General features: G+C 39.8%; 3 protein-coding genes and 1 long non-coding RNA gene across 4 annotated transcripts; 1 reads left to right on the top strand and 3 right to left on the bottom strand.

The window, feature by feature from the left end:
• Positions 1-22,292: 22,292 nt before the first annotated feature.
• On the bottom strand, positions 22,293-37,214 carry LOC134537609 (tRNA (adenine(58)-N(1))-methyltransferase non-catalytic subunit TRM6). Its single transcript, XM_063378245.1, has 2 exons — positions 36,815-37,214; positions 22,293-23,844 (listed from the first exon to the last, which is right to left on the bottom strand). The coding sequence occupies exon 2, from the start codon at positions 23,793-23,795 to the stop codon at positions 22,419-22,421; it is 1,377 nt and encodes a 458-aa protein (XP_063234315.1). The 5' UTR covers positions 23,796-23,844; positions 36,815-37,214; the 3' UTR covers positions 22,293-22,418.
• On the top strand, positions 37,119-40,104 carry LOC134537613 (prohibitin-2). Its single transcript, XM_063378258.1, has one exon. The coding sequence runs from the start codon at positions 38,186-38,188 to the stop codon at positions 39,077-39,079; it is 894 nt and encodes a 297-aa protein (XP_063234328.1). The 5' UTR covers positions 37,119-38,185; the 3' UTR covers positions 39,080-40,104.
• Positions 40,105-50,042: 9,938 nt separating this feature from the next.
• Positions 50,043-186,136, bottom strand: LOC134537638 (carbohydrate sulfotransferase 5). Its single transcript, XM_063378306.1, has 8 exons — positions 186,087-186,136; positions 119,184-119,295; positions 93,911-94,067; positions 84,418-84,563; positions 78,799-79,034; positions 74,155-74,353; positions 71,868-72,047; positions 50,043-64,404 (listed from the first exon to the last, which is right to left on the bottom strand). The coding sequence occupies exons 2-8, from the start codon at positions 119,228-119,230 to the stop codon at positions 64,086-64,088; spliced, it is 1,284 nt and encodes a 427-aa protein (XP_063234376.1). The 5' UTR covers positions 119,231-119,295; positions 186,087-186,136; the 3' UTR covers positions 50,043-64,085.
• LOC134537646 (uncharacterized) lies at positions 87,379-91,548 on the bottom strand. The gene is made up of 2 exons (XR_010076018.1): positions 91,387-91,548; positions 87,379-89,148 (listed from the first exon to the last, which is right to left on the bottom strand). It is a non-coding gene; the product is annotated as an uncharacterized LOC134537646 (long non-coding RNA).
• Positions 186,137-243,793: the final 57,657 nt, after the last annotated feature.

The following is a 243,793-nucleotide window of genomic DNA, read 5'->3' as shown; positions in this document are numbered from 1 at the left end:
GGCGGCCGTATGTTGTATAATAAAGGAAGAGAAGTAAAGATTAAGTTTTCTTAAATTATGATCACCTTTAAAGGACAACTTAAACAGGTAATGGGCCCAGTCACCGTAAATCGCACATATTATAATGAAGGGGCACATTAAATGTGGCAAGTTTGACGACCCAAGTGTCTCCCCTGCTCATAAAGTCCATTATTCTGCGCCAACCCCTGATCCTCCCCTGCCCCGTGCAGTGATTGTGTGTTATGAGGAACATACTTTTATATTTAATAATGTGTCATGTGTATTATTTATATGTATTATTTTTTCTGTAAACTTTTGTAATTATTTTTATACGTGTTTCTAAAATACTATGTGATATTTTACGTTAACTGTCACCGGGCGTTGAAGCCGAGGCCAACACCCGGAATCTCTCCGAGCGCTGCACGTGTCGTGGAATGGGGGGGAGGACAGGCGGAGAGGCAGAGACGCGGCAGGAGGGGGCAGTTGGCATCTGACGGCTGGACGAGGCGGTCGCACGGTAAGACGCAGAGTCAAAAGCACCGACAGGTGAGATTGTTTCAAGGGGAATTGCGACTTCACGACCATGTGGGTTATGCAGCTTATCGTTTTTGTAAATAGTTAAATTGTATATAAGGGTTTTTCTTGTTTCCGTGAATTCAGACATTACGCGTATCAGCGGACACGGGCGTACCGCAACGAGACGGACTTCATGTTTTTGGTGCTGGCAAACAGACTGATTTTGTTTTCCGCTATCATTCAGGAGGGGCATAATAAGTTCTTCATACGTACGTGTCGCGAGACCACGGGGGCAGCCCACACTCGGCGCCTGCCCACCGAAACACGTGTAGCCGAGCTTCACTCCGCGGAGAGAACGGTTGTTTAGCCGCGCGCAGCCTATGTAAAGGGAGTGTGTGAAAAACTAAGTAAAACATTTTATCACAAACTGACGAACTTACATCCCCCTGCCACAAGGCCAGAACCCCGACCCGAGAGTGGAACCTAACAAGCTAAATTACGAGGGGTGATATCCGTGGCTACGTCAAGTTTTTATAATATATAGTAAAATCGCCTGCAAAAAGGAAGCAATGGCGCACAAGATGGCTACAGGTACACAGCAAACGGTCCTGCCCATTCTCTCAGATAACAGTGGATTCGGGAATTGGAAATTCCGAGTAAGATTAGTTTTGGATGAGAAGCAACTACCACAAACGACTGAAACGAAGCTCGAAGACATCAATGAAGGAAAAAAAAAAAAAAAAAGGAATACCTCATCAAAGATGCAAAAGCAAAATCGGTCATAGTGCATTGATTACCAGATAAATATTTAGATTTAGTAAAAGATGCAAAACATTCTAAAGATATGCTCAAATCGCTTGAAGATGTGTTCGAAAGGAAAAGTGTTTTCAGCAAACTATACCTAAAGAAAAAATTACTTTCAAATACGAACGCCACGTGAAATTGGAAGAACATTTCCTTCACTTTAATGGACTCGTTCGCGACTATATTGTGATCACAATGCTACAATCATTTTCATGTTCTTTAACAGTGAATGTAGATATTATTGGTCCTATTGGAATATACAAAATGAATGAAGAATCAGATGAAAGTGCTAGCGAACCAAATATTCTTCTTGATAATGGTTCGAATAATAAGTTTTTTCCCAGACATCAGAACTCTCTGGTAAGTGAAAATTGTTATTTTGTGCTATTTTGTAACACAAGTAAAATAGCTGTTTTGGGTTATTTTTTAACATTCATGTAGTTGCAGTTTTAATTTAGTTCGCTACATAACAGTTTATACTGCTAAGAGTTATCATATTATTGTTGCCTGTCACAGCATCACAGTATTTTATAATTTCATTAAAACTAGCTGTGTAGGCCATTTTGAGGTTATGTTATCTCAGTATTCTATTCTAAATTATGTCTGTAGGGGGAGGTTCGTCAAAGATACCCGTGGTTTTAATTTGTTTTATAGATGTTAGGGATATTGTGTGTTTTGTAGGTTTATATTGTGACTATATTTTGCTACAGTTACAATTTGTTTGCTCTTGTAGTTTTCGTGTCATGGCATATGAAAGTCAAAATCTGCATTTTTTAGTATAAGCCTTTATAAAAACCATCACACTAAATGGAATTAAAACATTGACAGTGAAGTACGATGTCATGGGCTTCAATGTAATTTAGGTATATAAAATTGTAAAAAAAAAAGCTATTTTTATCTTTTAAAAATTTTTGAAATATAGAAAAAAATTTGCAAAATTGTTTTAATACAAAAATTATTGCGGTCCATTTTAATAATATAGGTAGTTAACGTTATAGGCCATGACATCGTACTTCACTGGGAATTTCTTCATTCTGCTTGGTGTGGTAATTTCTTATGAAGGCATAAAATAATGGAAAAATGCCTATTTTAACTTTGAAACTCCTTATGGACAAAATATGAGAGATTAATATGTTTCACAAGAAGGAAGTATTGTCACAAGTTATGTATTTTCAAAATGGACTTCACACAGTGTTTTTACTGTTGGAAATAATATTTCTAGACAATTTTTCTTGTTAATAAACTATTTCTTTATTGTTTCAGATGAAGATAGAGTCGAGGAAGAGAACGAAGTAGATAATCCAGCACAAAAGTTTGAAAATGAAGAAAGAAAAGGTATGCCAAAACGAACCCGAAAGAGACAAAAAATGGAAAGCAAGAAACAAGCAAGGAAGAGAAGGCGAAATTTGGGAAAATCCTACAGAACTGCAAAAGGTAAATCATTAAAGGAGAAAACATTTAAGAACGTTAATTGTACATGTAGAAAAAATTGTTTCAAACAATTTTCAGAAGAAGAGCGAAAAAATGCATTTGAATCATTCTGGAAAATAGGTACTTTCTCTGCTCAAAATGCATTTATATGTGGTTCAATAAAACAGGTAACACCACAGCGCCGTCGGCCAACAGTAGGTGTTCGGTCACCAAAGCATTCTACAAACCAATATTACATACCCCAAAATGATGGGACAAGTGTAAATGTGTGCAAACGATATTTTCTAGAAACATATCAAGTTTCCGATGGTAGGATCAGTAGGGCCATAAGAAAGGTACGAAGTGGCCAATCACGAGGTTCGGACAACCGGGGAAAGAGAATCCCAGTAAATAAAACACCTGACGAACAAATGGAAATGGTTCGAAAACACATTTCAGGATTCCCTTCATACCAATCACATTACACAAGATCGCACAACCCGAACAGGAAATATTTGTCAGAAAACCTTAATATTCGCCTTTTATACAAACTATACACTGATGACTGTGCTGATGAAGGTAAAGAACCGGTCAAAGAACACATTTACCGGAGAATGTTTAATACAGAGTTCAATTTACACTTTCACGCACCACACAAAGATACCTGTATTGACGTCGTCCGGCCGGAGGCCGTCTTCAAGCCCGACTTGCGACCGCCCGTACTTAGTCCCGCTAACGAAGCGCGCCCCTAGCCACCCGGTCGGAGTCAAGTGAGCTTCCTGCCACTCCGTACCACAAAGGTAAATTGCGGTAATTACTGAGGGCTCGAGTGCCCCTCGCGTAAAGACGAGTAATTAAGGGAGCCCAGTAATTACCCTAATTTTTACAAACTCTTCACAAGAAAAGTGCGTCGTAGGAGTGTGCCACTTACTTCCGTGGGGAACTTGAAATCACACGTAGCAAGTGCTCCCTTTGCGGCCTTCCGCCTAAACTAATTAAATGACTCTTCCATCATCATTCCCCCCCCCCTTCCCCTTCTCACTTGTCTGTAACTGCTGGAGTAGTTAGTTAACTAACAAACAGTCTCCAACTTGACTCTCCTTCCTTTTAAGTACATTTAAATACAATTAATGTAACTACAATTATTATAGGCCTTCCGCCATTAGAATTAAGCCTTAGTAATTATTGTGTGAACATTGTAGTGGTTATGATCTCTTTAAGTTATCTTTAAATAAATATAACATTAAATGGCGAACTTTGGCGCGCGGGATCAGCCTACCTCTCCCCCGCACCAAGGCTAGTATCGAACTACTCGCGAACCGGGCCGGACGTCCTTGGTGCCACGAGAAGCCATCATCGCTTTGCAACCACCAAGTAACGCTGGTAAATATAGTCACTAACCAAACCTTCCTTTTCAGCTTCCCGTGTGCGTCCGCGTTCATTTACGGTGCAGGGCTTAACCCGGCCGCTCCAACTTAAACTGGGCGACGCGACTCCGGTCCACCGCGCAGTGTCTATTTACGGTACGGGCCGACTCCCGCCCCTCATTTACTACAAGTAATAACATCGCGCACACAAGTGCCGATGCTAACTTCATGGGCATTCGCAAGTAATTTAACACGGACCGCGGCTCACACAAGTGACCCGGCCGCTGCTAAGAACTAAGCTTACGGGATTGGCCGCCCCCAATCACCCCCCTTCCCCCCGTTGCTATGGGTGTAAATGGCGTAAGGGCGGAACTTTCAAGTGTATAATGTAAAGTATAGTTCCTCTCCAATTGTGTGAACTGTAACGTGTAACTCAGTGCTCACAGCGCAAAAGGGATCAGCCCCGAATGAAACCCAGTAACGTTATCAGTTGTGTTCTTCCGTAGTGTTGCTTGCCCCCTCCAGCTAGGGATCAGTGTACTATATTGTGTAAGGAGAGTACTGGATAACTAGCTCTACGAAACCCCCCCTCTTAAATTCAATCACAGCCGAAGGCCTAGTGGTCCACGCCGGGGCAGAAAGTATCCACGCCCAAAACCATTGGTTAGCGACTGTGCTAGCCTGGCGCCCACCGGAACATACCCACACACCACCACTTCCCACTAGGCCCCGCCCAGGTCTCGAAGCTAAGACCGCGGGTGACGGCATTTGGCGCCCTCGGCGTGGGGCAGAAAACGGAACATTTTAGCAAATATTTTTTAAAAGAAAAATCAAATTTTCACGGTCAGGGAAGAAACGAGCACGAGGCAGCCATTTTGTGAAGTGGAAGTCATTAGGAGCCAGACAGACGGGCGCGCGAGGGCTGGGCGAACAAAGGAGTCACCCTCCACCCCCTGCCCCCTCTGGATATCCCAACGTGTCGCGCGACGAAAACACCTGACATCACTTCGCAACCCTCCCCCACAACTTTGCAACTCGCCCCCCTCACTTCGCAGCTCGCCCCTCCAACTCCGCGGCGAGGCGACCTCAAACCACGTGAGCAACCCCCCCCCAGACACTCCAGTGCAGCGCGCGACGCGGGCACCTGACGTCACCGCCTACCCCCTCCACGCCGCGGCCAAACCGAGTTATCGGCCGTTCCTCTTTGTGCGGCTGTCCGGGCACCCGCCCGACACTGCAGCGCGACACCACGCGTACGGGGCTCGACCACGCTTGTCGACACAGGGGAACTGCAGACATTAACGCGGAAAGCCACGCACGACAACACCATGCAGCCACAACCAGCTAGTGACGTGTGCGCACAATGCCATTTTCCTAGGGAAGTGGACCTGTTGACTGGTGCATTACCATGGTACCGGACATGCCAATGCCACGCACACCGCGACGACGGCCAGCTGGCCGACAAGACCCAACACTACACGTGGGGGAAACTGCAACACGAACCAAAACCGGAAGTAGCCTACGGGCATCCCCCATGTCAGTGGCCACACACCGACACCACCTTAACACCCACTAAAGCGTAACCCGCAATCAGCACCACGCTCGTCGATACAAAGACAACCACGTGCCAGACGTGCGTGCAAGCTGCACAAGATCAGACCCAGACCCGAGGACCGACACCACCTACCTACCCAAGTAAAGGGGCGTTCCCCCACCCGCTATGGAACCAGGGTAAATTGGTCCTCCCCGAGTTCAGCGGGACTGTACACGAAGACCCGAGCACGTTTCTGCGGCACTGTGAGGCGCGACTAACCAGGTCCAGGACGCCAACAGACGAGTGGTCAGGGCGCACCAGCGAACAGCTGAGAGGCGCAGCCCACCAATGGTGGGAGTTATGGGAACAGTTCGGCATGCCATGGGAAGAGTTCGCGGCGAGCCTCACGAACCGCTTTGACACCGATCAGGCGCTGGTTCAATGCACGTCCAGGTTCTACGGCGAGCACCAACGCGACAACGAGCCCGTTGAACAGTTTGTGGCGCAAAAAAATGCAATTGTTCAGGCGCGTGTCACCACACATAAGACCAACTGCCGCACTGACGACAGTGACGTCGCTGCTACGGAACGAGTTACAGCCCTTCCTCCGGTGCACTCGACACGACTCCGTGAAAAGTTATGTTCGACAGGCCGTAGACACCGAACACAACCTACAGGGCCTTTGGCGCCACAACCCACCGAGTGGCGACCGAGGACGCAGCAACCCAATGCCTAGTCACGGTCTACCCATCACAAACACGCCGGAGGCGTTCCGAGACCCACCACACGTACGGCGACGCGCCATCGAAGACGCCCCGCCGTCCCACACGCCGGCCGGGCCGGAGCGACGCGACAATGCGACAGGACGAGGGGATGACCAACTGCGACTGTGTCGGCGCGGATGCCCCACCGGGACACGCCACTGGCACGCCAGCTGCCCCCTACAACACCGCCAACAACCGGAGCTGGCGAACGCTTCGGGAAACGGAACCCCGGGGGCGGGACACTAGGATCCGCGCCTCCGACGACCACGAGACGAGACACGCGTGACGGGGGTGACCCACCACCGGCCCTCAACCAATTGTCCCGTCACCGGGATAGCCTAATCCGCATTCCTGTCGAAGTCAACGGACGTTCGGCAGCTGCCTTGGTGGATACGGGCGTGAGCCACGTCTTTGTGGCACCACACCTCGTACCGCCCGGCATGCTGCGACCACACCGGATGGAGCTACGATTGGCAACCAGCACCCAACCAGCGGTGACGGTGGGCCAGGCGGAACTACGGGTAAGCCTTCGGGACCTGTCGACCACCGTAAATGCCCTGGTCGTTGAGGACCTACACGAGGAACTCGTGCTAGGGCAACTGTGGCTAGCAGAACAGAGCGCGGTAATCTAAATGAAGCCCAACCGGGTTTACATCGGTACCCAAGAGCGCATCACTGTGTACGCATTAGGTTATGCCCCCAAGGCCCCCGCGGAGTGTGCAACCGTAGACCAGCTGCGGCACAACGTCTCCCCAGGGTACCACGCAGCTGTGGACCGAGTACTAGCGAAGAGGCAGGACGTGTTCGCTATAGCCGACCCTCTCAGACGCACCATGGAAACGGAACACCACATCCCGACGACTCCAAACGATCCCGTCTACAAATCCCCGAGACCCTATGGCTTCCGCGAAGAGCACGCCATAAGAGAGCAAGTGGCAGAGATGCTAAGGGACGGGGTCATCAAACCCTCGAATAGCCACTACAATGCCTGTGTAGTGTTGGCACCGAAGAAGGACGGCTCCCTGCATTTTTGCGTAGATTTTCGCCCTCTGAATAAGATCACCATCGGCTCCCCCCCACCCCAGATTAGCATCGATGCCGCGGTAGCCGGGCTAGGACGAGCCAGGGTCTTCAGCACGCTCGACTTGAAGGCAGGCTATTGGCAGGTACCGATACGGCTGGAGGATAGGGTGAAGACCGCTTTCACGATCCCAGACGGGCGAACGTTCCAGTTCAGGGCAATGCCGTTCGGACTGAAGTGCGCGCCAGCAACCTTCCAGGGTATGATGACCAGGTTTCTGGAGCGGTACGTCGGCCAATTCGCACTCGCATACCTGGACGACATTATAGTGTTCTCGTAGACGTGGGAGGACCATATCAGACACTTGGCGCTTGTCTTGGAACGCTTAGCCACACACTAGCTGACCTCAGCACATCATAAATGCCACATAGGGACACAAGAGGTCAAATTCCTCGGGCAACTGGTGAATGCGGAGGGTAACCGCCCCCAACCTGGCCACTTAGAAAAGATCGCTGAAGCGGAAGCCCCACGGACCAGAAAACAGCTTCAACGCTTCATCGGCCTCGTTAACTGGCTACGGGGCTACGTTCCTGAGTTCTCCCAGACAATAGCCCCACTGACAGACCTCCTGTTGCCCCAGTTTCGCTACCGATGGAATGACTCAGCCCAACATGCCTTCGAGGAGGTCAAAGCCACGTTCACCAGGTGCCACACACTCACGCGCGTGGACTCTGAACGCCATCTTTACCTGCAAACAGAAGCGAGCACCCTCGGGGTGGGGGCAGTACTATACCACATGAGCCAGGACGGCAACAGAGAAGTCGTGGACTACGCCAGTGCCAAGTTCGGCCCGGCCGAACGCCGGTACCATAGCAACGAGCAAGAGTGCCTGGCCGTAGTCTGGGCTATATAGAAATACTGTCCCCACCTCGAAGGGAAGAAATTCACACTGAGGACCGACAACCAGTGTCTCACGTGGTTGCATACGATGCAGGGGAGGAAAGAAAAGCTGATTCGGTGGGCGCTCTTCCTCCAGTCGTTCGACTTCGATGTGGAACACGTCCCAGGCACCGAAAACCAACTTCCCGACCTGCTATTGCGGGAACCCGACACGCACATCGAGATCACTGACAAAGACGACTGGGAGGGGATGCTACCCCCCGGGCCATACGGGAGACCGGCACACTCGGACTCGACATGCGCCCGCATCACCTCCGGCATCCCAGGGGACGAAGAACCACCCAACACCGTCGCCGACGTCCACCGCCGGGTGTGCCAAGCGCAAGGAACGTCGCAAGACGCCGACCGACGGCGACGAAAGGCCACCGCCGGGGAACACGAGGCGTGGTGCGTACAACATGGGGTGGTGATGACCCGGACACCTGGGGGAAACCGCGACTGGAAAACCTACGTCCCACCCGAGGCACGGGAGGTGACCTTGAGGTTTTTCCATGACCATGACCTCGCCGGGCAACCGGGAACAGACCAGACGCGATGGGCGATAGGCCAACACTACCACTGGCCTGGCATCACCCACGATGTGCGGGAGTACGTCCGGGAATGCGAAGTCTGCCAAGTACGAAAAGCCAGGAGACGGGACAGAGAGGAGCAACAGCGGTCAAGGGACCCCACCACCACCTTCCAGACCATAGCGCTGGACGTGATGGGCCCTTACCCTCGCACCGCGCGCAGAAAATGTTTCCTACTGGTAATAACGGACTTATTCACACGATAGACAGAAGCATACCCTTGTGGTAACGTAAGGGCCCCCATGATCACCAACATCCTACTGAGGGAGTTCCTCCCGCGCTGGGGCTACCCCCAGTCCATCCTGACGGATAATGGCAGTCAGTTCCTGGGCCGTCACTGGAAGACCTGGTGCACCGAACACCAGATTGAACACCACACAACACCCGCCTACCACCCCAGGGCCAACCCGACAGAGCGTCGTAACCAGGAACTGAAGGCCCAACTGCGCATCCGACTGGGGGAGGACCACACTCGATGGGACCTGCATGTAGCCGACGCATTGTTCTGCGTCCGACGGCGCACCAACGCGGCAACCGGCCTCACGCTGGCGGAGATGATACAGGGGCACAACCTGCCCCTACCGGGCCAGTGGGCCACCCATGGTACCCCGCATCCGACAGAAGACACCGAGGAGCGCAACCAGCGCCGCACAGCCACGCAGGAGGAAGCACGACGCCAACAGAGGGCGTACGCCGAGGGTATCATCCCCCTAACCAACCACCCACCACCCGTCGTGCGGGTGGGTGATCAAGTGTTCGCCCGGGTACACCCCCTCTCGGAGGCACCCCACAATTACTGCGCTGGGCTGGCACCACGATGGGGAGGGCCCTACACTGTCCAGAAACCTCTAGGGAGGACCACCTACCTGGTGCATCTAGGCGGACGACGAGTAAAAAAGATACATCGGGATGACCTACGCCTCGCCAATCTACCTGGGGAAACCTTCCTGAGGAAGGCACCCCACCTAACCCCGCCAAAAAACCGATGCAGGAGGAGGCGGAGGACCCCGACTGGACCCCAGCACGAAGCTGCCCCGAGCCGCCTCATGCCGGCACACTCGCCGACACAGCACCGCCCATTGACTTGGAGTACGGGGAGGAGGCGAGGACGCAATCGCACCGCCATCAACGACCACCGCGCCACCTAGAGGACTACGTTCTGGTCAGCCCACAGCGGGAGACCGCCGGCACACCCACGGACGACCTCTAACGCGGCCTGGGGACGGGAGACACGGAGGAATCGCGGTCGACAGGAGGGTTGAACGCAAGCACGTTCACTGACACGGTGCCGCTCGTCGACCTGGAGTACGAGGATGAGCCGGGAGCGGGACCTCACCGCCACCAGAAGCCGCCGCGCTACCCAGAGGACCACAGCCTGGCCAGCCCACAGCGAGGGCCAGCGGGCACGCCCACGGACGACCTCTCACGTGGCCTAAGGGCGGTCACGACACCAGATATCGACATCGCCAGGACGATAGCGGATATCGCAGAACACAACCAGACCCCGACACGGCACCACCTCGGACCGCCCCACTCGACCCCGTTCGCCGACGCAGCGTCGCCCGGACACGCGGAGTCGGAGGACGAGACGAGGACATGGCCACACCGACGGCGACACCCGCCGCGTTACCTGGAGGACTACGTGCTGAACACACCACCAGGGGAGAGTGCGGATACATCCGTGAGCTGCCTACCAAATGACCAGGGCACGGAACAGGATAAGCCACAGTCGATGGTGGAGTTGGTGGACGAGGACCCGAGCCCGGAGGGCGACCCACTCCGATGCCATCCCTGCGGCGACGACCCAGGGACCGTAACCATCACCGAGTTGTCCGACAGTCCTGGCGACACCGAGATGTACAGCGACCCCGAGATGGACAGCGACCCGGGAACGATCCCACTGGTAACGGAGCCAGAGGAGGAGGATGCGGAGAACCACGAAACGCCTCGCAACAGCCCACCCGGCATCCCGGAACGAGAGAGGCAACCATACCATTTGACAACCCAACCAATAGAGAAGAGGGAGACCGTCACACATGGAACCCATACCGTAAATCACGACCCGGGTAACCCCGCCAGCGAGCGACCACACAGGTGGGCCCGCGCGTCGCAAGTTACTGATTACGAGATTAGTCTATGCTAATCGAACGCTCTCCCTCAACTGCGACTGGCATGAGGACTTAATAAGTAAACACACGTAGAGGCACGCAGGTGTCCCTCTCAGATAACATGTGCAGTGTAATCGTGTACGTAAAACCACCACAGAGTGCCGTTTTGTCAAGTGTAATTGTAATAATAGTGTAATCAAAACTTCTACGTGTTCCGACGCCTCATTGGCAGTCATGTACCGCCGAGTAGACCTCGCGCCCAATGTAATGAACCAGTGTAAATCGTGAGCAATAAAACGTCCACCGCGCACCTCCCGTGCGCGATGTGCGACCCGTAGAACAACCAGAACAGTGTATGTAAATTAACCTAAACAACCCAACCTAATCAGGAAACAAATTCCATCACCGCCAACGGTTCTAGCGGACCACGCTGGGGCAACAAAACCCACGACCATCACACGGTTAGACACCGAGCTAGCCTGGCGCCCTCCCAGAACAGAAATCTCTAAGAAAGCCAGCCACCCCGCTAGGACCTGCGCCCGACCTCGAACACGAGACCGTGGCGGACAGCAAGGCAAATATGGGTTTATAATACTGGGATAGACTCTGGGAAATAATCCAAAAGTTTATTCTATGTTTGGGTAGAAGGCACTGCCGGAAGAGGTGCCCAAGAAGTGGGTTCCAACTTGCGAAAGCATATATTATTACTTATGTCGGAAGGAATGTCACAGACATCATTTTGTGGTCTGACTCGTGTGGGGGCCAGGATAGGAATATAAAATTGGTACTAATGATGAACACATTGTTTGGTGATATAAACTCACTGAATTCTGTGACACTTAAGTATTTAGTTTCAGGTCACACTTACCTCCTGAATGATTCTGATTTTGCGATTTTGGCGATGTGGAATCTGCCCTAAAACAACAACAGCGGCTATATACTTTGGAGGACTACATAAAGGTAATGGAAGGATGCCGTAAAAAGAGAAAATTTGTTGTGACACAAATGCAGAATGACGACTTTAAATGGACCAGTGAAATAGAGAAAGAGATCACCAACAGGAAGATTAACACAGAAGGAAATAAAATAAACTGGCTTACACTTCATCAAATTAAATTGGAGAGATTTAAACCACAAGTTCTTCAAGAAACTTTCATTGATGTTAACATTAACAAAAACAAGCGACGAGGGAGACCCTCAGGTGGATTTCAATCATCTAAATTAATTTCCCTGTGGCCTGAAGAAAAGCCTATAAGTAAGGAAAAGATTAAGGATATTAAATCTATTCGTCATCTTATACCTCAAGGAGTATGGCATTTTTATCATAAATTTCATTCGAGTACAGAGGTTCAAGATGACATAGATGGCTTTGGGAATAACGCAGACTTCACAATGGAAGATGAATAATAAATTGCTTATGTGTTTTATGCTGAAATGTGTAAGTAATATTTTCTCATAACCAACTGACTTTTAAAAACATTTTTGTGATTTATTTGTCATCTCATATGGTATAAGTTATTCTTTCAGGGTATCTGGCATTTTTAACACAAAGCTTATATCCGACAGATGAAGAACACTTGCCAGATTGTTATAAGACTAATTATGTAGATTTGCAATGGACAATTACTGAACGATGGGTATTAAGGTATTTAAAATGGCGTATTATTTGTTTTTTTGACAACGTGACCATTGCATTCATGTTTCATTATATTTGGTTCTTTTTAAAGAAACTCTATTTTATTCAAAGAGAACCAACAGCCATTTTTACTGATTAAACTATGATAGGAAGAGAATTCACAATGTTATGCATAATAATAAAGCAGCTTATTATACCTGTTAAAATATTTTACATTGATTTTTTTATGTAGATGTTTCATTATTTTTTTGACATATGGATACTTTGAAGAGTCTTTTCTCAGTTGTGACTGAATGGCGCTTGGTTCCTTTTATATAAAAGCCGTCCAAATGTAATGTAGTTAAGTGGATCGGAGTCTTAATAATGACCAGGAATAAAACATAGAAAAATAAAAACAAAATCGACTTTAAGTATTATGAATTATACTTTAGTATTTTTCACAAAAAATTCCTCTTTCTTTTGTTCTGCCTGCATATATATCACAAAACATAGATAAGACATTATCCAAAATTGTAGTCAAACATAAAAATGGTACCTCGTACATCATTTATTTATTGTAAGAAATTAGTGACTAGATCATCGACTTTGAAAGAGATATTAGATTAGAATTTTTCAGTGCAATAAATACCATAAAATAAATTTAGATGCATCCCTTCAAACCATTAGCTGGGTAGATGTCCTGGAAACAGTGTGACGGAGAGACATCCTCATCCCCGACGATAAGAAGGTGTAGTAAACCATCGGAAGCGAATTGACCAGAAAGGGCGTAGAACCATGGGGAAACTGGGACCCACTGCACAAAATAATGCAGTGCAATTAAGATCAAAATTTTCGATACTAATTGTGACGTCGTACCGACCGAAGGCCATTAGCCCGGCCTCAGCCCGCAGTACTGGCTCCTGCTGGCGGAACGCACCCCTCTCCAAGTAACCTTGGCGCATGGAGGGAGTGTTCCCCCCTCCGCATGCCAACCCCTGAGACAGTTCTGATCAGCTCGCGGCCCGGAGCGGACGTGCGTGTACCGTGGAGAGCCTTCAAGATTTGTCTTTCTGATTCCTCACGACTGGTAACTATAGTCATCACCAAATACCTTTTTCAATGCAACTCCCCACGCAACTTCGGGTCGGTTTTTTTTTCTACAGTGCAGGGATTAACCCGGCCGTCGCTACTTTCCAAGTCAAGCCACCGAGTCTAGGGGACACGCTGGTGCCGATCGACCCACTCACGGTTAGACGACAGAGCTAGCCTGGCGCCTTCCCAGAAAACACCCCAATTTTCACGTACAGCTCCTTAGACTCACCGCGGGAATCGCACCCGAAACCCCGGCTGATGGCAATGAGATGAAAGGTCTTTACTTCAAACAATGGGAGGAGGGCCATATGACATTATGTTACACTTATCAATTATGTGGATACAAACGATGTCCTTAGAAAATCATGAGAAAGAACTGGAATGCTGGAGAATCCATAATCCAGTTACGTGGAACACACTCGAGACTGAAAGAAGGAGGTGAATGTTCACAAAAAATACTGCATAGTGTTAAAAAATATATTTGGGAAACTCTCCCAAATTTAGGCGACTACATGCTAGTGAAGAGGTTAGCACTTAAAACCGACCAAAAAACAAACCTATTGAAAACAAGAAGCTCGCGCATAGACACTATGATGGTCCGATATTTCTCGCACCACATGTCGTCGAAAGCCAAAGATCTAGGGAGCTTAATTGTATCTATCCACCGGAAGGTGAAAGTTGTACTTGAGGATGGATCGTACATTCCAGTGGTATATGGGCCAGCAGGGAGGGGAAACTAATTTTCGTAGGAAGTAATTCGTGGGGGGATACGAGTGGGCTGTCCTGCGGTGCTGCCTTGTAATGTTAAGAGAAGGTGGGGATGTTAGGAATGCTACCCGGCGTGTGAGCGAGGCTGCTGTTGCATTTCTCGGCATTACTATCTGTGCTGCGCCGTGCGCACACCAAGAGGAATCCGAGCATGACACGTGCAAAAGACATATTGCACTGTAGACTAAGGCCCTACTATACAGCCATGCAACTGGGCTCTACGGCTATGTGCAGCAGACAATAACTAATGCGGGCTAGCTGAAGGGAAACCTGAACATTAATGTGATAGGAAATGAAGTGAGCTTAAGCCTCTAGGTGCTGCGCCGGGGGGGGGGGGGGGGGGGGGGGGGGTGACGATGGTTTTTGGAGCCCACAGACGACTAGAGTAGGTAGAAACACCAAAGAATACTAAAACCAAACAAAAATTAAAAATCATGAATGTGGGATTATAATAATAGAACAAAACTAAGCCGTCATCAATTCAAAGATATATGTTGGTGCCACTCCAGCTGCCTGTTTAAGTTTATAATTAAATATTAGCGTTGGAAAAGATCTCAGGGGTTTTAACGGGGGTTCGGCCTCGTGGCTGCAGGCAGGAGCGCGTCGTGGTTCGGAACCTACCTGGGCTGTTCAGGCCACCCAGGACGCCTTGTAAATGATTGATAAACGAGTTACAGGACACTGTACTTTATTCAGTATTGATACACTTCTTGGTCCCGGTACTGGCCGCGTCCGTTGTCGGACCGCTGTGACACGTGTATCTCTGAACGTAAACGATGCGCGCGACCAGGATAGGTTGCAAAGTAATATCGTTAAGCTGAAACGGTGAGTACACGTCCCTATGAAGGATTTGGTGGATAGTCGCGGAACTTATGTTGCTACGACTTAGGCTGCCACGGAAACACGAAGAGAAATCCCTATGTTCAGGATTGTTTGCAGTCTAGCCTGCAACGAAATATTAATGTCTCTAAAATTACGTAGATACGCCAACTGGAGACGTACACGTCAAAGTCTCTTGAAATTGAAAGTTATTCAGTTAAATCACACGTTACAAATTACACATTTAAGATGGTGAAAATTAAAAGGCGAAAGTTAGTCAGCAGCGTACAACACTCGTAACAAAGAGCCTACGGTAATAACAATTAGCTGGCTGTGAAGCCGAAACTGCGAACCACTAAACGTTGCCCTGTCCTTAAACTGGACATGGAATTACGTAAAATATGAGAAAACTCCCTGTCGGGATAAAAATTAATAAGTTAAGAGTCGCACGAAATATCGTGCGACTGGGGTGGGGTCGGCGCCGAGCTAGTTAAAGGATTTTAAAAGACTTACACTATTGCTGATATGGAGATGAAGCGCGAAAGTTGATGGCCCGACGTTCGCGGAATGCCCAACCCCTTCGAGCTCCCGACGGTAACTGAGTTTGAGACCGCCCTGCGGCCTCGCGCCTAAACGCGTGGAGCGCGGGAAAACCGACCCGGCCAGTTTTGGACTTAAAGACAAGTTACACAATATATGCTTATAAGACAATTAGACATAATTTCCCTTACATGAATCCTCTTTTAAATTGTTATTAATTTAGTTGTTTTAATTTGACAGAATAATTATGTATTTAATTCGGCGCATTGCCACACCCGGCCGGGCGCTGTCGTCGCTTTGGTGTTCGTCGCGACGCACTTTTACACACTCGGCGGGAATCACGCTTGGACTTGTTCGATGCACTTAAGAGGTGTTGTTGTGGCATAACGGCCTGTGCGAACCAGAGGGAACACCGGCGGTCGGCGTCAATGTAGTGTCACAAAACTAACCAGTTAGTTGCACACCTTGCATTCGAGATATTTAGCTTTACTATACCTACTCTAATAGCCGACGGGCCTTTTCTCAAGCAGGAAGCAGGAATCTGTTTTTGTTATATTTTGACTTTCGCCCGCAGCGTTACGTCCACGAACTAAATGTGTAGATGCTTATCAAACTGACGCCGTCCCCGCTACCTCTGACTATTTAGACGTGATTTTTGTTCGAGGTCGTGATCTCAGGGAAGGTTCGGCCTTGTGGCTAGAGGTAGGGGTTAACGCAGTAGGGCCCCCCGAGCTGTTATGGCCACTCGGGACGCCTGAAGAATAACACAAAGTTTAGTTGGTGAGTTTAATACAGCACAGCCCAATACATGGTGCTGCCCGTTCTAGCCGTAACGGTTTGCCCAACGCGACTAGTCACACGTGCAGCTTACTTCCTCAGTGGCAGCTCACGATTTTAATGCCCATGAGGGGCGGACTTGTACACGTGATGCGATAGTTACAAAAATACACTCTGACATGGCACACGATATCTTAACGAACAATACACGACACTATTACCTAGCTCTTAATAAACTGGGCTAGCAGCACGTAGGCCCGTGTCTCCGGCGACTCTACGTGATGTCTAGGTGTGTCCCAGGGACTGAATCGTTATTATGTTTGGCGGCGCAATGCCGTACGACGATGATACATAAACCCTGACGTGACAGATAACACTTGGACGAACAACTATTTCACTGATACATTACACTTAATAAACTGGGCTAGCGACACGTAGGCCCGTGTCTCCGGCGACTCTACTTGGTGTCTAGATGTGTCGCAGGGACTGAATCGTTATTATGTTCGATGGCACGCGTCGCCTGCTGGCTGCCCCGTGCGGGCCAAAACTACGTAGCCGGTAGGCTAGGTTGGGGTGTGAAGCACCAACGTAAATTCACATAAACTCCCCACAGTACTTACGTATGACGTAGAACACTCATCTTGGAGCACTGATTCAATTAAGTTAAGTACCTCATGGTAAATTTAGGCCGACCGCGGAACTGTACGTAAAAAGGTTGAAAAGAAATTACACTATTGAAAACTACATGTCGGTGAAAGCAAAGGTTGAAGGTTCCGCGTTGCGCGCAGGCTGCCGGCCTGGTTGAGCTCTCGAAGAACACTGCCGGTGTCGCCGCGCGCGACCCCCCTCCCCCGCCAGCCCTCCTGTGGAAACGTGTGAATTTCGCGGGAAACTGAACCGGCCAGGTTCGGGACAAATCGCACAGTGAAACATTATTTTGCAAAGACTGAATTATTAATTAATGAAAAATAATGTTTAATAAAAACCTGTGGAAAACATAATTAAAATAATTTGTTGTAGTGTGGCGGAGGGATATGCCACACCCAGCCGGATCCTTCCGCCGGCGCAGCACTCGTTGCATGGTGTTCGCCTCGTCGCACGCACTACACTTTGCTGCGCGCACGAGCGCGTTCGGTGCACACGTTTTTACAAGACGTTGATGAGGCATAGCGGTCTATGCGACAGAGGAGCATTGGCGGTCGGCGTCAAAACATAATTTAATTCTTATTTTTTCGTGGGACTTTTGCTGGAAGCTGCATCACCACGTGAGGAACATTGACGTGGAAGCCTTCACCCATACTTAAGCATAGTATAGTATGCAACGTCGTCACGGTGTTAATTCATATGTAAATGAACTGCTCTATTCCCTGCGAGACGTAGCAGACATCTATTGTCCACACACCTTCTTTGGAACTCAGTCCATATGCTGTTCTATTTTTTTTTTAATGTTAAGTACCTAGTGTGTTTTTTGTCATCCTAATGTGCTCTGCTGCGTAAAAGTATTCATGTACTACATCACGAACTTCGCATGTCAATTAATCTGTAACCACGTACTCTCTCTCATGGATCTCCACTCCGCGACATGGGCTGAGTGCTGAAGTAACACAATTTAGCGTATTTTCAGCATTTAAACGTCGTTCAGAATCTTTTGTTCATTTTATAATATTGCTCTTTCTCACCATGTGGCCAGGTACCCTCCTTGAGAAATCACCGGGCATAAATTTTCATAACTTCACCCACAGGACAGTCCAGTAGATGAGAAGCTGTATTTTCAACTTTTCGTTACTTAACACTTTATCAACTGTACACGAAAAAATATGGAAATTTTTACTGTGTAGAAATTCAAAATGTATTGACGTCGTCCGACCGAAAGCCACCCTAAAGCCCGACCTGCAACCGCCAGTATCCGACCCCACTAACGGAACACACCCCTAGCCATGTCCCACCCGAGTCAGGTGAGCACCATAAAAAAAGTTAGTATTAAAGACCATGCCCTAACGTAGCAGCCACCGCGATCCCTGTGCATTATAAATTAAACATTGGTAATTTAATGATAACATCACTTTTAATTAAAAAACCCACGCAAAGGAAGTGCCACAGAGGAGTGTCTGGGTCACTCACGTGTGGATTTTTATTAATACATTTGTGAGTGCTCCCCTTGCGGCCTTCAGCCTTAATTAAATAAAGTAGTGTGTGACTTAATTATAACCTCCCCAATTGTTGTACATCATTCGCCACTGGAGCAGTCAACAAGTGACGAACAGTCTCCAGTGTGACTAACATTATTCAAACTTAATTAATGATAACTTGTTGAATACAATTACTAAAATATATCTATGTATTAGGTTAATTCTAATTATTTAATGTGTGAATTTAGAGCCACTTTCAATCTCTTATTAATTTAATAATTTCCGAATAACGGAACTTTAGAAACTTTGGCGCGAGAGGACGCCGAGCCCTCCCTTCGTGCCAGGGCCAGACACCAGTACCGAGCGACTCGCGGACCGGGAAGGATGTGCGTCCCACGAGGAGCCTTCAACCTTTGTCTTCACCGCATTCACTCCTGGTAATTATAGTCACTCTACAAAACCTTTTCGTTATTAACTCCCCGTGTACACCAGGTCATTTTACTGTGTAGGGCCTATCCCAGCCGCTTAAACGTAAACTCCCCGCACAAAGCATTACACGGGGCAGTGCAGCATACGGCGCGGGCCGACTCCCGCAATCACAGACTTTTGGGTAATCGCCGAAGTGCACAGGCACCGCCCACAGCGACTTAAAGACTTTTAACGAATTTCATAGCGAACCGCGGCCCACACAGGCGGGCCCGGACGTCGCCGTTCGCTATTTAAGGGATTGGCCGACTCCAATATAACTCCCCCTCCCCCCCCCCCCCACAACCAAGACTGGCTTGAGGACTTAATATTAGTGATGGTGCGTCAGAGCGTCCAGTGTCAACCTAGTGTAATTTGTGTAGGGAAAAATAGTGTAACTGTAACTGCAAGTGTAACTGCCGATTTCAATTAAACATCCACTCCGCACACTCCGTGCACGACAGTGCCAAAACCAGACTCGTGTATGTTATTTTGTGAACTTCCCCAATCCAGTTAGAGACCAGCATGCTATGCTGTGTAGGGCCAGTAGTGTATCAATAACCAGGGATCCCTCTCACCAAGACTATCGCCGCCATTCCTAGCAGGTTACGCAGGGGCATTCGCACCCAACGACCCACCTCATGGTTAGCCCCAGAACAAGCCTGGCGCCCTCCCGGACAAATTTTCAGTAAGAAACCAGCCTTCTCGCTAGGAACCACACCGGACCTCCAACACGAGAACCCAGACGACGGCAGTATGGGTTGCGATTATTACTATTACTCAGTTTCACGATGTTTTTGCTAAATATTGCAAAAAGTTTCATGTTTTGATTGAGTCAGAACTAGTGGTAGGCTAATATAGGCTATATAGATTTATTCCAGAATTGAAATGCACTCCAAATAAGGCCCCCCCCCCCCCCCCCCCCAAAAAAAAACCTTTAGCCCAATTGTAATTTATTGTGAAAATAAAGGTTAGCCTCGATGCGAATTTGGAATGTCTCTCCAGGAACAATTAGAGGTAGCAGACAAGGTGGGGGGAGAAGTTAGTGAAGAAGAGGCATTGAATGAGTGAATGAATTGGGAGTGGGGATATACAAAGACAAATGTGTGGGCGAGATCATGGAGCACCATCTCCATCTGCTGCAGCCTGGAGGTGCTGCCAGGTGCTCCACATGAATGATGGCATGGGTGGTGGAGTGGTGGGGGCAGAAGCCGAACTGGTGATGGGGGAGTAGGCAGAGTGAGTTGACTGATGGAGTAGGTTTTTATGAATGACTTTCTCTGCGACTGTGGACAGAATGGGTAGGAGGGAGATGAAGGTAGGGGAGGAAACTTTTTTTTCCTGGTTTGGGAATTGGGGATACAATGGTGGTCTTTCAAGGGGTGGGAAAGTGGCAGAGAAGTAATATGGAGTTGATGACAACAGCGAGGAACACAGTAGACTTGCGCAAAGCACAGATGAGTAAGGAGCGGAGGAGCAGGAGCAAGATGTAGATTTAGGTTTGAGTCGGGAGAGGTGGTGTTTGGCAAGTGAGTAGTGCAGGGTGTCGGGGAGGGGGGACATCCTCGTCCGAGGACTCTGAGGACAGGAAGGAACTTTGGGCTGAGATAAAGGTGGTCGCGAGGTACGTGTCTACTGCCTCGTATCTCTCCATGGCCGTTTCAGCCACTCCTGCAGGGATGGTGTTGGATGGAGGTGGGGATGGAATCGAGGTAGCAGATGTGGAATCATAGGGAACCAGATGTGGCAGTGAGGGATTGGAAGTGTTGATTCTCCCACTGGGCTTTTCACTCCCCAACATGCACCGGTAATGCCCCCACAGCAGGAGGTAGACCCTTGTGTATCATGGGGAGCAGTTCGCCTGCCAGAGGTCGCAGAAACGATTCCACAGGGACACTGCATATTGTAGGTAGGCTGGGAAGGGTGTGATCAAAAAACATGAGCGAGTAAGGGGAATGTAGTTGGATGTGGCCGCAGAGATTGGCTCGGTGAGGATGTTGGCATCGAGATGGGCTGGAGTATCAAAGGGAAGATTAAGGTCAAGGGCATTGGAGAGGGGTAGTTTGAAGACACTCCAATTGGTATTTTGGAAGGCATAATGGGGAAGGTGGATGTAAACTGGCACAATCTCCATGTACCTATTTCGACAGGAAAGGCGCAACTGTGACCCAACATAATTGTGTTTTGCGTGAGATTCCTCTATGAATGTAACATTCCATGATAAAACTACACCCATAGTTAGTGCTTAGAAATTTGCTCTTCAAAGACAGACTATTTACATTCTTCAGCTCCCGCTGACAGTAACGTGAGATAGTTTTTCTACAAGAAACTGACAAGAAATGGTAGCTTGCTGCCTTTTTCTTTCTGTTTTGGAAAATGACTGGTTTAAAAATACAATAGCAGGAAAGGGATACAAAGCTGTCTTTTATTAGAAGGGGTCATAAATCAGTAGGAACGAGGGGGAGAAACATAGTCTGATCATCTACACAGTGATAAATTAGCACAGAAAGCAGACAAAAAGAGGATAAAGGGTTAATTAACACCAGTGCCGTATTTCTTACGCACCAATAAGCTGAGTAACAGAACAAAGACTTCACTTCTACTCCACTGTAAAAATACATGTGGGGCACCTTATACTTGAAGGCAGTCCTTATACAGCCAAAAAGTTGTATTTATAAGACTCAAATTAAAACTGTGACCCGTATGCAGGGGCGGCTCTTCTGCGGGTAAACACTGTACTTAAACGTAGTCCTTTCGTAAATTGAGTGCTCAGTAAAGTTATAATTTTAACATAACTTTATTATTAGGCATAGAACAGTTGGCTCAAACAATACAAATACCAACAATTGATATGCTCACCATGGATCTTTAAAAATTATAGTACAACCTTGTTGATTACAAGTCATGTTGTCCAACTTCATTTAACCAGAAAATTTTTTTAACTATAGTATATATTTATGTACCTCATGAAGTTTCCCAAAACAGTCAGATGAACGGAGTTTTTTAAAACATAATTGATTCATAACGCAATTGCTATAAAACATTTCAACTATTTAATACAAATAAATATTATTTACAATGTAACAGTAATTGTGTAAAAACATTTTACGACTTATACAGTAACAGGCACAATCCACCAAAGTAGAATGCAAGTGTCTTGTCAGCACCGCCTCCCTTCCACAGCAGTCCCGACTAGTAGGTACCCCCCTCCCCCATCCATGAGCATATCAGGATGAGTGCGGTCGGGCAGCACCTGGTGCATCCGCAGCCACGTCTCCGTGAGCCGCAGGCCCACCACGTCTCCACGAGATTTGAGGTGCATGTAGAGGTCCAGCAGGGGCTCCCGCACCGCACTGTACACCACCACTGGTCGAGACGCTGCCACCAGCGGCAGAAGCGATGTCACTATGTTCACAGGATGCTCCCGAGCCACCACCACGAGACCGTCTGCCTTGCGAGTCCGCAGCAGACATGCAGCTCTATCCATCTCAAGCTCCCATCGGGGTCTCTTGGCCAGGTTGGTCCCCCCATCTTCAAGTTTCCGTTTCTTGTTATCTACTTCTTCACCAGTCGACTGGTCATCAGAGCACTTCCGTCCATTTTGGCAGATCTTTGCTCTTTCTTCACTAGTGACACTGCCATGATTCTCATCCACTTTTGGCAAGTTTTCATCTGAAAAATGAGCTAATTTTGATAAATCACCAACAGAATTACTTTCCTGACATTTATTGCTTGTATCACCATGAACATTACACAATAACTTATGAATATTCACAGTCATCATACGACTCAAATGACTTTCAGAAAAATTCATAGCTTGAATAGCTTCCTTCTGAGGGAGAGTCCCAGGGTGTATATTAATAACATGACCATTTTCACCAATGTAGTTCAACATGCTGGCTGCCGGCAGTCCCAAACAGCCACTATCGTACAGTAAGTACGTCCCATGTGAATGAATACCAACCATTGTAGTGATTTGTGATATTGTGTCCATTCTCAGCCACATTATCTTAGCAGGGTCTTGCTTGAACATTATTTGTGTTACTAGCCTCAATGTAGGACGACGGATAGTCACGTACTCAAAATACTTTTTCTCTTTTTTGAGCAAGTACTTTTCCTGAGCATATTCTGTTTTATTGTGAAAGGTTTTACTGTTCCCTATTAAATGCCCCACAATTTCCGGTCCAGACAAGCCACTATCCCTCAACCCGACAATTTCGTCCTTCGAAAGTAGCTGAGAATTGCCATCGTCATAAATATTCCTATTATCCATCCCACTGGAAACATCTCTTATCAACTGTTCAGCCAAACTCTCCGCACAATCACATTCAACTAATTTAAACAACTTCTTAGACTTTATTTCCATCTTGTATGTAGTCCATACAGGCTTTCCTACTACAATGTCCAATTCCACTTGGTCTTTACCTAGACTAACTTTACACTTCTTTGTGATCTTGTGTAGTTTTGAGTACTTCTGTCTCTGGATTACTACATAGTCTCCAACATTAACTATACTGCTTCCATTTTTATCACTCATTTTCAGCAAACAACAGTTACCAGTCGTGCGAAGTTGCAGCTGCTGGTATCTGGATATGTTTAAACAAAAATACACGGATTAGTGAAAATCAAAATCACTATTTCATTTAAAAGCTATTCATTTACTGGAAGCATTACCAACTCAACACTAGTACATCACAATAAAACAAAGCATCACATTGCAATATATTTTCAGGTGTCAAATTTTTAACCTCCTCAAAATTCTGATTGTAATCTCTTTCAGAAGCAAAATTGCAAGTAGTTTTGTGAGTGACAATACAGTGCTATTTTGTTAATAAGGTGCATAGAAATAATTGATTTAATTGAGTGTGTTTGCTATACAACTACGTTCACGTAATTTAAAAATATTAAAAAAAAAGTATATGAATTTACTGAGTGTGTTGAAGTTCAGAGAAAGAAAAATGTAGAAGAAACACAACCTATGATTAAAAACAACTAAAAGATATACTTTAATAAAGGAACTAAATATTTACTGGGAAAACTACATCTAACATAACTTAACAAAATTATATCTACCCAGAATTTCTAATAATTTTTAAAATATTATTATAATATTGCTCTGATTGTTTAGTTTAAGTAAATTCTTAACCCCCATAATAATACATTGTTAACACATTTAATAATCATTGACTCCATTAATAAATCATCGAGTTGTAAAAGAAAAAAAATTGTAGGGATGCATCACCAAACTGAAGTTACAATTTGAAATAACAGTTAATTTTTCTAGATACCTATATGGAATTGAAAAAAGTCAAATCATAGGTTGACAGTGCATAGAATTTATAAAAACTAAATTGGACATGACATAGAACAAAAGAACAAATTGGAACATACGTACAGTATCGGAATACTGACGAAACAGAACCTGGAATATAACCTAGGTGTTGCGATAAAAATAACTCTTCATAAAAGTAGATAATTTAAGTAGAAATTACTTAAAAAAAAAAAAAAATCAATTTAGCAGGAACAGAAATTAAGCCAGAGAATATGTTGACGAAAACATTAAGTAGCAGAGTAGCGACGGCTGAGTCTGAACAGCGGAGCACCGCAATTCTCACTCCTCTATCCATAAATTTTTAAAAAAGGTTACATTGCAAAACAACATACCTTCAATATAAAGAGATACTACTTACTGTAAATTTACATTAAATTTTTAAAACAATTAGCACATAATTTAATGTATGAAAAATACCCCAAATTTTGTAATTCAGTTACCTTGGAACTGCCCTATAATGCACTGACTAGGGTTGTGCGAATACTCGAAATTGCAAATATTAGTGCAAATCAAATATTTGATTTGATACACATTCAAAACCAAATTAAGTATTTGAAAATTTCAAATATTCGAAAGTTTTCGAATGTATTAAAATATCACTTTTGTTTGACAAAATGTGTTATACAATAATATGTCAAACCTCGAGAAAACATTTTCCTAGAGACTTAATGGTAGAAGAAAAAACTGTAAGCGGACCTTTAATTACATAAAATTTTAGGTTAGATAAATGGGCATACTGAGAACAGTTAAAGCCAATGTAGCGTGAAAATTATCATAAATGCTTACAATTTTACTGCAAAATTTACGTGATGTGTAGCATAATTAATTAAGTTGTCCTTAGCACAATTTTTGGGTGAGCCATGTTTGTGCCATATATAAGTGTAAAACTATTTAAAACAATGCCTGCACATCAGCTTTCAATAATAACCTTTAAAAACTAATGCCCACATACTCTTTGGTCACCATTCTATTAATTTTACTAATACAAATCTAGAGAATTTTTTAAACGATAGAAAAGTAAACACAGCTGCCATCATGGCTACAGGAAAAAATAAAACATGTCCGCTTGTGGTTATGGCCAGCAGAGCGGCCCATGGCCAGATAATTGTGTTGCTAGAACTGCTCCAGCGCAATCGCTTTTTAATCTACCAAAAATGTTACGTAAATAATTAGATAAAATTAAAAAGACAAGATAAACAAAATTCATCAAAAATTATTTCGCCTTGACACGTTTGATTTCAAAAGACTCTGAGAACGGAATATTGACCATGCTTATGAGCAGTTGTAATAAACCACTCTTTAATATATCAATTGGTAATCGCTTGACTATTTATTGCGGAGAATAAAACTGATACATTGAAGATCTGTTTACTTTCATAATCTTTTTTTGCAGTTTTTAATTTTCAGAAGAAGAAGTGAAGTTCTGGACGTAATTTTTTGATTCCTGCATTACGATATCCGTGTTTCCGCTGATTTAAATTGAAAATAGGACTGGTACAATGAATAACTACGACGAAGATGTTGATACTAATACCGCACTGACAAGCAAAATAAGTCTTATATGGTCTAATTTCTCACAGTCAGAAGATTAAGACATTTACAAAATGCAAATTATGTACGAAGGACTATAAAACTAAACGAGGTAAGTTTGAAATTAGTTTATAAGAGTGTTAGGATTACATGATATGTGCATTTTCATTTCCCTTGTCTCCTTTAATGAGTACAATTAAAAGTCTTCAAACACACGTGATTTTTAGGATTTGTTGTTGTTTGCATTTGGTAAAGTTTGAGAAGAATGCCTCGATGCTAATCTGTTCTAGTTATTTTAACTGATGATAGTACAATACAAAATGCTTATGGAAACCAAACTTACAACAATAATTAACTTTACTTTTACATATGAATTTTACGTTTACAAATTATATAACTCTGGTTTTCATGTATTTAAAATTTGAATGTGCTGACAATGTAATGTATATAATGTAAGTACAAACAATTATATTTTGTCATTAGGTACTACGGCACCTCTTATAAACCACATCAAGTCCACCCACCCCATTGAATGGAAGACCTACTGTTCTGAAATGGCCAGCCTTCAACAGCAGGCTCCTCCTGTCAAGATCAGCAAAACTTCACAGCTCAGTATTGATGCTGCTTTCAATAAGCAGTAGAAGTGGGCACCCAACCACAGTGCAGCACAGAAAATTACAAAGCGGATTGCAAGAATGCTTGGTACATATCTTTTACCGTACAGTTTTGTAGGAGATGGCTTCAGAAATTTGATGAAGGAAGTAGCTCCTCAGTATCAAATTCCTGCTAGAACAACATTTCCCACCAACTATGTAACAAAATTACAGCAAAAGGTAATGTCTCAACTGAAAGCTGAATTTGTGCATGAAATGACAAGTATGTCCAATTTGTCACTTACAAATGATGCTTGGACATCCAAGGCTGGAGATAGCTATGTAAGCATCACTGCCCATTACCTCACTTCAGATTTTTCATACAAATCATTCCTGATGGACAGCATCAACATGAACACATCACACACAGGTCAGAAAATTGCTGAAGAGTTGAGTTTGTCAGTGAATTCCTGGGGAATAACCGTAAAAGAAACAACTATTCCAATATACTGTGTGACAGATAACGGAGCAAACTTCCAGCTTGCTTCACGACTTCTGTTTGGGGATAAAGCTCGCATTTGCTTTGCACACTCTCTACAGTTGTCTATATATCACACCTACCGCCAATGTCATGGAGCATCAAATCTCTTGGCAAAATCAAGACAGGTGGTTGGTCATTATCGACGCAGCAGCAAAGCCAGGGAAAGTCTTCACAGCCAGATGGAACAAATGAGTCAACCAGTTTTGGAAATGATACAACATGTTGACACTAGGTGGTAGTCAGATTATTCTATGTTAGAGAGGCTTCTTCAAATAAAAGCACCACTGGTTGCAGACCAAATTAACACTGATAGCACAGAAATGTTAACTAGCTCGGAATGGAAGCAGATGGCTGGAATAGTGGCCATTCTTAAGCCTCTTGCTGATGCCACCCGAGAAATAAGTGGCAATTTATATCCAACATCTTCCATGGTTATTCCTATGTTAAAATGTCTGCACAGTCACCTTAATGATTACATTGATAAAAAGGCGGAGTTATTTTTGCGAAATGTCTTTCAAAACATCTTTTGGCACAATTTCCAAATTACATAGAAGACAAAGTATTTCTCGTAGCAATGATTGTTGACCCTAGGTACAAAGATGCATTTGTTAGTAAGATTGTTGCACAAGCCACACTCAAAGCACACATCAAACAGATTGCAAGATATGAACAACATACTATACACAATCAGAAGTTGGGTGACCCCACCACCTCCGCCAGTACATCAGGACTTTGGTCAGCACTTGACAAACTTCACAACAAAAATTTACAAGACAGTAACTGTGCTCAAGAAATACAAACATATTTGACAGAGAAACGTATCCACCGAACAAGTAACCCGTGGAAATGGTGGGAAAACTTTGGTGAAACAAAGTTTCCAAACATAGCTAGTGTTGCTTTGATGTACCTGAGTGTACCTGCAACTCAGGTTGCTTCAGAACGTTGTTTTTCTGCTTCTGGGAACATTGTCACTTCCAAGAGGCAATGCCTGGATCCAGAACATGTAAAGGAATTGGTTTTTTTGCACTGCAATTTAAGTAATGTTGATGGCAAGGTGTAGGCTTGGCTTTTGATGAAGACATGTCTATATCACTGATTGTGTTTTATTACTAAACCATTAGAAGAGACATAAAAATTTACATGTTACTTGAGTAATAAAAATATGTGCAAAGCTAAAGAACATTACTCTTTTAAACAACAATTTATAATATGCCAAATTTTGACTGTAATTATTCAGATTTATACCTAGAACTTAATTAGAACATAGTCGCAAATTATTCCCTATTCGCAAATATTTGCAATTATTTGATTCACATTTGATTTGCATAGTAAAAGTCACATTCGCACAGCCCTAGCCACTGAAATTATAAAATGAATCAGTGAAATAGTAGTTCATAGTTATAAAGTACCAAGCACATAATGCATAACATGATAATTAATTAAGTATGGTGAGTAGCAAAACAAAGGGGGAAAAAAACTGTAGTGCGAGAGTTGTGGTACTAAATTTAAGTGGGTATCGTAAACAAATGTATCCAAGTATAAGAACTAGAGAACATAGTGATGCTATGTTATAAAAATGTATTTTTAATTCAGTGATGGTATAGTTACGCTTATTCGTTAGTAACTTTAAATTTCTTAACTGTGCAACAGTCGTAAATGGTGGTTTAGGGTGGTCAGAGAGCAAAAAAAAATTGTTTCACAGAAAAAATTAGTAAAATAGGATTGGATTCTAGTATATTCTACAATATCTTAAATAAAAAAAACATAAAATTTAAAAATTAAATATAAACATGCTAGATAAATATTAAACATACTAGAATGGTTCAGAAGACTCTTAGTTACAAAAAAATACAGTAAAATATTTTCAATATAATGTTGCCTACTTGAATAGATAGGATTATAGTATACTTTATGATAGTCAAAATTTAATTTCTTTAAGAGACAAATTTAGTGAACAACAATCATATGTATGTTCCTCGCTCAAAAACTAACGTTCTTGCGCTTGTTCCGTAGAGGTGGTAGTAACATAACCAACTAAATTTTAACATCAATATTGTTATGGAATCACTATACATACTAGTTTATTATTTTCTACTGTAGCTGGGGTCAATTCTACATCTCAATATGGGTAAGCAGCACATGTATATTAATGTTCAGATAAAACATATGTAATTGAAGTTGGCCAATGATAACAGACTTGAATGGAAGAATGAAGGGAATTATTGTATGTAATATTGGTAACAGTGCTAGAATGGATATCATTGTGAACATAAAAAATTATGATAGGAGTGAAAATAGTGGTTTTGGTACCAGTAGGAGTGAAGTAATAAAATTAGAATAAAATTGCAACAGAAAGTAAGTAGAATGGAATAACTTGATAATAGGTTGTAACAGTTCAAACTTTCAGCTAGCTTTAAATGGTGTGTCGGTTACAAACATGTAAAAACTTGCAATATTTGCTGGTTTCCAAAACAATATTTAAGTTTGACGTCGACCGGGGCTACGCCCTCCCTAAGCCCGATGTGCCTCACGCTGTCGCCACCCCTCTCCTCCCACCACCACCCTCTATTCAAACCTCCCGCCCCGTGCATGTGTGTGTGTGTGTTGGGCGCCCGGCAAGAGGCGGTGCTAGAGTTAGTGCGACGACCCCTTTCTTTTATTAAAATAAACATAATGTATAAACCTTTTTATGTAATAAAATATCCCTAATTGTCACGCCTCAAGTTTTAGTAAGTAAAGACGGCGCAGCGCCCCATGCGGGCATACGCAGAACTACCCGCCAATAGTTTTTAAACTTTAATAAGAAATAACACCATAACTAAAGGTCGTTAATTATAAATAAGTGTACTTAAATTATGTTTGTTTTTTAAATAATATTTGTTTGATTAAGTATGTTACCGGACGGCTGCCCGGTAACAAAGCGGGAACTTAACCCTTCCCGGCGGCCATGATGCTCTGGTCTCGGCAGTCTGTTTCCGTTCGCCGCCTGGAGTAGGAGCGGCCCGCGCACCTCGTCGACTTCATCTCTTTTGTTCACTGATCCATTAGTTTCCATCACATCTTTAACTAAATCTAAAACCTTCTAACTTCTTCGAGGCCTGCTCCAGGTGGTAGACTCTTTCGCCTAAATATTTGTTTTCCGTTTACGGATATTTCGTACGCGTAATACGTGATTAACTCTCGAGGCCAGGCCACGCGGTGACCTGGTCAGCCTATAAACTGGTTATCACCCGCAACTGTGTTTTTTAGTACTTTACGTAAAACTCTTTTACCATTTTTGTAACGTGCCTTGTAATAATTTGCCTGTGCAAGTTCGCTGGTAATAAAATCACTAGCTCAGAATGTGTGGTTCAGTGGTCACGTGTATAATTCCCTGAGTTCCGAGGCGTGTGGGACGCCTCAAGAGCCCACGAACTCGACGTACGAGGGGGGAGATTAGCCTAGCCCCACACGGGTCACGTCACGGCCCTGAGCCGAGAGTTCGTAGCCGGGTCCACGTGCCCTTCCACGTGGTGGCGCCCAAATTATTCCTTTTCGTCCATCCGAAAACCCCACCTACGACAAGTTTAATGAAAAGTTCCTCTCAATGATTTGTGGTGGTAAATAAAGTCTCTCAACTAGTATAATTGGATTTAATTTTTTTTTGACCAACTACTATACATATTTTATTTTATTTAAATTTGCAACAGGCCTACCGACAGTTTGGGACCAAGACACTGTTCCAAATGATCCACAAAAATTATCACAAAACAAAGATTATTTATTACACAAATTACATCCTAAGGTCTCTTGTGACACATGGTACAACCAAAAGACTCTGGCCTTGGAACAATGACTAAAAGTAAATTAAAAGTCTCATTTCAGGCTTACACAGACAACTACAGTCAACGAATTCTAAACAAAGTGTACAAAAATGTTGAAAAATTGATGCCGCCCAGACCACAGTCATGAAAATTGCATCATCTAAGGTAAATGTACCAGTGGTTGTCATTGTACAAGTTGTAGTCACTTCTAAAAAAAAATACATGTGAAGTGCAAGAATGCAAATTTTCATAAGTCGAACAAACCATTAAAGTTCAGAGCAAGAATAGTTTGGTTGTGTCAACATGAAGTTTTTCGGAACGCACCTGATTACAGAAGGAGGATTCCCGCATTATAAAGTAGTGTACCATACTCTACGATACAAAATATACTTCTGCTTTTTTATGTTAAGAAGGTAAGTAATTAATTTTTTAATTAATGGTTTTGATGTTTCTTTCAGGGCAATATTTGTGTTTGTAAGCTTCTGCAAGGTGTTTAGCATGATATCTAGCAAATTAGGTCTAATGATAACATATGACACAAAAAAGGAATTTGTCGGGGGGGGGGGGGGGGGGTGGTTTGACAAACATTGGATCACTTAAAACCATAAAGCAGAGGCCACACAGAAATTTACGCTATATTTGTGATATTTGCGATGTTCGATGTTGACTGCGCCAGGTGACTAGACGGGATAGTCTAGTTCGTGATGTTGGAGAGATGCATGCTGTGGGATTAGAGTGATGATTCTGAAGGTGAAGATGATAATATTCTGCTGGCTCTCACAGTATGGATCGTAAAAAACAAAGGGGAAAGGGGTTCGTGAATATGAGTGTGTATCTGTATATAAACACACATATAAAAACACACACATATATATATATATATACACAGACAGACATACACAAACACAAACACACAAATTGGATGTTGGTATGTATGTATGTACGACATTGATAAACTCCGACACCATGTGAACGATTGCCATGAAAGTTGGCACATCACAGTGATTTTTTTATCATGAAGAAGGTTTTTATGCTATTCATTTTGCTATAAATCATTATTAGATGGCTCTGCTGCTCATTAACGTCTACACCGTTCAACCGATTGCCATGAAAATTGGTACATAAAGGTATTTGAACACTGAGAATATTATCACAACATCAATTTCGCTATAACTTGCCACTAGGTAATGCTGCAGCACATCAACTTCTATTCCGTTCAAACAATCGCTTTGAAAATTGGTATATTGTGATTTTTTTTGTCTTTAATCCTCAATAACACCAAATAGTAATTGTGACTGATAAGTAATTGGTGAGTGAGTTTAAAATAAAATACAATTTCAAACACTTTATAGATTCCAGATTACATACAAACCATCCATTTTCGATATATAGAGGTAAATAGCCAGGACAACTAGCAGAACCTAGTTTAATATAAAAACAAAAATTTTTGAAGAATTTAATTTGATGAAGCAGTTGCTAGGATCCCCTTGGAATCAAATCCCAGTCATTGTCCTGCATGTCCTGCCATCTATATTCTTCCATAAACATGGATATTTTTGTAATCTTTCAATTAACTTTTCTGTCTTCTTGACTATTTAAAGTACAATACTGAAAGAAATTAAACTTCATAAAAAGCAAATGCAGAAGTAGAGCACAATTCTGTGTGAAAACAGATGTTTATATCTCCGCAATCGCGGAGTCAGCATTGTTTTGGGCGACATCTCCAACATAGCAAATATAGCGAACAGAGCTTTGTGTGACCAGTGACACCTAAGATGCAGATAGGTATATTTTACTCATGTAGCGAATGTCGCAAACATAGCAAGCATAGCGCCGTGTGGCTGTAGCTTTAATCGCTAGTTTTCGTCGTGCCTGACACTGGTACATGTCAGTTATTTTTAAAATGGAAAATCTGCAAATCACTAAAATGTATATTACCTACATTATGATGAGTTAACAGTGTTCGTAAAACTTCCAACCCATCACCAGGACCAGTAATTGTCCACTGGAACATAAAGAACTATGATGAACACTAGGACATTATAATTAACATTTATATTTTTGACGTGACGTCTAATAAATCGATGAATGCCGGCTGCACGCACGAAAAAGTATCCCATAATGCACATTGTCCCACTACGATGTGTCCCATTACACATATTGTACGCTTGCGCCGCATCTATCTCTCTTCCACTCGATTGGAACAAACATCGATTTGACATTGTTTTTGTCTTTTGAATTATTAATATTATGTAATTTAACGATCGTCCACCGATTTTCAGCACAATCGGTATGGTTATTTAAAAGTAATGTTGAATTTTCAAATACGTTTTTGTACGAACAATGGTGTTTTACAGTTACACATAATAATTCAAATTACACCCGGGATATTTTGCACAATGTTTTAAAAAATATTGTAACACATTATAAATAAGTTTGGTGTATTTGGGATGCGTATTTGTTATAAAATCGTATTATAAAAACGAAATTATATTATTCCCCTACGGTGCTGAAATCTACGGTGACGGACGCGAACCGAACAAATTGCGCTATCTACCAGCTTCCGCGGCAACCAGGCACTCGTTAATACATATTTTCCTTTGTTTATCACGAGGGGCGTTATTATTAATGAATTATAAATAAAATTTCATGCCCGGCGCCACAATTGCATATCATTTTGAGCACTGGAAGACAAAAACGAAAAATATTCTCGACAAATTTTAATCTCGGCCCCAGCGCACCACAAGCCTCTGGGTTGGAGATTAAAGCCGAAATTCTTACTTAAACTTACTAATACTTATTTTATTAACTGAAAGGGCATTTTTATTAAATTCTACGTTTAATTTCACGACGAACAAACTTCGTCGTTATATGTGTAATTGCGATAAAGCGTAAAACATTCTTGACGATCTTAAAGTTAAATAGCAAACATGTATAAAAGTTAAAGTTAAAATAATCTCTTCGTTAAAGTAATAAACATATTTGAATTAATGAGTGCAAATAAAAGTAAATTTATCAATTAAATTGTAGATTTCATTTCACTCCTTCTTTGTAGCCATACAAAATAGTGATAATTCAATAAAAATGATTCAATTTTATTCTTAAAAGTATGCAATCATTTCATCAATGTTTTGTTATGATGTTGTCACGTTAAACTATCGTCCGTAAACCGACTTTACACACAAGCAGGTAAATATTTACTTGGGCGGTATTTCCGAAAACAAATGTTAAAAATCCGAAAATACCTTTATTTTATGCTCTTCAACTTCCTCTTTTCATTAAAATCGGCGGAGATTAGAAATTCCAAATACTTTAGGAGATATCGAATTTTTAAATTTCTTCCTATGTAGTTGAGCGGTATTTGCGAAAAAAAATGTTAAAAATCCGAAAATACCTTTATTATATGCTCTTCAAATTCCTCTTTTCATTAAAAGCGGCGGAGATTAGAAATTCCAAATACTTTAGGAGATATCGAATTTTTAAATTTCAGCACAAAACCAGCGCATTCCTGTGGCGTGCGTGCACAATTGTTTCTTGTTTACGTACGAGTATCTATTTTTTTATTGGATAATGATGTCACGTGATTGTTCGTGATAGGCCAGAATTCAAATGAACTAATACGTGATTATTTAGTTCAATTATTGTTTAAAACTGTGTTTAATTACCGCCTCCAACTTAGGTGAGTTTTTAACGTTTCTAATTTTAAAGTCTTATTTGTTATTTTGATATTGTTGCGCAAGTAATAAGTAACAAAAAAATTTACGTGAGTTGTTACTGTACATCCTTTGTTACGGGTTTGTTAGGTAAGGTCAGTTACATTATAAATAATTTAAAACTAAAGAATAATTAAAATTAATTCACATTATTTTTAATATCACCTTTGTTTGAAAGTATTTATAATGTAACTGACCTGACCTAATCGACCATTTTAGTTTACTGTTCACCCTCTGTCCGGGTTTGTTTGGTCAGGTCAGTTACATTATAAATATTTTAAAACTAAACAGCCATTAAAATTAATTCACAATATAATTTTTAATGTCGGCTTAGTTTGAAAGTATTAATAATGTAACTGACCTGACCTAATCAACCATTTTATTAATTACGCATTCACGATTCACGTATTCACGAACTCACGGCAAAATAACAAAAATGGCGCCGCTCGAATGGTTCCACAGGTCTTGTATTGCAAAATTAAAAAATTTGATATCTCCTAAAGTATTTGGAATTTCTTATCTCCGCCGCTTTTAATGTAAAGAGGAAGTTGAAGAGCATATGATAAAGGTATTTTCGGTTTTAACATTTATTTTCGCAAATACCGCTCAACTACATATGATGAAATTTAGAAATTCGATATCTCCTAAAGTATTTGGAATTTCTTACCTCCGCCACTTTTAATGAAAAGAGGAAGTTGAAGAGCATAAAATAAAGGTATTTTCGGATTTTTAACATTTTTTTTCGGAAATACCGCCCAAGTAAATATTTACCCACAAGGAATTTTTTTTTTTTTTTAGTAAATCATTAAATTATTGAAATTAGAACTACTTGAAAACTTAACCTAATGAGGTGATTTTTCCTCCCAGATGTTATATTATATTGGTTCAGTATCAGTGCTGAATTTAATTTTAACTTCTCAAAACAAAGTGCCAAATATTTAATATAACAAATTTTTATATTAACATGTAAAACATGGTGTTGCAGTGCTATGCTAAGAGCCATACTGAAGTATCAGCGCCAACAGAAGGAAGAGGCAATGCATGCTGTGAAGGATGAAATGTCCATGAAACAGGCCTTGGAAAGACATGGTGTTCTAGAGAACACCCTTTCCGATAAAGATAAAGTGAGGACACCTCTAGGAAGAAAAATGGGACCTGAATCTTGACTCGAGGAGGAAGAGAGCTAGTTGGTAGTGGGCCCTTTATCTGTGTGAACAGGATTCTCTATTACCATGGAAGAATTACAGAATAATTCGAAAATAAGATCGCACAACTACTATTGCATTGCTTTATTTGTAATCTTTATTTTTGGAGTAGATCCCGATACTATAATATTGATGACGACACCGACATGTACCGCGTTTATACTAAAATTTCATTCCGGATTCAACTTGGAGTGTACTGAGGAATCTAGATTGAAATTTTACTTAAAACACTTTGTTGTGGACTGAAGTTGGAGTGAAGTGAGATAATCCACTCCACTTGTTGAGGTGGACTGGACTGAAGAACCAGATTGAGATTTTACTTTAAACATGGACTGGAGTGAAATGAAAACACGCACGAGTAAGCCGCCGCAATATTGCATTGTTTGTTATTGGTCTCTTTATTAAATGATATTAAATATGGCTGCGGCTTACTCGTGCGTGTTTTCATTTCACTCCAGTCCATGTTTAAAGTAAAATCTCAATCTGGTTCTTCAGTCCAGTCCACCTCAACAAGTGGAGTGGATTATCTCACTTCACTCCAACTTCTGTCCACAACAAAGTGTTTTAAGTAAAATTTCAATCTAGATTCCTCAGTCCACTCCAAGTTGAATCCTGAATGAAATTTTAGTATAAACGCGGTACATGTCGGTGTCATCAATATTATAGTATCGGGATCTACTCCCCATTCTTGTTTTATTAGTATTTACAAGCGTGACCAAGTTATGTTATGGCCCGGATAGAATAAACATAAGCATTTCACTAATACAATATTACATATATTTGTAAAACCCCATGTAATTCAATCTAATTAACTACAATAGTAAAATTCAATACACTACCTTCGTTTATGTTAGCTTAGGCACAAAATATAAACTTCTATATCTAATGCTGGTGTTTGTTGTGATTCATAAGAAAAATACATATAACAAAAATATTGTAGTCACAGATAAAAGTGTCTTTAACAGAGATCAGGAAAAGACAACGACCTAGAGATATATAGACTGCTTATCACCCTGCTTTCAGCGCCAATTGCTGCTGTCGACGGCATACTGGGGAACTACATCCGAGCGAGAGAGACAGAGAGCTGATTTGACAGAATGGTGGGCAAAACATAGCTGTAAAAGCATTGGTTCTTATGGGAGAAAGATGCAAGTTGCTAGTAAATTCCCTAAAAATGTAGGTTTTTCGCAATTTTACAGTTTTTGAGGGTAATAATTAAATATGGAACGAGTGAAATATAATTTTAAATACAGTTTCATCGTAATGCGACGTGTAGGTACGACATTAAATGCGCTATAAAATAGCTAACCCCTCTTCGACCCAAAGTTTGTGATCAATAAGTAGATCAGTTATTGAACCTATTATATATGTATTTCGTATAGGTAATTTGATACATTACATGGAATTTATCTCATTACTAAGTACCTACTATTAATTTAAAATAATCGACTGCAATGGAATAATGACCACTTTTAAATGATTTGTGTGGGTTTGTTATTATTGTAGTCGTATTCGTTCATTACGAGTTTTAGTTGTGTCTTTACTGTTGATATTTCAGATTCAATGCAATTAAATAATTAACTTAGTACACTGCCACTTTTCTGCTGTCAACGTACGTCGTCTGCTAACAAAGCACTGTTTGCCCACCATTCTGTCAAATTCAATTGGAATCAAAGATGGCCTCCCACTAGCAGTCTATATATCTCTAGGTCGTTGGGAAAAGATCCTTTCCTAATTTTTGGTAAGCGTAAATACACTACGTCTAATAGAAACACCAACTCCCTGATACAGCAAGTAAATTATAAACCAAATGATGGTTGCGTCAACTAGTCAATGCGTAAACAAAACACTAAACAGACCTACAAGCTGGTTGATTTTACAACCATCTGGCAGGCATGGAAATGAACCATATACTTTTGACACAAATACAAAAATTAAAATTTTTTAGATTTTGTCATCTGCTTTATAAAACTTGAAATTTTGAGTAATAATCTGGAAAAAAGAAAAATACATTTGTTTGTGAAACTTATAAGAAAACGGAAAATTTTAGATGCCGTATAGAGAATTTTAATATTACTCTGTTGTTTACATTGCTGTTGCATCAACTTCAAGCGTCAACTGTTTTTGTCTAGCCTTGCCGTAATAAAACGAACGACACTCGTTTAATAAAATATTTCAATCGAAATAATAGGAGGTATTGTACTTTTAAAATGTCGCAGAATAGGTTAAATGATTTAGCTAGTCGCTTCATGAAGAATCCAAAAGGCGTAGGAACAGGAATGAAACTTTTAGCAACAGTAGGCGTTGCTGGATTCGGCGTCGCGCAGTCTATGTTTACAGTGGAGGGCGGTCACAGAGCAATCATATTCAGTAGGATCGGAGGCATACAGAAGCAGATCCTGGCCGAGGGTCTCCACTTCCGCATCCCGTGGTTCCAGTACCCCATCATTTATGACATCAGGTCCCGGCCGCGCAAGATCTCGTCACCGACCGGCAGCAAAGACCTTCAGATGGTGAACATCTCTCTGCGCGTGCTGTCGCGGCCCGACGCGTCCAAGCTGCCCGAGATGTACCGCCAGCTGGGGCAGGACTACGACGAGAAGGTACTTCCGTCTATCTGCAACGAGGTTCTTAAGAGCGTGGTGGCCAAGTTCAACGCGTCGCAACTGATCACTCAGCGGCAGCAGGTGTCGCTGCTGGTGCGGCGCGAGCTGGTGGAGCGCGCGCAGGACTTCAGCATCATTCTGGACGACGTGTCCATCACGGAGCTGAGCTTCGGCAAGGACTACACGGCGGCCGTGGAGGCGAAGCAGGTAGCTCAGCAGGAGGCTCAGCGTGCAGCCTTCGTGGTGGAGCGCGCCAAGCAAGAGCGCCAGCAGAAGATCGTGCAGGCGGAGGGTGAGGCGGAGGCTGCCAAGATGCTGGGGCAGGCCATGGGCAAGAACCCGGGCTACCTGAAGCTGCGCAAGATCCGCGCTGCGCAGAACATCGCGCGCACGATCGCAAACTCGCAGAACAGGGTGTTCCTCAGCGGCAACAGCCTCATGCTCAACATCAGTGACCCGGAGTTCGACAACCTCAGTGAGAAGCTGATCAGGAAGTAGCCCGAGCCGGAAAGTGTAGCAGCCGCCTCTCAGACACATTTGGAATGCTGAACTTATCTGCTCTGTGCTGAGTTGTTTTTCTCTATTAAAGCCAACTTTATAGTATAAAAATTTTTTTGGAGATTGTTTAGTTTTGTAACTTTTAATATGATAGTATTTAGTTTGAAAATATTACATTATTGTTCATTACTCATTAGGTATATTTCTTGCAATTTCATCATCAATAGTACCCCCAATCATGTACCAAGAATTTTAATGTTAATTATTCTTAGGTCTGTAAGTACTTCAAGGAATTTTTGAGAGAATTTGCAACCCAATACCATAACAATATTGACACTAACATGGTGGTACTGATGTCATTATTACCACCCCGGCATTCTTACAGAATGAGCGCAGGAATGTAGTGGTATTGAGCAGAGAACATTCACATGCTTATTTTGCTTAAAATATGTTACTTTCTTTACTGAACTATTGATTATTGTATTGTATGCTAATTATAATATAAAACACAATACTGAAGATGCAGTTCCTACAGTATCATACTATATAGTACTATAATCCCGCCTGGTTTAGTATATTTTGCAATACAGCTTTTTATAATTTAGTCATTTTAAAATATGATTTTGATATTCTAGGTATCATAAAGTATACTATAGTCTTACCAGTTCTAGTATAGAACATGATACCTTTTAATATAACATCCACCGTATCATATTCTATTCTGCAATACCATCCGGTTTAGTATATTTTGCGATACTATATTTGTGTAATTTAATTGTTTATAATTTTGTTAAATAAATTAAATTTCTAAGTTATTGTAAAGTATGCTTCAGCTGTATCTATTCTAGGATAGAATCAATACCAATAATGTATTCCATATTTTAATGTGAGAAACATTTGTACTAAGCAAGCATGTGAATCTTCCCGTCCAAAACATCCTATTGCCACACTTGTACTGTGAAGACATACGGGCAGAGCTGGGCAAAATACTTTGAAAATGTATTTGAAATACAAATTACAAAATACCTGTGTACATTTATTAAAAATACAGTTACAAAATACTCAAAATAAAATGTAGTTTAGATACAAAATACAAAATAGTATTTTAAAATACAGATGAAATTACAAAATACATGCAACATTTTTGTGAGCAATGAAGGACGAATTACCATTAAGACAAACCAGTCTCTTGAACATTGTGTCAACTCAAGCTGTGGTGTTTATGGTTGTGTATTATACCTGCAAATGAAAACAACCTTTCAACAGGACCACTAGAGGTTAAACTTGTATCATATCGTAAGAAATCTTTCGCACCACTGGATAACCATCTAGCATACTCATGTGGGTAGCCTTAACTTGAAAGTATTGTAATAACTCAAGTTCAATTTTGTTTGTTTGTGCAACACTTGATTCATTATTTGTATTGACATTGAATGCAAACCAATCATCTTCTGCTGGTGTGTAACATTTTCTGATTCACAATCGCTTGCCATGTTTATTTCCATTTTCAATCATATTCCATAGATATGTATGAACATACGTGATAAGACAGCAATTTTTAAATCTGTGATACTGTTTCTGTTCAACTAATATGTACCTTTACAATGATATCACTCACTAGTGCCAGATTGCAAATAAATAGCCAATCCTAATTTCTAAAATTAAAATATCCAGCAAATAAATGAGATATTTTATAAATGCAAGTACGCAATGTATTTTGTATTTTAAAAAATACAAAATACAGTAAATATACTTCAAAAGTATTTTCGATACAAAATATAAAATACTGAGACATAACTTTCTACTGATACAAAATACAAAATACCCAAAAGTATTGAAAATACGTATTTCAAATACTTGTATTTTCGATATTGCCCAGATCTGCATACGGGTTGTAATTACTTTAGCACTGCCTTGTTGGAAACTTCATCAAATTCACTATCTTATCTCAATGCAGACTTAAAATATCTTTTAACATACCTTAATTAGCCTCCTCATAGCTTTCGCTTTGTTTCTATTTTTAAAATGAGTTTAGAACCAACCTCTCCTAGGAATAAAAGAGGTTTTTACTCTCATAAATTTTAAATTTCACCTAACATAAAAAAAAAACTAATTGTAACATAACTTTGTGAATAACTCACACATGTTCAAATATAACTCACAATGTTAAAATATTCTCAATACATTTGGGATCATGACTGTGTAAATATGTCAATTTGGGACAAATTTTGATATACCGTATTTACTCGTGTATAGCGCGCCCTCGTGTATAGTGCGCACCACGATTTTTGCAACAAATTCCAAAGAAAAATTTTTTTTCCCCCCCAAAAATAAATTTTACTAACATTTTGTGGTACCTGTTAAGTAATTACTTATGAAATAAATGATTATTTAAATTGATGTCAGGAAAATACTTAAATTAAATACTCTTCCACCTGAAAGCGAAACTTTTGTGGCATACTGTACCATCTGAAACGACACGAGCAAGCATTGATGTCAGGAAAATACTTAAATTAAATACTCTTCCACCTGAAAGCGAAACTTTTGTGGCATACTGTACCATCTGAAACGACACGAGCAAGCTAAACTCCGCTGTGTAGATGGAAGATAATGAAACGCGGTATCATCACAACTGGTACGAGGCCGTGAGAGAGGGAGGCAGGCAGGAACGGGACTATGACCATCAAGTAACATTGACAGTTGACAGGACTAAACACCATCACTCCTGTCACGCTACGTTGCTAAGCTGGCGCCGAGGACTAGATGACTCACAGGTAGCTGTTTGGACGAGTAAGCGGGTGACAACATTCTCTCTCTCTCTCTCTTTTTTTTTACTAGCTGCTGCGCTGGCTTTCCGTAGAGGGAAGAGATCTAAAAATAAACAAGAGACCATGATATGCGAGCTTGCGCGCGCACGCGTGTGTGTGTGTGTGCGTGTGTGCGCGAGAGAGACCAGTTTGTGAGTCTGTGTGTGTGTGTGTGTGTTTGAAAGAGAGGCCGCGTCGCTTGTGCGTGTGTGTGTGGGGGCTGGCCAGAAACGTCACCCATCACCCGGCAGTTAACGACTACCGCTCCTCCTCCCCGCCTCCTCCCCTTTTAACTTTTTTTTCCCCGTGTATAGCGCGCATCCTTGATTTTATCTTTCACTTGACGGGGAAAAAAGGGCGCGCTATACACGAGTATATACGGTAATAGCTATTTAATGCTGGAAATTTTATTTGAAGCTTGGAAAAAACACTAGATATATAAAAAATTTACTTTTAAAGAAAACTTTTAGAAATTTTGTTTGTAATATGTAAGTAAATTGGATTGTACATACTTTTGGCTTATCATTTATAACAACTGTGACCTACTTTATGCATTGTTTTAAACATTGGCTACTAATATGCATTTGAAAAAAAAAGTTTTCTTGTAAATTTCCCAATGAACATGTGCAAGTTTAAGTGTTTGCATACAATATTTATCAAAGGTTTCAAAGTTTCCAACTCAATACACTTGAAAACTTGAAGGTACAGTTCCCTCCCAAGGATGTTTCTCGGGAGATGTGGAAAAAGCGACCTTGAGAGAGGGGTGGTCCCAGCCAGGAAGGATGTGCCAGGAAAGGGCGGAACTGGGACAAGGATGAGGCAAGGTCTTCCGGAGCTGGCAAAGCTATGAAAATAAGAAAATTTAATGGATTGAGATACTTAATGCCGAAGAACTGTTAGTTATTCAGTTTTAAGCACTTTTGTGTTTTCATGATAGTCTTTTATCATATATTTTCCCACTTTTATTAAACCTTGTTTATCAACGAACTGATCCAGCATAATGAGAACCAGTGTTAACTGGAGAATTCGAGAAAATGCACTTTATATGGAACAAAAAAATATATATATATATTCATAGCAATTTAAAACACTAACTTACTAAATGTAATTTTATGTGCTCTATTTTATTTGATTCACAAAATATATTAATAAATTTATTAAGTAAATAATTAATTCATTCATTCATCACCAAATTCAGCCCTTGACTTTTATAAAACTGGTATGTGATAAAATATTGTACATACACCATCAATACATCAAGAATACAAATAAAATATTAGCATAGGCCAGGGTTTGGAATACCGCGGCTTGTGAGCCGCATGTGGCTCTTTTCAAAGGATTTTACGGTTCTACAACTTGCTGCGCTGCCACAGCACAAAAAAAAATTGCTGAACAAAATCAAACGACACAATTACAACGCGTGTCACCATAAGTGGAAGGCTGCAAAACAAATATGTACCTAAAATAGAGCAAATCATATTGGATACATGAAAATAGTCTTCCTGAAACCAATGACAACAAAAAAACTAGCATTCGCTATCGTTACAATCTTGTGCTGTACCTCTTCATGTGAACAAACATTCCCTTCAATGAATCAAATAAAATATAAAATAAATTAAGAAGTAAATTAATTGACCACAACTTACAATCGTGCCTAAAATTGAAAATAAGTAGTTACTTGCCAGACATAGCTAAGCTTCTGAAAGCGATGCAAGGTCACCATTCCAACTAAGTATAATAAATTTTACAAAGCCCATGAGCTTTTTTTATCAGTAGCGATATAGTAATGACTACAATATTTTTTTTTTTTACATTTGTGTGTGTTTTTTAAGTGGCTTTTATTTTTTAAGACTTTATATTTAATTTGTGAATAAAATATTTTGATTTTATGTAGTTTTTTTATCATCTTGAAATTCAACGCAGATACAGAGAAAATACATCTTGCGGGGCTCTAAAAAAATTGGAGAATCTGTTTACTTAATACTAGGCTCATCTCATTTGAAAGTCTGGTGACCTCTGGCCTGGGTTAATTACGCAATTCTGGTTATCAAAAGTTCAAAGTTGAAGTGGCCCAACTAATAAAATCATTGAAGGATACAGCATTAGAAAAGCTCTTGCAAATGTACGTTAGAACCAGTATAATGCAGTCCTAGTTAGGTCCTGCTAGATATCGGCTGTGTGTAGCTGGGATGTTGTGCACCCACTCATTCAAATGCACCTTCAGATAACTCTGTGTGAATGTCTCTGTGTTTGTGTCTGTCAATGTGTGTGTGTGTGTTTTTTGATGTGTTTGTGTGTGTGTTTTTCTCTGTCCTGTGTGTGTTTGTGTGTGTCTGTATCTCTCTCTCTAACCTGACCTGACCTGACCTACCCTACCCTAACCCAACCTGACCCAAACCTGTCTCAAAACTAACCCAAATCTAAACCTTAACCTAAACCTAAACCGAAACCTTAATGTAACCCTTAACCTAACCCTTAACCTAACCCAACCCAACCCAACCCAACCTAATCTAAACCAGAATACAAGTATTATAATTTCATGAGCTAGCCACAGCCCTTTAGCATAGCATCCGGTGGCTGTAACAACTGGGGGTACCTCTGTCATCACCTGCTCTCTGCCAGCCACATGGCGACATGCGCCCTGAGACAGCACCCGTGCTCTACCTGTGGACTAGCTTGCAGGTCCATAAAGTTAGTTGGTACCCTTAGCAGTGCCAGCAGCATCAGTCAGTATGGCAGAAGTAATCAGTGATTTGGATCATGTGATGTTTTTGTTTAGTCAGTTAAAAACTCAAAGAAAATGCCAATTTCTCATGTAGCATACAGTTGCACGAACAGTGCATCGCTTGGCAATGACTTCTGGAATAATTTTTTGTAATTAAGGCTGTATGCACAGAATTATATAGTTTTTCCTGCAAAATATCGGTATAAAGTTCATTTTCTTTCGGGAGTTCTTGTTTTTTTATTTTTCAGATGTTTGTTTAAATTGAGAATTGACAAATGTTATTGCAGATATGTCAGAAACACAGGCATACATGCTGTGGATGGGGGATTACCCTCCCCCCTCAAAAATCTTAAAATAAGTATACAAATCTATTATTTCCACAATCAAAAAGAAAGAAATTGAAAGCAAAAGATTGGATAAAGTTGTTCTATTATTTCTCTTCCTGAGAAATATAATTCTGTGAATGCTTCTGGTCAGAAACTAGTTTGTCATGGTTACAACCAAGTAATTGGTAGAATATAGAAGTACACTAAACTGTCAGCAAAGAAACATTCAATCCCCAAACTTTGACTGTTAATTAGAGCTATTGCCCAATGGGATTACAATTGTGCATGGAAGATAAATTACTCGATTTGAAGTACTTACAACAATTTATTGTGTGGCTAGATGAACTACTTTGATTTAATACTTGTTGCCTTCTTGAAATAAAATTCACATTAACACTTTTGATAAGATCACTAACACTATAAACAAATTTTACAAATATCTACCTAAATACTAGAGTTACATTGAAAAATATAAAAAATGTTATTTAAGAAAAAAAAGGTAAAATCACATAATCAAGTTTATTCCTTGAATCAAATGGCTTTATCCTGTGGTAGGTACATGAAGCCTGCTGTTTTAACTTATTACATCAAAAGTTCCTAGACATAACAAAAACTTGTGATATAACAATGAAAACATTTCCACAAAACCAGACATAATTTGTTTGTATTGTGATTTTCGAGTTTTTATGTCTAGGATCTTTTGACATAGGTACTAAATTAAAACAGCAAGATCAAGAGATAAACTTAGATATGTGATTTGGATCAACTATAGCTTGGTAAAACAATGTAAAAAAATGAGTTAACACTTTGAACACCTACATCCTGAAACCTGTTTCATAGGCTGTTGTAAAAACCATTTCAGTTCTTCAAAAGTACGAGTTTCGATAAGTCACAAGCAAAGATGGTATGTACTGTTAAATTTTTTTGCCTACGTAAATTGCTTGTCTTTGATTAACATTTTTAAATTGTATCTAAGTAGTGGATTTTTCGTGCATAAAGACAGGGTAGGTTTGAAGGAGAACTTGTTTTCCATATAAAATAAAACAAAATGTTTATTTTTTTTGTTTTGCATCCTGACATGCTTTCCAATCATTCTTTAAGAGGGTGTTGTGATACATTAAATAGTTAACAGATAGTTTACAGTACACCTTTTCAACAAGTTGTTAGCTTAGGTATGTAAAAGAATACTGTGAATCATGTCCTTGCTAGATTAGGTTCAGTTTGGAAAATTGGTAAATCCTATGCAACTATTCAAATGATTTCACATTTTTTTTAAAATCTAGCAAACCTAACCAAACCATGTTCCATTTTACTTAATGGTATTTATTTATGACTTTGACCAGAGGCGCAACAACAGGGGGGGGCAAGGGTATTTTGCCCCCCCCCCCCCCCCCCCCCTTCTGAAACCTTGAAGTGGGGGCAAACGTGGGCAAAGAAAGTGCTGTGTAATCAATTTTTAGATAATAAAACTGCTTAAATAGCACCATTTTCCACCTTGAAATACAAATTTTTCCCGGGGGAGGACCCCCGGACCCCCGCGTCAATAGGGGGATCGATGATTATTTATAAAAAGGTATATTGCCCCCCCTTTGGAAATTTAGTTGTTGCGCCCCTGACTTTGACCACACTGAAAAATCATTCCCATTATTTTAAAGTCTTTTAATGTAGTTAACCTACACCAAACAACTTCTTACAATATCGCGGTATTTGTAATACATAATCCTAACCTAAACACTCATTAAAAAAAAGTAAACTACTGGAAAACCTGCTTGAAGTATTTTAGAGAGTAATTTAAAAACATGTAAATAAAAAAAAATTGGAACTAATTTTTTTTTTCTATAGAGAAAAGGCTTACCTTCATAATTACCAAAGGTAGTATAAAAGTTTTTATTTTTCTGTTTGAAGTTCTTTTGTTTATGTGGTTGAAATTCTAATGTTTCTTAACAGAGATAGTGGATACAACAGAAGTACTTAATTAATATGTTACAGTGATATTTTTCATACGTTTGAGAATCAAACAATGTAATTGTGGACTTTTGCAAATGACAACATTCAAAGCAGACAGTATTTAAAACTATAATTATTGAATTTTCTTCTAATAGGTAGTTTAAGTAGTTTAAGCTTCAATTAATTATTTTGTGTTGAAAATTTGGGGTTTGTGTTGACGTCTCCCAGCCGAAGGCCACCCAAAGCCCGACCTGCACTCACCAGTATCCTACCCCGCTAACGGAACGCACCCCTAGCCATGGCCCACCCGAGTCAGGCGAGCCTCCGATTCCAAGGTAGAACCAAGGGCCGTGTCTAATTAATTAAACACCTCGACCCCAGTTCATTAACAATTACACATAATTTAATAGTAACTCAACTATTACTTAAAAACCCCGCCCAAGGAAAGTGCGACACAGGAGTGCCCGAGTCACTCACGTGTGAACTTACCTTAATCAGTTTGTGAGTGCCCCCTTTGCGGCCTTCAGCCTTAATTAATTATAGTGTTGTGTTAACGTAAGTATTACCTCCCCGTTTTTTATGTATAACTAGCCACTGGAGCAGTCAGCAAGCGACGAACAGTCTCTGGTGTGATTCTTAACATTTAAACTTAATTTTGTAAATTAATTAACCATAATTATTAAAGAGCATCTGCCAATCAGATTAATTAGGAATAATTAATGTATGTATTTAGAGCTGCTCTCAGCTTCTTATTATTAAAATAATTTCAGAATAACGGAACTTTAGCAACTTTGGCGCGAGAGAACGCTGAGACCTTCCCTCGCGCCAGGGCCAGACACCAGTACCGAGCGACTCGCGGACCGGGGCGGACGTGCGTTCCACGGGGAGCCATCATCCTTTGTCCACACTGAACAGTACTTCTGGTAATTATAGTCATTCAACCCAAACATATTTTCTTCGTTTACGTTAACTCCCATGCGTTCCCAGTCCTTTTTACGGTGTAGGGCCTAACCCAGCCGCTTAACGTTAAACTCCCCGCACGAGACATTATGCGGGGTAGTTCACCTTAAGGCACGGACAGAATCCTGCTACCAATGAACTTTTATTCAATGTCGAGTGCACAGGCGCCGACGACAACTACATGTAAACTTTGTATCTAATTTAACTGCGGGCCGCAGTTGACACAGGTGAATGCGGGCGCCGCCAAATTAGCAATTTTCGGGATTGGCCGCCTTTAATCAAATTCCCCCTTAACCTCGGCTGGCGTGAGGGCTTAACTAGTGACAGTGCGTCAGAGCACTCATATTTGAATCAAATGTTATTTTGTAGGGTAATTCCTTGTATGCCTTGCAAGTGTAATGTCAGTGTAATTTGCGACTGTAATCGTTCACCTGATAAAACGACTACTCCGCACCCTCCGTGCGCGAAAGTATAAATCTCGAGTTTGTGTTTGTTTTTGTATTGAGCTTCCCTACCTCAGCTAGGAATCAGTGTATTATGCTGCACAGGGCCTGTGATGTGAGACCAGCTAGGGGCCCCTCTAACCACGAACTTCGCCGACGGTCCTAGCGGGCCACACAGGGGCAACACACCCACGAAACCCAAATTTGGTTAAACGCTGAGCTAACCTGGCGCCCTCCTGGAACACTTTTTCAATAAGAGCCAGTTTCCCGCTAGGATACACGCCCGGCCTCGAACACGAGAACCCGGACGACGGCAGTCTAATTAATCTTTTGACAAGTTGGGTGGTTGTGAGGTGGCATGCTGAAGCTAATGTTGAAGAAAAATGATCAAAGACAAATTGTGTTCAGGTGTCGAAAAGTGCATTATATTTTTTATTATAACATGTGTTTCATTATATATACTAATAATTTAAACATTTAAGAGGTTATTTTTTTCAGCAGGTTTTGTTCTGAAAAAATTCATACAAAATTCTTAAAATTGCATTTTGAGTTTCTCTGATTCAATTTGATGGTTATATCAAATGGCATTGTGATATTATTTGAAATGGATTATGGTAGTTGATCATTTGGAACAGTAGGTTTCAAATACTTAACAGTTTTTTATTGGTGCAAGAAGTACTCAAACTTAAAAGTTTTGAGTTTTTTTTATAAATAAGCACATACTCTTATGAAATAAATGCACGTACTATTTGATTAGTTTTTTGCCAAGTAAATTGCATTTATTAAATGTTTAGGTAATTCTGGAGATCAGTGGCATCTAAGAAATGTGTGTATTATAATCTAGGTGAAAAGATGATTAATGTTACACTAGTATAGTTAGTTATATTACATTTGCATGAACAAAACCTAATTAAATTTAAATAGTGCTTTACACTCTTTAGAATTATGCCTAAATATTGAATTAAGCTTGTGAACAAAACTTTACACTAAACAAAATGATTTAAGTATACATAGTTATAAATTAAGTTTTTTAACTGCACAGAATTTTTATTTTTGCAGGTTGGGTCAATATAATTGAAAATTCTGAACATATGGCTGCCTCACATGTTAGCACACTTTCTTAGTTTTTTTTTTTTTGCGAGAACAAAAATATTTCATTTTTAGAAACTACGTTCCAGCATTACTGCAAAAATAAAAAAAATAAAACTGAATCTACAGCATCACCTACAGTTATAATACTTACAACCACTTCCTTCAGTTTCACAAACGTGACTGGTCGTGCATTGAGAAAAGTTCTCATATACTACACACACCATTAAACAGGGAACTGTCTCAAGGTCAAAAATGCTTCATTCGTCGCAACTAATTGGGGTGCTGGTAAATGAAAGTTGAAAACTCAGCTAGACTAGAAGACAAGGCTGCTCAAAACTCTTCTTCAAAAATAAAACCATATTATTTTTTAGTTGGAAAGATTAGTTCATAGCACATACCAATATTATTTTTATCCTTGCATGACAGGATATAAATAATATCTTACCAAGCTTTATTATCTAATAAAAGTCTGATTTTACTAACTGCTGGGAGGAAACTAAACTGCCGAAATAACTATAGGTCTGTGAATATTGACTTCAAAAAGTGATGCCTTGTTAGTCACAAATGTAATATGGTTGCCATACTTCAATATGGAGGGGACATATACAACCGACAACCTTTATTACTGCTCTGTGGGATAGTAAATAAATAAATAAAAATACATTTCACACGGAGCCATACTTTTAAACTTTTATTTCACAGCTGTTTCTGTAACATTGCCACACAAGAATATTTTTATTAGGTACACTTCTAGCACTTTTTTCAAAGTGAAAATTAACAATAATTTATTCTTATTTTGCTATGAATAGTAAGGAACTGCCCTAAAGCCACTTGTACATAATGATAGTTCATTAAGTAACACCTAGTTTGCACAATTCCTCAAAATGTTTGAATTTCTCATACAAAAATAAGAACTTAAGAATTGGTGCCGAGTCCAGTAAAGAATGTTGCATTGCTGCTCGGAAAAGTCATTTCTAGCAAGATTAATTCCTATGAGGAAGACTTTCCAATGTAGTATGCGAGACCTAGCATTATGTTGAATTATAAACTGTAAAGAAAACTAACCATAGGTGAAAGTCTTTGCGTAAGTTCATACCAGGAGAAGATTTTCAGCTCGCTGCAATATCCTTCATGGAAGGCCATTACACGTAATACAAGTAACATACAGGATTTAATTTATAAGTTATAATCACGAGATTATAGTTTTGCTTAAGAGTTTTTGATGATACTTTAGAGTTTGTATTAGATTCATTTGAGCATTAAAATGCAATTACTAAATTATCTGAACAGATGAAGCCAAACATAAGAAGCATGAGCGAGAAGTAAAGTAGCCCGTACTTAACTGCAGTGTTACCCGTAGGAGAATACCGCAGCAGAAGCAGGGTGTGCCCCTCATACCATAGCTGTGGAGCTAATCTGGGGAATCTCTCAACCATACTTCACTGAGAGCAATACATACAGATAAGATCTCTTCTATAATGTCTCTCATGCTAATCGAAACTGAAGCTTTATTCAAAATAACAGTTCTGAAATATGTAACACTTTTTTCATTGGAAATGTATTCACAAATACCCCAAAATACCTACCCCTAACATGTTTAATATTTCATTAATCAAATATCACAGTTTAGACATTTGATATCCCTAGATGTGTATGTAACGACTGCAAAATCAAAATTTGTGATACATTTTAAGAAATTATGTTTTATAAACTAAGTAGTTTTACGAAGTAAAATACAAGTATTTTGTATGTATGTACAGTTTTTTTATAATGTCAAATGTGTTATTTTTAATTACCAAATATCTAATTGTAATTCTGTTGCCCAAAGATTTAGGAATTATGCAAAACATTAGCTAAAAGATCATTAATCACTATTCTGTAATATGACTACACATACTGGTGCTGTGCTGATAATACAACACACCTTAGTTATATTCTGATCCTAGATAGAATATAAAAGTAGGCTACAGTCATTTTGAGCTTGCATAGACAAAATTAGTTTTCCACCCCTTATGACCACCCAGGTTTGAGACACTTAATTTATAATGTTCTGGTTTTCCAAGTGATAAAACACTTAGGTTAAGTAAATAAAAACTGCTTTTAATGTAAATATTATAATTTTTGTCATAGGATTTTTTTTAAATCCCAGGATTAAGAATGAAAATGTGTATTCTGGGACACGGGCTGAATCATTACTGTTCAATTAAGGCAGTTGTGCAACTTACTGAATAAAGAAATATTGAAGCTTGATGGCATAGCAGTCATGAGACAGCCTGGAAACAAGAATACCAATATTTTAACAGGTTATATTTCATTTAGTTCATGAAATGTTAGTGACTGTACTGATTATTTGAGAAAATTCTATATGGTTATATTTATTTTATGGCTTCGTGGAAAAGAAAACGAGATTAATTTACGGCATTTGACATGGGCTAGAGGATTGGGGTGGGACTTCATTATGAAGTACCTCAGTTTAAAGGATTTTTTCACCTTTAAAGTAAACACTTAAAGATTGTTTAGGTAAAAATTGTGCTAGAGGAAATTATTTTACCACAAAGGATGTCAAAATTTAGGAGGGAAGTTACATATTTGTTTGAGACATATAAGAGACAGTTATGTGAAACAAATTACTTTCATCATTTACAAGTACAGTAAACTGGTTTTTATTATTACATAGGTACAGTAGTTGAAACAATTTCAGGGAGGTCGACTCTCTTTGTTCCGTAAGTATGTCCCTGACTACTACCAGTAAGCATCAAGGCTGAGATTTACCTACATTGCATCTGCAGTCAAAAATTGGGAGCAGAATGCAGTGATGTTACTGTTAATATACGACTGTAAAACACTCTAGGAAACAGCTCATGAGTAATTTTCCGACGTGCTACATGTTACTCATATGAACAATACCTACAGCATTAAAGTGAGCTATAGTTGTTACAAAACAACTCTTACAAATATGAGCCTGGCAACTTCTAAAAAATAGCTCATACATATCTTAATGACTTACGACCTGTGAGATTATCATACTTAGCTCAGATTTTAATATCATAATCTAAAAAGCTCATATTGATAGCATTTTTTAAAACTTTTTTCTGTATTTATTTATAGTCTAAAAATTGTTAATTTTATATTTTGAATCTTACAGAAATATAAAAGAAAGTACCTTTTAAGAAGGTGCTGGTGGTAAGTATTCTATTTGTAATAGTAATATTGTGAAACTAGTATTTTTTTTATAGGAAATATCTTTCTAATACTTCAGCAAGCATGATAAAATAACTTTACATGATTGTGCGTAATCTATTTAAAGCAACAAGTGAATTTGTATCACTGTTAAGATACTGGAAGCAAACTATAACAGATATGGAAGTTTCAAGGCACTCTTCACACTATATGGCAGTGTCTTTAATATATAATGTCATATAAATTTATGCAACTCTATAAGGCGAGCAATTTCTAAAGTAGCAAGCAATCAAAACTATTGTCGCAAGTAACTTCCGATGAAAAACAAATATAACTATGTATGTATATATGTATGTATGTAGCTCAAATACTGCCAAACATCATCATTCTATCAGTAGCTTATAAAATATGTAAAATGTCTGTGTACATTAACTGCATATGTTAACTGCACTATTGATTGTATGTACTATGTATTAACAGTGTCTAATTACACCCTCTAAAAATTTTATTTTACAATATATTACCAAACATACACTTAATTTTTTTACTTCTTTAAGCTTATTGCGGTTGCATGTATTGCATCATTTACCATTCTTTGCAGAAAGCTAAAAAGGATTTAGAAAGAATTTCTTCAATAGATTGTAGCTCTTCTGATGTACAGGAAAAGTATTCTCTTACAGACTTTTGTAATTTAAAATCATAAGTAGAATGACAGAATACATTATTACTTCATGCCAAGTATCCACTCATGAAAAAAGGTAGAAAACTCAATTTGGTCTCAAAATGTAGATAATTTAGTTTGTTTTCATAATGGAAAGTACAAAAAGGTTTGTCAGATGCGTATTTTGGCCGATAATGGGCAAAACCAAGCCAAAACACGCAATTTTTTTAGGTTTTTCAAGATGACGGCTTAAGTGGAAAAAAACTTTGTTGGCAAAATTATCCCAGCTATATTAAAAAATTAGTTCTACCGGAAATTTTGCATCCATGTTTGACTATTTGATTGGATTAAACTGGTAGCTATGATGGAGTATAACTGCATATAAGGAGTACGTAAGAGCAGGCCTAAAAGTATTTCCACTAAAAACACATTAACTAGCATTTGAAAGTTTACTAATCACTAGAGACCTGCAAAATTCGCGGTTTCGATGGCCTTCAGGATAGACTGCACATACCTACCCCTGTACACTCGGGCAAATAACGCAAGTTCATTGGCTGCCGACTTGTAAGTCGTCTCAGCTGGTTTGTCTGTGATTCGATCCTTCTTTGGTTGAGGGTTTATAACTGGTTGAGATTCGTCCAGATGAACAGTAAGCCAATAGCAAAATTATCTAAGAGGTATATGTGTTTGAATTCTAACCTATCACCGAATGAATCCGCGAATTTTGCAGGTCTATACTAATCAGGAATCCGTAGTTAAACATGGACTATTCATTATCCCAGAAAACAACCGAATCTTTCCAAACAAGTAGCAGACAAACGCTTAAAATTCTGCAAGTTGATATATCAGCAAAGATGTTATTGAGCTTACTGGTGAGGGCAAATAGTTTTTTCCAGTAATTTTCAATGAAATTGAAAGAAAGAGGTAATTAAGACTTATTTTAGGAAGTTCATAGTTAGTTGAACTAGCTACTTAGCAATTGAAGAAGAAAACTATAGAAGATATAGGAAGCAGAGAAGCAGATTATGGCAGATGCATGATGTGTCAGTTAACTTGCCAACTGTGTAGCTTACAGAATGATGCACTTCTGTATCTCTAGTACATTTCAAGTGCAACATTTGAAAATTAATACACTACTGCAAATTTGTATTAATCCAAATTGTTTAAAAAGTATGGTACAAGCAGATTACTATGATTATTTGAAGGTTTTAAGCTTTATGACGAGTACATTTAAAACTGAAATGTGTAAATATGCATTGAACTGTTTCATTTTTAAGGTTCTTATAACCAACAGAGGACGACTTGTAACAGAAACAAAAAAATTTGCTTGTAGTAAATTTTCAGTCTTGCTACGTTCGTTGCAGTCATTGCTAATATGTTGATTGACCAACGAGAGAAACTGTTCACTCATGCTTAAGCATTTTCACATATGCTTGCATGAATGCTCTAGCAAAATTATTTTAACCAGTGATTACCTACGTATCTAATATGCCTTAGACTGCAAACTTTTCCATTTAAAAACTAAAAGTTATAATCAACGTACATTTTCTGATGGGTGAATATATGCTTCTGCCTACTACATATTTATGTATGCAATTTCAAACTTAGTAACATGGTTACATAGAGATGTGCTTGCAGAAATCTGTTGGTTTATATACTGCTATATAAATTTAAAGTAAAATATTCTATTCTATTGGTGGAATTATCACAATTATCAGAGTGGATACTCAGGTGTTATGCATCGTTATTGCCAAATATCTAACAAATTTCTAAATTAGCTGAAGTTGATAAATGTAAAAATATGAACTTTTAATAAATATATTGAAATTTGCATATTAATTGAACAAGTCAGAATTAAATTAGTAATACCGTACTTTATACTAGTTAAAAATGATTAATATGTTAGAAGCCTAAAATTTGATTAGAACTTATTTTATCATGAACATTATACACTAACAACTAATAACAGCTCAATACTTGTACAGTAAACAACACAAAACATTGTGTAAACACAAGATATTTAAACAGAATTAAAAAAATATATATATAAGAGTATTATTATTATTATTTTTATGTAATCAATGGTCACATGCAAAATACATGTCAAATATTGTGGGAAAATGTTTGGCAAGGTTTACAAATACCCACAGACCAAACATTCACTTTACATTTTCCTTGGACAGTACTGTATAGGTACCAAGGTACCAAGGTAAACAGTAAACAAGACATAACCTCACACTTCCATGTACATTATATTTTCAAATTATCATTCAGATTAATATAATGACTTTACTGAGAAAGAACTGGGAAGTAATTAACATGCACGTGAAAATGATACAGGAGATTTTTTTTTACATCTTAATGCTAATTCATTATGTAATTCTCATCTTAACACTACACACAAACTGCAACACTTTTGTGTTATAGGATCTCAAGGTCAAACTACACTTGTCTATATACAATGCTTTGGTTCTACACAGTGCCTGTATAGGGTTCCAACCGAAAATCTAAAATCTGGACTTTTCATAACTGAAACAGGAAAAATTCTCCTCATTTATACTAAAATGAAAATGTAAAAATATCAAATAAAAAAATAAATAACAAAGTAAAGACAAACACTATCTGAAATTACAGGCCACTCACCAAGCTTGGTGATTTATCAATTTCAAAGATTGTTTCTTCTTACAAAGTCATACAAAAATATCTATTATTTATTTCATCGCTCACATATGCCAAAATAATAATAATAATTTCTAACCACATTTTGTACCAGAGATCAAAAGCTTGATATTGTCTTTATACAAAAAAATTTAGTAAAGTAGCCCACAAAGCTACGTAACACACAAACTTACATAAAACTGCAGTTCCATAAATCCTCTATCAATGAGCTAATGCAAGCTTCAACGCTTGGCCCTACAACAAATGTGTTCTTCACATAGGTTGGTTGCTCATGCAATCACCAAGGTTACCTACTGTTAGAAAGCTTTAGAAACTCATAATAAAAGTAAAAATAATGGTCTCAGTATCTGCATTGTGTCGTACACATTCCCATGTGGCAATACAACTGATTATTGTTCACCTCTCTCTGTGTGTGTCTGTGTGTGTACGAGAGACAGACACACACACACATATATATCTTCATAAACAGCTTGTACATTCAGAATGGTGATGTAGGCCAGTCGGAATGCAGGGTTTTGCTGCATTTTCATCATGCAGTATACTGGAATAAAGTTTATTGACAACACGATGCCTCATGTCTCAGAGACAGGCATTTAAAACATGCTCTCAACTCTCCCTGAAGTTTTATAGCGATGATACTGTTCCGACATCTTTAGATCTTATTCTGCATGATCTATGAGCATATTATGTACTGATAGAGTAAGATTTTAAAGTGCCATTAGGCCAAAAGACCATTAGGTCTAGACACAAGGGTTTATACTGGTATTTAATACTTACCCTCTTTTATCGCATAATCGTCGCACCTATATTTTTGGCCGTCAAAATTGGGATGAAAAAACTTCTCGCTTAAACGTCGAATTATGTTTTTGGTCTCGCTATTAGATGCCGAGCGCTTTGTGTAGGTATCTTTTCCGTACATATTTAAAGTAGAAATCTAATATTTATTCGGAAATTACCACTTACTTATTTAATTAACGGAAATACGAAGTTGTCTGACGTGTAAATTTTCTTTTAAAGACGTTTTTAAGTGTTATTATCTTTATCTGATCGTCTGTGTCGCAGCAGTGTACCGATGTAGATATCTTTTCCGTATAAAACAATGTATTTTAAAGTAGAAATCTAATATTTATTCGGATATTACCACATACTTATTTAATTAACGGAAATACAAAGATTTCTGACGTGTAAATTTTCTTTTAAAGAAGTTTTTAAATGTTATAATGTTTATCTGATTGTCTGCGTCGCTGCGGTGTACCACTTATGAATATGTAGCCAGCGCTAGTTGGCATCATTCATGTTTGGTTATGTTGCTTCCCGTATAGAGCGCGCACACGTAGTTGAATATCGATATCTCTCCGATTGCAAGCAGCGTGCGCTCTCTGTCGAGTGCCGAGTTAACTACATTTGATAGCCCGCATTCTTTCGTGGTAAATGTGTTCAACGGCAATAGTTACGCGTTGGTTCACGTTGCAGATTCAAGTGGCCTGCGTTCGCGTTACAGTTTGGGTTTTCTATTTAAAGTTGAAGAAAGGTTTTTGTTTAATGAATTATTAATATAAATTGTTTGGTGTGCTCTTGTACACCCCACTTTTTTTTTTTTTTTTTTTTTTTTTTTTTTTTTTTTTTTTTTTTTTAAATAAACGTACTTTCCATGAACGTGGTTTTTTATGAATAACTTTACCTAACAATTTTTTTTTCCGCATAATCATCGCACCCCTACTTTTCAAACTTGATTTTAGAATAAAATGTGCGACAATTATGCGAGAAAACACGGTACTTGCACTTGCATGTCTTGCATTTGATTTTTTTTGAAGTACACCTGCATTGTCATTACTAATCAACTTGTCACTTAATCAACTTGTCACTGTATTTTCAACAGAAAGGTTTTGTCTGAACAAGTTGCAAATTTGTTTTTTTCTTCATTTGACTGTTTTATTGGCCGTATCTGCATAGTTGGCAGTAGCCGCACTACGAAAATGTGCTCTAATTAAGTAGAATGCTATTTCAACAGTATAAAGTATAGTTGAAAGGAATTAGTCAGAAAATTATTATAGCACAGACAGACTCAGTGGGCTGACGACGACGAGACAGTTGCAATAAGTACAGTGAATAAAGACAAAGGTAAAAAAAAATTGCACAGTGTCTGCACTGAACTTGCACATCAGGCCATGCCAGCTCAGCCACCCCTGCGGCTGGGGAGAGAAGTTTCCTTTGGTGATACCAGCATGTCTTTGACCTTGACAGAAGGTTAGAGCTGAGTAAGGGGAGCAGTAAGATGGAGGGGGGAGGGAAGGAAGTACATCTCTCTCTCTAATCTCAACCCTCCTTAAAAATATCCGTGAATAATAAGTTTTGTTTAATGCGGTCAGTCACTGTCGTCTGGATCTTTATGTTGTCACACACCATAATTTCATTTAACTTTGCTTGCTATTTGCATCTACCTGTTGAATATTTATGTAACTGCAGTTATGTGACAGTTTTTTGTAGGGAGTGAATGAGTTATTTGATCATAAAATGATTTACAGCAACATGACTGTTTCATATGATAGTATTTTATTTTGTTTTTCAGTTGGTGGAATTTTAAATTGTAAAAAATGAAATAGCGCATTCAATCTGAAAATTTCCATGAAACTAAAAGACACTCTAGACAACTCTACTGTCTCTTAGCAAACAATATGTACTTCTGCTGGTCAAATATTGTGCACATAGGAATACAACATAAACCTTTAAGTAATCAACGGAAAGAATAGGTAGGCAAACAAATTCAAATTTTGGAAGAAAATCAGTGCAATAACGGCAAGGTCTGTTTTTATTTTTTCCCCTTTAATGGAATGTTTGCATTCTTGTCACATGCTTTACATAATTTAAACTCACTAATAATATAAACTAATTTTTTTTTACCAAACAATGCCTACACAAGGAAAAACAAAAATATTTAAAACTTAATTAGGCAATCCCAAATACTTTCACAGTAAAGTACAACAAGCAGTCTTTCATGTAACAACACTCATGGACAGCAAATTTGAAACTCCGTCTCATATACCATTTGATTTTTTCCTTCAATTTTTTCATCAAATTCTTTTTTAAAGGCTATTTCTAAAATTTTAACTTGATACCTCCCTTGTATTTGTTGTTCTGCCACAAAAATTTTCAACAGATATTCACTTGGTTTAATATCATAGGTAGGTGTAAAATAGCATGCTACATAATCTTTTGCACGCCATTTTATACCCATGATATTACACTAAGTGAATATCTGTTGAAAATATTTGTTGCAGAACAAATAAAAGGCTGGTATTGAGTTAAATATTAAAAAAAAATAGTCATTAAAAAAATGTAATAATGAAAAAAAATACATGGCGGGTGAGACAAGAGCTTTAACAATAAAATAAAGTCTACCATTTGCAATTGACAGTTATTACAGTGTTGTTTAATTGATTCACGCAATGGGGAATTTTGATATAATGACATCATTATGCTGTCCATAATACTTTTTTATTTCCATCGTTATTTACGTCTGTCTGACATCAGCTCATTCAGTCTTGTTTTCTGTAAATTTGTAATCTTCATATTTTGTTTTATTTTTGGAATTTTTCCAAGACAAACAGTGCAAAACTGTGCAAAACTGCAATGGTGTATGTCCAAAAAACTGCATTAAATCAAGTTATTACAGTACTGGAACAAAATTTGTGCATCTACAGGAATAATTATATTTTTATGACAAAGTGAAATATGTATATTAATAATTAACATATTGAGAAGATTTACACGAGAGAGTATTTGCAAAAGCCATAGAGCTTTATCGTAATTATGTTAGAATGTTTTTTTGAGTGTTGAACCATTTTTTATAATTAATTTCTTAGATTAAAAAATATAGAGTGTTTTATCGCACAAATGATGCTCTCACTTAGTGGTTGCACTATTATTTTCAAGAGCCAATAACGGTCAAATTAAACCAGCTAATAAATCTGACACAGTGCATACTCTGACAAGAGCCATCTGTTTTTTGAAGAATCGAAACATGGCAAGAAGTTAAAAATGTTTTTGGCTATAAGCTGCGCACGTACCTAGTCATCTCCACCGTTGTGGCGTAAAGTCACGCGGGGAAAAGCACAGTCGTCATGGTGCAGGATTTAAGGTGAAGGCAACTGTGTTTACTGACAGCATTGAAATCAGGTGGCAGGCCATGAGTTTCTGGCAAGTGAAAAGAACTATGAGTTTGGCATAAGCAAAATACTGAGATTGGGAATACAAACGATGGAAGGGAAAGTTTTTTCTTCTCTAAACATGGGAAATTTAATGATATCGATTTTGGCATGCTTGATTGGCACAACAGCCGATTAATAATGTATATGCTGTATCATGGGAACTACTACAACCAGTCATGAAATCGCAAGAGAGAAAAAATACCAACAACTAATGGCAGAATCAGGCTCCAATATGGAAATGAATGACGTCTAGTTCCAAAAATTATTCAAGTAGATGTTTATTTTAATCTGTGTAAACAAAAATTCAATTTAAAGATTATGTTTGATTTTTATTTGATTTTTTGCTTAAAAACTGCATCTACTTTTCAAACAAAATATTATTGGGTGAGATACAGTATTTTAAATAAAAAATTTAATAGTATGGATGTCACAAATACTTTTTATTTGTTCCAAATTATAGCTAGCTACCCTTCGAGTTTAGATTTCTCAGTACATAAAATGGACGAATCAAAGTTTATAAACGTTCCTACAAAATATCTATTTCTGTAACATGAAAACACATTGGTGCATATGTCAGCTTCGAGGCTTGCTGTCCAAGGATCTGCGAGTTGACTCTGCGGTGGTTTGCCCTGCCTCTCTCTGGATGGAGGTGAAACCCTGGAAGTGTACTTTCCTAAAGTAACAGCCTGGCTGGGAATCGAACCAGAGACTGATAACTCATCAGTCAGAACTTAGCCCTCATTTCCTACATGTTGAAGAAGCTCCAACATCCGAGATTGTTTTTATATTGCACAAGAGAATATGTCTTGAACTATAAATGCTTCAACAGAATTCCTGTTATTATGAATTAATGTGTTTTCATTAAGTAACACACAGATTTAAATAGTATAAACTGAAATTCTTTAATTTATCAATATAATCTAACTGAATTTTTTTTTAAAGTATCATCTAAAATATTATCAATATCTGTTAAAATGGAATAGGGTACCAAGTTCTGAAACTGTTGTATTATCCCATCTCTAATAGTGAACTATGGTTACCTAAGCTGTTTTCAGAACCACCTATGGTTGCTTATGGAGCAGATACTGAATGAAACCTACCTACCACTATCAGCAGAAGATTAAATGAATAGGTAGTTTTAGTTAAGTATGTACTTACAGGTAGCCAGTTTTGGCATGTTTTTAATATTTAAGAACCAAAATAATTAGATTGTTTTATTTTAAAATTAGTTAAAGCACAGCACAGCATAGCAGAAAAATGGTGTTAAGTTGACGTATATGCTAGCAAGTTCTGACTTTCAGCTAGTTAAAGTAATGAACGTATAAACATGAAATTTATTTATCCGAGGAACACAGGATGCCCAAATATACACCAAAGCTGTAACAAAAAAAAAAAAAAATCACAACATCCATTTTTATTCACTCAGCAGAAACATGTATTTCCCTGAAGATGGCTCTAATCTGCTGCAGCACAGATCTGATCGCAAAAAACAGTCTCCCACGCTACAGCAGTGACTACTCTTCTACAGTATCTCTGACCTACTTTGTTTAATCCTGTTCAATTGACTACAAGGGAGTGAGTTCTGCCATACTTCCTGTGTATTAAATTACAATATCTAGGCCTACTATTACCACTGACTGTCTATCCCAGAGCTGCCCTATGCAAATTATTTCACCTCAATCTCTAAAAATAACTTACTAGTAACAGTGAGTATTATTGCAAGCAATATTGATTGAGTTATATATGAGATCATATTAAAAATCTACCAAAATGCATTATACATTCATATTAAAATTATAACTACCGTTGCCAAGCTGACTTCTCTATGTAAGATGCTTTAACACAAGGTTTTAAAATGCCGTTGAGTTAAACGAACACCTCAAAATCAAGTAATTTACATAATTAAATTAAGTAGTCATACTGTAAGTTAATATTGGCTGACACTCCCGGATATGTACATTAAAGCACTCAAAGCAGCACTGAAAAGTGCTGATATGTTGATGCCTACAGCTATTTAGTAATCACGTGCTTTCAACTAAATATTTAAACTAGAATGACATATTGATTTTAACAATAATTCATGCAATTAAGACTTGTGACTGTCGTATATATATATATATGTTATAGCATATACTTAAAGCAACTTATAGTAATAATTGTGATACATATGCTATAACATTACATAATTTTTTAGGATTTCAAATGAAAAAATAGTAAAATAACTTATTACCCCAATTAAAATTTTTACAATTCAAAATTTTTTTGTTAAATGTTACATTCTTCCATGTCAGTAACACAGTAAAGTTTTTGATTTTCAAGTATTCTTGACAGGAGTAGGTTAAAACTTTTGAAGCAATACATTATCAGTCAAAATCAAATCACATACATGTAACAAACACAGTCTGCAAACATCCACTTTGAAATTTGATTTAATGCATCATATTATTTTTAATCACAGATATGTACCTAATACCTGTCTTTACAATTATTTCTTGCAAACTTGGCAACAACAAGCACGTCTGGCTTGCAACATCATTGATAAACACAAACTCGTTATTACAGTCAACATGTAGGACAGAGTTCTCGTCACATCACTTCTGCTAAAGGACACTTCATGAACTTTATGTACAGTTTATTTATTGCTTTATTGCTAAGAACTTGGGTTTGTGAATCATTGAACAAAAGTATTCAAACACAATTAAGTAACCGAATCACTAGCCACGGATAAGTACATACATATGCACGAACTGCAACACAACAAATGACACACTCAGCAGTTCACAATGTAAAGATGCATGTGAGGGCTACTTCATTACAGCACTGCAGTATCTTAAAATACAGCACTCATAAAACTGCTCAAGAAACCACTTAAAATGCAAACCAGTTGTGCGACTGTACTGCAGTGCTGGCTGTACAATAAAGCATTTTGCTGCACATTTGCCCTTCAGGGCCATGGTTAGGGAGGGCTGAAACCCGGGATTGGGAGAGTGGAAAGGGATGATGGGGGTAAGTGGGGCCAACGAAGATAGAAAAGTTTGTAAGGTTGGCAAGATGTGCAAGTATAACCTCAGCGATGCAATTGGCTGACAGAAATAAACCATTCCCACTTCACAGCTTATGCAATCACTTGGAGGATACACGGTTGGTTTTAAACAGAGGATGGTTGTGAGGAGGAAAGGATAGCCCGAGACCCAAGTCAATGTTTTGTCGCTCCTTGCAAAACTCACAGCAGTGGCCCTGATGTCACATATTAACATCTATACAATATATGCATGCATAAACATTCAAAACAAACCACAGGAATGTGCATGTACAACATACAAACATTCCACAGCACAATTATTGCAGCTTGATTAATCACAGATTTCTGTTGCACCATAAATTCTTGCTCGTGTAGCAAATATTGTTCAAAATTTCAAGCAATTGCATGAAAACCATATTGCCAAAGTATGTACATCATCTTGGGCATTCATATATATTTTAAATTTTAACACACGTGTTGTGAATAGACTCATTTTTTGATAGCCTGAACTAGTTGCAGTGGTGTGAGAGACATTTTTTAAACAAGGCAGCATTTTTGTTGCCAGCAGCAGTGTTGGCAACAATATTTTATTCTTCAAATCAGGTGTGACAGAAACGTCAGGTGCATTCTTACTGTTTCTTTTACTTGCTTCCATAAAACTTACTGAATTATTTCTTTTAAATAGAAAATAATTTTACCTATTTTGCAATTGTAGATGTGAATAAAGAAAATGAAACCATCTTTGGTTTGTTAAATTGGCTACCATGTGCAATGTAACTATCAGCTCATATTGCTTGCTACCTTATCTTTGTTTTGAACAGTTTTCTGTTTGGTTCTCATGCTTGCTCGTGTGTCCTCTGTACCACCACTGCAATGATGACTGACCAAGAGAAAAATGGCATGTCTGTAAAGGAAACTTTGGCTGGAATCACACGGCCTGCGCACGGTGCGCTGGGCTAAGCCAGCCGGAATTCGCCTAGAGGGTCGAACTCGCGCTGGTGGGAACTGTTGACGGCGCGCCGGTAGCCCCAGTAGCCCATGGCCGGGCGGCAGACGCGCTGGATGGCTCGTACCTCGCGGTGGGTCAGGTCCTGGCGCCAGTGGAATGGCGCAGACTTGGAGTTGCGGTACGTGCTCGACACACCGCCCACGTTCACCTTCGTGTGCGTGTCCAGGAATGCCTGAACACTCGGGTGGAAGTCCAGGCCGAAGAACTGGAACAACTCCTTCACCCCTCTGTACGGCTCCACGGAGAGGTCTTCGTAGCGAACGGCTCTGCTCGAGAGGACATGTGAAAAGGCACATTAGTTTTAATGCTCAACATACACAATCTTAATAATCATAAAGTACAAAAATCAGAATACTTAGTTTATAGTAATATAGAATAGTACAATAAAATTTCAAACTCCTCTTGACGTTAGCCTTACCGGGGAGAGCCTTGTTCTATCATACAAGGTACTTTGAACTACATTTCCCTAAGTTCATATTTGGTAAGCAGTTTTGCTAACCAACGCATTGGCTCCGACCCTAATCCCCTGGTCGGAGCTTGCATGGTGCTCATCCCACCTCCACATTTCTCTGGGACCACTCATTCACCCAGAGAATCAGTGGTCGGGTTGGGGCCTATTCCACCCCCACTAGCTCTGTCAGGCTAGTGCCCAAGCAGTATGCTGCTAACTGTATGGTAAGTCCATTACCTGCTCCAAGCATTGGAGCTAACCATTGCCACCATAAATCTAACTCCAATATAACTAAGAGTGCATGGATTGTCCATGGTACTCCTCCAACTTACAGGGCATGTGTAGGCTGTTTCCCACCTTTAAGAACGTACCAATACATCCAAAGGACCATGGTTTACTTCGAGGGAAGAATGCTGAACTTCAGGTTTAGAGTGCAAGCACAGGATCACCTTGGCAAGGTGGGTCAGCCTGCCTCAGGTTTTCCACTGACTGGAAGGTTTTAGCCATATTATTGGCTCGGCTAGTCCAAAATTCCCTGCAGGCAGCTCTTAACCTTCCACACAGTAATGGGGCTACAGGGACCACCAATGCCCGAGGTTCCCAGGGAATGTCTCCATCCTTAATGACTCCACCAACCTTGTTGGTTTACAGGCCCTCTTATGATTGCCCGATTTGGCCATCGGAGCATGGCACACAGCCCCCTGACTACACCCTAAGACTATGACCTCGGTCAAATAACCGGTCCTGCAAGTGTGCCCCGCACACTAACCTTTTGGCCCGAGTGCAGGTGCAGAAACACAGAAGTAATTTTTTCGTTAAGGCGTACAACCCGTCCCATGCCTGCACCACAGATACTCAGGTTCACATCCCGAGGACCTTACAACTGGTCAGCCCGGTTCAGGGAAAGCACCAAGGGGACACGTCCTGGTATCGCTCCAAGTGTTGCCTCTAGCGAACTAGTGCAGCTGGAGACCCAGCGGCCCCAGGGCTCGTAAGTTCTTGGTTTGTTCGCAAATTCAGCCCATTCATAATTTCTGTACCTTTTTCAGACAACTAAGAATGTCTAGAGGCTGAAGTACATCCTGGCAGAGTCCTCTTTGGTAAACACAGTTGGTGCCACTACGAGGCAGAGGGTTGCCATGGGTGTCGAGAGGCTACAAGAGATGTTTCATACACCCTTTGCGTGGCCCTGTTGGATCCTGTCATGGGATAACTAGAGCTGGCTACAGCTCCGACACCTCAACGGACAACCACCTTCTCCCTCATGCCGAGTCAGGCCTACTCCCAGCTCCATGATCATAATGGACTTTAACCCTTTTGGGTACTGACTCTGTTCTTTTAAATTTAGAGCAAGCCAGAGTGCTAGGATTGAATAAAACGACCCTCGCCACATGAGTGTGACATGTTAGAAATTACAACCATCGTTTATTGGGTTTAATATCATCAGGTCGACAAAGAGGTCGTTAGAAACCGTAACAAACAACAACACAGACCAGGGTAGTTGGCAATGGAATCTGCCTTGTCTTATCATAAATAAACCCCAGCTTATGCCCTTATGCCTTGAGTGATTTAGGAAAACAATGAAAAACTAAAAATTAGAATGGCTAAACAAGGCACAGAACCAGGGTCCTTTGGGATGTGAGTGTCTTACCCTGCTGGTAATTTATTTGTTGAAATATTTTGCATTTATTTTAATTTAAAGAATAACTCAAATATTATCTAATTATTTGAGTGTTTGATTTTGCGGCTACGTTGGAAACTATCATATCATAATACTGTAGTAAATACTTTGATTTTCTGCCTGAAGTAATAACGGCAACCAATTGATTTTTAGATTAGAGTTTGAATATTTCAGGCTGTTTCACTGAACTGTTAATTGACTTGTATTGTAATAGCATAAGTTAATTTTCTGCTGATAGAACATTGTTACTGTCACTGTCTGTCTGTCAACACTGTCAACTGTCACTGGTTGCATTAAAATGAGTATATATTCCCAAGATATCTGATTTTATTAATGGAGCGATAATAACATGGTAAAGTTAATGTTATACCTATCTTATAGAACTAAAATTTCTCACGGATACTTTAAGTTATGTAATTAAATTATAAGGAAGCTTAAAAGTTAATATCCACAGATAAAATTTTAAAAAATTAATATTCTCACAGTTCAAGTAGACCCTGAGCAAGTTAAAGCAGTACAAGCCAATCAAAATACCCACAATTAAGATATAATTGCAAAGAGTCATTGGTTTTGTAAGTTACTTAAGTAAACTTCTACCAAATCTGGCTACCCTCAGTGCATCACTTTGACGTCGAACCAGGTGCCTACCTAGCTCCCTACAGGCCGTTATGACAAGGCAACGTACCTCCTGCCAGTTATGCGTGTGTGGTGCAGTGTAGCTAAGGCGTGGGACAAGGGGGGGGGGGCAGTTAGGCGCAGTGGTACCAACAAGTATGACAGTACTTCCCGGTGACGAGGGAGATGTGTTTTTTTTTTCAGCAGACGATTTATGTATCGCAGAAGAGACTGAATTTGTATATATATTTTTTACTATTATTTGAAGGGTCTTATTGTTCTGGTTCTGTACTGGGTGACTTAGGTCCCGCCCCGCCTGCGACACGTCACGAGCTCCGTGGGAGACGGTGAGGGGAGGGGGAGACGTGACAGGAGGGGTAGCACCGTGCGCGGATAGGAGGCAGTGGCAAGCGAGTCACGGGCACGGTCGGTCACGGGAGTGGAGGGGTCGCGGTTTCCCATTGCTGGTAAGCAGTCACTCAGCGTCGCTGGTCAGGACGAGGGTAGGCCTTTTGCTAGACGCGCTGAACCACGTAGCACCGCCAGTAAAGTCTAGGCCGACGAGACATTCCGTGAGGCCGCCACTCAGGCGGGCGCAGGACGCAACTGAGAGACTTGACGAGTAATTCTGTGTTAGTCATTTTAGCCACGACGACAGCTTGGACTGCAACCAGCCTCGCATGTGTAACGCGGCAACCTATCGAGTGCGAGGTACCAACTTTCAGTGCTCTCAGCCACTAGTCAGGTTTAACTGCACCATCCTGGAGTTGTATCATAGAGTCACTGCCTCTGAGCGTGCGAGTGTGTATAGTGTGTTAAAATCTAGGCTGTCGTAAATAATTGTGTGTGTGTGTGTGTGTATGTGTGTGTGTGTGTGTGTGTATATATATATATATAGTGAGAACCGCAAGTAGACCTCGCGGCGCAGGCGCCCCAACAGACAGAGTCACGAGTCAGACACGAGAGACACGTCTCGCAACCCACAGCAACTTGAGGTATATCCTGAACGTCGTGTGGCCAGTAGACCTCGTGTCAGTGCACGGCCGAGGGACTTTTCAGGCCACAGGACAGGGCACAGTCGGGTCACTGGACCATAAGGACGATCGTCATTATTCATGTCAGAGCCAGTATCGCATTGACTTGCAGTGCGGCACAGATCGGCGTGGCACAGCTCACGGAGTCGGGCTTCCCCCTTAGACGTGCACAGGCGGGGTTGGGGTCAGCCCCATGTATCAGGGTCAGTGTGACAATAAAACCAGCAGTCGCCTGGTGAACTTGGACATTGTCATTACGAGCACCAGGTTAGCTTTCCCTGGAGGCCACAAGGCCTGAACCCTCCTCTACCTCGAGCAGCCGGGCAGCTGCACCCATCCCGGGGAATAGCCTGGATGACGAAAACTTCAAGACTTACTGAAGAAAACCAGTGAGTGGCACACTTACAAGTGTTTTTGCAAGTAAAATATTTGGTATACAACACTCCAGTGCTAGGAATATTTAATCCCACTGAGCCGGCTCCGGGGTCGCCAAGGGAAGACATCTACGGCGCGCCGAAAATGCTTTAGAGATCTGCCTCGACTGAGATGTTTCCCTTCTTTGTTCCCCCTTCCCCTTTTGTGGTGTCTTGGTTGCGTGGCAACGTTTCCCCTCCGAGCCTGCGCTGTTAGTTCGTCGAGCCGAAAACGTGAAGCTTGAGAGGGACGGGCGCATCTTGAGCGAGCGGGGAACAGACCAACATGTGGAGGTAGCAGCAGGGGATCCCTTCTAGACTGTGGTCACGAGGACGGCGTGCCATGTAAGTAGACAATAGATTGCGGACTTATTTCAAATTTTCGTTTGGCACCGTCCTTCTAAATTCCATTTCGATTTAATGTTTGTCTGGGCCATGTTTCTTCAGTTATCGGTTAGTAATGCAGAAACCTCCACCGATTTGGTCTGCTTAGCTCTTTTCGTGTAAGCGCTCGCGCTGTCTAATGGGACCTGTAAATTATCTGTGTGGGTCGCAATGCACGTGCTTAGCGTGAATAATTATTGTTTGTATCATTTTTATTCTATATTTGTGATTTGTATTTCCTGTAATTAATGAAGACTCATGACTTTGTAATCATTACTGTAATTTCTGCAATTCTTAATTTTGATTTTGCTTATTAATCATTTGGGATTGTAATGTCTGCAGTTTTTAATATTGTAATATTGTATATTAATCACGTTCGTAATATCCAGGGCGAAGATTTGAATTGTTCATACGATTTACTTGGTGTCTGCTGTGCAGATGTGCTCTATGTGCTGCAGCATGAGTCATGACCTGTTATCAGAAAATATAAAGCTATTTGCATGGAACGCTCTTTGTTTCCTTACAAGCAACTGTGAACTAGCTTGAGTCCTTTGAGGCTCATTACTATGATTGTATGTGAATCAGGAAGGGCGTTAGACCGTGCTTTCGTTCTTGTTTTGGCTATTAATCTCTTCGCTTGGTTCACCACTAAGAACATAACTCTCCATTGTGATGCATCGAAAGATGGTTTCGGCTGCTGCTTGATGTGTGATGGACAACCCATTAGTTCTGCTTCTCGGAGCTTATTGCCAACAAAGCAAAACCTTGCTCTGTGGAAAAATAAATGCTCAGCATAGTTTTTGGTGCGAAGAAATTTCACCATTATATTTATGGCACAGGGATGTTACTGTGCAAACAGTTCATAAGCCATCCCATTAGCGTCTATTTTCAAGAGCAGTTTAACTGATGTGTTTACTGTACGACTGCAGCGAATGAAGATATGGTTGCTGAGGGTGGAATAACTCCCAGGAAAATTAATACACTTAGCAGATTTGCAGTCAAGATCATTCTTGACTGAGTGTGACCCTACAGATCAGGAACTGTCATCTGAAATGGTGCATCTGGAGAGTGTGGCAGATACTCTGCAAGTTTCTCCAGCCGGGCAGAAAGAATTCAGAAGTGTCATGGTCGAGGGAGGACGTAGTACTTAGTGAAGTGATTACATACTGCAGAGAGGGATGGTTTGAGCACAAAAGAAATGCGAGTAAACATGCTCACATGTTTTTCAATCTGAGGCATGATCTGCATGTAAATAAGGGTTTGTTGTTCCTTAGTGACCATGTAGTTGTGCCTTCCAGATTGCACGAAGTTATGTTGTCGTTACTGCATGAAGGACATCTGGGCATTGCATGAACTTAATCACGGACAAGGCAGGTGTTATATTGGCTGAAGATGGCAAACGACATTGAATGACTGGTACATAGCCATGTTTTGCGTTGTCGACGTTAGGGCCGTTACCGTGGTTCGGAGTCGCTGCCCAGCTGCTCCGGTAGAGAGGGTACGTGCCACGTGGCAAGGGAACTACCCTAACTCGGGTGAAATAATAGAGTTTATGACATTAAGCTGGGTTTAATGCACACGTCACACACTGTACATGGGCTGTCACGGCTCCCCTCTGTGACAGTCCATCAGGGCGAGGCCCGGCTCCACGCACTTTGAGCGCGACACGACACTACCAGTGACCTGACTGGCGGTGACACGACAGTGACGCGACTGACAGTGGCGTGAATGACGGTGACGTGACTGGCAGTGACGCGAATGACGATGACACGAAAGACTGACGTAACTGCCGACGCGAACGACGGTGACGTGACTGACGGTGACGTGATTGACGGTGACGTGAAAGACAGTAACGTGACTGACGGTGACGTGACTGACGGTGACGTGACTGACGGTGACGTGACTGACGGTGACGTGACTGACAACGCGAATGACGGTGACGTGACAACGGTGACACGACTGACAGTGTCCGTTCGACTCTCACTCACAACTTCGCGACCGCACTCTCTCGTGCCACTCAGGCGACTGACTCGACCCACGCTCCGCGATGTCTCAGCGGCCTCCCCCCTTGCCGCGCACACATGAATCCCCCCTCTTCCCTTCGTGTGCGAGTGCGTGGAGCCACATGGTCACAGGCGGGGAGACGCGACTCAGTCGCCCGGGAAACACATTTACAGGTACACAACAAGACAAATAGATATTTACACCCTCACATAATTACATAAACAAAACCTTTGTTACACTTTTGCGCACGGGCGCCGGCGCACACTCAAGCCTGAAGCAGCAACGGGCAATAATGGCCTCGATGAGCCGGAGGAGCACTTGGGACGACGTCAGTGTCAAAAATTGCGCAGCCAGTGTCCTCGGAACTCCTTCATTCCTCATTAGGTTCCGGAACTGCCATTTGAGAAAAATGGAGTATATATTTGTGTCTATGGTGTGAATCATTATCTTGTAGCTGTAGATAATTTTTTTTAAGTGGATTGAAGTACTTCCTCTTTCAAGCACGCAAGAGATATGATTCTTTAAATTAAATATTGGTACTGGAAGTGATGAAATAATAGGTACTTAAAGAAGAGAGGACTTCAAAACAATGTAGATTTAATTGCAAAGCAAATTAAATCAAGTTACACTGTAGTGAAAGACAAATATGTATCTTCATTTGGTTTAGTGAGGAGAGATTGATCACTGAAGTGAAGTGTTCTCATGAGGCAGGCACAGTTGTTTGTAGCATCCCTCACATGTAGAAAGTCAATGCAGCTTAGTAATATACAATAGCGTTACGAAAGTTCCATCCCTATTTAACTGGTGAGTTTTCTTAATTTAGTCATGCACCCATTCTACTGTAGTTGAATGTAGTTTGTGTTGCATCCTTGACTCATGGGGTTTGAATGAGAGGGTTGACAAAGAGGCATGCTCTCGGGGATCAACATGGCTGACAAAAAGCTACAGTATGCCTGGGACCATCTAGTTTTACTGTACCTTTGTTTCCCCACTTGAGTAACGCAACAGTTTGGTACAAGAATAGTGAATTAAAAACCTATAAATCAGTTCATCTATCATGTATATGGGTGCCAAAACATGCAACTTAAAATGTCTTTCACTCTACCATTTAACATAACGTATTAGGTAAAGATAGGGTTACACGTACTTGAACCTGTCTGGGTACTTGCTGCTCAGCCGCAGGGCCGCGCCGTAGTCAGCCACCAGGTCAGCACACAGCCGTGCCGGCTCCATGCAGTCGGGGTTGCCCGGGCACCAGTCACGGTGTTTCCTGGACTGCAGTGTGCCTCGTGGGTCCCTCACCAGAAGCAGCACCCGCACCTTCAACCTGCAACACCGCCGCCAACACGGCACTTCAGCGACACTCCCCTCCACCTTGCGTGGCCAGCCTGCAAGTGCATATATACAGCAAACAGAAACACACACAGTTCATTAAAATTGATCTCAACACTTGAAATCTATCTCTAGAAATATTTACTGCCTGTAAAGTGGGTATTAAAATGTGTTCACACTCTGTTATATGCCCAGTAAGTTTATCAGAATATCATATAAAAATGTTTTATGTTAGAATTTGGCATCTGCTAAAATTGGTTTATTTTCATTGGTGTACATTAAAGGATTTAGTGTGATGGCACAATTTTTATTTTTATTTTAATAAATTAAATTTTTTAATTATTTAACTGAACAGATACAAAATACTGATTCACAAATGCAGCTACCATTTTTTTGTTTAGTTTGGTGTAACTGATTATTTCTAACTATCAAATATCAAACATCAAGTAAAATGAGTGACAGTACCTGAAAATGTGTTTTGTCAAACAAAGCAAACATAATAAAAAAAAAGGCAAATTAACTATTTAAAACAAAACACTAATTATAGTTCAGTGAAAGATCTTTAATCCAGAACCTTCCAGGAACAAGTCATACTGGATTAGCGATTTAACTAGATTACTGTACAAGAATATAGTTTTAATGGAAATACAAAAAAAAAAAGAACATTAATACACTGCACAATATAATAACTAGCATGAAGTTACTTTATGGTCAAGAGGCACAGAAGGGTCAGTCGTAATGCCTGAAAAAAGATAACTAAACTCCCCGAGAGAAGACATCCAGGGGCACGAAAGAGAATACCATGACACCAGTTAGAGGTCACCCAAGGCTCAGAAAAGTAGGCCAAGAAACCCAGGAGGGGACACCCAGAGACCTCAGAAGAGGCTGCCAATATCTCTGGTTGAGGACACTTAGAGACACCACAGAAATGCAAAGCGACCCAGATGGAGGTTGCTGAGAGGCTCATGAGAGAATGCCAAGATACTGGGAGAGGAGAGACCTAAGAGAACCCTTAAAAACCTTGGAGAGGACCTTCAGAGACCTGAGAGAGGATGCCCAGAAGCCCTGGAGGGCACAACCAGAAGCCCTGGAGGGCACAACCAGAGGCCCAAGAGAATCTGACCAAAAGCCTGGAAGAGAGTCTCCACAGGAAGAACAAAGAACGCAACGGCCAGGGAGAGGAGGCCAAGATTCCCAAGAGAAGGAAGCTCAGACACCACAGAGACCTTGGGAGGGGATGCGAAGAAACACCATGAGAATATGCACAGAGAGACCACAGGAGAGAATACACAGAGGCTAAAAGATAAAATGCCCTGAGACTCCAGGAGAGGCTGCCTAAAGGTCCGGGAGAGGTTACTTAGAGACACCGGAGAGGATGTTCAGATGCCCCAGGAGTGAACGCCAAAATTCGCCAGGATAGGATGCTGAGAGGCTCGTATGAAGATGTACATGACCCCAGGAGAGGATGCCCAGAACAGGAGGACACCATGGAATCCCAGGAGAGGATGCAGAGAGGCTCGGGAGAGGATGGACTTCTAGTGGTCCCGGGACAGGATGTCAAGAGACCCAGAGAGGACCCTCTTAGGTCCAGGAGAGGTCACCCAGTGGCCCAGGTGATGATACCCAGAGATCCGTGAGTCTAGGCTTGGAAGAGGTCACCGAGGAGAGGCCCAGAAAAGCATGTTTAGAGGCTCGGGAGAGGACTCCTATGGCCCGGGAGAGGATCACCAGAGGCCCAAGAGAGCATATCCAGAGGTCTGGGGAGTGTGCCCACAAGCCCATGATGACCTCCAGAAGATCAGGAGAGGGCCACCAGAGGCCAGGGAGATGCCATTCAGAGGCCCAGAACAGGACTACCAGAGGCCCAGAAGAGGCCACCCAGAGACTAGAAAGAAGATGCCCAGAGGCCAGGGTGAGCACACCTGGATGTTCGGCATAGAGCAGTCCCGAAAGCCCGAGAGAAGGCACCCCGCCCGAGAGGGAATGCCCAGAAGCCCGGGAGAGGATGCCCAGAGGCCCTGAGACAGAACCCTCAGAGATTCCTGAAGAGGAAACCCAGAGGGCCGGGAGAGTACACTTAGAGGCTCATGAGAGACGCCTACCTGGGGTCAGCCAGCATCTCCTCCACCAGCGCGAGCCTCAGACGCACCACCTTCATGCTCTGGAAGGGGAAGAGCCGGCAGAAGGGTGTGAGGAATGCTGGCAGCCAGCAGATGTGCGGGTGTCTCTGGCACTGCTCCCACAATCGTGTGTTATGAGTGAACAACCACACGTGGTCCTTGCCGTAGTCCAGGTAGTGGTCTGTCGGTCAAACACATACCAAAACTGCTATGTAGTACAGACTAATGTGTATCCTTCACGGCTTCAAACACTGGATACCTATCAGTTTCTATTCGTGATTACATCTTTTTCATACCTTTATGTCCAGTGGAATGTAGTGAGCTCAACGTCTCATCATCATCATAGGCGTGCCTACAGGGGGGGGCCAGGTGGGCCATGGCCCCCCCTAATGTAATCACTCAGATCGGCATTTTCTCTAATGCGTTCGTTAATATTCGTATATTCCTGACACTGTGACATTCAAACTGTGTTTCAGTGTTGCAGCGTGCTAATTAACAATATTTTTAAACATTTGATTGTTCTGGAAATACAGCCGCCTTAGTTTATTTAAAACATGAGGTCCCTTAAAATGGCCTATAGCTTATACTTGAATTCGGTCAGTTTACCCGCGGGAATGTTTATTGCTCTCCTGCATCTGTGACACAAATGGGGGAAGTTATCAACATGTATAAATAGCCTCCAATATCGCTGTCATAAATACGTGCAGACTGCAGCCTATGAAAAGTTAGAATGCGATTGTAGCCAAATCACAAGATAATCTTTCTTCTCTCTTTTTTTCAATCTTTTTTCTTCCTGGATTTGAAAACTATCTGTGGGATTTCTATCCGATATCCGTGAGAAAACTGATCCAACCTGTCACGATTGTTGTTTCATTTAAAACAGTGACGTCTCCGACTTCGCCAGATCAGGTCAAGCACAGTAGAAAAAGCTCGTGTGGTGTGCCTTTAAAATGTTAATATGAATGAGTGCTTTATTTGCAGTGGTCCGTTATTTTAGCGATGGATAGGTATGTATGTTTGAATTTTCTAGTTTAGATCAAACAAATATGTATTCCTTAGTTTTCAACTACTTAACAAAAATATGCACCCAAGAAAATCAATTATAAAAAAGTGCAATTATTTTCATTCTTGTGTAGTGTGAGGATCATTTTAAAAAGTACGAAATAATGCTAGAAAAGTATGTAATTTTATACCTACCAGGCACATATCATAAACATTTTTTGTAAGTGGTAAGAGAATAAGACTTCCACCAAGATGCTCCGAGTTCGATTTCCGGCGGAATCACTCCCAGCTTTTCGCACGTGATAGGAATCGCGCTAGGGTGATGCGACAAGTAGGCCTGTAGATATGGACCAAGTTATTGAAGAATTCAAAAAAATTGTAACCTTTGAGCGTCGATTGTGTCTGTAATTTAGAACTTTGAGTGAACGTGCTTAAATTAGCAGCAAGTGTTGCCAGATAAATAAAAATGCTTACCGGTTTGTTTAACTTACAATTTTCCTGGATATCATTATATTTCTGTTCATTGAAAAACAACTTAAAATTATGATAGATGGTTCCAAGCTGTTGAGAGAAATTTACCTTGACTTTTTTGCGTGTTCGTAACCCAAACTTTGGGTTAACTTGAACGTAATTAAATACAGTAGAATGTTTCTAAAAATTTATTTTTGTAATCAAAACTGTTCTCAATTTGTTGAGTGTATTAAATTTAGTAATTGATTGAAAAAAAAGAGGATGCTTTGCAGGCTTTTAATATTTTGTGTTTGTGATTGTAATCAGAACTTTGAGATAACGTTTGCGTAAACGTGATTTCGTAGAATTTATTACCATGTAAATGAAAATCTTTTGCAGGTTTGTTAAAATGTGTGTTATTAATAAGAACTTTATGTTAGTTTGAACATAATTAAGTGGAATGTATTACTATGTAAATAAGAATATTTTGCAGGTTTGTTAAAATTTTTGTTGGTAATCAGTGCTTTGAGTTAACTTGAAAATACTTGAGTACTACTATCACCAACATAATTCAAAATACTTTTTATTGTTTTTAAAATTTGATGTATTGAACAATAATTCATTGTAATACAAGGTCAGTTGAAAATTCAAGCTATTGTGGTTTAAAAAACATGTACCTTTTGAGTGTCGTGTGTGTCATCTAGACTTTTGATTTAATTTTTTACGATAATGTAGGTATGTATTTCAAAGCAAAAAAAAAGAGGTTTGTTAAAGTTCTGTTGTCTGAATTGCTGTGTTTGCATTCACTAAAAATATGTTCATTTCAAGGTATATCTGGACCAAGCTATTGGAAAATTTGAGGGGTAAAAATGTGTAAGTACCCTTTAAACATTGTCTACGAAAAAAAAAAAAAACATATTTTCAAGATTGTTAAAATTATACGGATATAAATATTAACTAGTAAACATATCTCGTTGATACTGCACAAAAATATAAACAAGTCAATGTGTGAATGTATTTAGGCTATTTAACATTCTAAATTCAGCTTCTGATTTAAAAATTTAGCAGGGGCCCCCCCTAATGGAAATGTCTAGGCACGCCTATGATCATCATTTGGAGATGATAAAAGGTGATGAAATGCTAATGGAATACTAAAGAAATGGATGGGTGAGGGAAATAGAATAACCCAAGAAAACCTCTATACCATGACACATGTTTTCCACTTGCAAAAAATCAGAGTTTGACACCACTGGAAATCAAACTCAGATGGCCTCGGTGGGCTCATGAGTGATCTGCATTTTATTTATAATAATGATTAATAAAATCTTCCTGGTATGTATACTTTCACACAAAAAAACCGTTTATTATATTACAAATGAAAATACAGTTGAAAATATTTATATGCCTTTATGTAGCACTATAGTTGTATGATAATTTGATTAGTAATAGTGATTCTAGTGCCACACACAATCTTGAGATGACATCTGTACTTCCAGCAAGGTATTTTTAGTGGCTATTATAGTAAAAATAATTAGGTTCTTCAATTTATACAAGTTGGGTACTTAGGACAGATATTGTACTATAATTTATGATGAAAGGGTTTGCAAATTTACTATTATTTGTTCATACTTGCATGAATACAATCAAAATTGAATGAATATGTGTTGGTATATTTGTGTATATTAACGTCAGTACATATTATAGACATGTCTGCTCGGGATATGTGTATGAAACCAGATACCAAACAATATCATGTCTGAACTCTGATCTGTAACTGGCCGTCAGTAAAAGGGATATTACACAGGTAAAGTAAACGAGATAGCAACTAGGGCAAGTGAACTCTCCTGAATACTCTACCATCCTATACATGGTAGAGTAGCTGTCAGTACACAGAATTCCAAAATGGGATAGTTCAGTACAGAAGTGGCTTCTAGCATACAATGTGCAATTATATTCGTTATCGTGCTCTAAGAAAATGTTTTAAATATGGTTCAAAAGCATTGTTCCAAAATGTACAGGAATCTTTAGTAGAGTATAGAAGGGAATAAATAATATGCTCATCCCTGTTCCATGTTATTAATGTTCCACACATATTCATTTTCACAGTATAATTATACAACTTTAAATATTTTTGCTTCTGACAGCCTCATCTCCTTAAGTAAACTGAGCACCATGTGTTTACTAACTAGCTCGCCAGCTTTCCTCTACCAGAGCACACCCGTTCACACAGGTAAAGTACGTGGGCTGGAGAGTTTAGTGAAAAATGCTGTGATGAAGAAAGGGTGGGTGAGCTACTGTCCACACATCCTATCCCACTCAACTCTCCCAAGTACTTTTCCAACTGTCCACCCAAGAACAGTAGTGCGTCTGTTCTTACTTGCTCTAGTTGATGTCCCGTTTACTATATCTGTGTAACTATGCCTTAAACATGGGGGCTAAACAGAGATGCCATAGAGTCACATGAGTACTAGTACAGAGTGGACACTCAATGCTATTGAACCTCAGCATTTTTTCTTCATATTGTGCTACAAGATTGCCAACTTGACAAACATGAAAGTGGTTGCCATGATGCTTATAATTTACAAAAAAATTGCAATTCTTTAATGATGTGTGTTATTCATAACTACATGTAACCTGTTGAGGCATACAATAAATGGTTAAAATGTGTATAAAATCTGTGTAAGGAAACTGTTTTCTTTTCAGTAACATGTTTAGTAGTAGCCAGTAAATTTATTTATTGGAATGTATAACAATATAGTAAGCTGATATAATGATGACAGATTGAAGAAAAGCATATCAATGTTGTTTAGTCTTCTGTCCTTATAGCCTAACACACACAGGTACATTTCAAATTCATGCATATTTAACAAAAATTTGCATCACTGAATGAAAATCCTTTCAAGTAGCATGCCGATCACTTTTACCACGCCATGCTGTCTTCTAAGTTTTACCAAGATTCAACACGTGATGAAAATAAATACAATGTATGTTTCTCATATTAAAATTAAAACAATTTGAGGGTTTTATGAAGTTGAAAATAAATAGAATAAAATATTGATGTCTCGAATGCGAGTAATATAAAATAGCTTAAAAAACGTGTTATTAATTTTTTTTTCAAATGTTTGATCTGGCATCGCGCTATTGTAAAAACCGTCTCACTGCACTGCAACGCACCCAGCGCGGAGTAGTTGCAGTTGAGCAGCGCGCGCATCGTGGAGACGGCGCGCGCACCCAGCGGGCCGCCGCGCACCTGCACGATGTCGTAGTCGAGCAGCGGCTCGTAGTGGTAGAAGTTGGCCGGGTGCGAGTTGAGCACGTCGCCCAGGAACGTGGAGCCCGACCGCCACGTCGTGATGACGACGTTCCTCACCGGCTCGCCTCCTTGCTCGGGCACCAGGTCCGCCAGCGACCTGCCGAAACACACGCGACCCCCACTGACACTTCTGTATTCTGTCATTCTGACCTGCAACCAATCAGATGCCTCCATCCGTCCATCCAACCGTACCAATCTTTAACTGTAGACTAGAGGTGTAAAAGTAACGAAAAAAAGCGTACCCTTATGTATTCGTTACTATAACAATCAGTACTCGTTACTATCGTATCGTTACTCGTTACTTCTGATACCGCATAACATGCAACGAATCGATTCGTATTGCGTACGCGTACAGTATGATGTCCCGTAAATAATAATAAATAGAATATATACAATTAACAATATTTGATAATTAACATTTTTTGTTAACCAAGAAACAATTAAATCTCATTAGAGCGGCTTTATTATATTATCTCTTTTAAGATATGTAATAAAAAAAAGTCAAATTCGCGATAATAAAAAAAACATACATATTTCTAATTTTTAAAAAATACTTTCTTACGTTGTTTCTGTTCCAATCTCAAACTTTGTCTACACACACAATACCTTTAATAAACAGTAAAAAAACTTGGACGACGAATTTCCAAATTATACTTTACTTAATAAACAAACATCGTTCTTTGTAACGTAAATTCATCGAATATGCGCGCGCATGCGTGAAACATACGAAAAATGCGAGTAACGAAATGCAGCCGTGTGTAACGTTTCGTTACTCGTATATAGACGGCGCACCCGTTACTCAGTAACGAATACATACTTAGTTTGCGTTTGAAATTTAATATGTTATAGAGTTTCAGACATGAAACAATAAATTGACCGAGACGCAATTTATAACGTACAGTAACTCAAAGATATATTTTAATAAATATTAGTTCAAAACAAATTAGTGTGATGATTTATAAGTGCATAGCGTACATGATCGTCAAACTACTCAACCTTTACAAGAGAAATTTTCTGTAAAATTTAAGCTCTCTTGTCAGCAGGCATCATCCAAGTGGAAAAATAATATAACAACTTGCGGATCATTGAGGTTCCAGCTTTCCTCAGCTGGGCGAAGTCTCGCGTACAAGGTCTTTAATCCGACATTTATGGTTCAGCACATTATGAAATCCAGCCGCTCACGTTCAGAATTTTCCGGGGGAAGGGGGGGGGGATTCCGGCCGTTGACCTTGGCTGCCAGGTCGCATCACTGCATTGCCTGCGTTTTCAGTTTGTTCAGAGTTTATTCTGTCAGTTTCATGTCAATATAGTGTTTCTTGTTTTATAGCGGGTTAGCGGGTTACATTTCGCATTTCCACTTTCACATTTGCAACCCCCATTAATACTACCATAACATTCGAAATCAGGCAAAATCCCTAATCTGACATGGACACCGTTCAGAACGAGCTGGACTAAATATCTCTATTTGCGATAGTGTATTTGTAAACTGAACGAAATACAATGCTGCGACCAATCCCAGTTTTTACGTGGTTATGCTTAGGAAACTATGGCCTTACCTGGTCTGGTTTTATTTTAAAGTTAACTGATAATCCTGCACAAGGTTAGGTGATTTCATCATTCATTAAAAAAACTCACCAAAATAATTAACTGGTGGTTCAAACAATAGTAATATTTACCTACGTGTACAAAAAACATTCTGTCACCACATCTACAGTAATTTTTAAATAATTATATGCAAAAGACCATGTGTTCGAAAACTGCTAAAGATATCCGAGTGGCTTCTGTTTATGAAAAGCATATCAGAATACAATGAGGTCAAGATGGATTTATTTTTAAACATTTTTTAAGCAAAACTATCTAAAAACAGGCGTCAAAATAATTTACATGTAGGCCTATAAGTTCTCAAATCAGATCATTCATTACACTTTTATATTAATTTTAATGCCATAATACATCACAATTCTGTCTCATATTAGCCCTATTGAGGACGAAAAGAACTTCACGCCATTGCAGAATCTAGAATTTAGAGGAAAAACCGCACTAGAAGCAACAGCAAGCGTCGCTACTTTAAATACACCTCTGGCTAAGCTGACCCATTAATTACTAGTTATCCAAGGGAAATAAAAGGTAGGTACTTTTTGATAATACAATAGAAAGTGAATCGTCCACGTGTAGCAACATAAACCCATATAGACACTTTAGTAAACATTATCGTACATACCTAACGTATTGGTATGCCAAATGAAACTTTATAATAGTGAAACTACCTTGGAATACATTAATAATTATTGCATGAATTTTTTTCTCGTGTGTTGTTATCAACGATGCTGTTTTTGTTTATACCATGATTTACAATGTAGGCATAACCTGCATTCATTGATTGATTGTTACACTTGCGATTCGGCTTCCGCCAGGTGGCAAGGAGTCTCCACTCCTATTCGCCCAATTTCTGAAGCCTCTTCCTAAAATCCTTTACTCTTCTCACATCCAGTATCTTTCCCTCAATCCTATTCCACTCCCTCCCCGTCCTCACCAGGAATACTTGCCTTCTTCTTTCCATTTTCTCCAATCTCTCTTAATCTTCCACCCATGATCTCACCTCCCTCTATACAACCCTTTGTTCAACATGTCTCCCAGCATACCTCAGCCCCCCTCACCAATTGTCACCCTAAAAAACTTCACCAATCTCTCTACTTTCCTTCTTCTGTGTAGTGTGTCCCACCCCAGCTCCTTCATCATCACAGATGGCATATGCGTCTCACCCTTCCCCCCTTCCCTTCTCCTTCACATACCCTTTGCCCATCTAGGAGCTTTACATTGCACCCTTTCCAGTTCCTTAACTTCTATCCATAGGTATCCGGGTATGACCTCGCGGGGAATAGAGCCCCGACCATCTATGCAGGCGGGTGCATCTGACTGCCCAACTACCGCTGCCTCGACAACAGGGGCTTATGCAAGGGTAGAAAAGGGGGGGGGGGGAGACAGAGATGGGGTATTACCCCCTACCCCCCTAAATCTTAAGAAATCATAAATATATATCACTCCCACCAACAAAAGGAAAGAATGTGAAAGAACACAACATGCAAATAGGTCCAATTTCCCCCTCCCCACCCAAACGAATTCTGCCTACGCTCCTGCGACAAATGTGTACGAGGGTGACGAGAGAAAAAAAAACTCTGTTTACGCATCCACTACATTAGTTGAAAATAAACACTCCACCAATGGAGAACTTCAACGTGCCATCCAGGAGAAGCGTTGGGGCATGCTGACTTTCGGTATCATGTTGATTCACGATGATGCTCGAACCCCAAAGTGCTAGCTATACGCACCCAAGAACCTTTGCAGCAGTTACGTTGGGATATTATAAATCGTTCTCCCTGTAGCCCAGATTTGGCACCGAGTGATTATCACGTCTTCAAGGATATGAAACAGTGCTTTGGATAGCACCACTTCTAAGATGATGCTATGCTGTTATATAGTGGCTTCATTCTCACCTGGAGTTTTTTTTAAAACGATTTAAAAATTTGTTAAAAGTTATAAGTAAATTACAGTTGTAGTTTTCAATAGTATATAATAAGATTTCCCTAACTACGAATGACTGTGACTGATCACCAAAGGAAGTTTTTTTCTTAACTAATCTTGTACAACAGGCAGGATGGAGGGCTAGCAGAAGGGAGGGCTGGCAGGAGGGAGGGCTGGCAGGAGGGAGGGCTGGCAGGAGGGATAGAAGGCAGGAAAGCATGATGAAGGGCAAGCAGACAGATCATTTTGGAGGTCAGACACAGGAGAGAGGCAGGCAGGAAACCAGGCAGGAGAAAGGGGTGGGAAGAAAAGAATAGTCCAGACAAAATAGACGAAAACATATGCTGAGTTTGCATTGATTCCCAACAAGCTGGATTTTTGCACAGGTCTTGAATACGTCATTACAAATGATGTGTAAAAAGTCCCCTTCAATCCTGCTTATGTTGTTTTTTTTATTCGAGGTCAAAGGTCACCAATTTATGTTTTTTTTTTTTTTTGCGTATATCCCTGAAACGATAAGAGCTACCGTAAAAATGGATCAGACAAAGTTTGTAGATCGCGGAATTCTTTACAAAAAAAGGTACGAATACTTTTTTCCCTACGAATCACCATTCTCGAGTTATCGCGATTTCAAACCTCGAAAATACTAATATGCACTCATATGCGGCCAGTACGCATCAACGGGTCTTCCATTTGAAGGGAAAACAATATTGGAGTATTTGTTTTTGTGACTTACGTACTCAAATACTGGGAAAATACAATTTTAAGTGATTCAACTATCCGTCCCTAATTCCATTGGTCGGTTGGCCTTGAGTAACATCTGCCTGCGACACTCCACTGTTCGGGTAGAAACCGGCGTATACCTGCTTTTTTCAAGGAACATAACTGTAGTAAATCCAGTCAGTTTTGTACGGTTTTTCGTAGTGAATATACGTATTTGTAGATGATATTTTCATTTTAAACTGTGCCGTTACAAAATTTTATAAAAATGTCATAAGTTTGCTTCATTTACAGTGATTCTTTGACTGAAGGTGAAATGGTGGTTATTGATCGTGGAATGAAAACTTTGATCGATTCGAGTAATGAAAGGAGACATGGGTTTGATGAATACTTGAAAGACAAACAATCTGTGACAAACCATAAGCAGTGTCGTAACGTGTACACCCGGAAGAGCAGCATTGATGAGGATATAACTGATATATCTCTCTTCTTGGAGCAGTCTACACAAATCGATCAAGAAGAGGAAGAGACGAGTGATCAAGAATAATTTGATGATGAATAATAGTGTAATGTTCTTTTTGCTAAAATTTTTAGTAATAAAATACTGTCCCATCATTTTTTCTTGATCGAAATAATATCGTTAAAAAAAAGCGCCGAGTACACTACCTCAGAGGTGGTGCGGAAATATGTGCATATAATTGAAAATACGACATTCCTACGGTCTGAAGTCACGATATTTCGAAAGCGGTGCTTCGTAGGGAAAAAAAAGTATACATACCGTTTTTATAAAGAATTCCGCGATCTACAAACTTTTTCTGATCCATTTTTACGGTAGCTCTTATCGTTTCAGAGATATACGCAAAAAACATAAATTGGTGACCTTTGACCTCGAATAAAAAAAACAACATAAGCAGGATTGAAGGGGACTTTTGACACATCATTTGTAATGAAGTATTCAAGACCTGTGCAAAAATCCAGCTTGTTGGGAATCAATGCAAACTCGAATGTCTATTTTGTCTGGACTGAAAGCAGGAAGGAGGGCAGGCACGCAGGTGTGGTCGCTGGCTAGAAAACAGGCAAGCAGGAGAGATCGCAGGCAGGTGGGTAACAGGAGGGAAGGCAGGTACAGAGAAAACAGGATGAAGGACAGTCAGGAGGGAGGGCAGACACAAAGGTGGGCAGGCTGGGGGACAGATAGGCTGGAGGTCAGGCAACGGGCCGGCCGTGTGGGGTGGTACCTGGCCGAGATGTTGTATCTGCCTTCAGGATAGCGGTAGCCGGCCATCTCACGTGCCACCAGCAGTCTCTGCTCCGCTACCACCGCCTGGATGAGGGCGGCTCTCCCACTGCCATCCACACCGTCATCCTCGCTGCTGGACCAGCCCTGCGGCACTCACCGGCGTCAGCTCACAAACAGAGAGACAATGAATGCTCTTATACACAACACACATTCTCTCTTTGTGGAATCGTCAAAACTTGGAGCAGGTTTTTTTTTTTTTTTTTTTTTTTTTTACTAGAAACAAGTAACTGTATTTGTTTTCAAAGATGGAAAAAAAAATTATATATATACGTGTGTATGCGAGAGAAATTTACTGTGATAGACACGAGTCATATGAATTTAAATATCTGTTGATTAAGATAACAACTACAATTCAGTTCAATGTCATTTGTTTTGTATTACCTCTTCACTTATATGCAATTATTATTTTTGGAAGTAATTTACGGCATTGTACCTTCTGAACAAATACTAAGCTATGGCGGTTTGCCTTTTCTCTAATGCTATAAACAAATGCAGAGCTTAAAATACTTATCATTACATAAATCTAAAAAAAAAAAAAAATTGTCTCTGCTTTCTTACTAAGCTTTCTTACTTATTTCTAGTGTCCACGTTTTATGAACTACGCGTGGTAACCCTACAACTAATAATAAAATATGTTTCGTGGTTTGGGGAAGGGTTAGTTATTGGCGAGACTTTAAATTTGACTTCAAAATTAACAAGCATTTTGGTCTTTTCTGACATTAACATACAGGTAGAAGTTAAATTGTATGAACTGCCTATAAAATTAACTAGGAGAGAGTAATCAAGATGCAATCAGTAAAAACAAGTGTTAATTAAAAACTCTTGCCGACCTTTTGACGTGGCGTCTAATAAACCGATGAACGCCGGCTGCACGCACGAAAAAGGATGACTCATTGTCCCGTTACGCTTTGTCCCGTTACGTTCATTGTACGCTTGCGCCGCATCTATCTCTCTTCCACTCGATTGGAACAACCACAGATTTGACTTTTTCGAGGCACATTAAACTTGAAACACTCCCATTCGTTTCCTACTTTTCCTATCATCGTCCTATCTTTAACAGAATAACACAGATTGGAAGAAGTTAAATAGCAAACACGTATAAAAGTTATAGTTAAAATAATCTCTTCGTTAAAGTAATAAACATATTTGAATTAATGAGTGCAAATAAAAGTAAATTTATCAATTAAATTGTAGATTGCATTTCACTCCTTCTTTGTATCCATACAAAATAGTGATAATTTAATAAAAATTATTCAATTTTGTTCATAAAAGTATGCAATCATTTCATCAATGTTTTGTTATGACGTTGTCACGTTAAACTATCGTCCGTAAACCGACTTTACAGACAACCAATTTTTTACTAATGGAAAAAAGCATGTAGGTTGTAATTAACGAAAATATATTTGCAACAAAATATATTGTCACGTGCACCTAGCCGGTGCCACCGCCATTTCTGTCACGTGCACCTTCAGAGGGGGGAGAGAATCGTAGCTCTTTACATAGAAACAACTCGCTTGGCATCAACTAGTCTTAACTTCATAAAATACTTTACTGTACCTAGGATCATAGGTTCGTCATCCCGTACAGGATGTCTGGTGAGAGCTGAACTAAGGAGATTTTGCAAAATAACATAATACTTAATTAAAATTATTTTATTCTTAAAGTCAAATACTCAACATCATTTTAAAGAACATTTAAATAGCGGGATTACAATTTAAAACAATAATCTCTTTACTTCCTTAACGATTGAACGACCTTACAAGAGAGAGAATGAGAGAACTTCACTAAACACTTCCCTAGTCCTTCCGAATACCTCAAATCATAATTAATACTTAAAATTAAAACAAAGATAAGTCCATACTCACATTTTCCGAAAAGCCTTTCTTGATCGATTACTTTAAAAAAATAACGTAGGGGCCTCTCCTGCCCTTGAAATCCCGAACGAACATTACATTTTAAAAACTATGACGCGTGACCCCTGACGAGGGCCATAGCCTCCGCCCGAAAGCTTGACGACTACATTATGACCTAACTTAAATTAAACGACTCGTGGCCTCTGGCGTCGACCATAGCTTCCGCCCGAAAGCTTGAATTCCTACATCACGAACGAACTAACAACTCGTGACCACAGGTGAGACGCATAGCCTCCGCCTGAGTGAGCCCCGAGTCACCAATCACTTGCGCTTAAATTTGCGCGCCCTGCCGCGCCTAGCATAACAAAAGCTCGTTATTGAAGTCAAATTTACTAAACAACTAACTAGAACATCTGGGAAGACTACCCCCCCTCTACCCCGATGTGCAGGCCACACCGCGCGGCTTGTTACGACAGCGCGCCCCAGTAACTGCGGCCCGTGGCTGCGCCAGCGCGCGGCCAAACAAACAAACAAAATTCTGCAAGCCCGCAGCGCGCCGCGCCGGCCCCGTGCCCCAATTACATGGTCACGCCACTTGCGCTGACGAGTGAACAGAGCAGCCAGCCCAGAGTCCCGTCAGTAAAGTCCCTAAATTTGATTTCAACAACCCTGCAAAATTTCAACCCGCGACATAACCCTCCCCTCACAGAGCTCGAGCCCCATCGAGCTACCTCAAAATTACAAATTGTCTTTTTCCATTAAACCATAACTATAAATTCCTCATTTCACAAAAATAATAATTTTCTTAGTTCCTTGCTGTCTGAACATACATCTAGATTCTGCATAAGATTTATTTTAAAACAAGTATTCATAAAATTAAATGTAAAACTTTTATCTGGTTTGTTCTCACAGGAACCTTCAGAGGCTCGAGTTCTCAATTCTAAAAAAATTGTTCTGTTAGTGAAGCTCTCTTTACAAATTAAATTACTGTTCTTAGTTTCTCAGTATTCGTTAAACAATGTGCAAATTCTTGATAATTATTATTATTTTTTTTTTCAGTTTCCGTTTATTACCATACTTCTTTCGTTCTTCAAAAAAAATTAAGTGTCCTTACAGTGTTTCAATTAATTAAACTCTTATCTCGTGAAGGTTGGTGCAACTCCTCGAAGTCAGTGTTGTCGAGAAGAGTAGCTCCCTGGGCTGGCCATCAGCAAACACCACTCAACTCCAACAGCTACTGGACTGGCTTCCAGGGCAGCTCACAACTTCTCCCCACATCTGCTTCGGAGTTGTGCCATCCTCATCACGAACAGATTACAATTCTGAAACATCATCAACAGGCATTACCATCACGCCTGACAAATACAAAACTAACTACTAAACTGCAATCGATGGGCAAGGATGCAAACACACAAAAAAATAAAATTAATTAATTCAACTGCTAACATAAAGTATCCCACCCTTAGCATAATCTAATCAGGCAAATAATTTGATAGGAAAAACTTAAGGAAGGGAAACATGACCTCCAATGATTTTCCCTAACTCTTGAGTCTTGATCTTCTCTATACAGCAAATAGTCCCCACGAAGTAACTGGGTTGAAGGTCAGTTCACATGACCCACCCATAACCTCTTCTACTCTTCTTTTCTTCTGGGGGCAACCACAATGCCCACCAATCTCTCTCCATGGTGCCGAACCAGCTATCCCATGAGAGTAAACAACGTAGTCAATAGAAGCGCAGAGGGGAAACACCAATCTCTGGCTTGTCGAGTCATAAAACTGCTTTATCTTCTTCTTCTTCTGAGTAAAAATATCTGACTAACCTTGCTTCTATTCTTCCAAACAGTAAAAGTTCATCAGGTATCTTCATGAAAGAAACATTCTAACTAATAATTCTTCATTTTTCTTCTTCTTTATTTCTGTTAGTTGTAATAGAAGGCCATGTTAGGGAGGTTATAGGGAAAAAGAGTGGCCAATTCCCACCCCATCACCCACCTAGATCATGACTAATTAACTTTTAAACTTTCTATTTGAAACAAATAAAAAAAAACATTTTTTTTTATTCAAACTTTTAAACTATAATTACTTTTACTTCATAACCTCAAAAGCTAATCAATAATTCTAAATGAAATTGTGATTTACTGCATCCTTGTTCCATCCGATCTGTTTGTTTATAACCTTTCTTGTAAAGTATAAAATTTTCAAACATTACTAATTCAAAAAAAAATTAAATTCTGGTGTCCTTTGAGTTACAATTAACTTTACTATTTCTTAGCTTGAAATAATTTAAGTTTTCAGAACTATTTCATTGTCTAATTCACAACACTTAAAAATCAACTCAAAACAACAAATCATCAAAATCAATAAGATCATCTGACCTACCTATCAGTACTGTGAACTTGAACTGTTCGTACACATTTATAATAAGCTATTGTATTTAAATTCCAACCTAAATAAGGTTTTAAAAAAAAACTACTAATCCCTCTGTAAATTAAGAAAATTAACTTTAAAAATTAAACTTAAGGTATTAGTTCTTTTTGACAGCTACCACAACTCACTAGTTCCATTACATTACTATAACCTAAAAAGTTCTGTAAATAATGTTTATAACAAAAAAAAACTCCAGTTACTGTCTTCCATAAAAAAAAAATAAAACTTTACATGACCTTATTAATCTCCACTTGTAAGTCCATGGCTGCCAGCTTTCTCTTCTCTTGAATCTTCAGTCTTGGCTCTTGTTTCAGTGATCTTGTATCTTGTCTCTCGAACTCTTGTCATCTTGTAAACTGGACTGCTGCTCAGCTAATCTTAAGGAATCTGTAACAGTTTCAAAAATACATGTTAATTTAAATTACATAATTCCTGTTCTTTGGTCCTAAAAAAAAATTGTATTATTAGTACACATTACCCTGAAACAACATTATTATTCATTGTTTATTACTTAAAAAAAATGCTTTACCATAAAATCCTTTTTTGTTCTTTTCATTAGGCCTATTTATTTTCCTTCTTCTTAATTAAATTCTGCTTCAAATGTTAATCCTAACTTAAGACCTACCATCTATTTATTATTCATTACCTACATTATTTATGTTACCCTAAAATTCCCATAAGTTTCTAATACTTCCTATCAAAGACATTCTCTCTAAAAAAAAATTTACTTGTGACTCTTAACTTAACAAACTTAAAAAAAACTTTTACACTAGACTTAACTTATTATTCATTCTTAGTTACTAAATTTCTATATGTAAACTTTAGTACTTACAAACAAAAACTGCCTATTTCTCTCTACCTCTTAATCTCTTTCAATTATTACAATAATAATGTTACCTTGCATCTTTAAACTTTCTTCTTTTCAATTAAATTAGACATCTCATAACAATAAAAATTCTGCCTATACTCTTCTTATGGGTGTCCAACCCAACAACAAAATTTCAAATTCTCAAGTTTCCTTATATTTAAATTATGCAATACAAATAACCTCTGTGGTGCCTGTACCCTTTAGGCCTACCACCTTCTCCTCTCACAGCATGACAACTCTTATTCCTCGGGGTCTGTATTCACTGTTACAAATCAAATATCTCAAAAAAATTAAAAACAAATTTATTATTTTAAGAAAACAAAAATTTACATTGAATTTACTATGGAGCCTGGATATCTTAATGTCTCACAGCAGCTAACATGACTAAATCCCATGGAACCCCAGGTTTACCTAACCTGTGCCCAAAAATTTAAGCATACCAGGCTTTCCCTGCACTGGTTTTACAGCATCACACACTATTTAGGGCCCCTGATCTGCCATCAGTCCCAAGGAGTTTTCCCACAACCCCTCTACACAAGCGCCTACCGCATTCCTCTCAATTGGCTATCGGTTTTACGGCATTCTTTTGAGATCCGACCATCAAGTTAGGGCTAACCGAACACTAAACCTCCATACTTCCAAACTAATGTAAATCAATTAAATTTTCTCTGTAAATTCTAAAAATCAAAAAAAAATTATTCCAACATGCCAAAGAAACTTCCAAAAAAAAATTCATAATCTTATCTTCAAACCATTAAAATAAAAATAAATAGATTACTCTGTTTTCTCCTTAATAACTGTAAACTGTCAACAAATATCATGTCGTAAATTTTAACTATGCTTACTGACTCTTAATCATAAAATCTCATTTGTCCTAATTAATAAACAACCGATTTCCTTAAAATCTCACTGTATCTCTCACACTCAAACTTCACTGGCTGAATATCTCAATAAATTCAAAAACAATTATCTAAACTCTTAAAGAAACTCCTCCCCAATTATTCAAATTACTTCACCTTATTTTATTTCATTACTTAAAACACCTTACTCAAAAAAAATTAATTAATTATCTAGCTATCTTCCATTATTATTTATTTACCGAACAAAACTTTCTCCTAAATTAATTTAGTAAAATTCAATTTCACATTAGGCAAGTACACTAACTCTCTACAGCAATGTTTCTCATTTCCCTCCTTCCTAACTGAATCCAATCTTACTTAACCTCCAGGGAATTTACCTCACAAAATAACCAAAAATTTCACTGTAGTGCCTATCTGCTATAGGCCCACTACACAGGGGGCTCTAACCCCACCAACAAACTTCATTGAAATGGTACCCTATCCCATACAGGATAGCCACTTCGGTACTACCATGGGGAACTCCTGCCCCAAACTACTCACAACTCTCAGGATTCTCCTGACCCTTAATTCCGTAGTCAGCCCATCTCCTATGGTCTGCGCTACAATTCCCTTTCTTCCCAGGGACACAACACCTCACCTTAGGGTCCCTCGCCCTAAAGAAAACATTAATTTTGTCTCTCTGTTCCCTTGGAGTAAATTCCCTCTACACACAAAAACTATCCTTCCCACTTTTCTCAATGCTTATCGATTTTATAGTGTACCTTCTTAATAATGTTTACAAATCCCAAAAAAATATTTTTAAAACCGAGGTAGAATTTAACTAACAAAAACATAAACAACTTACAACGAAACACTTCTAGCCTATACATCATACACTTCTTAAAATAAATTACTTACATACTGAAAGTTCCTCTTCTTCTAAAACACACTTAAATTTAAATTTATTTAACCAATAGTCTATTTTCTTATCGCTAAGTTACCGTACAGCTGATCAAAACAAGGTCACGGCCGTCCACGTCTCTGTACGTGCTCGTGACGTCACCGAATTCCATCAGGTGCGCCAACCCTCGCTTGCGGTTCCTCCGTTCTCCGCTAGGTCTCAGCACCTCCCCGTCACGTGTTCATTCTGCCACGTCCACTGACGTGTCGTTCTGAAACAACTCTCAACATTTTTCTAATTAAAACAAAACATCACTATAAATTCTATAACTCTCTTTTACATAAACTCTCGTTTTCTCTTTAATTCCTTTCTAACGTTTATCCTTCCCTCGACTGATTTAATTCGTACGTCTCGTCTCCTACGCGCACGACAGCAAAACAAACTTCACTTGAAAATAATTCCTATTTACGAAAAAAACTTTATTTTAAATTTTAACTCTCTTAACCTACAATCTTAAAATTAATTTCAATTAAATTAAACCACTTGCATTATCTCTAATAAGCATTTAACTTATAACGTATTCTCCTCACGTAATAATCCCCGATATAAATCTACAATAAATTCAACGACTTAAAACAACTTATCACTATAAACTTTATCCTTACAAGTATCCTCAAATAAACATCTGTTACGTCAAAAAAAAAATCTCAAAGACTTCCTCCACTATAGACTAAAATTCCGTAATCCTCTCCTCAAGTAAACTCTTAATAACCTGCTATCAGAAGCTGAAACTAACTTAATAATAAACATAAAAATCTACCTCTCTCTCTCTCCAGAAATAGAACCTACCCGGCGCCTCCACCATTTCTGTCACGTGCACCTAGCCGGTGCCACCGCCATTTCTGTCACGTGCACCTTCAGAGGGGGGAGAGAATCGTAGCTCTTTACATAGAAACAACTCGCTTGGCATCAACTAGTCTTAACTTCATAAAATACTTTACTGTACCTAGGATCATAGGTTCGTCATCCCGTACAGGATGTCTGGTGAGAGCTGAACTAAGGAGATTTTGCAAAATAACATAATACTTAATTAAAATTATTTTATTCTTAAAGTCAAATACTCAACATCATTTTAAAGAACATTTAAATAGCGGGATTACAATTTAAAACAATAATCTCTTTACTTCCTTAACGATTGAACGACCTTACAAGAGAGAGAATGAGAGAACTTCACTAAACACTTCCCTAGTCCTTCCGAATACCTCAAATCATAATTAATACTTAAAATTAAAACAAAGATAAGTCCATACTCACATTTTCCGAAAAGCCTTTCTTGATCGATTACTTTAAAAAAATAACGTAGGGGCCTCTCCTGCCCTTGAAATCCCGAACGAACATTACATTTTAAAAACTATGACGCGTGACCCCTGACGAGGGCCATAGCCTCCGCCCGAAAGCTTGACGACTACATTATGACCTAACTTAAATTAAACGACTCGTGGCCTCTGGCGTCGACCATAGCTTCCGCCCGAAAGCTTGAATTCCTACATCACGAACGAACTAACAACTCGTGACCACAGGTGAGACGCATAGCCTCCGCCTGAGTGAGCCCCGAGTCACCAATCACTTGCGCTTAAATTTGCGCGCCCTGCCGCGCCTAGCATAACAAAAGCTCGTTATTGAAGTCAAATTTACTAAACAACTAACTAGAACATCTGGGAAGACTACCCCCCCTCTACCCCGATGTGCAGGCCACACCGCGCGGCTTGTTACGACAGCGCGCCCCAGTAACTGCGGCCCGTGGCTGCGCCAGCGCGCGGCCAAACAAACAAACAAAATTCTGCAAGCCCGCAGCGCGCCGCGCCGGCCCCGTGCCCCAATTACATGGTCACGCCACTTGCGCTGACGAGTGAACAGAGCAGCCAGCCCAGAGTCCCGTCAGTAAAGTCCCTAAATTTGATTTCAACAACCCTGCAAAATTTCAACCCGCGACAATATTATGCATTATTTATAAAGTAAAATATTCTTACGAATGACCTTCAAATCGGGCGGTAGTAAAGCGCGATTACTTGTTTGGGGCCAAAGCGGAGTTTTGAATCACACTTTCGGTCCAGGCATGTTTGTTGTGAACATTGCAAATATATTTGTACATGAAATGGCTTCGTCATGTTTTCATTGCAACTGGTGTGCAGTGCGCCCCATGTGCACATCCGCCCGTCGCATATCACTTGCAGTTCAGGCTGCTAAACTGTACTAGTTGTTCGATCGTGTGTCTCAACTCTTGAGTCGCAAGGCTCGGTCTCACACCCAGTTTGTTGTTTCATTTTCCCTGTCACGGCCATTCGTCTATTAATTTTTCCAGTAAATGCAACACTTGCGCTTTGTGTGAGGTCACAACTTTTATCACCAAAAAAAATAATTAATAAACGTTATTTTGGGATATAAGATGAAGTCGCGCAAGTGACTAACGAAGACTTTGTGAAAATTTGCCCGCGATGTGATGATGTTGCAGGCGGGCGAGGTAGAAGGGCTGAGAGTCACCTGGATCGTGCGGCCGAGGTCGAGCAGGGCGGAGCGGTCGAGCGCGGTGCCGGCCCCGCCCAGCTGGTGGCTGAACACCACTATCAGCAGGCACACGGACACCACCAGCGCCGCGCTGTACGCGCTGTAGCGGCGCGACATGGGCTCCCCGCTGCGCCTGCGACACCACCAGCCACCGCCTCGCGTCGTGCCGCCGCGCCGGAGGTCTCCCGGCTTCTCCCGGGATCGTGTGCAGCCGCGTCGAAGACCAAGGTATCACCGACGTTTCGGTTTAGAAGTTGCAGTCGCCATCATCGAGGAGCAGTTAGGCTACCCTGTTGATGGCGACTGCAACGTCGAACCGAAACGTCGGCCCAGAAGCCAAGCAACTTCAACATTCATAAGTTACACTTCATTCAATGCAAATTTTCATAACAGTAAGGGTAATTAGTGTTTATGGTACTATTAGCTCATATAAGTACCTACTAATACAACCAAAATTGAATTAATATTGATTAATATGAAATCTATCTTATATTCTATTTCAAGACTCCCAAACACTTATTCCATTTGCCACTTTAGATAATTACACACACATTAGTGTTATAATTATAACTCCATTCTTTAATACTGTGTGCTGCAATATTCAGAAATACTTACATATCTGGCATTCCCAGTGGATACATTATATATATATATATATATATATATATATATATATATATATATATATACACACACACACACTTACATATATATTCTCAAGATACTTTTAGTAAAATTAATATACATTTATTTTACTCCAAGTCTAATCGAAAATCACAACTAACATTGTAAGAAGAAGCAAAAATATGATAAGGATTTTCAAGAAAGCTGCCGATAACTTCGGCGGATTTCTGGTGGCTGGTTTGGGACATTTTATTATATTAATTAAAATTATTTTAAAGCATTTCAAAAGCAAATCGTGCTTTTTTTTGTATCGTTCAAAGATATAACCAAGACAGGATGCGATCGAATCAATATATCAATATGTAATTTCTTATACTTTTATTTTTCCGAAATTTTCGGTTAATAATTACAAATTTTCAAGAAGGTGGCCAAGATAACCAACAGTATGGTGGTGCTATGACAGTTTATGATCTGGTGATAGATGCTAGTTCACTCTAGCGAATAAAATATAAACCAAAATTGCAGCAGCATATTCAAGCAGACGAAAAGCAAATTGAACTATGACGGATCCAATATGGCTGTCATGACGTCACACTGGTTGGGGTAATATTTATTCCTTGGCATTGGGGTCAGTACGCAGGTACTCACCACGGGGAAAGGATTATTTAAATTGGCACTCGTCGGGTTCGAACCGAGGACACCAAACTCGATGACGCAAGTTTTTTTTGGAAAAATGTTTATCTAATTGTTATTAATTTGTTACATTTCTTAAAAACACTTCCAAATTTTCACAAAATGGCGGAACTTTATAAAATACGAAATTCAGCGGAGATCAAGGTCAAGGTGGCTATAATGTTTTATTTTAAGGAATGCAGACCTTCTTCGAGAAATGCTAAGCCTCTTTGGGGAATACTAAGCCTGAGTGGAGAATTTTTAGTTTTAAAATTTTTTTGTTGGAAAATTTCGAGTAATTTTGGATAATTTTAGGTCAATTTTGGGGGATGTTACGTTCGTTTTGTGAAATTTTAAGTCAATTTTAAAGGCAAAGGTCAAGGTCAAAGCCATCCAATATGGCGGCCGTGACTTCACAATCCGACTCCTGCCGCAGGACCTACTATTATGTACTACTAGATACTATTACAGATTATTGTAGTGATTCAGTTTGTAAAACATCATTATAAAAGTTACATTTACTTACCAAGAAGGGTTTGCAGAATATCGAGCGAGCATACAACTTGAGTTCGAATGTAATTAGGCATGCAAATAACAGGACACGCGTCACTTAATGATTAATGAAATGAAAGCTATATGAAGGATAAGTTTTGATTTACAAACCATAAGGAGAAGATCGCCCACTGCTTCGGAAAGAAGATTCTGTCTTAATAATATTGAACAGTGCGTGATTGGCAATGCTAGAAAAATATGACTCTGATTGTATTTGTATGGATGGTACTCACGGTATTATAGTTACAATTTCGAACTACTTTGCTCGTCTTAGATGGTGTGAGGCAGGGTTCTTTTTTTTAAACAGGTTAGATGAACACATACTAGGTATATTTTCGTAATGGGTTAGTAAACCTGGCAGAAAATCAACCTTAGTCCTTTTTTTATGAGTGAGATGGCAGAATATTTATTGCATGCTTGGGTTTCAGTCATGGGTTCACCAAATAATCTATTATTTTGTATATGGAATGTAGATAGGGCATTTTCACTGTCCTGTGGATAAGAGTTTAGCCACTAAAAAAAGTGGGTTGTCTGTAAAGTCGGTTTACGGACGATAATTTTACGTGATAACGTCTTAAGAAAACATTGATGAAAAATTGCATACTTTTTAATTTTCAAATATTATTTACAGTTTTTGCAAATTTAATTTAAATAATTTGTTTAAATATAATCACGAACAATTAGTTAAAAAGCCCGCCTTAACCTGTTTGATATTATAGAAGATTTTCTCGCACGGTGGTTGGCCGGTTCTTGCACGCTCGGCTCAGGCGGAACGTGACAATGAGTCATGCTTTTTTGTGTGTACAGCCGGCGTTCATCGATTTATAAGACATTATCACGTCAAAAAACTTCTTCATAATGATTGTTTAGCCGAGAAAAAAATGTAAAGAGAGAGAGAGAGAGAGAGATAGAGAGAGATAGAGAGAGAGAAACCTACTGTTTTTGAAGTTCAGAACATAGATGAAGCTGTAGATCTTCATAAAAACACAAAATGTTACGATTTATAACGTGGGGAGAACTAGGTTCGTAAGGGATAGCCCAATTAGGTTTTATTGCAATTTTATTAATTACTAATATTTACATTAATAAATAATTGTAATTATAAATGTCCGATCACAAATCACTAGCCCAAAAAAATGTTTATTCTCAGGTCACTCAATGTCTGTCATCGCGCCTGTCCACACACACAGTCTCGCGCCATTCAGTCGCCCCACTCTCACGATCCAGTCGAACTCCGCGTCGCGCAGCTCTTAGCAGTGGGGGGAGGGGGGAGGATCTCTCGCCCTCTTAGCGGATGTCGCGCTTCCCTTCGTTCGGGATTCGCTCGGAACTCCCGCGGAGGCCAGCGTCTTGGGTCGTATTTCCAGAACCGACGAGAGCGGCCAAGACGAGTCGCGTCATCCTGGGCCGACCCGATGCCAGAACGGTCCAGAAGGGCGGCGTCCATTCTTGCTACTTCGTGGGGCGGCCCGCGGAATTACCAAGGCCGTTCAGCGATAGATAACAGCGCCGAGGCAGGACGATGCGCGGGGTGCGGAGGGGAGGAAGGGGCAGCGACGACCCTTGTAATCCGACCACGCACGCGCGGCATGCCTTATATCAGTGTACAGCGCGTGGCTCCAGTAACCGTGCAGGGCCGCCAGCCAGCTCCGAACTTGGCACGTGTCGCGGTCCTGCGTCCGTAACATCATGTTATATTTTTAATTATTTGAGAAAAAATGGCTTATTTGAGTAAGGACTGTATTGTGTTTAAATTAATATACCGTCTGTTTGGCAATAACTCTAATGTACAGTGTAGCAAGTACATTCGCCAAAAATGAGCCTTTATGTTTAAAATCTAAATAATAATTGCACGGAAAAACTGTTCCGCGCATGAATATTATTGCAAGTCAGTTGCGTAACGGAAATTCTGTAAGCTTTATTTTACCACTCGGATGACCCAGTCAATCAACTTGGGTACCGGGTAAGGAAAATGTGATGATTTTGTTGGCATTTTCAGGGTTTGTGTTATATACTTGATACGCCTGTATAATCTATGTGTTTTAAAACTGAGAAAGGTGGCGTAACGGTAAAAAAAAAATGGGAGCTATATTCTGGAACCTTCGAACCACAGTCAGTCAATTCTAATATTGTGTTAGTTCGTGGTTTCCCGAGACCGCCCTGAGCCAACATTGTAATAGTTCCTATAATAGAAAACGGCGACGAGTTTCCCTGACGTGTAGTGTGTGCATTCGTCTCCGATGACCTTGTTGACGAACCGTAAAACCAAAAACCCACCTTCAAAGTGTGTGGCCAAAAGTTTTAGAATTACAATTTTCCCATGCCTCTTGTATTTTATTTTTTGAATTAATATTGGTAATCATCGTGAATTACTCTGATGCCACCTACGTTAAAATATTGCTTGGCCTAAAAAAAATACATTTTTACCAGTAAAACTCAGACCTTGTGAATTTTAGTCGCTAAGGCCAATTAAAATTTGCATTTTAATGGCTATCACGCTCAGTGCACCAATTTTCTTTGGAATTTACTCGTCGTGGAAAAAACTATAATTTTCTTTGAAATGTTTTATGGTTGGATTTTTTTATATACTTACTAGCTAAAGTACCGAGCATAGCCTGGGCTGAACACAGGGTGAAGGGGTATTTTTTTTCCGAAATCGGACATAGGCAGTAAACTTCCTTTTATTTTTAACGCCAAGTTTGCAAAATTTTATAAAGCAATATCAACATCCGGTATTAAGGGACGTGAAAGGGGGACGGCGTGGTTTCTGAAACCTCATGTGAACAGGAAGATGAGGGTGGCTATTTTGAAATAATATAAAGCAGTGAATATCCTGTTGTTTTTTTAAACATTAATTGTGCTTATTTTTATCTATGTGTGCCAACATTATGCTTTAAGGGAGATTGGTGCGTGTGTAATGCGTGCACATCTAACACACAGTTTATTTTTGTTTCTCGCGCGGGGAAGAAGCCGCATGTTCGCAGTAACGCGGTACGTCACTGTCGCTGTCGCGGTCGCTGTCACTATCGCTGTCGCGGTCGCTGCCGCTGTCGCGCTGTAGTGAGGTGAGCAGAGCTGCGTGGGTGCTGCCGGACCAGCTCTGAAGACGTGTCTGGCTGATAGCGGGTGTTGGACCCAGGGGGAGGGGAGGCTGCGGCGAATGACACATTGTCTCGCTGCGCGACTGGTTCCTCGATATTGCAAACGTCTGACATAGCACGTATACTTCGGAGTTGCGTCGAGACTGCTGGGAGCTATCTCAGGCAACCATCTTCTTTAACAGTACACGCAGTGACCAATTACTTTCCATTACCGTCGAACATGCTTCGTTTACTAACGCTACTCTCAGACGAGATACACTCGATCATGCGATGCAACGGAACTGGTTGTGTACCTGGAGGATTAATCTGAAATTAAACTTATTTTTGATGTGTAAACATCTAAGCTCTCGGTATACGGCATTTCGTAGGAGCAATTTTGTGAATGGAATGTAAATCGAATAAACGGAAATGTAACCATCGTGCAGTAGTCGTCAAGACGGCAGGCCCATGTTTAGCAATATAAGCACGTATATAGTCACTATCTTAAAAATAAGGGGAAATATCAAACGTACTGGTGTGCTAAATGAAACTTTATGATAGTGAAACTACCGTGGAATATATTTGGTGAACTAAAATTTTCACAGTAAAAAGTAATCACACGTTTTAAAATACATAAAAAAAACTAGCATTGCATTGATGATAATACAAATTATCCTCCTAAAGTCCCAATAGGTTCGGTAGCACAGCAGTAGAGAACACGTTTGTAAAGCCTTGCGCAAATTAGGAAAGTGAGGAGGGGCCTATAACGTATAAAATTCTAGTTATAAATACAGTTTTTAATTTAGCAGGCGTGTCGGTCACTGCAAAAATAAATGGAGAAATTTTACATTTTCTTTTATGCTTATTTTTAAACTATATTAGAGTAGCATATTGAGTGTTTGCTTGATGTGTTAATTGCCTAAATTTTTAATGCATTTTTTCTTAAATGATTAGTTGCTATATCGACGTGTGGTAACTTGAAAAATTACAGATTAAATCAATTATGGCTTGTACTGGAACTCTATCCTTTCACGTCAATGGAGAAGTTCACAAGCTAACATAATTTTGTAAGTCATTTTAAGTCATTTTTGAGGAATTTTGAAGAATCTTTCAGTCCAAGATGGCGGTCGGCTCCACGGCCTGAAGCCTACGCCTGGACCAGCCAACACATACTACTACAATAAGTATATATCTCCAATTAAAAGACATAGTGTGTAAGCCCAAGTTATTGTTGTTAACGAGAAATAGTATAGTTTTGATATCTTATACTACAAAACGCAATGTAACACTCACACACATACATATCAACAATGGGAAAACGAATATATTTATAGCAAACTGGATAGATTATAGAGTTAAATCCTTTTGATTTTAAAACTGTCGATTATTTTTGAGGGGCGAATGTAGTATTAGCAGTATACGGTTCATTGCGGATAACTCCAAGCGACCATCTCTTAGCGAACCAGTGAGAGGGAACAACGGTAAAACATTGGCCTCTCATTTTTGAGCGGGGTTGGAACCCCGCTCCAGCCAATCAAATGTCTGTTCTTCGTGGCTTCCTGAAACCACCGCAGGCGAACTCCGAGCTGAATCCTTGCTGTAGTTCGAGGCTGATTCCTTCCCTTGGGTTATTTCAAGGAAAATGTAACATTTGTAATGCATAATAATAATTGTATGTTTTCATATACCCTACCTCGTTGTCAGCAAGTGGGAATTCAAACATCTTTATTCGCTACATGTTTGGGAACACTGAATGTACTAAATATTTCATTGGCTGTCCACTGGTGACAACTGAGTCACACACATCATCCTGAATAATAATGTCCCACCCCTCCAAAATTCTCACTCTTTTTCTCATTTACAGCTATTAAACAGCAACGCAATTCTGAAGATATGTGTAAAAATATAAAAGCTGACAAATCTTTCATAGTTCTGATGACTTAAATCCCTAAATTTGTAAGTGCGCATATAAAACACATATTTTAATCGTTATTCTACGGAACAAATTACATGTTATAAAGTGTGAATTAATTATTATATGCTTTCAAGGGATGATTAAATTTCTACAATATTTCCATTGATATTTGAATTACGAGATAAAAAACAAAGGAAAAATTAGTTAAACTGTCCCACACGTGACGGTGGAATCACCGCCTTAGTTCCGTGCTTCGTGGTGCTTGTGTAAGTCAGTATCTAGTGACATTGTCATCGACCAGAACCAAAAAATAAAAGTAAAAATTCATGTCATGGCGTTAGTAATTGCTCTCCATTTCGTTTTTTAAACGAAAGAAAGCCCGGCTGGCACGCTATGCCATCACACGGAAAACAGCTGAGCGTCGAACTTTTCGCCGCCCTTCAGGCCAGAGAGCACTGCAGTCCCGCCGGTGATTCGGGGGAGGGGTATTGATTCAACCGACCTCGCGGGGTTGGAAGGGGCTGGAAGGGAGGGTTTATGCACGTTGTCACAACCCCTTCGCCCCAGGGGGAGGGAGAAGGGGAAGTGAGGGAGGGGTGGAGGAGGACCCGTCCAAAACTGTGGTTCCCCGGGGATTAGCACAATGTACAGCTGCGAACGTTGAATAGGATACGTGCAGTTGGATCTCGGATCTTGAATGCTTTCTATACTTCCGCAACGAGGGGAATAAACGTAATGATGGGCCTGGTGACTTTTACTTCTGCTCCCACTACGAAAAACTACGAAACGGTCACAAAATAAATAGTTGATTATCACGCCAATCCTTACATTTAGGTACAAACATAACCTAAAAAATTCTCATTTACTCCCAGTCATCTGCTCCAACTAAATTGGATGTGTGTACAACAGCTATTAAAGTTCCAGCGTTTGTACTTCCAGGCCGAAATATCAAGCTGTTGCCAAGCCCGATAACTGGGCAAGGTTTTCTAAACCTCGGAAGTAGTATGTGAATGGCGGAACTGGCACTGGCTTCTGGCTGTGGATGGTGCGGATTGTGATTGCCGACCGCCATCTTGGATTGTGACGTCACGGCGGCCATCTTGGATGAGCGTAACGGGACACAGCGTAACGGGACATAACGTAACGGGACATATCGTAACGGGACAAGTATATCACGGCAGCCATCTTGGATCCGCCATCTTGGATCCGCCATTTTGGATGACGTCATTTTGTTTTCTCGAACTTTCCGCCATTTTGTTTTCCGCCATATTGGATGATGACGTCACCGTTGCAATTTCCGTTACGGCCGCCATCTTTAACTTTTTTATTTATTATCCGATTTTAATGAAATTTTTTTTTAAAAATTATAAAAAAATTTAAATAATATAAATTTAATAAAATATTTATAAAAAACAAACATTATCGATACGGAGCTCGGAGTCCTCGGTTCGAACCCGACGAGGTCAAAAAATTAAAAATGGCGACCGATCCTTCCCCCTGTGGTGGCTGCTGACAGACTGCCCCCCCACCACTTTTTTCAAAGCATATATATCGACAGTGAGCATGACATCATGTCCGCCATCTTGAAATCTGGACGCCATCTTGAAAATCTTTATTTATTATCCGATTTTAATGAAACAAATTCCAAAATTCATCAAAAAATTAACGTATTTGAATTCTGTTTGATTATATCGATGTACGTCCTTGGTTCGATTCCCGGCGAGAGTAAACGATCAATCCTTCCTCCATGAAAGCTACCTAGACTGATCTACCACCAACAATACCAAGGTTTATATCATCAACTGGTATGACATCATGTCCGCCATCTTGTCTTCATCCGCTGGAGTCCACCATCTTGTTTTCGTCTGCTAGAGTGTGCCGATACCATGTAGTATAATTATCTGGTCACCATACTTTTGTCCTCAACTGTTGTCATTGACCTTGGCCTTTGACCTTGACCTTGGCCTTTGACCTTGACCTTGAAATTTGACCTTGACCTTGAAATTTGACCTTGACCTTGAAATTTGACCTTGACATTGAAATTTGACCTTGACCTTGAAATTTGACCTTGACATTGAAATTTGACTTTGTCCTCGAAATTTGACTTTGTCCTTGTTGACCATTATGGATCCGACATTTTATGTTCAGTAGATGCTACCAGGAGCTACCACCTGCTGGAGTAAGCCATCTTGTGTGTGTGTACTCGTATTATAGAGTTCATTTCCATCTGGATAATTTTATTCTAACCCGCTACAGTACAGTAATCAATTACTACTGTGACACACGACATCTTGAAATTTGGACGCCATCTTGAAAATCCGTAATTTTAATGCTAGAGATTCGGGAAAAAGTTCAAGCTACCAGGAGCTACCACCTGCTGGAGTAAGCCATCTTGTGTGTGTGTACTCGTATTATAGAGTTCATTTCCATCTGGATAATTTTATTCTAACCCGCTACAGTACAGTAATCAATTACTACTGTGACACACGACATCTTGAAATTTGGACGCCATCTTGAAAATCCGTAATTTTAATGCTAGAGATTCGGGAAAAAGTTCAAAATTCATTAAATAAATTTGTAATCTATATACTGATTGATTGGATCGACTAAGGTCCTTGGTTCGACCCCTGACCGATACCAATCAACTTTAATTTTAAAAAATACCACAAAAGCGACAGGTTTGAGAAAATAAAAAACACCACAAGTTCTTTTAAAAACTTTTATTACATACATTCTAATCTACTACAAGTACATAATAAACACAGACAAAGTACTAAAGTCTTGTGGATTCCTCGATTCAAACAGTCTTCTTATTGTACGGACAAAGCCTTTTACATGACTTTAAATGTCTATACGATCCGTTCATCACCGCAGCCAGAGACGGACTGAAGTTCATATCACCAGGGTCCCACTTATATATTCTCATTTGCTGGTACAACACACGAGTCAAAACAATAACCATGTTCATTATACTTCTCGGAGCATTTTTTATAATGAAGATGTAAGCTATCAAGACGTGAAATTAGTTTTTTGCACTTATTGCACTGAAATTGTATTCTTTTAACATTATTAGAACAACTGCTTCTTTCATGTCTGCGAGCATTTGAGGTAATAGTAAATGATGCGTCACAGTATTTGCACCGACGCAATGTATGCTTTTCATTAGTGGAAGAATCCATTGCTGACGATGAAACTTCGGATGATGGTGGTATCACATCTGTTGAAATCTCCTCCAATGTTGACGTCGTCGTTGCCAACGGGATCTGCACCTTCTCCATCGTAGCTGTCGTCAAGGTTCCCGTAGACGATGGTACAACCTCCGAGTTCGACGTTAAAGACGGTAAAGATGCCATCGAGGTCTCAAGAACAGCTAATTGACACGTCTTATGCACCAGAAGAAACAAACTAGGTGATCCTTACACCGCCGACGTCAGTAACTAACTGAGCGTCCTGCTGTCTAGGACTCGCTTATATACATGCACCGGATGGAATAATAATACGCTAGTCAAATCAAGAACCATTTACAATAATACTAGAGTCAAATCTACAAATTAAAAAAGAGGATCATTTGATCGAAAAAAAATTCGATCTCTCCAATATACGCCAGGCTCCAAGAGCTACAATTCACGTCATCAGATCCATCTAAATTTTGCTCCTATGCTTCAATTGACCATAAGCTGCAAGTGCTCCAACAGATCCATCAGCTCCAACACGTAATGTACGCAATGTACGCGCAATACATGCAATTTACATGCAATAAATGTAATGATCACTCAGTACACACAGGAAACGGAACGTACACACAGTACACACAGGAAACGGAACGTACACACAATACACACAGGAAACAAAACGTACACACAGTACACACAGGAAACGAAACGTACACACAGTACACACAGGAAACGGAACGTACACACAGTACACACAGGAAACGAAACGTACACACAGTACACACAGGAAACGAAACGTACACACAGTACACACAGGAAGCGGAACGTACACACAGTACACACAGGAAACGGAACGTACACACAGTACACACAGGAAACGGAACGTACACACAATACACACAGGAAACGGAACGTACACACAGTACACACAGGAAACGGAACGTACACACAGTACACACAGGAAACGAAACGTACACACAATACACACAGGAAACGAAACGTACACACAGTACACACAGGAAACGAAACGTATACACACAGTACACACAGGAAACGGAACGTACACACAGTACACACAGGAAAAGGAACGTACACACAGTACACACAGGAAACGGAACGTACACACAGTACACACAGGAAACGGATCGTATACACAGTACACACAGGAAACAGAACGTACACACAGGAAACGAAACGTACACACAGTACACACAGAAAACGGAACGTACACACAGTACACACAGAAAACGGAACGTACACACAGGAAACGAAACGTACACACAGTACACACAGGAAAGGAAACGTATACACACATTACACACATTAAACGGAATGATCACACATACATTAGCGGAAACACACAGGCTTAGTTGGAAATCAGAATACAAGAAACAAAAACATTAAATTTTTACTTTCAATATTTAATTACTTCTCAACATTACACAAATACAAGTAAAAGAAACCATTATTGTATGTAGCCAGCTTTCCTCAGTTCTTTGAGTATGAAGGATATTTCTTTGATGCACGAATAGTTTCCTGCACAAAGCGAGTCATGTAGAAGTCTTAGCCGGTCAACCAATATGTTTGGATCTTTCCATGATGTGTAATCAATCTCTTCTACCACCATCTTACTTGCTTGTTTATTATAAATACTGTTAATATCACAATCGTCCCTGCGATCATAATAAGCATTATCAGATTTATTTTTTATAACACGACGTTTCCATCGTTTCGGTCTCAGGACATCGCCACATTCTTCGATCTTGTCAGCTCTAGGTGCTTCATCACAGTCTATGCCTTTGTCAACAGCCTCAGAGTCACTGTAACAATCACTGTAGAAGACATCCTCTTCACCCAGATTACCGTATGAATTCGCTATCGATGATGTCGTAGTGTCTTCATCGTCTTCATGCTTCCTTTTTAGGGGTCCATCATTTTTACAAAGAATGGAGGATCTACTGAATATAGGCTTGAATGTATTCTCACTTTTCACGGTGTTGATACTTCCATTAGTTTCAGTCTTCCCGAAGCCATTAGCATCCTTCAATTTATGTTCTTCCTCACAATCGGGTGAGCTAATACCATCACGCTCAGGACAAGGAAAATTATTGACGTAATGCAGATCACTCTTCTTTAGTCTAGTGGATTCATCGGTGTCCTCTATGCCGTAAGTAGTCTTGACTTTACATGTTCTACCATGTCTTTTTAAGCTGTCAATTCTTGTTAACAACCTGCTACAACGATTACAGCTTAACATGTTGCGTAGTGGGTTTCTAGCACAATCATTCTTCTCATGACGTCTAGCATTCCTTCTCATGGCAAAATCCTTGCCACAGTATCTACAGCGGCTTCCTTCCGATTCAGCTGCAGATAACAAACCACGATCCATGGTAGCTTCTGTGACTAATGTTAGATACAAACTGTCAGTTTTCTCCAATTGGAACCATTTCTTAAATAGAGTTTTTGAAATGTTTCATCAGCGAGAGTTAAGTTATCTAATGCAAAGAAAATTGATGCAAGTAGTTCTGGCTGTCGTCAACAGATGTCGCTACGTGTTGCTTGTAGGTAAATAATATCTATTTCATTAATGTGGGATGCGTAACGCTCACTATCGATCGCAAAGGGAGGTTGGCTTCGATAGTATCCAAGGAGAAAAAAAGTTCGTCCGTGCTTCTCAGATTTCTCACGGTACACCATCTTGGATTGTGACGTCACGGCGGCCATCTTGGATGGGTGTGACCTTGACCTTTGACCGAAACCTCAGGAATGATCGCAAGCACACGGATTAACCATCAAAATATTGATAAGAATAATCAGGAGCACACGGAGAAAAACCATCATAATATTGGCAAGAATAATCAGGAGCACACGGAGAAAACCATCAAAATATTGTCAAGAATAATCAGGAGCACACGGAGAAATCCATCAAAATATTGTCAAGAATAATCAGGAGCACACGGAGAAATCCACCATAATACTGTCAAGAATAAACGGGAGCACACGGAGAAAACCGCCATAATATTGACAAGAATAATCGGAAGCACACGGAGAAAACCGCCACAAGTTTTCTTTGATATCATAAAATTTCAGGAAAAAATAATAAAAAATAAAAATAAATTAATAAAAAAATTAAAAAAAATAAAATAAAAAATACATAAAATTCTGGCTTGTACTAGAACTATATCTTTGCTCAACAATGAGAAGTTCACAAGCTAGCAGAATCTGTTTATTTTTTTTTTATTTTTTTTTTGTCATTTAAAATTTTTTATTAATTTATTATTATTTTTAAATATTTTTTTTTTGTATTTTTATGATATCAAAGAAAACTTGTGGTGGTTTTCTCTGTGTGCTCCTGATTATTCTTGACAATATTATGGTGGTTTTCTCCGGGTGCTTCTGATTATACCTAACTAGACATCTGATGGATTTCTCCGAGTGCTCCTGAATATTCTTGTCAATATTTTGATGGTTTTTTCCGTGTGCTCCTGATTATTCTTGTCAATATTTTGATAGGTTTTCCCGTGTTCTTGCAATCATTCCTGTGGTTTCTTCAAGTGTTTCTGACTATTCTGAGAAACCGCTCTCTGCATGGATTTTTTTTTTTGTCTAATGAGACATGTCATTTTATTTGGAGTTACATTTAATTCGATAATTTCTGCTACTAAATCAAAACTTGCAATATTTTTATAAGGTGGAATTAACACATATAATTACACAGTCAAATTAATATTATGCTATGAGACATCTGTGGAGCACCAACATGCAAGACGAACTTCCTTTTCCTTGGAGTCTAGCGAAGCCATCCTTCTTTTGCGATCGTTAGTGAGCATCCCGCATCCCGCATAAAAGAACTAAATATTATTTACCTGCAAGCAACATGTGGCGACATCTGTTGTTGAAAAGCAGAACTACATGCATAAAGTACTTTTGCATGAGATATATTAATTCTCGCTGATGAAATATGAAAAAATTTCTATTTAAGTATTGGATCTAATTTAAAACACTCAATTGGTATCTGGCATTAGTCTCAGTAACTAATATGAATTCTGATTTGGGATCTGACGCTGTATCGAAAGAACATAGGTGTAAGTTTTGCAGTAAAGAGTTTATCTTGAGAAAGAATAAAAGACAACACGAGAAGAATGACTGTGTTAAAAATCCACTGCGCAATATGATAAGTTGTGTTCGATGTAGCAAGTCGTTTACGCGGAGAGAGAGCTTAAAAAGACATGGCAGAACTTGTAGCGCCAAGCCTGCGTACAAGCTAGAGGACAACGATGAATCTACTAGCCTAAGGAAGAGTGATCTGCATTACGACAATAATTTTCTTGGCTCTTCCGATCTTGACAAAGAACTTAAATTGAAGGAGGTTGATGATTTACGGAAGAATGAAGACAATGGAAGAATCCTTAACGTGAAAAGTGAGAATATATTCCAGCCGAATTCAAGTAGATCTTTCCTACTTTGTAAAAATGATGGACTCCTAAAAAGGAAGCATGAAGACGATGAAGACACTTCAACATCAACAACATCGAATTATTACGGTAAATTGGGTGAAGACGATTCCTTCTACGGTGATTGTTACAGTGACTCTGAGGCTGTTGACAAAGACATAGACTATGATGAAGCACCTAAAGCTGCCAAGATCGAAGAATGTGGCGGTGTCCTGAGACCGAAACGGTGGAAACGACGTGATATATTAAATAAATCTGATCAAGCTTGTGATGATCACCGTCTCAAACATGAAAGTTACCCTGAGGTTGGTGGTAAAACGGAAGACACCAGAGATCATAATATTTATAAAGGTGCAAGGAAGATGGTGGTAGAAGAGATTGATTACACATCGTGGAAAGATCCAAACATATTGGTTGACCGGCTAAGACTTCTACATGGTTCGCTTTGTGCAGGAAACTATTCGTGCATCAAAGAAATATCCTTCATACTCAAGGAACTGAGGAATGCTGGCTACATACAATAATGGCTTGTTTTACTTGCATTTGTATAATGTAAAGCAATAAAATAAATAATTTAAATGATACGAATTTAATGTTTTTATTTCTTGTATTCTTATTTCTAACTAAGACTTAGATCTCGTAACTGGTGCTTCCTTTTTGCTTTTTTTTTTTTTGTTGATGGAGCTTCCAAATGTGCTGCCTTTTCGATGATGGTGCTTCCAAATGTGCTGCCTTTCGTTGTCGGTGCTTCCAAATGTGCTGCCTTTTCGTTGTCGGTGCTTCCAAATGTGCTGCCTTTTCGTTGTCGGTGCTTCCAAATGTGCTGCCTTTTCGTTGTCGGTGCTTCCAAATGTGCTGTCTTTTCGTTGTCGGTGCTTCCAAATGTGCTGCCTTTTCGTTGTCGGTGCTGCCAAATGTGCTCCCTTTTCGTAGTCGGTGCTTCCAAATGTGCTGCCTTTTCGTTGTTGGTACTGCCAAATGTGCTGCCTTTTCGTTGTCGGTGCTGCCAAATGTGCTGCCTTTTCGTAGTCGGTGCTTCCAAATGTGCTGTCTTTTCGTTGTCGGTGCTTCCAAATGTGCTGCCTTTTCGTAGTCGGTGCTTCCAAATGTGCTGCCTTTTCGTTGTCGGTGCTGCCAAATGTGCTGCCTTTTCGTTGTCGGTGCTGCCAAATGTGCTGCCTTTTCGTTATCGGTGCTTCCAAATGTGCTGCCTTTTCGTTGTCGGTGCTTCCAAATGTGCTGCCTTTTCGTTGTCGGTGCTTCCAAATGTGCTGCCTTTTCGTAGTCGGTGCTTCCAAATGTGCTGCCTTTTCGTTGTCGGTGCTGCCAAATGTGCTGCCTTTTCGTAGTCGGTGCTTCCAAATGTGCTGCCTTTTTGTTGGCGGTGCTTCCAAATGTGCTGTTTTTTCGTAGTCGGTGCTTCCTATTGTTTTTCCTTTTTTTAAGGTGCTTCCAAATATGCTTCCATTTTTTTTTTGATGGTGCTTCTATTTTTTTAATGTTGTTTTGACTCTAGTATTTTAGTAAATTGTTCTTGATTTGACTAGCGTATAATTCAAAACGGTTAATGTATATAAACGAGTCCTAGACAGCAGGACGCTCAGTTTGTTACTGTCGTCGACGGTGTACGGATCACCTAGTTTGTTTCTTCTGGTGCATAAGTCGCGTAATTGACTGTTCTTGAGACTTCGATGGCATCTTTACCGACTTTAACGTCGTACTCGATGGAGGATGTACCAGCGACTACGGGAATCATGACCTCGGCGCCGACGATGTTGGAGAAGATCCCGTTGGCAACGCCTCTGATAACACTGGAGGAGACTTCGATATGTGCTGTTCCACCAACAGCTGAAGTTTCATCAGCATTGAATACTTCAATTAATGAAGAGCGTACTTCGCATCAGTGCAAATACTGTGGTGCATCATTTACTATCACCTCAAATGCTCGCAGACATGAAAGAAGCGGTTGTTCTAATAATGTTCAAAGAATACAATTTCAGTGCAATAAGTGCAATAAACTAATTTCGCGTCTCGATAGTTTACATCGTCATTATAAAAAATGCTCCGAGACGTATAATGAACATGGTTATTGATTTGACTCATGTGTTGTACCGGCTAATAAGACTATATATAAGTGCTATGAACTTCAGTCCGTCTCTGGCTGTGGTGATGAACGGATCGGATAGACATTTAAAGTCATGTAAAAGGCTTAGTCCGTACAATAAGAAGACTGTTTGAATCGAGGAATCCAAAAGTTTTTGGTAATTTGTCTGTGTATTTTTTTGTACTTGTAGTTGTGTATTGAATTTATGTAATAAATTTTTTTTAAAAGAACTTGTGGTGTTTTTATTTTCTCAAACTTAACACTTTTTTAGTATTTTTTTTAAATTAAAGTTGTTTTGTATCGACCAGGGATCGAACCAAGGACCTTAGTCGATCCAATCAATCATTAAATGGATTACTAATTTATTTAATGAATTTTGGATTTTTTCCCGCTTTTCTAGCTACATTATTACATGATTTCAAGATGGCGGCCGAATTTCAAGATGGCGTGTGTCACAGTAATAAATGATTACTGCACTCTAGCGGGTAAGAGTTAAACTAACATGGCGTCAGCGCACTCTAGCCGACGATACAATGATGATGGCTTCCAGCATCGAAGACAAGATGGCGGACATGACGTCATACTAGGTGATGATATATATTCTTTGAAAAAAAGTGGTGGGAATCAGTCTGCCTGCGTCCACTGTGAGGGAAGGATCGGGCGCCATTTTTAATTTTTTTTTGCCCTCACCGGGTTCGAACCGAGGACTCCGAACTCCGTGTCGTAAAAATATATTTTTTATAAGTATTTTATTAAAATTTTATTATTAAAATTTTTTTATAAATTTTAAAAAAAATTTCATTAAAATCGGATAATAAATAAAGATTTTAAAGATGGCGGCCGTAACGGAAATTGCAACGGTGACGTCATCATCCAATATGGCTGCCATGGCATCCTAGTTTTCAAGGTCATGACCTCGGCGGCTTAGAGCGGCTAGCTCTTAGGAGTTTTAAGCCGCTTTTAGGAATTTGTGTTTTTTCTAGGGCAAAACGACTTTTGAGGATTTTCGAAATCCTGATTTTTGAATTGTGGAATTTTTTGAGATTTTTTGGCGGAATTTTTTTTCACAGAAATGTAAATTTTGGCGAATTTTGAGGAATTTTGGGCAAATTTTGCCCAATTTTGGCGGATTTTGGCGATTTTTGAGGATCAAATTCAAGGTCAAGGTCAAAGGTCAAGGTCAAGGTCATCCAAGATGGCCGCCGTGACGTCACAATGTAAACAATCATCAATCCATAGCCAGAAGCCAGTGCCAGTTCCGCCATTCACATACTACTCTCGGAGCAATAGAGTACGCGCTATGTACGAACACAAATGTATCTATCAATAAACAGAGGCTGTAGTATTATCACACAAAATATAAAATAAAACTCTTGTAAAGATATCTGCCCAGCAATTGCATTATCATAAAGAAAGAAAAACCTATTAATAAGCAGAATCCAGCTTGAAAATTTATAAATTACCACAAGCGAAGATATCAAAACAAAAACAACAATAATTATTTACAAATTAACCTTTATCAAATACATAACTATGCGAATTTTATAAGTAATTTATCCTAGTAACAGTTAAACTCAGAATATTGTTTATGCAAGCACAAGATATGTGAACTATCAGTCACCTACATATAACTGTACTGTAATGCCTCATCAAGTATTAAAAGATAATTAATTTACAACTATTACGAGCCAGGTTCCAAAACCGCTAAAGTCTCAAAACTGAAAGGCCGACCGGGTTAGCACCACTCGTCATCAGCGGCTAACAGAAACTGCCGACGCTTGCCATGCGATCCGCGGCTCGCCGGACGAGTTGCAGAGGCTCGTTCGGGGCCGATGCTACTCGCTCCTCCGGGAACGTACGCGGCGAGTGGAAAAGCGAGTTGACGGTTATTTCACAAACTCGCTGGGAACTCGAGCGGTGTTGTCCTACGATGCCTTGCGTCTGGTAGACTTAACTGAAGATATGTTACTATTGAGGGAACTGGCTGCACTGAGCCCCTTAAAAATTCATCGTAACACAGGGTGTAACGTCGATCAACCATACGCACATAGTTACTCCAGTGATGACAGAGTACAGTATATTTGTTTCCCTTGGACGTGTCACGATACGTATCTACGTATCCAATCGTAAACACACACTTTCACCGAAAAAAATTCATTTGCATATTTACCCCTTCATGCTAGGGCTGTATCAGCATAGCAAATTAGTAACCGTAAGTGTTGTCAAGAAAGCTACGTAAACCATCGTAGCGCCATTTATCCGCCGTGAAAAATCTTAAGTCCGAACCAGGATGAACACCATCAGCAGCTACACCGACCCCCGACAAGCTCAACGACCAGACAGCGCAATAGTCATCATAAGCCAACAACAAATTTTCCTAACTCTCCTCGTAATTGTATATCATATATAATAATTTCACAAGTACCAAACGGCTCTCGTCCAGAGTTGAAGTCCGTTCCGGACTTGGAATGTTTTCCAGCTATGGTTACGGGACTATCACCTGAAAATATTCTATCACCAAGTCGCTTTCCTTGATTGAATTCTAACTAAATTAATGGAGTTAGTTTCTGGCTGACATACCGTGTCTCACGTGGTGGCGATGAAGGACAGCGTGACGTTCGCCTCTGGGGCGACGACCCCCTTATATATTCAAGTTCTACAAACCTCAAACAATCTGGAATGTTTGCGCGGCCGGCCAACTGGAAGATGGCCGACTTCCTAAGACATCACTACCTGCCACTGGAGGGTTTTTTATACAGCTGAACACTTCTTTTGCTCCTGTGCGTCTGGTGGCCTATACGTCAGGAATCAACTGCAACGCCGGAAGTCTACCTCGGAGGCTTCGAAGCTGCCAGGCCGCACATCGCCGATACGGCGCCCGACCACTTAAGGTAAGTTAGGGGGAATGCTCTTCACCGCATAACACAGCAAACTCATTTTCATGCAAAAAAAAATAAAGGATTTAAAAATATATGTCAAACATGAAAATAAAAAACGAGTTTATCAAATTAGTTAAAATTGTGCACACTACAAAATAATTTCTGAAGTAAGGAAATCTCTAATGAGTCATTGATTGTAGCTATCTGTAATTTTTCAAGTTACCTCACGTCGATATAGCAACTGATTATTTAAGAAAAAAAAAGGGGTTTTCTGTAAAGTCGGTTTACGGACGACAATTTTACGTGATAACGTCATAAGAAAACATTGATGAAAAATTGCATACTTTTCAATTTTCAAATAATAATTACAGTTATTGCAAATTTAATTTGAACAATTTGTTTAAATATAATCACGGACAATTAGTTAAAAAGCCCGCCTTAACCTGTTTGATATTAAAGAAGATTTTCTCGCACGGTGGTTGGCCCTGACACTTTTGCGTGCGTGCAGCCGGCGTTCATCGATTTATAAGACGTTATCACGTCAAAAATGCATTAAAATTTACGCAATTAACACATCAAGCAAACACTCAATAGAATACTCTAATATAATTTAAAAAAGAGAATAAAAGAAAATTTTAAATTTCTCCATTTATTTTTGCAGTGAAAATTAAAAACTGTATTTCCAACCAGACTTTTATACGTTATAGCCCCCCCCCCCCCCCCTCATTTTGTCACTTTCCTAATTTGCGCAGAGCTTATTAAAATAATGACTTTAAAAAGGGTACAAATATCTACAACAAGTAGACAGGAAAGATGATAATTACCGTAGAGTTCATTCCATGTGACCATTTCTGGATTAATTTAAATACCACAACTCACTGTTCTATTCTTACCACTCTGAGACAAACAAAACAGGCTGTTCCCCACCATCTAGACTGCGGACATCCAGTTAGCACTCCACATGAAAAACGTTTTTGGAATGTTATGTGACAAGACGGGCGATGTAACGCAATGGGGCGATGTTGCACTTGCATTAAGGATAAGAGTTCAATCTTGCAGCATGCCATGGTTAATTACTTCTCAAACATATAGCACTCTGTTGGTTGTGTTTTTCCATCTGTAACCGACATTAATCACGAGACGTTTAGCGCCAATATAACTAAATGAAACATTGCCGACGTAGTAAATGCCTACATGGTACTCAATGCTACAAGGCTCTTGTTGACCAAACACTACTATTCCCTGCAGCTCAGGAACAAACATTATGAAAAATATATAGAAAAATAACATTATTAACAAGAGAGCCATGAACTAATGTGGTTAAAAAAAAGGCGATAGCAGTGGGCCAGAACATCAGGTTGCCAAGAATATAATGGAAAAATTAAATTGTCAAGAATTCGGGCTCGGACATTACGTGAAACTTCAGATAATTTCGCGAGTGTGAAAAGTTTCTTACCTGTAATCGAAAATGTTAGAAAAAACTACTAAATTAAGCTGTTACATTTATCTGTAAAAAATTAATACAAGTTACAACTACAAAAAACCTAAATAAGGGTGCCGGCTTTGGGTGGGATTGTACAATATCATTAATGTAACTTTCGGCAGATGTAACCATGAAACGACAAAGAACAAATATTTTTTCGTGAGAAAAAGATAAATTGAAAAAAAAAATGTAATAATGGCATACCGTATTCGTGTTTTATAGTGAATGTGAAGCTAATGCATGAGTTTATTAGAAATATCATAACAGAGTTTAAGATTAAATAATAATAGTGTGAACATTATGCTTACACCTCGGTCCAAATCGACGCTACAGTCATATAAATGGTTTCACGGTAATAGTTGAGGTTCATGAAATTACATAAAATAATATATAGTAAAGTTGGTATTTTAATAACGGATCGTTGATCGGAAACTTACATTTTTTCATTAATCAGAATCACTGTATTAAAATCCATTCTTGTTCCGTATCTATGACTATATGATGAACCTCCCTGTTTCAGAGGAAAATTGCCTAAGCTAGTAACAGAAAAAAATTCTGGACAAGCTGGCAAAAAATTTTATGAGAATTTTGATGTTTAAATAAAATCTGAATTAGGAACAATAATAATTCCTTGTGCATGCATATCGAATATGATTATTGAAGTAAAATTTTCTTTAGAGCCGGAAAGTATGGATGAGGTTATCTGAGAGCAAGGAAGAGTGTTACGCTCAGAGGTTAGCGGAAAGTTTCAAGATCAGGAGTGGAGCGCTCGATGGAGAGGGGTTACTCGATGGCATGTTTGCATTACAGCGCGATTGTATACTTGCACACTTGCACACTTGTTTACTTGCATCATTGCATACGTGCTCACGTTATTAAACATTCTTATACCTCTTGAGTGACGTTTCACTTGAAACGCACCCTTATATGCTTAATTGAACTGTGAAGTTTGGGGCATATATTAAAAGACGAATACTTGGGTTGGCCCAGATTGCAGCTTGGCCGTAAACACGAAGCCGCAACAGCCTTATCGATCCACAGTCTCGCTCTTCGACATGAAACATTGTGCTGCGGCAGTCGATACGGCAGCGACATTGGGAGGGTGAGGCGACAGCTCACCAGCTCAGGGTGCCTAGCTTACTAGCAGCTCTGTGTGTATAGCTCACTGACAGTTGTTCTCAGAGTAGCTTCCGGGCCTGGCAACCACCATATGCATCCTGGATGTTTTTAATGTCTAAAAAAAAAAAAAACGAAGGAAAACCTTTTTAACATCAGGTAGCGTGATTCGAGGCGATGACATCATCAGAGCGTAACGAAAAGCTCAACACTCAGTGCTGACGCGCTCGATTACGAAGAGAAAATCCAAAATGGCGGATAATTTGGCGAAAAGTTCTAGAATCCAAGATGGCGAAATACATAATGACGATCGTGATGTCATCCAAGATGGCGTCTGTGGTCAAGGTAAATTGTCAATGTTAAGATCCCCTGCAGATGATTATGGGAAGCTTGTAAATGAGGAATTTAACTTTCTTTGGGGAAATTTCTATCTTCAGACATTTTTGGGAGAATAAAAAGGGACATTTTCCCTCAAAAGGAGGATTTTTCTTTCGAAATGTGAATTTTAATTTTTCTGTTTTTTCGAGGTTTTTTTGGCGGAATTGTTTACCTAAAAACTTGAAATTTGGTCGATTTTTGGTGAATTTGGGTAAATTAAGGCAATTTATTTTGCTATTTTGTAAATTTCGGCAAATTTTAAAGGTCAAGGTTAAGGGTAAAGGTCATTCAAGATCACCGTGACGTCCCAAACCAATATGGCGGACATCGGCACCGGCACCACACTCCGACTCCAGGCGAGGACCGAACAATACATACTACCGAACAGGTAACGGTAAAACTATGGACTCGTTTTTTGGAGGAGAAGGATTCGAGTGCTAGTCAACTGGGTCTACAGAATTCACTCGGGCGAATACTAAAGTAGTTCCTTACTGCAGGCCATGATCTTTACCCTTCTACAACCTTACCTTTTGTTCGTTGAGCGAGTGACCGTCTCTCTTGATTTCAATTTCCACGACATATGAAACTTCATGTTCTTTGAATGATACTTGCCACAGGGAAGTTTGATTTTAAATAATTGCATGCACATTCGCCCTTTACAATTTCTCATAGTAATAACGTGAAAAAATGAAAGCACCTCTACGACCACACATGTTAAAAAGGCAAGCGTTTCTTTGTTTTGAGTAATTTCTCAGCCATAAATATCAATTGAGAGACTGGTTATAGGGTAGACCGGGGGAAATCGGGTCACGGGGTAAACCGGGTCATCGTAACAATATCTGGTGTCTTGTGGCAAAAGAATGAACTGGAGTCTACGGAACTTACCAAAGAGTGCTGCTATATGTCTATACAACCGTCCACTACAAGGCGAACATCATCTCTAACAACATTCTGGTAGTCTGTGCGACATGAACCCGAACCTGTGTAGTCCTGAAGTGGAAAATTCTTAACAATGTAAGTTTTATTTTGTTTCAAATAAGCCTTTACGTTCGCATTTCGAAATTGTATTGTAGTTTAAGTAATGGAGTACGAAAATATGTACCCAATTAACATTATTCTGCATTACTGAAGCTCTATATGTTTGACAGAATTTATAATATTTTTCTTTTTTTTAAAGTGCGAAATGGGGTAACTCGGGTCGCTGCCGTTGGGGTAAAACGAGTCACTGAATACAGTGGGGAAATCGGGTCGCTTCATATATTTGCTATATATTGTGAAGCACTTTATTCTTCTTTCTCAATTTTTAAGTTAAGGCCTATTCTAAATAAGTGGAAAAAATGAATTTAAGGCACATGACTTCAACTTTAGTTAAAATTTGTAAGTACTTATAATAATATTGAAGTTTAGGACATGTTAAAATAATGAAAATATTATCCATGTAAATATAGAATTACGAGTTCACTGCCAAATATGTAAGTGGAAGGAGCACCACAGAAGAAGTGAGATGCCTGTTACCAACACCGGAAAATTTAACACCAAAGGGAATAGGTGAACGAAAAACTGTTGCTTCTCTAAGGCTACTGTCAAAAGAGAATCGCACATTGTTGGAATCCGGGAAATTGAAAAGCAAGAAGCAGGTGTTAAATTAAGTTCAAAGCAAAGCAAAATTGAACCTCTGAAGACGAAGAAGCGAACAAAAACTAAAAACACATCCGAGTTGGAAATTTTGGAAGAAGGCCAGGATGATGAGGAAGATGTTCTCTGCAACATGTGCAAAATTGCATACAAAGACATCAGAAGCTGCACTGCTGGAGACTGGATTCAGTGCCAGTCTTGCAAAATGTGGTACCATGAGCGCTGTGTCAATGCTTTTCAGTGTAAACAGTTTGTATGCGGAATGTGTCTGTCAAAACAGTAAAGAAAATCTGTTGATTCGATTTGCCCCACTTGTGATCCGATTTACCCCACTTCTGTCCAAATCGGGTCAAAACATTTCATTTTCCTTTTATCAAGTTTAATGTCAATTCGTAAGGAAGATTGGCTAATGTTTGTATGTAAATATGTACATAAATGTATGACTGATATTACTGTAGATTATTTTATGGTAAATTAATATTGGTTTTATACTTATTCAGGAATTTCAAAAAATTGACCCGATTTCCCCCGGTCTACCCTACATGAGTTATGGATGGCTGATTTGGGTTTATTGCTCGAGTGAAAGACTAACGAGTCAGAGACTAGTAGGTGAGAAACCAGTAAAAGATTCTTACTATACAAACATATGTTTGTGTAGTTTACCCAGAGCTCTTGGGCTTCCGCTTTTCCTGCACGGGAGCCTCGTGGCCGCGGACAACAGATCAATCTAAGATCTCGACTGGTGCAAACAACAAACGATACACGAGGTATTAAAACTACCAATACGTGATTTGATTCGTCGCCATTAGTTTTTCCAAACAAGCAAGCCATTCACTGATCAAACATTAATTATTTTTAAATGTAGCCCATGCATTTCATTTTGAAGTTAATGACCGAAGACCATGGCAGCCACACACATAATCTTAAATGGCAACGAATGATACAAAATGTACCGTCACGAACTAATACGTGAATACACTTGCATCAGCACATGATACACATACTCTTTACGTAGCAAGATAAATTAATAAAAAAAGAATGTTTGTTGAAGATTAAAAAGAAATTTAAATTTGATTATACTGAATTTTGAAACATAATGATGGATACCTAATGAAATAGCTTAAATGTTGCGACAAATGTGTGAATGTGCATGCGTACAACAGCACGTGCGAGCAATCACTCACTTCCCAGCCGCCTGCGCGCCCCTGAGCAGTCTCGCCAACTCCGGCATGTTGAGGTGAAGTTTCTGCCGCCCGCCACCAGGGGCTCTCCAGTCGCGTGTCAGGACTCGCGCAGCTGCAAAATTCCACAATAGTTACTGTAACTGCCGGCAGTTATGCACTCACAAATCACATAACCTTAAAACTAACAACTAGTAAGATGGGAAATCTAAAAGTTAATTTTTATTTGCAATGAGGGAAGTAATTAGGTAGAAAACTGTGGACGTATGCCATTTCTTAATAGCATTTGTTGTTAGTATAAAACCAAAGCTGATACATAAAAAAACGCGTTGTAGGGATCCTTCTAAAGGCCGCACTTAGGTATTTAATTATGTGCAGTTACTACTAGCTTAACTGTTGTTGCTATAGACTTATATTGACACATAGATGAGTATACACATGTAATTTATGGGTATGAATTCAATTGATAATAAGTAGATTACAATATCATACAAAACACAATGGTAATTTTAATTATTTATTAATGAAATTCAAAGTATCTCAGGTATATATAAAAAAGTAAAAACATTTATTGCTTTCAAAAATCATAAACATTGTTGGCACTGCAAAACACATGTATCTATATTGAAAAATGTCTGGAGTGACGATGCGCACATTTATAAACTAATCAAGTGTCTCTTTTGTTCGGATTCACAAATCTCATAAACAGATTCAGTATATAATTAGGATTTTTCATAAGTCTTTACCTCGGCTAGATAAAAATAACTTAAGTCGGTAGAGCTCTGATGCTCTCTCTCACAGACCACTGGGTATTTACAGTTGTGTGTTAAAACAGTGTGTCAAATTAGGTTCACGTAGTTAAATTTACAATATTTCAGTTTATCAATGTTTCTCTTGGAATTAGGCCGCATAATAACTAAGTATTGATGTGATACGTGATTCGTACTAACGAAATGGAGTAACAGACTCAGTCATTTCTGACTCACGTATTTATACACTCCTAATAACTTTATCCTTTTGGATAAATCCCTAATAATATTCACTGACGTTCTAACAATACATTTATATCATCCTTTGTTGCGGATGCCTATTTCTGATAGATATTTTTCAGGATAAAATTCCGACGACGTCTAATATGTGTTACATTCTTTTTCTTAAACCTTCTTAATTTAAGTCATCTAACAATGCGTGCCACATTTAAAATACGGCTCCCGATTGGCCGAGAACTAATGATAGTTACATTATTTTAAATCAAACACATCAATTCCGCGCGGAACAATAGCGCGGAACACAAAATCTCACATTAAATTTCAATACATATAGGAATAACATTTTACATTAATAAACACGGTGTCAATTTAACAGTTTACCGTTTAAAATTCAACTGCTCCTAGAGGGGTCCTTGCAATTGTTAGTCTCAAACGTTCGTTTTTGTCATAGAGTTTGAATTACATAGATATTAACACAAAATATAAATAGTTTTCAAATAATAAAAATATATACATGGAACGAATAAATATAAATTAAAATAAATAATTACTTAATCGGGGCTGAAATATAGGGGAGAGTAGGGTATAACGGGGTACTTAGTATAAATCGCTTTAATTTATTGTTTTAATATTGCTGTATCTGTCTGAAAACATCAGCATGCGTAGATTAGAATGTGAGTTTAATTCTGCAACTAGTACCTTATCTTCTGAAATATTATTCTTGCAGAGATATTTATTTATTTGAATGTATGCACACTACCCTGTTTTACCCAACTGGTTGGGTAAAACGGGGTACAGAAAGCAGATTTTTAAAATTATTTTACATGTGCACTATAAAAAATTCTGAACAACATGTAGTATGACAAATAAATACAAATGTCAGTGAAAATATGAGAATTTAAAAAAAAATCAATTATAAGCCTTCACGTTACATTTTCCTCTGTATTTGCAGTAAAACTTCACAAAAACATTGGTTTGCGGAAAATCACAAACATTGTTTGAACAACAATAACACAACACTGTTAATTTTGAGGAAGTGGTTAGTCTAAAAGCATAATCTTACTATGTATAATACAAACTTGCATATGCGGTGAACCCAAATATCTGACAAAACATATGATTGTTTAATTAGCCTAATATGGCATAGTAGGCCCATCAGAACACAAAATAAGGCCAGAGTCTTTATTCCAAACTGGCAGAAATCACATTCAAATGGCCTACAGTCATCTGTGTCTACACCAGCACATCCTTCATGGCTCCAAGAATGACACTTTAATCATTGCACCCAACTTTCGGCTGATTTTGAAGTGGAGAACTGTTCAGCGCAATAAATGCAAGGAACGTCATCATCATCAGACACACGCAAAGTTACTGTTGGTATGGATTTGTTGCTGTCTTCTTTATTCTTATGTGTTTTAGAACTGTTTTGAGATTTAGACACACCAGCATTTTTCCTTTTTAAAGATTTTGGTGAAGCTGACTGAATAATAATTAGTTCGTTCTTATATGGCGAGTCGGTCAGCACAGCTGCCTTGCCACGTCGTCGTCCTCTTCCTTCTGCAGGATTCCTTTTGACATGGGAAATCGGCATCACTGTAGTCGGTGGAATTGTGAAGCTACTGTTTGATGAAGCATTTCGATTGTTTTTATCAGATAGGCCTAAACGAGATTCAGTTGGTGAAGATACCAAACCAGATGTCCCAGGAATATTACCAACACTGACATTTCCATGGGACTCTGAAGGCATTGTGTAAGCTCGATCAGTTGTTGCAGCAGTCACTGGAATATCACCTACACTGTCATTTCCACTCGGTTTTGAAGGCCTGGAGTTAGCTCGGTCAGTTGTTGCAGCAGTCAGTGGAATATCACCGACAGTGTCATTTCCACTCGGTTCTGAAGGCCTGGAGTTAGCTCGGTCAGTTGTTGCCGCTGGCTAAAACATCCAATCTGGGAAGATACTTGCATCAAGGGGAAATATTCCAGTTCTTCTGAAACCATTTACCGCAGTTTCCATAGAAGCGGCCTTCATAAATGCAGCGCCATAGAGTTTCCCGATCTGGTTAATTGTAATGGGACGTCCAGGATGTAAACGAACCCATTTCCTTGCTTCATCACTATAATACTGCATCAATGGGGACATGAAGGAAACATCTAAGGGCTGCAACCTATGGGTGCAGTGTGGGGGAAAACACAATAGGACGACATGGTTTTTTCGAGCATGGTTTTTATTTTTAAAAATAGAAAAAAAGATAAAGTCAAATTACAGTTTAATTACATGGGCCTACAACATTTTTACGTTTCCAATTTTTTTCCTCACCGATACAAGACTTTTGGTTGACTGTATAAATGTACTGTAGGTAACTCTGTATAACATTTAGTATGCATAACAAAACTGTTTTTAATTTTAAAAGTCATTTGCACAATTGATCGAAAAGATGATTAAAACAGGAAACTGGTTGGACAGAACGAGGTACTACCCCGTTTTACCCATTACCTGTGTACCCTGTTTTACCCTACATGCAGGTTCTCAAGCAAAAAGACAACAGAAAATCTTAACACCCGTCAATTACATCGGTTACTATGGCACAGCATAGCAAATATAATACTTTACTTGAATACAACTTAACATAAAATATATCTGTAACCACTGATTAAATATTGTATAGCCAATACACGCTAAACATTTTAGTGAAACATCATAAATTTGTAATTTCCATTATTACGCACGAAAGAATACTGTGCGACACTTCATACTACCTCACTCTAGTGACGACGTATAGAGGAGTAACTTAACAAACGTACACACAGATAGCACCACGTGTACGGAAAATAACAGTGGTACCCCGTTCTACCCAACTACCCTGTTTTACCCAACTCTCCCCTACATAGTTACAGTACAGCGCGCAAAATGAAAAAACCCGGACGAAGTTCACGAAACAGTAATTGCATGGTCGTACGAAGCCTGCTGTGTTTGCCAATTATGTGCTGAGACAACCAGAGCTGCTTGTCTGCCTGTTGTCATTCATGAGGTACATATTGTTCCGTCTCTGTTGCTTTTTATGGTTTAAATGATTCAATTCCTTCTTCAGCATTCTATACGTGTTTAATTATTTCATTTTTATAAAACCTAACTATGATCAGTATGTATTTGCATATTTAAATTTTAATATATGTAGCTTGGTTTTATAAGGCGGATGTATACAAAATTACTAGTAATATAACCTCCGCTACTAACTTTAACACAGTATCAAGCAACTATGTTGTTATTTATCAGATTGTGAAAAAGACATAGAATTATTATTTTTTATTTGTAAGGTCAATTACATTTTCAATACACTGCTAGCCTAACAAACGCCAAAAACTGCTCGGAAGCCTAACGTAAATTAACTTATATGGGCACTCTCCTCCCCTTCTCTCTCCCCCGACACACACACCAACACACACATACACACATAACAAACACACAGACGCACAAGAAACATATAAACAAACACACAAACACACACCACATACACACACCAAACACACGCATTCGAGATCAATAAAAGTTTTTAAAATGATTTTTTTTACAATGAAATCGACCCCCATAATAGCAATCAATAGAGACAACCAATCAAAATTGTTTACTTTCCAAATACACCAACGTTGTGGGAATTTTGCACAGCTGTAACCTACGATAAGTTTGCCAGTTTTTGGAATTGTGTCACTTGCATATGTTTTTTGAAATAGCTGTGTCATACTTAAGACAAACAACCATCATTATAAACTATGAGCCGAAAAGGAACAATAAATTGTACAAACTGGTCGCCATAAAACAAGCATGAATTACTGAAGCTAGAAATATGAACGTTTATGTGAAACATTCGTAAAAAGCTTTGGTAGGCGGCCAATTTCGTCAGCAGAACCAGAAACATATTGCCGTCAGAAGCACGCAAGAATATTGTTAACGCCAAGAGAGAGGGTGAGACAAGCTTCACAACTAAGTTAGTAATGCTCTCTCATGAAATTACACTGACAAAAGCAAGCAGGGAAATGATACAGGAAAACCTCAAATTATATTAATATACAAATTGAGATATTTTAAATAAATTTTAATACAATATTTGTAAAAGAACACGTTGAAATTTTTTTAAATTGTATTATTAGGAAATGAAAATAAATCTTTGAATGGCCTCATGGAAGTATTTTTTATGTTAACATAATACGAAAGGTGAAGATTTTAATTAATAGCAAAGTTGAAAAAAAAACTGGGACAATATTACGTATTTTAAATTTAAGTCATAATTGAAACTAGAAAGTTTTTAGTTTCTTAAACTGCCACATCTTCACCCAATCGACGAAGGGAAAAAATATAATTTTCATTAATGTGATAAATATATTTAAGAAATTTATATAAAACAAATCTTTGAAAACGAAAAACTCTAACAATGAGGGGTAAAAATATATAAAAGCTGTTATAAAAATGAGAAAGCTGCTGTTTGAGTATTGCTCTTAGGCTGAGCTGAAAATCTAACAAACAATTTAAATGTTAGATTAATTATTTACTGGACAGTGCGAATGTAATTAAATATCCTTCTAAATGTACACATTCAAACATATGAACGGTACAAAAAAACCTTCACACGGTTTTTTTTAAAGGTTATTTCCGTGTTAGCTTTGTGAGGGTAAGATTAATTAATTATATGAATTATACAATCATACACTACGTATGGTCATTAGGCAGAGCAAAGCTATTATACAGAACACCATGTCAGAAATGTGTGTGGTCACAGCAGTGAATTTTAATTTGACAGAGAACTATTGATAAGTTCCGCACGAGACTCCGCCCATACGAGTGGACCCCTATATTCGCAGTTGGCGCTTCCACCAACTGCACTATGAAGGTCTACTCATTACAGAACGGAATGAATGGTTGGTTAGGTCCGGTCGGCCATTGAAAATTCGGTACAATTTTAATACATTACTCAAAGTAATGTGAATGCTAATTTTCTCAAGCCTTACGAGCGTGCTATCAAGATCGATCGATCGATCGATATGATGCGGGCGCGTGCAGTCGATGAAGCTGCAACGGACTTTTGAAATTTCGTCGGTTCCCGCGCGAGCGCCGAAGACCGTCTATCTCTTGTTTCCCTTCCTTTCCCCTTCCAACAACGCTTTTTTTTCTTGTGCTGATTCAAGTTCCACTTCTTCCCCTCTCTTGTTTTATGACTTGCGCACTCTTCAGGGTATTATTCTTTATAAGGGTTGCGAACGGCTCTCTCGTTCTCATTTCCTTCTTATTTCTGATTTAGTTAACTCGTTTTCAGTTAGCCCTTACAGTCTTGTCTCGATAGAGTAAAATCATAAGCCTCAGCTTTTACTGCCAAGTCCTTGCGATGCTGATTCGACTTAGCCGTTTTCTCATTTGTTTGTTTTTCATTTGTGCGACGAGAGCGGTGCTTAGCATGAATCGCGAGTTTGTATGTGTAGCATTTTTTTAAAAATTTTTTGTGTGTTTGGGTGTATGACAGCTACACCATTAAAGTTAATTTTGAATGTCAATGCACCAATTAATAAGTGTTTTCGGCTGCTGTCTTTAAAATTATCTTTGCCTCTGTTGTGCTTTGATGATGCTTGTGAGATTGAACAGTAAGTACGCCATGCTAAGAATGCCGTGTCTGGGTGGCCGGTTAGGTTTGTTTCTCTGTCTGTATTTTAGTTTTTTTAAATGTTAATGATAGTATTTCTGTGATGCTTAACGTCACGGTTTGTTCCCCCTTATCTGACCCCCCCCCCCCCCCCCCCCGGTTTTTTTATTTTCAGTAGTCATTAATACTGAGCAAATGATTAACTGCTTGTTAAAGTCCATGATACGCTGCCCAGAAATGAATCTCACAATGTTCAGTTTGAAGTTTAAGCAGTTGTGTAAATGCTTTAAGGAATTTCCCTCTTAATTGGCATGTTGGGTCTAGGGACCTTACTCAGTCTTGGTAATCTGTGTGTGCTGGTAGTTAACACGGAAGTTGTACAGACTGGAGAGCTCTGCCTTAATTTCCCTTCGTCGCGCTGCGTTGCACGTACGTTGCTTTGCTGGTCTCGAGCCTTTAAAGGCCGTTGCTACAAAAGGAAGATATTCGCTTATATACATTTTCTGTCAGGTTCGCAGGTCCGGAGACCAGTAATTTTGTGTGAAGGCTTTAACTTTGATAGGAGGTCCATGTTACACGTTGAGGTGTTTTGTGGCAATGGTTCGCACCGATGTAACTTAAATCTTTATTATACGTAGATGTAATGAAAATTTTTGTTGGTAGACATTCATTTGAAGCATGTTCATAATATTGTTCTTGCCCGGAGGCGCCCCGGTTACATGTTAAATGGAGATTCTGAGCGCACATAGCTTGTTTGAGAGACCAAGGTGTGCAGAGGATCATTTGTCCGAGTTTAGTTGTAAGTGTAGAGTTTACTTGCGTAATGCCATTGGAGGCATATATTAATTTTTTTAAGATCAAGTTAGCAACTGCCAGTTAGTCGTGGCCTTAATACGTCTTTCGATGTTTTCTAAAAGAGCGATCACCATATATGTGTGTAGTGTGCAAATGTTTATTCTTGCGAAATAAGTTATGAGTTTTACCGTGTTTTCGCACTCTCTCTATCAATTTATACTTTGATGTTGTGTGTCTCTCTTATATTTTGTAAAAGTATTTGTTCTTTTTCTATATTATACACGTATTCTAACCTTAAACCGAGGTACGCTTCGATGTTAAATAAGCAGCTTGAGCTTCATACACAGACTTTTGTACCCATCCAAAAATTATGTAAATTTCTGTAAAGACATTTTCTGTCTGAAGGCCTGCGATATGTCATAATTTAAGTAACCACTTTGTGCACGAGATGGTAGGGTTTTAGAATTTTCAGAGATTATTCGAATTTTCTATTGTGATATTAAATGTTGTATATTTTGAACTTCGATTTTGTTTTCTTCTTGCTTTCTGTTCCAAAGACTCTAGCGGAATAGCTAGGCCTATAATAATTAAGTATTTGATACAAAACTTAAAGAACTTGGCACGGAGCCTACTCTCGTCTCTAATTATGAATTTATAAAAAAATCAAGGAAGTTGGGTCAGCTGTAAGAGTTTGCATTCGTGAAGTGACGCAAAGCTAAGCCTCCACCCCCCCCCCCCCCAAACCAAATTCGGTTTTAAAAGAATTATTCGATTCTCAGAGCAAAATTTAAAACCATATAATGAAACAACGCTGATAAAAGCGAAGAAAAAGTAAACCCCGGCTTTGTACCTGATTTTATACAAGGAATTTTATTAAAATACTGTTAATATTGTTAAAATTCGTTAGTTATACCTACTACAACGTTTCCCTTTGTATTTGTGACCTTGGGTTCATGTCATCCGCACAGATAGCAGCACCGTTGCTCCCTACTTCCTGTTGGTTACACATTTCTGTCGCATTCACGAAATGACTGCCGCCAAATTCCGTATTCCGAAAGCTGAGATGTTTCACTTCAGAAACTAACATGTCGTGTGAGACCGAGCCTTAAGGCAATGGAACCTAAGTCATTACAGTGGGCTACGAACCACCTGCTACCGACTCATGAGCTCATAACTCTGTCGTGCCGGGGTCCCTCGCCACATGAGCGCGTCAGCACGGTCATCGAGGAATACTGTATAATTTTGTAGTCAGATGTTGCTGCTCTGTAGACGCTAACCAGCAGCTCATAAAACAAAGCAGTTAACTTTAACTATTACTGTGGCTGCTCCTAACCACAAGGATGATTTAAAGGAGAGGTCATGACGTCACAAACGTGTGTTAAACGTCGTTACAATCACAGGTGAAAAGGAGGGAGAGTTTGCATACAAAGAGGGGGAGTAGAATTCACCTGACTGCGCCATATTGAAAACGCCAGTTCTTTAATCCCATTAAGAAAGCAAAAAGTAGATATTAAAAATATACTAAAGAGTACAGATGGAGCATGTGCTAGTAGCGAAACAATCCGGACCGTTGCCATGCTACGACGGATAATTGATCTTCCCAATATGGCGGTAATAATATCTACTCAATCCTTTCTCATAGGAAAAAAACAAGAAAAACTGCTGTGTTTTTTTTATTATGGTGTAATCAACTGTTTCTCCCTTCCCTCTTGGCTTCACCACCCTTTGTCAGTAAGCCCCACACCGAAGAGAAACTTTCCTGAAAATGTCCGGTTTGTTTGGCCTCACTTTCGCTGAACATCTTTGGTTGAGTTTGATATTTTATAGTGTTTCGGTAATATCACCTAAATTAGTTAAATTTTTTTTTTTATTGAATGTTGTATCTTTTCACACACAGTGATTTTTACATACAGGTTATATTTTTATATAATTTGCCGGAAAAGTTACGAGACAGGCACAACCTCTATCTCACGACCAGCTGAAGGTTCTCCTCGGTTGCTGCCGCACGAGACGATACAGTCTGGTCTCAGAAGATCCTCCGCATTCCTGGCCCCTTCACAGAGTGCCTCATTCCACGCGGCCCGCCCGACTTCCGGCTGTCGATGTTTCCCGACGGCGCGGCTGTCAACCCCCTCTTCCTGCCCCGCATCGGTTACAGGCCTCCGCGCCGACTTTTTCTATTAAAACGTGAGATGCAGGCAGCCTCCAGGGCTGGGTCCCTTGAGAGCCAGAGAGAGGGGGAAGGCGCGGCGCTCGCTGGTGCTTCGAAGCGCAAGGCTGTGGACTGGCGCGCAGTCTTCTCGGCTGCAGGGCAACTATGGGATTGGATTAAAACAATATTGTATTAGTTTTATTTGTCACCGATTTCATGGCGAAATCAAGGCTGTTAGAATTTTATTACACTTAACAAAATGACCACATACACTAATTATCTCGTTACGTGTGAAACTTAACTCATCTAACTTAATAACTTAACAAAAAAAAGGAATTACCATTAAAAAGTTAAGGCAGAACATTGTAGTAAAAGGTCACCTTAGATTTTCAATAATCTCTACATTAGGATTCATATCTCAATATTATTCCGCTAACGACAGTTTTTAACCATTTCAACCCACAGAAACACAGATTTTTAAACGAAATCCGGCAACGGAAATACCATTCTGATCTCAAAACTAACTTAACAGACGCCAGTAGTATAGAAGAGCCGATCCGAGGACAGAGTTCAGAGTGTGGTGCAGTGTGCCGATGTCTGCCATATTGGATTGTGACGTCACGACAAAAATCTTGGATGACCTTGAACTTTGGTCTTGGCCATGACCCCGGCCGCCATCTTGGATCATTTATCTTGAATTATAGTGCCCCACTCACATGTGTTGCACTTTTCGTTGTGGTATAACATTTCGCCATCTTTCATTCTGATGCCACAGGCATCATATTGTTTTCGTCTGCTGAAAATCACCATCTTGGATTATGACATCACAGCCACCATGTTGTGTTCGTCTGCTGGAGGTCGCCATCTTGGATGATGTAATGCCTGCCATCTTTGTTTCTGCTGTTTGCTCCTAGAGTGCGCCAGCATCGCGCTGTCTTATGCACATAAGATCGATATTCCATTACTTACCGATGTTGTTATGACTCTCGTGGTCACATTAAATTAAATTTTTTTATACAAAATACATTGGAAGCAAGGTGGTTCGAACCATGACAGCTCGACCTCTGGGTTGGAAAACATAAACCTTTGACCACTCGGTCACTGAGACCTTTACCAGTCTGAGAATTAAATAATGTATCTATAAAAATAACACACATATATGGACTTATAATTTTTTAATTTGAATGAATAAAAGTATCACCTGCTAAAGGACGTTGCACAATCTTTATTTTCAGTACTTGCTACTATGAGTTTTAGTGTCACATAGTACACACATCATCCTACCTGGCACTGCCACCAAATTCGTTTAATTTTTACCTGCTAGAGTGCATTGGTATTTATTAATTTTTTTATTTGGTCGTCCTTGCCATCATATTGAAAATCAGTAATTATTTAGCTAGAAAATCGGAAAGATATTCCAAAATTCATAAAAAAAAATCACTCATTTATTTGCTGATTGATTCGATCGATTCCTATCCTTGGCTCCTTGAACTGTCGCCACATCTTGGTGCGCAAGGTTCTGTTGAACTTTCGACAACAAAGGCTTTGACAGGTTCGAACCCTCTCCAGGCACGGCCAATGCCAGGCGAGCAGTCCTCTGATTGGCTATGTACCTGAGAACTGATTAATGGCTGGTGTTTGACGGCGAGGGTAGTTTGTTTGCTATTGCTTTTGTGGTAACTTGGTTTCAGTTTCAATTAGAGGTATCCGTATTCATTTTAATTCAATAATTTGTTGGCTGATGAGATTGTTATTGCTGACAATAACGGGTTGTTCTAGTATCTTCTTTTAATTGGGTGCTCTTCCTGTATGAGTGAAGTAGTATTGTCCCAGAGTATTTTATGACTGTTGTCCCAGGGATGTTCGGAAAGTCTAGATTTTTGATTCCACCCTTCATTATATTGTTTTTGTATGTTTTAATGCATGTTAAAAGGTCTCAGCCAGTTTCTCCAATTTATTGCAGCCACATTCACAGGGAATCTGATCATCGGTAACTGATTTATTGTCAGAGAAAATTACTTCAGGTCGGTTAATTAGAGCGTTAATAATTCCTGTTTGGTACTTGTTGGATGGTTCGAATAGAACTGCAGGTGTTGGCCTGGCCATCGGTTTCTGTTTCATAGTGAACTGCATGGAAGGCCTCCTTGTAGAATCCCCTAGGATTCTATAGCCACTAGACTGCCAGACTGTTAATAGAGAAGAAGCTGTTTATTTTTAATGATTATTGAAATGAAGAGAATTGATTTAACATAAAATGTTTTACTGCGTTTACTTTTCTGGTAGCAACAGTCTCGTCGTTGTCAATCAACTTGGTTCATCTGTGCAGTCATTGCGTTTTCCGACTAAATTCCTTTCACTGCATTTTCTGTGTTGTCTAAGCATGTTGACGTTAAACATCATCTGATATTGGTTTGTTCTCCGCGTGTTTATGCGGTAAATCAACAATGAGATTGATCGGAGGCACCATATGCTTGGTCCTACAACACACAACAGTAAAAGGATATCCATACAAATCTTCGATAAATTTTCCTGACTTTCAATTACCAAAATTTCAAATTTACCTGTCTTTCTTTGAGAAATAATTTACCTGTGTGGCGATTTAAAAAAAAAAAGTAGGCTTCGCCATTTTCATAGCTGGCCCAGAATTATAAAACAAAACTTGAAATTATAACTTAAACTTAAATACGCAGACTTATAGTGTCGATGACAATTCACTAAAACACCGCCTGGGAAAAAAATATTCCACAGTCTGGATAATGGAAAACTGAAGCATGAAGTTTACTCCTCAAATAAATACCACTGGAGAACTTCCATGACTTTTCCAGGCTTAAGTAAAATCCCTGACTTTCCCTGATCAATTAAAACTTCCCTGACTTTTCCCTCACTGATGTGTGCGGGTGTTTTCAACTGGCCAGAGGTCGGGCGGCACTCTATGGCCACTTTTGTTTGCTACCCTAACAAAAACTAATTTTTTTTGGGAAGTGTCTGGGCCTCTACGCCTAATCATGCTGGGTTTCGGTCGTGCATAAGGGTAGCATGCATCATGTACTTTGTTCGGGGATTGGCCGGCCATGGCAGCAACTGATGCCATAACTGTCTCCCCCCCCCCTTAGCACCAAATCTTTAATTAAAATCTTACTCATCACTCAAACATATTTCATATTAAAATTAATAAAATTTTTACCATTACAATATTTAAATTTAAGAAACAAAAACTGCTAAAATAGCACTATTTTACACCTTAAAATCAAAATTTTCCCGGGGGAGGACCCCCGAACCACCCACTTTAATACGGGGGGGGGGGGGGGAGCGGGGGGGGGGGGGGCATGCTTCTTAACAACCCCCCCCCCCCCCATACACAAATCCTGGCTACGCCACTGGTCAGAGCAGAAAGTTCCAGCCATGCTGGGGTCGGGAGCTTGGACCTACAGACACGACGCACGCAGCCAATAGCAGCCGCCGTATCGGCGCGCGACACTCCGTACCCATGGCAACAAGCGGGTCGCGTCGCTCGCACGCACCTCCGCCTACAATAACAAGGCGAGAACCTTTCAGCCGGCCCTGGCTGGCTTATCGCCGCCGTCACGCCAACCAGCCCCCGCGATGCCGACTGCGTGGTCCGCCCAAACACCGAAGCTCAAGCCCACGCCCGCATTCAGAGCCGATATCACTCAATCAGGTGTTTCAAATCTAGATCGCAGGGTTTCGTGGTCAAAAACCACTAACTACTTACAGTGGCATAGCCAGGATTTGTGTATGGGGGGTGTTAAGAAGCATGGCCCCCCCGTATTAAAGCGGGGGTCCGGAGGTCCTCCCGCGGGAAAATTTGGATTTTAAGGTGTAAAATAGTGCTATTTTAGCAGTTTTCGGTTCTTAAATTTAACTATTGTAATGGTAAAATTTTTATTAATTTTAATATGAAATTTGTTTGAGTGATGAATAAGAAATTGATTAAAGATTTGATGCTGGGGGGGGGGGGGGGGGTTGAACCCCTAACCCCCCCCCCCTGGCTTCGCCCCTGACTACTTATCGGCTTCTGAGCTGAGTCCATCGCCCTTGAAGATGTCTGCAACAATGAGTGCCGAAACGTCGAGCCCACCATCAATCATGCAGAAGCCCAGCAGCAAGTAAAGGATATTCTGAAGGCCATGCAGCTAGCGTGTTTATTAAGGTTATTAGCTGTTGGTTTAAAATCTTCCCTAAACTTGCAGCTTCAGTGAAAACTAATATACACTTGCGAGATTCATTACTGTTATTTATGATTGTCACTACATTTTCTTTAAATATTACTTAATATACAGAGTCTGTGGCGTATAACGAAATGCGCATGTATTCAGCTAAACTGTTGAAAACGTAAGTACATACCAAAATCATGTTGACTGCGAAAATTGTTTTGTAATATTTTCTAATTGTATTTTTAGGTAGATTTCGAAGAAAAACTGTGCTTATTGTAGACCCTAAACCATTATCAACTTAAACGTACTCGACGTTGTCCTTCGGAGATGATTTTTGGGAAACCTCGTTTTCAATGGATGGCTATGTAATAACTTAAAAATCGGGAAATTTCGATTTTCAACGCCTCCGCAAAATTTTAACGGAGACGAAGAATGCATCAACAATACAAAAGCCTTTGCTAGGGAGACGAAGGAAACATTAACAATGCAACAGCCGTTGCCATGGATATTTTCGACTATAAACAGGAATTTTTATCTCTAACACACCAGAAAACCTCCTTGGAAGCTGATATTCATAAAATCCGTTCTTAGCGGATATCTACGTAGCAAAATGAGTATATGGTTACGTGGTTACGTGGCACATTTTAAGTAGCCTGTAGGTTACATACTTCCAGAGAATTCGTGATAAGTGAGTCACAGTCAGAGTGAAGGGTATTTTTTTCTTTATATATATATATATATATATATATATATATATACACACACACACACACACACACACACACAGTCAGAGTGAAGGGTATGTTTTTCTTTATATATATATATATACACACACACACACACACACACACACAGAACCGGCAGTTGGACAAAAGACGCACATTACTCGCATTCCTACGATCCAAACCGACTTACCTTCTCAATTTAAGCTACTACAATTACTATTTAAAAATTCATTTGCGATCACCGTCAACAAATCTTTGGGTAAAACATACAAATATATTGGTATATATATATATATATATATATATATATATATATATATATACATTACTCGCATTCCTACGATCCAAACCGACTTACCTTCTCAATTTAAGCTACTGCAATTACTATTTAAAAATTCATTTGCGATCACCGTCAACAAATCTTTGGGATTTGTTGACGGTGATCGCAAATGAATTTTTAAATAGTAATTGTAGTAGCTTAAATTGAGAAGGTAGGTCGGTTTGGATCGTAGGAATGCGAGTATGTGCGTCTTTTGTCCAACTGCCGGTTCTGTGAGGTTGGTGGTTTCGATTATGTTGTTTCTGACTGTCCCATCGCACCGGTTAGGTTGTAGGTTACGCATCAAAGTTGTTGGAATCCCAACTCTTTATTTTTAGGCAGTGACACGAAAGGTCTGATGGGTTTAAAGAATTGAGAAATCCTAGATTGTTATAAAAACATATGTTACTGTATTGGATAGTGATTGGATATTAAATTACATTAATAAGTGTAACACACGGTGACACTGACAAAAATATTTATTGCATTAGGGAGTAGCAGACTGACAATGTTTAAAGTTATAATAAAAAATTCGTTTGCATTATTGCCTACATTTTATAACTACGTTATATCTGTAACATTTTACTCAGGGAAAGCATGTAGAGCTCTGAGTTTAGTTACAAATATTGCTCTATCTTACGAAACCACATATTTATTTTAATACCTAAAATGTAACATAGCATATAACCATTTTTTTACCTCCACTGGAAGGTCAGTTCAACTAAACAAAGGTAAGAAAAAAGAGTTTAATACATTTAATTTACATCCGCGCTTTCATATATCTTTTTTTTGGTTTGCTTTATTTCTTCCCGATATGCATATAATCAGGATATGCATATATGTGATATATGTTTACTTTTACTTTCAAGTATTTTATTATTAATTTTTTTAATAATCCTTTAAAATAAAACGTAGCCTATGTGTAGCTGGAATAATGTAGTTTTATAACAGTGAAATAATCATTTAAATCGGTGCAGTAGTTTTCGAGTATACTTCAGACAGACAAACTCACTCTCTGTCTTTATTACACACAAACGCGCGCGCGAGCATTTCGTTTGCTTAGAATACAAATGTAATTATTAGGTAGAAAACCTTGTATATCAACCTTCTGTCAGCCGAAATGACAATAATAGCGAATGTTCTGCGTCCAGGAGAAAAAAAATAAAACACGATAACTTGCTAACCATGTTGATTGAGAAAAACACGGATATTTGTGAAGTTTGCGATTTCTGAGTTCTGAGATACAAGTTTTTCATTCTAAGTAGACTATATATACATCACATATTTATGGACACGATAAATTCCGTAATTTAGCATAAAAATGACTTCTAAACTGATACATAAAACAAAGCAATGGAAAATCTCGGTCGAGTTCATTAATTGGCAAAATCCGACAAGGGAAGGTTTAAAAAAAAACAACAGAAAAATCGCTTTAACTCCCTTAATATGATGAATGTGGCATCCGTATGAAGCTAATATAGCGCATCAGAGTAATAAAAAAATCTTTTGTCAAAATAAATGTTTTCATACGACCAAACAAACCTGCACGATGTGGAAAAAAAATCTGGAATTAGAGGACAAAAAATTCATACCTCCCAGAGTTATGAATATACTCCAACTGCGTGGTTATGGCGCCTCGGGTTGGCGCACTGTTCCCGTGGTGGATACAGGGTGTCACCGCAGGAGCGCCTGGCCTAGGTGCACGGCGCACCAGCAAACCACTGCCGTGCAGCGAAGTGCAGCAGCCCTCCTCCCCCCTTCCCCAGGCGTCGCCTCAGCTGTACTTGAAGGTCGGCGAGGCCTGCTGAGAATGTCGAGTTGCCGATAACACGACAAGCAGAGAACCAAACTAGTGGCACGCCGGCGCGCCACCGCCTCGTGGCAACAGGCGAGCTCGTGTGCACTTCAGACTCTCCAACCCAGTTGCGGCACGGTTCACCTCGAGGCGCCTGACACTCACTGAAGAGTTTTTATTTCCCCCATTACAATCGTGATTTTTCCCCCAGGTTTCGCATCACCTCACTCCATCACAAACTGCACGAACACAAGCGTTTTCTTATCTCAAGGATCTCGGAAGGTTATTAAAATTTAAAGTCAATGCTGTACAAGCACAGTTTCTTCTCAGTTTAGTTCTTAGTCTTTTGCATAATTACTCGCATAATTTCGCTCCTACGTTACAAAATAAATATCTTAACACAACTTGCGAAAGTGAAACCGTTTTTAAAACTTTTCAATCAATAGGTAATGAATTTGGAACAGTCAAATGAAATACAAATGAAAATCACGTTTAATAAAACTGCTTGATACAGATATTTATCATGAATGCAAGTATGTATTTTTTTTTTCCCTAAACCAAAGACGTAAAGGAAGAAGCAAAGTGGTATTTATTTAGTCACAGTTCTCTTCTGCCACCGCCTCTTCAGTGCGCCTCGGTGGTTGGAGGCAGAGCCACGAGGCAGGTCCGCCGACTACCGGACCGGCTTCTCGTGAGCTCGCCAGCAGGGCGGCGACAGCTACTCGCTGCTGACAAACTCGCTCTGCGTAGTCACACTCCAACTTCTTGTTATTTATTTTCAACCCAAACATTGACCTCTGTCTAGTTCAACCACCTGATGTGTGTTTTTATTCCAAGTCAAAGTCTTGAAAAAACAATTGAAAAACTAAACTTACGAAAAATATAAAAAAAAACTGTATTGTTCTAAATAGTTTTAAATGAAACGAATAAAGCAAAGAAACCAACTTTATGGAAACCAAGTGATCCAAAAAGATTGAAATCTTGCTGAGATTCCACTCATAAAACGTTCATTTTCGCTTCTTTTTTTTTTTTTTTTTTTTTTGTTAGAGGCTTGTAATGCCATCCTGGTGTATTTGACCCAATAATAACTGCTTACAGACTTAAGTGTTCAATGTTTTGTATTACGTACTGGCCCTTGGGCTGTATGGTAACATACACCATGTATCACCAGTTTATAAAATGGATTTGGAGAGGGGAGCATTTAAATATGCAATCAGTATAAAAGGCTGCGTAGCTATGTGATCACAGTGACAGTTATTGCCACAGACATTCCACACATGTGACTGTGACAGAGTAACTGTACATATATTGGACAATAAAACAGTAATGTCAGAGTATGGAAATATATAAATTACAAGTGGTGTTTTTATAAAAAAATATTTTGATAAGTTTTTATGCTTATTCAATTTGGCTTTTATTCAAATAAAAACGTAAAAAATCGCAAATTAGTTGAAAAGGCATAATAGGGGGGCGCTGGTCGGTTCTGGGGCCGCAATGGATATGCAAATAATGTAAAAAATCAGTGTTACTCCTCCAACCTCTCCCCTCCCAACAATCAAACTTTTTCTTTTTTTCCTTTCACCTCTCCCTCTCGCCACCCCTCCTCCATGAGGCTAAGCCCCATTATTTATTGAATCTTCAATTGTTTTATTGTTGTTGTATCTGACAGGTGTACTCCACCCCTATTTCACCTTCCCCCTCCCCACGCGATACCCTTTATTCCCCCTCTTTCCACCATATTTCATTGTTTAAATTTCTCGCTCTCTCTTCCTGGATGGTAATGCTGTTTTCGGCCATCTTGGATGGATGTCGACCATCTTGGATATCGGCCATCTTGAATGCCATCACATTTTGTTGAGAAGTTTAAAGGTAGGTAGCACCACATTCGCTGAATATTATTTTAATTTTATAAAAATGAGTGCTGTGGCTGGAGATATATCCATGATCTCATCACTAGGGTACAGTATCAGAAATGGCGGGAGAGAGCTCTAGTGTCCCCTTGCTTTCGTTGTATTACTCGCCGCTAGATTATAGTACCAGAAATGGCTACCAGAATTATTATGTCCCATTACTTTAGTTTAATTATTTGACACTATGGCGTAGTATCAGAAATGTCTGACAAAGTGCACTACCTTAGAGCGCGTCGCAAGTAGTGTTCTATCTCATGCACATGATGCCCGCATAACGACTTTTAAAAATTTCTGAAACAAACCATACCCCTCTTTCACACACACAAACACACATACATTTCCTCATTTCCTCCCCTCTTTAACTCCCCCTACTCACTGTTTTCCTCTCATAAACACATAAAAGTATTCACCCTGCCTCTCTCTCATGCTCTCTTTTTCTCCCCATTTGATCATCTCTTTTCCTCTCCCTCTTTCTCTCTCGTGATCTCTTTTTCTCTTCCTCGCACACACATAATGAGCAGGGGGGAGATGTGGGTAGAAGGATAAGGGAGAACGGGGATGGAGTGGGGAGGGGAGGGGGCAATGGGGGTGGAGTACACCTATCAGATACAAGAATAAAAAATAACTGAAAATTCAATAAATAATGACCGATGGGCTTAGCCCCCCTAGAGGATAAGGGGCGGGGCTGGTAAGGGAGTAGGAAGGGGGAAGAGAACAATAGAAAAAGGTTGTTGATTGAGGGGAGGGGGGTTTGACCGTGATTAATAACCCTAATTTGCATATCCTTTGTGGCCCCAGAACCAGCCCGCACCCCCTACTGCGGTGCACAAATAACAGGGACGTGTGCGTGGCTGGGTGGACCGCCACAGATGTCCCGGGAAGAGTTCAGCAGGCGTAGAATTACATGGAGCCGGGAAACCAAGATAAACGCACCGACAGAGGGTGGTGAAACTTACATTTACTTATTGCATGTATGCTTTGTATGGAAATGTTTAAAATAATATTTCGTATACTGTTCAAAACAAGTTGATACTAGTTTTACGAAATACTAATCTTTTTATCTAATAATGTATAAATAATATTACCCAATATTAATACAAAATTTCTATCTTATAGGCTGAATAATATTATATTTAAAATATATATGCATAATTTAAAAACCTTATGGATAAAGACCGTTAAAAGTAAAACGTCTCGTCATCTAACGAATTTCTGTGGATAATAGACGTTACACACTAGCAGAATAATTATGCTACTCGTGCCAAACATTTGTTTACAATCGGCGCGCGCCTGAAATTCTTATCTCAGGCAACTGCGACGGACAGCTCTGCTCACGTGGTTGCATACACCGCTGGCTATCACCGTTCCCCGCTCCAGAGCGGACGCGAGTTTAATTGGCTGGTTGCGGTAATTGCGCGCGGAACCTGCTGTTAACTGTGGTTCTCACCGCCTTCCTCGCCCCCCCCCCCACCAACATGGTTCCCAAAGTCAGCACGTGTTCTTGGCGCGAGGCACACCGCCTTCTGTTTCTTACACGAGTTCCACGAGTCAAGCACATTTGGCTCGTGGCCGAGGCACTGCGCCTGGCTGCAAATCACGTGCTCAGTTAGCTCTTTAGTTTTTAAGAAATTATAATTATATAATTATAAGTATCAAACTAATAAATTAGATTTTTCACCACTTAGTAATATCGCAAGCATTATATGAACGAGTTTCATATTTATGGTGTTATTTTGGTCAGGTTTGTACACACAAATATAGTTTTTTTTTTTTTTTCAAAATGTTTACTTTCATTTATGTTTGGTCACATGCTTAAATGATATCTACGAGTGTCAAAACTTTTTTGAAGGTGTATCTAAGAATATTTTACCATCTGCATGTTTTTTTTATTTGTTAGCTTTGTTTCTAATGTCGAGTATTTGAGAAGTGAAATTATAAAAAAATTTCTTTAACTTTTGCGACGGAAACTTTCGTTAGAGAATCATTTACATTCCACAAAAACATAGATCAAAAATTTGTTCCAACTAAATTAAATTATGAGTTAAATTTTCAATGTGTCTTGGGGGCGAGTATTAGAGATGCACGTAATGTCACAATATTATGCATAGAGGCAGCGAGACTACTGACCATAGTGCCACAATTAGCGCCTAGTATTTCATGACCTCAATCCAATATTGAATAATGTATGTGCAACTATTACTGCAGCATTCTTTTTGCCTTAACAATTACTTGCAATAACATGTACAACAACCACATTACAGAGATGGTATGAACATCAACAGTTTAAGGAACTAACCTGGGAACATTTTTTTCGTTTTGGAGGAAATTATTGAAATTTCATGTTTCAAAAATTTATATTTGAGCACAATTTATATGTGGTTAAATAGTTAAGTCCCTAATGTAATAAAAGTCGTTGTGTGACGGGCCTGTGTATTTAGTGTTAGCGTATAAATATTTTCTCTCGTTTAGAATATGATGAATTCTCTTGTTAAAAAAGCTTCCCTGTTCCTTTTAACAAATGTACAAGTGTGCCTGACTGGAAGAAATGCCGAAAAAAGAAAATGTGCTTCGCTGGCGGGAAAAGTGTGGCTGCTTCTCGGTATGTACTACTTCAAATGGAATGATTTTTTGGAAAGTCCTTTCAATCACTGACTAGTCACTTTTAAGATAGCACTAAAAATAACACTCACACAGTAAAATTCCGGGTGATTTGGTTTAAGTTTCAGTGTAAAAGGAATAATTCCACCTGTTTATATTTTTGTTAAAATATAGATTGAGACGAACGTGCCAGAAATGAGAAGGAAAAGCTAACGTTTTACGTGAAAGTAATTGTGTGGCTGTACATATATTGGTATACACGCAGTAGATTGGTAAGCGCAAGGTATTGTGCGGTCAGCATGAAGAGGGAGTTATTGAATTTATACGGTAATCCACACACTATTTTTAAACACCATTCATACGAGAAAAAAAAAATTATTTTAAAGCATACCTTAAGCGCTCATCTTTCACTAAATACCACGGCTAAATTCTACAACATTAATATGAATTATTTAGTTTTTAGTTTTTTAAGGAGACTCTGCGTTTCCGTGTGTATTGTGTCATGTGACGTGCGCCTGAGCGCGCGGAGAACGCAACCCGCCCTGCAGACAGCAAACTATCTTCGGAGGCGACCATCCTCGTATTTGGTGGGGAATTGAGCGGAAATGCCACTCAGCTGTTTCGGTTCCACGATCCTCGGAAAGCTTCTGGCAACTGGGAGAAGCTTGCCCAAGACTTGTAAATAGGACCGCCATCGGACGAGCCCCGGGGAGGAGGGGGGGAACAAGTGAGTGAGACACCGGGGAAGGGCGAGGCTACGCTGCTCGACTGTAGAAGACACCGTCAACGCCGCTACGCTGTCATGTCAAACTGCTTGCCGCCGTCACTTTGACTGAAAACGTTACCAACTGGACTCAGAACGTTCGGTGGGTTCCTCAAGTGTGTAAGAACGGCGGAAGTATACACAACACTTTGTGGTAGTGTATTCAAGTTGAAGTAGTACAAGAAGTGTGGGACCCGTACTTTGTCTTTGAGAAACTATACGCGTTAATAATGAGGGATCGACGTTAAGACGGCAGTGCAGGCAAGCGTGTGACGGAAGCGTAGCGAGACGTGAATTAGGTTAACCGGACTTGGACTTTGTTAACGTGCAACATCTACAGATACTTACTGGTCGAGATGGTGTTCGGACTTAAGTCTTTCCGTCGGTGAATGCAAACCGTTACTATGAATACGTGATAGTTGCGGTGCATACCTTTTGAAGTAGCAACTGTGGTACATTGGCAAGTGTGACGAAAGTAGATCAACGAATTCCTGGCAGTCTTCTGTAGCCGGGTGACGATCAGCTTGGAAAATAACTGCGAGACGAGACGTAATGAACTTTGCCAGCCAAGTGAAATTTTTGTTGTCATCTTTGAGCCTCTCGTTGCAGTGTGCAGGCGGAGGGCGAGTGTGGACGGGCTGTGAGAAGAGGAGTGGGTCCGGTCCCGTCAGCGGGCCCCGGTGCTGTGCCTACCAGCGTAGCGGCGAGTTCCTGTCGGGGAGCTGTTCCTCCGACAGGCGAGACATCGCGGGCGTTGCGGTGCGAAGTGGGAGAGGCCGCATGGGTTGGGCGAGACTACTGACGGAGGGATGTTGTGGCGAGTAAACAGTAACCCGCGGAGAATACTCTTCTTTGCATTCCTAAAATATACCTTTTAAAATAAACGGTTTTCTTGTACCGCTGCTACATACTGGTGTTAACGTAATTTTTGTGGAATTACTTTGATGAGCAGCGGACAGCTTGTAAATATTTTTCTTATATTATCACTATGTATATGACATTTTGTACATAATTATGTATAACATATTTTAATACCTAAAGATTGCAATATTATTGGTATGGATATACTGAGTTAAGCTTTAATATTTTTGAGAATGATGCAATACTGGTATACTTTTAACGTTTAGGCTTTTATTGATAACACGAGTAACGGAATGTTTTTGAAGCTTTTTCTAAAGAATTATTTATTGTTCAGACATTTTAGCAAATGTTCTGCCTCTCTTACAATTGCAATCGTTTTTGACGGTGTAGGTATACATGCACTGCCGCATAACCAAGGCGTGCTGTGTTGAGAATGCATAAGAGGCCTTACAGAGTTGACGATTAATTGTCAAGGGTATTGTAAAATTTGTATTAAGGCTATTATTAAATGCTGTTATTTTTCGAAGATGCGTTACCAAAACATCCAGTCTATGCAAGATCATTGTTATTATTGTTGTACCTTGTGCTTGCCAGCAATTAACAATTGTGAATCAAAGGGTTGATGACACATGTGCATAATCAGACACTTGGTACTCACTGCTGCTAACCCAACTACTTTTGTCATTATCCCCTGTTTTCTATGGTGAGGGGGAGGTAACAAGTTAAAATCAAATCGACGAGAATACATTTATAATAAAAAAATCGTCGAAAACTGTTAAGGCTGAGGCTGTAAATAATCTAGTTTGTTTCATCAAATCAGAACATTTGTAACGCATAGGTAACTCTGGCGTTTTTACTAAATACTCATCAGGGAAAAAAATACTCGAAAGTGTTTGAGATTATTTTCACTGGCTTAGCGATCGTCGACTGAAACTCGGCCACGCCCTTGCAATATATGAAGCACTTTTTTACTTGTACATTTATTACATCCACATTTTTTACTAGTACATTAGTACATTTAATTTGTTTTTATACTATTGAAGAAAGACCTCTTATAGCCGCAATGGTAAGTTGAGACGACATCAGATCATAGCTAAAAACGAAAAGTGCAACGCCCAGGAGTTGGACGCTCAATGGTGAAGAAGGGGATGGTGAGAGGGAGGTGGATTAAAGATTAAAGTAGTCACACTCTTTTCAGGGTTTTCTTCTTCATGATTGTTATAACCTAGGGTAGGAACTTCAAGTTTGTGCTTTATGGAAGGATATCAATTACTTGTCGATCAAACATATGACATGTTTGCATTATAACTCACTCGCAAATTTCATACTTGCTTACTCGCACACTTGCTCATTCGCACACTTGCTCACTCGCATACTTGCTCACTTACATAATTGCAAACTTGCACACTCGCACTCTTGCGCGCACACACAAACATGCAAACTCTCACCTTGCGCACTCACACACTTTTACACTTACATACTTGCATACTCGCACTCTTGCACACTCACACACGCACATTCGCATCTTACGCGTTTACGCACTTGCACACTCGAATCTTGCGTACTAGCGTACTCGCGCACTTGAGAACTCGCACACTTGTGCACTCTCGCACACTGGTACACGTACGCACGCTGGTACACTCGCGACACTTGGAGATCCACCCCAAACTGGAAGTGCCGCGGGAAACGGTTGGGCATTGCGCTCTAGTCCGTTCCTCTTTGACTTCCGTTCGCCGCGGACCTGGATTCACCCGCCACGACTGACATAGCCACTCCTGACGTCTACTTCTTCCAACCTCCTTGTCCGATACCCGCCAGACCAGGTGTTCCCGGATATAGTTTCAAGAAAATAAGGTAACAAGAGCGCATCGTGTCATTAGTAGCGAAATATTTAACACAAAACTTAACAAGTTACAAAATTTTATATAACTGCTTCACGAATATAATTTCTATTCATTTTTGAAGACGTGGTCTATACGGTTCAAAAGCTGAATGTATGTTGAAGCTACAACTAACAGATGCCAATCCACTAGCTAGTATATTTTTTTAAAAAAATTGTAATGGTTATAAATTACTTTATTCTTGCAACTCCCCTCCCCTCTCAAACCCACTCCCAAGATATTATTTGTTTCTCGCAAATCACCCCCCCCCCCTTCCCGTTTCCCGGAAATTATTTGTTAGTCGCCACTTTAACCCCCCCCCCCTCTCAATACTATCTGTAAATATTTTCCCCCTTTCAGCCTAAATGACATTGGTTACACAAACACCCCCCCCCCACGATACTCATTTCTTATTGGCTGTCGTCCTACCCTCTTTAAGACTGACTATTGTCTATACCTCACCCCCAACAGGAGCCCAGGAGCCTTCAGTCTGCAGCGGCAGTTCACCGCCCAGTACCAGCTGGGTACCGAGAAGACGATTTCGAACCTGATACTTAGAACTGGGCAAGCCTCCGGGAAGAGACCAGTTCCGCACCGGTCGTAACCACATCTCACGAACTGTACGAATCCATCGTCTACACTGGGGCCGGGTATACGACGGTACAGACATGAACATTGTTCGCCAAACCGCGTTGTCACTCAGCTCAGTCCTAAACGAAATGTTCCGGAGCCAGCAGATGTGCTCAATCACCGACTACGTATCGACACCAATAGTATCGCTCTGCGAGGAGACGGGCTGCCGCCGACAACGACATCTGGTACTAGGAGAGAGAGAGGCAAGTACCACTGCCATCAGGATCTTCGCTGTCATCGAGGTCTGCACCGTCGATGGTACAGCTTCCATCAAGGTCTCTAGCAATTTTTCATTGCTGCTTCAATGTAAATGAAAGATTTAATCGATGGTCGCCGGAGGGCTTTGGGCCTTCCGATCGCACCGCGTCCGTCTTGGACGTCCTGTGGCTGATGCGTGACGAGCCGTGCGCCACTCAGGAGCGAACCTGTGCTGCAAGCTTTTCGCCGCTTCCTGCACCACGTGGTGTGTCTGCAATGGATTTGGAGACTTATTTCATGCGGCGCGTAAAAGTTCAAATCGGCTAACTCCGTCTCCTTGTCCAGAGCTGCTAGCGTGCGCCACGATCGCTGATGTGATCTGTGCCCCGCTCGCGCCACAAGCAAACACAGCCTCCTCGGTAGACGACTGGTGCGTGGCTAGGAACTGCTGAAAACTGAAGGCTTGCGGGTCAGCGGTCGGTATTTACAGCATAAAAGATGGGCGAGGGGTTTAGGAGGTGAGGTATGGACAATAGTCTTAAAAAATGTAGGCCTACGGCCAATAAGGAATGATTATATTGGGGGTGTAGCCAATAAAAATTAGAGTCCGAAGGGGGAAAATATCAATTATTACCGGGGTTAGGGGCGACAGCTAATAAGAGATGAGTATAGTAGGGATGTAGCCAATTATATTAAGACTGTAAATGAAAAAAAAAAAATATTTACAGAAGGAAGGGGAAGGGGATTAAAGGGATTAAAGTTTTTTTTAAGTTGGTTGAGGGGGTGAAGGGGCAAGGGATATAATTTCATATATTAATTTGAAAAAGGGGTGTGAATCAATCTGCCAGCTGCCACCACGGGGGAGTATTGTTTTTTTTTTTGCCCTCGCCGTGTTTAGACCGAGGACTCCGAGCTCCACGACAGAAGTTTTTTGTTTATAATATTACTATAGTGGTAATTAAATAATATTTTTACTATATTTAAAAATTTTCCAGATTTTTCTGAAAATTATATTTTCTCAAGATGGCAGTTTTGACATAATTAAAAATGGCGGTCTTGTATTCATAATTAAAAAGGGTGGAATGTTGTTGAAAACAAAATGGTGGAATCCAATATAGCGGACATAAAGTCATGTTAGATGGTGGCCGGGGTCATGTTAATCCAAGATGGTCGTCGTGATGTCACAATCCAAGATGGTGGTCGGAACTGCAGCACCACACCCAGAACCTAGGATTTGGAGGAAATATTATGTGCTAATTATTCCATATAATTGAATTTTAAAATAAAATTGATTGACGCACTAAAATTCCAGGGAATTGTAGAGTTTTAGATCTCTTAGTTTACACATAGAATTTTAAGTAATTATGTTTCTTTAAAAAATAAATATTAACATTTTATGTTATGGATTCTTTTTAATTATTTTTTTTCGAATATTTCATTAGTTAACCGTTTGATAATTTTGTTAAAACTTCAATAATACATTATATTATACTTATGTTATCAAATACATGAAACACGCATAACAAGTTTACGTGAAATACATGATTACAGAGACCGGCATTAAATATAGACTACTTGGACAGACAGTCCATGCCACTTCTGTGTGTGAGGCATGTCGGGCTATATTGGGGAGGAGATACATTATTGTAACCTAATAAGGATTACAACAATCCTTATAAAATAACCCCTCTGTAACCATATGTAACTAAGTTTCTGTAATTTTGTATTTCAGCCTTCGATTTTTTTAAAATGAATAATACCATCTTCCATCAAGAAGGTCTGCTACCTTCGAAAATAGGGCCGAAACAAGAAGTGCTGTGCTTTCTCTATTGAATAAACCAGAGTTGGTTCGAACTGAGACAACTGAGTTAGTCGCGAAATGACGCGACCGGAGGTTCGCACCGCGAATGACGCCGCGCCGGTAACAGAATCACGAGGCAGGAACGCGGCAAGCGCGCCACGACCAGTCCCCGGTGAGTCTGGCAACTTCACAGCGGAAGGAAACACAGTCAAGAGCCTTATTAAGTGTTACGATACCCGTGCAGCAAGTTAAAGTTAAGAATAGAAATAAGTTACTACATTCTAAACAAATTTTGTTGTTAGTGATGTATGATTCTCATGATACTAACACACTAGGAGACAGACTACATACGCATGCGTCCTCATGCGGTTTAACACAAGACGAGAGAATATTTCCATACACCTTAAAACGACCACAGTGGTCATTTTGACCTCTTGACACCTTAATGTCTCTTAACATTTAAGTTTTCTTTTCTTTTATTAAATAAATATGTGTGCATAGTGTTGAATTTTCTGAAGAGTAAAAAAAAAAAAACAGACACAGAAAATGTTAACGTTACGTGTTATTTTGAACTAGTCTACTTCTCAAACATCCAATGTTTTCTTAAAAATCTAAGTAATATAAAAACAGAAATTTATTTATTTGAGCACCTCCTATACAAACTTATAAAAATGGTGACCAAATTTTGTCACCCTTCTTATCTAATTTCTTCAACTGCCTCTTTAAAAAAATGCCCCGCACCATCAAAGTTTTTATAATTTTTCTGCCAGTATTGCTACGAGATTCATTGGCAAACGCATACGAATCAATGGGACAGTCAGTGGCTATGTTAACCTTATCGATTCAGGTTTTGTTCCCCTTGCATCTTGAAATACGGCACGCGTGCCGCTTCTTGGTTTGTGTGGTTGTTGCTGGTATCGCTGCTTGGTTTGTGTGGTTGTTGATGGTCTAGGCGCGAAAGGGCGCGCGTCCTTGTCTTTACATACTGATCACGCAGTTCTTCGACCAGTTTCAAAATACACATCTGTTAGCTGATACATCATCCGCTCTCTACTCACAGTGCCCACAGTACTTGTCTTCCTCTCTTGTAGCTTCCTGGCAAGACACAAGGCTGGGAAGTTGTCTGTGGTACAGTAATATTGCCGATTTAAGACGATTATACTCTAGACAGCACCATTCAGAATTGATGAAGAAAGTCGTGGCAGGAATAGCAGGTTTGGGTTTGGGTGAGTGATGCAATGCCAGTCGTGGGACTTGGTCAAGGAAGTTCCACTTACGACGATAACGAAGGCCACGACTAGTCAATCAGCACCGCGTAACGTCATAACGTAACAACATACGAAGAATTAGTTTTTTTTTTAAATCTAGATAGTAACCACATGTGATTCCCAATAAACATACGTGAAAAGTGTATTTTCCTCTTGGGTTACTCTGCTAGTTTAATAAATGATTAGCTAATAATCTGCGGCTTCGCTCGCGTAATTACAGGGTACGTGATTTAAAACAAACATTTTTTATTAAAGAAATAGACACAATAAATTGTCAGATACATAAAATATTTCTTTTATAACAAAACCGTTTAAGAATTCTTATTAAAATGGTTATGGGTAGGCCTTCATAATTTTTAGTGTGTGTGTGTAGCCTATATATATATATATATATATATATATATATAGAGAGAGAGAGAGAGAGAGAGAGTATCTAATTTTAAAACTTATGTTTTAGTGTGTGTAAGTATATATTTTTCCTTTATGAAAAACACCATTTCATGAAGCAGACAATTAAAAAAAATTGTTAAATACGCACCTATTTAATTTTAACTAGTTAATGCCATATTTTGCACTAACACTTTCATTTACTACAGTTAAAGCTATGCTTAGAATAATTATATAATTTCACTTTATTACAAATATCACCCATTATTTAAGGATATTTGATCAACTTGCGCCTTTACTTGAAATGTTAAGAGTACAAATATATAATGTCTTATCCGATGTATTACTTGATTCTTAAGTTGTTTAATATTACCTAAACAAAATCCCCAAAATTTTTACCCATATCCTTTTTCTCACAGGGATGCCAATGCAATATTTAGGAAGTAAGTAAATATAGCAATATTCGTTAACAAAACAAAAAAACTCATCCCGATTTGTTGACGTGTTAACGTCTTATAAATCGATGAACGCCGGCTGCACGCAAGAAAAAGCTTGACTCATTGTCACGTTCCGCCTGAGCCGAGCGTGCAAGAACCGGCCAACCACCGTGCGAGAAAATCTTCTATAATCTCAAACAGGTTAAGGCGGGCTTTTTAAAAGCAGCAATTTAAAATATTTGATTTATTTGTCCGATTTCAACATTTTAAATTAACAATTTATTGACATTGATTTGATTTCAGTTTATTTCTATAAATAATTGTTCGTGATTATATTTAAACAAATTATTTAAATTAAATTTGCAAAAACTGTAAATAATATTTGAAAATTAAAAAGTATGAAATTTTTCATCAATGTTTTCTTATGACGTTATCACGTAAAATTTTCGTCCGTATACCGACTTTACAGACAACCCCCCCTTTTTTTAACTGCAGATGTGAACTCCAAAATAATTATAATACACTTATATTTATATTGAGATTAAATTTTTCTTACCAATACGGATATAATGGATTCCATAATATTTTTTTTTATTTTTAAAATAATACTAACCTCTGTTACAACTTAAGAGGTGATAATTTGGAGAACGTTAAATAAAAGAGGGTAGCTTATGTTTATTTATCATTTCCAAATAATTAAGTTTAATTGGATTATACGATATTATTTTTTAATATTAAAACCATATTTACAATACTTCCCCTTTAAAAATTAGAACTACAATATACTGTAAATTAAGAGTTCGTAGAATTTGTATGTTTATAAATCATAAGACATAGCTTACATCCCACTTGATTAGCTTCACAGATACACTTTTATAATAAAAAAATGACCGCCTTTTCACCCCTTTTGCTGTCGAATATAGAAAAACGGTAAAGGTTAATACAATATATTAAATCATAATTTTGTACGTTCTTCTTTCTGAGTTTCTTACAACCATATTAGTTTTCTTGGATATATGATTTATTACTACAAAATACTAACGAGCCACCGTGTCTTTGCCTTTGGGGTTAAAAAAAAATATATAAAAAAAATTTACACTAATTATTTGCGTTATTAATTTTTTCGTATGTTTATTATTGGTATCCAATAATTATGCTTGATTAAATTCGCAGTCAAAATTATTTACATATGTACCTATATACCAATACAATATTTACTAATATTTCACCCCTTAGGGCTGGAATTCGCCAAATGGTATAATTGTGGTTAGTAGTCTTTGAGTGATTATTATTGATCTCAAGTATCTTTTGTTATTCTTGGTTAGCTTCATAGATATAACTAATTATCTTCATCTTTAATTATTTTTATCCTTAGGGACTGAATTTCACAAAATGGTAAAATTGTGGTTGGTATTTTTCGTATGTTTATCATTGGTACTCAAAATAATTTATTTTGCTTAGTTAAACTCCGAGATATAATTATAAATCTTAAAATCATTCTTACTTTTTTTTACCCCTTAGGTGTTGCCTTTCCCAAAATATAAAAACTGTGGTTGGTAGTTTTCGTATGATTATTATTGGTAACCAAAATCATTTACTACGCTTAATTAAATTCGAAGATGTATTTATTCTTCTAAAAAAGAACATACTTAACCCCTTTCACCCCTTAGGGGTGAAAGCCTAATAATTAAAAAAAAAATCGTCAAAATCCGTCCAGAAGTTTTTGATTGATGCTTGAAAAATCATACAAAAATTTTAATAGATATATTTTTGAGTTCTCAATAATGTAAATAGCCATTTACAATATTTATTTCATCATTTCATCCAATGTACACACTTTTTGCCTCGAACAGTTTTATTATTAGTATATATTAACGAATAATGTTTTTTTTAATGTATTGTGCATATCATTGCAACTTCCACGCCGGGTACGATTTACCTACTCATTGCAGGACAGGCTTTAAAGGAATAGTTAAAAACCAACATAAGGAAAAAAAATAAACGATAGCAACTTCGGCAAGTTGTTTCCATATACACTGAACAGTATTTAAACCAACGTTCGTAGTAGCGATTTTGCCGGATACCGAAAGTCAGTATAGTTTTAACGACAATACCAAATGTAAACGTGAACCCATGGGGAATGGTCACTAACCACATGTTACATGTTTTGCAAGGGCGATCCTTCTAGTAGGCTTAAAGCTGTTGTTCCAAGCTGTGTGCGTCTTAGCTGCAAGTTAAAGGAGGCACCTTCTTCATACAAAACATCAAGCCAGGAATGACTATCTTTTAAATCATTTCATTCAACTTAGGCAGACAATCCTTTACAATAATCAAGGTCAACGACCTCCAAATCTCATTATCACACATGATTACAAAAATTCAATGCAGTTATACACAAGACGTGTTAGACTCTTATCAAAGCTCGTGACGTATTTACAGACATAAAATATTATTTTATTTTCCCTGCGCATGTGCACGATTTACATAAAATCCAATGTATATATGAGACGTCACGCAACAAAGAACATGAGTCTTACCATGTTCATGGATTTTAACATTCAAACAAAACGTCTGTTGGAAAGCATCTATAGCCCATATCATTAGTCATATGCTCAGACCACTGGTACCACACGGGCAAAAGCCTTCCTTTGCAAACTTGAAACTTCATATGCCGAAACAGTCACACACAATTGCCGGGCGCTGATGCACGAAGGCACTACAACCTAAATTAAACTGAACTTGTCTGTTAAACATGGGGCACGATTCTGAGTAACTACAAAAGAGCATCGACAGACATAACAGTAAGCACACGCGTACCATCAAGACGTGAAAATACATAACAAACATTCGTGGCTTGCTAGGAATCGTATCCGCCATTATCTCTCAGTAAGCCACGCTAGGTAATCTCATGACATGAACAGTAAATCCCGGAAAATGACTTCCAACCCCGACAGCTACCATCCACGTCGTGTGACATGTCCTTTGTCCTGAAGTCAGCAGCGTGCAGGCATGTACGCGGTCTCGCGAAAGAAGCAAATGGCACTGGCCACACACCCACGGTGCATGAACTGCACGGAGGCGGATTCACACAATTCCACCCAGTCTCTTACGCCATGTAAGAACATAGACAAACGATCCTACACCATTTAATAGCACCACCACTGAGAAATAACTTGAACATACTACCGCATTCCACGACTCAGGATATACTCGCAGCTCGTGAAGTCCAATTAAGGCGGTACCATGCCCATTAACAGAAACGAGAGCTTAGCAGTTCCGTGTTTAGTGTTCCGCCGCAACTAAACAAGAAAACTGACTTATCTGGATGCCTCTTAACCCAAGTTCATGGGGCGTCGTCTCACATCGAAATACTCAAACATTATCGATAAGTACGGGCAGGCATTTTTCGCGAAAAAAAAATCTGAACGCGTATTAGACTGCAACAAGGCATACCCGCACCAACAGTTTCTTCCTTGTGATTGGCGGCCGTCTGCGAGAGAGATCGTTCCTTGTTTGACTGAGCCACTCGGGACGCGTTTGCCTCCGCACTGACTTACTGTGACTGGTGTTGTAACAATCCACATGCACTTGAAACTCACCCAATCACGGAATACAGACGATGCTACAGTGTTTTAACTTTCAGCTGGCCTCGGTTTCTTTTCACGAAATATGCATGGCCCTATCGACAAGTTTCCTTCGAGGCCCTATGGTCCTCGCATTACGTTCCCGTGCCGGACGAGCTCTTTGAGTCTTGGCGCGAAGTTATCTTGACGTGCATCGACCCTGCCACCAGCTCAGACGCACGAAATGAGATGTAACCCGCTAGGAAACAAGAAACCCTGCACTGACGGTAACGATCACAATGGACGAACTATAAACGCAGGCAGCGCAGTGCTGCGGCCTGGCAGCCAAGGTTAACAGCCGGGATACAACCGAAAAAAAAATCTGCAAGCGAGCGGCTCGATTGGTGTCGGACTACATAATGTGCTGAACCTTATAATGCCGGATTAAACATATTTAGCTGTTTTAAAGTGATGTCCTTGACATAAAATGATTTCTAAGTTATATATTACGACTAGCTGCCCGACCCGGCTTCGCACGGCTATACTAATGGAAAAAAATTAAGCCACATCTCCCATTTACAGTAATGGTAAATAAAAAAAAAATTCAGTGAAAATTTATTACAATGCTGTATAATGTACAGGAGAGAAAATGAATAGCACCGATGGTTTCCCGACTCGTGCACGCAACGTACAACTGATGTGCCCGTACTTCGCTACGGCAGTCTACAGGCAGATCACTCTTGCGCCGCTCATTATGCATGCCCCTCCTTGTGGGTACGCCACTGCCGCGCGATGCCCGTTGCCATGGAGACGCAGAAGGAATGAACAATGCAAAATCCTGTTCTCATGCAGACAAAGTACCCACTGTTGCCTGGTTTTAACCACCCATGGGATCTAATTTTCGGAAAATGTCATCCTGCGTAACATAAGGTACATTACTGTGAAGTTTCAAGTCTGTAAAATATATATACTTGGAAAAAAAGGGGCAATTTTTGATATTTAAAGTACCCGCCAAAATTTCAACGGTGATGAGGACTGCACTAACAATGAAATAGTCGTTGCCATAGAGACGAATGAAGCATCAACAAAGCAACAGCCGTTGCCATGGTGATTTCCTACCAAAAACTGGAAATTTTGATATATTACGCCCCCGAAACTCCCCTTGGGATCGGATTTCCGCAGAATCCTTTCTTAGCGGATGCCTACGTCATAACATCTACCTGCATGCCAAATTTCATCCCGATCCGTCCAGTGGTTTGGGCTGTGCGTTGATAGATCACTATGTCAGTCAGTCACCTTTGAGTTATATATATTAAGATAGATCGTTTCTGGCCATTTTTGTTTCGAGCCCTTGAATTCCTCTTTAGCAGCTACAAAGTTGGTAGCGCTGCCTTGGCGAGGCGGACTACGCGAATGCCACCCCCTCACACCCTCGCCCACTAGCGCAAAGCTATCGCTCGTTGCACGTGAACAGGCCTGCAGGGAGCTGTAGTTCACTCCGCTTGGTAACTCATTCTCGATCTACAACCCTGGCTGGCTGCATTAGGTTTATTTATTCGCTTTTCAGGGGCAATTTCAGATGATTTCACCTCCTCGCAGGTTTTTATACCTACGAGCTGTATAATATGGACATTAATGTTGCTGTCAGCTTCGGCATAGTATGCATTTATTATTTTGAAGATAAGAAATACTGTGCCGCTCCGAAAGTATGTAAATATTCATTTAGTCGCAAAGAATTTGTAAAACAAAAACCTTTTCCATGAGAAACGAGAAATAAAAACTTAGTGTTGTCAAAATGTTTTTAAATATTTCTCGCAGGCAAATCATACACAAAAAACTATATATTGACGAAGTTTGTTTAAAATCAAATCTGAGGATACGCACACCAGTTGAAAGCTGTAGGTTGCCGAAAGCGACGTAGATAATCTCTAAACACTTGTAATCCACGGAAAATATGTAGTTGACTGAAGCAGAGTTGAGCAGCTGCAGCTAATGGAGAAAAGTGAATACACTTGTGATCATGGAAGTCCGGCAGCAGACCACAGCAGAGAGCTGCTGTTTATCAATTGTGTTTTTTTTTGTAGTAGGTTTTACGGCTCGGTCTCACACGTTAATTTTTTTTCGTAATTACTTTTGTTTAATAGCTATTCCTGAAATTTTACTCGATACTTTCCCTGCATTGTTTTTCTGCCACAAATATTTACAAATATATTCACTTAGTGTGATATCATGGGTGAAAATAAGTCGCGTAAGTGATGATAATTAAAAAGACTTGCACGACGTTTTATACCCCACGATATTAAACTACAAACAATTTAAAGATTTTGGGACATGTTATTTTTTTTTCTTGAATGCAATGTATTTATCCTACGTACATATATAATATCTGGAGTTATTTACGGAAAATAAATATATTTGCCGTAAACAATCTAGTTAATATATGAAAGTTCTTGTAAGCTACAACTCTAAATAAAATAATACAATTTAAATTTTCAAAACAATGTTTTATTACAGTTTTCACCAAGGAAAGTTTTAATAAACCATAGTGAAATTTACTTCTGAAATAAAATTAATGCTTGTTTACTGTAACAAACTTACGTATAATTATGAAGAACTTGAAAAGTGTTTGATGAAATTCCTTTGAGTTATCATTTTCCGTTTTTAATCTATCAAATCCTTAAACAGCGTTCACAAGTTTCTCGAACTCAAAATATTGCTTATTTTATTGGCGGGATTCATTGAAATGAAACAGCTTTAAACCGGGTAGGGTAAGTCGGGTCCAAGACTCATCAGAGCGTAACGGAAAGTGCAACTATCAGGAGTAAGGCGTTCTATGAACAGAGAATGTAGCAGTGTCCAGACATCCGTAAGATACTTTGAAGGTTTTTCATCACCATGTTCGTTACAATAATTGCGAACCTCCAATGTGAACCTACATAGTGTATTCTTATTGTTCGGTTATATCATTCCAAAGGGATTTGTTGAATATTTTGTTTGATCGTTCAGCAGGATTATTGAAGTTTGAAATTTCACTTCTAGCGCGCGCGCGCGCGCGCGCGTGTGTGTGTATGTATGTTTGTATGTATGTATGTATGTATGTATGTATATATATATAGTTTTCAATATATAAATATATTTTTTTTCAATAACGTGTCTTCTCTGCCTGAAGTGTCTGCTCAAGCGGGGTCGAACTGGGGGGTGGAGGATGGGATGGGATGGGGTGAGGGGAGCGGAGGGGCCGCACCGGGTGAAACGCGGTCAGGCATCGATCTGGCTCGCGTGGCCCGCCGTTACTGCCGCGAGTGGCGCGGCTGTCACGTGGTGGTGCTGCCAGCCGGCCTCGGTTATGGAAAGGAGTTTCCCTCGGGGTGCGCCAGTTTTTTACGTACGTACTGCTTCCTCAGGGATCCGAACCCACACGCACGAATTTTATCCCGTTAAATTTCTTCGTAGTTTCCGACAATTCACAGTGATATATCTGCTATACTAATAGCGCGAGTTTGAGCTTCCTAGTATTAACCACGCTAAATTAAATTGCAGTAAAACGTAACGCCAAATAAGTTCCTTGCTCTATTCCACGAGGGTAGCCTGAAGTACTGGGCGGCATTCCGTCGGGCTCGTGGTTCGATGCCCGAACATGGCAATTGCAAATGATACCCACAACTGCTACGATGACAATACATATCCTGCTGCGGTAGTGTGTGAATGAGCAACTGTTCCAAACAAGTCATTTTCTACATTCAATTTAATTTTGTTTCGGTAAAAATTCACAACTGAACGGCACTTTTCGGAATATAGAAAAATGATTAAAGTTATTTTAAAAAAATTCGTTCCACGATTCGCTCAGTTGGACCAGTGCTTAAAACTGGCTGGTGGACCTTATGTCCCGCGTTTGCCTCCCGGCACGGGATGTTATGTTCACCTCCATACCGTGGGGCAAGGACGAATCACAGCAAAATCATCTTGCCTTGTCACACCATGCCAAGGATCACAACCAGCTTCCAGGAAGATTAGCTAAAAATCATCAACCAAGCCTAATCATATTTAACGTCTTTCGCTAACTTCCACGGCCTGAGTAAGTTGAAAATGACTCAAGGATAAATAATATTTTCCCAAGGTTTCGGTCAATGTTGCAGTCACCATCTTCTCGCCAGCAGCCACAATCTAAAATTACGGGGATGAATAGCGTGCTGAAATCATGGCGGACGCTCCATCGGCCAGCAAATGTTTCCAAAGTTTACCAAGTATCCCCTCCGGCGCAATCGTCGTCTAGTTGCACTGCAGGTCCTCGTCTAAGCAACTTTATAGATGTGTGCAAGTTCTCGTCCTCGCAGCCTTGAAGAAGAGTGCAAGACCTCGTCCACGCAGCTTTGAAGAAGTGTGCAAGTCCTCGTCCACGCAGAGTAGAAGAAGTGTGCAAGTCCTCGTCCACGCAGCCTTGTAAAAGAATGCAAGTCCTCGTCCACTCAGCTTTGAAGAAGTGTGCAAGTCCTCGTCCACGCAGCCTTGTAGAAGTGTGCAAGTCCTCGTCCAAGCAGCCTTGTAGAAGAGTGCAAGTCCTCGTCCACGCAGCCATGTAGAAGTGTGCAAGTCCTCGTCCAAGCTGCCTTGAAGAAGTGTGCAAATCCTCGTCCACGCAGCCTTGTTGAAGTGTGCAAGTCCTCGTCCACGCAGCCTTGAAGAAGTGTGCAAGTCCTAGTCCACGCAGCCTTGAAGAAGTGTGCGAGTCCTCGTCCACGCAGCCTTGTAGAAGTGGGTGTGTCCTCGTCCACGCAGCCTTGTAGAAGTGGGCGTGTCCTCGTCCACGCAGCCCTGTAGAAAGGTGCAAGTCCTCGTCCACGCAGCCTTGTAGAAGTGTGCAAGTCCTCGTCCACGCAGCCTTGAAGAAGTGTGCAAGTCCTCGTCCACGCAGCCTTGAAGAAGTGTGCAAGTCCCCGTCCACGCAGCATTGTAGAAGTGGGCGAGTTCTCGTCCACGCAGCCTTGTAGAAGAGTGCAAGTCCTCGTCCACGCAGCCTTGTAGAAGTGTGCAAGTCCTCGTCCACGCAGCCTTGTAGAAGAGTGCAAGTCCTCGTCCACGCACCCTTGTAGAAGTGTGCACGTCCTCGTCCACGCAGCCTTCTAGAAGTGTGCAAGTCCTCGTCCACGCAGCCTTGAAGAAGTGTACAAGTCCTCGTCCACGCAGCCTTGAAGAAGTGTGCAAGTCCTCGTCCACGCAGCCTTGTAGAAGTGTTCAAGTCCTCGTCCATGCAGCCTTGAAGAATAGTGCAAATCCTCGTCCACGCAGCCTTGTAGAAGGGTGCATATCCTCGTCCACATTGCCTTGAAGAAATGTGCTAATCCTCGTCCACGCAGCCTTGAAGAAGTGTGCAAGTCCTAGTCCACGCAGCCTTGAAGAAGTGTGCGAGTCCTCGTCCACGCAGCCTTGTAGAAGTGGGTGTGTCCTCGTCCACGCAGCCTTGTAGAAGTGGGCGTGTCCTCGTCCACGCAGCCCTGTAGAAAGGTGCAAGTCCTCGTCCACGCAGTCTTGTAGAAGTGTGCAAGTCCTCGTCCACGCAGCCTTGAAGAAGTGTGCAAGTCCTCGTCCACGCAGCCTTGAAGAAGTGTGCAAGTCCCCGTCCACGCAGCATTGTAGAAGTGGGCGAGTTCTCGTCCACGCAGCCTTGTAGAAGAGTGCAAGTCCTCGTCCACGCAGCCTTGTAGAAGTGTGCAAGTCCTCGTCCACGCAGCCTTGTAGAAGTGGGCGAGTCCTTGACTACGCAGACTTTAAGTGTGCGAGTCCTCGTCCACGCAGCCTTGTAGAAGTGGGCAAGTCCTTGTCCACGCAGCCTTGAAGAAATGTGCAAGTCCACGTCCACGCAGCCTTGTAGAAGTGGGCGAGTCCTTGACTACGCAGACTTTAAGAAGTGTGCGAGTCCTCGTCCACGCAGCCTTGTAGAAGTGTGCGAGTCCTCGTCCACGCAGCTTTGTAGAAGTGGGCGTGTCCTCGTCCACGCAGCCTTGTAGAAGTGGGCGTTCCTCGTCCACGCAGCCCTGTAGAATTGTGCAAGTCCTCATCCACGCAGCCTTGGAGAAGTGTGCAAGTCCTCGTCCACGCAGCCTTGAAGAAGTGTGCAAGTCCTCGTCCACGCAGCCTTGAAGAAGTGTGCAAGTCCTCGTCCACGCAGCCTTGTAGAAGTGGGCGAGTTCTCGTCCACGCAGCCTTGTAGATGAGTGCAAGTCCTCGTCCACGCAGCCTTTTAGAAGTGTGCAAGTCCTCGTCCACGCAGCCTTGTAGAAGAGTGCAAGTCCTCGTCCACGCATACTTGTAGAATTGTAGGTCTGACTGACCACTCACTGGTCTCGCTTGAGCTACCTGCCACAATAGTTAAGGCCACGTCCTGATAATAACCTTCACAGCACACCACCAGTCACCTCTATCAGCGTATTTCTGCTGGATATTAGATAAAGATAACAGCGCTTGTTCAGCTTTTAGTTGCGCTCATATAATTGCGTAAATATAAACCTTGGTAAAATAAACTAATGTTTCATGACTTTAAACGGAGAACTAATTTAACGAGTCAAGAAATACTGGCATCTTGTTCTCATTCTAACGAGTCATTTTAACCAGCAAACGGCTGTGACGATTCCTCCTGCATGCGCTTAGTTTTCGCCGAACGATTAATCAGTTGAATTCCCCCAAGGCCATCGAGAGAAACTAAGAGCCCTCAATATTTATTGGTGTTTTACACTTTTCTAACCCCAACTAAACTAAACTAAAAGAACAAAACTTAAGATTTGAAACATTACTGTGGGCATAGCTATAAATGTAATATGTACCATTCTAATTACTTGTAAGGTTTCGTATGAACTCTATTGAGAATATATTTGCTATTTTCGTCATATGATAGTTAACTTCGTAAATTCACAGTTTCCTCTCCCCTTGCTCATAGATTCTTGCAATGGTAAAAGTCGATTGAACATTTTTTTTTTGGACATACTCTATTTCTGGTCTATACTGCATGTCACAGAGAAACCCCGAAGAACGGCAAATAAAAATGTAAATAAAAATACACAGGAAAAAAAAGTCGAAATCAGCCGATGTAAAATACAAAAAAAAAAAATTACAGAGAATTCCGTGAAAAGAATTTGTTAGAACAATATAGCAGCACAGAAGAACGCAGTGGGCTGACGTCGGGACAGTCGCGACAAGAACAGAAAATGCAGTCGAACAACCACCTTGGTCAACACAACGACAAACAGAGGGCCCTGGACATCTCGCCGACAACACAGATCGGACGAGAGAACGCAGCGACATGAAGCTCTTTGTTCTTACACCCGCACTAGTCGCATCGAACATCTGCTCACGGCACGTTGCGACACGACACAGCGTATACAGGCCGAGTCTGAATTCAACCAACAATATTCGGTCGCAGGTTCATCGCGACAAAGTAAGTTGACAACCTCTATACGTTTTGTAGTCTGAAGTGCTTCTCAGGGCTGGTATACGTTTAAGTTGGGGCTGAATAACATTATTATTGTGAACTAGCTATAAACCCGCGACTTCACTGGCGCAGTTTCAGAGTATCACTAAAATCTTATTATTAAAAAAAAAGGTAAATATGGTTAATTTAATTTTTTTATTTATTAAATACACACAATAATTTGTAAGGTCCATAAAGTATTTATTTCATTACAAAACCGCTTAAAAATGATATTTTAAAGTAGTTATACATAGTCTTTTTATTTTTTTATTATATCTTAATTTTAGGATTTAAAAACTTCTATTTTAAAGTGTTCAAGGATATATTTTACCTTGGTGAAATCACACTCACCTCCTTTTTATTCCAAGAGGTAACCAATTTTAAAAAAGTTAAACACCCACCTATTTCATTTTAACTAAGTTAATGCCATCTTTTGCTCTAACATTTTCATTTACTATGGTTAAAGCTATGATTAGAATAATTATATAATTTCACTTTATTACAAATAACTCCCATTGTTCAAGGATATTTTATACACCCGCCTTTCCTTGAAATGTTAAAAGTACAGATATCTAATGTCTTATCAAATATGTTAGTTGATTCTTAGTTTGGTTAGTATTACTTAAAAAAAATTCCCAAAATTTTTATTTCTCCTCTCTTTTCTCACACGGATGTCAATATAAAATTTATAACTAAGTAAATATGGCAATATCCGTTAATCAAACAAAATTCAGTCTCTTCCTGCTTTTTTTTTCTTTTTTAACGCAGATGTGAATTCTAAAATAATTATAGTATACTTGCATGTGTAATAAGTTTTAAATTTAGCTTGCAAAAACTGATTTAATGGAATAAAAACTTTTTAAAAAAGATTATTAACCCCTGTTACATTTTAAAGAGGCTATACTTTGGAGAATGTTAAATAAAAGGTAGAATGAATATATTTATCATTTACAATAAATTAAGTTTAATTTGATTAGAAAATATTTTTAATATTAAGACCATATATACAATATTTCACATTTTGACAATTATAACTTCAACAAATTGTAAAAAAAGAGTTAGTAGTATTTGTATGTTTATAAATAATACCACAAAACTTACATCCCGCCTGAGAAGCGTCAGACATACGCATAGATAATGAAAAAAAATTGACCTTTTCAAGCCTTTTGCGGTCAAATATAGAAAAATGGCAAAGGTAGGTTAAAACATTATATTCAATCATAATTTTGTACATTATTCGTGCTTAGTTTCGTACCTTCATCTTAATTTGTTTGAATATGTGATTTACTTTGGGGTTGAATATCGAAAAATGGTAAAAACACTCTAAGTAATTAATTATTTACGTTAATTCATGCTACGTTTCTTACATTGCAAATTGGTAGAATAATGGTTGGTATTTTTCGTATTGTTACGAACGTGACATTGGCCGGGACACGTGCAGGTGCAGAGCTGGCTGGTGACTGCCGCAATATGATATGCGCCGCGCGCGCCTGGAAGATAACAAGGATTATCGCTTTCCTCCCTCTTTCCCGCAACTCCCCGCGCGGCGCCCTGCCTTTGACACGTAACTGACACCGGACAGCTGGGAGTTAACTCGAGCCGTCGACACGTGTTTTCGAGAGATTTCTGTCGTCGGGACAGCTCGGAATGACGCGATTGGCCCCGGCCGCTCTCGTGAGTTCTGGAATTGCGCCGGGGCCTATATATATGCCCGAACACGTCAGGGCAGGGAATCGGAGTTCAGAGAGAGAGAGAGAGAGAGTTCAGGTGGGAGCCTTCCCGCAGCGGAGCTTCCGGGGCGATAGTGCCGCGGGTGCGGCAGAGTGGCGAAGTCCTTGGACGAAGGTTCCAGGGCAGGGAGTGAGTGAGTGAGTGAGTGAAGTCGGGAGTTTTCCCGCGGCAGAGTTTCGAGCGAAGTTGCGAGCGAGGCGTCAAGCGGATCATCGGCGAAGGCAAGTGCGTCGGCGGCGGCGGAGTGTGGTGACAGGGTCCCGCGGCGGAGATCCATGAGGGGTGCTGCGGCGAGAATTGCGCCAGAGGTGCGGCCCAGCGAGGTATGTGGAACGAGTGACTGGGGAATAGACATTTCTTTAAGTGTAATTGATTATTTGCCATTTTAGAAGATTATTTGTAAGTGACATAAGCAGTGGCAATAAATACAACTGTGTAGTGTAATAAAATCTTTAATTGGGCTATCCTTTACAAACCCGCGGTAAATCGTAAAAGTATGTTTATTATTGCTACCCAATTTTGATATGCTTGGTTAAATTTATGGTTTAAATTATTTATCTTAGAACAATATTTACCCCTATTTCACCCCTTATGGCTGGAATTTCGAAAAATGGTAAAATTGTGTTTGATATTTTTGTGTTTTTATTGTTGGTGCCTAGTATAAATTGTTATGCTGTGTTATCTTCCGAGATATAATTAATTATTTTTAAACCATATTTACATATTTGTTGCCTCTTAAGGGTTGAACTTCGCAAAATGTTTAATTTGTGGTTAGCAGTTTTAGTATGTGTATTATTGGTACCCAAAATTATTTATTATGCACATTCTAATACGGACATATAATTATTAATTTTAAAACAACACTGCCATTTTTCATCCCTAAGAAGTTGAATTTCACATAATGTAAAAATTGAGGTTGGTAGTTTTACCATGTTTATTATGGGTACCCAATATCATTCATTACGCTAAATTAAACTCGGAGATACAATTATTTACCTTAAAAACAGACTTACCCTTTTTCACCCATTAGGGCTTGAATTTCGGAAAATAAAACAAAATTGTTGTTTGTAGTTTTCGTATGTTTATTATTGGTACCCTATATCATTTACTATTCTTAATCAAATTCGGAGATATAATTATTAATCTTATAAACTTACTTACCCTATTTTCACCCCTTATAAGTTGTTTTGTATCTCTAATATAAAAATTGTGATTGGTATTATTCGTAGGTTTTTTTATTGGTAGGTACCCAATATCTTTACTTATGCTTGATTAGTTTCAGAGATATAATTAATCATATTAAAACAAAAGACCTTTCTAACTAAAAAATAATCATAATCATTTAAGTAGTTTGACTGAGGCTCGAACATTAAGACAGACAAAAAATTTAACAAGTTAATTTTTGAGTTCTTAATAATGTAAATAGCCATTCCTTATAGTTTGTATCACAATTTCATTAACTGTCCGGCCTTTTTCCTATAAGAGTGTTATTATTAGTATCGATGATAGTGAAAGTATTTAAGATAGAACAATGAGCGTACGGATTATGTTTAATTGAATTATGTTCTACAACCACCGAGAATTTCGTCGCTGTAGCATAATGGTTTGATTAAAATAATTAGCAGCAGCAAATTTATTTTTCACATCTTTTTGTAGCGTGATAATACCCTTAATGATTTCAATGAAATAATATTCCTGCAGTCACAAAATTCGCTGTGGTTTAGGAACTTAATTCAGCTAAACCTAATTTAGACGCCCAAAGATCCATGTTAAATACTTTATTATATACAGTAAAAGTGTTGTCAGCCTCATCTTCAAAGACGTATACAAGACTCGGGAAGCACTTTAGATCATAAGTCGTATAGAAGTTTTCAACTTATTTTGTCGTAATGAACATGCAGCTAAAGTGTATCGGTAGAATTCAGATTGACTCGGTATAATCTCACAGACGCAGATCGGCGTGACGAAACCTTGGGTGTAAGTGCACTCGATCGCTTATTGGCTGGACGTGACTGAGTAACGGCCTTGCATATGATTGGCCACGTCATCTGCATAAAAAATCTCGTTCGCAATGTCTGCCACCCGGCAAGTCAGCTCCTGGGCACTGACTGGCTGTTTGTTTTTTCCCCTAGTTGATGAAGGGTTCAGCCATCTTGGTGGCGTGTGCGGTTGGAGATTCATTTCTATGTTGTTAGGTGTTCTGTGCCTGTGGTCCTCGACTTATCGACTCCTGTCATCTCCGGGATCGATAATCGCGCGGCAGGAGACGGCGTCTCCCAATACCTGGCCCCAAAGAACAAAGTATGACGTCACCTGGCCCTAGCCAGAAATTGGAAGGGGTGGAAGTGGTGTGATTGAAAAAGGGCACCGGCTTCTTCCAGTCGTCTCTTATGGCCCTTGACATCAGGGGCGCACCAACTAAATTTCCAAAGGGGGTGCAATATACCTTTATATAAAGAATCATCGATCCCCCCTATTGAAGCGGGGGGTCCGGGCCCCCGGGAAAAATTTGTATTTCAAGGTGGAAAATGGTGCTATTTAAGCAGTTTTATTATCTAAAAATTGATTACACAGCACTTTCTTTGCCCCCGTTTGCCCCCACTTCAAGGTTTCAGAGGGGGGGGGGGGGCAAAATACCCTTGCCCCCCCCCTTGTTGTTGCGCCCCTGCTTGACATGCCACACTGTCAAACTTCCTCTCCACACAACTTCCAGTAAGCGAGTAAGGTATGTCGGACAAAGTTGGATTATCAAGAGCTTCTAGAAAAAAATTCCAGTTGTTGCCAAAACAAAGAAATTTTAAAATGATGAATGAAGGTAAAGACATGTTCGATAACAGTTATCAGTGACTATTTATCTCTCATCAAAATTCATTTTGTTACCCTGACTTCAAATGATCGAGAACAATCAATTCTATCATGCAATGAGGTTTTAAATTATTTAAATATATAGTGAATTTCTAATAGAGATATAAAAATGGCATATTAATTTTTTTATCATGAATAGTAATGCATTATATATATATGTATATATATATGTGTGTATATATATAATACTAGCTGCAGTACCCCACGTTGTCCGGCCTCCAGCAGACGAAAACAAGATGGCGGACGTGACATCATACTAGCGGTTTTATATATACCTTGGAATTAGTGGTGGGAGGCCAGCCTGTCGGTGGCTTCCGTGGAGAAAGGATCGTTCCCATTTTTTTTTAATATTGCTTTCACTGGTTCGACTGGATGTAAGTGCGTTTTTTAAAAATAATTTTATTAAATTTTGATAGTTATATTTAATAAATTTTAAATATTTTCCCATTAAAATCTTATAATAATTACGGATTTTAAAGATGGCGGCCATGATGTCATAATCCAAAATGGCAGTGTGTTATTATTTATAATTGTATTTTTTTTTTAACCAATTTTAAATTTTTTTGCGATTTACTAGCATAAAAATTATGGATTTGAAATTGGCGGCCGTAACGAAATTTACAACGATCTAGGATTCAAGATGGCGTGCGTAACAAAATGCGCAACAATTCCTAGAATCCAAGGTGGTGACCATAACTAAATGTGCAATAGTGTTTTTAGTAATATTTTATTAACATTTTATTATTAATTTTATTATTAATTTTATATATTTTTAAAATTTTCCCATTTTATGGCATATAAATTAAGGAATTTCAAGATGGCGGCCGTAGCGAAAATTTCAAAATTAGGGAGTGGGGCATTAGATTACTAGGTGACAGAAAATTCTAGAAAACAAAATGGCGGTTTCACCATGGCGGATCCAATATGGCAGATCTAATATGGCCGCCGGGGTCAAGGTCAAATGTCAAGGTCATCCAAGATGGCCACCGTGACGTCACAAACCACGGCACCTGGCACTTCAGCCTGAAGCGCAGGGCCGGCGCGTCCATATAGGCGAACTAGGCAACCGCCTAGGCCGCCAAGTAGCTGGGGGCGGCGCAGCACGACACATAACATGCTGATGTAATATGTTTAACGATTATTGAAACTAGATGAATATAGATTTTTGTAACAGTTTGGAATGTTTATATTGATGTAAGTAATTATTTAAAGTCCACGGTGACCTGTTTATGATTTGTAATAAGTAAAAAAGTTAAAAAAAAAAAAACACAAGCCTGCTTACATTTGATTGTTGACAAAATCTTAGGCTTACGTGATGTTTTTTGAGGCAAGGAAATTTTTTTTTGAGTGTCCGGCGGGGGGAGGGGAGGGTGGGGGCATTAAGGTTTTTCGCCTAGGGCGCCAACTTACCTTGCACCGGCCGTGCTGAAGCGCCAGGTGCCGTAGCCCCATTTATGTACTACTCGTACCGCTTGTTTCCGTACATGGAGACCTGGCTAGCAACCCGGCGCTACGACGATGTAGAACTGCAGGAAGGCATCAACGGGTGGTTGAAATCTCAGGCGGCAGAATTATATGACGATGACATCAACAAACTGGTGCACCGCTATTGTAAGGGCCCAAATTTGAACCGGTATTACGTTGAAAAGTAGTTTAAGGATTAGGCTGTCAAATGAGAATAGTAATGACATTTTCTGTCACTTTATTTCAAACCGTAACTTACTTTCTGGAGAGTCCTCGTATGGAAGCATAAATGCTGAAGCGTAAAGTGCAGCTAAATATTGTGTGTGATGTGTGTGTGTGTGTGTGTGTGTATATATATATACACACACACACACATACACACACACACACATTCTACTAAACCATTTTTCAAAAGGTTTTGGCGGCAGTTTTAATTTTTTATGTAAGCATGGTAATGAAAAAAAATATTAATTTCTGAGAATTTTTTTTTGATATTCAAAACACTTGAAAAATGTCGCGCCGCAGAAAAGCATCCACAGCAATTTTGTGTTATTAATTACAAGCATGATTTATGAGATAAAATTGAAAATGCAATAACCAAGAAATAGCACTGCTTGCGTGGACATTGCCTGCACCATGACCGAGGTTGAAAGAAATAATTAATTGACCGCGCGCGCGTCAAAAGCGCGACTACCTCTTCGCTCGGAAGTAGAGGGGTGCGTCGCCCCCGCCCCGCCTATCCCTCCCCGCACCCGGGGGTGTTCGCCCCTGCGGCGGTGGTCACCATCTGCTGGACAAATACCATCAGTCGCCATTTTTTATGAACCCAATAAAAACTAATTAAACTAATACTTCGTCCCGCACTGAGAGACTTCGCAATGTTCCGTTTCTAGTGTACGTAATTACTGAACAAAGTTAGCATGGAGACAAACACTAATTGCCGAGATTTAGACCAAAGTTTTGAAGTAATTTTGTGACCATCAGCTAGATAGTAGCTTCCATAATATAATACTAACATGGCTATTTTCGTCGTGAGAAGTAATGCATTAGCTATTATCAGGCATTCAATCCAGTGAAAATTTGTTAATTTTATTTTGGTAGCCACATATGTTGTGTGTAGTTTACCAAAAATACTGCATCTCCTACTCATTTATACAGTACATGCCGTTTTATTATATAACAGTATTGTTATTGTTTTGCACATATATAATTCTTCTATTAGGCAATTAATCGTCAATTAGTTAAATTATCACTATAAAACACGCCCGTCAGAGTTTTATTGCTAGTAGTTATGGGCCTACCCAACAGATAGCGTCACATGTTACGCTAAACGTCTCGGTTTCCACTGCACGGTCATATAGATAGGTCTGGTACTTACGTGCATTGTCCGTCGGCTTAGTGAAGCTCACGGCTGCCTGCGAACTTAAGGCGCTAGTAGTAGTTGAACCCATTATTAACATTGTGTTAAATGGGAGTTTCATATAAAAGTGGGAATATTTTTTAAAACTCTCTTTCGTTTTAATTTATTTTGGGAGCTTTTCAGGGGCTTAATTCATAGCAATAACTTGTAACTTTGCCATAATTGTCAGTTAAAAGTTGGAGTGTTGTGAATGCGGAACCCAAACAAACTGGGATCTCTCATAAGAAAGCATATTTTAGGTGTTAAAATTATTTGCATAATACACTTCAAGCAAATGATTTTTCTTTCAAATATGTTTCTAAATTCACTAATTCTTTTTAATCTAACGAGGAGAGGGTTGGAGTCGGGGCTCGCCGATTTGCCTTGAACTGTGTGAGTAGAATCAGGTTGGTGCCCCTTTCAACATCCTGAAATACCTCGCCTGAGTGGGCCCTAGGAAGCGAGAAAAAAATCTTTAAAGATTTAAATTAGAGTATAAAAACAAATTATTAGTAAGTCAGTGGCGTGGTGCAGAGTTTAGACGCGTAGTCTGTAGATATGCAAGCTCGAGTTCGATGCCCACTCACACCAGAAATTTTTATTTTCTTTTATTCCTCGCAATATTAAAAAAATTTGAGTAATTAAATATATTCAAACAGTTAAATGTACATATTTAAAATTAATATATTCAACTAAGTAAATTTTTTCCCTACCGTTTATAACAGTCTCTACAGTCGTGAACAACGTCTGATCACTCGTCTGCAGTGATTGTCATAAAAGAGTTTTTTTTTTAAAAATTGGAAAATAAAAAAAAATATTTCTTCTGAAAAAAAAAGAAGAATAGATTGCGGCGCCCTGCCTTTGACATGTAACTGACACCGGACATCTGGGAGTTACGCGAGCCGCCGACACGTGTTTCGAGAGATTTCTACCGTCGTGTCGGCACGGAATTACGTGACGGGCCCCGGCCGCTCTCGTGAGTTCTGGAACTGCGCCGGGGCCTATATATATGCCCGAGGACGTCAGGGCAGGGAGTCAGTTCGGAGTGTTCAGTCGGGAGTTCTCCCGCGGCGGAATGTCCGGGCGATAGAGTCGCGGGCGCGGCGGAGTCCCGAGCGAAGTTGCGAGCGAGGCGTCGAGCGGAACCTCGGCGAAGGAGAAGTGCGTCGGCGGCGGCGGAGTGCGGCGACGGAGTCCCGCGGCGGAGACCCACGAGGGGTGCTGCGGCAAGAGTTGCGCCAGAGGTGCGGCCCAGCGAGGTGTGTGGAACGAGTGACTGGGGAATAGACCTTTCTTTAAGTGTAATTAATTATTTGCCATTTTAGAAGATTTTTGTAAGTGACATAAATAGTGGCAATAAATAAAACTGTGTAGTGTAATAAAATCTTTAATTGGGCTATCCTTAACGAACCCGTGATAAATCGACACAATATTAATCTGGGGAACACGTTCAAAAATTGAGACGGAATCAGGAATAATATAATATTTTATACGAAACTCTCATTTAACACAATGTTAATGATGAACTCGCCTACTACTAGCGCCGTTAGTTCGCGGGCCATCGCGAGCTTCACTAAGGGCCGGTTGCACCATTGAAGATCGCTGGTCGATACGAGATCATACGATGTAATGAACCAGGATCGTCACACAAACGGATTGCACCATTCGAGTTCACCTTCTGATAGAGGATTGAGGTGAACCTCTGTTTGAACCACCGAAATTGATGGTTCAGAGCAGTTGGATCCGAGATCTTGTGTATTTTTAGTTGGTTTGTTGTGTTTTGTAGTCGTGTTCGCATAGATACTTACTGGTTTGTTTACAAATGATATGTTGATGGGTTACAATAGTTTACAGGAAATTTAGGCCGATATATATATATTAGGTATGCCCGAAGTATGGTAATTGTCATCATAATGTTATTTAAAATATGATGCCAATTCTTGCCAAGCTTCTTCCTTCTGCTTATAAAACACGCCATCAGTTCTCTTACACTCTAAAATATCCAGTATTTCTTGCACCAAATCATGATTTTTTTGGAAGCCTAAGATGTACTTCAAGTTATGTCCCTGCCCGAACACGCCCGAATATTCACCTTCGGCCAACCTCATCTCACTCTTGAGCATTGCACTTTTAGTTACGGTATGAGACATTATCTCATCTTACCCTACTAATTGAAGAGAAGTTTCACTTCAAAATATTTGTGTTCTAAGATTTGATGATGTAATAAAATTTCTTGTACACATGCCATTGCAATTTTGCACTGTTTATCATAGAGAAAATTCAAGAACGCAAATTTAAAAAAAAAATTGAAATCATTAACCCACATATAACAAGCCCAAATCAGCTTGCGATCTTGAATTGTCTCCGTGACAAACAGCGCAAAACTACAATGGCGTATGTCTAAGAAATTGTATTATACAAAATTCCCCACTGCACGAATAATTTAAAGAACGTAAGATTTGATCATTAATGACGCATAACTTTCTTAGTAATGACTTCCGGGAAAAAAACGTTTCATATAAATGTTTTCGTGTCATTGTCTCGTAAGTGATACCTACCAGTAAGTAAGTGTCCTCGGTTGCCTGAGAGTATTCATGAACAGGCCGGGGACCGAGTTAGGCCTGCCATGACGCCAGTGTGATAGCAGTTTGAACACAACTTCATATTTCTCGTCTAAGGCATTCATCACAGCCAGTGCGCACCCCGGACTCGTCAACGTGGAGGTAATGTATGCACAGGATGCACCGAGAGAGACAGGCCCGTCATCATTCGGGAGTAATTAGCTAGTGTCTCCGGCAGCGAGATGGGCAGCTGCAGTTGTAGCTGTAGCTACCGACCAGTCGCGGAGCGCTTGTTGAGCGCAGCTGCGTGCGAGCGCCTGCTGGTTCACGATCGCCCGTCGAGCTCACGTAACATTCCAGGGTCGGTCAGGATCATTGCTACCTTATACAAACTGACACGAACAAAAATATTTTGTTCAAACATTACCTACCAATCTGCAGGAAATAAATTAACGAGCATTAACCTATTTCAGATTACGTAAATCTATGTTGGAATTAAAAATAGGGGGGGGGGGGAGGAAAATATGTGGTTAATGTTTTCCACTCACGTCTCTTTAACTAAACACAACTTTATATTTGAAATTTTTAACGAAAAAAACGTGCGTTTACCGGCATTTCATTGGTAAACACATCGCATAGTCATTGTTTACATCCACCGATTCTCAGAGTTGTGTCGGCGAATCTCGTGCCAATGCTGGAACCGCGCTCAGCAGACGCGGACGGTCTACATGATATTACTCTATGGCGAGAGGCCGGCACTGCAGGCGAGTCGCCTAGCGAGACGGCAACCGGAGCTGGCTGGCTCGACCCACTGCCTCCACGGCACATTCGAGACGGTCTGGTGTTGCGTGCGCGGAACACGTGCCAGCAACAATAATTTTAAAACAGAAATTTATGGTTTTTATGAAAACGTTATACATAACATTTTTATAATAATGAAAATGTCCATATTTTCTTCATTTCTGTACGTCATTACTGCATGGTACAAAAATGATATTTTTAAAATTTGCTTAGTATAATTAATTTATGATTTCAAAAGTATTCATTGACTATTTATATTAATAGCAAAATAATAGCAAATTTAAAAGAAATATTTTAATATTTGGTATAGAAGTTTAAATAAATTTCAACACAGATTATTAAAATAACTGTTCAAATAATCTTGCATATACTTATAGCAAAAAATAAACTTTTATATTACTGAATAATCTTTCGACAGTGTTATTTCACCATATATAATGAACTAATGTGCATTGAAACTTGTTATCAAAAACTACTATCGGAGCTACACATAATAGACCGATATACAGGAAGAAAGACAAGACAGTAAACACAATTCTGTTAAGTTAGTAACGTAACAGAAAATGCAGTTCTTGGTATTAACATCTCAGTAAAACATACTTAAAATCGTATTGAATTTAGTTTGTGATCAAGTAAACTTAAGGTAACAGTTCTCAGGGATGTCAGGCCTAACCAGCTGAAATGGTCACGGTTAGGTTTACCTCAACGTTCAGCTGAAGAGTACAATCCATATTAACAGTTGTTATTGAACAAAAGCTTGTAGGGGAGCTTTCGGTATTTTGAATGCAGATCAACTCATATTTCGAAGCCGCGACATTGTCCGGCAGCGATATTATTTCCGGCCCACGAGAGCGAAGGACCGGCAACATGATGAGTACACGGACATCGCTATAGACGAGCTTCCGCGGCTCCACAGAAATTACCTCCTCTCTTCGCAACGAACCGTTTCCAGCCTTGAGGCCTGTGCGACTCATGTCCAGGCATCGCGGCGACGGTGATGGTGGTGGTGGTGATAGGGGTGGTGGTGGTGGGTGATAGTTACGGTAGGGGTGGGGGTGATGGTGGGGGTGATGGTGGTGGGGGTGATGGTGGTGGTGATGATGGGGGTGATGGTGGGGGTGATGGTGGGGGTGATGGTGGTGGTGATGGTGGGGGTGATGGTGATGGTGGGGGTGATGGTGGTGGTGATAGTGGGGGTGATGGTGGAGGTGATGGTGGGGGTGATGGTGGGGGTGATAGTGGTGGTGATGGTGGGGGTGATGGTGGGGGTGATGGTGGGGGTGATGGTGGGGGTGATGGTGGTGGTGATGGTGGGGGTGATGGTGATGGTGGAGGTGATGGTGGGGGTGATGGTGGGGGTGATAGTGGTGGTGATGGTGGGGGTGATGGTGGGGGTGATTGTGGGGGTGATGGTGGGGGTGATAGTGGGGGGTGATGGTGGTGGTAATGGTGGAGGTGATGGTGATGGTGATGGTGTTGGTGATGGTGGGGGTGGGGTTGGTGATGGGGGCGGTGGTGGTAGAGGCCTGCATGCTGGCCTGCTGGCATCCATTCGTCATGTTGCGATAAGGGTTCATCACTAACATCAAAGCAGTTCGTCTGTTAATTCAGCACACCCCATACCGCATCCACTCAGCCTACATAATTAATATACATGAGTAAACTATTCGGAAACATAACTACATATTTACAGTTTTAGACAAAAAAATTATCGTTTATCTTTAAAAACTTAGCCATTTTTTGATTAAATAACTGACCCTCATTTCCTGCAAATTCCCAAAATGACTTCACTAATCCTTCGTCTTGCTTGCAGTTCCGGACAAAAGTTAAAAGCACGAAACGAACCCAGCAAAACTTATAACTTGCATATTGACGTGTGCCAGATCCTAACATGGCGTCAGTCCCAGGTACGGCGCACTGTAGTTTCCAAGCGCTGGGAGTCATTCAACATGGATGAAATCGCTGAGCTCTCTGCACGCGACCATCGAACACAGAAATAGAAACGCTTCAAAAACTTTTCTTGCGAAAATTACTTTTAATATGCGAGTACCCGCATATCATACTCAAGCCTATGTGTGATTTCTTTGGTATGAACCAAAGAGTTTCCAATTTTATAAAAGACTAGCAGAACCCGGCAGACGTTGTCGTGCCATGATTGATTTATTTACGTGTGTATATATATACATATATATAGTGGAATTCTATATGTACTCTATAATTTATACTAATACTAATAACAGTTACAATCACTATTTGTTGTTATTGAGCACTAAGGACAGTAGAGGGTGATATATTGTCAGCGAGTTAAAGCAAAATGGATAGCTGTATATGTCATTTTGTGGACATAGAGAAATGACACACAATTGCTGTTTATATGTCTATGACCTATGATTTTATATTTACCCATGGCGAGCGGTTTAACAGTTTAGAAGTTGATGCGCTGCAGCGCCATCCAGTGGCGAGTTATAGCAAAATGAACATCGCGAAAGTATTCTCCGTCTTCAAATACCTACAGTGTATACCAATTTTCACAGCGACCAGATGAGCGGTGTAGAAGTTGATATGTTGCAAAGCCATCTAACGGCGAGTTACAAAAAATGGATAGCATAATAACCTTCTCCATGAAATAATACTTCGATGTGACAACTTTCATGGCGATCGGTCAAACGGTGTTGGTATTTATCAAATATTTGTGTGTTAGTGTGTGTGTATTTGTGCTTGTGTTCGAGTTTTTTTATTGATCCAGCTATTATAGTAGTAAGTTACTCTGTCAAAGTAATTGTCAGTAGGTTCAGAGTCATTTTGCTCCAAAATTGGAGAAGAAATTTAATACTGACAAATGAGTGATTTTACATTATCAAACATGTAACATACATTTCAACTGTATTTTTACCGAAGGTCTGTGAAAAATACACAATCTTTATATATATATTTCTTGTGTGCGTGTGTATGTCACTGAACTCCTCCTAGACGGCTGGACCGATTTTGATGAAATTTGTTGTGTGAGTTCACGGGGATTCGAGGATGGTTTAGATTCACAATTGGATATTTTATCTCGATTCTGAGTTAAGAAAAAACTTAAAAAAAAAAAAAAACACACTTTAAAAGCAAAAAAACTAATTAGCCTCCATGGCAACGGGCTTTTGCATTGTTGTTGCCTTCTGCGTAACCATGGGAAAGGTTTTTGGTAACGGCAGTGGCGTGCCCAAGAGGAGGGGTAAGTATAATGAGAAGATACAAAATGTCCAGCGTAGAAATACTTACCGCCATATCCATATCTCACAAAAAGTACATTTGGGCAGGACAATGTCTGTCGGGTCCGCTAGAAAGATATATAGAGAGATAGAGATATAAATAGAAAGATAGAGAGAGTTATAGAGATATACATAGAGAGATAGAGAATTAGAGAGATAAAGAGAGATGCTTAGTATACGTTTAAAAAATTAAAAAATTGATTGAGGCATTACAACGCATGCCGGGCATTATCTAGTATTTTATATATTTTATACATATCAACCAAGTTTTTATTTCACACCATAATATGTGTTACAATAGACAAAGTAGGTTTTTTAAATTACTATTTGTAGTATATTTTAAAGTCTTGGCTTCATTGCGTGTAAAGTAACAAAATGTGATTTTGTTGTGTAACCCATACTTGCGTGTAAAAATTCTCAAACGCCGAAGGTGAAAAAGAACACTTTTTTTTTTTTGCAATTAACTTGGAAAAGTTTAATTCAGGCGTAGAAATACTGTCCCAAAATGGGTTAACATAATATACAAAATATAACAAATTTTCGTTATTTAAGTTCAAATATGTAATACCTAATAGTCTAAATTAAATGGCATTACTCATTGTATTGCTGGTTGTATTCTACTTGTTTCCTACTCTAAATATGCTGTTCTTGTAATTTCATTCAGTGGAGAAAGAAAATGTTCTAATAGCAGGTACCTTGGTGGCCGCGGGAGCTGACAAGCGGCGCGACTGTCGTGGGGAAGTGGCCGGGGTCCGTTGGCGCTGAAACTCCCGCATACGTCACCGTCAGGTAGCACCGGTCGGTAGCCCGCTTTATCTGGACGTGACCTTACACAGTAAGCATGTTGTGCTATTCGAGCGAAGTAAAACCCTTTACCTATTTGACTTCTAATTTTCATAAAACTGAGTGGCTAGACAAAAACTTAAAATGAAATCTTGATTATTTTATTTTAATTTTTTTATTGACTTCACATTTTTTCCCCTTTAACAAAATTTAAAAAAATTGTTTAGTGAAAAATAATGTTAAAAGTAAACAATTGCGCTAATTAGCATAGTTAAGTAAAAACTAAAAAAAAACTAGAATACCTTTAAGAAAAAACTTTACCATTACAAACATTTGTTGAAATACTTTTTACTAACGGCCAACTCACCAATTTTATAACAGTTAATTTTTTTATTTCAAAACATTTGTTATTATTGTTTAATGAATTTAGCAGCCAGAATTTAAAAAAAAAATTGTCCTTCTTAGATTAATTTCATTGAGATTATCATACTTTGAGATTACTATCATACCTACTGAGCGTTTCCGTTCAGTAACACACGTTCTTACAGAATTTCTTAAAGAAATTTCTTAACATTCAGAGTTTGCTTGGATTGTATCCAGAAAGGAAATAAATCTTGAACAAAAATAAACATGATTTCGTTTTTTCTAACCCAAATCCACTGCCAGTCCTTTCGTTTTTTTTCCTGTCTGCGATGTTATTACTACCCTGATATATTTCAATACATTGTTACATTTTTACAGCATGAGATACGGACATTTGTTCATTGACTTGTGCCTCAGAAGAGCTATACAATAATTCACCTCTCGATGTTTGAACAATTACTACACCTTGATGTGGCGTGTTAACCTGGAAACCCTTCTGTCAACTACAACGGTTTACTTTACTTTCATGATTATATATATTATAGATAAACGATTTATCGGTTAATTTGTATGAAGCAAAACAATGAATTTTAATCGAAGGAAAGTTAAATAATCACTTACTAATTAAGTGAAACACAGGAGATTTTCTCACAACGAAGATAACGAAATAAAATAGACAGCGCACATAATAAGATACAATGTAAGTATTTTTTATCCAAGCGATTAATATATAACTCTAACCCCTATCTGAATAACTAACCAATATTTGTGATTGTAATTAATTGTAAACTAGCACAATTACCCAACTAAAAACAAATGCATGGAAGGTTGGCAAATATGAGAAGTCTCGATACGCGATCTTCGAGCACTGTGAATCATATCACGTCATTCCTTAACACCAAAGCTGGCACTGTTTAAATTACTAGCCATCCACGCGTCAACCAAGTGGAAGTGTTGGCGCTGTTTCCCATCAAGCCACTCACGAATGAGTGTTGTGATACAACATCACATTACGAGGGGCATGTGTAGGACCATGCAGATTTCGCGAAAAGATTTTGAGACTAGCTGAAAGTTAAAACACTGTAGCATCGTCTGTGTTTCGTGATTGGGTGGGTTTCTCCCAGATACATATCGATTGTAACAACACCAATCACAGTAATTCAGTGCGGAAGCAAACGCGTCTTGAATGGCTGGGCCAAATAAGGCAACGACTTCTCTCGCAGACGGCCGCCAATCACAAGGAAGAAACCACAGGTGGGGGTATACCTTGTTGCAGTCTAATGGTGTGCGAAAAATGCCTGCCCCTAGGCATGTGTTTCACGCGAGAGAAAAAAACTGATCGCTCATTATACTGCAACAAGGCATGCCCACGCTAGCGATTGGCAATCGGCAGCCGTCTGTAAGAGAAGCCATTGCCCTATTTGGCCGGGCCATTCAGGACGCGTTTGCTTCCGCACTGGACGGCTGTGACACGTGTTCTGGCAGTAGACATGCACCGGAAATAAACCCAGCCAACCACAGAACACAGATAATGCTACAACTGAGATACAGCTGGTCTGTAAATCTTTCCTAATACATGACCCTATAAATTGCCATTTAATGTGGACGTGAAAAATTCACGTTTCAATCACCTCTGGGATCGACCCCATAGTACTCTACATACCGGGCAGATGTCAGCTGTTCGTTGGTTGCTGACTCGAAAAATTTCTGTTCTAGGTCACCCGAGATTCGATTCTTCTTTGTCTAAGGTTTCCTCATTGGCTCACAGTTCACCCACCACCTTAACTTGCGGACCAATCACTGAAGCAGAAATACGGTAAAAGTGAATTTTAAGCTGTCTCGAAACTAAACCACGGATATTTCCTGTCTTCGCCAGTTACGTAAGCTGGCAACTAAAGCCGCCAATACCACACTGCGCGGGCAGGAAACCCGTCGTAGGAACTGTGTCCTTGGCAGTGACGTCATCAGGCCCTCGGTGCCCTAGAGACCCCGCCCCCTTCCCGCGGTCAACACAGCGGCACGTGCTCAAGCGAACTGTGCTACGAGTGTACGTGCGCAGAAACAACAATTATAAGTCACACTGTAAAGAAATTGTAAATTTACACATCTAGTGTTTTTTTTTTTTTTTTTTTACATTTTTCGACGTTTTATTCGGAAAAAACACATACAATTAGTTTAATTCTACACATTCCTTGTGTAAATTTACAACTATTTTGTGTTATTTTACACACAAAATATCCTTGTAAAAGTACACCAACATGAAGTAACATAACACATTAAGTTGTGATAATAATACACCGACCTGGTTTGTATAATTTTGCACTATAAAAAGTGCAAATTCACTCAATTGTTTTCCGGTGAGCCTGTCAGGCAACATTCCTTGTGTGCTTTTTCAATTTAATCGTGTAATTTTACACCTAATGTCGGTAACATTCTTCATATTTAATTTTGATAAAAAAAAAACTGAGTTGCATTGTAAATCAACGACTGTTTTGATGGTTTGAAACCCAAAATGTTCAAGAAAAATTATGCTACCATCAAGTAAAATAACACTTGGTTTTGTGATGATAAAACACATAACTGGCGTGTGTAATCTTACACATGTGTTATACTTTTTAGACACTATAAACAAGTGTTATTTTACTTACTTGTATCCCCATGTGCCTACACTGAAAAAAAAAAGTATTCCACCTTTGAAGTAGGGGCAATTTTACACGTAATTTTGGGTAAGTTATGAAAAATCATTGTGTATAATTAAAAAAAAAAAAAAAATATTATTGGTTTATATAGATTATTTAATGTCATACGTTTCATTTGATTGTGTGTTGGGCGCGAGCAAGCGAGTAACCGAGACGTCCACCTCGTGCTGCAGGAGCGGCTTCTGGCGGAGTTTCGCGCGGTCGAGTGCGGCGGTGCGCGACGAGGCAATGTCCGTCACGCGGGAAAATACGATACGCGTAACCTTGACTTCACGACCACGTGCCACTGATATTCACCAATGTCTAGAAAATGTATTACGTGTAACTGAAGATGCCATTGAAGCGTTACAACTTGACGGCTATTTGAACTGTGTCTTGGTATGTCTCGTATGCGCGCGGACAAAGTGTTGCAAGAGACGGGAGGATCTCCACAGCTACTGGCGTCATCGGGTGAAGCCATCCAGGTGAAGACAGAAAGAGAATTATCGAACCAAAAGTTAGTCCGTGTTGAGAATCTACCGGTAGAAATTGAACAACCTTCGTATCAGTGAAAAGTTGGCGACGTCCGGTACAACAATCTCTCTGCAGGATGAATGCTGGAATATGAACTACACATACAGGATGAAGAGAGGCGTCCGGCTAGTTAAAATGACTCTACAAAAGTGTATTCCCTCCTACCTGCATGTCGACGGTCACAGAGCTTTCGTGACGTGTGAACATCAACCGAAAACGTGCAGTGTTTGTGACGAGGCAGGTCATTTCCGGGCAGACTGCCCTCAGGTGACGGGGCTGAAGCAGTGCGCCATCTTAGGCCTTGGCAACTGCAGAAGGACAAAACTAATAAGTAACGCAGAAGAGATGTTAACACCCACCATCACGCGGGAACCCCGTATAATGAAAATGAATATCCTACGCTTCCACAGGTCGGCAAAGAACCTACACAGTTACACATACAGCGGGCATTAGCAACGGAAGAAGAAAATGTTCATATATCGACACGTCTGCCAGGCGCTTTTAAGAACAGGATTAGCTCAGACACAACTACACCCGGAGGAAGACACGGCAATAACCAGCATGGAAACCACACGCCAACAGGGATCACGAGTGGATGACGGCTTGGCGCACGAGAAGAATGCCGAAGCCGCCAGTGAGGATCGCAGTGGCGCCGCGTCGGCAGGCTCACTGGAAGTGTCGACACATGATGCAACTAGCCGTACTTCGGGCGAGGCAGGTCCGCAGGCTGTTCCCGGGTGGGAAACGGCCGGCCTTATATCGCAGCCAGCGCACAGCGAGAACACACTGCCGCGACGAACTGGACACACTGACTCCGTCGAGCGCGGAACAGATAGAGACAGACTGTCAGCCCCACGGAACCAGTCGGGAAACACCCTGAGCTGAGCTAACTTCAGACATGTGCGACAAGAAGATAGAGCTACCTGCAGCGATGCACCAAGAAGCGTCACTGGGGACGGCGGTGACGTCACTCCAGGAACCTGCCCCGGACCAGGGAGCGGCAGCGCAGCCGGTCTCAGCGGCCACTGGCGACATCCCGGATACGAGCCGACAACAGCCGGACAAGGATACGCCAGGTGAGAGTGGTGAGGAGGGGACCAGCGACCGGCTGAGTGGCCAACATCGCGGCAGTCAGAAAGTGAAAGCGAGTGCTAGCCGTCCATGGAGCCTTCGTGTGAGTGGGCTGAAATCCCTGTAAATAGCGAAATGGGCCATTAATACAGTGAAAAGTCGCAAAAGTAATAATAAAAAGTAATAATAAAATAAACTATTATTACAATATCAGCTCATACTGTAGCAACTCTTAACTTATGCTGAGTATCAGCGAGCGCGAAAGTAGCCGAATTAGAAAGAATTATGAACCAGAATACGATCGACATTTTGCTCATTTTAGAAATCGTACCAGAAATAATAAATAAATTCCACAACTATAATATGTATGCAAATATTAGTTCAAATGCAGGGGGGACTACAATCGTTACGAGATCGAGGTTCGAACTGGAAAACCTACACCGTCATCCTAACGGCCGTATAATGTCTGGAGATTTATGATCTCAGAATTATAAACATTTATGCTCCCTCACGGTCGCAAGGAAGGCGGGAACGGGATTTGCTGTAAAACACTGACATTGTGCCGTTCCTACAATGTGCCAATCAACGCCTTGTGCTCGGAGGGGACTTCAATTGCATTATAGACCACTGAGATCACGTCGGCGGAGTTTACCCTGTTAATATGACGCTGCAAAATTTACTTCGAAAACTACATCTAGAAGACGTCATCACTGTTTTGCACAACACACACCACTATACCTTTGCCACCACAAACAGTAGAACAAGGCTTGACAGGCTTTACGTATGGGAAAGCCATAAAACAGACGTAACTTCATATTTACACTTCCCATGTCTATAAATGATCGCCACATGGTTATCATTCACTATCTAGCATTTAATAAGGTCGGGCACAGAGGGGAAGGATTATGGAAATTAAATACGAAGCTTTTGAATGACCCTGGAATTAAAGATGACTTCCGGAGAAGCTGGGATACATGGCGAAACCGGCAGATTAGCTACGCAAATATCGGGTTGTGGTGGGAACACTGCATCAAGCCAATTATGCGACGTTTCTTTCATATTCACGCGAGAAACATTGCGGAGCAAAATCGTAATGTTAAATGAGTTGCAGGAAAAAAAAAACATGGACACGAGGGATTAGATCAAATGCGAAAAGTGAAGCGGAAAATTATGAATATGCAGTGTCAGAACTTAAGTGACAGGAAAATGCTCTTGCGTGGTCTGACAATAGACGAACGCGAGAAACTGAGTGTTTATACGAGTATTAAAGAACAACACAGGCAATATCAGTCTCCCATTACGAAAATATGTGACACTGATGGAAATGTTCATGAAAACCAACACACAATTGTCTAAGCTTTGCATACCACTATTCAAATATGTACAAAAAGGAAGATACACTCAATCAACTTATTCCCCAAGCTTTACGACACTGCGGAATGCATCTCAGTCACAAACAACAGGAACACCTGACACTACCGGTAACAAATGTAGAAATCGTGGGAATTGTAAAAAAAAAAAATTACTACCTCTTAGGAAATCACCAGGGACCGATGGCTTTGGGTATGAACTCTACATCCAATATTGGGACATAATTGGTAATTACTTTTGTGACATGGTACGTTGGATTCTGCAATTTGAAGAATTGGGTGCTTTACAAAAAGGTCTTATTGTGCTAGTGTCAAAAACGCGATCCTCAGCTAAAATAACAGACCATACACCGATAACTTTGTTAGCGACGGACTACAATATCATCACGCGTGTACTCGCCAAACGTCTTCGAAAGGTCATGGCTAGTGTGATTGGGCCCGGTCAAAACTTTGCGACACCCGGCCGCACAATTAATCATAGTCTCGGTGCGCTCAGGATTGAGCAAGTACTCGCGATAACTCGAAAAACAAACACGGCCATTATGCATTTAGACTTTGATAAGCATTTGACAGAATAAGCCATGAGTTTGTGTTAGCAGTTATGCATCATATGGGTTTTCCGGAATTGTAATTAACTGGATGAAAAGGACATTTATAGGAGCTAGGTCACGTGTACAAATTAATAGGTTTTGCACTGCTCCTATTGAAATCAACCGATCTGTCCAGCAATTGGACAAGAGCCTGTTTGTAGACCCACATGTCGAGTTACACACCATGCACTCTATGCGTGGCCGGTTAGTGGTGACAGCAAATGCGGACGATGTAACATGTGCGGAGCGTGCAACCCGAGATAATAAAAGTTATTTTGAACTGCATCGCCGAATTTCAGGTTGTCTCAAATATGCGAATCAGCAATCAAAATAGTGCGATTATCCATTTTTCAATGTCGAACGTGATGGTCACACGTCTCAGACTTTCCGCATGGTGGAGCAAATTAAAATACTGGGGGTCACCTTCAAGAACGGCACTAACCCAACAATACACGACAACTGGGAACACACAATAGCAACATGGCGAGGACGCATGACAGAATATAATACCAGGAAGTTAGACTTATTCCAACGAGTTCACGTTATTAACACCTTCAGTCTGTCCAAACTTTGGCATCTAGCGCACATCTTTCCACTACCACCAAGCCTACAAGCGCGTCTAACCATGTATGTCGGATGGTTTCTATGGAACTCATATACTTATGTTCCGCGTTCCCGTACAAAATTTTTCTTTCCTACAAGTGCTAGCGGGCTAGGAATAATTAACATTAAAGATAAGATAACTGCACTATTTACTGTCAATAAAAGTAATGCCCTTTTACGAGAAGACGAGCCAGTGAAACTATTGCAGCGTCAAGTGCTTGATGGTGTTGACAGACTCACAGCTGAGTATTGAACGGCATACCAGATCGTACACGCGATCATTCAGGATCTTCCCGAAGGCGAACATGTTACAGCAAGCCGACTCAACAAAACGCTCCAAAAGAAGAAACCTTTAATACCACTAAAGCGAGTGCTGCACTTAAATGTTAACTGGGTACAATTATGGCGGGAACTGTCCGATCCGGCATTACCTTCACACCTGCGGTCAACTGCTTATGAATTCTACAACGACATTATCCCAACGGCATACAAGAGTACGAGAGTACCAATATTTGTCACTGGAGTGGGGACATAGATATCGCGTACCACAGGGTAATATCATGTAAATATGCTAGACCATTATGGCGCTGGATAAAACTCCCCGCATTACTACGATTATGACCGTTCCAGTCGTCGACCTGCCAGATAATGATATTGTGAATAATCGATTCAAGTTGTTTCCCGTGTGCGCCAGCGCGGAGTTATGCAGTTGTGCAGTACACGTTATCTGCGACAGCGCCGCCGGACACACAGGTCTTCTTGCAACATCTCAGACTAGAGCGATGGGAACTAATTCAATAAGGTACCGTCAAACAAAGTTATGGACACAACTTATTTGGGTTTTAAGCACGGTTTGTTAGCGGTTGCATTGCACTGGAGTACTTTATAGATAGGACCGATAATTTCATTGTCATGATCCCAATGTATATGTAATATAATATATTCTGTTTCTAAAAATAAAATTTTAAAAAGTAGCACAGTGGAGAAAAAAAAAGACGGAGAAGGTCGTTGATTTCGTAGCTAGCACGAGTGAGCATCTGCGTTCATGGTTCGAGCCCACGCTAACTCACTCAGGAATTTACATTTAAATAAGTAAAACTGCTCTTCCAAACAATTTAAAATTACGTACGCATCAGTGGGTATTATATTTTTAATATTAAATAGTTAAATTACCTGCCAATGATGTGTAGAATAAATAACACCTACACAATAATACAATAACACAACAAATTTATGTTTTTTATAGATACTTGTGTAGTTTGAAATACACTTACACATGTGAAGATACAGCTGCCACTTACACCGGTGTAAGATTAAAGTGCATAAATCAGTCAATTAGTGTAACGTGTTATTTTCCACAATTGACATTTAAATATTTGCATTGTTAATTAATGCGTATGTAGTAGTGAAATGATTGTGTTTGTTCGCCAATGAAAAGCCAGCATGTAATGGTGTCGGGACCAGGTAAGCGACGCACGCCACAAAGCCCCCTCCCTGCCGCGCTGGGAGCCGGGGAGGCGGCAGTCTCTCCAGCAGCGCGCGGTAGAAGCACGACGCACATCGCACGACACCGCGAGTTAGCTACACATTTTGCATTGTTTAGTGTTAGCCTTTTGCTTAGTCACCTTAGTAGTATCTTTTTTAAAGGGTCTGCGGGCAATCGTCAATATAACAAGTGTGTCAGTGTTAATTAATTTGTTTAGTACCTGGCCTGTTCAGGTCTCGATCGAATCAACACCACTGTGCAAAATTACGTCACGACGTAACGAGACCCACGTGAGATATGTACAGCACATCGCCAACCACAAAGACTTCGTATTTTTTTTATTTGTTCTTACTGTGTGTCGACGCATCCCGAAGGCAAACAGTCGGTGAGTACTCAGTAACGACTCCTCCAGAGACTCGTGCTCTACGGTGAGTTCACGCACGGCTCTCTCCATTAACGTTAACTGGCGCCCGGCACCATTCGTCCCATGCACTACAGGCCTCACGCCCATCCTTTCCCGTGCCCCATTCCCGCACGACAGCCAGGAGGCGACACCAGACACTCGGGCCGGCCTGCGCAGTCAGGTGAGAGCATTGTAGACAGATCCTTGCCGGCTCATGAGCTGGGCTGATGCTGTCCTTTCCTCAAGATGCGACTGTGCAAGCCACGCCATGAGAGCGGCCAGGGCCAAGGAAATGTCACGGCCAGACACAGCGTCACCTGACATTTAATACAGTAGAAACATGGAGGTTGTTAGAGATTCCTGCTGTGCTTTTCATCTTCGTGTGGTTTGGAACCACAATTTTCTAATTATATATATGTATATGTATATGTATATGTGTGTGTGTGTGTGTGTGTGTGTGAGCGATTCTTTCAGTACTCGCCCAAAATATATACCTAACTTCTAACCTCTGTAACGAGCAAATTCCAAGTGTTCTCATTTTGCAAATGCACTTATGTGTAATACGCAAATCGGACACGAAATTTAAAGTAGAATTATTTAAAATAATGCAGAGTGATAAATATACGAAAATGTTTAATAACACCAGTTAAATACTATGCCTGAACAACCGGTGTTCAGCTGTCCTTGAAGATGGCTGCGACAAAGCATACCGGAACGTCACGAAAACCACTGGCGAAAAAGACGTGGCTCGACCCAGCTGCTAAAAAATAGTTAGAAACTCTGGTCGAAAAACCTTACACTGCATACAGGTCCGGGAGGCGGGTTAGAACGTGCAGAAGGAGTAATATAAACAAGAGTGGGTGGGGATTACGAATATTAATTTTGGTTTGCATGTCGTAATGTCTTGACTTCATTAGCATTCACGTCATATGCTATTATGCAGTAAAACATCAGCTAATTATGTACATCTTACAGTGGTTGGTTTTTTAAGACAATTATTTTCCCATACGGAATATTCAAATAAAAATATTAAAATTTTAATGTCTTATAACTGAATAATCTGCATAATGCTAAAGGCCTTATCACGCGATGGAAGGTTTCGCACAAGCTCCGCTAGAAGCTTCTATTAAAACCGCTAGCCAAGCCTCCATGGCTGCAGGTATAGACGTTTCTATGGAAGAAACTAACACGTAGGGTTGTGACTGGTGTAGGCCTAGCTTGTGCTGGACGAGATTGTAAACAAATGTTTCCTACTCGACGGAAATTACTTGTAAGTTCGACAGCAATGATAACTTCAGAGGAGGCAAAACTGCATGAAGAAAGTATTAATAAAGGTATTTCAGTGCGGACGAGAGAGTGGATACAAACATGATTGTGGCGGGAGATTAACATTGCTGCAATTAGATTTGGGGTTAGAATGAATTTTACGTCAAATTCGTATCGTGTGTACATGGCTTGTCGCATAATGCTGAAACTGCTTTAACAGACCACATGTTCGCCGCATTTAAAAATCAGTAATAAACCAATTAATTTTCTGTTTTTAACACTACTGGCACACTACTACTTCATTCTGATAGGCTAACATTAAAACCTTATTCGAAACCTTCCACATAAATTCAAACATAACCGAATACATAAACTTCCATGAAAACAGCCAGTGCTCTGCTAATTCTTCCACAGAACCATCCATACCAGCTGCCATGGAAGACTTTCCAAAAAAAATTCCATCTTGCGACTAGACGGATTTAAATTAAATTAAAAATATAGTGTTTGGTGACTCTTGCGCGTTCGGATTGAAATATATTTACAATCATTGTAGGTACTTTCTACACCATTGACTGTTTCCTTCTACCAGTGCCAGATAAAGCACTCGTGTTAGATGGGTCGGCTGTAGAATGCTTGGATGGGGGAAAATTGCATAAAAACCAAAATTAGGTAACTACAATTTATCTGACGATTACATCAACTAGTGCAGGCAGTTGAACTGCAGTTGGCGATATGCATGCTATGTGTGATATTAAGTGCTTTGCCCAATATTGGTATTGGGAAAATAATTATATTGTGTAAAATATATCACGTATGCTCGGAGCAGTACCGCCGAGTATAACAGTCTCGGGTGGAGTGGTGCAGAGTGCGTGTGGGGTAGATCGCGACGAAACACTTGGTACCACTGTCTTTAATTAGGTACTGCAGGAATAATATTTTTAGGCCTACTGGAGAACAGATTATGTCTCTTCTGCCATTCGCTTGTGTGGAAGGCAGTGGTCATTTCCCTCTCCTTAAAGCCGCCCTCTCTGCAGATTTGGGTTCGCTGAACCCAGTCCCAGCTCGTTCAATACTTAGGTTTGTTTTCATGTGTTCGCAAATGCAGAGTTTTCACTTCAGTTTCGTTTGTTTAATGTTGGAGAGGAGGCACGTGGGAGGTGATAAGACTGAGCGTTTGATTTAAAAATACATTACCTGACTGTGCAAGCCGGCCATTTAGGCGCTCTACGTACTGACAGGCCCCAGGTTTAAAGACGCTACTGGCAGGTGCCGCGAGGCTCTGTGTGCTGTGCAACTGCAGGCGCTGTGACGCAGTAGCGACACGCGGGTGCAGGGGAGCCACTCACCGCGAGGCCGCGCGCACAGCTCCAGACACGGGCCGCTCGCTCGCCGCAGACCGATTGGCGCCAGCGGCTCTGACAGCTGACAACAGTCGACAACAGCCGTCGCCATGGCGACCCGCGCCCATTGGCCCGCGGCGCGCACGTGCTCCGTCTACTGCGCCTGCGCAGTTCGTGTGCCCCTCCCCGCCCCCTTAACCATAGGTCCTGCTTCAATGAAGAAGCCAGAGGATTTCCGATTACTTGGGGTTTATTTGGACAGAAACAGTGAAGAGCTAAGGTCGACACCGGCACGCGCACCAAGGCAATAGCGGATGTTCAGTAGGCCTATTCTCTTTATATATATATATATATATATATATATATATATATATATATATATTAGTGCTTAAGGTACCCGGCACAAATTCGGTGTGCAGAGCTTTAGAAAAAAATCACTCGATTTGGAAACTACTCACTTGAGATATCGGATTATTATTAAGGTCTGCTTACGAAGAGTATTAATAAAGAATATGCTGAGGGCGGACGAACAGTTCTGTTTACGTAATTATTTTCTGAACTGTATTTTTAGAAGAGTGAAAATGGCTAATACTCGTGTTTTCAGAGTAATTTCTAGACATGAAGCATCAGGTACCGATTATTGAAAGCACTGAAGGATATTACATTATTAAACCTTTACCAAAATTTCTCCGTCATATAACGTTATGATCACCGCTCAAATCTCATAGTTGCTATGCACGAGGACAAGACTGTGTGCCAGTACACAGCCTTGCGCTTAGAGGCGATACCGCGCTAATAACACCAGCGCCGCACTAACACAGATGTACCCCTGAACTAAGCACAGAGGCTGGGACCAGCGCCGCTCCCAGCGAGCGTACCGCAACCGCGCCGCTGCGTGTAGCAAGGAGCCATCCCTGCATAGCCTGGCTTGTGCTAGAACTCTATCCTTGTTATACAAATGAGAAGTTTATAGGCTGACAAAAACAGTTTTTGTATTTTTTTGTTTTATTTTTATTATTTTAAAATTTTTTCTGTGATTTTTCTGATATCGAAGAAAATGTGTAATGGTTTTCTCCGTGTGCTCCAGATTATTCTTGTCAATATTATGATGGTTTTCTCCGTGTGCTCCTGATTATTCTTGTCAACATTATGATGGTTTTCTCCGTGTGCTCCTGATTATTCTTGTCAACATTATGATGGTTTTCTCCGTGTGCTCCTGATTGTTCCTGTGGTTTCTCCAAGTGCTTCTGGTGGTTTCTGGGAAACCAATCTATGCATGAAGGATTTTTTACTTAATGAGTCATGTCATTTTATTCGGAGTTAACTTTAATGAATTGAATTTCTGTTACTAAATCATCACTTGTAAAAATTTTATCAGGTGGAATTCAAACGGAAATATCTTTACTCAGTCCGATAATATGTGATAAGACGGATGAGAAACACTATCACGAAGGACGAACTTCCCTGTCCTTGGTGTCTAGCGAAGCCATCCTTCTTTTGCGATCGTTTGTGAGCATCCTGCATCCCACATAAAATCAATAAATAAATTATGACTTAACACAACACGTGACGATATCTCATGCCAATAATCGGTACTGCTTGTAACAAGTTCTTTTACATGAGATAAGTTTACTCTCACCGCTTACTGGAGCTATTGTAGTCTGTTAGAGCCAAGTAGTCTCGTAGCCATGTAGCCTTGTGTGTCCTGGATGCCTCGTAGTCCTGTAGCCTCGCAATCACGTAACCTTGTAGACTCGTAGTCGCGTAGTCTCGTAACCTCATGGCTCGTAGTCGCGTAGTCATATTGCCTTGGAGCCTCGTAGACTTGTAGATTCATAACCAATATGCCTTGTAATCTTACAACATAATGCTGTTGGAGCAGTTGGAGCCAAAGAGAAATTTCCGTCGAAGATAGATGCGGCAACTGGAGCCTTGTAGATGTGGAGCTTCGTAGTCAAGTGCTCATGTATACATGTAGTTCTGTAGTATCGTAGCTTTGTAGCCTTTTGGTCTTGTAGTCAAATAGCGCAAGGCCTAAGACTATTTGGAGTCAAATACTTTTGACATCATTGATTGTTTGAGCCATAGACAGTCGGGGCATTTGTAGCTGATAGAACTTTGGAGCTTTGAAACTGTTGGAGCTTTGCAGCATTTGGAGCTGTTGGAGCATTTGTAGCTGTTGGAGCTTTGGAGCATTGTAGCATTCGAGCATTTGGAGCTGTTGGAGCATTAGAGCTATGGAGCTTTGGAGAATTTGGAGCTGTTGGAGCATTTGGAGCTGTTGTAGCATTGAAACATTTGGAGAATTTGGAGCTGTTGGAGCATTGGAGCTTTGGAGCTGTTGAAGCTGTTGAAGCATTGGAGCTTTTGGAGCTGTTGTAGCTGTTGGAGCTTTGGAACATTTGGAGCTGTTGGAGCATTGAAGCTTATGGATCATTTGGAGCTGTTGGAGCTTTGGAGCATTTGGAGCTGTTGTTGAATTTGGAGCTTTAGAGCTTTGGAGCTGTTGGAGCATTTGGAGCATTGGAGCTTTTGGAGCATTTGGAGCTTTGGAGCTGTTGGAGCGCATGTACTGAACACAAAATGTCGGGCCCATGATGGTCGTCAAAGTAAAATTCAAGGTGAAGAACAATTATCAAGGTAAAGGTCAAATTTCAAGGTCAAGATCAAATTTCAAGGTCAAGGTCAAATTTAAAGAACAAATTTTAAGGTAAAGGACAAATTTTAAGGTAAAGGTCCAATGTTAAGGTCAAAGTTCAATGTAAGCAGTCGAGGTCAAAGGTATGGTGAACAGAAAATTATACTAACATGGCATCAGCACACTATAGCAGACGAAAACAAGATGGTTGCCTTGAGCGGACGAAGACAAGGTGGCGGACATGACGTCATACCAGTTGACGATATATACTTTAGTATTGGTGGTGAGAGGTCAGTCTAGGTGTCTTCCGTGGAGGAAGGATCTGTCGGTTTTTTTTAATTTTTTGCTCTTACCGGTTTCGAACCAAGAACGGGAATCGATCTAATCAATCAGTATTCTAATAAGTTAAGTTTTTTATGAATTTTGAACTTTTTTCATTAAAATCGGATACTAAATAATGATTTTCAAGATGGCGGCCGTAACGGAAATTGATACAGTGGTGACATAATTCAAAATATCGGGTGTGTCGTAAGATGATTTTATTACTTTTTATTGAGAATTTTTTTAATACATTAATAAATTACTGGTTTACTATCGCCGTGAATCTAACCGAGGAGCAAATCGTTTAAATAACTAAATATTTGAAGTAGACAATTTTTTTAATATTTTTTGGAATTTTTTCGGAATTTCTAGCATTAAAATTGTGGACTTTCAAGATGGCGGTCGTAACGAAACATGCAATTTTTTTTTAGATTTTTTATAAAAAAAATATAATAAATAAAGATTTCGTAGATGGCCGACATGACGTCATACTCGCTGAATTACGAATTTTCAAGATGGCGACCGTAACTGAAATTGCAACGGTGACGTCATAATCCAAGATGGCGGTGATAACCCTAGATGACGTCAGAGGCTTTAGACATGGATGCTTAAGCCTCTTTTAGGACATTGTGTTCTTTCTAAGGCAAAAAGTATTTTGAGGTTTATCGAAATCGTAATTTTTGAATTGTGGAATTTTTTGAGATTTTGTGGCGGGATTTTTTTCCCCAAAACAAATGGAAATGTTGGCTGATTTAGGTGATTTTGGCTAATTTTTGGCTAGTTTGAAGGTCAATGGTAGTAGATGTATATAGTTCGTATGAGGGCACCGGAGGACGGAGGGGGATTAAGGGATTATGTCACTTCCGCTGGCCATACACGCACGAAAAAGTGTCCCGTTACGTTCATCAGCCATGTACGCTCGAAAAAATGTCCCGTTACAGTAGTTGGAAATAGGGGGTTCAAGCACAGGCGGAGGATCGAGGATCCGGCGGCCATCTTGGATGATGTCATCTAATCCGTATGCTAATCCATGCTAATCCGTATGCTAATCCATGCTAATCTATGCTAATCCATGCCAATCTATGCTAATCCATGCCAATCTATGCCAATCCGTATGCCAATCTATGCTAATCCATGCCAATCTATGCTAATCTGTATGCCAATCTATGCTAATCTGTATGCCAATCTATGCTAATTCGTATGCCAATCTATGCTAATCTGTATGCTAATCCATGCTAATCCATGCTAATCCATCCGCCATTTTGTATTTCTAGAAATTTCCACCAACTTCGAATCGTGACGTCACCGTTGCACTTTTCGTCACGGCCGCCATCTTGGATTCGAATTTTTTTTGAACTTCAACTTTTCTGAATTCGATGTAAACATCAGCCGACATCTTTTGCCTTCCTTAATGCATACCTAAGGCTCCACATTTGAAATTAAAATTATTATACAGCCGTCATCTTTAATTCCAGCACAGACTACCAGATGGCGCCAAATTAAAAAATTTGTTGTCAGAGGCGCCACCATCTTGGTTCTCAAGTTGGCTGGTAGATGCCGCTAGTATCGCGCGCCAAATTCAAAATTAGTTGCCAGAGGCGCCGCCATCTTGGCCGTCACAGCCACCCGGATATCTGACGAGTCCTAATTAATACACTCGTACACATCCTACCTCTATGATTTCTACAAACAGACTGATTGTCTGCATATAATTACATTTTACCATTCTCTAAGACATTTGTAAGTATCTTTACCTTGAGGGATATAAGTTATAACAATTAAAAAATAAGTAATATGTAGGTAAAATCTTATTTATTAAACTAAGAACATAAACTGAAACAGAAACTATACAACAAAAACAGAAACTATACAACAAAAAAGAAACTATACGACAAAAACGGAAACTATTAAACAAAACAAAACCGAAACTATACACCAAAAATGGAAACTATACACCAAAAATGGAAACTATACAACAAAATGAAAACCATAAAACAAAAAATGGAAACTATACGACGAATGGAAACAGAAACCAAACTACCAAACTATTTACAACAAAAACTATTTACAGAAAAAAAAATTATTCGTCGCCTCCGATATAGCCGTGGGGGACAGTGCGGATGCCGTCTTCACAGATTAAATGTTTGTCATCCTCCCACGTTATGGCTAGCTTATTGCTGTATTCGCTATACAGCACATGCTTTCTCGACCGTATGGCTCTAACACCTGCCCTCCTTGTGCGGTGGTCTTGCAGGGCATCCAGGTAATCACCGAATGTGATGTGGTTTTTGACCACACAACGCTGGATGCCCTTAGCCTTCTTCTCAACCTTGCCACCGCACATGTATGCATAGAGTTTGGCCCGCAGACTGACAAACTCGCTCATTACTTCTCCCCCACATTCATCTTTGAATTTGCCAACAACTTTCTTGTTGATGGGGGAGAAGCATGGGTGGTCAGGAGGGTAGCAGCTGATGTCGAATTCAGACATGAACTTAGGGTCGGCTCTTAGATCATGGTAGAAGTCCTGTGTTTGAATCTCATACACAAAGCTGTCTGTATCCATATATGCCAGATGAATATTTTCCTGATATTTTGGTTTCATAGTATTATAGTGGAAGTCGTACATGAGTGTTTTTGATAGATCAAGTACTGCGAGTCCGGCATAGATCGGCTTGTCGAAAATGATGGTCTCATGGTTCAGGTGGACAAGAGACAAGTTTGGCTCATACATCATGCGATCCTTGAAGGACGGACGACACACCAACTTCTTAAAACGCTTCTCGGAGCACACCAACTCCATTTTGAGCCTCCGTCTCTTGTTTTCCATTAGTTTACCAAATGTCGAGTTCTCAGCGAGCTTGAAGAACTCCTTCTCGAACTCGTTGGCTGCTGCTTTGCGCTTGTTGGTGTTTAGCCGAATATAAGGCTCCAACCATGCCGACTGCTCAAACTGAAGAACTTTATGTATTCTTATGATTTTTAGACCATGCGATACTGCTTGCTGTAGGTTTTTGTAGTGAAAGAAGTAGTGCTCTTTATTTTCCAGCGTTGTCATCAGCTTTGATTGCTTTGAGCCGGGCGGACACTCATTTAAGGGAAGAAATGGCAGGTATTTGTGACTTTCGTGGAGTTCGAGAGGGTACTCCACATCACACTCGATAATGTAGCCTGTGGGGGAATTTTCCGGAATAGACATGACATCAATTGATGTGTCTACCCATTGGAAATGACGAATGGGGAGCGGCAGAGACATCGCCCGCCCGTACAAGTTGTTTGCATCAATGTACTCCAGGAATGTGGATGGCTTGGAAGCATCGTGTGTATCTGGTACATAGGCGTTATTGGCTACGCAATGACGTTTAATGCTTTGAGCTACACCACCGCGAATACCAGCCTCCACAAACATATACATGTCGTAATTTGTGAGTAGCTCTAGCTGTACACCTGTGGTTCGAAGCATCGCGTCGAAAGCGAACCCAGGACAAGAAATGTAGTGAGATGGATCTAAACTATATGTTTCCAAACAAAGACTGCAAAAATTCTCGAATACGTCCGCCAATATCAGAACATCCGTCTTCAGGTACAAGTCAGCGTACTCCCCCAAAGTAGCACACTGAAACTTACCCCAAACATTTTGTGCGTGAGCGTAATCAGCCTCGGAAATACCAGTATCAGTCAGAATATTAAAGAACTCATCGATGGATGGAAGACTAGTATCGTCTAGTCGAGCAAAAGAATCAACGAAGTCGTATGGGAATACTCCTTTGCGGGTAACCAACTCCAACTCATCAGGAGCGAAAAACTCAGCAGTACTTATAAACTTGTCTGCAGGCAAGAACTCGGCGAGCGAAGCGAGACCCCGATTCATAAAACGGAAAGTATCAACAAACTGGATACTGAACATATCGCATAACTTTTTGGAAAAAGTTATCAGCTTCTCTTATGAATTAGGAATGATGAAAATATCTTTAGTATCATACCCCAACTTCCTGATAATGAAGTTCTGGTCGTATGCCAGGTTGTGGAAGAACACAATCAACTTTTTTGGTCTGCGCCTGAGAAGGTTGCAGTCATTACATGCAGACCCAATAAATTCGCCGGTGAAGTGATTATGGTCACGAACTTTCTTTACAGTTCCTCCGAACTTTCCCCCACAGTAGCAACAACACCTTGCTTGCAGAAAAGCAGTGTTCTGTGCATGTGTGAGCGGAGTCATAGGAACAGACGTAGAAAAGATTTTCTCGACATCCTGACCGATTTCGACAATGCGAGAAATGAATTTATCTTCTGCATCACACCCCCTGTATACTTCAGGCTGTGAAGGAAGTGAAGAAGTGAGGTGTGCAGGAATGACTGTATTATCTGCTTTCACGTAAATGCAGTAGCTGTATGCCTTATGCTTTTGGTACTGCAGCGTACATGACTCATCAGGATTCGGGTGACACGTATGGATTTTCTCTAGAATAGCTTCAAAGTCGCAATATACCACGATGGGCATCTTATCAGCATGATGGAAGTTTTTGAACTTCAGAACAGGAGCCAAGCCATTTTGATCGAGCGATGGCATTTCCATCCTAACAGCAGCATGCTGGTTGCAGAACTCACTGTGTTTTGCCAAACACTGAAGCCCAGTGAGCCCACTAACCCTTTCCTGATCATCATAATGCTTGAAGCATCTTTTACAGACATGAATAGCATCATGATGTGAAGTGATTTGGGACCGAACCAGAGCAGAAAAAATTTTAATGAATGTGAAATGGGACGAATTGTCATTGACCAAGAGTAGCAGATCGAAATGATGTTCTTTCTCTTCAGGAGCGACTCGTGCAGGAACAACATTCAGATTCTCGTCGATACTATAAATGTTGATGGAGACTCCGGGGTTCTGTTTTTCAAACAGAGGTATTTGCTTGATTGGAGTAGGGAAGTCAATGTTGTTGAAGTTGAATTTATCTTCCAAGTCGTGGTAGCGCTGGTTGACACGTTCAGGATTCCATCCTTCCACGTACTTGACAAGAATTGACCACTTAAAGCACATGTGATCATCCAGGTTTTGCGGATTGATCACTGCGAATTTGTCTTTGATGGAAGTAGGTAATTCGATGTAGGAGCTGGCACGGAGTGGATCGAGCTTGTTTATTCGTAGTTGAAGTCGCTTAACGGCCGACAAAGTCCATCCGGACCCCTTCCCCATGTAGTCTTCCTCCTCCTTGCAGATCTTAGAGATGGACTCGGTAACTGCCTCCTCCACCTCATGAACTGCGTAGAGGGGAACATTCATGGTTTTGAAGGCCCTCTTGTCTTCGCTGGCATCCGTAGGTTTTTCGTAGTCGCACTCGAGAACGATATTGAATTTGAGAGGTCCGTTCTCTTCAACCTCCTCTATGAGCTGGCTTATTATATTTGCCTTGATGGAGTTCAGGTATGAGCAGATATCCTTGACAGTACTTGATGTGTTTTCTGCCACGTATGTCTTCAAGTTGCCCTTGAAACCTACTTCAGAAGTGATGAAGCCGTGGGTATTGGCCAAACCCATGCCGGTCACCACCTTTGTTCGGCTGGTCGAAGGCTTGGGCGTAACTGCAGGCTTAACTGCTGCCATCCTCTGCTTCTTTTTCGGAGGCGGAGCAGGACCCTTACATACCTTGATGTGGGCTTTCAAATTATCTGCTCTGGCGAACTCCTTAGCGCAGTTGTCGCAGGAATGTGCTATGCAGTTTGGGTTGAGGTCACAAGCAGACTTCTCATGACGTCTAGCAAAATCAGCGCGGGCGAAGACCTTATAGCAGAAACTGCACCGCATGCCTGATGTCGTGGCGACAGCTCCAGCACATGTTGACAGGTGCTGCTGCATTTTGTCGCTGCGTGCGACCATCTTGCCACATAGGTGGCACTGCTGGAAGTCACGCTGCTGGTTCTCGGCACACAGGCGCTCATGTCGGTAGCGGTTGTGGGCCAGCGAAAACACGGCAGGACAGAAACGGCATTTCTGCACGGTAGATGCCATCACAGCAATCTGCAGACTGGTCTTGATGTACGGAACAGGCGAAGGAAGCTCGACGTACGGAGAACTATAACAAACGAATAAAGAAAACAATGTAGCTATATGTTACACGAAAAAGTTGCAAACATAACCTCAAAAATCTAACCCTCAATCATATTAACCCAAACTGTTAGCAATGTTACTAAATAAAATATTTGCAAACATAACCTCAAAACTCTAGCCCTCAAGCTTACTAACCTAAACTGTTAGCAATGTAACTAAATAAAAAAGTTGCAAACATAACCTCATAGCTGCTCCTTCATGTACAATCCAAAAAATGGTATAATATTTAAAGTACTGGTAAAAGTTAAAGCTGAAGAAGTATTCAATGTTAACTAAAAATGATTTATTACATAACCTCAAAACTACTCTAATGCACAACCCAAAAATGCTAGAATATTTAAAGTACTGTTAAAAGTTTAAGCTAAACAATTCCTGTTTACCCACACATAAGTATACAGAGAAAAAACTAGCTATCTTATAACCTACAAAAAAGCTGAGAAACATAAAAATATTAACGAAACATGTAGCATACCTACCTCAAAAAACGATGAAGTGGAGCTGCAGAAGATGATGTAGCGTTGGCGGTAGGAATCGTGGTAGCAGCGAAACTCACACACGAACTAACTTACTCAAACTCTAAGAACACACTGAAGCTCCGACAGCTAATCCCGGCCTTTTATAAGCAGTTCTGCATTTCAACAACAGATGACATCAGGTGTTGTGTTGAGTCATAATTTATTTAGTTCTTTTATGTGGTATGCTGGATGCTCACTAACGTTCGGAAAACAAGGATGGCTTCGCTAGACATCAAGGAGAAGGAAGTTTGTCTTAATGTTAATGCTTCTCAGCTGTCCCAAAGCATATTATTTGTCTGAGTAAAGTTATTATTTTTTAAATCCACCTGATAAAAATATTGTATGTTCTGATTTATTGACAGAATTTCACTGATTAAATGTAACTCTGAATAAAAATGACATGACTCAGTAAGTAAAAAATTCTTCATGCAGAGATAGATCTCTAACAAATAATCAGGAGCACTCGGTGAAAACCATCAGATGTCTAGCCAGGAATAATCAGAAACACTCGGAGAAAGCCATCAATATAATATCAAGATTAATCAGAAGCACTCGGAGAAATCCATCAGATGTCTAGTTAGGTATAATCAGAAGCACACGGAGTAAACCGCCATAATATTGTCAAGAATAATCGCAAGCTCACGGAGTAAACTGCCATAATATTGTCAAGAATAATCAGGAGCACACGGAGAAAACCACCATAATATTAACAATAATAATCGGGAGCACACGGAGAAAATCATCATAATATTGACAAGAATAATCGGAAGCACACGGAGAAAACCACCACAAGTTTTCTTTGATATCATAAAAATACAGAAAAAAATATTTAATAAATAACAAAAAAATTAATAAAAAATTTTAAATGACAAAATAAAATACAAAAATACATAAAATTCTGGCTTGTACTAGAACTATATCTTTGCTCAACAATGAGAAGTTCACAAGCTAGCAGAATCTGTTTATGTATTTTTGTATTTTATTTTGTCATTTAAAATTTTTTATTAATTTTTTTGTTATTTATTAAATTTTTTTTTTCTGTATTTTTATGATATCAAAGAAAACTTGTGGTGGTTTTCTCCGTGTGCTTCCGATTATTCTTGTCAATATTATGATGATTTTCTCCGTGTGCTTCCGATTATTATTGTTAATATTATGGTGGTTTTCTCCGTGTGCTCCTGATTATTCTTGACAATATTATGGCAGTTTACTCCGTGAGCTTGCGATTATTCTTGACAATATTATGGCGGTTTACTCCGTGTGCTTCTGATTATACCTAACTAGACATCTGATGGATTTCTCCGAGTGCTTCTGATTAATCTTGATATTATATTGATGGCTTTCTCCGAGTGTTTCTGATTATTCCTGGCTAGACATCTGATGGTTTTCACCGAGTGCTCCTGATTATTTGTTAGAGATCTATCTCTGCATGAAGAATTTTTTACTTACTGAGTCATGTCATTTTTATTCAGAGTTACATTTAATCAGTGAAATTCTGTCAATAAATCAGAACATACAATATTTTTATCAGGTGGATTTAAAAAATAATAACTTTACTCAGACAAATAATATGCTTTGGGACAGCTGAGAAGCATTAACATTAAGACAAACTTCCTTCTCCTTGATGTCTAGCGAAGCCATCCTTGTTTTGCGAACGTTAGTGAGCATCCAGCATACCACATAAAAGAACTAAATAAATTATGACTCAACACAACACCTGATGTCATCTGTTGTTGAAATGCAGAACTGCTTATAAAAGGCCGGGATTAGCTGTCGGAGCTTCAGTGTGTTCTTAGAGTTTGAGTAAGTTAGTTCGTGTGTGAGTTTCGCTGCTACCACGATTCCTACCGCCAACGCTACATCATCTTCTGCAGCTCCACTTCATCGTTTTTTGAGGTATGCTACATGTTTCGTTAATATTTTTATGTTTCTCAGCTTTTTTGTAGGTTATAAGATAGCTAGTTTTTTCTCTGTATACTTATGTGTGGGTAAACAGGAATTGTTTAGCTTAAACTTTTAACAGTACTTTAAATATTCTAGCATTTTTGGGTTGTGCATTAGAGTAGTTTTGAGGTTATGTAATAAATCATTTTTAGTTAACATTGAATACTTCTTCAGCTTTAACTTTTACCAGTACTTTAAATATTATACCATTTTTTGGATTGTACATGAAGGAGCAGCTATGAGGTTATGTTTGCAACTTTTTTATTTAGTTACATTGCTAACAGTTTAGGTTAGTAAGCTTGAGGGCTAGAGTTTTGAGGTTATGTTTGCAAATATTTTATTTAGTAACATTGCTAACAGTTTGGGTTAATATGATTGAGGGTTAGATTTTTGAGGTTATGTTTGCAACTTTTTCGTGTAACATATAGCTACATTGTTTTCTTTATTCGTTTGTTATAGTTCTCCGTACGTCGAGCTTCCTTCGCCTGTTCCGTACATCAAGACCAGTCTGCAGATTGCTGTGATGGCATCTACCGTGCAGAAATGCCGTTTCTGTCCTGCCGTGTTTTCGCTGGCCCACAACCGCTACCGACATGAGCGCCTGTGTGCCGAGAACCAGCAGCGTGACTTCCAGCAGTGCCACCTATGTGGCAAGATGGTCGCACGCAGCGACAAGATGCAGCAGCACCTGTCAACATGTGCTGGAGCTGTCGCCACGACATCAGGCATGCGGTGCAGTTTCTGCTATAAGGTCTTCGCCCGCGCTGATTTTGCTAGACGTCATGAGAAGTCTGCTTGTGACCTCAACCCAAACTGCATAGCACATTCCTGCGACAACTGCGCTAAGGAGTTCGCCAGAGCAGATAATTTGAAAGCCCACATCAAGGTATGTAAGGGTCCTGCTCCGCCTCCGACAAAGAAGCAGAGGATGGCAGCAGTTAAGCCTGCAGTTACGCCCAAGCCTTCGACCAGCCGAACAAAGGTGGTGACCAGCATGGGTTTGGCCAATACCCACGGCTTCATCACTTCTGAAGTAGGTTTCAAGGGCAACTTGAAGACATACGTGGCAGAAAACACATCAAGTACTGTCAAGGATATCTGCTCATACCTGAACTCCATCAAGGCAAATATAATAAGCCAGCTCATAGAGGAGGTTGAAGAGAACGGACCTCTCAAATTCAATATCGTTCTCGAGTGCGACTACGAAAAACCTACGGATGCCAGCGAAGACAAGAGGGCCTTCAAAACCATGAATGTTCCCCTCTACGCAGTTCATGAGGTGGAGGAGGCAGTTACCGAGTCCATCTCTAAGATCTGCAAGGAGGAGGAAGACTACATGGGGAAGGGGTCCGGATGGACTTTGTCGGCCGTTAAGCGACTTCAACTACGAATAAACAAGCTCGATCCACTCCGTGCCAGCTCCTACATCGAATTACCTACTTCCATCAAAGACAAATTCGCAGTGATCAATCCGCAAAACCTGGATGATCACATGTGCTTTAAGTGGTCAATTCTTGTCAAGTACGTGGAAGGATGGAATCCTGAACGTGTCAACCAGCGCTACCACGACTTGGAAGATAAATTCAACTTCAACAACATTGACTTCCCTACTCCAATCAAGCAAATACCTCTGTTTGAAAAACAGAACCCCGGAGTCTCCATCAACATTTATAGTATCGACGAGAATCTGAATGTTGTTCCTGCACGAGTCGCTCCTGAAGAGAAAGAACATCATTTCGATCTGCTACTCTTGGTCAATGACAATTCGTCCCATTTCACATTCATTAAAATTTTTTCTGCTCTGGTTCGGTCCCAAATCACTTCACATCATGATGCTATTCATGTCTGTAAAAGATGCTTCAAGCATTATGATGATCAGGAAAGGGTTAGTGGGCTCACTGGGCTTCAGTGTTTGGCAAAACACAGTGAGTTCTGCAACCAGCATGCTGCTGTTAGGATGGAAATGCCATCGCTCGATCAAAATAGCTTGGCTCCTGTTCTGAAGTTCAAAAACTTCCATCATGCTGATAAGATGCCCATCGTGGTATATTGCGACTTTGAAGCTATTCTAGAGAAAATCCATACGTGTCACTCGAATCCTGATGAGTCATGTACGCTGCAGTACCAAAAGCATAAGGCATACAGCTACTGCATTTACGTGAAAGCAGATAATACAGTCATTCCTGCACACCTCACTTCTTCACTTCCTTCACAGCCTGAAGTATACAGGGGGTGTGATGCAGAAGATAAATTCATTTCTCGCATTGTCGAAATCGGTCAGGATGTCGAGAAAATCTTTTCTACGTCTGTTCCTATGACTCCGCTCACACATGCACAGAACACTGCTTTTCTGCAAGCAAGGTGTTGTTGCTACTGTGGGGGAAAGTTCGGAGGAACTGTAAAGAAAGTTCGTGACCATAATCACTTCACCGGCGAATTTATTGGGTCTGCATGTAATGACTGCAACCTTCTCAGGCGCAGACCAAAAAAGTTGATTGTGTTCTTCCACAACCTGGCATACGACCAGAACTTCATTATCAGGAAGTTGGGGTATGATACTAAAGATATTTTCATCATTCCTAATTCATAAGAGAAGCTGATAACTTTTTCCAAAAAGTTATGCGATATGTTCAGTATCCAGTTTGTTGATACTTTCCGTTTTATGAATCGGGGTCTCGCTTCGCTCGCCGAGTTCTTGCCTGCAGACAAGTTTATAAGTACTGCTGAGTTTTTCGCTCCTGATGAGTTGGAGTTGGTTACCCGCAAAGGAGTATTCTCATACGACTTCGTTGATTCTTTTGCTCGACTAGACGATACTAGTCTTCCATCCATCGATGAGTTCTTTAATATTCTGACTGATACTGGTATTTCCGAGGCTGATTACGCTCACGCACAAAATGTTTGGGGTAAGTTTCAGTGTGCTACTTTGGGGGAGTACGCTGACTTGTACCTGAAGACGGATGTTCTGATATTGGCGGACGTATTCGAGAATTTTTGCAGTCTTTGTTTGGAAACATATAGTTTAGATCCATCTCACTACATTTCTTGTCCTGGGTTCGCTTTCGACGCGATGCTTCGAACCACAGGTGTACAGCTAGAGCTACTCACAGATTACGACATGTATATGTTTGTGGAGGCTGGTATTCGCGGTGGTGTAGCTCAAAGCATTAAACGTCATTGCCTAGCCAATAACGCCTATGTACCAGATACACACGATGCTTCCAAGCCATCCACATTCCTGGAGTACATTGATGCAAACAACTTGTACGGGCGGGCGATGTCTCTGCCGCTCCCCATTCGTCATTTCCAATGGGTAGACACATCAATTGAACAGCTGAGTGGAAAAAGGATAACATTCCACAAAATGGCGAAATGAACCTGAGATAGCCATTTTGTAGTATTTCTTATACTCTATCCATTTAGTGTAAGAAGGATAATATTGAAGTGGTAGGCCATTGTTGAAAATGATGTTGAATATTTCATTGAGAGGAAGAAGGATAAAATTCCAGGAATGTTATCCTTCTTCCACCCAATATGAATGTTATCTTTCTTCCACCCAATATTGTGATGGAAATTAGAATAGACATATATGCAACTTCAGTGCATGTTTAATGATAAACTGGTAAAATATGGCACTCTGCTTTCAAAATACAGGTTGTGTTTGATTGTGTACAGAAAACAATGTTACAATATGAGCTACTTATTCACAAACGACGTTCTAGTAAGTTTTATAAGAAACTTCAGGATGTCACCAAGATCTGTAAAAACAGAAATGATGTCATGGGTAATGTTTTCGACTTTATGCAGAATCTTCCGCTTCCTTGTATGCCTGTTCAGGAAATGTTTTATTTGCGCAAACTGTGGTTCTTTGTCTTCAATGTTCATGATATCGGAAATGAATCATCAGTATTCTACACATACACAGAAGCATAGGCGTGCGTAGGACTTCAGTAGTGGTGGTGCCAGATTACACAAAACAGCCCTATCATTTCACTGACCCCGAGCCTAAAACGGGGGGTCCGGGGGAAAAAAAAATTTGGTTTTGAAAGCGCAAAATGGTGCTATTTAAGGTGTGTATTTTTTCTGCTTGTAAAAAAACAAAAACAAAATTTAACGTTAGCCCTAATTGTGGTGCCAAGGCACCCGTGGCACCTACCGTGCGCACGCCTATGCACAGAAGGGGTAGCAAAAAAGAGGCCCTAATGAGGTATGTTGCTGTGTCCTCGACTTCGTAGACGGAATTCCTGAGGAAGTGAAAGAACTTCACATATTTAGTGATGCATGCGCCGGACAAAATCGTAATCACACACTAACCCGGCTGTTATTGGTACTGACCATGACTGGAAGATTCAAAGTCATCAACCAGTACTATCCTATTCGAGGACATAGTTTCTTGCCATGTGACAGAAACTTTTCAGTCATCAAACGAGCTTTTCGCAAAGAGGATCGTATTTATTCACCAAACCAGTATGAACAGATTATTCTAGGTGCAAGAAAGCGTAATCCTCCTTTTTTAGTGAAAACTGTTGAAAGAAACCACATACTGAACTTCAAAGACTGGTGGCCACTGTACTTTAGGAAAACTCCAAAGGACATCCACAAGCATGGTCTTACCTTCAACATAAGTACATGCACACATCTTGTGTACAAAAGCGAGTTAAATGGCCATGTGACAGCTTCTGAATACATTGATGGACTGGTTTAGAACACATTCAAACTGAAGAAACAAGACAATGTGCTACTGCCCAATGAAAAAGCCTATGTTAGGAAACTTCCTATCAATCTGAAGAAGCTGCAGGATATCTCCAAAGTCACGCATTATGTACCTGACACCTATAGGCAGTTTTATGATGAGATTCTTCAGTGGCCGACTTCAAACTCAGGAAATAGTGATGATAAGTGATACAGTTGCAAACTGGTTATTGGAAGACTGTGTACAAATTCCAAACCTTTTTGCTCTGTGCAGTAATACTTTCTGTTAGAGTTTTGCATGTGTGCTGTTTAATATAGTATGCTGTTTCATATTGTGTTCTGTTTAATATTATTATTACTTTTTGGCTAAAGTGTGTATTCGTAAGTTCTGTTCAGTGCAATACCTTTTTGCATGTAATAAAGAAGTGTGCATGTTTGTTTTAAAAGTATTACTTTTCAGCCATAGTGTGTACAAAATATCAAAGTATATAGTTTCGTGCAATGCTATTTTGCCTTAAATAGTTTCCAGGTGCATTATCTTTGTCAAATAGTGTTCATTTCTCTTTATTATGTGTGCCAGTATTTTGTTAATTGTAATACATTATAATAAAATATTATTTTGCCTTGAAGAAAGTTTTTCTTGATGCATCACAGCTGTCAAAATATTATATATGACTATTAATTGCCTCAAATGTGTGCAAAAATAAATTTATTATGTTTAGTGCATTAATATCTTGTCTTTAATGCATTAATTATTATGCTTTTGGGTTGTAAACATTATTTATTATTACTTTTTTTTTTACTGTTTGCTGATTAGTGGAAAAAGGATAACATTCCGGCACTTTCAATTATTCGTATTTCTTTAATTACTTTGAATATGGACTCGGAAATTGTGTACTTTTGCTGTATACTACTACACCTACAGTTGCTCAATTGTGAAGTTTTTGATCCAAACTGTAGTTTTCGTACAAATCAGTTTTTACTATTTTTCTCAAAACATGTATATATGGAATATTAACCTTTTTCCACTCAGCTGTTCAATTGATGTCATGTCTATTCCGGAAAATTTCCCCACAGGCTACATTATCGAGTGTGATGTGGAGTACCCTCTCGAACTCCACGAAAGTCACAAAGACCTGCCATTTCTTCCCGTAAATCAGTGTCCGCCCGGCTCAAAGCAATCAAAGCTGATGACAACGCTGGAAAATAAAGAGCACTACTTCTTTCACTACAAAAACCTACAGCAAGCAGTATCGCATGGTCTAAAAATCATAAGAATACATAAAGTTCTTCAGTTTGAGCAGTCGGCATGGTTGGAGCCTTATATTCGGCTAAACACCAACAAGCGCAAAGCAGCAGCCAACGAGTTCGAGAAGGAGTTCTTCAAGCTCGCTGAGAACTCGACATTTGGTAAACTAATGGAAAACAAGAGACGGAGGCTCAAAATGGAGTTGGTGTGCTCCGAGAAGCGTTTTAAGAAGTTGGTGTGTCGTCCGTCCTTCAAGGATCGCATGATGTATGAGCCAAACTTGTCTCTTGTCCACCTGAACCATGAGACCATCATTTTCGACAAGCCGATCTATGCCGGACTAGCAGTACTTGATCTATCAAAAACACTCATGTACGACTTCCACTATAATACTATGAAACCAAAATATCAGGAAAATATTCATCTGGCATATATGGATACAGACAGCTTTATGTATGAGATTCAAACACAGGACTTCTACCATGATCTAAGAGCCGACCCTAAGTACATGTCTGAATTCGACACCAGCTGCTACCCTCCTGACCACCCATGCTTCTCCCCCATCAACAAGAAAGTTGTTGGCAAATTCAAAGATGAATGTGGGGGAGAAGTAATGAGCGAGTTTGTCAGTCTGCGGGCCAAACTCTATGCATACATGTGCGGTGGCAAGGTTGAAAAGAAGGCTAAGGGCATCCAGCGTTGTGTGGTCAAAAACCACATCACATTCGGTGATTACCTGGATGCCCTGCAAGACCACCGCACAAGGAGGGCAGGTGTTAGAGCCATACGGTCGAGAAAGCATGTGCTGTATAGCGAATACAGCAATAAGCTAGCCATAACGTGGGAGGATGACAAACGTTTAATCTGTGAAGACGGCATCCGCACAGTCCCCCACGGCTATATCGGAGGCGACGAATAATTTTTTTTTCTGTAAATAGTTTTTTTTGTAAATAGTTTGGTAGTTTGGTTTCTGTTTCCATTCGTCGTATAGTTTTCATTTTTTGTTTTATGGTTTTCATTTTGTTGTATAGTTTCCATTTTTGGTGTATAGTTTCCATTTTTGGTGTATAGTTTCTGTTTTGTTTTGTTTAATAGTTTCCGTTTTTGTCGTATAGTTTTTTTTTGTTGTATAGTTTCTGTTTTTGTTGTATAGTTTCTGTTTCAGTTTATGTTCTTAGTTTAATAAATAAGATTTTACCTACATATTACTTATTTTTTAATTGTTATAACTTATATCCCTCAAGGTAAAGATACTTACAAATGTCTTAGAGAATGGTAAAATGTAATTATATGCAGACAATCAGTCTGTTTGTAGAAATCATAGAGGTAGGATGTGTACGAGTTTATTAATTAGGACTCGTCAGATACCCGGGTGGCTGTGACGGCCAAGATGGCGGCGCCTCTGGCAACTAATTTTGAATTTGGCGCGCGATACTAGCGGCATCTACCAGCCAACTTGAGAACCAAGATGGCGGCGCCTCTGACAACTAATTTTTTAATTTGGCGCCATCTGGTAGTCTGTGCTGGAATTAAAGATGACGGCTGTATAATAATTTTAATTTCAAATGTGGCGCCTTAGGTATGCATTAAGGAAGGCAAAAGATGTCGGCTGATGTTTACATCGAATTTCGAAAAGTTGAAGTTCAAAAAAAATTCGAATCCAAGATGGCGGCCGTGACGAAAAGTGCAACGGTGATGTCACGATTCGAAGTTGGTGGAAATTTCTAGAAATACAAAATGGCGGATGGATTAGCATGGATTAGCATGGATTAGCATACAGATTAGCATAGATTGGCATACGAATTAGCATAGATTGGCATACAGATTAGCATAGATTGGCATACAGATTAGCATAGATTGGCATACTGATTAGCATAGATTGGCATACGGATTGGCATACGGATTGGCATGGATTAGCATGGATTAGCATACGGATTAGATGACATCATCCAAGATGGCCGCCGGATCCTCGATCCTCCGCCTGTGCTTGAACCCCCTATTTCCAACTACTGTAACGGGACATTTTTTCGAGCGTACATGGCTGATGAACGTAACGGGACAATTTTACGTGCGTGTATGGCCGGCGGAAGTGACATAATCCCTTAATCCCCCTCCGTCCTCCGGTGCCCTCATACGAACTATATACATCTACTAATGGTCAAGGTTCAAAGTCAAGGTCATCTAAGATGGCCGCCGTGACGTCAAAAACCGAGATGGCGGTCGGCACCAGGTACCACACCCAGAACCCGTGTCCCCGGAGACCCCAAACTATACTGCTTCTATTGTTTTGCCAGTTCTAATTTTTACTGTTTTGCAAAGGCTGATACAAAGGCACTGGACGATGGTTAGGATTAATTTCGTTACTATATTTCTAAATGTTAATTCTATCTAATTTCTCTAACCGATCATACATCAATAGTTGTTCCTTGAACTCAGCTATTTCCGAATATTGCCTGCCGGATAATTGCAAAACTGGCATTTCACCGGTAACTGGGATATAATCACTGCCACGAACTCCTCGTTTTCCATTTAATAATCCATTTATCGTGTCCGTTCGTAAATATCACTATTAGCCGTATTACGTCATTTCTTCGGATCGAATTTTTCTGAGTAGAGCTGTACCCTTAGGTTATAATGAATTTTAGTGTTCTATAATTGTTGTATAATTAAACTTTGAAATGAAAGCTAATAGTGAGCAGAGTCCCGTGTTAGATCCCACTAGTAATAAAGCAGTTCGTTTAAGACAGCTACTAATGAAGTTTAGTTTCTCGCTATCTGTCAGTGTAAACATATTGCAATATTCATCAGATTGCTTAAAAATTCTTTTGAGGGTTCCTGTGCTTTTCTCCGTGTAAGTCGTTATATCGTCCAAACATTTTTTTTTTTTTTTGCGGGTGATGTAGTGCTATTGAGTCTGTGGCTATCTGTGGTCCTCTTCGGTTATTTTGTGCAATTTAAACGCTTAATACTGAAACACTTTCCACGCTAGCACTTTCCGGCAGTTGGTTATTAATCGCATCAGGCCTAACCAAATTCCTAGCAGTACATTAGGTATTATGAAACCGTATCTCATTCTCTATCTCCTGTACCTATTTTTACTTCCAGAGTATTTATTTTGCTGTCTAATCTGGTATTGGCTTCTATACACTTTTTTTCTCCTCGCTGTCAATTTTAGTCTGCGTTTCCTCTATTATGCTTGGAATGGTGTCCTATATGGCTGAAAGTAGCTAATTTACCTCATTGTAGTTAGGTTAGTATCTCCTGGTTAGTTTGATTTAAACGACCCCACAACCTTTCAGTATCGGCGGTTAGTTCCTCTCCCGGAACTCATTGATTCGTGACATGATTTCTAACATTTCACGTTTATAATTTTCACGTTTCTCCTCCTCTTCGCGCTTTTCATTCTCACGTTTTTCCTCCGCTTCACGTTTTTCTTTCTCACGTTTTTCCTCAGCTTCACGTTTTTCACTCTCACGTTTTTCCTCCGCCTCGTGTTCTTTATTTTCCCGCACGACCTTTCCTTGTTGCATAAATCTGAGTTTCTGTTCAATACCTATTATAGATTCATAGCTAGTGTGAAACCATACTCACTACTTGTAACAGTATACCCCCGTACTGATTCGATCACAATTCAAAGTTTACTCGCCCCTCCAAGTTCCCATCACTTTCGTTTTCACTACCTTCCATTTTTTCGTCCAAATATTTTTCTGATACTGTCCTAGAATTAGTCTTAATACCTTTCGATAAATACCTTTCCGTAGACAATTCCTGAATTTATTCCTATTCACCGATTGCTTAACGTAACAAAACGTTTTATCTTGATATTTCGATAGACTACCAAGTTTTCTGTACTATCTCTTCGAAGCCCCACGTGATAACGACAAATTTTATGTAAAATTTCTACTTTTTTTTTTGTCACACGTTCAATAATAAAATAAGAAAAATTGGGCGCCTAGTTGTAATCCAAAAAATCGTTACTCACAAACTTTAAAGTGACCATACAAAATTAAATAAAACTGTTATTAACTCTAAAAAGATGAACGATGAGTGTAATTTCGACACACTGAACAGAAAAATTTGCAAATAAACGGATGTGACATTGAAAAGGATAGATATTTCCTTCTAAGAAATTACAAAATTACAATGTTTCAAAATACTAAATATGAAACTACACTAAACACAGTTGATAACATTAGCAATCCAAATTCGTGGATGAATTGCAATGTTTTTTTTAATTGTATCACTTAAATCACATATATTATTACATAGTATTTATTAGTTAAATACTATGAAATATAAATTAGTTTAAGCTGGTCAGATGCGGTGGAGAAAATTAGTGAACTTATCTTCAAAGGGTACTCTTTATGTCTGGGAGTCTGGGAACTTGATCCGTGATTCGTGTGTACTTACGGAGTATCGTCCGGGACCGTGCAGCGCGCAGCACTGCTGGTGATCATCAGCAAGTTCAGAACACTTTTGTGGGCAAGCGCCTTTGCGGTTTTACACGTTATGTCATATAGAAAACTCAAGAAATAACAAAAAAAGATGAATAAACAAAACAAAAAATCAGCTGATGTCAAATGGTAAATGCACAGACAGCACGGAGAATTCCGTGGGAAATATTATAAACATATCACTGCACACACGACCACAGTGGGCTGGCAACGTCGAGACAGTTGCAACACGTGCAGTTAATAAAAACAAACGACCACATTAGACAACACAGCGACCAACAGACTAATCCAACGATGATACTAAACAGTTATTCTGGACAGCACAACGATGACAGCACAGACAATCTCAGTAGGCTTTCTAAGACAAAACAGATGCGACGTTTCGGGAACTGACATCTGCTTCCCTCATTAAGCCTAACAGACTGATAGCGGGTGACACTTTTCTGAGATCTTTTTATAACTAAATTCTTGCCCGGAATTCACCGTTGTGCTGTCTTTGTATTTAATAGTTGACATCCGCCGATTTTTTGTTGTTTCCTGTGGGTTTGTCTGTTCATCTTTTTTTATCCGTTCTTTACATTGTTCTGTGAAATACAGTGAAAACCAGCAATGGCGTGTGTTCACAAAAATGATTTAAATCAATCTACCCCATCATAAGAATCATTCAAAGTGCATCTTTACGAGGCCTGAGAACCGAAGAACAACAGCCAGGAGATACGACTTCTTTGGCACATTTCTTCCGCGTGTGGTCTGGTGGTAGACTTATTCTTCATAGCGATTTGGAGATACATTCCTCAAAAATTACATAATATTTCTTTTAGTAACATAGCAGAGTAATATTTTTGTTTGGTAAAAGAATAAGTAATCTATGATAATCAGGATTCTCTATGCAAATTATAGTTGTACCCATGCTGATCGTGAATATTGTGTTTGATTTGCATTTTTTTAAAGTGAAATTTAATGAATTGATATAATATGTAAAACAAACTTGTTTATTTAAGAAATTTAGTGATTTTCAAACATGTTTATCATTTAGTATGGTTTGATAAATTTTGATGGAAGACGGCTAATACCCATCTTGAGTTAGCCCAAAAATATATTTTTCATAGCAAAGACGATAGTTTCGCTTGACAGTAATAAGAAATTATTTACGTTGGTAAGATCTGTAATCCAGATTAAATATATTATAAAATATATTAAATTATCTAAAGAATCTACGTCGAGTAATACAAAAAGGATTTTTAGTGAAGTCGTCACATATCTATGAGTTAAGTACGTATATAGAACTTCCCTAAACTGCTCTGCAAAATATCGTTCTTACAGAAAAATACTGGAATTGTCGGCTTCTGGAAAAGACATAACAAAAATATAGCTTTGTCAGTCCAATTACATGGTTTTCTAAATAACCCAGAGTCTACAAGCGCCGAAGACATTCTACAGTCTCAGTGAGCGTCCCAGAACAGACGGAACTGATTCTGTCTACGAGAATACGTCGAAGACGTTCTACAACTTCATTTGGTGTCCCAGAATATATTGAACTTTGTGCTGCTACGTACTGAGGATACGTCTTGTTCAGTAAGACGTTTTGGTCGAGGATTGTGACTACATTGTAGTGTTGGATAAAAGATCATCGCTATAACCTTTAACGCATATTTGTAACTGCATCAGCATTAAAACGGTATGTAACTTATTGTAATGTGATTGTATATATATGTATAGTGCTCTTTATCATTAGCATTCTAAACTTCATATATACACATATATTTACCTCTAATCAATTAACGTAACGTTTTTTTTAAATTTACTATTTGTCACTTGATTTCATGAACATCTATAATTTTCTGTAATTATAATTATATCTAGAGTAACCTTTGAAAATAAGATTAGTAATTTGCTCCACTCCATCTGACCAGGTTAAACCCAATTAAACTTCATAGAATTTAACTCTTAAACACTACGTAATATTATATGTGATTTAAGTGATACAATTTAAAGTAATATTGCAATACATCAACGAATTTGTAATGCTAATGTTATCGCCTGTGTTTAGTGTAGATTCATATTTGGTAATTTGGAACATTGCAATTTCGTAAAGGAAAATTTCTATCTCACATCCGTTTATGTGCAAATTGTCTAATCAGTTTGTTGGAATTACACACATCGTTTATCTATTCAGAGATGATAGCAGTTTTATTTCAATTTGTATGGTCACTTTAATAATGATTGGGAGTAACGAATGTTTGGATTACAACTAGGTGCCCAATTGACACATTATTTTTGACGTGACAACGTCTAATAAATCTATGAACGCCGGCTGCACGCACGAAAAAGGATGACTCATTGTCCCGTTACGCTCATTGTCCCGTTGCGCTCATTGTCCCGTTACGCTCATTGTACGCTTGCACCGAATCTATCTCTCTTCCACTCCTTTGGAACAACCATCGATTTGACTTTTTCGAGGCACATTAAACTTGAAACACTCCCATTCGTTTCCTACTTTTCCTATCACCGTCCTATCCTTAACAGAATAACACAGATTGGAAGAAGTTAAATAGCAAACATGTATACAAGTTATAGTTAAAATAATCTGTTTGTTAAAGTAATAAACATATTTGAATTAATGAGTGCAAATAAAAGTAAATTTATCAATTAAATTGAAGATTTCATTTCACTCCTTCTTTGTATCCATACAAAATAGTGATAATTCAATAAAAATTATTCCATTTTATTCATAAAAGTATGCAATCATTTCATCAATGTTTTGTTATGACGTTGTCACGTTAAACTATCGTCCGTAAACCAACTTTACAGACAACCAATTTTTTTACCTGATTTTTCTTATTTTATCCGTGAAAATATTTGAAACTTTTCAGTTAAACTAAATTTAGTGCTGGCAACTCAGGTGCATTCTATAGTGACTCTTGATGATGATGATTTCAATAGTTTGTATAAATAGTTAAAATTTACGTGGAATTGGCATGCCAACGTGTATAAATCCTACAGCGAGTTCCTTTCACGCTATCGAACAAGCCTGAAGCAGGCGGCTTGTTTCGCTGGCCACACACAGTGACTTGCACCCGGGGACGCCGGACATCGTCCCGTCAGGATACGAGCTACTGCGGCAGCAAGGTCTCCCCCGAGTCAGCTCTGGGCAGAGGGGGGTAGGGTGAGGGTAGGGGTGGGGGTAGCGTGGGGCGAGGAAGAGCCGGGTGGAGCCTCGTCAGCGCGGCTGAAGGGTCTGCGGCCCCGGCGCTCCAGTCACGAGCGCTCGCCTCAACACCGCCGCTAGCGCGCGTCGCGGGTTCAGTCTGAAGCACCGTTGCTACATTGGGTGCGAAGCAGCGGCTTGGGCTTTTCAAAATGCAGCTTTATAACCTATCTTTTTTTTTTTTACTGCTATAAACATTAGCGTTACGTAGAATTGAAATAATGTGTCGTCAAAGTGCATGAGAAATAGTTTCGCTCTTGTAGTGGCAGTTTCATCGTGGATAAACGACAGAAAACCAAGCTCACAAGTATAATAAAAACATATTAAAAATAGCAAAAAAACAAATTAAAGATTTTGTAACATTACCAGCTAACGGTGTGCCTTCTTGGCTGTTGAAAATGTACTTGAGAATACTCGACCCCTTTATAAGTCACGACTTTCGTTCCTTATACTGTTAGCTTATATTGAAAGTCAATTTTTTTTTTTAAAAAAAAATCTGATACTGACTCAATCGAAACAGGATCTGATACTGGTTCGAGACAGTAACAGGACTCAGATCAAGTTTAAAGTTAAACAAATCTAGTCATCTTTATATTGAAATAATGTAGTATTTTAAGCGTGATTCTTAAATCAATACATCATTGTAAACAATCCAGAACCAGGAGTCCGAATACATCATCAACAAGGCTCTAACTGCCAAAATCTTTAAATTTCATAATTAATTTTTTTTAATGTTATCCTCATTATGCCAGACATTTTTCAATCCCTCCAATCAAGGCATGAGCATAAATTTGAAGAAGCCACAGTAAAAAAATTATAGCATACAAACATGTCAATTATTTCACGTAATTAATTATTTAAATTTTTCGTTTATAATTGTTGCCCATTTTCTGAAAGATTCTTGCAATGGAAAATATTTATTTTGTGTTTATAGTTGTAAAACCTTTTGTGAACTATTTTTGCAATGGAATATATTTATTTAAAAAAAATTCATTAGCATGCGTCATTTTATGACAGCCAGTGTAAATAAGAGATGGCGCGTGTCCATGAAATTATTTTTAATCAATGTTAGAACCAACACTCACATTATTCTTACAATCAACATGGGGCCACCCAATATACCGCCACATGAATATTCGTCGTCTCAAACCCCATCACAACATACTCATGGTCTCCGAGACGTTTAGAAAGTAGCTTGTTTTCACACAATCACGTGACTGTAAAAATTTAGGGCTGCGACTACCGACATGCTACCAATATCACCTCTTAATATCTTCTTTATAAAAAAAGAAGTTAAAGTTCTGAACCACCAGCATCTTAGACTCAACCCAAGCACTTTAATAATACAAGCCCTGCCACATATTTAAATTATTTATTCAATACTCTCGTTCACAATAAAATTCATTTTAAAAATAGAATGCGTTTCTCAGAGATGTTCATAACCGTCCATGAAGAGGAAACATTATATTTTTTTATTTATAACTCCGAAACAAATAAATGTAACAAAGTGTACGGAGACCTGATAATGCCTTTAAAATTAAGCACAGCAAAGAAGGGTTTCGACAGCCAAGAAATAATTCAACTTTTCGTGAACATGCAATATATATCAAGAGGTAAATGCTAGGCTAACATCGTAGAGGGCTGCGTGTACTTTAAGACGTTGTAAAGGGCGTTCTCCTCCACCCCGTTATCTTTGTTCCTCGATGATGGAGAGCAGTTACGTGAAATATCCCTGGTCTGACGCAACCAGCTGTGCTCACTCCTCGCCTGCTGGTTGGACAACCCGCGGAGCTCGAGCGAGGCGGCGGTACACAAACACCAGGTTCTGCAGGTGCCGACGCGCCAAGAGACAACGCCATCACGAGAGGCCTTACGGCCCTCGCGCCCGCTGGCCCAAGGAAAACGTCGCCGCCGGGGTAAGCCCTGTCAGCAGGAACCACAGCCGAGGGTAGGCATGACGTCACCAATACCGAGGGTCCTGGGTTCAAGTCCTGGGTCGGAGCGAGGCGAGGCACGAGGACACAGGGGGCTGGTTCGAGCGCCCGGACGAGCGAGTGACACTCGCTCAGCGAGCAGGAGTGACACGACGAGTACGAGGGGTTTCAGGCACACGGCCAGAGGACGGCCGTTACAGCCTGCCAACAGCTAGCGACACTCGCTAGCGGGCCGAGTGGGAGACGGCGGCGACCACGAGGCGACGAGTCGTCACGGCGTCACGCGGGGTTGGTTAAGAGTCCCGATACGACAGGCTGCGGTCGTTCAGCCACGAGGAGGGTGGCGAGTGCTGATCGTGCTGACGGGACGTGGAGGTCAGTGAGTTCTTCACCCGCTGGTGCAGCAACACGTCCCGTAACCACGGCGCCAAGAGCTGCCAGTGATCCGGAACAAGGCAAGCAGTCGCACCCAAGTTAAAACTTGGAGACGGTGCTTAGCAATTTATATGAGTTATATTATGAATCTTTCTGAGCTGCGTCTAGAGTACAGTTGTAAACAGTTTGTCTCTTAGATTTTATTTGAAAGTGATTTCATGGTTGGCATTAACATTCAACTGTCCATGGTAACAGATATAATTTATAGTAACGTATATATTTGAGAAATGCCAAGCTGGAATTTAAAGTCCTACATTTATGTTTTATCAATTGTTCTTGTGTGAGCACGCTAATATTTTAATGCATATTGTTCATGGCATGATTTTTTATATTCACAGCTAAACAACAATGAAGGGCACGTGGACGACATTTTGAAGGCGTCAGCGCACCAGGTCCGCACCCCACGAGTATTCACCTGTGTTTAGTGAAATTCCATAATTTGTACTCAATACCTCGAGCAGTGTGTTGATAAATGTCTATTTTTAACTATCATGTTGTGGCATGTAAATAACCTTGCATATCCTGTCCCGTTTTCTAGAGAACCATCTCTCGTTCAGATGTTCCAGAGAGTTACACGGAAACGTTCAAAGCAACCGCCGATAACTTCGTTACAACCAGAGGCAGGAATGGGGGGGTGATCGATAACACAGGGTGGAGGGGCTAGCCCCTAGCTCACCCGAGTAACCGCCGCCAACAGAACATACCGACTGAGACAGAAAATTGATTTTTTCACAAGTAGGAAACTTGACGGACGTTGCTAAGATTCTGAAGGGTTTCCTCCCATAATTATCCGCAGCTCACAAGTCCACTGTCACCCGTCTCTATTGGACTGAATGTTTAACCATCCTTAAGTAGTTTCGTGATTTAACACCCCGAGCATTATAAGCACAGTTTAGGGTTCTCGGAGCTCCGAACCGCTATAGGCTAGTAGTCTTAATGCCAGCAAACCAAAAAACACGTTATATAAAAAATGCATCGCGAAATTTCACTGGCTGAAATCATCAGTAAGATTTCAATTGTAACCCGGTTTTTCACATGACGTGTGCGCATTCGTGTGCTTGCCCTGCTGTGCACTCGCTTTTTTTTTTCTTCTTTATTGTGAACCCAGTTTAAGGCTGGGACTCACACTTCATGTTGCTTTAATTGCGTTTTCCCTCCAAAACGTTTATTCGAGGACTATTTGTGAAATTTTAACTCGATACCTCCCTTGCATTTGTTGTTCTACCACAAATATTTTCAACGGGTTTTCGCTTAGTGTAATATCACGGTTGTAAAAAAAGGCGCACACATATTCGTAATTATCATTACACCCAAATACTTGTGGAAAAACAATAAATGCAAGAGACGTTTCGAGTTAAAACTATTAAATATACCTTCAAAATAAAATAAATTACGAAAAAACGAACAATAAGACATTTCACGTAAGACCGTGCATTAAGATAGCAAGAGAAGGGCTTCACTAGATCTCAAGCGAAGGTAAAATCGACTTTGTGTTGTTTTCACATGTTAGCATTTCTTAGCTGTAAAGACAATGTGAATTTTGTTTACGTAAGTACTTATCACCAATCATCATCAGAAAAAAAACTATAACAGAAAATCTCATGTACAAGTGAAATAAATCTGACATTGGTGGGCTGTTGCCTTACATTTTACTGACAGCAATCCGAGTAAATACATTTCATTTTCAAATAAAGTCACACAAATACTTATTTTGGGAATTAAAATGTTGCTTATTATTGCACTTGTAGCTTTATACTACATATATTTGAGCACATATATATATATATGATTTTGTGTTTAAAAATGTGTTTATAACCAACACAACAGACTGATTAAGTGTAAAAAAAACTTTCATTGCTTAACGTTGAAAGATCACGCCCATTAGTATGCAATCCTCCTCTGTGATGATCCAAGACTCAGTGTCCCTGACTTATGACTGTGTGTCGAGAGTTCGAGTCCCGCTTCAAGCAGGGCACTCATACGGTGTGCAGAGTGTAAGGGTCCTACCTACCTGGGCACTCATTCGGCGTTAAGAATTTAAGGGTCCCGTCTACCTTAGTATTTATACGGCGTGCTGAGTTTAAGGGTCCCGCCTACTGTACGTGACTTATGGGAAGATCCCTAGACACGGGTGTGGTGGAGTTGGGGGGGCACCGGTCCCTACCCGGAAACAAGGGGGGTGGGCGCCAGTTATCGCTTGTCGCCTGAGCAGTGTACAGTTCTCCGCGCAAACATCGTTTCTTGTTTTCAAGTTGAAGCGCAACGCGTGGTCCGCTAGTATTTTTACTAAATGTATGTATTTGAAATTTATAGGTAGTTATTTAATTAATAATTATTAAACTCTACTATTTACGTAACTATAGATAAATTTAAATAGTAATAATGAACCTCATTTTAGCAAAGGCTTCTACCGGGAAAAGGAGAAAAGTTATACATACGTATAAAAATAACAGCTTCTTCGGAACGCGCTCAGTTTTTAGACAATATGACGATTTTTTGACGAAATTGGTTTCAATAGCATGAAAATAGCAGCGCTCCGTGGTTTTATCGGCGCTCTTTTTAATCTTTTAGCAAAAAATAACAGTTTGTAACGTCGGTAGTAAATAATTGTTCAGGTTTTCTTCTATAACATTCGTGTTTCGTGTAATTGAAAAATTTAACGTTGTGTACGAGGCGAGTACACGTTTTCGCTCTCCGTAGTAGCGCATATTCCCTTGTCTGTCTGACCTTGAGACATCAGAGCTAGCCTCGGCAACCGCATTCCTTCCAGGGATCTTCCCATCAGACATGGATAGTACCTAGGCACTCATACGGCGTGTACAGTTTAAGGGTTCCGCATACTTGTGCTCTTATACGGTTTGGATAGTTTAAGAATCCAAGAGATTTATTAATTGCTCAAGATGTCTAAATTGAGTCTGTTTAAGTCAATCATTTTAAATATGTTGAGTTAGTAATGGTAGTCCTTTGTCCAGTTTTTTTTACTGTATTGTATTGGAGAGTTAATAACTAAAAAAGGGTATTTCCAAAATCTTTTTTTTTTTAGTATTGATACAACTTGTTAAGATTGTTGAAATCACCATGGATACGTGCATCACACCATTATTCTTGCGTCCACGTCATTAAATTTCATAATGACCTCTAAATTTCACACTAGCCTTACAGACGACGAGTAGACTGCGCGCCATTAAAGAGGCGATACCGCTCAAAAAGCATCATGATGTCGCCCTTATATTTTTTCACTTCACTAAAACAAATATAGATCTGGGTAGCTATGTAGGCTGGCATATTAATTTTTTTTTCTGGAAGCAATTAATTACCCACTAAGTCTTCCTGCTTAAGGTAAAAGGTAAATAGTGTTACGATTTATGTGAGTTCATAAGAGATAGCCCAATTAATTAGTACAGTGTTATGTATTACTAATGTCTACACTATAAATTTAATTACTTCACTCAGATTTCTGTCCACAACAATTAGTCTTACACTGATCATTGAAAAATTAACACTTTCCACTGGAGCTTGGCTCGACACGCTCTTCTGTTTGCCTCTGTCCGCTTCCTTCGCATTCTCACCCACACCGCGTCACTGTTATCGCTCGCCGCACCCGACTGGCTCGCCAGACCTTCACTCGCAGGTATCGCCTCCCGATAGGTCCGGTTCGCTCACCAAGGGCTACTTGTCCTCTTCACCTCTCGCTGATCGCACGGGTATCGCCAGTATCACTCCCCGAGGGGGAGACTCTCTCCCCTACTCTTAGAACTCTCCGAACCCTCGGAACTCTTGCAGAGGCCGGCGTCGTCACTTATATATCCGTGGCGTCCTTCTCGAAGGGACGAGAGCGGGTGTGATGTGTCGCGTAATCCCGGGGCGACCCGACGCCCGAAACACTCAGAACATCGATGATTATTCACGCCACTCCTCGCGGCGGCCTCTGTAAGCCCGTAATTCCCAGGCCGCTAAAGACAACAATAGTCCAAGGCGGGACGCTGCGCGGGGAGCGGAGGGGGATGGGTAGCGAGGACCTTTTTTATCGGCCAGGTACGCGTGTAGTGTAATGCCTTACGTCAATGGACGGCGCGTGGCGTCAGTGGCCCTGCGGGATAGCCAGCCAGCTCCGAACCTGGAGCGCATCGCGGTCTTGTCTGCGTTCGTAACAATATTCTCAGAAACACGTATCCTATGTAACTGGTAGTGGTCCGAGCATAATGGCAGACAGGGTCCAGTAGATAAAGAGGTGCAGCCTGGCGTGAGCAGTGGTCAGACAAGTCATCCCGCGAAGGTAGTCCGGCTCAACTCTGAAGTTCTCAGGCTGGCGCACGTAAGATCACTGGACACCTGTCACATAATCATCCTTTATTCGTGCAACATTCGGGTCATTTCAAACGAGACGTAAGTCAAAATATTGTATGGGGTTGAGTTTACTTCCTCAGTCACATTGTTTTCAAACAACCAAATGTGATTTTTATATTTTTGCGTGGTACAAATAAGAAAAACGACAACTCTTGCTAAACAGAAAACTATTACCGCGGTAAATTTGACAATACAACACATTCGATATTGCTAAATATTATATGAATTTTGCAAAAACGGCATATTTTGATAATTTACACCTTATATGCAGTTAAATGATTTCACCTCTCCTTCCAGATATTTCAAATTGTCAATAACATTTTATTTTGGACGACACTGCTTCAGATTTTTCTAAGTAGTTAATTTTTTTTAGAAAATCTTACCAAAACTTAAATTTTATGACTGACTGACAATTAGTAACAACTATGTAAACTAGATCGAGATGTTTACACCAGTTGCACCTGAACTTTGAAGCACAAAAATGTGGCACAATCATACGAAATATAAGAACACTTAGAAGGTTATCAACATGACAGAAAACTGCTATTATTTCGATTTTCATTTACATTACTAAATAATTTTTACCCTTCAATACTGAGAGTCGTAGGTAACGGCTATAAGGATATAACGTTTTTTTTTTTTTTTAATCCAAGTCATTTCAAACTTTTTTTCACTTTACGTGATTTTTTTTACTATGTGCTAACCTCAAGAAAATTGTATATTTTTAAATTTAAATTCGTAAACAGCAAAAATAAAATAATAATAAAACATTTAAGGTAAAATACATAATTTTCAAAAAACACATTTTTAAATCCTGCAATGATTTCTGGAGAACATTTCACCAGTATATTTACGTAATTTTGTGAAATTGCATTACCTGTGATATTATTTGTTTGTTTATTAATTTCATAACCTAAAAGAAGCAATTTAATGCAAACGAACAGCTCGCCTGAGCTCCACAACACGCGCCGTCAGTGCACGAGATTACCGTAAGTAAGATGACATAAGCTGAGAACTGACGCTTCCGCTTTGGTTACGGAGCCTCGTCATCCGGCCTAACCAACACGCGCGCAGAAACAGTACAGCGGCGCTGGGGTACTGCATGGTGGAACGGAAGGGGATGACTGGCTGAATGCACTCTTGTTTATTGGCTCAGCGCAGCCAGCCAGTTGAGCCCTTCTACATCGCTACTCCTCACTCTTGGTTGCCCTTTGAACAATCTGCCGAACTGTTTCATCGACGAATGCTCAATGAATGTGTGGCCGTTCGTGTGATGGCATTCTAACGAACATTGAGAAAAGTTTAAGTACTGTAGTAGTATATAATAGTTACTTCTGGCCCAGGCTTCCGCAGGAGGAGCAGGAGCAGCCGACTACCATCTTGTATTGTGACGTCACGGCGGCCATCTTTGATGTCCTTGACCTTCATAATTTGCCCCAAATTCGCCAAAATCCACTCAATTTGACAATTAGGATATCATGGCCAAAATCTTGATTTATGACTTAAACATTGCAATTATCGTTACGACCAGCATCTTGAAAATCAGTGATTTTTATGCAAGAAATTCGTAAAATCTTATAACTTATAAAATGTTAAAAATATATTATTGAAAAAACACCGTTGCACTTTTCGTTACGGTCACCATATTCGATTCTAGGAAACATTGCAATTTTCGTTATGCCCGCCATCTTGTATGTGTATGACGTGATCGTTGCACGTTTAGTTATGGCCACCAGCTTCAGTCCTAAATCGTTGCAATTTTCATTATGGCTGCCATATTGAAAATTCGTAATTTTTATGCTAGAAAATAGGGGAAAAAAATTTAAAATGTATAAAATCATAACACAAATTTAAATAATAACACTCCGCCATCTAGCATTATGGCATCATGGCCGGCAACTTTAAAATCCGTATATATTATACGATTTTAATGGGAAAAGATTTCAAATATATTTAAAATCAACTATTCAAATTTTAATAAAATATAATTTATAAAATGTACCTACATCATGGAGTCCTCGGTGAAGGCGGATGTGATATCTGAATTGATGATGGCGGGCTTTACATTCAAATTAAATATGGCGGTCGTAATGATAACTGCAACATTCAGTGATAAGGATGTTAGATTTCAAGATGGCAGAATTCAATATGGCGACCGTAATTATATTTGCATCGATGACGTAGTCACGATTCTGGCTTAGTAGCTTGATATTTTTTTTGTATTTTAAGGACTCTTAAGCCACCTTTAGGACGTTTCAAGTTGTCTGCATTTTTTGGATTTACATGGGAATTTTTCCTTCAAAATGGGCATTTTTCCTTTGAAATGGGCATTTTCCCCTCGAAATAGGAAACTTTTTGGCGAATTTTTGGTAAATCGTTAAGTCTGTACTCAGGAAATTATTGGTCTCGTGGTTCGGATATGTCAGGTCTATAACACCTGACATTGGACATGGCCGGTTTAAAATGTTTCTCGAGTATCATCGAAAAATACCATTTGGTTCGGCGACACTTGGTATATACACCTAACATTGTACAATATTTGGTTGGAATGTATTCCAAGTATCGAAAAATTAGACTTCCATGGTAGGCACAGCGACAGAGTATTTATTTCGTCCGACAGATATCTTGTATGAAGTCGTTTATCGTAGAGATAATGATTAATAAACTTCACGAAAGGTAATGGGAAACAGGATATAAAATTTATTTTAAGCTTTATTGACTATTATCACTGGCCGAGAACCAAATCAAGGACGGAAATCTATCGAGTCAATCTTACATTAATAGACGATTTTGTAAATGATTTTTAGAATGTTTTCTGAATTTCTAAGTCAAATATAATGGATTTCCAAGATGGCGGCCAAAGTCATAATCGGCTTACTGTAGACTGGTAGACTCGGAACCTAAACTGTTTTTATTGAATCAAAAATTTTTGTGTAAAATTATTTTTTTTGCATTGATTAAAAATCAAACAATGGACAGGAACTGATCGAATAAATCAGTATAATGATTGCAAGTTTTTAAAAATGAATTTTGGAATCTTCCCCAAATTTATAGCTAAACAAATACAGATTTCCAAGGTGGTGACCAAAGTCAAGATGGTGAACAACCTGGCAATAAATAATTACTACACTCTAGCTGGTAAAAATTAAAATAAGACGGCAGCACCCTCTGGCAGACGAACACAATATGTCGGATCAAAGATGGCGGCCTCGAAAACAAGATGGCGGGCGTGATGTTATGCTAGTTTGCAATATATCTAAATTGGCACTGGTGGTGGGAGGTTAGTTTGTCGGTAGCATCCATGAAGGAAAGATACATTGTCATTTTTTTGCTCTCGGCGGGTTCGAACCAAAGACTCCATGATGTAAGTGCACATTTTAATTCATTTTTTAAATTGTATTAAAATAAATTGTTTATAAATTTAAACAATTTTCCCAATTTTGTCCAATAATATTTACGAATTTTTCAGATGGTGGCCATGATGTCATAATACAAGATGATGGAATGTTGTTTTGGTTAAAATATAATTAATTTTTATTAATTTTATAATTTTCCCAATTTCCTAGGATAAAAAACGAGATTTTTAAGATCGCAGCCCTGACATCATAATCCAAGATGGCGGAATATTTTTATTTAAATGTTTATTTAAATTTTTTTATTAATTTTAGAATTTTCCCCGATTTCCTAGTTTAAAAAATAGGGATTTTAATGATGGCATCCGTAAAGAAATTAGCAAAATTATGTAACAATTCAAAATGGCGGCCATTGCATCCTAATTGTCAAGATGATGACATTGGAGGCTTATGGTGGCTTTTCACCAGGGAATTTACACCTTTTTGCGGACGTTTTATGCCATTGACATGGAGAATTTTTCCCTCGAAATAGAGAAACATTTATTTTTCAGATTTTTTGAGATTATGGCGGAATTTTTTCTCAAAAAACTGGAGATTTTGGCAGATTTTGGAAAAAAATGTTGGTCATGGTTATCTAAGATGGCCGCCGCGTCGTCAGAATACAAGATGGCCGATCCATCCTCAGCCAGAAAACAGTCCCGGCTATTATATACTACTAACATAAGTTCTAAGAACAAGCAATTAAATGATTTAAATTATTTATTTGGGCGTAAAGAACTTAAACCACATGACTAAATAACTAACCCAATTCAACTATTTTTTATTAATTAAAACACAGGTCCTAACAACCAGAAATTAAATGATTTTAATTATTTATTTACAGTCGTAATGATCCAATAATTATAAAGAGCCTATTTCAATTTATCTGACAAAGATTCTCACAAGTGTCTCGATTTAATTTTGGAATATTTCCTCTTTATAAAATATTTCATTACATTAATAGTAAAGCGAAAAATATATTTTGAAGTTACAAACATAAAATAATAAAATTAATGTGTTAGTTAGGCGTGTCCACTTTCGATTAAAATTAATCCATGTTACAAATTATACACAGTTTATAATTTATTTTTTGAACTAAAAGTTTAATTGAATTAATAGTATGCATCTTTTATGTGATTACTTTGTGAAGGAGTCTTATAATTCATTCTATACTGCGACATTATTCTCAGGGGTACAGGCCATACTTTTATAATTTTAAAAACAATAAACCATAGCTTATACGGGTAGTTACATGCCGCACTTTTCAACAGTGATAATAAGTTACTAAAATACTTTCCTGACAATTATAATTTCGCATACGTTTATGTTCACGGACGAACCTGACCCTGTAAAAGGCAGGATTCTGCCACAGATATTCTTCGAGGAAAAGGTTTTTCCAAAATAATTGTTTATTTGACTAAGAAATCTATAGTTAATGGACGATATTTTCATAAAGATGTGCAATTAAATCGGAATAAAAACATGTTACACCAAATGTCAGATAAACTTTACATAGGCGTGTTGGTGTTTACAACCTTAAATAAATTTACAAAAAAAAATCATGATACAACGTATTAAAAAAAGTTAAAATGCTGTTTTTTTTTTTTTGTTTGTTTCATGTAGAGGCTACACAAAGCTAAGACAAGTTCTTGTTGAACCTAAGAACCTCTCCCCTCCCCCCTCTTGCGTAAGAGCGGACCACTTAATTTGCATTCTGGTCCTCGCCTCCCGCTTCACAACCCCCCCCCCCCCTCCCCTCCTTCGCTAGTGGTCCACACCGTGGCTTCAGCAAAACAGGGGGAGGGGGAACCCGTCTGCCGCACGGCATTCCCTCCGTCTGGCTCTGCAGCCGCCGGGTCACCGCATGCCCGCTGGCAACACTGCTGACGTCATGTGGACCAGTGATGGCCCGCCTCAACAGTTCCATCAGGTATCACGTCCTTGTAAGCATATGCAGCACAATGAGTCAACACGCTTAAGAAACCATTATATTCTCACAAATATATATTAAAAATTACTCTTAGGTGGTAATTTTTCTTATAATTAGATCGTTTAGTTTTATTTTTGTAAAATAATATTTTTTAGAAAATTGTGTTTTCTTTGCACATTTCACTCAATCTATTTACTGGCAATCCTACAGAATAATAAGGCATTAAAAATTGTTGCGAGAAATTTAAATCCTTCACAGGTGTCTGGCTACTGGTTTAATTAAAAAAAAAAATGATATTTGACTCTCTAAAAGTTTGAAATTGGTCATCACTGACGCAAACCATTGAGGTGATAGTCTAAGGAGTAGGTGTCTGCTCTAAGCTACAAGTCTCTCTCGTTAGCAAAATAAACCGTAGTTCTGTAGAGGCTTTTTCTAGAAGAAGTCTAAAAGCTTGAAACAAACTCGCTAGGAAGAATCGTTGAAATTAAATTGTGGAGTATGTATTGTTAAACGAAGAAGTTAACAACACATCAGCAAGGAATTAAAATAGTATAAATAATGGTTCCTCCTAGCCCAGGAGCCAGGGCGTTGATTGTGGATTGTATCCGCCATTTTGTATTGTGATGTCACAACCACCATCTTGAATGACCTTGACATCTTAGACATTTGCCAAGCACCCCAAATAATGAAGGAAAAAAAGTAATCTGGGAAAAATTTCAAAAATTGAGACGGAATTAGGAATAATATATTTTATATGAAACTCCCATTTAACACAATGTTAATGTGTTGCCTACGACTAACGCCTTTAGTTCGCAGGCCGCCTCGTGCTTCACTAAGCCGACGAGATAGCAAGGCAAAGGATAGGAAGTTGCCAGACCTATATACGTGTACGGGAAAAACAAACAAACATTCAAGACGTGACGGACGCAACAAACGATAGCGCATTTAAAATTCAAGGCAAAGCCATCTACTGACGAAGTTCAAAACTAAACTGTTATTAGCGCCGTTAGTAGCCACGCAAGCTCCACTAAGTTGACCAAAGAGAAGGATACGAAGTTGCCAAACCTTACTATATGACCGTGTGGAGGACATAGAGAAATGACACATACTCACTGTTTGTATCAGGGGGTGGTCATGTCTACATGATTACATGCTAACTTTTCGAACATCTAATTGTTACGCCATATTGTTTAAACGCCCAAAACATTGGCTGAAGTGTAATGTTTTCAGTGTGGGTACAGTTTTAAATGAGGTTTTTTATATGATAGTAACTGTTTTTAACGACGGAGATTCTAATTCATACTTACTATTATCAGACGTGGTCAAGCAATATTTCCGCAATCAATGTCTTGGGCGTATAAAATATGGCGATGGCAAGGTTAAAAAAAGACTTCACCTGCGTCACAGCATGCCGTCTCCTGGCAATTTCTAACTCCATGGTTTTTATAAAAATTACTAACTATTGCGATTGATTGAACAGCTTATAAGTTGATGCGCTGCAATGCAATTTAGGAAACATTTTACAAAAATATATATAAAAACCTTCTGAAAGAAAATAAAACACTTAGATGTGCTAACTTTAATGATGATCGGTCAAATATGACGGAGTTTATCAATATTATACATAACAAAACCCATATATATATATATATGTGTGTGTAGGTGTGTGTAGGTGTGCGTGTGAGTGTAGGTGTGTGTGTGTACTATATAATAGTAGGTCTGAGCCCAGGGTTCAGGGTGTAAAGCCGGAGCCAATGTACGCCATATTGGATTGTAACACCAAGGCGGAAAACAAAATGAAAATTTTATTAAATATTATCAATTAATGTTTTACTAAATAAATTTCTTCCCTTTAAAATGGGATAATAATTATGGATTTTCAAGATGGCGACCGTAATGATACTTGCAATGGTTATGTCACAATTAAAAATGACAGCCTTCATATCCTAATAGTCGAGGTCATGACCTCAGCGGCTTAGGGTGGCTTGTTTTTAGGAGTCTTAAGCCACTTTTAGGAAATTACAAGCCTCTGTCATTTTTGAGGACTAAAATAGGATATATTTCCTCAAAACGGGAATTTTTCCCTCTTAATAGGAAAATTTTTATTTTTCTTATTTTTTTTTGGAGATATTTGGCGGATTATTTTTCCTAAAAACCGGGAAATTTTGGCGAATTTTGTTGAGTTTGGTGCAAATTTGGAGCTTTTTCGAGCAACTTTTGAAGGTCAAATGTCAAGGCCGTCCATTATGGTCTCCGTGACGTCACAATCCAAGATGGCGTACATTGGCTCCGGCTCCAACCCTGAACCCTGGGCTTGGGCCTACTATTATATACTACTTATATATATTTAAATATTTTAATTGTATCAATGAAAAAGCGTATGTTCAGTTAGAGTGCATTCCAGCTCTGTTATTTACGGTTCGTGATTTACATAAAGTGAGTTTACGTATTTATGTACTTAATAATGATAATAATTATTAAAATATTTATAAATGTTTTAAAGAACACGAATTTCACTTTAGAGGCAAAAGCGTTTTGTATATTTCGATGGTGGTGAGTGGTTCCAAGCAGGTCTTCAGTAGTTTTTTTTTTTTCCACAGTTGGTACGAGCCCGAGTACCTGCGTCGAGCCTCGCCTACGGATGGCTGCTCGTCGCCTTCCCTCGGCGACGCTGGGTAGCGTGACCCAGATGCCCGTTGTGGGTCACCGACCCGGCCCCTTCCTTGAATCCATCGCGTGCCTTTCGCCCCCACCCTGCCCCTCCCCCGTGCGATGACCATAACCTTTCCCTCGCTCATTCGCCCACGCTGCCGCGCCGAGTTCCTCTTCGATTACAATGTTCGCCGTCATTTGTTTTGACGCCACGACACTTGTGTTCACTGCGTGGTTAATTGGGCAACGACTCCTTAGCAACTCCTTCAGGGGCATTAGAGCTGAATACGATGTCAATAAACGAGGCATGCTCTGGATTTTACTAGCGATTATTTACTGAAATGACTCATCCCCCAACCTTAAATATTATCAGTTCAGATTGACCAACGAGAAAAAGGGACTTGAACCCACACGTATGGATCTCACAACATTTTATTTACCACAACCCCCAAATATTCTTTCCTTTCGGCAAGCATCAGTTCGAGCCCCGAACTCAGTCTAGCGACCAATGTCTACAATTAGCTGCGCACGAAGAAATGAAACACAACAGTTATGCCGGGGATTTACGCCTATATGCCAACCGTGTGAAGCCGTTATTTCCCTTGAGATAATGGAATGCACCTTGTTGGTTAGACGCCTAAAACATTGGCTGAAGTGAATTGTTTGCATTGTGAAAAGTTTTAAATGTCTTCATTTTATGAAAGTGACTGAGTTTAACGGCGGATATTCTAATTCAAACTGACATAATCAGGCGTGTTCAAACACCAATTCCTCAATTTGTTTGGCGGTACAATATGGCAATGAAGACTACAACTACGTCACAGCATGCCGTCTCCTGAATATTCCTTACTTAAGGGAAACAGGAACCAGAAAACGGCACCGGGCATGGAGATAGGAAGTTAGGAAATAGGTGTGTGTAATCTTTACTTTTTTATAATTGAAATCTAAAAGAGAACGACCTCCGAGTAACAGGAGATTTGCCTAACGGCGGTTTGCCTAAACATGAATTCGTTACGGCGATTTGCCTAAAATCATTTCGCCTAAAGGCGTTTTGCCTAACGGCGATTTGCCTAACGGCGATTTGCCTAACGGCGATTTGCCTAACGGCGTTATGCCTAACGGCGTTATGCCTAACAGCGTTTTGCCTAACGGCGTTTTGCCTAACTCATATTTGGCCAACGGCGTTTTGCCTAACTCATATTTGGCCAACGGCGTTTTGCCTAACGGCGATTTGCCAACGGCGTTTTGCCTAAACTGCGTTTTGCCTAAACGGCGTTTTGCATAAAATTAGGCAAAACGCCTTTAGGCAAAACGACACATGCCCCGACCTCCCACTCCCCTTTCCCGGCCAAATTGCCAAACATTTTACAGCTGCAATTACTGCTTACGGTCAATGAGAGGACTTCATCATACACCCTCCTGGGATCAGTAAAAATGAGGATGAGTACTACCATTGAATTTGTACTACTGAACTAGAGGGATGCACCTAAAGATAACCACGAGCTGTTTTAAGAAGATACCCCCTACCCTCTTCAATCGCAAGCCGCAGCTGCTGTACAACCTTTTGCATTACAGTTTGTGCCTCCACGTGACATGGGACCTGCTTTTTATGGCTCTCATTCATGTCAATATTCATGTCTGCTGTCATCATATAGGCAGTTGTAGTAGCTCCAATAAAGTAATATTTATTTTCTGTCGGTTTCAGGCCGTACCCTAATAGTAAAACAACAGGCTCTAACGGAGTGTAAAAGACTAGGAAGGTATACGCGCACTCTTAAGTCGGAAATATGGATAAATAAACGTTAAATGAAAAAAAATGCAAGTATTTACTCTCCATGACGTGATAAACAATTGTCTCTACCACTAAGAATGGTTAGAGAACCGGTAAAATTTAACGAAAATCAGAAAAGCAGTTAAAAATCCAGTTTAGGCACCACATAGGCTCATTTATCGTGAAAAAAGACCGGTTATAACGTCTTATAGCATGGAGCCCTCATCGGATTACTTCTTTTTACCAATAGAACTGACAACATCAGCAGTTGCAAACAATGACACACGTGTGTTTACATACGCAGGAGCTAAAATCTTAATTGTGCATTGCAAAAAAGAAAGTCAATACTCTAAGAAAAATATGCATGAAAATGTTATTGTACGCATGTATTTATACGTTTTAAAATTAAAACTATACAATTAATTCTTAGAAACACATAAGTACATAAAATTGCTCTTATATTTCCTTAAATTGTCACGTTCTTCTCTTCGCAATGCATAATGCGGCTTTTGTTTTGAAAGTATCATTTTGAAAAATGGCTGAATGATGGCTGTTAAAATGACAGTATGAATACCGACTATTCAACGAAGAAATTACCTCATAAATGAAGAGGTGTCCTTCGTTTAGATAACTGGATCATTGTAGATCATACGTCAGATATCAACTCTCAAGTTATGTGTTTCGTTATAAATAACAAAGAATGATTATTGTTTCAGCTGTTCAGTTTAAATGTTTTTTGTAATATTCCAATATTATCCTCGCGGACTCCTGTTAAGCGAGTGAGCTATGTTACTTTGAAAAGTTAATCTGAACATTTCATAATTTTGAAGTAGAAATTCTCAACAGTAAATTAAAATTTTAATATCCTCTCTCGGCACACGGCTGGGTCCTCCGACAGGAAGGACCATTAAGCAGTAATTAGACGCTGTAGCATATTTCAGAGCAAAAAAATTTGCGAACTTTCGAAAACGTTCTGCATTGAAACTCGAGGTAAAAAAGCTGTACGGGTGTTCGGACGGCAGCGGATGCGCGGCAGGCGGTATCGATTGTCGGCGGCGGTAATCGAAAGTGCGGAGGTGAAGGCGTGTTGGCAACCTTGTCGCACCCCCTCCCCTGCCAAAACCGCACAATCCACGTCCTCTTCCGGCATTCCGCCTCGCCGCGCGCGCCGCAACACATGTCGCTTTGTGCCGCCGCCGCGCCGGTGCGAGGTGGGAGTGGTGACATCAGCAGTCCCGTGCGAGGCGAACACGCCGACCTCGCTCACGATCACGCACACGTGTTTGCAATCACAGAGAAAAATAACGTGAGCGAGTCTTTCATTACTCGCCTGTGATGTGCCTCTAAGACGAGCAAATGCATGTGTGTTCTCATGCTGCAAATACACTAACAATACGAAGCTCGCGACACGAAATTTAACGTAGCATTCTTAAAATTAATGCCGAGCGTGATAAATATGAGAAAATTGTGTTTTCAGCTACATTTCTGGACGCGAATCATACGTAGTTTCCGCAACCGCCGCTGGAATTAGCTGCCGAATCTGTCTACGTCGACTATCGGATCATTCCATTTGCAGACCGGATTTTAAACTTAATAATGAAAATCGAAAAATACTTGAAAAAATACTAAACCCCGCATTTGAAGATGATTTTCGACAAAGAATTTTATTATAACACTGTCCATCGGGAACTTTAGTTCCCACCATTCGCCACAGATGGCAGCACCGTGGTTGTTACACATTTCCATTCCTTGACTTCCGTTGCACTTACAAACTTACTCCAACCAGATGCCATATACCGATAGCTAAGCTGTTACATATAAAAAAAATTACAATTTTGTGACACCTCAAAATATTTTTGTTAATATAAATCCCTCCAAATATACTTACTGTTTCTGCGAACAAAACCATTCGTTAGTGACAATAATTTTCAATACGTACACAACACAAAATATTAAGTAGTGTCTGTACTGACAAAAATAATTTGTGATTGTTTTAGCACGTGAAACATGTGCCAATAAGTTCCGTTCTAAATGTTAAAAATGTGTATGCAATTAAATTTTTAAAAATTGTGCGGTGATAGTATTTATTGCAGCGACAATAATTCGTGGATTTATAGTGACTACGAGACAAAATATTTATTTTAAGTAAAGAGTTGTGTGATTGATATTGCGTAAAACGTAGAGCGTGCAACCGGTTTCCCGACCGGGTTGAAAAAACACGGTAGCCGTGCCTGGCTCAAACCATCAATCTGAAACGCTCAGTCTGAGGCTTGTGCGAAACACGGGACCGCTTGGTTTTTTTTATGTGTAACATCTTTAATCTCGGTGTACGGCATTTGGTGGAAGTGATTTCGTGAATGCGACGGAAGTCGCATGGAACGGAAATGTGTAACAGTGCTGCGTGAACCTAATTTCACAAACGCAAAGGAAAACTTTACAGTATTAAATGTTTATTGAATTTCAACAAGATGGTAAGTAATTAATAAATTTCCTTGTCTAAAATCAGGTTCAATACGAATACGGGGTTTAGAATTTTTCAAGTCTTTTTTTGCTTTTCTGGAGCCGTTTTATTATATAGTTTAACCTTTCGCTCTGCAAATCGAATGATTTAATAGTTGTTAACGTAGCGGCTACTGTAACGAATTATAGCAGCGGGTGCGGAATCCACGCTCAGGAAATAGTTGAACATACAATTTGCGTATATATTTATCACGCTCGGCATTATTTTAAAGAATAATACGTTAAATTTCATTTCCGAGTTTCGTCATTGCAACATGAGAACACGTAAATTTGCTCTTTACTGAATTTAGATGTTACACATTCCTGGCGAGTACTAAAAATCTCTGACTTTTTTTTTCCGACTTGAAGAATAACCACCCATCGCACTGTGTTGTTTCAAGCTATGTCGTGTTGAATCATTGGATAAGTAGGTCAAAACGAAACTTTTAAACTATCAACGTATGTATGGGGGCGATCGGAGGTTGTCTATGCTGTCATTTTTACACGCTTTATATTAGCTTCACCTGTATGTTTGTTTGTATGTTTGTTTGTATGTATGTTTGTAACCGACTCCTTTGGGTGCGATTTTGACCCACTTTAAACGGCCAGATTTCATTCAAACTTTGTAGATTTATCGAGGACCGATGACAATACACTAATTTGATAAGATAATTCCATTAATCTATTTGCAAAATAAGATTTTTGTCAGTTTATTGGTAAAATGAAACAAATATATATGTAAGGAAAACCATTTCGCTCATGTGTGAACTCTTTTCTTTCAGTTTGTCTTTGGCGCGATATAAACAAAGCCTACTAAATATATTGTGACATTTAATTAAATGAAAATTGAGAGTGGGTTATGATTATTGTGAACAATATACTTTCTTGAAGAGAATATTATATTTATTTGTAAAAATATGAAGGAAAAAACCCTGAAATAAGGGCTTTAAATGTTGTATCTTTCGTTAAATAGAGAAACACAATTACGTCTTTGTTTCATTTTACCAATTAACCAAGAGTGAAACATTATTATAAAACAACATTTTCTCCAAATATTTCACGAAACATGGAAAAATTGAGGTTTGATTTTGCTGTGAAACCAACAGCAGATGGGAAATCAAACACCATATGCATAACCTCAATAGCTACACCTGATAAGCAGATTTTTGAAATTCCACTCGAACACCAACCTGAAAATCTACACCAAGCAGTTACAAATACTCCAAACTATGCCAAGGTCAGTAAATCATTAAATAAAAGACATCAAACACGGAAAATATGGATAAGTTTGACAGATGATATATCAAAAAACATATTAGGATAGAGAACAAAACTTACAGTTTAAGGGTTTTTACCTGGAAGAAATTGAGGGGAAAAAAACACTTTTATAAATAAACCAAACTAAAAAGTAGAAAATAAATAATAGTTTAAAAAACTAAAAAACACGCATTATATAGAAAACCAAACAAAATAGAAAATAAATTTTAATAAATTTGAATTAAGAATAGTGTAATTTTTTTAAAAATATAAATTAATAATAATGTAAATAAGAAAATAATGTATTTAATTTTAAAAAATCGTGGGGTGCTTTTTAAGAAATTATCGAAATGATAATCCTTCTACCCATATCTGTTAATAAAATATTTATAACTATTGACACCATGCACCCCACGCTTTTTTTTAAATTAAATACATTATTTTCTTATTTACATTATTATTAATTTATATTTATAAAAAAAATTACACTATTCTTAATTCAAATTTATTAAAATTTATTTTCTATTTTTTTAGTTTGGTTTTCTATATAAAGCGTGTTTTTTTTTTAGTTTTTTAAACTATTATTTATTTCTGACTAAATTCCTTCCACTGAATTTTTAGTGTTAACTAAGCAAGTAACATTTGACGTCCGCTGATGGTTAGTTCTCCGTGTGTTTATGCATTCATCTTTGTGATCCCCAACATAAGTGTTTCCTGGTGACTACCAGAGTAATCCTGCAATGGCGCATGTCCAACATATGTGTTAAATCAGTATTTTACCTGTGCGGTGAAAGTTCCATATCAATTGTGATACAACCAGAGGTGGCTCCAGACTTTGCAGAGTCCTGATATTTGTAAGTGTGTCTTCTCGGTCATGTGCCACAGAATCAATATATATACAAGATCATGGCATCAGGTGAATGGGGTAAGCTTGGATCCACAATACGGAACAATCAGGTGACACGTCTGCTGGGCGACCGACGCGGCCGCTCCTGTTCGCGCGAGGCCTGGGGGCCGACGACCTTGAGGGATCAACGAACCACCGCCGGAACAACAACACAGACACCCGCCGCTCCACTAGGCGTCACCATTCCCACTCCACCCAAGCCCTCTCTCACTCACACGCTGTAGCAATGGAGCGAGGTGGCGCAGTGGCGAGACAGTGGCCGCTCTTGGCCTGGTCATATCGACATCAGACCTTGCGGGTCTCGGAAAATTTACTTTTGCGGGGCACTAATATTCTGTGGAGTGCTTCATCAAAGGCTTTCCGTCACCTTTTGGTGGTTATAAAAGCCCCCAGAAAAATAGGAGGGGGTGGATCCTGGAAGTATTATTAAAAAAACACTATTTAAATCAACATTTCTAAGCCAACCACATGTTTTTTTAACGAATGTTTTGTATATTTATTTATGTCTCTTAAGTACAAAAATTAATAGCAATAAAATTGAATTTAGCGTTGTTAAAATCCGAACAAATGATGTTTACGTAATATAATGAATAGGATTATAGAATTCAAAGAGGAAAATTTTACTTGACAGTTGAGTCGGTATTTTAAAAAGGCTGACGGGGGGGGGGGGGGGGTCCTGGGAGTTGCCGGCTTGGGAGAGAGCCGCCCTTGGTCGACATCTCTCCAGTGGTGGTTCCATGGCCGCATCCTTCCAGTTATGATGTTGGGTGCATCCTTCTGTGAGCCATGGGGAACACTGGACATAGCCATTACGCTGGTAACACGGGTATCAAGCATGAACAACAAACACGATTATCACACGGAGAGCAAGCCACAATCAGCTGATGTCAAATTTTTCATTTCCTTTAAAGCACAGAAAGTTCTGTGGAATGACTTTCGCCAGGAAAATATAAGAATAATAAATTACAGCACGGAAGAACACTTTGGGCCTGGCAACGACGAGTCATCTGCAATAAAGAACAGTAAATGCAGTCAAACCACAACCTTGGACAACATCTCGGCAAACAGGCGAACCCAGCGATAAAACTGAACATATACTCTTGGACAACACAACGATGGCAGCACAGACTAACAAAGTACGCTTCCAATGACAAAACGTCGCGTTTCCTTTCACAGAATTTTCAGCACTGTCCAGATACTTAACATTTAACATCATCTAATTTTGGGTTCTTCTTGTGTTTATGGTTAAATTTTTGTTATCCGTTCTTGGGGCTTTTCTATGACATCCAGTGTAAACCAGCGATGGGATGGTTTTACAGCCTCATCGACGACACCTTACGTCCGCCAAAAATTACACAGTTAAAAATATCACCTAAAATTTACGAAGAATCTCAGGTTAAAATTATTGAGCGATATTTGTAAATTTACAGATGTATTCAAAAATAATGGGTACTGTATTTATGTACCTATATATTTTGGGTGTGAACTTACAAGAATCATCTGGGTGTATTTAGTACACAGAACTCGCAAGGTGATTTCTTAGATCCAATGATTCAGCTTTTCGGGGTGCATTCTTCTTTGGAAAAGGCGTAATGTCAGAAACGCATGACATTAGCTATAAATTCGAAAGAAGAAAATTACCTGCTGTCCCAAAGTTGCACCCACAGTCCTAAAGTTACCCCAGTCTACGATATGTATTATCTATGTAGTATTGTTTTACCTAATATTTTAGAAAAATTACCAAATGCGTGTTGCTTTGTTTCATCTATTATAGTTCTGGCAAAATACTGAAATCACTGTAATATTTAACAGTTATCGTAATAGCGTAAAGGTCACGCTTAACTCGTAATAATATAAAAAGCCCAATGTTTTGTGCTTAAAACGACCATATGGTTTGTATCTGGAGCAATAGCAGCAATACTTCATGACTCCAAAGCTACCTGTGTTTTGCCTGGCACACACACAGAGAAAAAACACTGTTTGTATGTTTATACTTAATGTCCAATCTTACCTTCTGTAATTTTCTATTATAAAACTGAATTTACGCAATTTAATTTTCCTTTCGAGTGGAATTCCGTAATTGTTTTCGTATTGATCTCGCTAATAAGCTTCCTCTGTTTCAAATATTATTCAAATCCGTTTAGTAGTAAATACGCGATTGAGTAACAAACAAAGCACAATATATTACACATTGATATCATATAACTAGGAATTAAGATTATGAATATAAATTAATTACTTCTAATGTAAAGGTCTCACTAACATAATCCGAATTGTATTGTAAACAATGCGATTAAAAATTTAGGTTAGGCAAAATACATCTATGGCATTGTAAGTTTAATAAATTACTAAATAATGCCCGACATGCGTTGCAATGCCTGCTTCACTGCTTCAATATTTTTGTAGTTTGTTTGAAGTAAGTACACATATAGAAAGCATCTATCTCTCTCTAATTCTCTATCTCTCTATCTAATATATAGGTATATATACATATATCTATCTCTCTTTCAATATCTCTCTATATCTCTATTTGTCTCTATATGACACTGTATATATATATATATATCTTTATATATCTCTACCTCATTCTCTATGTTTCTCTCTCTATCTCTAGCTAGCTCTGTAACTATATTTATAAGTCTTAATGTCTCTCTATCTCTAGCTATCTCTCTATCTTTATATGTGTTAATCTCTATCACTCTATACCTCTCTTTCATATTTAATTCAGTTAAATTCTGTAATGTGTGCGCACTTCAACACCGAGAACACACGAAATGCTGCTAAACTATATGAATATACATTTTCTGAAACTACTCGGGCGCCACCTATTGTAAAATGATTGTACTAATTCGGAAACCATCGCGGGCATGCGCATAACAACTCACCAAAGTTAAATCGCAATCAGATGACTGGTATAGGAACGCATACGGGATAAACAAACAAATATTCACACACAGCTTTAAGGAACGTGGTGGCTCCAGTACTCCCGCCCATTGGAAGGTTTTTGGAAAGGCAGTCATTGTCTTCCTAAGGGCATTGCGCCAGTTGTTTTTTTAATCGAATTCTAATTTTATCCATCGGCTGTCTTTCTTGTGAGCGACGTGCCTTGCCCATTTGGAGTCGCGTTGCTTTCACTGCCGCCACGGTGTTTGGCTTGTTCACATAATACAACTTTCTGTTGAAACGATGCCTCCACTTTCAGCTTACATCACACCGCTGGCCCGAACAAGTGTAAATTAATAAACAGGGAAACCTTACATCCACTGACTCCAGTGAGCAAGACGAGTTCGTACTCTTTTCAGATTTTTTTTCCCTGTTGCAAAAGTGAAAGGTTTGTTAGGTTATGTCAGTTGCATGAATAGTGTGCAAAATCGTTGTTTATATATTATTTGATTCTTGCAAAATATTGCTCTTTAAAACTTCCTAGGAGGATAGGTATACGCACATCTGAGTGATTGAAACTAAAATTAAAGCAAGGTTAGGTTAGCCACATTAAAAATACTCTAGAATCGTGCAGATATATGAAATACTACAAAATTATGGTTTCGTTTGTACCGAAAGTTAAGTAGCACGAGCAATGGCGCACTCCGGATGTGATCGGGAATGTTCGGGAGCCAGTGGAGCGCAGGGACCTGCATAGACACAGAGTGCCCAGGGTTATCCCTGTGTCTATACAGGTTTTAGCTGGGCCTAACTTATCTAGTTAGGTCAAGATCTAAGATAGGGGAGTTAGTCATGGCGCCAATCGCTGCCATGGCTGGCCAATCCCCGAACAAAGCACACGATGCATGGTAACCTTCCTTGCATGGCTAATACCAGCATGACTAGGCGTATAGGCTTCGGTCTGAGATGCACCTATAGGTATCTACTGAAAATTGCTTCCCTGATGAGTAACAAACACAAGCAGCAAGTGGGGGAGCAGGCGGGGAAGCAGCAGGCGGGGCAGCAGGCAAAGCAGCAGGCGGAGAGAGTCGGAACGACGAACTGAAAAGGTCGGTGTCGCCCTCGGGCAGCGGTTGGACACGACTGCCGGCGACTGCGCCACCGCGGCGTGTACAATAGACTGTCACTGCCCGCGCTTCTGACGCTGCTGGAGCTACTGGCGCTACTGGCCGTACGCGCAGGACCGTCGAGACGAACAACGGCCCGGAGGCCCCGCCCTATTGCTGAACCCTTTCATTCTATTCGTCAACTGAAGTGGACACTTTATATCTCAATAACATGTATATTAATTAAACTTGGAATGTGTGGGTCAGGGTGTAGCCTACATTCTTGTCTACATCATTATTTAGGGTTATGAAAAAATAATGTATTAATTATAATATAAAAATTATATATTTTTATGAATTACAATGACAGCACAAGATTATTACTACATAAAATAAAAAAATAGGTTAATTAAAATAATAAATCATTGAAATGACAAAGTGTGACTGAAAGAGTTAATGCAGCTCTCTTCAAACACTTTAACATTTATAAAATTACAGACTTAAATGTTACCCAAGGCCATGGTTAATTTTTATAATACATTTTATTAGCAATATAAGTACTTGTAATTTTATTTTCTATCAGGGTAAACTACGGGAGCCAAACAGATACATTTACTGGACAGAAGCTTTAAAATAAAATAAAAACTTCCAGGACGCGCAATGCATTATTTTTCACGCCGAAAGTTTTTGAAGTCGGTGTGTATAATTGTCGTAAGTCTGTGCGGGATATTGTCCCTGTATTCACTATGAATCAGCAGCTTGTGCCAAAATTTAAATTACGTTTTACGCTGGAAATAGATCAGTGTTTGAATAACGTTGGATTTCACAACAACAATCAAAACAATTGTGATAATAGAGGGTAAAAAATGGTATTAACGTACATAGTAAGATTTGAAAAGTCATTTTTAAAGACCTCTATGTTTTCTTAATCCAAGAATACGTACAATTTATAATTCAATGCTGTGTTCTCACTAGTCTGCCAACGCCATGGTATTAATAGTTTGGAATAATGAAATTTCAGCTTTGTTTGCAAAAGTGAAAGCTGCTGAAAGTATGGTGCAATTACCAAGGCGTACTTACTCTCAACATCCCTGGCATTTGCTCATGTCTCACGAACGGAACTTCTAGGACAGCGACATCCACGCCTTTCACAATGGGTTCGTCCAAGTCTGGAAAAAAAAACACAGAAACTGGCTGAGACTAATTAAATTGTAACCTGAGGCACTGCAAACCAAACTTTGTCAAATAACCACCAGATGTACGTTAAAAAGGAACAACGATTGCAGAGTTCCTTCATGCAACAATGGTAGAACATGGCCAGATATATCTGCATATCACTATTAATACACATAATATTTCAAGAGACCCTCACTTCACATTGTAAAAAATAAGTGCGGGCTTTTGTAGGTGATTCCATGGCTCCTTGGTACTTCCTTCAACAACATTCTCGCTGAACGTCTGTGAAAGGCTGTATGCAGCATTGCTGTGCAGCTAACGTCCCTCAGTGATGTGTATTATTTCAGTCCCTGAAAGGGCAAAGTTGATACAGGGCAAAATTAGCAGCGTGCCCTTTTAACTGAATAACGCCATGGTTTGTTCAGTCGCTAATACGCAACTAAAAACCCAGCTACTTGAATCATTGAGCACTAAGCTGTCACTGATGTGAGAAGCTTTTTCATACACTTTTACCATTCCTACTCGCACAAAAAGGAGCTGCATTAATCAATGTTAGTTGCTTGCCAGCATCTTCGAAGCTCAGACAACAGGAAACGTTTGTAGGTATCGGCTGCTACGATTTACACTAAGCTATTAGAAAAATCGCTTATTAACAAAGACTAGAGATATATCACGAAAAATTTGACTGTTTGTTAGTTATGAAAACACTTATTTCATGTCTGAATCATTATGTTTTAATCAAAAATATTGTAAAGTTTGCTTACTCTTATATATCAATAAATTTAATAAGCATTCTCATATTGCACAATTTTTTTATTGTCATTGGTGTTTCTTTTTTTCATTTAGATAATTTGAAAGTGTAGAAGGAATTATTTAGCTAACAGTGTAATATATATATTAAAATTTACATTTTAATGATACTTTTCCCCTGCAATTTTAAAGTTTTTCCCAAATACTTTGAATTTCACCTAATTTATCCACGTTTGCCACGTTTCCAAACCTGTGCCATTCAAGTTAGTTATCTTTGACAATTATGGTGGAATGCATGTTGTATGTGTCGAGTATGATAATGCTGATAATAATATGCAATAAATATACATATTATGTGAAAACATAAAATTCCTAGCGTTGGTGAACGTATTAAAAAAAATAAGGCCACTAAAAAATCCAAAAACTATTCTGTGGTGACAACATAACTTATGTTTAGTCAATACAAAAAAAAATATTCTTGTCAAACAAAATATTTGGGAAGGTGTATATTTTCAAAATAATAGAATGGTGACAAGTTAATTGGTTCAAGAACCTTTAAGTATTTTGAGCGCTTATAACAATTTCATGGCTGACAAATGCATATTTGTATTTAAAATAACTAAATATAGCATAGAAATCTTGTGAATGATGTCGTAGTCATTTAATTCTGAAAATATTTTGATGTGTAACATCTTTGCTCTCAGTGGGAGTAATTTTGTGAATGGAACGGAAGTATCATGGAACGGAAATGTGTAATCACGGGGCTGCCAAAAAAAGTTCACAAAGTCAAAGAGAAATTTTATAGTACTTACTGTTTAATGAATTTTAATAAGCTGGGCAGTTTTTTTTTTTTTTTTTTTAATTCCGTGTCGAAAATCAGTTCCAAAGCCAGGGTTTAGTATTTTCTCAAGTCCTTTTCGCTATTATCGGAACCGTTTCATCATGTAGTTTAAAATTTGGTCCGCAAATGAAATGATTATATAGTCGACGTAGTTGCTTTGGCAGCGAATCCTAGCGGCAAGCGCAGAAACTAGGCATTATTCGCGTCCAGAAATGTAGTTGAAAATACAATTTTCGTATTTTTGTTATCACACCCGGCATAATTTTAAAGATTCCTATGTTAAATTTTGTGCCCGATTTTCATATTATAAGTGTATTTTCAACATTAGAACACATGAATTTACTCATTACCGAGGCTAGTCGTTACACGAGACTAACGAGTACTGAAAAACTTGGCCAAATAAAATAAAAAAATACTGTACTTTTACATCTGAAAAATTTATTTGAGTACTTACATGTACGCAAGAGATTGTTTGCCATTTCGTTTTGCTCGATCCTGGGTGTTGTGTTGTCCCTTCACGTCCGTGCAGCGGAAGACAATGGACCACCACCTCAGAATCATCTCGACTCGTGCGCCTCAGTCATGCCATGGCCTATCTCAGGTCTTCGCGAGGAACCACGGGCCCAGGCCCCTCTCCATTATTTAACACACGAATTTTTCAAAACCCCAATAAAAAATAAAATAAAATAAAACATGAGCGCACCCCGCGCGTTTGAAATAAAACTTCACACATAAGAGGGATGGGAAATTTTTTAGGGTACTCTAATATTGAAACAAACGTAATCAAACATTGACAGTAGACCTGTATTTACTAGGCTAGCCATATCTTCAATGGAATATAAGAATGAATGAATGGATTTATGATAGTAATTGTTACGAACGCGAGAGACCAGATTGCGATTCCAGGTACGGAGCTGGCTGGCGGCCCCGCACGGCCACTGATTTCACGCGCCATCCATTGACGTAAGGCATGCCACGCGTGCCTGACAGGATTACAAGGGTCGTCGCTACCCCATTCACCCCTCCGCACCAACGCCCCCCGCGCATCGTACTGCCTCGGCGCTGTTATCTATCGCTGAGCGGTCTTGGGAATTCCGTGGACCACCGCTCGGAGCAGCGTGAATTGACGCCGCTCTTCTGGACTGTTCGGGCGTCGGGTCGGCCCGGGATGACGCGGCTAGTCGCTGCCGCTATCGTCGGTTCGAAAAGGGCGCCCCAAGTACTTAAGCAACGATGCCGCCCTCCACGAGGAGTTCATCGACGGATGCCGCGTGAGTCCCAAGACGGAGTGTGTCGCGAGAGTGCCGCGACGAGTTCCGCGACAGTGAGGCGAGAGTTCCGAGCGAAGGGAAGTGCGACATCGGCTAAGAGAGTGAGAGACCCCCTCCCCTCCCCGATATTGGCGTGACGCGTAGTTCGACTGGACCGTGAGAGTGTGGTGACTGAGTGGCGCGAGACTGTGAGTGGACAGGTGCGAGGTAAGGGGCGAACCACTGTTTAGCCTAGCTCCAGTCAGGAGTGCGAACTGCGAAAATTGACAGACATTGAGTGACTTGAGAATAATTTTTTTTTTTTTTAAGTGCCAGTGATTTGTGATCGGATATATTTAAGTACAATTATTTATGTAAATGTTAGTAATCAATAAAACTGTAATACAATTTAATTGGGCTATCCCAATTATAAATGGTAGCAATATAACATAATGCATAACCCTAATAGAAAAATCTATACAAATTGTCACAATTATAATGAAACACCGGATTCAACCTCAGAGGTGACAGTTAAGATGTGCGGATTACATGTTGCAAAAGTATGCAAAAGCAGACAAAGGTAGACAAACGTAGGAAAAAAAAATATTCATAAGTATGAAAACCTATATAACATTCACAAAAGTATTGGAAAGTATATGAGTAGTATGTAAATGGGCATACAGTCATAATGTATTTCACGTGGAACTGCGACTTAATGGCTTTTTGGCTTGCCAATCGTGAGGATTCGACTATGTTCGGGCGTGTTCGCCGCTCGTTACCTACGATCGAGACCTCGTCCACCATCTGCAATCCTGTACAATGGTGTTACATGTGCTGGCTAGCGTCGTCTGTGAGGTACTCTGCCGTCACCAGATGCCATATTGTATACTTTCTTTAAACCCGCAACCTTTAGATCCTCATCACAGCTCTTTTGAGCGCTCGGCTAACGAGTTAAGTTTGAAGAAGAGTGTTTTATATGTTTACACTAGTCCTAATATTATTAAACAAATGATATTCATTCAGCACTCGTAAATGTTTAACAAGTCCAGATTACATACCCAGTAAATATTCTGATTTTATATATATATATAGTGATGTTAATTTTTTTAAATTATTTTACGTAACTTGAATACCACTTCACAGAATCATCAATATTAATACTATTAAATGCTTTAAGTTTTTAAGTCTGTAGTATACATGAGCCAAAATTACACCATATTTTATTTGTTAACACCTAGGTAAAATTTAATTTGTTCGATATTATTTCTATCCTATAAATATAGTCTACATTTATATAGGAAGGAAAATTTTATATAAAAAACTGTATTTTTATACATAAATGTATTTTTATTGAAAATAATTTTGATATATGACTGAACAGTAGAGTAAATAAATTACAAAAGTATAGGCTAGCTGCAAAACAATTTTTACACTAATAATTCTCTTATCCTCAAAAATACAAAATATACAGCTGACATATTCACAAACACAAGAATCATATTAAGTGTATTAACCCAATATTTAAAATAAAATTTATATTTTACTATATGATACAAGTAGTATAGGAATGTATGTTCTGGCACAGGGTCCAGGGTGTGGAGCCTGTGGAGCTGACCGTCATCTTGGATTGTGACGTCACGGCGGCCATCTTGGATGAGTGTAACGGGACACCGCGTAACGGGACATAACGTAACGGGACAATTAGATCACGGAGCCATTTTGGATCCGCCATCTTGGATCCGCCATTTTGGATGACGTCATTGTGTTCTCGAAAATTCCGGCGATGTGTTTTCCGCCATATTGGATGATGACGTCACCGTTGCAATTTTCGTTACGGTCGCCATCTTTAACTTTTTTATTTATTATCCGATTTTAATGAAATTTTTTTTAAAAATTATAAAAAAATTAAATAAAAAATTTTTAATAAAATACTTATAAAAAATAGTACTTTTACGCCACGGAGTTCGGAGTCCTCGGTTCGAACCCGGTGAGGGCAAACAATTTAAAAATGGCGACCGATCCTTCCCTCACGGTGGCTGGAGGCAGACTGACCCCCACCACATTTACCAATGCATATACGAACTTACAAACCACCCCCCCCCCTCCAACCAAACACCCCCCCCCACCACAAATTTTTTTTATCGTAAAAAACCACCCACCTCTACTACTCTAGTGTTTTCCCCTCCCTCCCCTACCCTCCTCCTCCCCTATTTTGTGTAGAGTATAAATACACCTGTTGTCGGACCCGGGAAGCCTTCAGTTACCTGCAGTTCCTCCTCCGTCGACGTCGAGTACTTACTTCTTGTCGCGGAGACGTCCGTCAACGCCGAGTACTTACATCGTGTCGAGGAGACGGATTTTTGTTTTTTTCACGTAATAAGTGGGGTCCTATCGGTATAAATTGAGGTCAACACCCTAGACACAGCAGTCAACAAATAGTCGAGTGGGTATAGAGCTACTGCTACAGATTCAAGCAAATGCCGTTCGATCCGTCTGCAAAGTACGCGGAAGTAACGCCAGGATTCCGCCGTGTGAACTACATCACCAAGGATGGATACTTCCAACTAGAGGTCTGCAACTTCGGTCATCACTGGACCAGTGATTGTGACGAGGAGGCTCCGGACATCATCGAGACATCCTGCAACAAGGTAGATTGTGTCGTCCATTATCTAAGACCTGACAGTACATTCCCTACAACATTCGAAGCACTTAAGGCTGCATCAGCGACTGAAACTATAAGCTCGGAACCAGACTACTCCTCAGTAAGGTGCGAGTTGCGGTGCAACACCGATCCGGAGGCAGTTATTAGTTGAAAGGAACAGTGTGACGGGTTTATTCACAACACCACCTACGTTAACCATCATTGGTACACATCCTGCAGCTCTCTACTGTGTAGGCTCTACCGCTTCACTCCACCCAGTTAAATTTGTAAGCTAAGAAGAAATTTGAAGGGCTCGTGCGGTTATTATGTCTTCGCGTCATGTCATTGATTTCAACAGCTTGTGGTGTATTAGGACCATACCCTTAGAGGACATACCAAGTGAAGCAGAGGATGAGGAAACATACCTTCACAACTGGTATGCCATCGAGTGCTGCAGACGACAGGGACGTTGCTGGTCGCGAGACGAGCCACGGGGTCGATCCCCCGATCGTGACCTCTCACCAGTGGAGTCTGTCCGTCAAGTGTTTGGAGAGGTGGACTCTCGTCAGTTCGTGAACCATGTACCATCACGTGGGTCGTCATTGCTCCACACCACCATTGCTGGTGCTGCCCAAGAGCCTGATACATCTCGTGACGGATCACCATCTTTGTCATTTTCCACCCTAACGAGACCATTGTCGACACCAACGGCAATTGCATCACGTCGATTGACAAATTCTGCGAAGTCTACACCGTCACCATCGTCACCACAACACCATCCCGTGCCGAAGTGTACGGATAGTCATCGTACC

The sequence above is a fragment of the Bacillus rossius genome, chromosome 1 (assembly GCF_032445375.1).
Source record: "Bacillus rossius redtenbacheri isolate Brsri chromosome 1, Brsri_v3, whole genome shotgun sequence".
Taxonomy (NCBI): domain Eukaryota; kingdom Metazoa; phylum Arthropoda; class Insecta; order Phasmatodea; family Bacillidae; genus Bacillus; species Bacillus rossius.
The sequence above is the reverse complement of the archived record's forward strand: the minus strand, read 5'-3'. Positions and strand labels throughout refer to the sequence as shown.

Coding starts and splice junctions, on each gene's coding strand:
- LOC134537609 (XM_063378245.1), bottom strand. CDS start 23,795: ATGAGTGATAAAAATGGAAGCAGTATAGTTAATGTTGGAGACTATGTA.
- LOC134537613 (XM_063378258.1), top strand. CDS start 38,186: ATGTCGCAGAATAGGTTAAATGATTTAGCTAGTCGCTTCATGAAGAAT.
- LOC134537638 (XM_063378306.1), bottom strand. CDS start 119,230: ATGCCGGAGTTGGCGAGACTGCTCAGGGGCGCGCAGGCGGCTGGGAA. Junction 84,564..93,910: donor ACCTCGGCCGCACGATCCAG/GTGACTCTCAGC, acceptor TGAGTGCCGCAG/GGCTGGTCCAGCAGCGAGGA. Junction 74,354..78,798: donor CTGCAACTACTCCGCGCTGG/GTGCGTTGCAGT, acceptor TTTGACCGACAG/ACCACTACCTGGACTACGGC.